Raw genomic sequence first — 203966 nt, 5'->3', positions numbered from 1 at the left:
CTCTTTTCCCTAGTAAATAATTGTGCAAACGCCCAAGCTTCACCCCCCCACCCCCTACAACTCCACCAATTATCAGCACACACAAATGGCCTTAAAATGTACATGGCAACCAATATTTCATTTAATGTTGAAATACCTCCTTCGGATCTACTGCAGTTCATGGTAAAATATTGCTGGTAACGAATGCTTCCTGGTTCCTGGCAACATTACAAGATTCCTGGATCCAGCAGCACGCAAATTCCTCTAAATCCTAGGTTCCTGTTAGCTGGCAATCTGCAAATTTTCCAAGTTACCAGCAATGACAGAAGATTACTGGCTTACAGGAGTTTTTACCCCATACCCTTTTTCACAATTTCTTAGGGGGTAAACAGCAACAATTAATAAGGGACAGTAATCGATGTGCATTCCTAATAGAAGTGGGGTAAGGATTTAAGAGAGTGGGATCTTTACCTTTAAATTTAACTGTTTCTATCTTAATATCCACTTTCGCGCCAAAATTTGGGCGGTCCTATTTATTTTTATAATATATTAAAAAGGGGGGAGGGGAGAAACATTCGTAATTTTAATCATATTAATTAATAAATTAATTTTTTCTAAGTGAGGCTCTGAAATCAAACAGTAAAACCAACAATTTGAACGCCTATAGAATGCAAAACTTAATACTAGCCCCTGTAACCTAAAATAACCTAATTATAAAAAAGTGCCGCGGCCAGGTTTGATGGTTTAGTTAGGGGGGGGGGACCAATATTTCAAAATTGAAAAAAAAAATTTAAGAGAATAACACCAACAATTCTAGTAGCGTAACTGACATACAGACCATGATAAGAAAAGCTTTACTCTTATGGTAGATATTGATTTGAGTGAAACCATGAAGGTAATTAGATTATGGCGGGAGATTTTTATTTCAAATAATTCTATTCCGTCCCCTTTTTAGACTTCCAAATCAAACTAAAATAGTTCAAAACCTTCCCAGGACCTATTACCCTTAAAGTTTTTCCTGACTACTTTTATATTGTTACTTTTTACGCCTACGTAAACGTTGTATTATTAACTGTAGATAAAAATCAGAAATACGGAATATTTATCATATTTGTCTTGTCTCACCCCCCCCCCCTCTCTCTTATTCATTATTTACATTTGATCAGTTTAAGGTTTTTAATTTACTATGAATTGTTGTAGAACGGAGCAAAATTTATACCTTATCCTAACTCCCCCAATTAGTACCGAGAAACACCACTACCCTCCCACCCCCCACCACATCAGACAAACATGCCAAAAAAGCCACCTCTAATTGTGGGGTAAGTATAATAAAAGGGAAATGGGAATTAAAAAGGGAAATATTGCTTTTTAACAGGAATATTTCAAACATGCCAGTGGCCAGGAATATGCATAGATTGCCAGCAACCAGAAAAGTTAAACATTGGTAGCTCCAGAATTATTTCTTGTTATGCTAGATCCAGGAAGCTTCCAATATTGCCAGGAAACAGGAAGCATTCGTTACCAGCAACATTTTACCATGAACTGCAGTAGATCCCCTCCTTCAAATATTACTTCTTTATCATACCCTGCTAATAATTCCAAATTCCTATTTTGAAAGTGAGGCTTTTCCCAGGGCTTTTCCATAATTAGGATTGGTGCTTACGTCTAACTCTACAGTATATCAAATTGCTAATATCAAACTTCCCTAGATATTAGTTGAAAATTAGTTTAATAAATTATACTTCTTTGCACTTAGCATCTTTTTAAAGCGAAGCTTTTCTATAATTATTAAAAGCGAAGCTTTTCTATAATTATGGTCGGTCCGTCCGTACGTCAGAGATGGATAGCTTTTTTCATTACTTTAGGCATGTTAGAATTGTCCTATCGATTTCAAATTTTGCATGGTAATTCCTGTAGTAGTTAGGTACGATTTAGGAAGCGTAGCAACTCTATGATCATTACCAGAATGTCCGTATGTCCATTTTAAACATGTTGATTTTTTACATTTTTAACAACTAATTTTTATGTGATCTATCCGTTTGTTCTGATTTTTGGTATACTGATTCCTAGGACAACAAAGTACAATATTATAACTTTATAAGCAAATCAACTCTATAATCAAGTCCTAAAAATGTAAGTATGTCCATAAACATTATCTTGTATCAAGAAGTTTTATAACAAATTTACTCAAAATTTTGCTTCATCTATATTCAGATTTTTCAGTTTTAACACTAATTTAATTATAAAAATTTTAAGGTACATACAAAAACAGTATTACTTTATATAATACTTATTTAAAAGTAACATGATGTCTGTTTGTCCATCTGTCTAAAAAAGTTTTAAAAAGATGTCAAATTAACAAGGATGACAACATCCATAAAAGCGAAACTCTGAAACGGTAGAATAAACAGACATAATAATCAGAATATAAATGTATAAGAATCGAAGCAAAATTTTAAGTAAATTTGTTGAAAAACTGCTCGATACAGGATAATATTTATGGACATACTACCATTTTAAGGACTTGAATATATGATTGCTTTGCTTATAATATTGTACTTTGTTGTCCCAGGAATCAGTATATCAAAAGTCAGACCTATAGAGTTGCTGCGCTTTCTAAATCCTACCTAACTACTACAGGAATTACCATGCAAAGTTTAAAATCGATAGGACAATTCTGATATGCCTAAATTAACGGATGGACATTCCGACCCTAATTATAGAAAAGCTTCGCTTTTAATAAAAAGGTGTGTAGCTGGGTACAAATCGCACACACACACAAATTACACAGTTTACACACACACAAACTACACAGTTCATATACACACACACTCAGCGCACACACACACATTCACACCCACTATACTCACTAAGGCTACACACACATACTAAGCGCACATACAAATACACACAGACTTACAGACCCATGATTAATAAATCAAGTCTATCTGGGACCAAAAAAGAAAGTTGGTTAGCTCAGTTCTTTTTGTGCTGTGACTTTGTTAACTTCTTTAAATATTTTCAGTAGGGGATAGGACAATAGTAATTGAATATTCCAATTTCATTCAAACACTATGACATATTGTTAGATTTCTTTATTTCAGATAATAACTACCAGTATTGTTTAAATTGTTTTCTCTGAATTGAGATATACACCTGAAGGTAAAAATAAATAATTAGATTTTTGACAGTGAAATTAGATTCTCAAACATTTCAAAACAAAATAGCTATAATCACTACCAGATAGTCTGTATGTCCATTTTCAACACAATGATTTTGGCTATTTTAAAACAGTATTTTGTATTACACTAGCGGATTTGCCCCTAGCCTCTAGGGAAGAAGCCCCAAGGAGTATTGGGAAGTCCCACTCCTATATAAAATTGTTTGTTCATAATTTGTAAAAAAAAAAAAACGAAAAATTATAGGAGGTGGGTATTTTTTCAAGGAAGCTTCACCCCAAAGTTTGGTGGGAATTGACCCAGCCTGTATATTTGTTTTTGTTTACAAAAATAAAAATATCTTTGGGGGGAATTTTTTCTTTTTTAGGGGTTTGGGGGTGTCCCAGCCCTCAAGAAAATAAAATAGCTTGAAACCATCAAAGGATCTGTAGGTATATTTCCTGAAGAGGTATAATCAGAGGTTATGGAGATTTTAAGCTTCAGACAGACATACATTGTTCTACTTTGTATTGTCGATATCAAATTCATTGTTATTTTGAATTTTTATTGTGCATGTCTCTTTCCTTTGGGTAGCTTTGCTTTTAAAATGTTGTTTAAAAACAAGTAAATAGATGGACATATAAAGTTTTTTTTATGTTAGATCATGTATTTGGCCACAACTCTGTCCAAAATTATTTCAAAACAGACCCTTTGCGACCTAAGATACTGAAACAGTTCCTTTCTAAGCCCAAGTAATCAGTTTTGTAATATCTTTCTATTTCATGGATGACTAATTAAAATACTAAAGATATGCTAATTTGGATGTAAGTTTTCATACATATGGAAACCTTAAAATAAATAGAAAAATCTTTTTTTTAGACTTTTCTCTCATTTTTAAAGTTTGATTCTGTTTAATTAATTTTTTAAAAGGGATTTGTGCATTGATTATAACATAACATAAACTTAGGTAGATATTAATGTTTTTTCAAAAAAAGAAAATTTATAAAATATGAAATTTAACCTCACAGATAATAGTTAGGTCCCATAAAAAGTAATACAAAAAGTATTTTATACGGTAAAGAAATTATTATTTAAATCTTAAATTTGGGGACAATGATCTTAAAGATGCTCCTAATGGTGATGTTGATGACCAAGTTGATATCAAAGTAAACAAGCATTATGACAACTTATATATTGAACTATTGTCCATTTTTTGTATTTGTAGCATCCTCAAATAAAAAGATATAACAATATTTAAAAACTACAGTATTTACCTTTTGAATTGGGGAATTTAAAATCATGCTTGTGTAGTTAGGGATTTGTCTTTACTGGAGGATGCTACAAATGCAAATAATTGATAATAGTTCAATAGATGATTTGTCATAATGTTCATGTGCTTTCATTTCAACTTGGTAATTGTAACCACCAGTATGAGCATCTTTAAGATCATCATCTCCAAAATTAATATTTAGATTGTTATTATTTTTTTACCATATTAAAAACTTTTTGTTTTACTTTTTGGGCTAATTATTATCTCTGACAAGTATTTAACTTCTCTACTGATAACTAGAGGTTGGCAGCTGTCCTCTGAGGTGATAGAGGTCTTATTTCTTATTTTCAAAATTTTCTTTATTTGAAAAAGAATTAATATCTACCTAAAATTATGTTATGTTAAAATCAATGCACCAATCCCTTTTAAAGAGTTAATTGATTAGAATCAAACTTTAAAAAATAGAGGAAAGTATAAAATCAATATTTTTCTATTGATTTTATGGTTTGTTTTGAAAGCATTTTTTTTACAGAGTTATGGCCTAATACATGATCAAACATATAAGAACTTACAGACTTTAGTAGATTGTGAATAAACAAATTTGAATGATATTGATTTTATTGTTAGTCTTATTAAAGGAATTGGATTAATTAAGATAAAAACAATAGGAGGAGTTTTGTTACCCCTCTCCCCCTACTCTAACAAGGTCTTGCTAAGGTGCTTGATCTTCAGTGATTAAATATTAAATTTTTTTCCTCTTATTCTAGGATTCAGATAAGAAACTATGAAATAGTGTAGAGACAAGGATTCTGACAAACAATTAAGATTGAAGGATTTTATTGTAGCCACCTCCTTTAACTCTACCCTTTTACTAAAAACTGCTCAGTTACACAATCATGGATTGTATTTAATAAAGGTAATGACTTGTATTGTAAACAAGGTTGACAACATTATATTTAGCATAGCACAAAAAGTCATGAATAAGAATATGGACAACAAGATTTAAAGATCAATTGTTAAAGTCAAGAATGGATTTATATATGAAAAAAAATTATGAAACCTTTCTTAAGAATATTTATATTTTTATGATGACTGACAGACTGATGGTCAAAGTAAATTAAAGTTCTATGATTATTTTATAAAATTACTACTTTTTCTTGAATGTCCTATTAATTAAATGTATTATTTATTGGTTGTAAAATATAAAATAAACACAATTAAAAAACACAAATGGCCATGAAGTTAAACTGATGAAACTATTTAAGATTGAACTTCTAACAATTTAATGCATAATTTACTATAAAACTATCTGTGAAATTTGTTCATACTAGGTAAGGGACCTATCCAATATCATTTTTTAAACAAAAAACATTCTAATAAGTTTCACATTTTAGGGTTCAAGTTTAAAAATTGTATGAAGTACCTTATTTCCTAGAAATGTGTTTTCCAGAAAGGTAAATACTAAATAGATAGTTTGGCGTTATCCTCTTAGAAATGTTTTTTTTTCAATTTTGAAAATTTGTATACACCCCCTGACGGAACTATGACTATGGCAGAGAACAACAATTTTTTTTACAATTAGGTTAGGTTAGGTTATAGGCTAGGGGGCTGAGTGCTGTGGTTAGGCAGGATAGCAGGTCAAGCCCTGGGCCTAGGTAGGCTAGGGGGTTGAGCGCTGTGGCTAGGCAGGCAAAGGTGCCGGCGCAGCAACCAGAGTTCAAAATTGAAAAAAAAATCCTAAGAGGATAATATGGCAATCCTTATATAAAGTAGCAGGTTCTTTGTTTGTCTGTACTAAAGGATCTATTTAACTGCTGAACTGATATCTTTCTCAGGATAGCTTCTCATATGTCATTGGAAGGTTTATAAATGTTTTTGGGATGGGTACTCCCACCCTCCCAAGGAAATTGCATCTAGAAATTAATCACTAGCCCCCCTAAAAAATTTGATTTTTCTTTTTAAAACTAAAATTAAAAATAGTATTGAATATAGAATATACAACAGATCTATAGTATAGATGTATATACAGACAACTACCTCCCTTCCTTTTTCAAAGACCTCTTTTTTCTGATTCTAAATTATATTCTGCTACTTGGCTGTGTAATATAAGTGATACCATTGGTTGATTTTCAATGACCCAATAGAAATGTTGCACAAGACAGTTGCGTTGGGGAGATACAGTTATTTAACACTTTCTCCCTCTAGTGCTTTACTCTAATGAATATACCATGAGGAATGATTAATAATTGTTTAGGTATCAATGCATGAAGTGAGTGAGTGGAAACAAAGTGGTCTAATCTAAATTAAACAAAGATTATTAAATATGTCTTTCATGGTGAGAGAAAAAAGGAGGACTATACTACTGTAGATTTTGCCTTCACACTTAGAATCTGTAAAAAAAACCTTGGTGTATTTGCAGGTATATGTTTATCAAAATCTATAAATTGAAACATATTTCCTAAGAAAGGGACATTGAGTGTAAAAAGAAATTATTTTTTTTTTAACTCTTATGATATATTTAGGTAGACAGAATAGAGAATAAGGGGGGAGGGGTTAATTGCTTAATATCTATTAGCAATAATTCCTAATTCTCTAAAATATAATTAAGGTTTGCAATTGTTAAGCAAGGTGCCTAAATGTTCAGAGGGGATTTTAAAGATACATTTTATAATGCAATATCTATTTCTTCTCTGGTGATTTAGAATCAGTGAATTAGAAAGCCAAGTTAGGTATTTTGTATTTGCATAAAACCTGTTTAATTATATGCTTTATATTTTTGCATTTACAAGTGTCTTATCATTTTGAGCGAAATTTCAAAGGTAGTTATAATGATTTAAATATCTACCCATTATGGAAATATTGTTTTTAGATTGTGGATTGTGAAATGGAAAGAGCTGGCCCAGTAACAACTTGTCCCAGCACTTGTTGCCTTCAATTTGGTGTATATCCACTATATTCACAGGATTCCCAAACATTGAATTTGACTAAAGAATTGAATAACCTAAGTATAAACTTTCATGGGCCTGCAGGAGAAAATCAAAGAATTTTGGCAAAAGAAAAGATTAAAGAGATAAAACAGAAAGTAGCTGATTATTATTATGATCCAGAAAGTAAGGTTATTGCAATTCCTAATCATTTTGTAACACCCAAGAACCCAACTGTGTTAGGAAAAGAGGGCAGGGAGAAGCAAGATGATCAGTTTAGGGATAAATATCTTGAAGAACAATTACACCATGAATTTGTCAATGCAGCAAGAAACTTAAAGATTGAATCATTCATTATAAACAATTTTCAAGCAGGGGACTGTATTCAACAACTAGTTAAGAAGGGAAAAGAAACCAGAGGAAAGGATCAAACTGCAGATTTTAATGAGCATGAAATGAGAATAAAGAAGTTGTTGAACATTGAAGATATTCCCAAAGAAAAACTAGATTTATGCATACAGGAACATTTAAAATGGAAAGAAAACAAGCTTGAATATAAAGATTCAAAGAGCTGGCTGTTTAGAAAGGAATGTTTTATAGAGAATGCAAGTTCATTTGTGGGTGGGGATTAATAGCATATACTTTTTTATCATTATAGATATGAAATTAAGGGGGGGTTGGGGGGTTTAATGCAACCATCTCGTAATCAGTGAGCAAATGGCACTTAGAATTCGAATTACGATCTGAAATTTTGCATGAGTAATCCTTGATAGGTCTATTTTCCCTTAATCGAACAAAAAGTTGGAAAAGTAATGGCTGGCAGCTCAGCCGTTTAGCCATTTTTTGCCTATTTTAAGGTCAAATTCATCACTTTTAAAATCATATATTTGATTTAATTCATGTTAAATGATAACAATAATCATTTTTTAAAATTTTTAGTACCAGCTGCTAAACAGCTAGAACCGGCTGAAAACGGCTGGGAGCCGCCAAGAGTATAAAGGGTAGATAGGGCTTGTGACATGTCTAGGGGTAGGTTTCTATGGGTGCTGAGCTCAAAAATGCTACTAAAAATAGTGACGGCCAATCCATATGGCAGCTGGGTAACAGCTGCAGCTCAGCTGCGAGCGGCCAAGAGTAGAATGAGTAGATAGGGCTTGTGACGTGTCTAGGGGTAGGTTTTTATGGGTGCTGAGCTCAAAAATGCTACCAAAAATAGTGGAGGCCCATCCACATGGCAGCTGGGTAATGGACGCAGCTCAGCTGGGTAATGGCCGCAGCTCAGACGAGATAGACCAAGAGTAGAATGAGTACATGAGGAATGTGACGTGTCCAGGATTAGGTTCTTTTGGGTGCTGAACTCAAAAATGCTTCTAAAAATAGTGGCGACCCATCCATATGGCAGCTGAGTAACAGCTGCAGCTCAGCTGTGAGTGGCCAAGAGTAGAATGAGTAGATAAGGCTTGTGATGTGTTTAGGGGTAGGTTTTCATGGTTGCTGAGCTCAAAAATAGTACCAAAAATAGTGGCATCCCATCCATATTGCAGCTGGGTAACAGCTGCAGCTTAGCTGCGCGCCACCAAGAGTATAATTAGTAGATAGAGCTTGTGACGTGTCTCAGGGTAGATTTTTATGGGTGTTGAGCTCAAATATTCTACTAAAAATAGTGGCGACCAATCCATATATGGCAGCTGAGTAACAGCTACAGCTCAGCTAGGAGCGGCCAAGAGTAGAATGAGTAGATAGGGCTTGTGACGTGTCTTAGGGTAGGTTTTTATGAGTGCTGAGCTCAAAATGCTACCAAAAATAGTGGTGACCTACCCATGTGGCAGCTGGGTAACGGCGACAGCTCAGCTGGGAGCGGCCGAAAGTAGAATGAGTACATAGGGCTTGTGACGTGTCCAGGGGTAGGTATTTATGAGTGCTGAGCTCAAAAATACTATCAATAATAGTGGTGGCTCATCCATATGGCAGCTGGGTAACAGCTACAGCCCACAAGCCCTATCTACTCATTCTACTCTTAGCCTCTCCCAGCTGAGCTGCAGCCGTTACCCAGCTGCCATATGGATGGGTCGCCACTATTTTTGGGAGCATTTTTGAGCTCAGTACCCATAAAAACTTACCCCAAGACACGTCACAAGCCCTATGTACTCATTTTACTCTTGGCTGCTCCCATCTGAGCTGCAGCTGTTGCTCAGATGCCATATAGATTGGCCGACATTTTTGAGCTCAGCACCCATAAAAACCTACCCCTAGACACGTCATAAGCCCCATCTACTCATTCTACTCTTGACCGCTTGCAGCTGAGCAGCAGCTGTTACCCAGCTGCCATATGTATTGGCCGCCACTATTTTTGGTACCATTTTTGAGCTCAGCACCCATAAAAACCTACTTCTAGACACGTCACAAGCCCTATCTACTCTTTCTACACTTGGCCGCTCGCAGCTGAGCAGCAGCTATTACTCAACTGCCACATGGATTGGCCATCACTATTTTTGGCAGTATTTTTGAGATCAGCACCGTTAAAAACCTAACCCTGGACATGTCACATGCCCTATGTACTCATTCTACTCTTGGCCTCTCCCAGCTGAGCTGCCGCCGTTACCCAGCTGCCACATGGATGGGCTGCCACTATTTTTGGTAGCATTTTTGAGCTCAGCACCCATAAAAACCTACCCCTAGACACGTCACAAGCCCTATCTTCTCATTCTACTCTTGGCCGCTCGCAGCTAAGCTGCAGCTGTTACCCAGCTGCCATATGGATTGGCCATCACTATTTTTAGTAGTATTTTTGAGCTCAGCACCCATAAAAACCTACCCCTAGACATGTCACAAGCCCTATCTACTCTTCATACTCTTGGCCGCTCCCAGCCGTTTTCAGCTGGTTCTAGCCGTTTAGCAGCTGGTACTAGAAATTTAAAAAATGGTTATTGCTATCATTTAATATGAATTAAACCAAAACTATGTTTTAAAAAGTTGATTCCTACGTAATTAATGATGAATTTGCCCTAAAAATAGGCCAAAAACGGCTAAACGGCTGAGCTGCAGCTGCCAGCCGTTACTTTTCCAACTTTTTGTTCGATTTAGGGAAAATAGACCTACCAAGGATTACCCATGCAAAATTTCAGCTTGAAATTCGAATTTGCCATTTGCTCACTGATTACGAGATGGTTGCATTAAAAAACCCCCCCCTTTAAAGGGACTGTGAACGTAAATTTTTCTCATCTTAATATCAAATCTTAACATTATCTCATTCATAATATCTCACAGATAGAGCAAAACGCGCTTTTGTTTGCTTAAAAAACGGCTTTTTCCGACGATTTTTATATGGTACGGGGAAAGGAAGAAAATTTCCGTATTATATAAAATGTGCATTAAATTGCTTTTTTCTCCCATTATAGCTAAAATTAAACTTTTTCTCATAGTTCTAGATTTTTCCTAACAGTTAAGCTGACTTTTAACATAATCCTTGCTTTAATCCAATGTATAGTTACTTAGAAATTGATAAAATAAGCAATATTTTTTTATTGAAAACCAAATACAATAACAAAGCCAGAAACAGGTTTTTTATTAGTATCCAATTAACTTTAAATGGCCCATCTCTCGCCCAACTTTAATTACAAATTTGTAAATAATAAAGACGCAATATTTCTTTATAAACAGTCTGATAAAAGTGTAAACTAATTCTCCAAAGTGGGTTATTTATTGTTCAACACAATAAAAAAGGATATTATTATTTTATATAACCTATGAGATTCAACCCTTTGTAGACAGTGAGGTATTTTTTTTTGTCAATAATGCGAATTTAAAATATGTCTTTATTACCTAATTACTATGTTATAAAAAAACGAATTGGCAATTTTATAGCATAAAATAAATCCTTAACAGTAAGTAAATTGTTTCAACTATATATGACAAGTTAAATATCCCTACAAACATTATAAGAAACAAAAACGTTCAGATTTTCCCTGTTTTTTCCATTTTTTCTCTCAAAATACCATAAAATCAAGGCATTATTTCTGGATATTTTTGTGAATAGGAAATTTTTGGTTGATCAGTGTAGTGAAATGTGCTTAGTAAATGTTAAGATTTGATAATCAGATGAGAAATTTTTACGTTCACCCAAGGCATATAAAACATTAAATATCATAGGTGCTTAAAGAGCATGGATGCAATAAGAAAAACAAAATTGGAAACACATTCTTGTATAAGTTCCCTACCAACAATTTAGAGAAATTTTATTCCTTTCAATACTTTAACTGCAGTCTACAAGAATCAAAAACAGAATGGGATTCTCTAATCATTATTCCAGAACACAGAGCTATAATAAATATAGAGGTAAAACTTGGACCACAAGATAGTGGTGACAAACTTAAATTATTGAAAAATGCTTCAGATCAAACAAAACAGCACTTTTCTTTCATGCAGAAATTATTTGGAGTTATGCTTTCCAACAGTTGGGTGTTTGTCAGGGCTGCATGTGTTCCTTATTTAGAGATTGTTGAAGGTGCAGAAATACCTTGTGTCAACTGTCAGCAATTCATTCTACAGGATGTTAATGATGTATCCCCTTGGTTAAAGCAGATAATGGATTGCAAGCTAGTTCCATCTGATAGTTATGATCAGACAGTATATGAAGATCTAGTTGCGGAAATGGTTTATCACTTATCCATTAAAGAGTCAAGTAGATTTAATCACTTGATATCTGATCCATTTACCATTGGCAAAGAAGTTGAGAAGGCATTGACAGGAAAGTCTGATGGAATATCAATGGATAGTAATGTTCCTGTTTACATGCTCAACAATGAACAACTGCAAGCAGTAAACTCAACAGCCAAATTCCTTATCATAGATGGTGACTATGGTACAGGGAAAACATATGTTTTAAAAGAAAGAGCAAAAAAGTGTGCAACTGACAATCATGAAGATATAATTTTTTATATTGATTTAACAGCAATAACAAATATAGATGGAATATACAGCCATGCATCTCCATCATCACTTATGGATAAAATGACTAAGTTGGAGTTTGAATCTTATCCTAATGTAAGAGTCATTACAATGAAAAGTCTCTTTGATATTGATCAAGTTGTAAAAATAGAAAATGAAGATATAACAAATTCTTTAAATGGTTTCCTAAGAGACAATCTTTGTGATCACTTAATCATTGATGAAATGATAATTGGAAGTTGTGAATTTCCTGGCTTTGTGAAAACAATTTGCATGACTATGAAAGTAGATGATGGCTTCATGGTAGGGAAATCAGAGTGGATAGAAACTATGATAAAGAATCACAATGCTTTATGTTTTAATCTTTCTAAAAACATGCGTAACAGCCACCTATTATGTAAGTTTTCTGAAGCTTTTAATTTACAATTGCAGTTTGAATCTTATCCTAATGTAAGAGTTATTACAATAAAAAGTCTCTTTGATGTTGATCAAGTTGTAAAAATAGAAAAGAAAGATATAATTAAGTCTTTACATTGCTTCCCTAGAGACAATTTTTGGGATCACTTATTCATTGATGAAATGATAATTGGAAGTTGTGAATTTCTTGACTCTGTGCAAAAGATTTTCACAACGTGGATAGAAACTATGATTAAGAATCACAATTCTCTACATTTTAATCTAACAAAGAACTTGCAAAACAGCCAAGAAATTTATAAGTTTTCTAAAGCTTTCAATTTACAAACTTCTCTAAAACTTCCTGACAATAATGTCATTGGTAGCCATATTTATTACTATCATAATATTCATAATATAACACCTGGCTTATTAGCCATTGCTGCAACAGAAAAATATTTCTCACTTCAACCACAAGAAGGTGTAGTTGTATTAACAAGTTTATATTACAACTCAATATTTGATTTGTTAAACAAACACTTTTCCTCAACTAGACCAGTTGTGTCAGACTTCAAAGCTTTTATGAACAAACCTAAAGGAATATTAGTAACAAATTTCTGGGAATTCCAGGGTGCTCAAGCTAGGAATATTATCATAATTGATGAGTATACAGAAGAAGGATATACTAATGTCTTGATAAGAAATATGATACTTAGAGCAATGTCCTTTGCAATTGTTATTTCAAGAGAGAAATTTCCTACAGGAAACAAATTTGGAGCAATTAAAGATGAAAATTTACATGAATATGTTTTTGCTGAAAGAGAAGCTATAGATTGCCAGCACTATCACAACAAAGATAAACATGATATTAGTGCCATCACTATGGCAATATTAGATAAGTACAAACTATTAGACCAGGATGAGGGCATTGTGATTGTAACTTACCAAAGAATTTCTACAAATATTATGAAAGATGCAAATACAGACGATTATCTCAGTTTAAGTATAATAGAAAGAAAAAAACAAGTTCTGGAGAAAATTGAATTAGAAAACAAAGAACTTTATATAGAATTGAAGAAAAATATTTCTAGAAAATATGCTGAAATTTCTTGGAGCTACAATAATAATTTTGAAATTAAAGATATAGTTAATAAGCCAAGACATATTAATATTATCAATATTAATTATTTATCAGAATTTTATTTCAATGAAGCAAGGAATATCATTGTATTTGCTGATAAAAATATAGATCATAAACATGAATTTGCAGCTTGGGGAAAGGAGGGAACTCTAGAGAGTTTAGACTATGAGACCAGAATAGATTTAGATTGGAGTAAGAGTGAGAGAAATAGATGTGAAGGACGTAGCAGAGATTTAATCTGGGAAGCACAACCAAAATTTGCAATAATTGTTCATGATGGGAAAATAGATGCACTTAGTCAACCTAAAGAAGCTCTAAATCTAATTGAGGATGATAATCTACATGAATACATAACTAAAGAGGTGGAACAATCTTCTAAATCAACAAGAAATCGCAAAAAGTGTAGTATTCTTTAAGATCTAATATATATTCCAGAGAAATTTGTATATAATGTAATTTTTTAATGATAATATATTATATTATATGTACTATGAAAAACAGAGAAAAATATGAGATATAAGAAAATGTTTTTGTTATATTTATATTTATTATTTCCACTACTCAATAATTAATTTTGTTTGCAAGTGGTTGTGATCAATAAAGATTTTAGGGATTATAGTTCTACTAATTGTTTTCATCTAATGCCTTTTTGTAAACAGAATGGCTTTTAATTCTACTTTATAACATTAAATTTGGTGGGTTAAAAGTTGCGTGATTTTAATAAAAGGTTGCGCGTTTTTTTTTTACATGCATATTTTTATACTTAAAATTACCACTGACAAATTATCCATAGTTAGCTTCTTTATATAAATCTTTAACTTCAGAATTAAATCTTCCTACTTTATATTAAAGGATAGCGGTTTCGCCCCTATCATCTAGGGGCTCTGTTTTCAAAGGGGAGAAAAAGCAGACAAATAGCTTGACACAACCCCAAGATGTTAATTTAAAAACTTAAACATCCAAAAAAACAATCCACTCTTTGATTGCACAACCTTCTGGAAGACCTAAATGTGCATGGTAATGAGTGTTTTTTTTTAAACCCTGGGTTGTTTGTATAAATAATTTAGTTATTTGGCTGAAAATTTATATAGATTTTTAACCTTATTGACAATTTTACAATAGTTGTTTATCACATTGCGTTATAGATATATATTAATACCAAAGTTGATGTTGATTTCCATTGAGACATGTAAATGATTTAGATTATTTAAAAAAGAGCATTAAGAAGTGTACAGTAATCCTATAATAACAAGGATGACAACATCCATAAACGCGAAGCTCTGAAACGGTAGGACAAACGAACATTAACACTTGGTGAGTGTCAGAATCAGAATATAAATGCATCAAATTCGAAAAAAAATGGTAGGTAAATTTTTGTAAAAACTGCTAACATGCAGGATAATGTTTTAGGACATACTTATATTTTTAGGACTTTATTATAGAGATAATTCGCTTATAACATTGTTGTCCTAGGAATCTATATTCCATAAATCAAATCAATCAGATAATTATAATGCATAAAAATTAGTTTTAAAAAATTAAAAAGTAATATTGCGTACCTAACTACTACAGGAATCACTATGCATTGTAATTGATAGGACAATTCTAAAAAGCCTAAATTAACGAAAAGAGGTAACCTAATTATAAAAAAGATTCGCCTTTAAAAAGTAGTAAGGTTTTTTGTATTCAGATTAATATTCGATGACTAATGAACCGATTGGAACCCAGTATTAGTGTCGGACTGATTATGACGTAACAAAAAAAATTAGCCAATGAGAGGACATTATTGACCAATGGTAAAATTCATAGTAGCCTCTCATTGGCTAATTTTTTTTGTTACGTCATAATCAGTCCGACACTAATACTGGGTTCACCGATTGAGTTCTTCAATTTAGGGAAGCTTCTGGTAGGTACTAGACTAGTTTTGGCAATTACATTTTAATATTTAGGTCTTGAGAGTTTTTTTCATCTTCGAATATGAGCCCCTAGATGCTAGTAGTGCAGAGACTAGTTCAAATATTAAAACAGCACACTTCCATTAAAAAAATATTGATTCTTAAAGCAGAGGTGGGATTTAAAATAACGTCTATAAGAGAAGTAGTGTTGCGATAATAAGTTTCACAGCATTTTCTCATTTGAAGTGGTCAAGTAAGAATAAAAATAAATAAATTTTAAAGAAAAATCTGCTTATTTGCATTTATTTTTATTCTAACTTGGCCACTTCAAATGCAAAATGTTGTGATACTGTTTATTGACGCGGCATTACTTCTCTTTTAGACGTAAAGAAACCAGTGGCGTGTGAACCGAAGGGGGCCTTTGGGGCAATCGCCCCCCCCCCTAGCGACCAAAACGCCCCCCTAGCCACCGCCCCCCCCCCCTTAATGTTGAAAAATGCCCCATTTTGCCCCCCCCCTGGTCAACAAAAATGCCCCTTTTTGCCCCCTACCCTACAAAAAGCAAAACCATACCAGTTTCCAAAAAATAAGATCAAGAAATACTAAAAAAAAATTTTTTGGCGCTTCGCGCCAAACAGACAGTTACTATTCATTTAACCTTACCAAATTTTTTAATTAGTGTAGAAATTAGCTTATATATTTTTTCACTGAACATAACAAACCAGGTAATAGGAAGTATTTTATTTTGAATAATATAAACTTTTTACCAAAGAAATTTTGTACATCCCCAATGATGATACACAAAATTACCCCTTATATAGATTACAATTAGTGGATGAAATGTATGGAAACTCGACTTAATTAACCAACCAATCAAAATTCCATTAAAGTCCCCAAAGTTGTTGAGCCAACGAATAAGAAAATTTTATATGAAATATTGGGGACTAGTGTAATAAATAGCCCAAAAACCCCTTCCTCCCTGCATATTTGAAGAAAAAAATTTGCGCTTCGCGCCCTTCAAAATGATTTCTGCCTTTTATCATATTGTATATTTTGTTTTTATTTCTATAAAAACATGTGTAAACAACAAGTATTTAATCAAAAAGTTATTTTATATAAAAAAGAAACAGCGTTGATATTTATCTAAGCCTTTTTCTCAACACTGTATGTCTGTCTAAATGATTAACTATATATGATGTCATATTATTTTCAGGATAAGTTTATCATTTTTTTTGTGTACATACCCTTACAAAAAGACATGTTTTTTTTTATGGCAATTTTCATTAAAAACCCTTAAAACTAACTACACTCTTTATTCCTAACTTGATAAAATACGCCACTCTTGTTGTCTTTAATTGATTTTAGTTCAAAGGGGGAGTAAATATTTTTAGGTGCGCTTCACGCAATGCCCTTATAAATCATTCGAAACACCACTCAATAAAAAATTAAGAGTTTTAAAGTGCCATTTAAAGAGGGTAGGATATGTTGATATAACTTTTTAGCTTCTCTATAATTCACAATGGCTGTCAGTACGTAATGCATGCTAAGAGGGAAATGTGATTTTTTCAACTGCAATTAAAGATAGAAGGCTAAAACTTAATGTTAACATTCCCATCATTATGGAGTATAATTAACTATTAAAAATTCATGGAGGTCGGACTGCTTTTCAGGACGTTTTTGGCTATTTTTGTATCTTTTAAATTTCGGGTATAGTCCCTTTTGTGACATTGCCTCTTAGGGTGCATTTCGTCGTATTTTCACAGTAGCTTTTCCCCTATTTATAGCTCCTGCGGGGCCAATTGCCTAACCCTGCGGGGAAATCACCTGACCTAACTTAACCTAGAATAACCTATTAAAAGCTACTATGAAAATACGACGAAATGCCCCTTAAGAGGCGTTGCCACAAAAGAGACTATTCCCCAAAGTTTTCCATATTTCTAAGAGATTTTTATATCTGTAGATGAAAGGACAAGTATTTTTTTGTATTTTTTACATAGTTCTTTATATCTTTGGTTTTTATGGCACGATAATTTTTTTTGTGTAATTTACTTTGACTGTCATCACACAACATACAGGATAAAGGATTTGTGACTTTTTCTATCTAAAATATATAATTATTTCAACAGATGCTCTTTAAATCTACTTGTCTATTCTTATTAATGATTTTTGTGCTTTGCTACTTTAAGATGTTGTCATACAATAAAGAAATATTTAAAATCAGTTTTACATATTAGGTTAATTTTTGGTAAATTATTTTCAAAATGAGTGTTTTTATCTCCCCCCCCCCCCCAAATTTTTTTAATGGGGTTATTCATCCTTCCTGCTGAGATTTTATAACATCCCCTTCCACCCATAAAAAAATGTTTTGTGGTGGGGGGAGGTTAAATTATCTTCTGTACTTTTTTTTCGAAGATGCTTTCTAGCTCCCTTCCCTTTGGTCATTGCAGGGTGGGGAGAAGGGATGGGGGAGAAGAGATGGGGGAAAAGAGATGGAGGAGGGGGAAGAGATGGGGGATATAAATGGGAAGTAGGGATGGGGGAAGGGATGGGGAAGAAGGGATAAGGACTAGAAGGCCCATAATCAAATAATCCCACCCCTTAAAACGCCCTTATTTAAAATTAGTATATATAATCAAAACGCCCCCCCCCCCCCCCCCCCTAGACAAAGTGCTTCACACGCCACTGAAAGAAACTATTTTAAAACCCACCTAAGGGCGTTTGAAATAAAAAAAATGTAAAAACACACTCAAATTTTTAAATGTCATTGTTTTGGGGGTCCCTAGGGTAATACAAATGACGAGATAGTATTTATAAAAAAAATATGTTGGTGGAAAAATTAAAAGCAAAATCTATATCGTTTTCAGTCCGAAATTAACTTTCAGAAGTTTTAAAACTAACAGATCTGAAGTATAAATGTATATACAGATATCTACCTGCCCTCCTTTTCCAAGGACCTTTTTCAGGGGCCTGCCATTTGCATAGCCAGCAAATTTACAGTAGATGTAAATTCGCCAGAGCAATGGATGTATTTATGACAAACTGAATTTTAACTGTATAAAGATTGGCAAAAATACATCTGGTCAATTTAAAAAAATAAGTCAAAGATACATCCAGCATGTTGTTTTCTGCTACTTGGCTATGTTGATATTCCCGGCAATATTGGTTGATTTTTAAAGACCCAATTGAAAGTCGTCACAAGGTCCTTGGGCTGTTGACATACAGTTATTTAACCCCTTCCCCTTCTAGTGTTTTAATCTGATGTTTCTCTAGGGAAATAATAATTATTTCTCGCATCGTTTTTTAAAAAGCTTTCCGCGGATATAGACTGTAAAATTATGAGATTAAAACCAGTTTTTTAGCCCAGAGGTGCCGAAGGCATGGGCTAAAAAACTGGTTTTAATCTCATAATTATACATTTTTATATTCGTAGAAAGCTGGATATAATACGATGCTAGACATAGTTTTTTCGTATGGATGAGAACCTGTTCCTATCCACCGGATTCGAATGAATACGAGAAAAATAAATATATGTAACTCTTTAACTAAACATGAGTAAATTGATTTATTGTTTCTAGACAAATATATAAACAAAGATCACAAAATAAGAAAAAATAAGAATTTATACAAAATATAATTTTATCAAGATACAACAACAAAAAACATTTACTAAATTAGCGCATTTTTTAATAATTATTTTTGAATATGACTAGGATTTGTATCACGCAAGATAGAAAAGTAATGTATACCCAAAAAACTATTACTATATAATATTTAAAAAAAACTTTAATTTAAAATTAACTAAGGGGTATACAATCCGATTTTTGATTTTAACAAGTAAAATATTTTTTTTTATATTTTATTAGTCTTTTTAGCACTCTCATATTCACGTTAATTCACAAAATTTTGATTTTCATAGAAGTTCATTTTCCAATGTTTTTTTTTTATATGTATGTATATGTATTTGAAGATACATTTAAAAGATTTCTGTTTATTTTTTAAACATAACTTTCTTGGTCAGACTCAGCTTCGTTTCCCGACTCGCTATTGCTCCCGCCGCCCATAAAAAGCGTCTTAGACACCGCCGACGACGTCTTATCGCCGCCGTAATGCCGCTGCTGTTGAATGCTTGGATAATACCGGGGCAAACCACTGCCGCCGCTCATATTTCCACCGTTAAACATCAGTCTATTGCCGCCGCTGTTGTGTTTGTGATCGGCGGTTGTGTTGCTGCTCCGCCGATTTGGGCTGTCGCCGCCGCTTATCTCCGCCGGATAGGCGGCGTATGTGTGGTGCGGCGGGTACGGGCTGGAACGGTGGTTGTTGTTGTTGGCGAGGTTGGTGGCTAAATTGTTGTGGTGACTGCTGTGGGAGTTGGATGTTGGGGAGTTGTGGCTGCTGAGGATGTTGTGCTGGGTGCTGTGGCCGTGCTGTTGGGAGTAAGGTGTTGGGGAAGCGGTGTTATACTCACTGAAAAGAAATCATAATATTAATAAAATTAAAATTCAGGGTGGGAAAGAACATTGACAATAAAATATGTTAAATTAAATTTCGTATTTCAAATTTTCATTACCTAGCTACTAAAATAATAAAATACCATCAACTGTGTTTAAAATTATTGGTTGAAAATATTAAACATTGCTAACCTGTTCTTAGCCAAAAACAGAGAAAGAATTTAAAAAACTTTGGGTACCAGTATAATTTACATTCCAATGTCGTCCCTCCATTTCTCATGAAATCTCCAGATGATATAAAAAAAAAAATAACCATACCTGCTCAAATGAGAATGATTTATCTGATTATGCTGCTGCGCCGCCGCAGCCGCCTTACCCAGTCCTTGGTTGAATAAGCTCCGCAGCTGCGAGACGGACCAGTTGATCTCGCCAGCTATGAGTGGGTCAACCGAGCTAGACCCACCGGTACCCGTGCTGCCACCTATGGGAGAAAAATAAAGGTAAATAAAGATTAATTTCAGCTATAAAAAATAATGATAGAAAAATTGCTAAGATATGCCAAATTTCAAATTAGGACAAACAATGCTAGATTAATTTGTAAAAATCTTATGGGTTTAAATTGAAAAAAGCTATGAATCTGTTCCTTGAAGTAAAGTTAAGATTGTATTCTGAGTTTGAACAATAATATTTAATGAAGTAATCTAAATATTCAAATAATACAGACTCACACACAGCCTTGTACTTCGTGTAAAGTTATACAAAAACCAAAATAATTATAGAGTTGCTATGCTTTCTAAATCGTACCTTACTACTACAGGAATCACCATGCAAAGTTTGAAATCAATAGGACAATTCTAACATGCCTAATTCAACGGAAAAAGCTATCCGTCTCGGACGTACGGACGGACCGACCCTAATTATAGAAAAGCTTAGCAAGAAAAAAAGTGTATCCTTACCTGAACCACTAGAAGAATGACTTGAAACAGTTGTTTCCGTAACCGATGTCGCCCTGCTTCCGCCGGCTGCTGAGGAAACCGCCGGTGAATGCATCATATCGCCGCTGCCAACCAACAGCCGGTGATTTGAGCCGACCGAAATTGTGGAATCCAGGCTTATTCTGTTGGATCTGCCGGCTGCAGGGGTACGCTGCGATATGGCGGAGGACAAATGTTCTGAGGCTGAGGGTTCGAGTTTGCGCCTCGCGGCCTCTCTAAGCTCATGATGATCGCGTCCACTTACCACACTCGCCGAACTAACGGGTCTGAAAGATGTTGATGTTAGTAATTCAGAACAACTTTTAAAAGCTATGAAAAAATCTTTAAATCCAAGTAATGTAAATGAATCACTGTATGCCATTTACAGTTTACACATTAAAATTTAATAATATGCCAATCAAAATTAACGGTAAAAACAATAGGTTAATTATCTACTAACATATTTGCTGAGCAGAAAAAAATTTATCTTTAGTCTTTTTTTGACCCCATCTTTGAATTAATGATTAAATTGTTCCCTTTCAAATTGTATTTTAGTGATACTGAATAATATAAAGAAAGAAATAATACAATACTTGAAAAAAAATAAAATTTAATATTATAGGAAAAGTTAAATTGATATAAATTAGTTTTTTCAAATGTGAAAGGAATGTTTATCTATACCTGGAATTGTAAAGGTCTCTGTGTTGGGTAGCTCCGCTGAAATGCGGCGAATACAATTGGTGATGGTAGCCAACACCATATCCGCCCCCCATTGTCGTATTCGGCGGCGATAAGGACCTATTTCCGCTGCCGCCATAGTCAAAACTACTGTGTCTAACACCCGCCGGTGGTAAGGGCACGCCGCCGATTAAATCTGGCGACAACGACCGGTTTGATTCTTCGGGACTGTACTCGGAATCATCGTTGTAACCGTCGGCGGGATTGTATAGGTTACCGCCGCTCCCCGTCACATCTTCCAGCATAATTTCCTCGCCGTCCTCCGGATAGACGATCATAAATTCATTGTCGTCCGTTTGAGTTTCCACACTGCGCATCACTTTGGCAGTTGAACCGATTTTAGTCGAAGTGACTTGGCGCAACTTTTTGGCGCTTGCATTGGGTTGGGGCGAGGCTGACGTCTCTTTTGGCGGTAATAACGGCGGCGTTTTCTGGCCGTCTTGGATCATAACGGGAACACTGACCCTTGTACTGTCTTGACTAATTATATTTGCTCCGCTGCTGTAGTACGACCCGTACACAAACTGCGAATCTTCTAAGGAATTTTGTTGTTGGCTGTGTTGGCGATTATTACTGCTGCTGCTGCTACTTCCGCCGATAACGGAAGATATAGGCGTCGTATTGGTTGAGATCAGTACGGGTGAGTTGATGCTAATTCTAGACCTGTTACCGGCCGCCGAAACAGCCGATGATCGGCCGCTATGGTGGTTATGCACAGGAGACCGGACAATATCGGCGCTGTTTACATAGGTTTGGTCATCAGATGAATCTGGCTCCGCCGAACGGCGGCTACGTTGCTTCGGTGGTAAAGGTGGTCTGTCTGTTTTTGGTGGTAACGGTGGTGGATCCAAGCCATCCAAAACATCAACCAGGCTCTCGCCGCCATTGTATAGGATTCTGCTGCCAACCGTTGAGCTGCTGTTGACTTCAGTGTTATACTGGCGCAGGCTAGCCTCAAAAACAGCTTTCGCCTTTGCGCTCAGCTGTTCTTGTTCCTCTAAAATTGATCTGTCAGGCAGCTGCAGCTTACTGTTGCTGCTGCCAGTAGACTGGCCGCTAGGATAGCCGCTCTGGCCCTGCAGTTTGAGCAGCCGCTGGCGGTAGATTGATTCTTCATATCCCGGTGGGGTTTCACAGTTCAGTCCTTCAAGATCCTAAAATAAAACATCAATTAATGAAGTTTCAAAATAATGTAATGTAAAAAGGACATCTTTGAAACATGTTACTTTTGAAAAACCAAATCTTTTAAATCACAAACATAAAATAACCCTTTCTGGCATCTTTTGGTGTAAAAAGTATCTTTTTTAAAAAATGCCAAGAAAATTATGTTTGCTATTTAACATTCAACATTTTTGTTTCAATTTTGTTTAATGTATAAAAACAAAGTTATAGTGATTTTAGGCTATTTCCCCAATCTCCACCCTCTCTCTCAAACACATCCCTATAAGCCCAAAGCGAAACAACTAGTAATACCTTAATTTGTTTGTCTCTGGAGATATTATTTGACAGAGCTGCCTCCAGGTTTGTCTCAAGATTAAGGGTTCTATCATCATGAAGATAAATATCATATGTCGTGTCTTCATCCACTCCCAGGCCTACAATATAGATAAGATTAGTTTTTAAATAATCCTACGCCTTTTCAATTAAATGGAACGAGCAGAATTGATTTTTAAAATAGATAAAAAAACAATAAAATTTTTGACAGTAAAACAATCACCTTTTCAAAGTACTAAACAAAAACGAAAAACTTTTGGAGACCACTGTTTAGAAGTTCCCAAGGGCTATACAAATGATAACAAAGCAAACTTTTGAAAACCACTGTTTAGTAGTTTGAAAGAGCTATAAAAATAATAAAAAAATTATAATTGGTGAAAGGGGAAAAAACAGGGTACTGCCACTTTTACCACTAGCAAAATTACAGCCACTGCACTGTGTTATTGACAAAAAGTGAATGTGTTTTTGTCAGTTTCATTTTTTGCTGTATTTTTGACAATATTTTTTTATCCCCTGTCAAAATTACACCTTTACTGCTGTCATAAACACATTTTAAAACTAAGAGCTTTTTTTTAAAATTCATAAAGGGGTGCTAAACACATTAGACAATTTAACAATTCCCTAATCAGTAAATTTGATTAAAAAGAACAGAGTTGGATCTTTAAATCATTTTAGTGGTGAGCCAGATCGGGGTGAGCCAACTTTCCACAAATGAGAGCACAGCATTTTATGAAATGCCGCGCTGTGATTGGCTGAAATTCGGCTCACCCCGATTTGGCTTACCACTAAAATGATTTAAAGATCCAGCTCAGAATGTAGGAAAAATCCGGCCTTATTATTGTTTAGAACGTGCACACATTTTGATACAAAATGGCAGTTATTTCCTCATGTAATCTCCATAAAACAAGTCAACCATGAGTCATTGAATATAGGATAAAGTTATTTTTCTTGGGGCATAAAAAAGTTCGTATTCTAGAAATTTCTTTTTAAGTTAGATGGATTATTAAGTCCCACAATTTATCTGGGGTATTAAATCTATTGTCCCTACATACCTCCACCGCCATACATAATATGATGGAGACCACCATTCCCCTCCTCATAACCCCGCATGTGTACAGGCTGATGGGGATAGTTGTTATGATGATGGTGGTGGTGGTGGTGGCCCCCAGAGTAGCTCAGATCCCCCTGGCCCCCTCCCCCACCTGGCTCCTCTGCACGTCCATACGAGTTTGATCTGAAATAAAGAAGAAAGTATAAAACCAATACACAAAATCAATCAAAACATATTCTAATACTCATTCTTATAAAGGGAGAGGTAGTTTGTGCTAAAATTCCGTAAATGTGTGAGTTTTAAGGCTTAAAACAGTAGTAGAACGATAATATATTAAATATGGGTATTCCTTATTGAAAAGAACAATAGAACATTTTTTAGGTTAAAATAAATTTTTATCGTTTTACTACTGTTTTTAACTTAAAACTCACAACCTTTACGGAATTTCAGCACAACCTACCTCCCCTTTATAATAGATTGAATACTCTAAGACTTAAAATGAGGCTTTAGAAGATATATAAAAGTATTTATCAAACCCTTTGCGGAAGTCAAAAGCGCTAAAATTTAAATCCTATTACATAAAGAAGTGTGTTTTATTTTTTCTAAAACTTGAGCTTTCGGAAAATACTGATCTACATTGATTAGATTAAAACACTAGAGGGAGAAAGGGTTACATAACTGTATCTCCCCATCGCAACCACCTTGTGCAACCTTTCTATTGGGTCATTAAAAATCAACCAATGGTGTCGCTTATATTTACACAGTTAAGTAGCAGAAAAAAATTTTGAAGCAGACGAAAAAGGTCTTTGAAAAAGGAAGGGAGGTAGTTGTCTGTATATACATCTATACTATAGATCTGATCTAAATTGGTTGGACTTGTTGTATTTTTCAGAGAAGCTTTATCCTTATTTTGGGTTGGTTTTATACTATTGTCTTAACCTCCCCTGCTCTACACTATGGAGGCTAATCTCGAACCATTTTATTTTATTTATTGGCTCAAAAACTTTGGGTACTTTAATTAATTTTAATTGGTTGGTAAAAACTCGAAGTGTCTTAACTGTACAACTAATAATCTATAATACAAAGTAGCTTGATGTCTGTCCGTCCGTCCGTCTGTCCCTCTGTCTGTCTATCCGTCCGTCCCTTAAGATCTCTGTAACCACTGAACCAATTGGATTCTACTCTTCAGGGAATATACCTAATGGTACTGTGGTGGTTTTTGGCTATTTTCTTAAGGGGGGGGGGGTGGGATACTCCCAACCCTCCAAAAAATACCCCCCAATTTTTTTGCATATATTTTGCGAATTCTCCATTTATTCGCAAAAATTGGCGACTCATTCGCAATTTTTTCAGTTGCTATTGGCGATTCATTCGCAATTTTTTAGGCTGGGAAGGTAATAGAAGATGTAATGATATGATTCCCATACTCACATCTAGAGGCTAGGAGCGAAGCCGCTAGTTTTAATTTACAGAATAGGCAATTTTATAAATTAAAGCTGTAAAAAAAATTTAAACCTCAAGAACATTGGGTGATAATATGTTGACAATTACCTGGAGACATGGGGGGTTGAGTCCTCATCCGAGAGGGTGGAGCAACTATTGACCCCCTCCTCTTCATCAGAATGAAGCAGGGTTGTACTCTTACTTCTGTACCAGTCTTTACGGGTCTCCCAGTCTCGAACCTGCAACCACAAATATATTAATAGATGCTGAACTACTATAAAATTGAAAAGATCTGTTTGTACGTCCGTTTTTAAGAAACAATATTATCTCAAGTGATAAGTTCATGTGATGTATAGTAGTTTGTTTAACTTTCTTGTGAATTAGTTATCTACTGCAAGCAAAAAGGCAATTCGAGTATCGAGATTTTCATTGCTACTGTTAAAGCTAGGATGTTCAAAATTTCTTGATGTGAGAAAAAGGACTTGATTTCAATGAGGCAAGATATTATCGAATAAGCGACAGTACCTGGTTGACGGAATTGCTACGTATCACAGAATTACCGCCGCCCTTCGGCGGATTTGGCGCTCTTGCCTTTCGTGGGCCACCGCTACGCGGCCGAGGCGTTGACTTTTTACCGCCGGTTGAGATCTGATAATAACAACAAAATAACATAAATTTTTCTAAAACATAATTGACAAATATAAGTCCATGAGTAAGGAAATTGTAACAATAAATCTATAAATAAAAGGGATACTAGACTAAAGTTTCATTACCAAGTTACCTTATTATTTATCTTAAAAAGTTTGGATACTTTTATTGAGTTTTGATTGGTTGGTTCCAAATTAGCAGTATTTTAATCTTTTAAGTTTCAATTAATGATTTTAATCTGAAAAAGTCACTTTTTCAACAATGATGTGCTTCGCTACTTTTAAAGACTATCATCCTTGTTTATGATGTAAATTATATATTTATTTTATTTTCCTGGATTATGTCAATATTGTTGTTGTTGTTGTGTCCAGAGGAGGTGGGCTTCTGGTGCAACAGCTGTTGGATACTTTCCTCACTAGCTGTTCGTCTAGATAGATAGATATTAATATTGTTGTTGTTGTGCCCAGAGGTGGTGGGCTTCTGGTGCAACAGCTGTTGGATACTTTCTTCACTAGCTGTCCGTCTAGATAGATAGATATTGATATTGATCTGAAGACATTTGACACTAACCTAAGGCCAATCTTTTATAGTAGGTTCTAAGGGACTAACAACCCAAATATGAAAAACAACCAACCCTTATTGTGATTATTAATGAGTTGCGCCTGGTTTACCCCAAAGACAATCCCCAGAATCTTACTATTGATAACATTTAACCTATTTAGTCTGATGCATTTTTGGCAAAGATTCGAACCCATTAACTCCCCAATGATGAGTGCAAAGATAGATAGATACAGACATAGATGGATGGATAAACAGATAAAGATAAAATAATAAGTAATCCTTATAATAAAGTAACAGTATGTCTTTCTGTTTGTCTGTGTGTTTGTATGTTTCTACCGAAGGATCTCGCTTACCGCTGAACCGATCGGGTTCTCCTTGACATGGTAGCTTCTCATAGGTCCAGGAAGGTTTATAAATATTTTGAGGGAAGGTACCACCACCCTCCCAAGAGAAATCACAAAAATCGAAATTTTAGTTTTGATATAGCAACATAAAAACGTAACGTATTATTTAAAAATAAAAAATAAACATTTAAAGTGCCACTATAGGCCTTAAGGGGCGTAGCCGCTAGTTGAAAGATAAAGAAACAAAGCAGGGATAGGAAATTTGACTGAAAACCATGTTAACTTCTTTGTTGGCTGAAAAACTTTTATTGGTTGGTTACAAACTTGAATTGTCTAAACAGTACAACTAATATTTTTAATATACAGACGGAGTAATTTTGTATGTCATAATTAGGGATGTATACCAATTTATCGTCCAATGTCTTATCCCTTAAAATCCCTGTATAATGATAAATATAAAATACAAACCTTAGAGGTGGAAGGTATAAGGAGTCACTGCGCATGGGTGAGTAATTATTAAAAGACTGAGACACGTGTGTTGAGTCATCAGCTAGCTCTACTCCTGAGCTATAGTCTGCACTACGATGGATTCTTCGGTGCATTCGGTCCCTAAAAATATATGTAGTAAGATTTTAACTACTATTGGACCTTTTAAGTTGTTCTTTTTAGGAAAGCTTCACATAGTTTTCGTGATGATTTTGTGCTATTTTTTCACAAGTCCTTGGATGATTTTTAAGCTATTTTTTCAGCTAGTTCCCACTTTTCCCTTTAAACAAGAGGAGCAGCCGCAAGTATGATTCATAACAACATAGGGACATTCATTTACCAGGCCTTTTTCTGGAAGTCCTAACTGTACATGGTAATAAGTTGGTAAGAGTCGGGAGAATGATTACTTCATCGTCTATTGTCCTATCCCTAGAGAAACTACAAACCTATTCTTTTGATGGCGCCGATTCTGTTTCCGGCCGCCGCTTTGCTGTTGCTGTGGCGGACTCGAACTCGCGCCGCTGTGGCCCTCGTCCGGCTGGCGGCTGGTTGTCTTGTGGTTGTTGTGAGGGGCCAGATAGTTGTTCTGGTATCTGGACAGGTACTTCTTGTTGATTATTGCATGCACAGTGTTCTATAAGGTTTAGGGTCGTCTTTTTTATTCTGGTTTAAATTATACAAAATGCTTTGACGAGAATTTGGATAATTTTCCAATCCACTGTTATTAATGCAATCTCAGTGGTTTTAAACAAGAATTGAATCTTTTCCCAAAAGTAAATTTACAAAAAATTAATCTCATGACGACCCCATCCCTGATTTGAGCTGATCCTCTCAATAGTAAAATCTTCAGAACTGTATTCCTCATCTTCCCAGGCATTATACAGCTGACTGTCAGATGTTGTCAGACCAGAGTCCTAATATTAAATATATTAATATTATATAGCTGACTATTAGATGTTGTCAGACCAAAGTCCTAATATTAAATATACTAATATTATACAGCTGACTGTCAGATGTTGTCAGACCAGAGTCCTAATATTCATTAAATATTAATGTTGAAATAAGACATGATAAAATCGCGCAACCTTTCTACTTTAACTTCAAACTTTTTATAATCAAAAAAAATTGCAATCATGATTTTCAATTATTAAATAGCAAACTGATAATAGTTATTTCGGTACACCGACAAACGTCCTAATACGACAAACGTCCTACGCGACAAACGTCCTAAGCGACAAACGTCCTACCGCGACAAACGTCCTACTGCGACATCTCTTTAGTAAAACGTCCTAAAAATTTTCAAAAATTATGAAATAAAAAAAATCTTCCAAATTTAAGGACAAAATCCTCTAATTGTAAGAATACTTATCAATATAAAATTCAAAATGGCGATAATTAACACAGGAAAATAATCTTTAACTGAAATTTATTTTTTGAATAACTTTAACCATAGGCTAAATTTTAAAAATCTGTCCGACAGTTTTCCCAAAGTCTGTGTTGGCTATCAACTGGTATGGTTTCGAACCCGATACATCCTTGCATTACAAAATTCGACCTTTAAATTTTTAGGACGTTTTACTTAAGAGATGTCGCAGTAGGACGTTTGTCGCTTAGGACGTTTGTCGCGTAGGACGTTTGTCGTAGTAGGACGTTTGTCGCGGTAGGACGTTTGTCGGTGTACCGTTATTTCTCGTATCGTATTATAAACGGCTTTCCGCGGATATAGAATGTACAATTATAAGATTAAAACTAGTTTTTTTAGCCCCGTGGTTCCTATCCACCGGATTCAAATGAATACGAGAAAAACTATTACACCTTTCAGTAAAATGGTCGGTGAACTTGTAAGTCTGTAAACTTGCAGATATAAAAACTCGGAACCGGTTCTAAACCAAAGAAGACAAACTGGAAATAGTTTTACCTGGCTAAGATTAGTTAATGAGACCCCTTCTAGGCCATTCTGTCTGTTTAGGTCCTCTTCAGGCCCCGCGGGGTCCAGAAGACTGTCCAAGCTCGAGTGATCATAACCACCTAAAATAAAACAGGAATGACACAGGGAGGCAGAGGATATTGAGCTGTTTATTACACAAGTCCCCAAAAGTCTTACAATAACGTTTTCTTATTCGCTGGCTCAATAATTTTGGGGACTTCAGTGAAATTTGATTGGCTGGTTCATTTGGTTAAGTTTCCAAATGTTTCAACAACTAATTGTAATCTACAGAAAGAGTAATTTTGTGTATCATTATTGGGGATTTACATCAATTTATCAGTCATTGTCTTATCCCTTTAGAGCCCTGGGAATGACAACATCCATAAAAGCGAAGCTATAAAAATCAACAGCAATATTGTTTCGAACTATTAAGGTTACTTTTTCTTTAGTTAAGAGATAAAACAAAATAATACCCCTCAAAATGAAAAGCTAACCAGTAACCTATACCCCCAATCTAACTTATTTTCATTTTTTTCTTAAATTGTCTTCCGAGCAACAGATCTATAGTATAGATGTATATACTATATACAGACAACTACCTCCCTTCATTTTTCAAAGACCTCTTTCGTCTGATTCTAAATTATTTTCTGCTACTTGGCTGTGTTAATATAAGCGACACCATTGGTTGATTTTCAATGACCCAATAAAAAGGTTGCGATGGGGGATGTAAAATTATTTTTGTCCAAACAGAAATTATTTATGGTTAACAACAAGTAGTAAATAAAATTTAGGATTAGAAAAATATAATATAATGTTTAATTCCAAATTATTATTTTAACTCTGACCACATATATAATTAGAAGACACTTTGTATTTGATAGCAGTATAAGTATTTGCAGAGTAATAATAGTTATTTATCGCATCGTATTCCCAGTTTCCCGCGGAAAGTAAAATACATTTTAGGGTTCATAAAAAATATTTTTACTTAATAATATGATAAATTGTTTATTGGATAATAAGAAACAAATAAAGCAAAGTAGCGGAATGTCTTTCCTGGTAGTTAAACACTGTTTACCACATCTTTCATTTATTATCATACAAAAACAACAATACAAAACAATTACTATTCAATTTTTTGTGAAGATTCCCTATACCAATAAGCATCCTATAAATAATTTACATGGTCCGCAGGTCTTTATGGATTTAAATATTAAATCTTATTAACATTAGACAATTGTTTCACATAAATATATTCTTGAAGATGTGCTCTTTAAATCCCTTTGTTCGTACATACATGATTTTTTTGTGCTTCGCTACTTATAGATGTTGTCATCCTTGTGTAAATAACATCCTTATTAGTATTGCAGAAAACCACAAATTTTCACACAAAATTTTGCTTCAATGTTTTTGCCAATTTAATTTTGCAGAGTTTTTACAATCTAACTTAAAATTAGATACATGGATATAAAAACTGACAAAAAATCTTATCTAACTACATTAATTTCTAATGATGGGAGGGAGGGGACATTGGACTGTAAATTAAATATATAAACAAAATTTTAAACCACGTAGTCTCTAAAAAGTTCGGGTACTTTTATTGAGTGTTGATGGGTAAACCAAGAAGTGAAATAAATCTAAAATAATATTTGGGGGGCAGATGTAGAGATTCAGAGATAAACTAAAATAAGCATTAGACTAACCCGAAGCTAACCCCTAACCTAATCTTTTGGTCAAATGTCATTAGCACCTCTCCTCCCCCCCCCCCCATTGAGATTCCTGAAAAGAATCTGGCATAATGTCAAAAAAAGGGTTTCTACGCATGAACAATTGAACATAGATATTTTATTCAAATAATGAGCTTTTGTCTGATATATTGAGCTATACTTTGTTTGTTTTTTTCAGTCTAAACGTAAAAACACCGCTATACTAATTGACCTTGTAGAACATGAAACATTTGAAAATAATTTGGTCAAAGTTGTACTTTTTATATAAAAAAAAATAAATTATAAAGAGTGCTATGTATTGTTAAATTAATATATCACCCTATAAACTTCCCAAATTTAAAACCGCTTCTTTTATTTTTGATAAAAAAATGAAAATAAAGAAGAAATTAAGAAATCCAACTAATGTAAAAACTAAAATACCAAACTTTACATTTCCATAGTTTATCTTTTAAAACATTAGAGTTTTATAATAATTCTTTTTTTAACATTTTGACTAAATAACCAAAAAGGACACATTAGCCCATTGAAAAACTTCAATTTAGAAATTTTCTTAATTACCCTTTCCCTTCGAGGCCGCCGATCACCCAATATAACCTAACCGAAACTGACCTAAAGCTATAAACGAACAAACAAATATATCTACAACCCCCCCCCCCTCCCGTTATTTTCAATTTATTTCAATATTATTTGGGGGAGGGGGAGTGGATTCTGAGACACTTTGAGGGAATATGCTTGCTTAATAAAGATTATAATTGTAAGTGAAATTTTCACATTTTACTTTACTGTAACGGACGAACATCCTTAATTATAGAGTAGCTGCGCAGCGATAAATTGTTATTACAATAAATAAATCCACGAAGGACAAATTAAAATTGATAGCTGTAGTAATATTTTATACAAGGATGGCAACATCCATAAAAGCGAAGCACTGAAACGGTAGGACAAACGAACATTAACACTTGTATAGTGTCAGAACTGAACAATCAGAATATTAATGTACTAGAGTTGGCTCGATATAATTATCTCCCTATTGGCTAGTTTTCTCTATGCATATCTATTTCTCAATAAATCTATTTTCCTCACCCGGCATTACTATTTAAAAGAAAGTAAATAATTAATAATTTAAATGATTTTTAAAAGATTTTTTTAAATTATATTTTTTTCTTTACATTACCATCACCAAAGGGTTAATGATGATGATTACAATTTTAGTATATTTGAACACACAAAATGTCGCCACAATCGAATTCTTTTAAAACATAGTTTTCTTAAATTTATCATATTATAAATTTAAATTTTCTTTTTTATGATTAGAAATTAAATACATCAATATAAGGGAAATAGCAACATGAAATGAAAAAAATGAATTTATTTTTAATAAAGTAAAATAATGGGTCTTATCGTTCTGGGCAATGAGAGTTTATTATGGATTATTGGAGCACTATGAGTTTTAATCATATATTCCTTGGAAAACTTGAGCTCGTTTATAGACATTTATTTCCTATATAGATCTGACATGGATCTTGAAGCAATTAAGCAGGCCGTTTTGTACATGTTAAAAATTGGAAGATTTCATTAAATAAAAGTAATCGCAAATATACTTAGTAAATAAGAGTCGAAGCAAAATTGTACGTAAATTTGTTGAAAAACTGCTTGATTCAGGATAAAGTTTATGGACATACTTACATTTTTAGGACTTGATTTTAGAGTTGCTTCGCTTATAACATTATACTTTGCTGTCCTAGGAATCAATATACCAAAAATCAGATCAATCGGATAATTAAATCACATTTAAATTTGTTGTTAAAAGTAAAAAATAAACATGTTTAAAATGGACGTATGGACATTCTGGTAATGATTATAGAGTTGCTACGCTTTCTAAATCGTACCTAACTACTAAAGGAATCACCATGCAAAGTTTGAAATCGATAGGACAATTCTAACATGCCTATATTAACGGAAAAAAACTATCCGTCAAGGACGGACGGACCGACCCTAATTATTGACAAGCTTCGCTTTTAATAAATTAAAGATATTTATTATGGGAGAATAAGGGGGAGATGTAACCCCTAATTATATCAAACATTGCAATTATTTCATATTTACTAAAACTGCTGTTTTTATAAGTGTAGCTACTCTATAGATTGATTAAATCCAAAATTAGAATGTTTTTCAACCAGAGATGAATTCTTAATAAAATTACAATATTGCAAGACATGAAGATATATTTTTAGCATTTAGAAAAATATTTTCTCGTATTCATTCGAATCCGGTGGATAGGAACCGGTTCTCATCCATATGAAAAAAACTATGTCTAGCATCGTGTTATATCCAGCTTTCTACGAATATAAAAATGTACAATTATAAGATTAAAATCAGTTTTTTTTAGTCCGTGCCTTATATTAGAGACACAGTAAAATTTGTTGGTTACTAGTGGAAACTAGAATCAAAGCGATTAAAAAAACGTCGCTACTATTAAATGTTTAACATCCCTGTAGGGCGTAGCTGATAACAAACTTACCTCTGTGGTTTGGTTTAGACGTATTGAAGAGTGACGGCGTACCATCATACAGGGAAGAATAATTGTCTATCAAGGTTTCCAGTAAACTTGATACCTCCTAAACATTAACAGCATTAGTTTTCTTAAAAACTTATGCCTTTCAAAATTAATTTATTTTCAGTAGTAAGGATTTTTGTAATTCGGTTTATCCATTTTAGGGAATCTTCACTTAGTTTCCAGGATTATAAAACTATTGATATTTCAGTTAAAACCTTTGGATAATTTTATTCTCTTTTAAACTACCAATATTTATATAAAGGGTGACAGATACTTTTTTGGAGACTACTGATTTAGGAGGCCTTCTATGAACAGAACAAAGGAAATATCTATTGGTTTCAAAAGTAAAACCAAAAAAAGTTTATACAATATACATATTATAACAGGCTAAATCTGTAATAGAGCCAAGGCAAGTCCGTCCTTTTTTGATATAATCAGCATCAAGTGAATATTGTGCCCCTCCTACCTTAGTATAAGCAGGATCAAGTGAATAATGTGCCCCTCCTACCTTAGTATAAGCAGGATCAAGTGAATATTGTGCCCCTCCTACCTTAGTATAAGCAGGATCAAGTGAGTATTGTGGATCTTGAGTCCATAGTATTGATGGTCCAACACAAATGCTCAGGTTAGAACTTGTCATCATATTCTCCTATAATAATATTATATTATTAATAACTTTTTTAGATTATGTTCATGAAATTTGCTTGACATGCAGCAGAAATAGTAACACTAGTGAATTCTCTGAGTCTCACACCTTGGGTATTGAGTAAAGTAACACCCATCAGCGCCAATGCCGCGTGATATTATACAACTTCCCGAGCGACATCAGCAACATATTATTTACCTGACTGTTTTGACTGGTTTTGTGTAGGACATAGAGAAGATGGTGTAGCAAGTACTGGTTCACTGTTGGAAGACTCTTTATACAACTAAAATACAAAGAAATGTTATAAATCAAGATTATTTTTTAACAATTCCTTTAATAAAAAATATAAAATTCCATAAGAAGTAAATTACTATATTGGTTATGTTGTGCTTTTCAGGGAACGCATATCATATAGTATGCCTTGGAGTAGTTTTAGGCCCCCAAGAGGATAGGGGCTTAACAGCTAGTAAATTCCATAAAACAACTGAAAATTCTAATTAAACACTCATTTAGGTCATGAACTATTTAAAGATTCGTTGAAATACAAAAAAACAATCTTGGCTTTAAAACATAAATATTTATTATTAAAGAAATATCACGAAACCTTTGTTGAAAAATAAATGCGGGAACAATAAAAATAATAAATCTTGATCAATAATCATTAAATTGTACACCAATAACAATAAATGTAGGATAAATCCAGCTATATTTTTGGTTAGAACGTGTATATATAGTGGTACAATTTTTTTTCATTTCATCAATATATTTTAAGTCAACTACTAGACAGATTCCTGAGTATAATCATTAATATACTCTGCGAGAAAATAGAAATCTCTTTTTGATAATGTACCTGTTTAATGCCTTGATATCCTCGGCAGTATTGGCCTGCATCCAGGAGTTGTAGTTGTCGGACTGGAGCAGACAGTCGGGCAGGGAGCGCAGGAAGTCCTTCAGCAGGGCCGCGGTCACGAATACTGAGATTTTACTCCAGTCAACCTAAAGTTTAAATATTTGTTAATATTTAAATAGGTAAATAAATTGTTTGAGAATTTTTAGGAATCTTGAGACATAGAACAAGGGACGATAAATGGATGCATATTCACGATGATAATAAACTAAATTAGCACATCTGCAATTTATTTCAAAAAGTTTGGACACTTCCAGTTTATAGCCTACCAATCATAATTTTCTGAAAGTCCTATCTGTGCTTTGTAAATGTCAGAAGTTTGTCTGTCTGTTTGATAACTTCCTGATTTAGGCTTCCATATGATCTTTGTCATTCGCCGGACATAGCAGCAATGAGTATTATGGAAGTGTCACGATACCAACTTTAGCGTATTTTTTTTAGTATTGCTTGATATTGGCCGAGATTTGCACTCATGGCCTCCTTGACAATGAACATGCACAGGTTTACCTGTTTACAGCTGTTGCCAATGTCGACTCCGCTCTCACCGTCGACGGGCGCCGCCGACGGGTCAAACTCGTCCAGCTGTTCGCGGACCTCGCGCATAGCGCGCACGTTCGGGCCGCGCCGAAATATTCCCAGCGTGCTCGGACCCTTTTCTTCAAGCTCGTGTAGCATATCCTGAAAAAACATAAGGTAATTAAATCTCTATCTACTTTGTTCTATTTCTATCTTTTTATAGGAATAGAATAAAATTAACAGCAAAACAAAAATACTTTTTTTATGGGGGAGGGGGGGGGGGGTCAATACTAAGAAAAATTCCCCAAGAGAGCTGAAATTACAAAAATATTTTTCTCAAGTTTATTTCCTCTTTGCCGAAGGCAACAGCTAAAAAAAACTAATTTTAATCTTATAATTGTACATTCTATATCCGCGGAAAGCTGTTTATAATACGATGCGAGAAATAACTATTAAAGAATTTTAAGCATAAGATTTGGGAAATAAATTTCTTTTTCATTTTCATATCACTGAATAACTTGAAATTTCTATTTATCTTTGTGAGAATTATGTCCGCAAAAAAAAACTTAAAACAAGGATAATCGTTTTAACGAAAGGCCAGTTTAAAAGCAATTTACCATTTATTGTATAGATAAAACCAACCGGAGACATTTTCTAGTTTCGTAATACAAAGTTAAACAATGCCTGTCCGTCAATCAAATTAGTTTTAACAGATTTTTGCTTTTCAGAGAATTTGCCTTCTGGTTACAAGAAGGTCTTAGGCTATTTTCTTGACGAATGGGACATCTTCCACCCCCCCAAAAAAGGGGCAAAACCAATAGTTGTATAATAAAGCGCGAATAAATGGCTTATTTCTGAAGTTTGGGGAATATTCTTTAAATCCTTGCCATATCCTTAGAACCTTCTGTTACGGAAAAAGCAATCAATAGAATAGCTGCGACACTGAATAAAAAGTTACGGTGTGAAAATATTTTTTACAACTCCATTTTCTTTTCATGTTTTAATTCAAAAAAGTCAGGGATCTACAGGGATGGGACAATGGAATATAAATTAATTTATCACAAATTATGAAGATGAAAGAAGAAGAGAGCCGTTATTTTCAAAGCGGCTTCGGCTTCGGGGATAGCTAAAAAATATCCGGGGAAAAAAAGATTTTTTATATTTTGATTAAACTTCATGTCTAAATTTTATAATTTGGGAACCATTTTAAGTTTTTCAAGTCAAGATCTTACTATTTTTGTTCATAATGGCCATTTTCTTTTTTTTTTTGTTGCATTTTAGTACCTTAAAATCGACTTAATTTTTTTTTTAAAACTTAAATTACTTAAAAAATAAGAGGTCTACAAAAAAACCGATTGCATATTTGAATTCTATGAAAAATTTTACATCTACTACTTACTAAAAGAGCCGGCTAGCTATAAAAAGTTGATACACCTTCTTTGGAAGATTTTTTTTATTTAATAATTTTTGAAAATTTTTAGGACGTTTTACTAAAGAGATGTCGCAATAGGACGTTTGTCCCTTTAGGAGGTTTGTCGTTTAGGAGGTTTGTCGCATTAGGACGTTTGTCGCGGTAGGATGTTTGTCGGTGTACCGAAATATTTGGTTGAGTTTTTCTTGATTTTAGGTCAGAGCCGGAGCCACAGCCGCACCAAAAATCAAACGGCTCCACATCCCTGGAAAGGAGTACACCTTATGTGGATTAAAATTAAAATTTGTACATTGCTACTTTTACAACCCAATCAAGATTCAACATATCCAAGTTTTAAGTCGAACTAGTTTATATAAACAAGCAATATCAATTATAGACCATTGCCCCCTCCCTAACTGGAAATTATATAGAATTTTTTACAAAGAAATATATCTGTATAATCCCATTTATATATGCTCCTTGTTAATTATCAGAGTTTTTATCTATTATTTTTATTTCTCGTATTCATTCGAATCCGGTGGATAGGAACCGGTTCTCATCCATACGAAAAAACTATGTCTAGCATCGTATTATATCCAGCTTTCTACAAATATAAAAATGTACAATCATAAGATTAAAACCAGTTTTTATAGCCCATGCCTTCGGCACCTCGGGGCTAAAAAAACTGGATTTAATCTTATAATTGTACATTCTATATCCGCGGAAAGCTGTTTATAATACGATGAAAGAAATAACTATTATTATACTTGTTTTATTTTACAAATAATAAATCCAATTAATATAGAAAGTTAAGAAACACAATCCAATAATTGGACCAATAAGAAAACAATAAAGGAACAAATATTGGTTAGCAAAATCAGAAATTTCCAGGGATCTAAAGGGATAAGACAATGGCCGATAAATTGATGTACTCCTCAATGATAATTCATAAAATTACACCTTCTTTAGATTAAAATTATTGCTTGAAACGCTCAAACACTCAACTTAATTAACCAATCAAAATTTAATGAAGTCCCCAAGGTTGTTAAGCCAACTAATAAGAAAATGTTATAATAAAACTTATGACTTAACAAAATGCTTCGTCTGCTAAAAAAATAATTTTTTAGTTTGACAGATTTTCATGTCTGACTGACTATCTAGGACGATACTTCTATTATAAATGCATTTTCAAGGAGATTTTCTTTTAATTTTCATCGAGAAAACAATATTAACCCTTTCATTATTTTAATATTTCATTGAATTATTTTCGATGACAAGTTATAAATCAAAAAAATGTCGTGCAATTAAAGGGTTGGTTTGTCTACAAGAAATATTACACTTAAGAATGTTTAATTATATCAACAGACCAATCCCCCCCCCCCCCTCCCACCTTTAGTAATTGTTAGAGCTTAGAAATGGTTAAATATAAAATCAGTGGCCCATAACAAAATAAATTCAAGAAAATTTATAGTCGCATATATACTTTACTTCTTTGATAATCCCATGGTTTTTAGTTTGTAGGTTAAGACCTAGCTAACCATTGAACCGTTCTGGTTCTTAATCTTAGGGAAGTTTAACAAGGGTTCCCAGATGGTTTAAGGCTATTTTACTACCCTATTTCTCCTAGATGCTAGAGCTAAAATAAACTTAAAAGTAGTAAGTTATGTGTGTGTATGTCCCCTACGATCTCGTAGACCGCTGAACCGATCATGCCAAAATTTTCAAGGTAAAGGGCAAGTTTTAGGCTACATGACGGTGGGTGCATCAATTTATCTTAAAGATATGTCCAAAACACCCACCCCACCCACCAATCAGAAAAATTCCAGGTAAATTGACAGTATGAGAACCTAATTGAATGTCTATAACCAGACGAAATATCTTCCTAACAAGACATTTTGTGCGGCCAGCTGACAACGAGGGACAGAGATATGTCATCTCAAGATAAAATATTTTGCCTCCAACTTTCCCTTTGAAAGATAACATTGTGTAACCATAATGTTGTTATTCAATGATGATAAATATAACAATACATTTTGTCTTTATAATGATAATATTCTTGAAGGAAAACGCAGTCTATAGAAATTGTGCCTTATAGGGCTAGGACTCCCGTCCCTACAGGGTATTTAAATTAATTAACATCCATATTTTTAGGAAAATAGTGGAAAAAATTTTCAAAACTGAAAACCTTTTTTTTCTTCAGTTGGTATATCCCAGTCCATGAGGTACGAGGAAAAACTTTAATAATCTGAGAAAATAAATAATTTCATTTGATTTGATAAATTATAAACAAAGGATTTTGTGGCATTCTGGTTTTGGTCGCCGCTTTAAGTACAGTGGCGCAGCGACAATAAAGTTAGAATGTTAAACAGTAAATATAGTTTAATGATTCAATTAAAAGCACAGTGGGGGGGGGGGGATGAAATGAGTGAAACGTACGGACAAGCCATAGTTATATTACAGCTCAACTAACAAAAAATTTCCTTACCTTTATAGGCTGTGGCATTTTATTAGGATCCTGCGTGGGCCCGCATAAATCCTCCAACTTTTTTCCAAACAATTTTCCCGCCTTTTTGTCAACCGTCAGGGGCGAAGAAGATTGCGCGGCATCCACGCTGTCGCTTGACTTGCCGGTGGCCTGGCTCACCCGACGGAATACGTTCTGCAGCTTTATGCTACTTTTCACCTGGAATAAAAATAGTATTAAATCTTTCTTAAATAAAAAAAGCAGTGGTCTTAATGGATAATAAATCTATGTACGTACATGGTACATTGCTGATGATGATAAACAAAATTACCCCTTTTGTAAATTAAAATTATTAGTTAAAACTAGTTTGAACAACAAACCAATCAATGAGAGTATTGACTGTTATAAATTGACAGTTAAGTCAATGTTAGGCAAAGCTATTAGATTATGAGACTTCAACAATATTACCCACTAAAGTAAAAAAAAAGATATTTTTTGTTACCTTTTTTAGCTTCTTCTTTTGTGAACCATCTTGATTAAAGTTATTCATCTGCCCAATTCTCCTATAATTATAATAAAAATGATATTTTGTAAAAATATATGAAAACATTATTATTCTATGAGATGACTCGGCTACGCCCCTATAGACCTCTGGGAGTACAGGGAATGGAAATTTTAAAAATGAAAAACTAAAAGGGGGGGAGTATATTTTCTAGGGACGATTTCTCTAGAGATGGTGGTGAAACCATTCCCCCAAATAGTTACAAAACTTCCCTGGACCCATAAGAAGCTTCGCTGTAAAGTAGAACCATATAGGTTTAGCATTTAGAGATCCTTTGGTACAGACAAAAAAGCTTAATGCTTTACATAATAGGATTTATGATAGTTTGTTTAATTGTCTATTATCCTTACCTAAGAATAAAGGTACATCTTCTATATTCATCATAGCTGTTTCCCTTCTTGCTATTGAATGCCTGTCTCATGAAGTTCAACTTGATCACTAGCGGTATCTCGTGCCCTAAAATGGTATCAAATTATGATAAATGCTAATTTGTTCATTTAACACATAAATAAAAATGTATTTAATTTTTCAAGATCAAAACATCAATGATAATTTTTATATAATAATTTCAGAAGAATTCAGTAAATAAAACTTACCAATAAGTGGATACGGTGATTCATCAAACTTAGTCTTCACCCAGAGCTGATAATCAGCTGATTTTGCCGCTTGACCGCCATTTTGATCCTCCCCACTTCCCTCCGGGCCTCCGCCCCCTTCATCCTCCCCCTTCTTGTAGGCACTGATCACCTTGGAGGGAGTATTAGCAGCACTAATATTGTTGCTAGCATGAGTATTATTATCACAGGACTTGCTACCATCACTAGAATTACTGCTAGTCACTGAATTTTTAGTATTATCACTGTTTGTATTCACTGTACTGCCGAGGTCACCATTTTCCAGGATGGGCAGCGAGTTTAGCGCCTTTTTTATGCAGTCTTTGGCGCTGTCGCTCCGTGACACATAAACGTTCTTGACGTGCTCGAAATTTGTGGTCGTGTCGAAGTAGGTAATGCATATGCTGGCTCCTGAGGAAAAAAAATATGTATGTAATAATTTGTGAGAAAAAAATAAGTACTAATGCATAGTTTGAAATAATTAACAAGTTGATTATAAAGGTTTAAACAACTGTACAAAAGTTAATGCTGAATTATAGTGATTATAGCAAAGCAATTTTCAAAGCTGCAAATAATTAAAAATTTATAATGTTTGCTTATTTTGATCAAAAATATCAAAATCCTCAAAAGGCTCTATTATAACATGTTCATTAATTTACAGTAATCTACCTACTTTATAGTTATGTTTGGTTGACTGTTCCTTACCTGTAGCGGTATGTTCCCTTTCTGTAGCCACCAGGTGCTGCAGCCGGCTCCACCATTGGTCCTTCTCATCACGAGTCCTGCGAAATTATAAAATATAATATTTGCCAGGTGTTGAACCTTTAACCCCGAAGTATTTAGTTTAGCTTGCAGTAGCTTGTTTAGCTATTGAAACTGTTGATAAAATAAGTAAAAAAAATCAAGTTGAAAAACGTGTCAAAACGGATGCTTTCACTAAAAGTTTCTTTGCACTGATACCCCAACCTATTTTTGAAATAAATATAATTGAAAATAGGAACAAAGGGCATTTTATCTTCCTGCGGTGGCCTAACCCTTTAGGGCTACCCATTACCCAATATAACCTAACCTGACCTAAAGGAACAAACAAACAAACTACAAACTACCCCTCTCCCTTATCTTCAATTTATTCAATTAAGTAAGAGGGGGGTGGGGTGGGGTATCCTTACTCAACCAGGTAATTTGTGTGAAAGCACTGAAAACGAAATAATACAATGCTATATTATTAGAGGAAAGTCTAGAACTCTTCATGAATAAGAATCATACCTGAAGGTTAGAACAGCATTTGTGATTGGCCAGCCAATGACAAATGAACAGGTGGGATCCAGAGTAACTTCAGAAACCTCGGAGATACAGTCAGACAGCCAGACATCAGACAGGGGCACCTGTAATTAACATCATGCATCATTTACATAAATTAAGATTAGTTTTCATCAAAACATACGTCCTGGAAAGTTAGAAAATCAAAGGGGACTATCCACGAACGAGAGCACATGATTCTAAGTACCTTCCAGCATTGATCCTTTCTTTTTTCTTTCAGAATATAATAGGTTACCATATATCATTAATGTATTGACGAGAAAATTTATGTTTCACCATGTTTTTTTTAGGTATTTCAAGGGGGGGGGGGAAGTTTTGACACATTTGCGTAAACAGGGAGTATAGGCTTTATCTTTGGACTGAGAGTATAGGTTATTAGGGATAAAATAATTCTTAAATGATGAATTTTCCCAAGTTTTAAGATTTTTTGGATAGGCCTCCAGGTCCTCTCTGTACAGGTAAAAATGAAAAAAAAAAAATTTTTTTGAAGAGTTAGAAGTCAACTTATGAAACAAAATATGCGTTTTTTTCTTCAAATATGTGAAAAACATTCAAAAATATGCATATTTTGTTTCATAGGTTGACTTCTAACTCTTCAAAAAAAAAATTATTTTTTTTTAATTTTTACCTGTACAGAGAGGACCTGGAGGCCTGGAGCTCCGGAACCTGGAGGCCTATCCAAAAAATCTTAAAACTTGGGAAAATTCATCATAAAAAAATGATTTTATCCCTAATAACCTATCCTCTCAGTCCAAAGATAAAGCCTATACTCCCTGTTTACGCAAATGTGTCAAAACTTCCCCCCCCCCCCTTGATTTTGAAAACTTTTATGAAGCTAATTCTTTTAATAAAATTGATATTTGATGGTACATATGCGAATACTCGTTATATAGATTGTAAATTAATCCATACTAGCATTAATTTAAACATACATATGAGATATAGTAAATGTGCTTTTAACTTTTTTAAAATTTTTATCATTTGACAACATGGACCATTAAAGACACCCCGAAATCAACAAAACGATTGATAAAATTTTGACTAAAAAAACCTGAACATATTTTTAATCTTTAAGTGGTGAAACATAAATTTCTCGTTAATATATGAATTATTAATAGTGACCTATTATATTTTGAAAGAAAATACTAAGGGTCAATGCTGGAAGGTAATTAGAATTACGTGCTCTTGTTCGTGGATAGTCCTCTTTTAGACAGACCAATTATGTTCTGATATTTTTAAAACAGAATATGATGAAAACAAGCTGAAATAAACTAAATTGTTACAAACAAGGCTTTGTGGAAACCACAGCTTTAAAGGTTCTTAGGACGAAACAAAGCATTTTTAAAATATTTTCTCGTATTCATTCGAATCCGGTGGATAAGAACCGGTTCTCATTCATACGAAAAAACTATGTCTTTCATCGTGTTATATCCAGCTTACTACGAATATAAAAATGTACAATCATAAGATTAAAACCAGTTTTTTAAGCCCTTGCCTTCGGCTCCTCGGGGCTAAAAAAAACTGGTTTCAATCTTATAATTGTACATTCTATATCCGTGGAAGCTGTTTATAATACGATGCGAGAAATAGCTATTATTTATTATTTCATTACCTGATCTTTTAGCTTAAAATGCGAGGAAGATCTTTCTTTAGCTATGAGCAGAAGGTCGTTGAATAAAAACAGGTTTCTTTCTTGCATCTGGACACCCTGCAAATAGATTAATAGATAATTCTAAAAAATAAGTAAAAAAAGCGGAATAGTACTATCTGTCAGTACCAAAAAATCAACCACTCCAATTAAATGACCATTGCTTAAATATTACTTCATAAATCTTTTATTAAAATGTTTGTACTTTTAAGGAGGAAAACAAGGGCAACCGATTTCATTAACAGCGAAAGTTTTAAACATTTGAGGAAAAAGTGAAGTAGCGAGTTTCGTCGTATTTGCACAGTAGCTTTTGATAGGTTATTTTAGGTTTGGTAATTGTTAATGATTTTCCCACAGGGTTAGAAATTGGTCCCGCAGGGTTAGAGCCCCCTGCAGTGGCTAGAAATAGGAAAAATGCTACTGTGAAATTGCAAAGAAACCCGCTACTTCGTTTCCTTCCCGTGATCCACATTTTCAATACTAATTAAAACCTACCACAGTATACTTGACTTGAGTATCAATGATGAAGACCCTGTGCTTCCCATGCAGGGAAGTGGGGGACTTCCCCTGGAACAGATCGTCCACAGCCCCTCCCATTCCACCCGCAGGGCTCCCAGTGCTGTGGCTCCTAAATTAGAACAACATTAGTAGTGGTTTTTTGTCAGTCAAAATAACAGATAGAAACCGACCATCAAATTATTACCAATATTTGTTTTGTGCCATGAAACAAAATACAAAGTCTCCCATCCCCTCAAAAATATTAACTTTTCCCAGAACCTACAAGAAGCTACACTGTAAAGGAGAAACATATTAGTTAGTGGTTTGCGAGATCCTTCTATACACACAGACAGTATTCAAGTTACTTTTATGTAAGAATTATAAGCAAGCTCATTGCCTATGTTCTAAAAGAAGCATAAAAGTAAACATTTTGGGTGAAGTCCCCCTCATGGCAACGCCCCTTAAGGGGCGATTCGTCGTATTTTGAAAATGGCTTTTGATAAGTTATCTTAGGTTATATTGGGTTATGTGATTGCCCCGCAGGGTTAGGTAATTGGCCTCGCAGGGTTAGAGCCCCCCGCAGGGGCTAGAAATAGGAGAAAAGCCACTGTGAAAATACGAAGAAACGCTCTTTAAGGGGCGTTGCCACGAAAGGGACTATATCCAACATTTTTTGTCTTCTAAAAAAATTTTTTCCTTTAGTTGCCATACTCCCTCCCCCAAATTTATAATCAGCTACCTGACACTTAATCAATAGATATTTATGCTCAAACAATATTTATAGTATCAAATCATATCAAATAAATAAAAAAATTAATGACTTTAAAAATGCTGAATCAGGAAGTAAACAAAGTTTTGTTTTGAAAATACTCAATTTCCACCAAATTCCATGTTTACATGTTTGTTTATATTTGCTTTACATATGTCCTTGGCATAATTCTTATTTTCAATCAAAATTTGTTGTTTTAGCACTTTCGCACAAAGTGCCCTTTTGAACACTGATACTAACCCCCCTCCCCCTATTTTTGAAATAAATTTAAAACAAGAAGAAGTAGACTTAGGTCACTGAAGTTATAAGTCCCGCATGGTTAGAATCCCCAGAAGTGGTTACGCATAAAGGGGGAGGTCGGTTGTGTTAAAATTCCGTAAAGTTGTGAGTTTTGAGACTTAAAAAAGTAGTAGAACGATAATATTCACTAAATATTTGTATTCCTTATTGAATAGAACCATAGGCAAAAAATTGTATATTTATATTTAGTGAATATTATCGTTCTACTACTGTTTTTAAGCCTTAAAACTTACACCTTTACGAAATTTTAGCACAACCTACCTCCTCCTTTAAAAGTTATCTTCAATTTATTAAAAAACTAAAAAAAAGGGGGAAGGTATAAGTGATCAACTGGCATTTTGTGTTTAAGCACCACTGTTGTTGGTACTAAAGCAACTATATATACATATATAACCAAATATGTTCGTCTGTCTGTCTGTCTTTACATTTTTTCAAAGGCCTCAGGATGTTTCAGGCTTTAAAAAAAATTAAATTTAAGTATTAGGATGGTCTAAAGCTATTTTACTCCAATCTTCCTCAGCTGCTAGGGACTTTTTTACATAGATTTTGATAATGTTTGATTACTGTTCTTCTTATATCTATGCTTCGCTACAAATGGACGTTATCATCCTTGTTTCTAAAATCAAAACAAACCTATTTCCATTGCTTTTCTGTGGCGAAAAATTTCTTGATATAAGCGCCTTGCCCATCGCCATAGGTCCACTAGCTGCGGCGGCGGTTTCGCCGCCCGTGTTCACGCTTCCGCCGCCGTTCTTGTTCTTCATCACGCCTTTCAACTTCTGAAAAGAAAGAAAAAACGTTTAGTTACAAAAAAAACCCATAAATATGGATCACTTTTGGAGTAGCCTCGCCACATCAAATCAGAGGTGGATTCTTTAAAAAAAATTGCTCCACTAATCGCTTAGTTGGGCAAAATTGTTTTCGTGAAAAATCCACCAAAATCACATTTTTTTTTAAAAATCCACCTCTGTTGAAAAAATGTGTGTTACTTCAATTATTTAATGTATTTCCGACAGAACCGTCAATGTAGAATATTATAATTAAAACATCAAACTTAAACCTCGTTCTTCAGTGTTTTTAAAATGTAGTTGAATATTTTCTAACATCGAAATTAAAAATATGACGACTATCTTAAAGTAACCAAAAATTTTGATCCAACGAATAATATTACTTTGTAATAAAACTTTGGGCACCAGAGTAATTTCAAGTCCAATGACCCCTCCCCCCCCTGTAAGGACAAGAAGGTACATACTAAACATAATGACTCCAATAAAAATTTAATGGGATCGAACTTTGTATCGAATGTTTTGGATGGAGCTTTTTAACTAAGCTGACATATTGGTTAAGGTCCTTTGAATAAACTTGTACGGGAATAGTACCTTTCATGGCAACGCACCTGAAGGGGCGATTCGTCGTATTTTAAAATGGCTTTTGATAGGTTATTTTAGGTTAGGTTACATTGGGTTAGGTGATTGCCCCACAGGGTTAGGCAATTGGCCCACAGGGTTATAGCCACCCGCAGGGGCTATAAATAGAAGAAAAGCTATTGTGATAAATACGAAGAATCGCCCCTTAAGGTGCGTTGCCACAAAAGGGACTATACCCACTTGTACTTAACATAATCCATAAAAAGTCATAAATTACTGAGACCGACAGACATTCAGAGTTAAGGAAACTAAGCTTTAAAAAGCACGCTTTACATGTAAACAGTAAAAAGGCGGTTTCCTTAAAAGTGCCTAGCAAAAATTTGTAGCATTGTTGCTGTATCTATCTATTTTTTTGCAAACTGATTTTAGCATAATATCAAATATCTGATATTTGAGCATGGATTATTCAATACAGAGTGGGGCACCCGTGTCAGGGAGGCAGGGGACAATTGACTGTAAATTACACTGGTACCCAAAGTTTTATTAACATGTTATCTTGTTCGATAGTTAAAAAAATTTGGGTCATTATAATAAATTTTGATTGGTTCTTTCCAAACTTGGAAGTGTTTAAAATTTCAACCAATAATTAAAATCTACAAAAGGGGTAATTTTGTTTTTCTACATTAAGGATCAATGTGTCTTTTCGTAACAATAGTTTTGATGGTTAAAAATCATGAAAGAATTGTCCTATTGGTTTCAAACTTAGTATGATGATTCATGTAGCGATTAGGTATAGTTCAGAAAGCCTAGCAACTCCTTATAATTACAAATCTAATTACAAAAAGGCTCTTGCAAAAACACCAAAAATTCGAAATGATATTTTAAAATATTAGAAATATTTGAGGCATAACAGTTTTCTTCAAATACCATATCCCTTAAATTTAGATTATATTGCAAATTAAATAAGAGCTTTTTGTTACATAGGCTTATTATAAAATTATCAGATTACAATATCATTAACCTAAAAAGTTGGATCATAAGAAAAGAAGTATATATTGAAATAGGAAAAAAATATTCTTTTTAAGATATTTTTAATTTTTTATCAATTTTGTTAGAAGAAGTAGAACCCTCCACTCATTTTTAAAATAAACATTGGAAATTAAGGTGCTTTTTTAGACATAATCCCTGCGGAGGGCACCACCCCAGCGGAGCTATCCTTTACCCAACCATACCTAAATTAACCTGATATAGATACAATACAAACACACAAAATACGAACACCCCCCTTTATTTTAAAATAAGGGAGGGGGGGGGGCTATAAGATCGACTATGCATTTTAAGGAATATGAACTGTTATTCAGTTTAAGGTATGATTATGACTATTTAAAGTTAATTTACGTTACGTCTTTATCGGACGACATACTACTATAATCATAGAGTTGCTATGCTATACAAACCTAAAACTGATAGAATTTACGACATAACATAACATTTACATTGTCCAATACTTGTTAACTTTTAATGGATTTAAAAATCATGGATAAATGGTTTGTGAGATATTAAGCTACAAACAGGCAGACACATCTTTTAAAATTAGATAAGAAAAATCAGAAGGCTACTTTTTATTCATAAAATATGTATAAAAGTGCTAATTTCGAGAACTACATCGTAAAAAGCAATCATTCTTTTAATTACTGTCTAAATACTTATTTTTGATTTTTTACTAAGTTTATATCATTCTTTAAGGAACTATCAATTCAAATATACTATATCCATAGATGTAACAATTCCATTATTTTTAAAATGTTCCTAAATGGTCAAAACAAATAGAATCTTATTTGTTTTATCTTTTCTTTCAATCAATATGTAGGTAGGTATACCTTTTATCAGAGATACAGGGATATGTTAATGAAAGATAATAAGAATCTTCCCCCTTACTGGTAGGCTACAAAAGACATATCAATTTTTATGACCACTAACCATCTGCTGGACTGGGCTTCTTCATAATCTTCTTTTTTATAAAAGTAGTAATTCTTTTCTTGTTTGTTCGAAAATATCTCGAAAAACACTTGAGTTCTCTATTTTGGAGAAGCTTTATATAAATCTCAGCAAGGATTAAGGCAGAGCCACTATTATTTTCAAATATTGCACTCCTCATAATTTTAGAAATTCGGTTTTTCTAACTTGCCCTTAAATCATAAATTACAAATTACACACTACATATGCAATATTTAGGTTTGTATTTACTTATTTCAACGAATAGGTACTTAAAGTTACAAAATGGAATATGTTTTCTAAATAATAGAACAGGACATACAGATAATAAAGAAATTTTAATATAAAATAATCATTTACTACAATTTTTAAAAGAAAATGGATGTTTATTAATATTTTAAACAGCTTGATGAAAGGATCTTACAAAAACTTTGGCTCTGAGCAGGTTTTAGGCTATTTTCCTGAGGAAAAGTCGCGAGAGAGATTTTTCCAGAACAACCGTCCATGTTATTATGCATATTCTTGAAAACGGCTACTTGAAAGTAAGGATGAAATTACAAATCAAACAATATTGTGAAAAGCAATGCTTTTCTACAATTTTGGTATTTACGTCACTACTTCTATATAAAAATAAGAACTGTATTACATGTATTATGTAATTTGACGATAAAAAATAGTTTTGTATATAGTATTTCAAAATGTTTTATTTTGTTTAATGGCAAAAAATTACACAAAGTTTCAGCAGCAAAATATCTCGGAAAGTGCCGAAACCTATAGGCGAATTATATGTCTTGGGTTGGTTTTAGACTATTGGTCCTCTTAGAAACAAACTCCATAAAAGCTACGGAAAAAATCACCAGTAATTCTAAAGTGTCTGTATCTGAAAGCTACTAGTGCCTCCGCCGAATAGCCTAAAACCATCCCTGCAGTTGTAGTGCAGTGGAATGCTCTGCTCATGCTGTAAGCTTAAATTATATTTGCACTTTTACATGGAAATGCAGTCCATGGAATGTGCGCGCAAAGCAGTAAGGTTTTAGGACACCAATGCAATAAGCTGTGTTTGATTCTTGCTTTTACATTAATCACCTAGTTTATTTTTTAATAGCGGCTACGCCCCTAGAGGCCTCTAATGGCACTTTAAATGTTTTTTGTTCAAGTCTCTACGAAACCTATCTATTTGGCGATTAAGTCTCTACGATACCTCTTTATGTTGCGTAAAAGTGGTGATTTCTCTTTAGAGGGTGGTGGTACCTTTCCCCAAATAGTTATAAACCTGCCCGGGACCTATGAGAAGCTACCCTGTTAAGGAGAACACGATCGGTTCAGCAGTTAGCAAGATCCTTTGGTACAGACAGAAAAACAGACACATTCTGTTACTTTATTATAAGGTTAATGTAGAGTTTTTTTTCTGAAGATTTTAGAGATTATTTTGATCACAGTAAAACTTGGAAAAACAATTTTGCCTTGATTATTTCCGTTAGTTGGAAACAAAATTGCATTGTTCTTCATTTTATTTGATGATGATATCATAAATATTGATTACTTTGAAGTGACAGTAGAGAGGGAGGCCAAATATTATTCTTCAGATGCCAAACCCCCAACCCTAGAGCATATTTCTCAAAGCAAATCAATATTTGACCTAACCTTACAATTATGGAACTTTGCTGATAATAATACTGTGGACTGTATTGTATAAACATAAATCTTTGGGCCTTGTAGTGAAGTACTTTAAATCTCAGATAAGGGATAGGACAATGGAAGAAAAATCATTGTTTCCCCTAAATCTCTTGTAGGAAATATAAATAAAGAATAATGACGAATAAGTTGATGTAGATTAATTCAACATACACTGTCCTATCCCTGTCCTGTCCTGATTGCAGTCCTTTGAGTCACCCCCCCTGCCCCACTTTCAATTATGCCTTCCCTTAAATTTTCGTTTTTGGGAGACAAGTATTCGGACAAATAATATTTATTGCACGAAATTTGTCTTGAGGTCTCTGTTGTATTTGATAATGTGAAGCTTTTTGGGGGCAAATGCATTCCCCTTTAATTGCATAGGAATAAGTTATAACCAACAAGTGAAATAAATCTAAAATAATATTTGGGGGTCAAATGGAGAAGTCGTCAATTTTACAATGTGTTGCCCACCAACGACAGCTGAAAAACACTTATAGGTTTCGTGATTAATTTCATTGTTGGAATAAGCTTTAATTGCACGAACTTGTCCTGAAGTATTTTATTTTCATGGTAATATGTTCTACTTTTCGTTTAGCCCAAAGGCATTACTTTAATTACTAAAAGGGTTCGAACCTACCACCTTTTTAAAAATTAATGAACGTGATAATTTTATTCCGAATACTTCTATCTACCCGTGATTTCTTTTAAATCCCGCTTTCTTTAAAAGTATTTCCTTTTTGGGCATTATTTTGTTGGCCTATTCCTGTAAAAGAATTAGTACAAAACAACCAAATTCGCTAACCATTTGATCAAACATCCTCTGCCTTTTTGGGTTATCCTTAATGGACATCCATGGTTTTAAGCTATTAATTTGGAAGAATCCTATAGACTATTGGTGGCGCGGCGTAACTATTTGAAAATAACAATAACATATACAAAAGCCTACAGAAGAAAAAGTTCATTACAATTTTAAAAAAGATGCAACATTAATAATTGCATCTTTAGCTGCTGCAATTCAAATGCATGTCTAACAAGAAGGAATGACTTGGCCTATGCAATAAGTAGTTAATCTAGACCAGTAAAGATTAATTAATGAGTTAGTTGTCTATAATAAATTAAATGGCTATTAATTAAGGTTATCAACAATCCAGTAAAAAGTTAAGTAAAAACTTTGGACAGTTTTTAAGGAACACTTTTTCCAGGTTTTCGTTAGTTAGGGTATGATCCTAAAATTTATGGGCGCCGTTTCAATCATTTCTAGTAGTCATATTAGTCATTGCACTTTTCAGGGACGAATGGATGGGAGGTTTGAAATATCAGTTTTAAAAAAAATAGGTTAAATCCTTCCACGATATAAAAATAAAGCGGATCATGGAAAGAAGACGAAGTAGCGGGTTTCGTCGTATTTTCACAGAAGCTTTTGATTGCTTATTTTAGTTTAGCTTAGGTAAATGTTCATGTTTGCCCATAGGGTTAGGAAATTGACCCCGCAGGGTTAGAGCCCCCCCCCCCCCAAAGGGGCTACAAATAGGAGAAAGGCTACTGTGAAAATACGACGAAACCCTATACTTGGTTTTCTTTCCATGATCCTATAAAGCTTCCCTGAAAGACAACTTTAATAGAGAGGCGAAAATCTTAGTTGCAGGATTTTATTATACTTGCAACTCCCATTGACTTATCCCCTTTTCCCTGCTTTTCACAATTTCACTTTTTTCCTTAGTCACCTCTAAATAATTCATTGTAGGAAAATAAAAATATACTTGGGTCATTTCATTTCTAAGTCTTACTCATATTTTTATAGTAGCGAAGAAACTATAAAGCTAGATAAGGTATTTCTGTATGTACATCCGTTTGTCCAGTCGGTCTCCCGCTTACAAAAAAAAATGAAAAGGTCCTTTTTCATGTGTTACCAGATTAGGTTGGGTTATATTGGAGAGTAGCCAGCAGAATTAGGAAACCGTTGGTATAGGCCCTACAGGATTAGGCATAAAAAGTAACCCCTTCTACCCTCTGAATTGCGAAATTAAGAGGAGGAGTGGATTTTTACATTTTGAAGGAAAAAAGAAGCAGCTTACAGTGCCTAATAAAAAATGACGTCCTACAATATTAATGACCAATCATGGGCACTATAAGCTGCTTCTAGAAAGAAGTACCCATACTATTCCTTGTGATACTAAACATTCCTATTAATCTACAACTCTTTCTTTCCCCAATATTCTGAAACCCCCAGAACAAAATTAAATTATCATCTATTATCCCTTTCCCTGTGTCCTTGTTATGCTCCCCACTCATTAAGAATATTCATTTCCTTAAAACCATTGAGCAAGGGACAAAGTAAGACATTAGGATTTTTTTAGGGGGGAGGGGGGAAGAGGTTGGAGGCGGGATATGTTAAAAACGCCAAACTTTTAAAAGTTTCTATACAACAAAATTACAATCACATAAGCAGGAAGTGAAAAAGACTGTAAATTTACTTTAAAATACTTTCAGCTATGAAATTCATAGAAGACTAATTTTTCTTAACTTATTCTATCCCTGTATGTTTTATTCCCATCCATACAAATTAGAGGTTGGGTCTAGACGCTTAGTGTTGGGCTTTTGGCTAAACTATAACATTTTTAAAGAGTTTTGAAAGAGATTCATTATAAAAATAGCTTCTAGAAATCATAAAAATTGTATTTTGTTTTATTTATTACCTATACTTTTAAAATAAAATTTGTATACAACTTTTTATTAACCTTATTACCTTGGAAATCCCCATATAAAGCAATTTAGAACAAATCTAAATTAAAAACTCATATTTAATCTCACTGTGAAGATAGATAGTAGGATTATTTGAACTCTGGTAGTCTGAGGTCAGATTTATATACATGCACCTTTGGATACCAGAGATAGGACAATACAGGATACTCTGGTAGTCTGAGGTAAGATTTATATACATGCAACTTTGGATACCAGAGATAGGACAATACAGGATACTCTGGTAGTCTGAGGTCAGATTTATATACATGCAACTTTGGATACCAGAGATAGGACAATACAGGATACTCTGGTAGTCTGAGGTCAGATTTATATACATGCAACTTTGGATACCAGAGATAGGACAATACAGGATACTCTGGTAGTCTGAGGTCAGATTTATATACATGCAACTTTGGATACCAGAGATAGGACAATACAGGATACTCTGGTAGTCTGAGGTCAGATTTATATACATACAAGTTTGGATACCAGAGATAGGACAATACAGGATACTCTGGTAGTCTGAGGTCAGATTTATATACATACAAGTTTGGATACCAGAGATAGGACAATACAGGATACTAGGGTAGTCTGAGGTAAGATTTATATACATGCACCTTTGGATACCAGAGATAGGACAATACAGGATACTCTGGTAGTCTGAGGTAAGATTTATATACATGCACTTTTGGATACCAGAGATAGAACAATACAGGATACTCTGGTAGTCTGAGGTAAGATTTATATACATGCAACTTTGGATACCAGAGATAGGACAATACAGGATACTCTGGTAGTCTGAGGTCAGATTTATATACATGCAACTTTGGATACCATTGATCGGACAATACAGGATACTCTGGTAGTCTGAGGTCAGATTTATATATATACAACTTTGGATACCAGAGATAGGAGAATACAGGATACTCTGGTAGCCTGAGGTCAGATTTATATACATACAACTTTGGATACCAGAGATAGAACAATACAGGATACTCTGGTAGTCTGAGGTCAGATTTATATACATACAACTTTGGATACCAGAGATAGAACAATACAGGATACTCTGGTAGTCTGAGGTCAGATTTATATACATACAACTTTGGATACCAGAGATAGAACAATACAGGATACTCTGGTTGTCTGAGGTCAGATTTATAAACATACAACTTTGGATACCAGAGATAGAACAATACAGGATACTCTGGTAGTCTGAGGTCAGATTTATATACATACAACTTTGGATACCAGAGATAGGGCAATACAGGATACTCTGGTAGTGTGGTTTATGATTTACATACATACAACTTTGGATACCAGAGATAGGACAATACAGGATACCCTGGTAGTCTGAGGTCAGATTTATAAACATGCAACTTTGGATACCAGAGATAGGACAATACAGGATACCCTGGTAGTCTGAGGTCAGATTTATATACATACAACTTTGGATATCAGAGATAGGACAATACAGGATACCAAGGTAGTCAGAGGTCAGATTTATATACATGCAACTTTGGATACCAGAGCTAGGACAATACAAGATACTCTGGTAGTGTGGTTTCTGATTTACATACATACAACTTTGGATACCAGAGATAGGACAATACAGGATACCCTGGTAGTCTGAGGTCAGATTTATATACATACAACTTTGGATACCATGAATAGGAAAATACAGGATACTCTGATAGTCTGAGGTCAGATTTATATACATACAACTTTGGATACCAGAGATAGGACAATACAGGATACTCTGGTAGTCTGAGGTCAGATTTATATACATACAACTTTGGATACCAGAGATAGGACAATACAGGATACTCTGGTAGTCTGAGGTCAGATTTATATGCATACACCTTTGGATACCAGAGATAGAACAATACAGGATACTCTGGTAGTCTGAGGTCAGATTTATATACATACAAGTTTGGATACCAGAGATAGGACAATACAGGATACTCTGGTTGTCTGAGGTCAGATTTATAAACATACAACTTTGGATACCAGAGATAGAACAATACAGGATACTCTGATAGTCTGAGGTCAGATTTATATACATACAAGTTTGGATACCAGAGATAGGACAATACAGGATACTCTGGTAGTCTGAGGTCAGATTTATATACATACAAGTTTGGATACCAGAGATAGGACAATACAGGATACTCTGGTAGTCTGAGGTCAGATTTATAAACATACAACTTTGGATACCAGAGATAGGACAATACTGGATACTCTGGTAGTCTGAGGTCAGATTTATATACAATTACATACAAATTGACCGCTTTCAAGAATATTCACAAATTGTCTATCCAGCCATTAATGAGAACTTAATCGACAAACATATAAAAAAATATGCAAATTAAATAAACAACTACCAACTTCTGTGTATAAAATCAATGACAGCGCTATTTTTGATAGTATCTTTACTTTATTAATGTTTTTATTGTCATTTTTTTATGTTATGTAACATAGAAGATATAAAAGGAAAAATTTAAGGTGTGTCGCCATATAAAAAAAAATAATAACAATTCTTTATTTTACAATAGAAAACCCAATTATAACCTTTCCCTTATCGCTTCGAAAACCGATTTAAATCCGGTGGATTAGAAATGGTTCTTAGCCATACTGAAAAATTATGTCTAGCATCGTATTATATCCAGTTTTCTACAAATATAAAAATGTACAATAATAAGATTAAAGATCTTATGATTGTACATTTTATATCCGCGGAAAACTGTTTATAATACGATGCGAGAAATAACTATTTCCTATTCTACGTTTGATTGTCGTTAAAACTCCGCAGGTTTAGACATTTAAGCTATGAAGGGGGGCTTGTTTGGTGTACTTGTAAAAAAAGGGATATACTTTTTTACCCATGATAAAAATATACTTTAATAAAAAACGGAAGGTAAGAGTAGGAAATAAAAAGCTTTCTTTATTATACTACTGAAGTGTTTTGACTTTTAACTTTTACTATGTTAGATGGTATTCTACTTCTTTCTAAGTCAATTAATCTATTGGACTACAAAATATAAATACACATTTCCTCGTTCGTTTTCTTAAAAAATCAAAATCAAGCAGTGTTCAAACTTATCCACCTATATGTATAATCTACAGAAGAGGTAATTTTGTCTATCATTATTGGGTGAAAGTATCCAATTTTCGTCTATTGTCTTATCCCTAAGGATCTCTGGTAATGTAAGAGAAGTCTAAATAGTTTTAGTCATTAATTGAGACAAACTAATAGTAAGTGACTTTGTCAGACAGACAAACAGACAGATGGACGTACAATAAATCCATAAAGATCAGCTACGCAACTAAAAAAGAGATGTTTAGCCTTGAAATTGATATTTCCAGTAGCGCAGCTACTCTATGATTGGAACGTTATGGACAATAATTTTATAAGTACAGGGGGGAAGAGACATTGGCCTAAAAATTACACTGGTACCCAAGTTGTAGTAATTTTATTTGTTGGCTCAAAACTTTGGGTACTTCAATTGCTTTTTGATTTCAAACTCATACATTCGGGATAATTTTATTTATCATTATTTGAGATGTATATCATTTGAACGTCCCTTATTCTTTCCCTTAAGATTCTTGTTTTAACATAATTTTTTTTAAATGTCATATTCAGTGTTTTATGGTGCTACTATTGCTATTCCTGTGCTACTTACAGTTATTAATGCGCTACTAATAGTTATTGCCGCGCTACTATTGGTTATTGCTGCGCTTGTGCTTAAAGAGTGTGTGAGTCAATGAAGCCTAAAGCAATGATTTGGTTTACTGAAGCTGATCAATTTGGGTTGTTCTAATTTTCAGAAAATATTTCCTCCAATTTTCTTTAAAGGAGTAAGACAATGAAGATAATTTGATCAATGATGTATATTCTAAATGATCATAAACATATTATTCTGCATGTTAAATTGTTGATGAAAAAAAGTTTGGAACCAGCCAATCAAGATTCAATAGAATGACCTTAAGTTTTTAAGCCAACGAATAAGATAGCGTAGATGTAAAACTATGGGTACAAGTGTAATCTATAAGTAAATGTCCCTCCCTAACTAATTTCTTAAGCTAAAAGCAAAGCAGTATGTTAAAAGTAAGCTGTGCCTCAATCCCTTCAAACCGGAACACCCCAAATTGACTAGCTTGATATAACTATCTCGACAATTGTGTTTATCCGCGTATAGTTAGGATACTTAGTTTCATAGTTTTGTGGTTTACACCAGGGCTAGTAGCACTGACCATTATTTACAAAATAATACAGTAGCCTGTCCCGAAATGTCACCTTACAATATTTACAAAATAGTAATGTAGCATGTCCCAAAATGAAAACTCAATTATGACAATCAATTAGCACGTCTCAAACTACTTTGAGTAAAGAATTGGTAGCTTCAACCTAATAGTCTGTCCAAAAATACACATAGAAATTTTTATTTTATTTTCATAATTAGAAAAATGTAACCATATCACGTACCAAAATGCCAAATGTTAGAAAAAGATAAAAGCACGTTTATGAATAACCATTAAGAAATTTTAAGCAGCTTTTTAGTTGAAGTAGCAAATAAAGTTTTTGTAGCCTGACAAAAAATGTAAATATTTTTAAATGTAAAATTAATTATAGGTGAAAGACATTACATAACTATAAAACTTAATATCACATGTGTTTAATGGTTTAGTTTTTGTGTACTTATAGGGACTGGGCAGCCGCTATTGAATAGGGCGACCGGCTGTAACGTCGCAATGAAGTTTTTCATAGATATGGATAAGTTTTTGAACTATTATGGGGGAGGATACCTTAACCCTCAAAGGTAAAAAGCTCGTAGAAAACCCAACCTTTTACCCCCCAATTTTTAAAACTAAAATTGTAAGTGGATGGTATCCGCTAGTTAAGGCTTGACTGTACCTAAGTTTTTTGCGATTATCAGCGGCTGCCAAGTCCTAGTAATGCTTTTATTAGAATTTAATACGGGGGGTAACAACGTAATCATTTTAACTATTTGCCCAACAGCTAAACTTTTTTATGTAATATAATATAAAGAACACAGATTAAGATTCACAATTTTAGATAAGGTTTAATTTCCGCTGTATCAAAACCGGTTCTGGACATTAATTGAAGAAAAGCATATCTAAGGTGGATTCTTAAAAAACTTTTTGGCTTACTGCCTCACAAAAATTAGTTAGGCTCGCTAATTTTTTTTTGAGAAAAATCCTCCAAAATCGCATTAAAAATCTAAAAAAATTAAATAAAATCATAAAATGGCTATTAACAAGATTTTATTTAATTTTTGTAGATTTTTAATGCGATTTCAAAGGATTTTTAAAAAATTTTTTAGCGAGCCTCACTTATTTCAGTTACCCAGAGAGCCAAAAAGTTTTTTAAGAATCCACCTCTGTTATAGTTTTATAAATATAACATTTTCTTCATACACCTCAATAAGTTTTAATACTTAAATAAATCAACAAATAAACAAGGATAACAACATCTATATGTAGCGAAGCACAAATAAATCATGAATTGACAAACGAACAAAGTTTTTTATGTTTTCAGCCGTGTGACGTCATACAAATCCATCTCTTTTTTTAGGAGGTTTCCTTTCCCACTTCTCCTCTCATCCCTCATTTTTATGACGTAACACGGCTGATCTTTCGAGACACTTAGTAAAGCTACTTCACGGAGGACCAAAGAATAATTATAGCGTAGATTCTCTTATATATATGGGAGGTTTAGAGTATTTTGTTTTTTGAAATATCTATCCGTATCCGCTTATTACACGTCTAACATGGTCAGATAAAGACTAATTATGGCGTTTAAACTAACTTTTTGTTGGGTGCCATGTTCATCAGGGACAAAGCTTTGCTTCCTGCTTTTCCGTCAGTCTATTTTTCATCTTTTTAATGTACAGGAAGTATTTTAGAAACACAGTGATAAGACAATGGACTAAAAATTCCAATAACAGGCATCTAAAGGATAAGGCAATTGCCGAAAAAATGATGTACATCTTCAATGATGATACACAAAATTACCCCATCTGTGGATTACACTTAGTGGTTGAAGCGATTCGACACTCAAATTAATGAACCAACCAATTTTAATTCAACAAAAGTCCAAGTTATTATAAACCTTTGGGGACTATTGAATAAACATCCCAATGTCACCTCCCTCCTCCCTGTTCTAATACAATAATCTCTGATTTTAGTGCCCTATAATCATTAAGGGGGGGGGGAAGGATGGGTCTGATAATTAATTTAAACGCCATTGACCTATCCCCACCATCCTGGAAGCAGTTAGTTGATGTTTTTAGTTTAGGTCTATAATTATTATAAATAAGGAACAAATGGGGAGTTTAAAAAGGTTTTGGGGATGAAACAGCAAAAAATTAAAAGCTAATGGGAATAAAAAAGTTTTATAAAAACCTAATAGTTATTTCCCGCATCGTATTATAAACAACTTTCGCGGATATAGAATGTACAATGCCGAAGGCACGGGCTAAAAAAAACTATTTTAAATCTTATGATTGTACATTTTTATATTGGTAGAAAGCTGGATATAATACGATGCTAGACATAGTTTTTTTTGTATGGATGAGAACCGGTTTCTATCCACCGGATTCAAATGAATACGAGAAATTTCCTTAATATAATCAAATCAGGGATCTTAAGGGATTAGAGTAAAAACAATAAATTAAAGTGTACAACCCTTAGTATGATAAACAAAATTTCCCTATATGTCAAATAAAATAATCAATAGAAAAATTTGGACACAACTAATTTGAACCAATCATGATCTAACAAGTGTAATAACAGTTATTTAGCCAACGAATGAGAAAATGTTTTTAAGAACTTTGAAAATGAGTATAATTTTTCGTATAATGTCTCCCTTCCTTCTTGGTTAAAATAAACTATTTTATCTCGGCATGTGCTTAATGCTTATTTTATCACTAAAATCTATTTCTTAATGATTATATTCAATTTGTAACTTTCATATTTCAGAAACTATTAATGGAAGGCGCCTGAAATAGATTTCTTGACGCCCGCTTTCCCCTATAAGTGCCGAACAAGGCACAGAAAATGAAAATAGGAGGGGGATTTTTTTCATTCCCTTGCGGCAAAGAAAAATAGTTCTTAAAATGAATACCTAGTAAAAAAAAATTATTCCTCTTCTGAAGTTTGTCATGGCTGCTTTAAATATTTCACAGGAATTTATCTCTTTTGTTGATACTACCATTGGAAAATTAAACTACTTAAATATTAATCATGTATACTATAGGTCATTAAATAAATATTTCTAGTATCTTTATAAAGATAAATAAATAGTTTAAACTTATGGAAATAAATAATTAAAATTTCAGTTAAGGTAATTTAATAAAAGGGAGGGGGGAGCCAGTACTCGATAGACCCTTTGAGGGAAAGTACCACTTAAACATTAGATGCCCCTAGGGCCAAAGCCGCTATAATGTTTTATTTGTGAGACCCCTTATATTCTAGTATATAAAGCAGTAAGATTTTTTTGTCTATTGCTCAAGTTTTCATTAACTTCTAAACTGAATCGAGTTCTCTGTGATATAGAAGCATCATATAGGTCCTAGGATGGTTTTAGGCTAATTTCTGCCCCAGCCCTTCGAATACAGAGCCCCTAGAAATACAGGAACAGAAACTAGTATTTAAATTAGCTGTAATAATTAAGTTGTGAGATGCCCAATATAACTTGACTCTGTATTTAATTCCTCTCGCCAGAATCACGCAATACTAGCACAGGACTAAATTTAGATAAAACATCTTAGTTATACGTGCTGCGTAGTATCTCTAAAACAGCGTAAATCTTCATATGAATTATGTGAATAGGACGTTTGTATTGTATATTTCTTGTTTTTAATGCGTCTTCTTTCTAATAAGGGAATGTCCGTATGTCTAACTGTCCGTCCATCTCATGTTCCAGGTATCTTAAGAGAAAAGACAATTTACGAAAAATTTATATGAATCACTAATGATAAAAAGTTTTGACATCAAGAGATTGGAATCAACCAATCAAAATCAAAAGTACCCAAAAATTTTGAGTCAACGATGTGGTAATAAAACTTTGGGTACCAGTGTAATTAACGATCCAATATTCCTTCCCTTCCTGAATATACTGACCTAAAAATGATTACTTACAAAAGAGTTTTTACTGCTCCTGTTCATACAAAAAATGTTATTGTCTTGTTTACGTTGCTTTGCCTTTTGATATAGATGCTTTTGATATATTTGCCCTTGTTAAATTATAAGTTTTAGTATAAACTTATGATCTGTAGCCTTCAAAATAAATAAAAGGGGGAAGTAACTTTTGTTTAATTCATGCCCTCAGTTTTCTAGCCTCTAGGGGCATCTTAAGGGGTGTGTAGACACCCAGCAAATATTAGTTCTTGATATCAAAATCCAATTCAATTTGGGGATGTATCATAAAATTAACTTATTTTTTTGGTGCCTAAAAAGGGAATATGGGTTCTAAATTGTTAGAACCTTCAATCCCCCCCCCCCTCCCTGTATATTACTTCAGGGAGGGAGAGGACATTTAGCTGTAAATTACACCAGTACCCAAAGTTATATATCCACGTTTTCTCATTAGCAAGCTACAAAAATTTGAGTACTTTAATTAAATTTTGATCGGATCAATTTGTTTATCATTATTGTGGATGTATATCGATTTATAGTCCATTGTCTTATCCCTTTAGATCCCTGTTTATTAAACAGATCTATAGTACAGATGTATATACCGACAACTACCACTCTTCCTTTTTCAAAGACCTCTTTCGTCTGCTTCTAAATTATTTTCTGCTACTTGGCTGTGTTAATATAAGCGACACCATAAGTTGATTTTCAATGACCCAATAGAAAGGTTGCACAAGGTGGTTGTGATGGGGAGATACAGTTATTCTACCGTTTCTCCCTCTAGTGTTTTACTCTAATGTTTATAACATACTTAGAAAAAGTTACATCGTGAAATAATAAAAATTCCTTTGGAGTAAACATAATAGAATATTAGTCACAGAACATAAATCATACCAGGATAAATATGTTCATACTTAAGTAGCGCAATAATAACAAGCTTTTTATGGGTCATTTTAGGTTATGTTATATTGGGTTAGGTGATTGTCCCACAGAGTTAGGCGATTGGCCCCGCAAGGTTAGAGACCCCCCCCCCCCGCAGGGGCTAAATATAGGAGAAAAGCTACTGTAAAAAATACGAAGATTAAGGTGCGTTGCCACGCAAAGGGACTATACCCGATTGAACAATTACGTTGAAATGAGAGCATTAAATTAGGGTCACTTAGTGAGGCAAAATTATTTTTGTGAAAAATCATCCAAAATCGCATAAAAAATCTACAAACAATAAATAAAATCATAAAAGGGTTATTAACATAAGATTTTGTTTAATTTTTTGTGGATTTTTATGTGATTTTGGAGGATTTTTTACAAAAACAATTTTTTAAAAAGTATCAACCTCAGTATTCACCTAGGGTATAGGCTATGTATGTACGGACGGACATAGCCTACAGCTATAGAGCAGCTGAGCTTTGAAAATATTTTAGATTCATAAATAACATAAAAACGCTGTCATTGTTACTAAGCGAAGCTACGCTGTCTACGTATTTTGTATGTACTATGACTATCTCAGCTCAAACCTACAGATGAAGTGACGAGTATCTTATTCAGAACTGACTTTAAAAACATTACAAGAGCATCTAGATTAATTTTACCCAAAATTCAAAAGTCAATTTTAACCAATAAATGGTGATTTTGTCTTTTAGATTTCATGTTTTCTTAAGCTAGAAAACAATTTGGGGGAGGGGTTATCTAATTTACACTATTAATAAGATAATAAGATTAATATGTACTTTTCACTTATAGCTATGCTATAAATAAACATAGATTGTCCTTGATTTCATAAATATAATTACATTGCTAATGTGAATGTTTTTAAAAATAAGTCATAAATTATAAAGAAAGTTTAATTTGTTTTTTTTACAGAGGTATTACATAATGTTTGTTAAAATAAAGGGGGGGGGGGCGAAAGTGACACTTTTTGAAACCAAAACTAAGAGTCAACAAAGGAACTGAACTAAAAAAAGGGTTACAGGTCTGAGATTTTGCATGGCAGTTGCTTTATAGGGGTACAATATGGAACTGTGAAGAAACGGCGGCGCAACCGCCGAAAACCGCCGTTTCCCGCCGTAATTTTTGTTGCCTTTTCTCGGCGGTTTTCGGCGGTTGCGCCGCCGTTTCTTCACAGTTCCATATTGTACCCCTATAAAGCAACTGCCATGCTAAATGTCAGACCTGTAACACTTTTTTTAGTTGAGTTCCTTTGACTTTTAGTTTTGGTTTCAATAAGTGTCACTTTCGCCCCCCCCCCCTTTCATTTTTATTTAACATAAGGGATATGGAATCATAAAATAACTTTTTGAAGTATCTCTTCGAAACCGATTAATATCCGCTGGATTAGAACCGGTTCTCAGCCATAATAAAAAATTATGTATAGCATTGTATTATATCCAGTTTTCTACGAATATAAAAATGTACAATCATAATATAAAAACCTTTGGCATCTTGGGTCTAACAAAACTGGTTTTAATCTTGTAATTGTACATTTTATATCCGCGAAAAGCTGATTATAATCCGATGCGATAAATAACTATTAAGGCTTTACGTTTTTCCGCCCATCAAAATTAGAAAAACATTGACATTGTGCTTTGTATAAGAAAAAATGTTATTTTTAATTGGCAGAAAAGCTAGCAACATTATCATACTTAATTTCTTTAATTTTTTTCCAAATAAGGCTAAAAACATCCATAAGTAGCGAAACACAAGAAATCATGGGTTGCCATACGTACATTTCCGTATATTTGCATAATAACAGACATAGCCAGTTACAAAGTAGCTTCGCTACAAAAAAAAAAAAAAAAAAAAATGCAAAATTGTTATAAGCTGAAAGTTTGTGAACCAGATAACCACAAAAAGTTGGTTTTCATTCCATTTAACAATTTTTTTTATCATTTTACCAAAGGAAAAAATGCACATTTTACGTTTTAATTTTTGTTTAATGATTTTAACAAGGATGGCAACAACCATAAAAGCGTAGCTTTACAAATTCTATGTGGATATTTATGTAATAAACTATGTAGCTAGGAGCTAATTGTGAACTTTCTTACATTTTAATAAGCATTTTTACTAATCAATTAGAAATAAAAAAATTCTTACCTTAGGAGTTGTTTTCTTAGTTTGCTGTTGTTTGTCCTGTCTGTGATTAGTTCTGGAGCCAACATCCTGCTGGCGCCAGCTCGAGTCCCTGCAAAGAAAATAATAGTTATAATAGTTGTTTCTCGCATTGTATTATAACAGCTTTTCGTAGATATAAAATGTACAATTCTAACATTAAAACCAGTTTTTTTAAACTCGAGATGTACTATATGTAATATATTTATCGATTTGAAAGAATTGGTTGATAATTGAAATAGAAGCAGCTAAAAAAATGACGTCATACAATGCAAATGACGAAGGATATCCAGTATAGATTTTAATTGACCAATGGTAGGCCAGTATGCTGTCATTTTTTATAGGACTATAAGCTGCTTCATTGAAATACATTGTCATTCTGAAGATAGCAAACATGCTCGAAAAGAATTGTTGAAATGTATGAATAAATATGTAAAATTCATATTTCGTTTTTAGAGTTAACATTAAATGTGTAACATAATGGTTAATTTTCGTATCCATGGACAACTGTAAATAAAGGGACAGAGGCAAATATTAATCTCCGGGTGCTATACCCCTGTCTTAACGTTGCAAAACACTTAATAGCCGCAGATTGGAATATTAAACTATTGGGACACCACACAAATTGGTGTTAAAATGAAACTGAGAAAAAAAGCTGTATTTTTATTGGCGAATCTACTTAGTCTATCTGTCCTTCCGTCTGTAAATGCAGATTTTTTTTGTGAATAATCACTTTAAAAAGAGCATCGAGTATACAACTCACTTGACGTCAGTTGAGTTCGTCAGTTGACAGTCGGTTGGTCATGCTACCTATATGGGGAATAGTCCCTTTAGTGGTACTGCACCTTAAGGGGCGATTCGTCGTATTTTTAAAATGGCTTTTTATAGGTTATTTTAGGTTAGGTTTGGTTATATTGGGTTAGGTAATTGTCTCACTGGTTTAGCCAATTTGCCCCGCAGGGGCTAGAAATAGGAGAAAACCTAGAGTGTAAAAAACGAAGAATCGCCCCACAAGGTGCGTTGCCACTAAAGGGACTATACCCAACATATACTATAATATAATATTATCAGTTTTGAATGAACACTTTTATTATATTTCAATGGACATCTGCCATTTATTTTTAGTAGCGAAGCTACTTAATAGTCATTAAAATCAATAGGTCAGTCCGTCAAACTGTTACGTCTACACAGGGATAAGGAATTAATTTATAAATCTCAAGCTTACCCTTTAATCATACAATTAATAAAAAAAAACCTAAAACCATCCTGGGACCTATCTGAAATGGAAAACTCAATTGATTCAAGCCTTATCGAAAACAAAAAAAACTTAGGTACTAAATTACATAATAGAATTAATAAAAATATTTTTGTTAAATCAGGGCTTGCCTTTCGTATTAGAATATCTTTTTCTTTAAATTCAAATGATATACAAGTACGATTTTGTCCTAAGAAGCACAACAGTAGACTTAAATATAGTTTTATTACAAAAAAAATCAATATTCTTATTTTTGTATGTGTTTTTATGTACGCTTAGGTTTTCTTGGGTAAAAGTTAGCCCCTAGGGGGTATAAACCCCGCAAGGGTAAGTCAATAAGAAAAAAATAATAATTTTTAAATTAATTATAATAGCAAAGGAGGTAGGTTTTTAGTGCACGCTAGACAATTTGAAGGAAAGCACCACCAAAGTTAATGATGTATGTAAAAAATAGTTATAGAGTAGTTGCACTCCAAAGAATCTCGCCTGGAATTTATTCAAATTCTTTTAGCCATAAAGTAAAAAAAACTATATGTAAAACTAATCAAGATAGACGGGTAGAACCAATTGAAATGTAAGTATTTTATCTTCGGTTACAAAAATCCATAAAAAATTATGAAGAAAATCGCCCAAAAAATAAAAAGATTCAGTGTTTAAAGCAAATGACAAAAGGAGAGCTTTTAGACCGACGGACGGGCAAAAAAACGAACGGGTGAAGAGATACAACTTGACTACAAGAACGTTTTTTATTTTAATGGCTTTTTCGTAACCCAACCATGTATATTTTTTGTATTAAGGCTTGGTCAAAAAGCTTACAAAAGTTAAAGTAGCTGTATCCACTAAAAAAAAACGTCCACACAAACTGACCATTTTTAAAATCAGCGTTATTGGTAGCTATCGTCTATACCATAGAGACGATCAACATGACGATCAAGGAGATATTCGTTTGTAAATTACACTAGTCCCCAAAGTTTTGTTAACTTGTTTTATCCAATGTTTGGGGACTTATTTTAAAGTATTTTTTTGTTGTTTTGAAAGAAAACCAAATCTAACATCTAGGATCTTAGAATGCCATTTCCTTTGTTCAAAAATATACTTTTTTCAACAACCTAGAAAAGCAGGGAGGGAGAGGACACTGGTTATTAAATCATTCTACCCTCTATTTTTCTGAGCTGGATCTTTAAATGTGTAGCCGTAGCTGTGGCCGTAGTCGTAGCCGTCGCCACTGCAAGTGCTGCCAATAAAACATGGATTTTTAAATGGTAAAAGTTTTTACGTATTATTATTTTTTTTCCTTCATATTTTTACTGAAAACTAAAAAAATTGGTTGTGATTTAAAGATCGCATATAGCCGTGGCCACGAGTAGCCAATTTGATTTAAATATCGCTATTAGGTTAGTGGCTGTAACTCTGGCCACGGCCACGGCCACGGCCACGGCCACGGCTACGGCTACGGCTACACATTTAAAGATCCAGCTCTGATAACATTGGTAATATAATAGCTGTATCAAAGGACAAACCTTGCCGATTAACCGATATGGTTCTTCTTTACAATGGAGCTTCTTAATGGTTTAGAAAAAAATCATAATCAAAACACAGTTACCCCTTCTGTAGATTATAATTATAAGTTAAAAAGTTCGGTCAATAATCAAAGCCAACCAATAAGATATAAATGTTATAAAACTTTGGGTTTCAGTGTAATTTAAAGTCCAATGTCCCCTTCCTACTTGCAGGTATCATGAGCCAATAAAAATCAAAACATTGGGGTAAAGTCCCTTTCGTGCCAACTCCCCTTAAGGGGCGATTCTTCGTTTTTTTACAGTAGCTTTTCTTCTAGTTCTAGCCCCTGCATGGGTCTCTAACCCTGCGGGGCTAATTTACTAACCCTGCAGGGCAATCACCTAACCCAACATAACCTAACCTAACCTAACCTAAAATAACCAATCAAAAGCCATTTTGAAAATACGACGAATCTCCCCTTAAATGGCGTTGCCACGAAAGGGACCAAACCCAAACATTGTCATATCCCTACACAAGCCTATACATATGCAACTTATAGTTTTTAGGTGCGTAGCATTTCTTTATATAATTCTCTATCTGTTTGTATGACTATGTAACTAGCAAAATTCTTGTTGCAGTAAATTTAGGCCAGTAGTTTTCCTATTATATAAGCTTTTTTTCTGTCTGTAGCGAAGGATCTCGCTAACCTATTTATACCTATTTTGGAGGAGGGTATCTCCTACCTCCCTGGAGAAATCACCCCTAGAAAAACAATACCCCCCACATTTTTTTTTACTTTTTCTTTTTAGAACTTAAATAATAGAAAAATTAAACGAGTCACTCCCCCCCTTCCACCTTAAGTGCCCCTAGAGGCTTCTAGAGGGCGGAGCCGCCAGTATATAAAAAAAACGCCAAAGCTTGAAGAGAAAAAGAAATCTCTTACTTTTCAGTTGTTCTACTTTTGTTATCCTTGTAAATATCTTGTTGAAGGATAAAAATTGTTAGAATTTCTTAAGGAGTGTTAGGACAATGGAAACTAATCTATATCCCTAACTTTCGAGTGATATTTTAGAGCTTCCAAAGGCACAATACAACAAATATATGTAGATCAGACAAAAGTAGAGAAATTTACCGACCAATGTCGTATCCCAGCTTTCCGTGCCATTTCTATAAGTTCTCAACAAAGAAATTCCTTAAGCATTTAAAAATGTACATTCTACTATCCCAGGGATAAACAAATCATTCTACTATCCCAGGGATAAACAAATGTACATTCTACTATCCCAGGGATAAACAAATTCTACTATCCCAGGGATAAACAAATTCTACTATCCCAGGGATAAACAAATGTACATTCTACTATCCCAGGGATAAACAAATTCTACTATCCCAGGGATAAACAAATTCTACTATCCCAGGGATAAACAAATGTACATTCTACTATCCCAGGGATAAACAAATGTACATTCTACTATCCCAGGGATAAACAAATTCTACTATCCCAGGGATAAACAAATTCTACTATCCCAGGGATAAACAAATGTACATTCTACTATCCCAGGGATAAACAAATTCTACTATCCCAGGGATAAACAAATGTACATTCTACTATCCCAGGGATAAACAAATTCTACTATCCCAGGGATAAACAAATGTACATTCTACTATCCCAGGGATGAACAAATTCTACTATCCCAGGGATAAACAAATTCTACTATCCCAGGGATAAACAAATTTTACTATCCCAGGGATAAACAAATTTTACTATCCCAGGGATAAACAAATCAAATTGGAGCTTAATCACAAGATAGATTATTATTTTTAGAGAAAAGACTAAAGTAAAAATAATTTGAGGCCAATAACATTAAGATTTTTATTTATGTGATTATGACATTGAACTGTAAATTACACTAGTACCCAAAGTTTTATAATAACGTTATCTTCTTCGTTGTCCCAAAAACTTTTGACACTTTAACTTATACTAGCGACTACGCCCCTAGAGGCCTCTAGTGGCACTTTAAATGTTAATTTTTTTTGTGAATTATCTTGGGAGGGTGGTTGTACCCTCCCCTAAAATAGTTATAAACTTTCCCGGGACCCAATGCGAAGCTACCCTGTCAAGGAGAACCCCATCGGTTCAGCGGTTAGCGAGATACTTCGGTACAGACAAACAGACAGACACACAGACAAACAGACATCCCGTTACTTTATTACAAGGATTAGAAATTTTAAAAGGAAGTATCCAAACATTTCAACCAATAACATCAATGTACAGAGGGGATAATTTTGTTTATCGCCATTGGGGTTGTATGTCAATTATTTCTATCCCTCTAGTCTCTGGAAAGATATTCAACTTGGTTAAAAAATATACACTCTATGAAAATAAATTGTGTTTTCGACTTATATAACTATCCATTTCTCTGTAATTTTGATAAATACTTTGTTTTTACGATGAAAGGATAGGCTTCAGATATTTCTAGCAGAATCCCTTTTTTTTCGAACGGGCATTTTTAAAACTTTGGGTACTTAAACTAAAATCTTCATGTGTTGTTTTCAAACACCCAGTGTACAACCTGAAATTTTGACCAAAAGAAAGGGTAATATCAGCTCATACCAATAACGAAATTAATTCGGAAGAAAAACACGAAACCTATACGTGGTTTTCAGCTGTCGTTGGGGGGCAACACATCAGGGAGTAAGGGAGGGGACAATGGGCAATTAATTCAATTTAAGAGGGTTCGCTGAAAAGCAACGAAAACCAGATTTTTCAAGAAAATTTTACCAAAATTGTAAGGGGATCATGGTAACCTAATTTAGAACAAAATTAGTTCTAAGAAAAAAATCATTTACTTGAAAATTAAATTATCAACACATCACAATGTAGTAAACATTCTGTAATTAATCACTAGAAAAATCTTGTTTAAACCACCCTCAACCCTTCTAATATATTTATAACTGACCCCAAAATTCAAGCGGTTCTTAGATTATTTAATACATAAATATCACAGTAGAGTTTCTATACATGAAAAGACATTTTCTTGGGAAAAAATATTTGTTAAAACCAGCGATAAAAAACAAACTTTTCTGTCTGCATATTCAAAACTAGCTCAGCTAGTTAGCGGGGCATTGATGCGCAAGTCCCCAAAATCAGTAAGAATCTGCTGTATTCGTGCACATTCCCTTTAAGCCAGTCCCCAAAGTCTGAGACTACTTAAAAATTGAATATTCGATCCATTGTCCCCTCCCTTACTCCCTGGCAACACATCGTAAAATTGACGACCTCTCCATTTGCCCCCCAAATATTATTTTAGATTTATTTTGCTTGTTGGTTATACCTTATTCCTGGGGTAATATTGTTTATCATCATTTGAGATGTAAATAAATCGATTTATCACCCATTGCCTTATACCTCATTGCTCATCACAAGCTTCATTGAAGTGTACAAGTGTACGATAAAGGAAATAATTTCCAAAGACAGACTGACATTCAACGTAATGCCTGAGGTAGAGCAGCTGCGCTCCAAAATGACCTTACCTGACAGGGTCTCGATCGTAGGACACGGGGCTAAGAAACCGTTTCATATACTTGGCCGCGTTAGTCGGCTGCACGGAATCAAATCTCGACCTGCCGTTGCCGCCGCCGGCCCAGCCGTTACCGCCACCGCCGGAGGTGAAGGAAAAATCGGCTCCGCCATTCTTTTTCACCTAAAATAAAAGAAATATTAATCTTGACTCTTGAAGGATGTTAGGTTATCTAACTATATTCTTATTTTTTTTACATGAAAGACATATTTTTGTTTTGAAAGACACAAAAATTACCTTTACATGTAGGCATTGACGTGCACCTTGAGGGGGTAAAAAAAGGATAGGGGGCTTACAAAGTTTAAATATTAAGGGGGGTTTTGAACACAATAAATACAGGCAGTGGCGTGCACTTTGTTTTGACAGGGGTGGTCAGCTTATGGGGGTAAAAGGGGGGCCAACAAAGTTCAAATATTAGGGGGATGTAGATACCCCTCTGCATTCCCTTCGCACGCCTATGTAAAAATTTTCCTTATTGGTTTATAACTTTGATATTGATATTTTGTAAGTTTTATAGTTGTTGAATCATAGTTATATTATTTGCAATGATAAAATAGGCATTGGAACTCTTTCATTTAAAACAAAATATCTTATTATCGGTTAATTATAAATTATTTTAGCTCTTCTAAATGTTTTTTTTATCCTTGTTGAAATAAATTTCTATATTTTAAGACAATGAAGCTAGAAATTAACATAAAAACTCTAAATCCAATATAAAAATATTTGGAAATAAGACAATGAAGTAATAGAGTGATCCTATCACTGAAATATTTGCTAAGTGGCTTCGTCCAAAGCCTAAAGAGGAGACTAAAAAAACAAGATCCATAAAATAGCCTAAAACTATCCCAAAACAAAAAGACAGAATGTTTTCTGAGAAAAAACTTTTCCAATTTTTGAACACAAATAAAACAAAAAGTGGACACTAAACATAAAAGAAATAAAAGTGTAAAAGAAATTGATTGGTTAAAGCTTAAAAAGGTAAAACTAAGGAGTGGTCTACACTCTACATCTATTTTAAGTATATTGTCTCTATAAGTGTAAAAGTTCGGTAAAATACGTTTCAGTTTTTTCCCTCAATTTTATAAACGTTTATTTCAAAATGCAAAAGAACCTATTTGATATAAAAAGCAGTAAGGTTTTTTCTCTCTAAAGTTTAAGATTTCAATGACTACTGAACCGATTGAGTTCTCCATTTTAAAGAATCGTAGCACATGACCTGGTATGGTTTTATGCCATTTTATTTTTAGTCTGGATTTAGACTTTTTTTTTTCTGCGCTATAACACCCCTGCAAGTAGAGAACCCCTAACTGCTATAGGCGCAGCTCTAGTGTAATTTTAGGAAAAAAAACTATGAAACATTAGATTCATTCTTATGTATAAATTTCTGGTAAAGCTTAAAACTTTTGGAAAATCTGCTGGTTTAATTGGACACCCAATCTTCACAAGTTTTAATTGCCTAGGGCAATTCTATCTCAAAGAACAGATGAACAATATTTAAGAATTCAGTCAGTCAACCTTTTTATGTAGTGAAGCTGCTATAAAAGTTATAAGTCTGTCTAAGCAGTGGTGCACATAGAGTTGTTTTCAGGGGGATGTAAAATTTAAGGAATTTTAGAATCGTTCTTCGTTTTTTTAAACTTCTATACCTAGACACAGATTCCAACAAATAATATCTATTTCCTAATATAATTTCCTCAAAAACTGCAAAAACAACTCTAAAATAATTCGTGTTTTAAAATTCTTTTATTGATATTGTCATCCTTGTTATTAATTCAGTCAGTGAAGCTTTTTAAAAAAAACAATAATGATAAAGGAACAGATAAGTTTGTTAAAAATATTGTTTTGTGCTGTTTTTATATCAACATAGTAATGTCATTATTAGAAATTAGGAATTATTTTATCGTATTCATTCGAATCCGGTGGATAGGAACCAGTTCTCATCCATACGAAAAAAACTATGTCTAGCATCGTATTATATCCAGCTTTCTACGAATATAAAAATGTACAATCATAAGATTAAAACCAGTTTTTTTATCCGTGCCTTCGGCACCTCGGGGCTAAAAAAACTGGTTTTAATCTTATAACTGTACATTCTATATCCGCGGAAAGCTGTTTATAATACGATGCGAGAAATAATTATTAATAGGTTAGTTGGCGGTTTCTCTTAAAGTTACTAGTCGAACACCGGGGATTAGTTTATCAAGTTGTTTTACAACTGGCTAGGTTAGGTTTTATAAATAAAAGAGTAGCCCTGTAGGGTTAGATCTTACTTATTTTAAAACATTACAGTCCCAAATTATATATTTAGAATTAAAGTTTTTATTTATCTCTTTATTTTAGGTCTTAAAATAATTCATTTTTTTTATAATGAAAGAAAAAGCGTTATGGCTGAATAGTTTTTTGTTTATTTTTAAAGAATTAATTGTGATAAAAATCTTTGATTTCTTAATAAAAGTTCAAATAAGATTGTCCTAGAACCAATACAAAGTTTCCAATTTTCTAGCCCCTGCGGGGGGCTTTAACCCTGCGGGAAAATCACCTAACCTAACCTAAAATAACCTATTGAAAGCCATTTTCAAAATAATAAATAATTTTTAAGGGGCGTTGCCACGAAATGGATTATACCCAAATAAAATACTAAAAGAAAAAAACTATACATCCCCTTATTTTTTCAATTTATTTCACAATTAAGGGGGTTTCTGTGCTCGATAAGGCACTTTGAGGGGAAGATTCATCCACAGACTGACATTCGACAATACCTTGGTTATACAGAAGCTGCGATTTTAGAGTTCAGCAATACCCTGGTTATGAAGAAGCTGCGATTTTAGGGTTCTTTGTTCTAAATTAATTTTTCCACAAGTTAAATAACAAATTGTAAAAGTTTACCAGTAACTTTTATTGGTCCCAGGGATGCAAGGATAGAATTATAGAAGATAAATTAATTCTCAAAAAAATCGAAATTTATACTCTATTTAAAACACTGTAGTTTTTTCTGTTAAATGGAAGGGTTGTAGTTTGCAATGACTGAAATATTTATTAGGAAAAAGGCATACATAAGAATCTGGTAAGAATTAAATTATCATTTATTGTACTACCATTAATTCCCTGAAGACTTACGTCGTGGGGGTGTGAGAAATAATTTAATACTCATGGACAAAAAACAATTTTATCTCCAACTAATTAATAACTGCATATAATTTCTTTGTTATTAACAATTACAGTATTATAGTACACACAATACTCTTGCATCATTAATGTTTCTTTTTGACTGGCAGAAAAGCTAAAGGAAAATTTTTGTATAAAATAACTAAAGTCATAGAAAAAGATATTTTAGTTTCAAGATCCTTTTTTTCAAAATGTGTATCTCTCTTGATATATTTTTTTTCATTTGTCGAATGAAATACGGGTGAGAAATATTGAATGGTAGAAATCCAAAAACCAGAAAAATTGTATTGCTCTCTCAAAAATAAATGGCTTCGCCCCTTTCTTCAGGGGATTATTTGGTGTAAAAAGAACGGAATTCATCAATCGGTTAACAAATAGACAAAAATGGCCATGCTTTGAAAACAAGACTATAAAGAAATGCGTTGACTAAGAACAGGCACAGATAAAATTTCCAGACAAAGGCTATGCAGTCAAAGATTTTATTTCGTTTCAATATTGAAATGCTTGATTAAGGGATTCGAACCTTTTGCCATCTTGATGCTAATTGTTTTAAAAATTTTAAAAATATTTTCTTATATGACTCAACTAAAAATTTATTGATGTTATCTCTCGAATAAAAACATACAAGGTAAAATACTTTAAATTGCTAGTTGGTACTCGGAAACCCCTTCCCCATTTTTAGTAATTCTTATCTAGTTTAGATTTGGTTAGGTTTAATTAGGATCTCAAGGGGTCCGCAGGATGGGTTCAATTTCCCCCCAGGGCTCCCAGCAAAGGCTAAAAACTCGTTTATGATTTTAAAATAACAAAGGAGGGATATATAAATGGACTCCTTTAAGATTAGAAGGATTTTACCAAAGTTTTTAGTATGTCATTCTTCCCTTCATGTAAGATACTAATGGCGTTCATTCAAAACCAAAATTGAACATTTACATTTGTCTATTCAAGTGAGAAAAATCATTTATTAATGGGAATAATCATGACAATTCTAACGGTATGCATAACATTTTTCTACTATGAACACAAGCCGCGCAATTTAAATTTAAAAAATGTGCACATTTTTTGCATAACCTTTAAATCCATAAATTTTCCAAAATAAAGCCTTTGGATGAAAAAACTGTTTCATAGGCATAATTTGTTATAATAATCATTTTTAAATATTTGAAACATAAATGCTCCAGAACAGTTTTTCCAAATATATAAAGCATTTTTTATTTCTATGCATAATTAAGTTTAAAAAAAAACATTTCTCTTGAAACACGTTGTACAAATATTTTATATGCTACAATGTGCAGAATTTGACACACGAATTGAGGGTGAGATTCGGTTTTAAGGCTGAAAAGAAAACTACGCTGTAACAATGTATTAACACACGAGATCTTTATGGGAAAGGACAAAAGGGTAATTTTGAAATTGCAATAATAAACGCTGAATCATGTAATGTGCATGGATGTAGGGATAGGTAAATGAACAGAGAAAAAATCTTCCCCACAAAGTCATATGGGCCATAATAGATGATATACTTTTTGGGAAAGGGGTAGTAAATAATTAAAGCGACCGGTTACCCTACATAAAACTTTATATTAATGCAAAAATAAACATTCACTAATCTAAAAATTCTTCCCCCAACCCCCTTTAAAATGTATTCTAAAAATCGATTATTCAAATCAAAATAAAACGAAACACAGACTAACTTTTGGAGACAATTGTTTTAGAGGTCTTTAGAGTCATACAAATAAAGAGAAAGAATAAAAATTTAAATTTATGGAAAAAGGAACGACTTTATGTTTTTTTAAAGTTATTTATCTATTACTTTTTCCAATTTTGCTTAAATAAAGAAATAAAAGAAACAATCAAAGGAGAAATTGATAACTGTTTTTCTTTCTAATGCGCAGCTACTCTATAACTGGGTTCCAGGACAAACACAGGAGTCCCAAACGTCACACAGTACCTTCGAAGGTGCTTTGACTTTAGTGTCAGAACCTAAATTAGGACATAGTGCATTTCATTACCCTAGGTTAGGTAACTTCATTTCACTTTTCAATAAAATCTAAAATGCAGCGGTTTTTGAGAAAATTAGATTTAAAAATTTCAAGTTCAATTTTCACCCACTAGGAGTTACTGCATAATCATGACAAGAAAAGCAAAGATTATTTATTTAAAATATTGAACAACTTTGCTTTTATAAAGTCAGTCATAAAACCTCTCTATATATGATTTATTTAAGGCTGAATTTCCGTGACCTTAGCAAAGCAATTGATAAAAATGGCCATTAATTAACTCACTTCAGGAGTGGTTTTATGAAGAACTTTATAAAAGCAAAGTTGTTCAAAATTTAAATAAATAATCTTTGCTTTTCTTGTCATGATTATGCGGTAACTCCTAGTGGGTGAAAATTGAACCTGAAATTTTTAAATTTAATTTTCGGAAAAACCGCTGCATTTTAGATTTTAATGAAAAGTGAAATGAAGTTACCTAACCTAGGGTAATGAAATGCACTATGTTTAAGTTTAAGCACCTTCATTTGCACTGTGGTCAGAGTGGACAAACGCAGAAGTGTTAAAATATTAATTTATGTATGTACTATGTATTTCTATACAGGTTAGGTTAGGTTAAGATATGAATATACATATATGCCCCCCGCAGGTTAGGTTAGGTTAAGTGTCCACTCCTGCATTTGTCCACTCCGACGTTTGGGACTCCTGCGTTTGTCGTAGGACCTATAACTGTACAGATTTTAAAGAAACTAACTTTAAACTTTTAAAAGAATGGGTCATGTGGGATGGTTGCTTGCAGGGTTAGGGCCCAGAGTGGATAAGGGTTTCATAAATGTTTAATGTATCAGCTTTAAAGTAAACAAACAAAATAAAATTTAAAATAGAAATCAAATATGATGGCCAAAGGAGGGGTTGTTAAATGTAATTTGAGCGAAATATGGAGCAGTATAGCTCCCAGATTTAACAACTGAATTATAGAGTAGTATTGCTGTGAATTTGTGAATTTTAGTAAGAGGGAGGGGAGATTGATCTGGTAATAAACTTTAGTCCCCGAAGTTTTAAATTAACGTTTTATTCAACTTTGGGGACTTTTATTGATTTTGATTGGTTGGTTCATTCAGTAGTGTCCAACATTTCAGCCGCTCATTGTCATCTACGGAAGGGATAATTTTGTGTATAACCATTGGGGATGTACATTAATTTATCGGCCATTGTCTTATCCCTTTAGACCCCTGGAATTATAGAGTAGTATCACCGCAGTGAATGTGTGAATGCAACTCATCTAATTATGCACAGGCTACACAGTGTTCACACAATGCCACATATTTACTATTTTTTAAATTGAATGGTTGCATGTGTTTAATCTATATGTAAATATTATGAGGAAATTTATCTGTAAAACAATGGGACAGAGAAGGTTATAGAATAGATGATTATATCAACAAAAAAAATCTTTGCGAAATATCTCTGTCTGTCTTAAATAGAAGCTTAGCAAATTAAACAAACAAATTTATTTGTACAAATCAGCTTCCCTAGGTATAATGTTTCTATCAAACAAATAAACAATAGTCATATGAATATTAAGAATTTTGGCGGGAGTGAAAGAACACCCTAATTATGCATGAATAAAGTGTTGGGAGAACAAATGCTGATAAATGACTAAATTTGGTAGGCTGGCTGAGTTCAGGGATACAGGGATAGGATTTGGTAGGCTGGCTGAGTTCAGGGATCCAGGGATAGGATTTGGTAGGCTGGCTGAGTTCAGGGATCCAGGGATAGGATTTGCGAGGCTGGCTGAGTTCAGGGATCCAGGGATAGGATTTGGTAGGCTGGCTGAGTTCAGGGATACAGTGATAGGATTTGGTAGGCTGGCTGAGTTCAGGGATCCAGGGATAGGATTTAGTAGGCTGGCTAAGTTCAGGGATCCAGGGATAGGATTTGGTAGGCTGGCTGTGTTCAGGGATACAGTGATAGGATTTGGTAGGCTGGCTGAGTTCAGGGATACAGTGATAGGATTTGGTAGGCTGGCTGAGTTCAGGGATCCAGGGATAGGATTTGGTAGGCTGGCTGAGTTCAGGGATACAGGGATAGAATTTGGTAGGCTGGCTGAGTTCAGGGATACAGGGATAGGATTTGGTAGGCTGGCTGAGTTCAGGGATACAGGAATAAGATTTGGTAGGCTAGCTGAGTTCAGGGATACAGAGATAGGATTTGGTAGGCTGGCTGAGTTCAGGGATCCAGGGATAGGATTTGGTAGGCTGGCTGAGTTCAGGGATACAGGAATAGGATTTGGTAGGCTGGCTGAGTTCAGGGATACAGAGATAGGATTTGGTAGGCTGGCTGAGTTCAGGGATCCAGGGATAGGATTTGGTAGGCTGGCTGAGTTCAGGGATACAGAGATAGGATTTGGTAGACTGGCTGAGTTCAGGGATCCAGGAATAGGATTTGGTAGGATACATTAATCTCCAATTATATATTGGAGAAATAAAGTGTTCCAGTAATAAGAGAGGGGTAGGTTTCTGGTAGAATCTGTAAAGGTGTGTGTTTTAAGGCTTAAAAATAGTAGTAGAACGATAATATTCACTAAATATGTGTATTTCTTATTGAAAAGAACTAAAGACAACAAAAATTTTAAAAGTTAACATAAATTTTTATCGTTCTACTAATGTTTTTTACTTATAACATATAACCTTTACGGATTTTACCAGAAACCTACCCCTCTCTTTTTATTTCGTATCTGTGGGCTCCTTATGAGAAAGAGGAGGATTTTCGAAACATAATAGCATAAAACCATCATGGAAACTATGTGAACATATCCTAAGATGGAGAAATTGATAGATCAGTGGTGAGAAAGATCTTAAAAAGACAAAAAAAACTTAAATCAACTTACAAATCTAATTTTAGATTTTTATAACAATTTAATTGTGATTTTGCAAAGCTTTTGATGTTATAATAAATTAATAATATCATAACAATCACAAAAAGTGGCATTTTGCAGTCTAAAAGGTAATTTCATTGTACTAATTGAATTAAATATGAATTTTATTTTACGGGAACATGTCATAGGTCCTTTCCCTATTTTCTAAGTTTATTTTTAAAAATTATGTTATGTTTTAATAAAAACATAAAAAAGCCACCTAAAACAATCAAAATTGTATAAAAGCACTACCTCCATTCCTTAAAGTTTTTTTCCTTTCTTTTTCCAGGTAATATATTCAGGTGTATTGATTACATCAGACACTTGTCATAAAGATTAATTGAAGGACTGGTAAACTGCATTTTAAAAAGGATCAACTCATAACTATACAATTTAAAACTTTCAAACAAAGATAGTGCAATCGAATCGTTAGTAGACTACAAAATATCGTTGACCATTTAATTGAACATTCATCATACAAAAGTCCTAAATGTACAAAGTATTTATTGATACTGTTTCTAGGTCAAGCTATATCCCCTACTCTTACATGGCAATATAGTATTGTATTAAAAACGAGGGTGACAACAGTAGCGAAGCTCAAAGATCATTGATAGATATCCAGAAAAAATGAACTATAGAGCAGTTTCATGAAAAAAACATTAAACTAAAAAGTCACCAAACCTTTTAAGATTTATAACGTGAAAACTAGTAATCGATCTAGTACCTCAACAAATAAGCAAATCTAAATGAAACTTAGTGGGGATATGTAAATTGTAAACTTATTTAATATATCAGCCGTCTATCTTGAATAGGAGTAAATAAAATCATGAAAACTTAAATATCTAGGAATCGAACTAGCACCGCAACCAATAGACAAATCTCTTTAAAACTTAATAAAAGTATGCAGAATATTAATATTTAATCCCTGAAAATTTCAGCCGTCTACCTTGAATAGGAGTTGAGATATTCATAAATACTTAAAAATGTAGGAATCGATCTAGCACCCCAATTAATTGACGAATCTTCATGAAACTTTGTGAAAATATGTGGAATGTCAACATATTTAATCCCTGAAAATTTCAGGTTTCTACCTTAAAAAGGGGCCGAGAAAATCACGTTTCCCCCACTCTGTCTCTGACAGACGGACGGGCGGACATTTCGAATTATAGAGTAGCTTCGCTACTAATAATTATGAAATGTGAGAAAGAATGTGATGTTGATCAAAAATTGCTAAAATGCCTACTTGAATATAAAACAGTATATGAGAACTACTGGGTATATCTAAAATGAAATCAGAAAAGGCAAATATTATTATTATATTTCTACCTACGCTAGTTAACTACACAGTGCAGCTACTCTATAAATAATAGGGAGGGAGGGAACATTGGACTGGAAATTACTATGGTAAAAAAAGTTTCATATACACTTGATCTTATTAGTTGGCTCAAAACTTTGGGTTGTTTTAATTGAATAGCTCAAATCTTTTCTTTATACTAGAATATTTCCAATAAAATATCGTTTTTTCTTGTTTCTTTGTGTATTTTAGAGATTGAAAAACACAAATTACTCTTAATCAAAGGGCTTACTACTTAAAAAAAACCTTCTTTAATTTGATTTAACAAAAAAAAATAATTTTATGACATACTGTTTTGTTTCAATTGGTGGAAAAAGTAAGAAAATAAGATTTTTCTCTCCAAAAATAACTCTTATATTTAAGAGAAACAGTTTGTTGAACTAGAGTTTTTCCTCAGATGAAATATCACTCCCTAAAATGCATTACAATAGCATGGAGGTATAGGGCAATAGCGCTAAAACAAGTTCAAAATCCCTTTCATTTCCCTCAATTTTTAAACCTACATAGGGCGTATTTAATACTTTGGGGAAAGATTGATTTATTGTCCATTGTCTAGTCCCTACATTCATGAACAATTGCAATTTGATTTTAAAATTACAAGTACTCATACTCGTGTACCCGAAGGCTTTTTAACATGGGTCTTAAGGGATAAGACAATGGACGATAAATTGATATACATCCACAATTATAAAAAAAAACTAGCGGATGCGCCCCAAGCATCTAGGGGCTCTATATTCAAAGGGATATGGAAGGGCAAAAAATAGCCTTAAACCACCTCAGGACCTTTAAGAAGCTTCACTGTAAAGGAGAACCACATCAGTACAGTAGTTAGCGAGATCCTTTGCTACAGACAGAAAAAAGCTTACAACTTTATATAAAAGGATAAGATTACCCTTTCTATAGATTAAAATCATAGGTCGAAAAGTTTGGACACTACTAGATTGGAACTAAAGTACCCAAAGTTTTTAGCCAATAAGATAACGTGGTTATAAAAATTTAGGTACTAGTGTAATTTACAGGCAATGTCTCCTCCTTTCCTGATTATCAAGAAGAAAAAAAGAGCAAGAACGATTCCGTCCAATATTAGCGAAGCTGTTAGAAAGCAAAAATAAAAAGAAAAAGAGAAAATAAGAGAGAGAGAGAAAGACAGAAACGGGGGGGAGGGGGTTGTGTTAAGTTTAAAATTAGAGAGAGAACCGAATTGAGAGCACCATTACAGGCAGAAGGGGGGCCGGGGGGGGGGGGGGGGGCGTTATGTTTAAAATTAGAGAGAGAACCAGATTGAGAGCACCATTACAGACAGAAGGGAAGCCGGGGGGGGGGGGGAGTGTTAAGTTTAAAATTAGAGAGAGAACCAGATTGAGAGCACCATTACAGACAGAAGGACAGACACACTATCTCAAAGAGAAAAACTTCTCTGTTAAAAAGTCAATATTTTTATTTACTGATGGCTTTTTAATAACTTATTTTAAAGCTAAAGTAATCATTATGATAAAGTAAATAATCCAATGTCTTATCCCTAAAGATCACCTAAAACTATACATTTATAGAGCAGTCTTTTAAATCTCTACTATAAACCTTTACCACCCCTTCATTATCCAACCCCCGCTTTTGCACTTGTATCATACCTCAGGGATAGGTTAATTGCAAAAAAAAATATTTTTTTTTTTTTGGGGGGGGGGAGTGTAGAAATAACAATCTAATTTTGCTGAAACTATAATAACGTATCTTGTTCTCATAAATTAAGTAAAAAAAATGACAAATCGACCGATGGACATGCACATTTGTCGTCCAGTTATCTATCCCTCTACGGGGAGAACAAACGGACGGTTATCGGCAATTTTGATTCAAGCATTTTTTTTTCTGTTGGTAAAACCAATCTTGGTCCATTTTTTTCGACCGTCCCATATGGAATTTACTATATTTTTTGACATTTGAAAAATATTTTTAGCTTTAGGTAAATTAAAGGATGTATTAATAGTTATTTCTCACATCGTATTATAAACAGCTTTCCGCGGGTATAGAATGTACAATTATAAGATTAAAACCAGTTTTTTTAGCCCCGAGGTGCCGACGGCACGGGCTTAAAAAACTGGTTTTACTCTTATGATTGTACATTTTTATATTCGTAGAAAGCTGGATATAATACGATGCTAGACATAGTTTTTTCGTATGGATGAGAACCGGTTCCTATCCACCGGATTCGAATGAATACGAGAATAGTTATTTCTCGCATCGTATTATAAACGGCTTTCCGCGGATATAGAAAGTACAATTATGAGATTAAAACTAGTTTTTTTAAACCCGAGGTGCCGGAGGCACCGGCTAAAAAACTGGTTTTAATCTTATGATCGTTCATTTCTATATTCGTAGAAAGCTGGATGTAATACGATGCTAGACATAGTTTTTTCGTATGGATGAGAACCGGTTCCTATCCACCGGATTCGAATGAATACGAGAAAGTTTTTTACTTCCATTGATCTTAACATATTTAAATATAAAAATATTTATGTGTTATCTCATTAAAACCTTAATTATCCTTTATTTTATCTAGATTAGTTTGTACAAACTAGCAAAGACAAATGACAATCATAATTGGGGGTGAACATCAACTTATCGTCCATTGTCTTATCCCTAAAGATCCCTGTAGGATTAAAGGCCTATGAATAAGTACAAATATTTAAAGTTTTTGTTTGGCCACCAGTTTTTTCTGTTCTTTCTGGAAATAGCCCTTTCAATTACATTTGCCTGCATTTTCTGTGCATGTATGTGTTTGTGTGTGTGTGTGTGTGAGAGTGTGTGTTTTGTGTGTATATAAGTTTCATTGTAAAATGCCTTAAAGCCAAAGATATTTTAGGTGTATCTATAAGTCTTTCGTATTAGAAATAGCCTTAAAATTATAATATAAAGTTTTAAGCCATTAAGAATAGATGATTCTATCATATATTTTTGATATAAGAGAAAATATTTTGGTCATGAATAAAATAATCAAGAAAAAAGGAAAGTTTGAAACCAGTAGAACAATTCTATACATACTCCTATATGTTACTGTTTAGGTTAAAGTTAATGAATGATTTTGGACATTTACAAAAGAAGAAAAAAAGATTGAAACCAGTAAAACAATTCTATAACTGTTAACAAAAACAGCTGCTTTTAACAAAAACCGACAAAGTTTGAAACCAGTAGCACAATTATATTCTACACTGACCTTAGGTTGCTGTTCTGGCGAGTAAGGTGAATATTGGTTGATGGCGGTCAAATGGCCCAGAGATTTTGACTTCTTCTTCAAGGATAACATGGAATGTTTCTGGAACATGATTGCCCTAAACAAGAAATGTATAAGTTATTCGTTTGCTTAACAACTTTGGGAACTTTTATTGAATTTGATTGGTTGATTCATTAAGTTGAATGTCCAAATGTTTCAACCACTAATTGTAATCTATGATGGGGTAATTTTGTATATCAATATTGGGGATATACATCAATTTAACGGCCATTATCTTATCCCTACAGATCCCTTATAAGTACAGATGTATAATCCTGACAACTACCTGCCCCAAGTGCAGAGACCCTTTTCTTCTGCTAGCAAATTGCTTATTGTTCTTTTATATGGTTTTGGCTGTGTTAATATTTTCGGCGCAACGTTATCAGCTGATTTAAAGATATGTCATTTTATATAAAAGAAACGGCTAGCCAGTCATGTAAATGAAACAATTGGATCTGATAACTAGTGTTTTGGGAGAAGAAAGGATTGTAGATTACATCCTTTTCTGCATATATTTATAATCGTTTTTGGCATGACCTAGGAATTACGCAACCTTTACATTTGTATTGACCAATGCATTGCCACCCTACTATACAATGCCAACATCTCTAGCATGTCACGTGATATGAAACAAACTTGCACCTGACCACTGACAGGCGGATTATATTTAGCGCTAATGCCGCGCTAATAATTGTTGAGTATGACCGAGCACAGATTAAAACCCACGATGCTTTGCTAAAAAGTTCAGTATAGTTCCCTTTAAGCGTCTATGGACTAAAAATACCCCATCCCTTATGTTTGAAAAAAAAATGAAAATAAGGGGGGTGGGTATTTTTCGTTTGTAGGTTAGTTTATATTAGGTCCTGATAACTTGTAGGGTCAGGGAACAAAAGATATAAGCTCCAAAGGGTTAGAGCTCCCCCTCAAAAGTAAGCATAAAAATAATAATAATTTTCTTTAAATTCATTTTTAAAATATGTTTTTATCAAACTACTTGTGGGGGGGGGGGTAGATATACCACACTTTTCTGGGATCTTGCTGAGTCAAATATCAACTGTTGGGAATATCAAAGGATGACTCCATGCAAAATTTGAGCCGGATCCGGCCAAAACCGGCCGTGAATTTTATGAAAAACCGGTTTTTTCCGGTTTTTAAGGGGTATCTGTAAATCGATTCAGCTGGAGCAAAACCGGTTGGACGTACAAAAAATTTTAATTCACATGAAATTTATCCAATGCAATTGCCTACAAAAATGTACTTCATCATCAACTTGATTGGACAACTCTTTCCCCTCCTAAGTGTCCATTAAAACCTCGGAAACGGCAAAAATCGCCAAAAATCACGCCTTCGGCGGCGAATAACGGCTAAACGGTCAGCCGGAGGCAAATGAAACATAAATAAAGAAATGTCCGCCTCAAAAAGTTGTTCAACATCAAAGAGATGCTTGAAGTCTCTAAAACGACTCCTTCCCCTCCTTCAAGGGGAAAAACTGAAAAAAACGTGATTTTCAAAAGTATGCCCACTTCGTGGGTGTGGGGGGAACTGAACCCGTCACCCCAGGGTCACCAAATATAAAGTCTAGGCGGCCCACAATGCTAAATTTTCACCAAGTGAAAGTCTTGTGTCAATATCTCTTATGAGAAAAAAGTTATTAATTAATTAAAATTTCAAATTGTGATTTTTTGATGGATTTCTTTGATGAAATGACAGGCTGGTCAATTTTTAGGCCATTTTTTTGCAGTTTTTGGGCTGTCACGTCCAAACGGTTTGATATAATCTCACGGGACCTTTTGCCCAACCTAAGTCTGGTTATTTGTGAGGTCTAGGAAAAAAAATCAGACTTATGCAAAAGATTATAATTATAATCTTTACACAGAAAAATGGCACGAGGTGAGGGTTTGAGGGGGCAAAATGAGCCAACCAGTGATTTTTGACGGCGCACAGCGATAGTATGCTTCATCCAATCCGGGATTTTTTTTTCTTAGACCTCACAAATAACCAGACTTAGGTCGGGCAAAAAGTCCCGTGAGATTATCTCAAACCGTTTGAGCGTGACGGCCCAAAAACCGCAAAAAATGGCCTAAAAATTGACCAGCCTGTCATTTCATCAAAGAAATCCATCAAAAAATCACAATTTGAAATTTTAATTAATTAATAACTTTTTTCTCATAAGATATAATGACACAAGACTTTCACTTGGTGAAAATTCAGCATTGTGGGCCGCCTAGACTTTATATTTGGTGACCCTGGGGTGACGGGTTCAGTTCCCCCCACACCCACGAAGTGGGCATACTTTTGAAAATCACGTTTTTTCAGTTTTTCCCCTTGAAGGAGGGGAAGGAGTCGTTTTAGAGACTTCAAGCATCTCTTTGATGTTGAACAACTTTTTGAGGCGGACATTTCTTTATATATGTTTCATTCGCCTCCGGCTGACCGTTTAGCCGTTATTCCTCGCCGAAGGCGTGATTTTTGGCGATTTTTGCCGTTTCCGAGGTTTTAATGGACATTTAGGAGGGGAAAGAGTTGTCCAATCAAGTTGATGATGAAGTACATTTTTGTAGGCAATTGCATTGGCTAAATTTCATATGAAGTAAAATTTTTTGTACCTCCAACCGGTTTTGCTCCAGCTGAATCGATTTACAGATACCCCTTAAAAACCGGAAAAAACCGGAAAAAACCGGTTTTTCATAAAATTCACGGCCGGTTTTGGCCGGATCCGGCTCAAATTTTGCATGGAGTCATCCTTTGATATTCCCAACAGTTGATACTTGACTCAGCAAGATCCCAGAAAAGTGTGGTATATCTAGGGGGGGGGGGGGGGATAAGTGCCACAGTGACAAATATAAGGTCAATACCAAAAAAGTTCTGGGCGTTTTTTTCGACCAGTCATGTTGCATTTTTGTGTGTAAGTATACATTTGAAAGAAACTAAAAAAATAGATTTCTAAATTAGGGTTAATCTGTCTGTCTTACAGTATCCTGTGTTTAGGCAGTTTTGTAACATATCTACATATAATTTTTTTATAGACTTTTAAATCTATATTCTAGTTATTAAGTTTTGACACTCAAATGTTAATGTCCCTTTGTCTTACCGTTTCAAAACCTTACCTTTATAGATGTTATCATACTTTTCAGCTTAATTTTTTGATAGGGTAATTCATAAGAGGATTAGGCATAAGCATAATACGTTTTTTATTGTAGTAGGATTCAATAATAGGCGTCCTGTATATTTACAATTTAAGCTTTGTTTCTTTAATATCAAAATATTTGTTAATATTAGGTCATTCTTCGCTTTTAAGAATGTTGTCATCCTTGTTTTTAAACATTTTACCTTCATTAAGCTTTCCTAGATTTGCCTAGTTAAGCTTTTCTTTTGATTTCTTGTATTAGTAACTAGTATCGTCTTCGCTACGCTACTCATGGGTCAGCTTGGTGTTGTTTTCGTTCTTGTTGTACTAGTCGCTGCAGTGTTGGTCGTGGGTCAAGCAAAGCCAATCACACCGCGCTGCTTTACGCTTCATTCTGAAAGAAAAAGATACCTATTTATTATTATTTTTTGAAAATTTTCTTTGAGTGACATTCTGTCGGTCATTCCTAAACATTTTGGGAAAATTAGAACCATGTAAAAAAGTACATACAAGTAATATTTTGCATAGAGAGAGAGAGAGGACAATGGACTGTTTATTACACTAGTCCCCAAAGTTTTATATTAATGTTTTCTTATTCGTTGGCTTAACAACTTTGTGGAGTATAGTGACTTTTGATTGGTTGTTTCTTTAACTTGAGTGTTCAAAAGTTTAAACCACTAATTTGGATTTTGGCAATTTTGTGTATCACCATTGAGGATGTATGTCAATTTATCGGCAATTGTCTTATCCCTTTAAATCCCTGAATAGTTTGGCAGGTAATGTCAACAAATCATGAATAAAGATATTTCGGCTCGTTGAAATTTCCTTAAATTAGTAAATGGTGTATTTTTAATTCTAAAATCCCTTCATATATAAGGTAAGTTAGATTATAACATTTTATTAATTAGTTCTTTTTAACTAGATTGTAATATTATAATATTTACAAAAATTTGTTTTTTTTTTCAAACTATACTTTATTTTTAAAAATCATTAATCTTTTTGTAAATCGCTATATGTGCTATTTTAAATATACTTTTATGTGTATTATAAAGTAGTGTTGTTGGTTAGTAAAGAAATCTGGTTTTGTTGCTCTATGATAGGTTGGTAGATTTACCCATCACCCCCCCCCCCCCTTACACACCCACAACACACTCAAAAATTTACCACTATAGTGTATTTGGGTTTGGGTAGGTATTTCAGTGTGTGTGTGTGTGTGTGTGTATGTGTGTGCGTGTTATGTCCAGTATATAGATAGTTATGTCCAACTCTCTCTTTACTACAGCCGTTTCTAAGATTTTTAATTACATAAAATCACATTAGAATATTGACTATCATAGTATCGCAACTCTACTGTAATATCAATGATAGAAATAGTTTAGAAACCTTCTAACCACCTGAATTTTTATCTATCTATCTTCTACCCCTCTCCCCCTTCTCTTTTCAACTTCTTATAATTCTTGTAGAGCTAAAGGGATAGGACAATAGAAGATTTTTCTCTCTCTTTCAACATATTGCTGAGTGTTTTCGTGTTTTCATTAAAGCACCGAATTTTTGAGAGAAAACAACACAATGACTCTTCTAACCTTTACTTAACCTAACCTAAATTAAGCATTGAAATTCATTTATTTAATAAAAAATGTCTTTTGTGGTTCAATATGAGGAAAGTCACATATTGCTGCTTTTTCAGTCACATGTCGCTGATGTTAAGATTTGTCGACATAACTTTGCCCATAAACAGGCCTTACTCAATTTTATCACTATACATGTTGCTTAATTAGAGCTTGCAGACAAAGGTCGTGAAATCAGTTTCTCTTTATCCATGAGAAATATGCACTTTCTCCCTTTCTACTTCTCTACTTTACATGTGTGTGTGTGTGTGTGTGTGTGTGTGTGTGTGTGTGTGTGTGTGTGTGTGTGTGAGTGTGTGTGTGTGTGTGTTTCTCTTAAAGCCGTAATAAATATATATATGTATATGCAATTAGAAAGAAGAATAACTAACTGTTCTGAAAATATCTTTAATATTCATATAATATCTCAATATAAAAAGCAAAAACAAGGAATATTATGTCCATAAGTTGCTCATAAACAAACTAAAATGGTCGTTTTGATTAAATTTTTCTGAAAGATTATTTTATTTAAAGAAAAACTATTTTGAATATTACTTTTCCAATAGTAAAATACATCCTTATTAAAATAATTTTTTTTTATATTATACAATCTATTTTTATGCTAAAGATGTTAAAGATATCAGAAAGAGAAAAGGGACAATGAGCTGTTTATTACAATAGTCCCCAAAGTTTTATAATAACGTTTTCTTATTCGTTGGCTTAATAACATTGGGGACTTAGGTGAATTTTATTGGTTGGTTAATTAAGTTGAGCGTTACAACCACTAATTGTAATCTTCAGAAGGGGTAATTTTGTGTATTATCAATGTACATTGGTAATTTCCTATCTTAGATAAAGTGGGATTAGTAATTATGGACGTACAGACAGACGTTTAGACATGCTCCAGTTGTAGAGCAGGAACCTAAATCTATGTCTTCTCTGCTTTAATATTTTCATTCGATTATTGTATGAAGTTTTTCAAAGGCCAATAAGATTATTTCATTTAATAAAGGATTTTTTTTCAATAATCTTAATTGAAAAATTTATAAACTGAAAAGAATTATTTATAAGCAGGGAGGGAGAGGACATTAGACTGTAATTTTTACTGGTCTCCAAAATTTAAAAACACAATCTTTCATTCGATAGCTTAAATTTTCTGGGGAGTTTCATTGGATCTTAATTGTATTGTACAGACTTTTTTTTACCAATGATTTAATCTATGGAAGATTTTTTCAAATTGTTGCAACTTATCTATAATAAAAAGTAGTTTGATGTCTGACCGTCCCTTAAGATCTCGGTAACCACTGAACCGGTCGGATTCTACTCTTCAGGGTATATACCTATTGGTCCTGTGGTGGTTTTAAGTTATTCTTTTGGGGGTGGGATATCCCCCCCCTCAAAAAAAAAAGTTCTGGGGAAACTACTTCACATAAAATGGCAGCACCAGAACTACTTAAGTTGAAGAAAAAAAATGTTAAACTACCTCTTGGGGCGAAGTCGCTAGTTTATAATAAATTATAATATTGAAATATCCAATATAGTAATTAAAATATTAAGAAACAAAGCAGGTTATGCAAAACTTTACATTTTTAGTAGAGGAGCTACTCTTTAACTAGGAAAATATGTCTTAAATAATCATTAAAGGCCTTTAATTTTGAGATGTTAGAGTAACTAATAATTAGACAAAAATGCCCTAAGATTTCTAGATATATTATTACTGTACAACACTTTATTGTTTATTAATAATAAAAGATTCATTAAGCTTCTTATAGCTAAGCTACTTGTGAATATAATTTTTCTTGTTGAGTTTAAGAAAGGTATAATTTATTATTATTTTTTGGCAACACAAATTATAAATATTATTTTCTGACGTAATATGCAATGCAAAAAAAAAGGACAAGGATATATCACCAAAGATGAAATTATTTGCCTCAAAATGTCTTTATTATACTATACTCAATATTCAGTAGCAATTACAACAGGCTCTATAACTCAATTTGTCCGTCTGTCCGGGTAGGTATGGTTTTATGCTATTTTTCTGCCCTTCCATATTCATTAGATATAGAGCCCCTAGATACTAGGGGCGCAGCTGCTAGTATGATAAAAAGTAACAATGCTAGTATAGTAGAACCAATACAAAGTAAAAAGCATTAAGACAAACAAGCTAATTCTTAAATATCATTGTTGATTAGCAAGGATACAGATATATGTCAATGTAAGATAAATAGAGCTTTCCCCCAGAATATTATTCCCCGTATCATAAAAAAATGTCCTGTTATAGAAGTGCAGAAAAACGTCAACACTTCCCTCCAATAAAAGACAAAGTTCAATTAAATTCATTAACTATCCCTAACTTTTTCCTATCCCTGGCTACAACCCTTTCATCCCTCCAATAATTATGAGTTACCAAAGGTTGAGTTTAACACCTTTGGGTGGAGGGTTGATTGACTGTTCTATCCTTAAATCCTGGCTCTAGTTGTGCGAATTTGAGGATTGCAGTTTGGCTATGCAAGAATCTGTTATCATTGTTGCTAATCATCGTGGCAAAAATATCAACATCCAAACATTTGCAACAAGGGTTTCAGGTTTCAGATTAAACTAGTCAAGCTGCGACTATCAAGGTCCCATAGAATAAACATGTAAAGAGTAGAAGTGACCTCCCTCTAAAAATTTATTACTTTGAGAACTTAGGTAAAGAGTATAACTAATGTTTATTTGAGATTAAACTAGTAAAGCTGCGATTATCAAGGTCCCATAGAATAAATATGTAAAGAGTATAAGTGTCCTACTTTTATAAGTTTATTACTTTGAGAACTTAGGTAAAGAGTATACCTAATATTTGTTTAAAATTAAACTAGTCAAGTTGCGACTATCAAGGTCCCATAGAATAAACATATAAAGAGTAGGAGTTCCTTTTTATGAGCTATATTTCTTTGAGAAATTAGGTAGAGTGCAACAACTGTTTGTTTGAGATTAAACTAGTCAAGATGCTACCTACATTGTCCCATAGAATAAATATGTAAAGAGTAGAAGTGTCCTACTTTTATGAGTTTATTACTTTGAGAACTTAAGTAAAGAGTATACCTAATATTTGATTAAAATTAAACTAGTCAAGTTGCGACTATCATTGTCCAATAGAATAAACATATAAAGAGTAGAGTTCCTTACTTTTAAGAGCTAAAATTCTTTGAGAACTAAGGAAAAGAGTGTAAATTTGGTTTCTTTAATATCAAACTACTCAAGTAGCAACTATCAGGGTTCCAAAGAATAAACATGGAAAGAGTAGGAGTTCATTTCTTTGAGAGCTATATTTCTTTGAAAGCTAAATTAAAGAGTGTAACTTTAGTTTGTTTAAAATTAAACTATTCTAGCTACTAACTTCAATGTCCAAAAGAATAATCATGTAAAGAGTGTACCTAACCTAGTCAATTAGCGACGACCAGGGTCCCAAAGAATAAATAAGTAAAAGTTAGGAGTCTTTCCTTCAATAAGCAATATCTCGTTGAGAAAGGAGGTAAAGAGTTGAACTAATGTTTCCATAAGATTTAAGAATTTTATGCCTCTTTCAACAATGCCTCTGATTTTGCCAAATCCAAGGAAGATTGAAGAACCATTGTGCGTGGCCTATGTTCTAACAAGTACTAAAAAGCAATGATGATGACTTTAAAAATTAAATCCTGTAATGACAATATTAAATTAAAAGTACGCAGTCCTATCTATTCTTTTGGGGATTTTAAGTTAAGAAAAAATGTGCAGGAGATAAGTGGTGGGTAATTTCTCCTCTTATCCTCAATCCTCCATGGAGTGCAACCAATTATGACAAGATTGCAGTGCTCGCATATTCACTTAGTCAGGAATCATAAATGAATGCAGTTTTTGCAATCACGGCTTTTAGAATCTGCATATTAGTGTACAATAATATGCTAATACTAGCGGCTACGCCCCTAGAGGCCTCTAGTGGCACTTTAAATGTTTGTTTTAATTATTTCATGTCTATATTTCGTTAAAGTCTCTACGAAAAAGCAAGAATATTATAAAAAAAAAATATTTTTTTGTGTGATTTCCCTTGGGAGGGTGGTGGTACCATTCCCCGATATAGTTAAAAACCATCCAGGGACCTATGAGAAGCTACCCTGTAAAGGAGAACCTGATCGATTCAACGGTTAGCGCGATTATTCGGTACAAACATACAAACACACAAACAGACAAATAAACATCCTGTTACTATATTATAAGGATGTACAAAAAGCATAATCTTTTTTTCTCCATTCTTTTCGCTTATTTTGGTTTTAATTTCAAACAACTTCACTTCTAATGTAAGTAATCGTCCTTGTTTTTTTCTTCTTCTGTGTATATTACCTAACCTTATATTCCTGATTTGCATCTCAACCTCCCCCCCCCACACACACACACCCCGCTGGGGCAAGCATGGGAACTTTTATGGAGGAGGGTGTTTTTTTTTTCGTTCAAGGGGGGTAAATTTAAAGCGAGTGTGAAACATTCAAGAAAAATAATTATTTTTGGAGAGAAAGGGGGGTGGGGTATTTGTTATTTTCTACCCCCTTCTCACCACTCTGGGGCGTATAACATGCCCTTCGTAATCCAAAAAGGGGAATGCTTATGCAAAGAAAATAATATAAAGCTATACATAAACGCTGTTGGTAGTTATTGGGATGATATGTACACTCCCAATTATAATAAACAAAATTACCCCCTTTGAAGGTTAACATTACTGCTTTGAAACTTTGGACACTGATAGTTTAAATCAACCAATCATGATCTAATTAAAGTAATCAAAAGGGGTAGTTTCACGAAATGCATTTGAAATTAATTTAGTGAACCGCATATTTTTTCCTGGTTAATAGGTTAAACTACATTTATATGGCATATATTTGAAAGAATTTCAATTTTCTACCACGTAGTTTTTAAAATATCAAGACTTGAAAATCATCTTTTTAAATTGCATATATCACAAAAAGACGATTTTCAAGTCTTGATATTTTCAAAACTACGTGGTAGAAAATTGAAATTCTTTCAAATATATGCCATATAAATATAGTTTAACCCATTAACTAGCAAAAAATATGCGGTTCACTAAATTCAGTTAAAATGCATTTCGTGAAACTACCCCTTTAAATCAAAGTATAAGAGAGAGAGTTTATAAAACTTTGGGTACCAGTGTAATTTACAATCCCTCCATCCCTAAGGCTGAAACTGAAACAGCTACCTAAGGCAGATTTTATGACAAACAAAGCTTACAATCTAAGATGGTCCTATCACTGAAACCCTTGAAAATTATCCTTATAATAAAGTAACACAATGTTTGTCTGTCTGTACCGAAGGATCTCGGTAACCGCTGAACCGATCAGGTTCTCCTTAACAGGGTATCTTCTCATAAGTCCCGGGAAGGTTCATAACTATTTTGGGGGAGGGTACCACCACCCTATAAAAAGAGAAATAACAAATAAATCGAGAAAAAAAATTTAATATTTGAGAGACTTGATCGCAACATAAAGAGGTATCGTAGAGACTTGAACAAAAAAAAACATTTAAAGTGCCACTACGGCCTCTAGGGGCGTGGCCGCTAGTTAATTTCATATACTGCCACTTAGCCAAGGATAAAAACATAGGCCTCGAATTTCAGGGAGGGAGGAGACAATGAACTGTAAACTAAACTGGTACCCAAACATTTTTAACCACGTTATTATATTCTTAGCCTCAAAACTTTGGGTACTTTAGTAAAATTTTTATTGGATGGTTCCAAAGCAGTAGAGGCTAAACTTTTCTATCAATAATTTTTAATCTACAGAAGGGGTAATTTTGTGTGTCATAATTGGGGATGTAAATCAATTTATAGCTATTGTCCTATCCCTTTAGATCCCTGATAAAACATACCCATTAATAGCAAGAATATTTTATCTTTCATCGTCCTATCCCCCCTCTCTGTGATATAAGGTTTGTTTATTAAACTATATGTTTTTATGATGAAGGAAGCAATTTAAAGTTTAAGGATTATTAACAGCGAAGCTTTTATACATATAGGTTGTCTTTGTCCGTCTGCCTGTAACGTATAGCTGTGTGAAAATTAGCAATATCATAATCGCACAAAAAAAAGTACAAATCTTATGTAAAGATTACTTCAGCAATAAGGTATAATTTTTGGAAAATTGACAATACTTGATATTTAGCAATTAGAATATTTCTTCCTAGACATGGATCTCAAGGGATAAGACAAATAGATTTTAAATTGATGTACATCCCCAATATTAAAGTAAAACACTAGAGGAAGAAAAGGTTAAATGACTGTATCTCCCCATCGCATCAACCTTGTGCAACCTTTCTATTGGGTCATTGAAAATCAACCAATGGTATCGCTTATATTAACACAGCCAAGTAGCAGAAAATAGTTTAAAAGCAGGCGAAAGAGGTCTTTGAAAAAGGAAGGGAGGTAGTTATCTGTATATACATCTATACTATAGATCTGTTTGCCCAATGATAATAAACAAAATTATTCTTTCTGGAGATTAAAATTATTGGTTGAAAAGTTTGGACGCTCCTAGTTTGCAACCAACCAATCAAAATGAAATAAAAGTTCAAAACTTTGAGCCAACAGAAAAATCAACGTGGTTATAAAAAAAAACTTTGGGAATTTGTGTAATCTAGAGTCTAATGACCCCTCCCTCCTTTAAACTTTTAAGTTTTCCTTGAATTAAATTTTACAGTTTAATTTAGCGATTTATTCTCTTGTATCATATTTCACTCTTTTATTACATTAAACACACTTATCAGAAACTTTTCTATATTAGTCAATTAAGGCATGATAGAACGTTATATCTATTTCAACCCATATATGATGATTTCTACAAAAAGAAAAGGATTAGGTAATTATGAAACCATAGCATCATAGTGATACTTAATTTGAGAAATGGTAATTCTTTAGATGATTGGACACAATGTTGATAGCATGGCATATCAATAAATGAAAGGAAAGTACGTCCTGCGAATTAACCGCCTTGAATTTGAAGGACTTTTAGGACAGAATTTTAGTTTGTTCGTTTTAGCTTTTGTTGAGCTTTGCTTTTATGGTTGTTATTATTCTTGTGTTCTTAAATATGATTTTAGTAAAACGTATAATGTATGTATGTATACTAGTGTGGTATCCGCCGAGGATCAATGGCAGACACCGGAGTTCAATTAGATTACGGCAGTGTGACAGACGTGGACACCTTACTATAGAGAAGCTACGCTTCTCTAGCTTTCACTAGATAATGATCAACATCTACTTTCAGTTGTCACTTTATTGAAGGGTTAAGAGATACTGAAGTTATATACAACAAACAATAATTACATGGATAGGAATAAATAATCATAACATAAAAGCATAAATAATACATATACAATGGTCAGTTTGGGCAATAATGATTCCCCCATCCCTGGAAAGGGTGGGGGAGAATTAAGAATACAGTTAACCATAATAAACATGACAGATTCAAATCATTAATTCTAAGCGTAGGGAGGGGGTCACTAGACCCCTTCCCCAGGACTCGGGGGAGGGCCATTGACCCTCCACCGAACCCCAGATCAGGGGTGCCATAGACATGGCTCACGGTTGCCGAATACCACAACTCTCCCCTCGGAAGGCTGGGAGATGGTTTCCCTACCAGACTTCCGACAGTGGTTGAGGCCTTCGGCCCGCTCCTTAGGGCTAAAATATATACAAACGATAATGATTCAATGGAATCCTAGTGGTGAGTATCTTCTTAGGGTTGATGGGCTCCCAATGTGGGATAGAAGGCAGAGGCTGACTTGGGTTGGATACGTTGGTCAGCGCCGGCAGGTATCAGGTTTGGTGGTGGCACATTTGTGGCTGGAACGGTCAGCAGTGGGACCTGCGGGTTGATGTTGGCAGCGGCTGGGGCACTGGCTGCCAGGTTGATTGTCTGAGCAGCGGCCTGTCCTCCTGAGGGGCCGCGGGGTCTGCCAGAGGGCGGTCCTGGCCTACCTGGGCGGTCATGCCCGCTGTCCGTTGATTTCATAGACACCATTTCCTCGGCTGCTTCCCTGCCGATGGGAATGGCATCCCAGTCCACTGAAAAGTCCCGGGACTTGGCATGGTTGAGCCTGGCTCTAGCCATCGCCTTCTTATACAAGGCTGGGTGGTACAGGAACAGTTGTGATATCGCATTCAGGGCTGCCCGGACTCCTCCTTGTGCTGCTGCCAGAGAAATGATGGTTAGGTCCCCCAGCAGTTTGAGGATCAGCAGCAGCAAGCACAGGATGGCGGCGCCATCTCCCCACTCGTGGATGGCTTGTCTAAATCCTGCCCAGACATCCAGGGCTGCCTCTCCTTCCTCCGCCAGTCGGTCAATGTTGTAGGACACTATCCCATGGTCTCCTGTGGCCGAACAGCTGCCTTGCTGAACGCAGGAGCCATAGGATAGGCCGGTCAGCATGGCACTCTTGTATGCTGGGAACGCCAGCAGTTGTTGCCAGTCGTTCAACTCAGCCTGTGAATACAAACCACCTGAACTGAAGTCATCTAAGGGGTCTGTCAACAACTGCTTAGGCGTATCCAGCGGGGGTGGCCTCTTCTTGGGAGCAGGGGTTAACTCTATCCAGCCTTCCTCCGCGTGCACAGTCAGGGGGTAGGTGGAGGAACAGGGAATCTTGGTGGCATGCTCACTGTATACCCGCGTCACAGCGTCTACAAAACCTGTGGGCTCCACTGGCACTTTGTCCCAACACTCCTTGTGTTCGCGGACAACATACTTGTGCCTTTGGCAGGTCAGCTGCAGCAGGATGTCTCCCCTCAGTACCGAGAACGTGCTCCCCTGGACACGCACCGGGTGGGCCGGATCTAGTTGCTGGAGCTTCCAGCAGTTGGCCGCTACTTCTTCTGCTGCAGTGCTTCTCATGCGTGTTTCCAGGGTAAATCCAATATAACCTGCATGGATCTGTGCTTGAAGGGGAACGTCAACATCCCTGGCCGACACTCGGGGCAGCGCAGCCGCGGCTGGGTCAGCTGCCACAAACAACGCTGGATGGTTGGTGGCATGGGCCTCGAAGTCGCAGTTCACAATTGAGGTGGGGCTGGTCATGTTGATGAAAAACTGGGCCTGATGGTCAACCAGATATGCATCCCTCACCAGGCTGGGCTGGAGGCTGCGGATCAGCCTCAAGGGGCAATCTCTTCCCAGGTGGTCCCACACGTAGGTTGCTTCCCCAGTTATGCAGGACAGCTCAGAATGGGGACAATCGAGGGTCAGGTGGTCAGACTGGGACTCCACCCGTCCATCCTCTACCACATAGGTCTCCTCCTTGACCAGCAGCCGCCGCTCCTGGAGCACTAATTCATTGCGGTAGAGCTGGCCCTCAAAGTGGACGTCCTCCCCCTCGCAACCCACCCCCTCGGGGCTGTTGACGAGTGCCCCCACCATATCAATGGTGAAGAACAGGGGGTGGTTCAGCTGGAACGTCAGTGGCTGGGTCTTGCCTGGCAACGTGTATACTCGGTTCCTGGCCAGGTCTCGGCACGCTTCTGGGTCTATCTTGGTTGGCCTCATGAGGGTGGGGACCGAGGTCACCTTAAGGTGACCCCATACCCCACACCTGAATGTCCACTGGGACACGGTGAGCTGACAGCTGAACCCAGTGGTTTCCCTCACCTTGACTTGCTGCAGGACGTGGATGTCATGGCCCAGGGGCACCTCCTGGTGTAGGGGCTCCGTGTCACACATCTTTTCTTTATTGTAAGACGTGACATGGGTGGGGTTGGCACAGTCCCACCCCACCAGGACGTAGCTGGTTGTAGGCCACACGGCTGCCAGCAGGAGGCCCCACAGGACCATCCACCAATGGGAGAGGCTTCCAGGTAACCATCTTCCTCGTGCACGCGGCTGGGGATCTCCGGCTCTGGTCACGGCTGCTTCTTGGGGCTGGACACGGCTGGGCTGCTCCTGGCTAGACACAAATTTCCATTGAGCGTTATCTGTATGCGGCCGAGGCACCCCGATACCCTCCCCAATGACAGACTGGCAAGCGACTGGCACTTGCCTGGGTGTCGGCTCCCCTAGCCCTAAGTGCTCCCTTCCCTGGTCCAAGGCATGCCCAGTGGCATGGGGCTGAAGTGCATGTGGCACAGGCTCGCCCTTACTCAATGCCCTCCCCTGCCCTAGGAACTCAGGTGCATGTGGCACAGGCAAGTCCTTATTTTCCCAATTTTCAATCTCCCCAGCCTCAAGTGCAGGGGGCACAGGCAAGGCTGGGTGTTTACAAGGTTTTGGATTCAATACATTTAACAAATTCAACTTATCCTGATGGTGAGCCGCTGGGTTCCCTTGGCTGGTAGAGGGCTCTGGATGGCATGTAGCTGGACTCTCCCTGCAGGCTGGTGGCGCTGGCTGGCATGTAGCTGGGCTCTCCCTGCAGGCTGGTGGCGCTGGCTGGCTGGGGGTGACGGGTGTCACCCCTTCCTCTGGGACCGCTGGCTCGTTCCAGGACTCAGGTCTCTCGGTGGCGGCGACGGTTGTCGCCCCAGACATCAGGTTGGAGGCTGGCTCGTTCCAGGATCCAGGTATCTCGGTGGCGGCGACGGTTGTCGCCCCAGGCACACGGTGGGAGGCGCTGGATAGCACCCCCCCATCATCCCAGGTGGCGACGCCGGGTGGCGTCCCATACATCGATGCAGAGGTGCTGGCTAGCACCTCCTGCCTCTCTCGTTCCGCGGCTGCCAGGGCCTCCCCATACACCGCCTCAGGGACGCTGGGCAGCGCCCCTCCACTCTTGCTGGGTAGGCTCAGTCGGGCAGGTTCCATCATGTTGAGGCTGAAAGGCTGGGGCCTCAGCACTTCTGGCTCGGCTATGTTGTTGGGCTGTATCAGCTCTGGCCCCAGATGGTTAAGACTGAAGCCTAGGCCAACCCGGTTGGGCTCAGCCGCGCCGCCCAGTACGTTGATCCTAGCTGGGACAGTCCCGAACTGCGGCATCCCATCGGCTCGGTCCGCAGCTCTGGGGGCGGCTGCTTGCGGTGGTGGTGCTGGGGGCGCGCTCCCTTCCATATGGGCCACTCTGCTGGGCTTCCCTGGAGGGGCACCTTTGTCGGCGGTGCGCCTGCGGCTGGCTACCTGGGCCCAGTCAGCTCTACACTCGGCCGCCGTGTGGCCGTCATAGTGGCAACGCTCACACTTGGCAGAACGGTCACGGCGTGGCTGGGTGCGCCTCTCCTCTAGGCTAACTTCCACAGGCGTTGGACAGTCTCGAGCTCGGTGGCCTCTCCCCTGGCAGCGGTAGCAGCGGCCTGGAACCTTGTCATCTGGAGCGACCTTCCCCATCTGGTGGAGACCCGGAGCCAAGGAGCCAATCTCCATTGGCTCCGACTCGTCATATTGGGGCAACTGGATGCAGGCAGATCCAGTCAGCCCGTCGGTCGAGTCCACTAAGCACACACCTTCCTTCAGCTGCTTAGTAACCATGGTCACGGTGAACATGGCCTTGCGAGTGTACTCAGGTACACTCGCAATTTCATGGTTCATCATGAGGCGTTTTACATTGGCGTTACGAATTCCACGGTTTAATTCGTCCACCAACAATTCAAGATCCTCATGATTGTAGGCGTCCCTATACAAGGCGCACTTTGTTGATATGTACGCCTGTATAGGTTCTGTCGAGTGTTGCTTGTAGTCCCTAAACGCTTGTTTAAGCGTTTGGGACTCAAAAGCAGGGCGAAATAACAATTCACACTCGGTCTTGACCTGTTCGTAGGTCAAGGCTTGGCCTGCCTCGCCAAACAGATGGGACGCCATTTCCGCCGCTTGCCCTACCAATGACAGTAGTAGGGCGTTGCGGCGGTTGAGGGAATCATGAGGTGGCACGCGGTAAGCCGCCCATGACATCTCCAGTCGGCGGATATGTGCCGACCAGGACTGCTTGGGCGGCCCTCTAAACTCCGGCAGATTGCTCAGCATCAGCTTGCGGTACTCGGCTGGGGCCGGCTGAGGGTCATCCTGGAGCCATCCTGGGGCTTGGTCACCTCCTGGGACTTGATGCTGGTCCATTGGGTCAACGGTGAAACGGCGGGCACAAAGTTATACAGGACTACAATGAATGGGTTGTCACTTGAGGCTTCCTAGCCTAACAGCCAACACTGTTTGTATCACTAGGTTGGGAGTTTTAGTTGAAAAGATATAACTTAGCTGTACTTATCAATAGTTGGGTGTTGAGGTAGATAGATGTTGAGGGTCTGAACTGCTGTCAGGAACTGATTGGGTTTTCCCTTATCACACTAGAGCTAGGAGGAAAGAAACTTGCAATTCTTTATTTGCTAAAAATACCCCTGTTAGATGCTATGGAGTAGCTCCGCTCTGGTGTGAAAGTGTGTGTGTGTGTGTGTGTGGGTGTGCGTGGAATCTTCTGTCCTTGTAACGCGCGTTCGCGCCGTCAAATCCGCGCACACGGGGAAAACGCGCTCTCACCCCTCAGCTCGCTCCCTCATTGGTCCGCTTCGTCCGTTGGATTTATGATGTTTTCCGCACTTTGTTGCGCTACCCGTGAATGGCGCTCTGTATATCCGATCGCTAGCTCCACACTACAGACGGACTTAGTCTAGTGTGGGTAGGAAGGGGGAAGCGCGTAAGGGGACGGGGGTAACTCCGTCCGTTCCCACTGTGAGGGAGGGGGTAACTGTGTGCTGGTGTGATGGGGCCTCTGCTTCTTAATCTTAGGCTTATCTTGTTATATAACCCTGATTGTATTTGTCTTCAAATGGAGAGGGGCCCCCTCCCCTTCCCTTGGAATAAGGGGTGTATTGTTATTGTGCTGTGGGCTTGAGATTGTTTTGATTATATTACATCTAGCTTTTATTGCTGTCCTTATCACAATTGCATAACAGATTTGTTGACCAACTCTGTTCTATTTTTAGCTGTTATCACAATACACAGTAATCCAAGCCTGTTCTATTCTTAGATTTATCACAACACAACAATTTGTTTGCCAAGCTTTGCTCATAAATCTATTGTTTGGCCATCACATTAGGGTGGTAATCCCTGCAAATGTGATATAATATCTGTCTTCTAGATGGGTGGCTGCGTTGTAGCTTCTCAGGATACTCGGGGTTGACGTAGTTTTTCTCTGTTCTGGTGCACTACACCCGTATGTTAGCTCGCAGCTTGCAGCTATGTGGCATGTTTCAGCCTATCGGCGGCAGGGAATGTCCCGTCCTGCTAGCGCCACTGGTTCGGATCCTGCTATTTCTTGCAGTAAAGTTGGCCTATTTTCAGCCGTCTACACGTATTTGGCTTGTTTCAGCCGGTCCGCAGGCCTGTTTCAGCCCTTTTGGCGCTCAATTCTCCGTTAGATATCAGCGCTGCTCGCGGTTATTCGTCAGATTTCGCTGTTTTGCTTCCACAACTGCCGGATGCAGAGTTAAACTTTGCTGTCCAGGGTGGGTAATTCAGGTTGCTTGCGTCAGTTTTGCCAGATTCACTGCTGGGAGTACCTTAGCCTCAGATGCGCGTCTGCTCTACACTTGTGGTTCGCCGTAATCTCACACAGCTGTCACCAAAGTTGTGGTATCCGCCGAGGATCAATGGCAGACACCGGAGTTCAATTAGATTACGGCAGTGTGACAGACGTGGACACCTTACTATAGAGAAGCTACGCTTCTCTAGCTTTCACTAGATAATGATCAACATCTACTTTCAGTTGTCACTTTATTGAAGGGTTAAGAGATACTGAAGTTATATACAACAAACAATAATTACATGGATAGGAATAAATAATCATAACATAAAAGCATAAATAATACATATACAATGGTCAGTTTGGGCAATAATGATTCCCCCATCCCTGGAAAGGGTGGGGGAGAATTAAGAATACAGTTAACCATAATAAACATGACAGATTCAAATCATTAATTCTAAGCGTAGGGAGGGGGTCACTAGACCCCTTCCCCAGGACTCGGGGGAGGGCCATTGACCCTCCACCGAACCCCAGATCAGGGGTGCCATAGACATGGCTCACGGTTGCCGAATACCACACTAGCAAGATATTAAAAACAAAGATGTGATTGTCCATAAGAAGCGCAGCAACAACAAGCATAACAATATCTTTATAATAAAGTAACAGGATGTGTGTTTGTCTGTCTGTTTGTACCAAAGGATCTCGCTAACCGCTCAACCGATCGGGTTCTCCTTAACAGGGTAGCTTCTCATAGGTCCCGGAAAAAACTATTTTGTGGGAGGGTACTACCACCCTCCCAAGATAAAACGCCCCTAGAAAAAAAATTCCCCCCCCCGAAATTTTTTTATTTTTTAACTAAAATTTAAAATAAATAAATTTGGCGGGATATTAACCCCTTTTTTAGTAAATTTTCACCAAGTTTTTTTTATGGAGGATGAAAAGAAAAAAAAGCTTACGACGTCTCTGGGCTCAGTTTTATAGTAGTTGCGCTACTTTTAAGCATAATAATACACATATTTAAATATTACCTAAACCAAATACATATTATTAAACAAAAAGACAAACACTCTCCCAAGACAACAACCATATCTACAAATAGCTTTCAAAGTGATACAAAACTTACTAAATTTAGAAAGATATATAAATCAAAATGCTAAATTTCAAATATCGTGCAATGGAACGGGTTGTTATCTGTATAAAGTCAGTCTTAACATCTTTGATATGACGCGTTTTTTTAATGTAAAAGACACGTGATGTCTTTGTATCTGTATCCTCTTAAGATCTCTTAAAGGTCCAGGGAAGGTTTATAACTATTTTAAGGGAAATCCCCACTGGTGAAAAATAATAAACTAAAATTTTTGACTTTTTTCTTTTTAAAGTTTCAATGGTAAGGGAGTGTTGACATAAGCCATCCCACCCTTCTCTAAAGTACACCAATTATAATATAATTTTCAATATTTTGTAAGCCCTAATTTTCAAGTACTGTATATGTAAGTATAATATTATGAGCTGTGGTGTGACTACAAAATTACAGATTTAAAACAGCAACACAAAGGATAAATTTTTTATCAATCACATTATTTTGGAAGTAAAAGAATTCAGTATTGAATTCTAAAATCCGCCATCAAACCAGGGAGAGAGGGGCCAATGGCATGTAAATTAAATTAGTACCCAAAGTTTTATTATTACAAATTCTTCAGGAAAATTCCCCACAACCCCCTTCCCCTTTTCCTCCACTTCTTACCCACCCCTCTTCAGTTACATATGAAAAAAACAAGATATACCCCCAACCTAACCTCCAAAGGCTTCGTGATTTTTTGTAGAATTGATTGTTAGAATAGCCTGCAAATTCTTATTCGCTAGAATATTCTTATTGATTTGTGATTGGTTGGTTTTAAAATTAGTAGTTTCCAATCTTTTCAACCAATCATCTTAATCTACAGAAGGGGTCATTTTGTTTATCATGATTGAGGGTGTATATTAATTTAATGTGCATTGTCTTATCCCTTAAGATCCTTGAGTAATTGTGACTCACGGCAGTATGACAGACAAATGAACAAAATCAAATTATAGAGTTGATATTGCAAAAATTAGCTATATAAAAAAAATGTAGGTAGTTTGTATGAATGTGCCTATTTTAGAGTTGTGTGTGAATATATGGCTTAATTTCCTGCAGCACATACTCTACCCACATGCGTAAAAAGACAACTTCTGCACGCATTTGAATACAGGGTGTCCCAGTAAATAATGCCAATTAATTATGGTATATACATACACTAGTATCTTCGCCCCTAGACTCTAGAGGAAGGGAAGAAAGTGAATGAGAGGGGGAGGGGGCAGGTTATCAGAAAAATAGCTTAAAACCAGCTTAAGACATTTATAGCACTACCCAGAAAAGTACAACCCATTTCGACCAGTAATTTCCGAGATGGTAAGCTTCAGACAAAAACCTTATTATGTTGTAAAGTTTGTAAATATCCAATTACTGAACTCATTTAGATACAGGGTGTCTCAGGGTAAAAAAACATATGATTTAGATATTTTATTAATCTTTTCTGTATACTGTGTGATCTATATATATAGTATCCATATTTGTAGAGCTACAACTTTTGAACACATTTAGGTACAGGGTGTCTTAGTTAAAGAATATATAAAAGTATTTGATATACTATGCTTTTTTAAACAAAATGTTATTTTAAAACCTTACCAATAATTAAGATACAGGGTGTCACAGCTTTTTAATTTTTTACAATTATATAGATATTAAATTTAACTAATTACATGGTACACGTATTTAGATTTTTAAAAGAACATGAGTTGTGATATTTTAATTAGTGTAAACCAATTGGACACCCTGTATTTGTTTGCGTTATTAATATTAGATATGCTTATTACACTTAAAATAAGTACACCAAAACACACACACACACACACACACACACACATACACACACACACAAACACACACACACACAATACACTTTGAGGTTTAACTGTATAAGATACTTATCTTCAAAAATAAATATAAATAAGCTTTATATAAAATTTGCATTAAATTACTTTGTTTGAGCTTTAAATAATCTTTTAATCCAAAAATTTTAAAAAACTTGTTTATTTTTTTTTTTGCGGCAAAGCTAAAATACAATTGTCAATGTCTTTTTGGTTTTAATAATAAGTAGAACGAAGTCTGTCTGTCCGTCTGAGGCTTAAGATCTCGGTAACCGCTGAACCGATTTGGTTCTACTCATCAGGAAATATACCTACTGGTCCTGTGGTGGTTTTTCTTGGGGAAGTGGGACATCCGCACGTCCCTACACCCCCCCCCAACAAAAAAAGGAAGGGGACTTCCAAATACTTCTTGGGACAAAGCCCCTAAAGGCTAGGGCGAATCCGCTAGTATAGTATATAGTATTCGTCTTTTAAAGAATCAAAACATTCTTCAAAAAGAAGCTAAAAAGGTTAAACGGCATTAGGAAAGGCAAATTTAAAAAATCAATAGGTATGGTCTCTTAGGAACGATTCCCAACAATCGTGTAATTGAGCAAAAAGCTTCACTCATATGAAACTGAATAACCTTGTTTATCAACAAAGAGACAAGAATTGCATCTTAATTTAGACTGCTTTCATTTTCTGAGGTGGATTCTTAAAATTTTTTTGGCTCCCTGCCTCACTAAAATTTTTGTCAAAAATACTCCAAATCGCATAAAAAATCTACAAAAATTAAATAAAATCAAAAAAGGGTTATTAACATAAGATTTTGTAGATTTTTAATGCGATTTTAGGGGATTTTTCACAAAAAGTTTTTGGTTGCCTCACTAATTTTAGTGAGGTAGTGAGCAAAAAAGTTTTTTTAAGAATCCACCTCTGTACACGCCACTGCAGCTTTCAACAGATAACAAATATTTTTATGCTTCGTTGCTTTCATTTTTTTCGAAATGCAAATCAATTTATCCTTATAATAAAGTAAAAGGATGTTTGTCTGTCTGTTTGTACCGAAGGTTCTCGATAACCGCTGAACCGATCAGGTTATCCTTATCTGGGTAGCATCTCATAGGTCTCAGGAAGGTTTATAACTATTTTGTGGGAGGGTACCACCACCCTCCCAAGAGAAATCACAAAAAATATCGACTTGAACGCAACATAGAAATCGCACAATGTTTAAAAACTTTTTTTTTAAATTGGCCGTTTGAATTCAACTTCCCTCTTCTCAAGTTCCCCCAGAGGCCTCTAGGGGCGTAGCCGCTAGTATTAAAATAAATCAATTAATCCTAATCCTAAATGTATATTTTCTCTCATGGTTTCTGTAATGCATTTAGTTTAATCAAAACTTGAAGGCAGAGATATTGGACTTAAAAGTTATACAGGTACCCAAAGTTTTATAAACAAATTTCTTATTCCTTGGCTAAAAAACTTTGGGTACTTTTATCGTACCTATATTAGTTTGTTCAAACTAGCAGTGTCAACTGTCCAAACATTTCCACCAATAATCTACAGGTAGGGAAATTTACTGTCATCAATTTATTGCCCATTGCCTTAAGATCCTTTCTTGAAGACCATCCAAAAAGAAATTTTTACATATATTTGAATTTGTTTCTGTGGAATATTTTTAAGACAAAGACTTGCTGCAAACTTTGATAGGCAAAGTAATTTTCCCTGTTTCCCTGGGTGTTAATAATGTAATTAGCTTGTTTTCTTCATGTGTCCTATCCCTCTGTACTCCCTGGGTGTTAATAATGTAATTAGCTTGTTTTCTTCATGTGTCCTATCCCTCTGTACTCCCTGGGTGTTAATAATGTAATTAGCTTGTTTTCTTCATGTGTCCTATCCCTCTGTACTCCCTGGGTGTTAATAATATAATTAGCTTGTTTTCTTCATGTGTCCTATCCCTCTGTACTCCCTGGGTGTTAATAATGTAATTAGCTTGTTTTCTTCATGTGACCTATTCCCCTGTATTCCCTGGGTGTTAATAATGTAATTAGCTTGTTTTCTTCATGTGTCCTATCCCTCTGTGTTCCCTGGGTGTTAATAATGTAATTAGCTTGTTTTCTTCATGTGTCCTATCCCTCTGTATTCCCTGGGTGTTAATAATGTAATTAGCTTGTTTTCTTCATGTGTCCTATCCCTCTGTATTCCCTGGGTGTTAATAATGTAATTAGCTTGTTTTCTTCATATGTCCTATCCCTCTGTATTCCCTGGGTGTTAATAATGTAATTAGCTTGTTTTCTTCATGTGTCCTATCCCTCTGTATTCCCTGGGTGTTAATAATGTAATTAGCTTGTTTTCTTCATGTGTCCTATCCCTCTGTACTCCCTGGGTGTTAATAATGTAATTAGCTTGTTTTCTTCATGTGTCCTATCCCTCTGTACTCCCTGGGTGTTAATAATGTAATTAGCTTGTTTTCTTCATGTGTCCTATCCCTCTGTACTCCCTGGGTGTTAATAATGTAATTAGCTTGTTTTCTTCATGTGTCCTATCCCTCTGTACTCCCTGGGTGTTAATAATGTAATTAGCTTGTTTTCGGGTCTAAATTGGCACCGAATTACGCGGAAGACATAACATGGGGCGGGAGAGGGGAGTGAGGGGTGTTGGAAAGGAAAGATAAAAAGGGGGTGGGATGGGGTGTGCTTACTCAAAACAGGCAATATTTCCATCGCGGTGCACTTTGATTACGAGACCTTTATCTAAAAGTTTAAATTTGCAGTGCAATAAGTTGCGCCATTTCATAGGTTACTCCAGCATCTGCCATTATACTTTTCTTAAAGTCTCTTATATGTCACAGTTTTGGATATTCTACATACCTAAAATATTTTAAAAGATTTAGTACATTTTTTTCTTTAATTAGAGATACTTTTATTTCAGAAAAAATTAACAGGATTTTTATAAAAATTTTAGAAATTAAAAATATACCTATTTCAAAGAGGATTATAACAATTTTTTTTTTATAATTTAGTTATTTAGAAATCTTTGTGTGAAAAAATTAAGTATAAAAAGGATAAATGATTTTATTTGATGTTAAAAAAGCGCTTCTGAATGAATGAAATGATTATAGATTTCATAACTTTCATTCAACATAAAACCTTATTGTCACATGAACCCTCGTACTAAATTTAACACTCTACCATTTCCTATTCCTCCATCTATGAAAATGTTTAGAGAAATGTGTATTTGTGAATAGTGTGTATATATTTCCACAAATATTTGTTGCAAAATTGATAGAAACGCATAAAATTAAAACAGTAGAATGCCAAAACTCTATTAATAAGACTACTCATACTACTACTATGTGTTTTTTTTGCCAGGGATTTAAAGGGATAATACAATAGCCGATAAATTGATATACATCCCCATTATGATACACAAAATTTCCCCTTTTGTAGATTAAAATCATCGGTTTAAACGTTTGGACACTAAACTAAATGAACCAACTAAACAAAATTCAATAAAAAATTTTAAGCCAACGAATAAAATAATTTTAATAGTTCAATAAACAGCTCAATGTCCGCTTCTCCCTACTTTTTTGCAGTAACAAAGGGGATTTTAGACTGTAAAATCTTATTCGTTGACTTAAAAACTTTAAGCTATATTTATTGTGTTTATATTGGTTATAAATTCCAATGTTTTCAACCATTAATCTCAATCTACAGAAGAGGTAATTTTGTTTGTCATCTTTTTGGGTGCATATTAATTTATCGTCCATTGTCTTATCCCTTAAGAACCATGCTTTTTTGGATTTAATGCACACCATTGTGAATATATTTAAGTATAAGTTCAACACCTTTTTCCTATTCCATCTGTAACATAATTATTTAAATATGCACGGGATAATTAATCTTGCCTCAAAAACTTACTTTTAAGCAACAAAAAGGCAGATCTTTTAACATCTTTAAAAAAGGAGTTTTTCGTCTAATGATTTGCACAAATGTAGACAGTCAAACGAATAAAGTAAATTATAAACTGGATGCTACTATGGTCATTTATTTATTTCTAACAGTAAATAAATAATAACAAAACAGTCAGGGATGGAGGGAATATTGGACGTAAAATTACACTGGTACCCAAATTTTGAAAACCACGGCATCTTATTGATTGGCTTAATAACTTTTGGGACTCTTATTGAATTTTGATTGGTCGGTTCATTAAGTTGAGTGTCCATACGTTTCAACCATCAATTGTAATCTACAGATGGGATAATTTTGTGTATAAGCTTTGGGGATGTACATCAATTTATCGGCCATTGTCTTATCCCTTTAGATCCCAGAACCAAAACAGTACAAAAATGTTCAAAGTCATTTGGGCCCTATAAATCATTAACGTTAATTTAAATTACATAAAATAAACTATTAGAGTGTCAGAAGGTCTTTTTTGTGTATCTTCATAAAAATAAGTTGATAAACATTGATAAATGTTCTTTATAAAAAATTTATTTAAAAATTTTAAAACAATCAAATCATGGCATATATAAAGATTTCCTGTAACATATTGGAGCTTCTTTGCTGTTTATTTTAGGTAAAATTATTTCAAAAGTTTTTTTTAAATTAAAATTTTCCTCAAAATGTAAACAATATGTGGATCATGGAAAGAAAACGAAGTAGCGAGTTTCGTAATATTTTCACAGTAGCTTTTGATAGGTAATTGTATGTTAGGTAAATGTTAATGATTGCCCAGCAGGGTTATAGCCCCCCACAGGGGCTAGAAATAGGAGAAAAGCTACTGTGAAAATAAGACGAAACCCACTACTTCGTTTTCTTTCCATGATCTAAATATGCTTTTGTATACTATAGGTACGTTATTTGGGGTTGTTAAAATTTATATAATTTCAATTTATTCTGATTTTACATAATAAATGGAAAAGGAAAAAAATATCTTATAAATCAGCCCAAACTTCTTCCACATGATGTTGGGCTATTAGATTTTCGTGCGATTTTTATCGAGCACTTTTCTTTTCATCATGGGTAATTATTCTTATGAGTGATCAAAAGAAAAAGTAACGTTCCACTCGTTATCAACCAAGATAGAGGATAAATATTCTTAAAATTAGTGGATGAAAAGTTTGGACACTTTGGGTACCATATTAATTTCCAGTCCAATGTCCCTTACCTTTTTGAATTTCCTCATAATTTCAATGACATCAATATCCAAATAACAGATCTATAGTATCGATGTATATACAGACAACTACCTCCCTTCCTTTTCCAAAGACCTCTTTCGTCCGCTTTTAAATCATTTTCTGCTATTGGCTGTGTTAATATAGGCGACACCATTGGTTGATTTTCAATGACCCAATAGAAAGGTTGCAAAAGGCGGTTGCGATAGGGAGATTCAGTTATTAAACCCTTTTTCCCTCTAGTGTTTTACTCTAATCACAGAAATATGCACACAAATGAAAGAGAGATAAATTTGTTATCTAATGTCCTTTCCCTGAATAAATATCTTACTGTAACTTATGAACAAGCAACAATATGTTCATAAAATACAGTCATATTACAAATTAGCAAAACAGTGTCACAAAAGTTTCTAAAAAGCAGGGAGGGAGAGGACATTAGGGCTGTTTATTACATTAGTCCCCAAAGTTTTATGTTAATGTTTACTTATTTTCGGTGGCTTAACTTATGGGACTTTTTAAAATTTTTATATGTTGGTCTATTGAGTTGAGTGTCTAAATGTTTCAACCACTAATTTTTATTTGAAGAAGGGGTAATTTTTAATATTACTATTAGGGATGTACATCAATATAATGGCCATTCACTTACTCCTTTAGACCCCTGTATAAAAAGTCTTATTATAGAAGGCATGGCACAGCGATAACAAGCTGATTTAATTCAAATAAAAAAAAATAAACTGTAGACAGAAAAAAATATGAACATTTCTTGGCATATAAATAAGTAACGGTTGGCTACGCCCCTAGAGGTCTCTAGAGCCACCCGAGATAAGATAAAGAAGTAAGGAAAAGCGACCCACAGAAACATACACTGTTTATAGAGGGGCTTTTTATGTTTTGGGGCGATTTATCACCGGAGGGTGGAGTTGCCTATTACCTGGACCTATCACAAGCTTCACAAAGGTTCAGCGGTTTGCAAAATCCTGGGCTACAAACTCATTACTTATAAAGACAAACGGACATTTCCTAATTTTAAGAAATGTGCGCTAATATGAATAATCACTGAAATGTGCTAACATCCCAGCAAACAAAAAGAGATTGAACTTTGAGCAATTTAATATGATAGTCTATTAATACAGCAACAGAGATAGTGCAACTCAAAATTTAATATGATAGTCTATTAATACAGCAACAGAGATGGTGCAACTCAAAATTTAATATGATAGTCTATTAATACAGCAACAGAGATGGTGCAACTCAAAATTTAATATGATAGTCTATTAATACAGTAACAGAGATGGTGCAACTCAAAATTTAATATGATAGTCTATTAATACAGTAACAGAGATGGTGCAACTCAAAATTTAATATGATAGTCTATTAATACAGCAACAGAGATGGTGCAACTCAAAATTTAATATGATAGTCTATTAATACAGTAACAGAGATGGTGCAACTCAAAATTTAATATGATAGTCTATTAATACAGCAACAGAGATAGTGCAACTCAAAATTTAATATGATAGTCTATTAATACAGCAACAGAGATAGTGCAACTCAAAATTTAATATGATAGTCTATTAATACAGCAACAGAGATGGTGCAACTCAAGCAAAAATAATTGCCTTCTTCAAAATGATCTTTCTAAAGACAAATTTTATGTATCCTTATAATAAAGTAACAGTATGTGTGTTTGTCTGTCTGTGTGTCTGTACCGAAGGATCTCGCTAACCGCCCAACCGATCGGGTACTCCTTTACAGGGTAGCTTCTCATAGGTCCTGGGAAGGTTTATAATTATTTTGGGGGAGGGTATCACCACCCTTCCAAGAGAAATCACGAAAAAAGCGATAAAAATTTAAATATTCGTAGACTTTAACAATGCTAGGTATCGTAGAGACTTGAAAGCAACATAGATAGGTATTGTAGAGACTTTAACAAACAAAAAACCAAACACTTTAAGTGCCACTAGAGGCCTCTATTTTATATATTATAACTTCTATCATTGGTTGACTTAAAATCTTGATTAGTTGGTTCAAACTTTCCAACTAGTAATTATATTCTACAGAAGGGGTAATTTTGTTTATCATAATTAGGGATGTACATCAATCAATCGTCCACTATCTTATCACTTTAGATCCTTGTTTATTACTGTATGTTATGGTGCTATTCAATTAAAAGATTCCATGAAATATTACAATTTTATATGTGAATGTTCAAAAAGTTAAAAATCAAGATAATTTCAATTCCAATTGAATATTACTTTTAAGTAGAAATATAGCAAAAGGAAAATGAATATTAAGCACTATTAATAATAAAAAAATATTGAAGGTAATATAGTTTTTGTTGAGGTGATATATCCCTTCGTAATGACCACACATAATAATAAAGGATTTTCTACTATTGTATACAAATTAACAGGCACAAATTGAAAAGTAAATCAAATATTTTTTCAAAGTTAAGAGTCTTAATAGTCAGTATGCCACTATGAGAGGAATAATTAGATTTTCTGCACTATATGATGTAAAAAGAGTTGTCTGATCCTTATGAAACTCTTCTAATTTTAATGGACAAGACAATGGATGATTTATTCATCTCCAAATTATAAACAATTACTCATTAGATTAAAATTATTGGCTAAAAATTTTGAACACTACTAGTTTAGAACCATCAATCAAAATTCAAAGTTTTTGAATCAACGAATAAAATAACGCAATTTTAGCCAATTTGAATATCTTTTTCCCCTGCACAGTATTATTGTTGAAATATATACGACAATACATTAGTAAGAAATGATTAATCTACATAGCTAAGTGAAATTTATAATATAATGCAATTCTTATTGTTTGTGTGAGTGTATGTGTGAGTGTGTGTGTGTTTGTGTGAGTGTGTGTGTGTATGTGTGTGAGTATTGTATTGGGCCCACGGAAGTTGCTAGGTCGGAATACAGGAACTATATAATAAATATTATACCCTAAAAAAATTGGATATAGTCCCTTTTAATGGCAACGCCCCTTAAGGGGCGTTTCTTCGTATTTACAATGTAGCTTTCCTCCTATTTCTAGCCCCTGCAGGGGGCTCTAACCCTGAGGGGCAATCACCTAAACCAATATAACCTAACCTATCCTAAAATAACCTATCCAAAGCCATTTTGAAAATACGACGACTCGCCTTTTAAGAGGCGTTGCCACGAAAGGGACTATACCCCAAAAATATTACCTAGTAAATAAATAAAAACTCTTTAATTAGGTAAAATTCTTTTAAGAATACAAAGAAAACTTTTGTTTTTCTATAAAAGATCTTTTTATCATTCATTGTTACATCCCTAAATCCCAAATAAGGATGTTAATTGGAGCATTAATACTTTATTTTTGCAATATAAGGTTTGGTTTTAGTAATCCAACATGTTTAAATTCATGAGTCTTCTTAAATGTGTGTGTATGTATGTTGAGTGTGTGTGTGTGTGTGTGTGTGTGTGGTGTGACCTGCTTTTTATAAAACTATAGTAATATTACAGTAAAAAGGGTATAATCAACGGTTTTAGGGATATTACAATGCAAGATGAATTAACCAACCCTCACCCATTGATTTTGTAGTCTTCAAATATTGAGTAAAAGAAAGGGATAAAGATTAATTCAGCATTAAGATTTCATTATAATAAAGTAAATTTAAAGAATTTTTTTTAATCAATTTGCTTTCGGTGATTTAATGATATTTTCAAAGCTTATTATTGCTCCGCAACTAATTCTTTCTTTATAATACTTCACTGTTCTTTTTCTTACAATGCACTGATTCTTAAAAAAGGGTTTTAAGCGACATTGATGGAACATTATGTTAGGACATTTTTAACACAAATTCCCATATCAATCAAAAAAAGTAAAGAATTGTCAATACCTTAAACAAAGAATAGTTGTCGCTATCTCTTGATGGGTTTATTTGATTTTTTTCTCGTCTTTTTATTGCCTTTTCCACAGATTATTTATGATGCGTTTTCGTTATTTGTATGGTTCCAAAGACCTCTAAATCAATGGTCTACATTTTTGTCTGTATTTCACTCTTATTAAAAAAAGAAATTGGTCAACAGCTGTGTACGAAAGAACGGTGATATTTCTTTTTTTTCAAAAAAGTAAATGTTTTCATATAAAACCTTATTTTATCTATTTTTACACTTATTTCAAAGCAATTACAAATAAATTAAAGCTTCAAATTGAGAAACAGAATTAATGTATAATGAAAACCCACCAAAATATGCCGCCAATGCTAAATATCCAAAGTATAGACTAAGTAAGGCAATCTGCGGCAAAAACGAAGACCATTAACCGCAAGATTTTTATTCATAAAGTTGAAAAAAAAGAAATTATGCATGGGACAATAGTAAGATTTTTGTCCGAATTAATAGATCTCGAAAACGGTTATTCATTTCAAAGCAACTTCAGATGAATTAAGACTTTCTATAATACAAAGTAGAACGATGTCTGTCCGTCTGTCTGTCCGTCTGAAGCTGAAGATCTCGGTAACCGCTGAACCGAATGGGCTCTACTCTTCAGGGAATATACCTACTGGTCCTGTGGTGGTTTTAAGATATTTTCTTGGGGGGTGGGACACCCCCAACCCCCCCAAAAACAAAAAAAATCCCCCCCCATTTTTTTTTTTTTTGGCAGGAGATTTCCTTGGTCCTTTTACGAATTTCACCTTAATTTTTTTTGATAACCTCTTGGGGCAAAGCCCCTAGAGGCTAGGGGCGAAGCCGCTAGTTTTCTTAAATAGCAGCCTCTAGAGACTAGAAAAATTATGCAATTAAGAAATGAAACTTCAAATGAATGTTATTTTTGAAGAAAATTTCGAACTTTATTTACACATGTCATATATAAACTATGAATTACAGCTGAACGTAAACACATACACACACATGCTGCACACACACATGCACACACAAACAAATAGAAAACACATATGATAAATATTTTAGACAGATTTAGAAATCTTCCATGATTTATGAAATTTGAAAACAGAAGTCTGAAAATATATTTTTCATATAAATTACTAAAATTGTTGTATTGTAATATTTGAAAGATAAAGGTATATTTGACAAAATTCATCTTACAGCCATACTAAAAAATTATGAATAGCATTAGTATCATTATAGAGGGAGCTGAGAGGGTTACAAATTACATTAATCCCCATTTTTATCTTTACACGATCTTTTAAAAACTTTGGGTTCTTTTATAAAAAACTTTCCAAATAGTGTCGACACTTATCCTTTAAATAGTTTTAATCTATAGAAGGGGTAATTTTGTTTATCAGAATTGAGGTGTACATCAATTTATTGTCCATTGTCTTATCCATTAAGATCCCTTAGTATATACCGTATTTAAATTGACGGGGAAAAAGGTATATCAATTTAAACTTGATTAACCTATCCCCCCACATAAGTATGTTCAGTATATGCCAAATGAATTCAGTTGAGTAGTATATAGAAAACAATGGTGTTCTTACAATAACGCCGGGGTTAGGCATATAGGTAAATAACTTACCCCTTTTAATTCAATTTATTTTAAAATAAAGAAAGTGGAAGGAGGGGGGGGGGTTGAATGGGTTCGCTAAGCACTTTTAGGGAAATAAATTTTTTATATTTTTATTAAAAAGAACGAGTTGCTTAGTGAAATAAATTCTCGACTTTTGTGTTTATTTTAACTGTTCTTTTCTAATGCCTTTTTAAAGGAGTCTATTTGAATGAATTTTTATATGTCTAGGATGTTATTTATGTTGATATTTCGATATCTCTGATACCTCGCCCGTGATCTACTGCATGCTGATGTTTTTGAGGTAAAATAATTTTACTTGGATGAAATATCGTCTGTCAATAAACTTATTTTCCATTATAACATTATTAGAGTAAAACACTAGAGGGAGTAGGGGTTAAATAACTGTATCTCCCCATCGCAACCGTCTTGTGCAACCTTTCTATTGGGTCATTAAAAATCAACCAATGGAATCGCTTATATTACACAGCCAGATAGCAGAAAATAATTTAGAAGCAGACGAAAGAGGTCTTTGCAAAATGAAGGGAGGTAGTTGTCTGTATATACATCTATACTATAGATCTGTTATACCATTTATCAAAAACAACATACCTAGAATAATAAAAACTTATATTAATATCAGACTTTTATGTAAATAATCATATTTCACCCCTTTCAAACAGCCTCAATCCTGCCCCAGATCAAAACTGAACATATGTGCTACTTTTTATTATAATTTATCTAAGACTTTTCCGTAAATAATCATATTTCACCCCTCCAAACAGCCTAAATCCTGCCCCAGACCAAAACTGAACACATGCGCTACTTTTTATTTTAATTAAGCTACATTACAGGAACTTGATTAGAACACAAACATTGAATTTTATCCACAAGTGCCAAACATTAGTCAAACTTAACATTTAGAGATAGGACAATGTATGATAAATAAATCTTCTTCCCTAGGTTTAACAGTGCCAAATATAAGTTAGACATGACATTGAGAGATAGCACAATGAAGGCTAAATCATCTTCCTACCAATCAATGGATAAAGGAATATGGCAATGGATGATAAATTAATCTTCCCACTGAAGTTTTATCCACTTTAGAATATAGGGATAAGACAACGAATTATAATTAAATAAAAACAAGCATGACAACATCCATAAAAGCGAAGCACTGAAACGGTAGTACAAACGGATATTAACACTTGTTTAGTGTCTGAACTGAATAATCAGAATATAAAAGTATAATAGTCGAAGCAAATTTGTAAGTAAATTTGTTGAAAAACTGCTTGATACAGGATAATGTTTATGGACATACTTACATTCTTAGGACTTGATTATAGAGTTGCTTCGCTAATAATATTGTACTTTGTTCAAGAATCAGTATACCAAAAATCAGACCAATCGGATAATAAGGTCACATACAAATTTGTTGTTAAAAATGTAAAAAAATCAACATGTTTAAAATGGACGTACAGACAATCTGGTAATGATTATAGAATTGCTACGCTTTCTAAATCGTACCTAACTACTAGAGGAATCATCATGCAAAGTTTGAAATCGATAGAATAATTCTAACATGCCTAAATTAACGAATAAAAGTTATCTATCTCTGACGGACGTACGGACGGACCGACCCTAATTATAGAAAAGACTCGCTTTTAAAAAAAGACATTAAGAGAAGGTGAATCCAATGTCGACCTGGTACGATATTTCTCTATTCTTTCGTTAAACTTAAGTTAAATAAATCAGAACCATCACATATAGTAACTGTATTAGTGTCTGTGCAATAAGAGATATAAGTTTTCCGGAATTTTAATGTAGGGAGTAGATTTGAAATCTGCATCAAATTTTAAGGATTTTTTATAAAATTCGTTTTTTGTAAAATTCTTTATCTAAAAGCGAAAATACATTTTAAGTTAATTAATTTTGACCAATAGGATAGGTGGATTTTAAACTACCTTTGCTCTAATTGGTTGAATGATGTACGACATCCAATCAGAGCGCAGATTTTTTAAATCCACCAATCACAGATGCCAAAATTAATTAACTTAATTTGTATTTCCGCTTTTAGATAAAGAATTTTACAAAGAACGAATTTTATAAAAAAAATCCTTAAAATTTGATGCAGATTTCAAATCTACTCCCTACATTAAAATTCCGGAAAACTTATATCTCTTACTGTGCAATCCTATATGATCTCTAAAACGGTTGGACCAATAAAAAAGACCTCAATTTAGGCAAAAACAAGATAACATTGTTATAAAACGTTGAGTAATAGTGTAATTTATAGTCCAATGTCCCCTTCCTCCCTAAAAAACTACTATTATAGTAATAAGCATAAATAGAATGTATGAAATAATGGAACCCAGTCTTGTTCTTTCATAAAGAAAGATGCTAAAATGAAAAAAAAAGAGGTGCTTCAAAATATAAAAAAGTGTAATAAATAAAAATAAAATTACTTTTCGTATTCATTCGAAACCGATTAATATCCGGTGGATTAGAACCGGTTCTCATCCATACGAAAAGAAACTATGTCTAGCACCGTATTATATCCAGTTTTCTATGAATATAAAGCTATCCGTTCAGGACGTACGGACTGACCCTAATCATAGAAAAACTTCGCTTTTAAAAGCTAATAAAAATACAGATTTGATTGCTTATATTCATTGTGGGGGGGGGGGGGGTGAGAAAAAAAACTGAAAATGGTTTATTTGAAGTATTGTTTATATAAAATATTATGAAATAATCTTCAATTACATGGAAATGTTATTTATTAACAGGTTGAAAAGTAGTTTGCCAATTACATTTACTTCAGGTACCTTAAACAGCATTATAATTTTATATTAAATCTACTCTACTAGTACGTACGTCCGTTCGACCGACCGAATGAGAACAACAAATACGTTGGCAGTTTTGAGTCCCCCTACTATTGTATGTTAGCAGCGGCGTGACTTTTAAGCCACAAATCTAATTAGTCGGGTCATGCTGAGGTCTGTACAGGGAAATAGGGACGTCCAAAATAACTTCCACTAGCGGCTACGCCCCTAGAGGCCTCTAGGGGCACTTGAGGAGAAGAGAGTGTCGAATTTAATAACCCTATCTTTTTTTCGGGGGGAGGGATTTTTCCTTTTTTTTGGGGGGGGGGGGGGTTGGGGGTGTCCCCCCCCCCAAGAAAATAGTTATAATCTTCCCGGGACCTACCAGAAGCTACCCTGTTAATGAGAACCCAATCAGTTTAGCAGTTAGCGAGATCCTTAGGTACAGACACACAAACACACAGACATCCTATAAAGATAAGACTTTCAACGAATAAATATATAAGAATCCATTTAGAGAAAAAAAAATTCTGGCTTAAATTGAATTTTGGGGCTTAAAATGCTTTAATATTACACAAATACTTATATAAATAAAAATTGCTATTTGGACTGGTTGAGAAGTATTGTAAATGTCTCATATTTGAAACTATGCCTTTGGTAGGTAAATCTGCATGTTTTCATATTTGCAAAAAGACACATTTGAAGGATAAGAAATAAGCAAAAGAAAAGTGTAAGTTTTTGTTAATATAATATTTCTGCTAATTTTAAAATATGATAAATTCGCGGAAATAATTGCACAACCCCAGCATTTTTGCATCCTTCATAACACTAGGTATGATGGATATATTTTAGGATCTTAAAACAAACAGGGAAAGGAAATCTACAACCCTTTCTTTTTCTACATCATATTTATATTCTAATATTAAAACCTAACTGCATCTATAAAAACATGAATATGTAAATGATTTTCGACTTTAACCCTTAAACTCCAGTTTTTTCTATCTCATTTTCTGTGTGTGAAAGATAAAGAGCCCAAACTGCGTGACTTTTTAAGTATGGGTATGACACATAACTGAGAGTTGGAATTTTTTGAATATCTCCATCCTGGCGGGCACAGGATGCCAGCAAACCTGGCAGGGTCATCCAGGTAAAGAGCAAAACTATTTTTTTTGACTAAAACAAAGCATTTTATCATACCAAAATACTAAAATATCCTCTAGTAGTACATCCTTATCTGAAATACTGGTGTTCAAGTCACTTTCAGGTTCCAGGTATGATCCTGCAGGTCCTGATCCTCAATGTCTCCAGAAATCTTTAAAAGGCTCCTGTGACCGCAATTTTTGACTTAGAGACTTCAAATTTTAAACTTAAGCTTTTATTACATGTCTACATAAAGTATTAAAATTTCACAAAGATCCGCCGCCGTTTTCCCGCCGACCGCCGACTGCTTACATTTCTAATGTAAAATTTACATAAAGATAAACATTTTCTGGAAAAAATTGTTCTTCTAGCTTCAAAAATAAGAAAATTACAGCAGTTTGAAATTTTTAAGTAAAAAAAGACCTAAAAACAAAGGTTGTTAAATAAAAGGGTGAAGGAAGCGAAAATTGACTTAGACTTATAAAAGGTCGGAATTTCATTATCAAACAGGGGACTTGCACAAAAAAAATAGCCCTCTAGCTATAATAGGAACTGAGATAATAGGGGGGGGGGGGGCGTTCAACGACCGATTAAGGTGCGGCAAGGGGCCCGACTGTAAAGGGTTAAATCAAGATTTGAGCTTTCTGCTTTATAATCTATTGGTGTTTTCCCTTAAAGTGCCTTGTTAAGCACAGAAACTACCCCCCCCCCTCTTTTAATTTTAATTAAAACCACCTTCCTCCTCTTTTTAAAATAAATTGAAAATAAGTGTGCAGTTTTCGTGTTTTTGTTTATTGCTTTAGTAATGTTAGGTTAGGCTACATTGGGTACTAGGTAGCCCAACAGGGTTAGGACACCGCAGATATAGGCCCTGCAAGGTTAGAGTCTCCCTAATTCTTTACTTTTAATTTAATTTAAAAATAAGGGAGATGGTTTCAATAACAGATATATACTACAGATGTATATACTGATAACTACCTCCCTCCCTTTTTCAACATTTTTCGTCTGCTAGCAAATTGTTTTCTGCTTCTTGGCTGTGTAAATATTCCAGTTACCATTGGTTCATTTTCCAAAGACCCAATTGAGAGTATGCAAATGGACATTGCGATAGGGAAATACAGGTATTTAACCCATTCTCCCTTTAGTGTTTTACTCTAATGTTTCATTGCTCGATTTTTTAAGAAAAGGTAATTTGTTATTATTACTGCACTATAATTGGCAATGCTTAATAAATCTACGAGTTAAATAAAAACCTTCAAATCCAATGTGTCTTAATTTAGTAATTTTAACGGTTTATATATTATTCACACACAATCTGAAATCAACCAAAAACACCCATAACCTATAAAAGTTATCTAATAAAGGGATCTAAAGGGATAATACAATCCTTATAATAAAGTAACAGGATGTTTGTCTGTGTGTTTGTGTGTCTATATGTTTGTACCGAAGGATCTCGCTAACCGCTAAACCGATTGGGTTCTCCTTAACAGGGTAGCTTCTCAAAGGTCCCGAGAAGTCGCACCTAGAAAAAATTATCCCCCACCCATTAAAAAAATATTTACTTTTATTTAAATCTAAAATAATAAATTTGGTTATAAAATTCGACTCTCCCCTCCTCAAATGCCCCTAGAGTTCTCTAGGGGCGTAGCCGCAAGTAGATGATAAATTGAAATACATCCCCAATGATGATAAACAAATAACACCTTCTTTGGATAAAAAAAGTTACTGGGAACCAACCAATTAGTACCGAAAGTTTTTAATCTAACGAATAAGATTACGCAGTTGTCATTTTTTACTTTGGAAGTTTGTATAATTTACAGTCCAATATATAGTTAATAAAAATATAATGTTGAAGAAAATTTGGTTTTTCATGGAAGATTATTTAAGAAATGTAAATGTAATCTAAACTCTAAATCAGAAATTTGGATTTAAAAGAAAAACTATTTTGTCCCATACTTTTTGGCCAGTTATCAGTCCTTTCTAAAAAATAACAATTAGAGTATGCAATTATAGAAACATGTTTGGGTCATGTGAAGGAAACGAAGTTGCGGGTTTCGTCGTATTTTCACAGTAGCTTTTGAAAGGTTATTTTAGGTTAGGTTAGGAGATTGCCCCGCAGGGGCTAGAAATAGGAGAAAAGCTACTGTGAAAATACGACGAAACCTGCAACTTCGTTTCCTTCACATGACTTACGTTTTTTTTATATTATTTTTTACCAAGATAAATTGAAAGCAAGCTTTAATTTAATAAATGATTATAAGCGCTCCAAATAAAAAGGCAATATTTATCAATTTATCCACCATCTTCCAAATATTGTGATAATATTTATAAAAACACACAAAGGCAGCCAATAAAGAATTGAAATGAAAGAAAAGTTAACGGAATATGATAGGTTCATCAATTCGGATAAATCAATCAGCAAACAAACAAAAAAAATCCGTCCAATCCCAAAAAGTCGCAAAACATGGATAAGACAATGGAATGTAATAAAATCTTTCCACATTTTTTGGAGAATAATTATATACCATTGTCATATCTCTCTATAATACCAGTTAGATCATAATATTAATCTAAATAAGAGACACCCAGTAGACCGAAAATGTACTCAAGTTAATAAGGTATTAAAAAATATAATGAGTTTAGATGACCAATTCCTTTAATGTTACTAATAAAATAAAACAGAGTGTCATTTAGTACCAATCCGAAAAGTCAGCTGTAAGCAAATGGATTTCTTAAGATAAAGATTTTCTAGTGAAAATCCTATTAACTAGGTATTACTTTTGTCTTTGGACTATGAGAAAAAAACACATGTGACTAAATATAAACTAAAGTATTCGTCTGTTAGAAGATCCTTCTTTAATTAGAAGATTTTTATGAAGATTAATAGTTACCAAAAACTAAATTTATACATTAGAAATAAAGATGGGGGATACTTGACCTATCGAAGTACCCGTGATATTAGAGGATTTTTCATGCTAGATTGAAGGGTTTAAAAGTGGTGTAACTAAAAAATCTGGGAAATTGTGAAATACGCCGGCGTGCGTATGTGTATGTGTGTGAGCGTTTCAATAGACAGGATTTGCCACATTTTATCTATTGCCATTCGGAGTTTACGTTTTAGGATGACAACATCCATAAAAGCGAAGCACTATAACGGTAGGACAAACGGACATTAACACTAATATAGTGTCAGAACTAAATAATTAGAATATAAATGTATAAGAATCGGAGCAAAATTGTAAGTAAATTTGTTAAAAAAAAACTGCTTGATACAGGATAATGTTTATGGACATACTTACATTTATAGAAGTTGATTATCGAGTTGCTTTGCTTATAACATTATACTTTGTTGTCCCAGGAATTAACATACCAAAAATCAGATCAATCGGATGATTAGATCACATAAAAATTTGTTGTTAAAAAAGTAAAAAAAAATCAACATGTTAAAAATGGACTTACGGACATTTTGGTAATGATTATAGAGTTGCTACGCTTTGTAAATCGTACCTAACTACTAAAGGAATCACAATGCAAAGTTTGAAATCGATAGGACAATTCTAACATGTCTAAATTAACGAAAAAAGCTATCTCTCTGTGACGGACGGACGGACGGACCGACCCTAATTATAGAAAAGCTTCGCTTGTAAAAATATTAATAATTCTAATCAGAAAATTTACCATTGTCTAGATTCTATAATGTAAAAGTAATTTAAAGTAAAATAAGAATCGCCCCTAGAATCTAAGAGAGGGGGCAGTTAATAAGCCTCCCTGAGACCTATAAGAAGCTTCTTTAAAAATAGAGAAATCGAAGGGTGCAGTGGTTAGTTAGATCTTAAAAGACTAACACAAATACCTTGGAACTTTATTTGATTAAGATTTATTTAGATCTAACCACTAAACCTAATAAGTTCTATATTTTAGGGATGCTTCACATAGATCCTTGGAGAGGTCTAGGTTATGATATAATTCTTGTGAAGGTTTTAAGCTAGAATTTTCCAATGATTTATTTATTAATGAAACTCAAAATTCTACCCATATAATAAAGTTGCAGATTTTCACGCAATTCAATTGCTGATTTTTCTCAAAATTACAACATAAAAAGTAAATGTAAATTGTTATTTTTTTTTCTTGGGGTGGGGGGGGGGGGGCAAAATACAGGTCTAAATAACAGTTTTAATGGCAGTGAAATAAAAATATATTGTAAAAAGTTTGTCCTTTGGCTTATTAAGATTTTTAGCAAATAGTAATTATAGGTATATTAACTTATAATTATAATAACAGGTGTAGAGACATTAGATATGTTTACATTTTACCAAATTATGCGTGTAAGAGCACTAATGACTTGGACAAATATAAAGCTTTTTTACTAGGAAAAGGGAGGGGGGGGGGGGGGATATTTAGTGTTGGGTACAACAAATTTTGTTTTGTAAAAATAGGAATTTCTAGGGTTTACAGGGGCATTTTTTATCAAGGGGGAGATGAAACCACTTAAATTATCATCTATAATACAAAGTAGCTTGATGTCTGTCCGTCTGACCGTCTGTCTGTCTGTCTGTCCGTCTGTCTGTCTGTCCCTTAAGATCTCGGTAACCACTGAACCGATCAGATTCTACTCTTCAGGGAATATACCTACTGGTCCTGTGGTGGTTTTAGGCTATTTTCTTGGGGGGTGGGACACCCCCAACCCCCCCAAAAATAAAAAAAATCCAACCCCCAAAATTTTTTTTTTATAATACAAAGTAGCTTGATGTCTGTCCGTCTGACCGTCTGTCTGTCTGTCTGTCTGTCCGTCTGTCTGTCTGTCCCTTAAGATCTCGGTAACCACTGAACCGATCAGATTCTACTCTTCAGGGAATATACCTACTGGTCCTGTGGTGGTTTTAGGCTATTTTCTTGGGGGGTGGGACACCCCCAACCCCCCCAAAAATAAAAAAAATCCAACCCCCAAAATTTTTTTTTTTACATTTTTTGTAAAATCTCAGTAACTGCTGATCAAATTGGGCTCTACCCTTCTGGGAATATACCTACTGGTCCTCTGGTGTTTTTAAGCTATTTTCTTGGGAGGTGGGAAACCCCAACCCCCCCAAATCTAAAAAAATCCCCACTTCCAAAATTTTTTTTTTTTTTTTTTTTAAACAAAAACCAGTAATTGTGGTGGGGGAACCCCACTGCAACATGGGGCGAAGCCCCCCATGAACCCCCCCCCCCAAAAAAAAAAAAATCAAAATATTTTTTTTTAATTTTAATTTTTGTGTATGCGAACAACCTAGGTCTAATTTTTCAAATTGAAATTTTTGTGTATACGGCAAACAACCTGGGTTTAATTTGTACAAATTAAAATTTTTGTGCATAAAGCGCACAACCTGGGTTTAATTTTACCACAGAGTAATTAAACAAAGAATAATTTTTTGAATATATCTATTAAGGAGGGTTGACTTCCCAAAACTATATAGGGCGAAGCCCCTAGAGGCTAGGGGCGAAGCCGCTAGTTCAATATAAATTACGGACATAGCAATGTATAAAGTAGATGCGTATATGTCATACAAGACGGACAGAAAGAGTGAATTATGATGTAGCTTCGCTACTACTACAAGCAATAATGCTATTAGACTACCTGAACAATTTATTCTTGTTCAAAATTACGACTTTTCTACCTACTGAATGATCTCATTCAACTTTTGTGTAAATATTTAAGTAATGACAAAATAAAGATTTTTTTCCATCAGTTATCATTTAATACTACAAAAAAAGTTAGCAAAATAAATTTTTTCAATATCTTAACTGTCAAGAATAAGATTTAGATATTGATTTCCATAAAACTTCCATAAAACATATTTATGACAAGCTAAAAAAAGTTACTAGACGTTTGTCTTTAAGATATCTTCGCATTTATCCTGTCTCTTTCTTATTCTTAAATGGATCTTTCTTTTGTAATTTAGTAGGAACACTATGCTGTTCTTAAAATAAACTTAGAGAGCTGTGTAAATTTTTGCAATAAAGTCAACTATTACTAAAGAGTTAAAATAGTACTTGCTGGGATATAAGGATAAGTAATGATCTGTTTGTCCTTAATGCTATATTTTATTTTTGAAGTAGTAGATACGGGAATAGTCCCTTTCGTGGCAACGCCCCTTAAGGGGCGATTCGTCGTATTTTTAAAATAGCTTTTTATAGGTTATTTTAGGTTATGTTATATTGGGTTAGATGATTGCCCCACAGGGTTACCCTTAAGGTGCGTTGCCACGAAAGGGACTAGATACAAAATAAGAAAATTTCATCCAAAGAAAAACTATTTGTAATCTGTATAACATAAGTAATATTTTAAACAAATATCGAGCGGGGTATGTTATAGACAAGAAAAGAGGTGTTAATTTAGCGCAAGGGGGTGTTTCCACCCCACCTAGGTATTCACCCTCTACATTCTAAAAAGTCAAAAAGCGTCCTTAGACTGCGAAACACCCAATTTCTTTATTCATATACCTCTTAAATTAATTTTTTTGGTGTTTCTAGTTTTCTTTTTATCCATGCAAAAAAACTGCAAAGAAAATGTTGAGAATGTGTAGGTTAAATACGCAAAAAATCTAGGATAGGCCCAGAACTAAAATAACAAGATTGCTAAAAGCAAAATTGTGCAGCTAAGAAATTATAAATCTAACAAAAATTAATTAACCTCCAAATTGTCTGCAATCTCAAAAATAAACAACTGTATGAAAAAAGAATTTAAACATACTTTTATTTGTCTATTTCAGTAGATTATTGACTATCAAAAAAGTTAGAAATCTTAAAAGTTTGGTATTAAGCCCAATTTATTTTAGAAATATTGCAATAACTAAGATTTTTGATAGATGAACCACATAAGGAATTACCTTTAAGGTTATATAATAGAGAATTTTACTGATCAATCATTAGATTTCAGACGGACATACAACTTTTGCAGAGCAGCTATGCTCCTTAAATTATGACTAAGCATGATTGGAATGCCTTTTAAAAAAATCAGGTTTATGATTATTTAATATTTATCCTTGCTTTTTATCTCCCATTTATACCCCTGAAAGCACAATTAGATCAGTTAAATTATGAATAGGTCAATGGATTATAGAGTAATCATCCCCCAAAGTGTTATACAAAGAAAGTGATGTAGATTAATTACATTATTACCTTTTCCTACTTTGATTAATTTTGTAGATATTTTAAGTATAGTCGATCCCTTTCGTGACAACGCCTCCAAAGGGGCTTTGTATTTTCACATTTGCTTTTTATAGGTTATTTTAGATTAGGTTAGGTGATTGCCCCGCAGGGGTAAAGCCCCCCGCAGGGGCTAGCAATAGGGGAAAAGCTACTAAAATAATATTAAAAACGCCCCTTAGGAAGCGTTGCCACAAAAGGGACTATACCAAAATTTTTCAACATACAGTTTTTCTTCAGAATTACCAGTAAAAAATAAAAATAAAACTTTGTATGTCAATTTTTGACTCCAAATTGAAAAGCTTAACAGGACAGGCCTGCCCACTTATACATGATTTTATTAGCAGATAGTAAAAGTAAAATGAAATCACTATTGCAAAAAATAAGCTTTTAAGTTAGGATATTCTTTACAAAATGGCTAAAAATATAAAAATAGCGCAAAAATAAAAATCTAGCACCAAATGTGAATCTTTTCTGTCAATGTCATTAAATCACTGAGAGATATATATTTGTTAAAAAACTCATAAATTAAGCCTAATGTTTAAACTTTTTTTAAAACTCTTTCTATATGTCGGACAGATGAACAGACGACTTTAGTACTAGGTAGATACACAAAATGTAGATCAGCTTCGCTGCGGTAGTAATGTAATTTTTGCTACAATATAATATTCACTGTATTGCAGTAACATACCTACAAAAGAAATATGATTTTGCAGTAAGATTTTATAGTAAAGGACATATAGATAAAACAGGGGCGATAGCGCCCAATAAAAGCTAAGCTATATTCATCATTAATTAGCCTTGAATCTGCCCATTTGAATCTTAAAACAAGAAGTAGGGGGGGGGGGGGGGGGGAGAGGTTTGACACATTTGCGTAAACAGTGAGTATAGGCTTTATCTGAGACTGAGAGGATAGATTATTAGGGATAAAATCATTCTTATATGATAAATTTTCCCAAGTTTTGAGAGTTTTTGGATAACACTGTTTACGCAAATGTGTCAAAACTTCCCCCCTCTTAATTTGTTATTTAAGATACACGAGTAGACGTTCATAAATGATGGATAAATTAACTCTTTGATTGCATGATCTTTGCCTAAAAGATACATTAAAAATTAATGGTGATCAATAAAAAGGTATAGAATTTATCCTATTTCAACTGTCTAACATAGCAGGAGTAGATCAAAGGAGGGAGGCGGTTGTGACACTTTATGAAACCAAAACTGAAAGTCAAATGAACTCAACTAAAAAACAGAGTTACAGCACTGAAATTTGGTATTGCAGTTGCTTTAAATAGTTATAATGTGGAACTGTGAAGAAACGGCGGCAGAACCGGCACTATCGCAGAATTGTTTTAAGGTGGGAAATTTTCTTCACAGTTCCTCATTGTACCTCTTTAACGAACTGTCATTCCAAATTTCAGTGCCGTAACTCTATTTTAAGTTGAATTCCTGTAGTTTGGGTTTCAAAAAGTGTCACAACCGCCCCCTCCCTTTTTAATATTTCTTGCAACAGACTTAAACTCAACACCACAATGAGAACAACAAGCTGTAGAGTTACAGACAACAACAAATGATTTTAAGAAAAGTTTTGCTTCTAGAATACAAGTTTTCTTACTGCGTATCAAACGTTTTACAATTAGAGGGATATCACCATGGAAGATATTCTTTAAGTGTTATTTTTACGTTTATTACCTATGCTTGACAAGGTTAGGTTAGGTTAGGTTAGGTAAAGTTAGGTTAGGTTATGTTTAATACTGGGTGGTAGGCACACAGTTTTAGAGAATAATAGCAGTAAGGAGGAACAAAAAGAAAAGAATCCCCCCCCCTTATTTAAATTTTTTTATAAGTAAGGCGGAGGGGTCCAATTCGCTCGACAGGCAATATGAGGGAAAGCACTAAAATACTATGTAAAAAGTTAAAACACTTTTTACAGACTAAAATAAAACTACACACCTAAACAATACCTATCAAAAAAGTTCCTATAAAAAAATCGTCTAATTCAAGAATGAAAAATCCACCAACAAAAAATATCTAAAATGCTACTAGTATTAAATTTGAAGCTATGTAACATTTTGAAAAGGTTAGATTTTCAGATTATATCAATTAATGTTGGAAAAAATACAACAAAATATCATTCAAATCAGGGAGGAAGAGGCACATGGAGTATAATAGTTATTTTTCGCATCGTATTATAAACAGCTTTCCGCGGATATAAAAAGTACAATTATGAGATTAAAACCAGTTTTTTTGGCCCCGAGATGCCAACTGGTTTTAATGTTATTATGAATGTACATTTTTATATTCGTAGAAAAATGGATATAATACGAGGCTAGACCCTAGTTTTTTCGTATGGATGAGAACCGGTTTTAATCCACCGGATTTTAATCGGTTTCGTATGAATACGAGAAATTATTTTATACACTCATTTTTTACTCCTAAGAATTCTAAGCTACCAAAAACATCATACATAATATTTAGAAAGAAGTTTAAAATCTCGTCCAATGTCTAATCCCTGTAGACAACTCTTCAAGTGAGTAAATTAGGGGGCTATTTTCAAATACCACGAAGTTTTAGTTTTTATCTTTTCAAAGTGTGTTCTTTTTTTTGGCAAATTTAATTTTAAAAGCAGAAATAATTGCGACTTATCAAAGCAAACCAGTTTTTAGTGACGAAATATTTACTCAATCTAAGCTTTTTTGTGACCAATCTAAGATAGATTTTCAAATATTACAAGATATAATGAGTAAAATTACCCTTTACAAGTTAAAGGATATTAATAATTTTAATAAATCTACTTCTTTTTATATTAAAATCCGTAAATAATCATTAAAGTTCTACGCGTATGACGGGCAGTAGCGGCGCATTTAAACAAGGATGACAACATTCATAAAAGCGAAGCTCTGAAACAGTAAGACAAACGAACATTAATGCTTGAATATAAACAGAATATAAATGTATAGAAGAAGAAACAAAATTGTAGGTACATTTGTTTAAAAACTACGTAAATACAGGATATTGTTTAATGACATACTTACATTTTGAGGACTTAATTATAGAGATGCTTCGCTTATAACACTGTACTGTGTTGTCCTAGGAATCAAAATTCCAAAAAAAGATTAATCGGATAATTTTATCACATAATTATTTGTTGTTAAAAAAAGTAAAAAATCAACATGTTTAAAATGGACGTATAGACATTCTGGTAACGGTTATAGAGTTGCTACGCTTTCTAAATCGTACCTAACTACTACAGGAATCACCATGCAAAGTTTGAAATCGAAAGGACAATTCTAACCTATTTAAATTAACGAAAAGAACTATCTGTCTGTGACGTACGGACGGACGGACCAACCCTAATTATAGAAAAGCTTCGCTTTTAAGAATGATTGAAGTATCTTATATCATAATTTACAGACCTCATCAATTTAGATAATTTATAAAAAAGGGCGTCGATACATCTATACGTTAGCGGGTTTCAAAATACATGCCTTTTTTGAGTTTATGTGAACTTTTCAGGTTTTGTGCTATTTTCAAAATCATCTTTGGTATGTTGAGTTTTTGTTATTGCCATATAAAACAAAAACAAACTGCTTGATCATAATTTAGAGGGTAAAATGTATTATTTCATAAATATTGAAACACTCTAATAAAGACACCTACAACAGCTACCGACGCATACAACAATTCACAGATTAAGCTTGATTTTAATTATGTAATATTTGTGTTAAATACAATTTTATGTTTTCCCCAGACAGTCTTTCATATTAAATATTCTAAATGACATTTTAAGAGTAAAAACTCCTGTTAGCGTTTAGAGGTAAGGAATTAGGTCAAATAAATAAACGGAAACAATGCATGATTCAAAAACACAAATTCACGGAAAATATGTCCCCATCCTTTAAAAAAACCAAATGATAATAATAATTAGATGGGAGGGGACAGGGATACAACAATGACAAAAAATAAATCAATATTCCTTTCAAAATCTCATGTGTAAGATTCTGCCTTTGCTACTAATACTTTATTAGCTTAATTTTCGAAGAAGGTGAACTTTATACAGAGATAGTTTAATTAATGAGAGAAGTGTTACTTATCGCATCGTATTATTGACAGTTGCCCACGGATATTAAAATGAAAAATTATAAGATTGATTAAAACCAGTTCAGTTAGCCCCGAGGGGCCGAAGGCCCTTGCTAACAAAACTAGTATTAACTTTATGATTTAAAAAAAATATTCATGAGAAAGAAATAGTCTGTAATTCAATGCTATACATGATTTTTTAGTATGGATAAGAACCGGTTCGAAACCGGCGGATATTAAGCGGTTTCGAAGATATACTGGAAAAAGCTTTTAATTGGTAAATTAAAGTACTTTTTTCAAAAATTAATTGATATTTATTTTTAGAACTGAGTTTTAAAAAATTCAAAAGTTCGATTAGGTTTGGTAAGCTCCTCGAAATCAACCACGGGGCTAGAGCCCTGCGGGGTTATTAAGTCCCTGCCGGGAGGGGGGTGGTATGGTTTGTCCAATCTGATTATATAAAGTAGCAAGGTTTTTTGTCTGTAGCTTAAGATTTCGATAACTACTGAACCGATTGAGTTCTCCATATAATGGAAGCTTCTTATAGGTCCCTGAATGGTTTTAGGCTATTTAATTTTAATGTATAAGTTTGGTTTTAGGTTATTTTCCTAATTTTCCTTACACCTTCGAATACACAGCTCCTAGATGCAAGGAGCGCAGCCACAAGTAGATCAACCAAACACCTACCAATACAAATCAAAGTTTAAAGCCTCTATTAAAAACATATCTACATATTTCAATCTTCAAATACGCCTCTCATTTAAAACAAGATAAAAAGGCCAAATATAGTGTTTTAAAAATAATATGGTATTCATAAAAAATATATAATATATATCTTTTAAAAGCGAAGCTTTTCTATAAATAGGGTCGTCCCATCCGTCCGTTAATTTAGGCATGTTAGAATTGTCCTATCGATTTCAAACTTTGATTTTTGGAATACTGATTCCTAGGACTACAAAGTACAATGTTATAAGCGAAGCATTTTTATAATCAAGTCCTAAAAATGTAAGTATGTCCTAAAACATTATCCTGTATTTAAGCAGTTTTTCAACAAACATACTTACCATTTTGTTTCGACGGTTATACATTTATATTCTGATTATTCAATTCTGACACTCTACAAGTTTTAATGTTCGTTTGTCCTACCGTTTCAGAGCTTCGCTTTTATGGATATTGTCATCCTTTTTTTTAATAAGGAAAAGAAAGACGGCAACTAAAGAAAGTAATGATTTTTCGTAAGAGCTCAAACCCTAGGTATCAAATCTCAAGTCAAATATCCAAAAGAGGCAAATCTAAATGAAAAATGCTAAGTTGATACGTACATTTTTTGGTAATATTGAGAAATAATCCTTAAAATTTAGATATCTTTTAGAAAAGATAAATTTTTATACAAACTTTTAATATCTTGAAATTAAAATTAATCTATTTCCATTTATTAAGAGCTGTACTGGTACCCTTATATCTTATTCGTTGGTTTTATTAGAATACTTTTCATGAATTTTGATTGGCTGTTCAACAAATAATTTTAATCTACAGAAGGGTAGTTTCAAAATAATTTTGAGAAGATGTATCCTCCTTTGTCTTATCCCTTAAGATCCCTGTCTAGAATAAACATTATATAAGACTAACAAAGGCTAAATGCAATTGAGATCTATTGCTGTGGCAAATTGACCCTAGTTATTTAGTAGCTTCACTTCATGTGATTAAGGCCAATGTACTAAGAACAGATGTATAGTATAGATGTATATACAGACAACTACCTCCCTTCCTTTTTCAAAGACCTCTTTCGTCTGCTTCTAAATTATTTTTTGCTACTTGGATGTGTTAATATAAGCGACACCATTGGTTGATTTTCAATGGCCCAATAGAAAGGTTGCACAAGGTGGTTGCGATGGGGTAATACAGTTATTTAATCCTTTCTCCCTCTAGTGTTTTACTCTGATGTACCAAGCAATGTACAGACTGGCAAAAAATGATATGATTAACATAAAATAATTAAAACATGATACGTGAAAATATTAGCAAGACAGGGTGAGAGGTATTGATTTTTTTACAGGGTTAAGGGATAGGCAAACTACTTGGGACTATAGCTATTTCCAGGGAAGAGGTGGATTCAAATCTTGTTCATCAAGATGTTAAGAATTCAATTAAGGAATGCCCAAGCTCATAAACAGGCACAAATTATCAGCAAGTAAAGCTTTTTAAAAGTGTCTATATGAAACTTGGAAATGATCTTGCATGTGTGTGATGTGTGATGCTAAGCCACGTGTCGGCACAAAGTATCCCTGTGGGGTCCCTGTCTGTATGAAGCTGGAGCGTGTAGGTGTAAGGTTTCAATTGATAAATTATTTTCATAGCATCTAGTATTAAATTCAATTGCTTGCAAAAAAAGGGTATTCATACAGTGCAACGCGTCAACTAGGTGTCAGGTTCAAGTCTGTATAAAACTATATCAGAGAGGGCTGTTTATTACAATAGTCCACAAAGTTTTTTATTCGTTAGCTTAACAACTTTGGGAACTTTCATGGAATTTTGATTGGTTGGTGTCCGAACGTTTCAACCACTAATTGTAATCTACAGAAGAGGTATTTTGTGAATCATCATTGGGGATGTTAATCAATTTATCGGCCTTTGTCTTATCCCATTAGATCCCTGAAAAAATATGCATTCTCTTGATATGATAAGCACATGATTTAATATAGGAGATGCATTGGCAGGTGTCTCGGACGAATGTTAATAAGTATTTTGATGTCCAAATGAAAACGATTTTGCCCACTTAATATTGACAGATTGAAGATTTTTCTATACTCATTATTGATTCTGACTTTAAGACACTTTGATTGCACAAACTTTGTTGTAAATTTGCGGGTTTTTGGGAACACCTTTGTAAAAAAAGGTAATTATTATTCAGGCACCATAAATCTTTATATTTGCTCTCAAGGACAGGGATATATGTATGGAAATCTATTTTATTTTATTTATTTTTCTTCATGGTTTCATATGGAGCGATAAACCTACGGTAAACTAGCCATATTAGACTGTCCTAATTCTCTAAGCCTAGAAAACATCATCTACAATATGTTATCTTATTCTAATTTAATTATTCTATCCATCTGATATTTGTAATAATGATTCCTAGAACAACAAGGTACAATAAAATAGGAAAAAAATCTCCAAATGCAAGGCCAGAAATGCAAGTATGACATTAAACAATATCCTGTATTTAAGCAGTTTTGCAACAAGTTTACAATTATGATTACACCTATGAATTTGACACTCTACAAGCATTTATGTTTGCTGGTTCTACCGTTTGATTTTAGAGCTTTCCTTTTATGGATTTCATCCTTGTTTTATCATTGCTACTTGGAGATTTACTTTTGATCATCTATGTCATTGACTAGAAGTTAATTATAACAATTAACTTGTATCAAACACATGTTTCATAATTAATTTCTTTACATTTATAAAGAGTAATAAGATTCCTTTGTTACAAATGATTCAAGAAAAGGGTCAGTTCCATGAAGTATATTCTACCTTTTTAGTTACTTAGCATATAGAAGAGCTAGAGATATCTTTGTAAATTTTTAAAAAGATTTTTTTTTTTCTATGATACAAAGTATCACAATGTCTGTCAGTCCGTCTTGTTTAATATAGAATTATTCCTTTGTTATTTTAATATTTAAATTAAGTTGGTCAATTACAACACCTGCTAAAGCAGACTCTTTTAAACATACCTACCTAAAATAAAGAATAATGATTACTTTTTAGTCTTTCCTATTTATGTCCCCTAAGATCTCATAAACAGGTTCATTAATCGTTCTACATATTATTAGAGAAGTTTTCTATTAGTCCATGGAAGGATTTAGCCTATCTGGGAAGGGTACTAACATATCCCTTTAAAGACATAAAAAAAATACCCGCAAACCTAAAAAAAAAAATTTACTGTCCAAACTTGTCAACCAACAATTAAGTCTATAGGAGGGGTAATTGCATTTATCACCATTGGGGATGTATATCAATTTATCATCCATTGTCTTATCCCTCAACATTCTATTTAAAACCAAAGAATTTACAGTAGAAACTATATCAATTATAATGAATTTGAAAATAATGAAACATCATAAAACCAGATACATGGATATAGCACATATAGAAAATCATCTAAAAAATGTAAATTATGAGAAAAGATATCTTATTTATCTTTTAATATTTTTGCTAGCAGGTTCGCCCCTAGAGAAATAAATGAGGGAAGAGGGTACATTTCTTTCTAGAGCCAATTTCTCTCAGGAGTGTGGTGGTTCCCTCCCTCCAAAATATTTATAGACCTTCCTAGGAACTATGAGAAGATACATTGCAAAGGAGAACCATATCGGTTCAGCGGTCAGCAAGATCCTTCAGTACAAACATACATAAAGACATCCTTTTACTTTTATATAAGAATACACTTGCTCAGGTCCCATTTCCATGCCTGTAATACCAAACATTTTATTGGTTAGTAAATTGATTTTATTCTGAATAATCATGTTTTTATTATATATTTCTTTTTATGTTACGTGGTAAAAGTTAAAGATTAATCACGTAGTGTTTTATTACAGTTTTAAATGAGTGGCTCCTCTATTGCTAACGTCTTTCCGTATGTTCGTAAGATACATTAATTTAACTATAGGTATAATGAGATAAGGTATAAAGAATCTTCCTTTTGGTTTAAAACATTCCTTACATCTAAATAAGGGGGGGGGGGGAAGTTCTGACACATTTGCGTAAACCTGGTGTATAGGCTTTATCTTTGGACTGAGAGGATAGGTTATTAGGGATAAAATCATTCTTATATGATGAATTTCTCCAGATTTAAGATTTTTTGGATAGGCCTCCAGGTTCCGGAGCTCCAGGCCTCCAGGTGGTCTCTCTACAGGTAAAAATGAAAAAAAAATTTTTTTTAAAGAGTTAGATGTCAGCTTATGAGACAAAATATGTATGTTTTTTCTTCAAATATGTGAATAACAATCAAAAAGAAGCATATTTTGTTTTATAAGTTAACCTCTAACTCTTCAAAAAAAAATCTTATTTTTAATTTTACCTGTACAGAGACCACCTGGAGGCCTGGAGCTCCGGAACCTGGAGGCCTATCCAAAAAATCTTCAATCTGGGGGAAATTCATCATATAAGGATGATTTTATCCCTAATAACCTATCCTCTCAGTCCAAAGATAAAGCCTATACACCAGGTTTACGCAAATGTGTCAGAACTTCCCCCCCCCCTTGATTTCAATTTATCAATATATAGTAGGTAGGTAATAATAATAAAATTACCCCTTTGTAGATTAAATTTAATGGTTGAAAAATTTGGACACTGCTATTTTGTACAACTCAATAAAGATTTAATAATACTGCCCAAAGTTTTTACGCTAGCGAATTTATAAAGTTTTGTTTTACTTTAACATTTATTTTCTCCACCCCCATGCAAAAATGGCATAAATTGTGGAGTGAACAAAGTTCTTTTTTAACTGTACAATACATTACTGTTACTGTCTTTTGAGTTGCGCTAATATTTAACATTTTTATCCTTGTGTGAAGTAATAATATTATATTGAATAAAATGTGACAAGGGTGAAAACATATCCTAAATGAAAAAGTAAAAAAAACAGCAAATCAATGCAAAGAGAATGAAAAAAAAATGCTTAGTATATAGACAGACAAACGGACAAAGTAAGCAACGGTTACGATAGTCACATATATCTTCACATACAATTTTAGCTGTCTATCTTTGATAACAACATAGAAAATTGTATTATCGATAGACTGACTGACAATATGATTTAAAAAGCAGACATACGTACACAGGTAAGCAGAGTTTTACCCCAAAAAATCAGCTTTTATCTTCAAAAGCAGATGAGAATAACGCAACTTACACATGGATTTTTAAAACTATAGAGTAGCGTCGCTACTAAAAATTTGCAAAGTGAAACAAGGATATTATATTGCTCTTTCGCGGACCAGTAACTTTGCAATAGTCAAGGACACGGCAAAAAATACTGCAAAAAAAATTAGGAGGGATGGGGAAATAAGACCCCTCAGTAATCATTCTTTTGCTTAAAAACTTGTAGGGAACTAGACTGTATAATTTTGTTTGGGTTTTACTAAGTAACAGTGTCCAAGCGTTTCCACCAATAATTAAAATTATTTATTTTATGAATGGTTGTCCTTAACTCTACTAGCGATAATGAGATGAAATGGTTACATTCAATCTCAATTATCTTGTAACAGACATACAGACACACATACAGATTTGCAGACAGACATACATATATTTATGAAGAAAAAACAGACAGACAAATAAGAATGAAAAATACAAACAGACAAACAAACACAAAACTTTGAAACAGATATTTAGACTGACTGACATAAATTAAGACACACAGTCACACAAATATGGAAAATTCATATAACATATAAACAAACCTATATATAAGGAGATTTGTTATATATTAAAACTAGCGGCTATGCCCCTAGAGGCCTCTAGTGGTTCTTTAAATTTTTGCTTTTTTTATGGTTCAAGTCTCTACGATACCTATCTATTTTGCGATCAAGTCTCTACGATACCTCTTTATTTTGCGTAGAAGTCTCCAGGCGAAAAAAAGTTTCCGATTTTTTGTGATCTCTCTTGGGAGGGTGGTGGTACCCTCCCCCCAAACAGTTATAAACCTTCTCGTGACCTATAAGAAGCTACCCTGTTAAGGAGAACCCGATCGGTTCAGAGGTTAGCGAGATCCTTTGGTACAAACAAACAAACAGACAGACAGATATCGTTCTACTTTGTATTATAGATAAAACTAATTTTATTAAATTAATTGGTACAATTTTGTTAGAACAGTTAGCACATACCACAGGGAGGAGGGAGAGGACATTTGACTGTAAATTACACTGGGATCAAATTTTTATAAACCTTTATGTTATTCATTGATACAAAAATTTTGGGTGATTTCATTGAATTTTGATTGGTTAGATCGAAAATAGAAGGGTTTATTTTGTTTATCATCATTAGAGTCCATTTAATTTTATCGTCCATTGTCTTATCCCTTTAGATCCCGGGCAAAAATGGCAATAAAAAGTCTTAATGCTTGGCCAATTTTTACACCAACCAATAAAAATGAATTTCAAAATTTTAGCCAAAACACTGATTAAAATATTGAAAAGTTAATATACTTTATCAGAGGTATGGATAAATCAACTGAAAAAAATATTTGGCTTTGACTTTTAAAAATAAGTTAATAGTCATTTTTCTTTTTTGCCAAACCCATTGTGGTGACCATAACTCTGCGGGGCCAATAACTAACCTAACCCAAGCTACAAAAAAAATTTTAAAATAAGAAGGGAGAGGATTCTTTGCTTTTTTATGCTTTTTGAGGGGAACCACATTTCGCTTTGATGAGTGTTGTAAACTTGTAATCCTTGTTGATTTTATAAAAGGATTTAAATTATTCAAAAAATATGTTAGGCACATTTAGACAGAAATAAATAATTTAGTAAAGGGATTGTTGTTTTAGAATAAGAGGCGAATAACTCAAAATTTTTGTATCATATGTATAAATAGGGAGGTAGGTTGTGCTAAAATTCTGTAAATGTGTGAGTTTTAAGGAATAAAAACAGTAGTAGAACCATAATATTCACTAAATATGTGTATTCCTTTTTCAATAGAACCATAGAATTTTTTTTATATATTTATATTTAGTGAATATTATCGTTCTACTACTGTTTTTAAACCTTAAAACTCACACTTTTACGGAATTTTAGCACAACCTACCTCCCCCTTGATAAATTATCATCAAAATTAGATAACTGCCCAAAAATCACAAGCTACCATAGACTGAATTCAATAAACAATTGTAGCAGGGGAAGCCAGTCTAACCAACAATTCTACAAAAAATCACGAAACCTTATGGGTTATCTGGTGATATAGTTTGCGTTTGTCATGTAAGTGAAGAGGGGTGGGAAACAAGGGGAGGAAAAGGGGGAAGGGGGTTGTGGGGAATTTTTCCTTTAGAGTTGTTTGTCAGAATAGCATTCCCTTGTCCCTGAATTGTAGCGGAAAAGATTGAATTCTCACCCACTGTTCTATCCCCGCCCCCCTTAGTTATTGCATATGAAATAGGAAAAAATGTTTTGGATGAATGATATTCGTTTGCTCTTCCCTCTCAAGGACGGGGAAAGGTATTCTGAAGAAAATAATATTAAAGTAACTAATACATTAAGGTTTATTAGAAGCAAAGGTACTCTATAATTGAGATTAAAATGCAAAAGGGGTAGTTGCACGAATTGCATTTAAACTTGAATTTAGTGAACTGCATATTTTTTTCTTTTCATTAGTTTAAACTACATCTATAGGACATATATTTCTACCAGGTAGTTTTACAAATATCATGACTTGAAAAACCTATTTTTGGGATATATTCAACATAAATGGCTCTCCTGTTACCACAGAAACAGAATGATGACTATTTTGTTGGAGCCTAGTTGATTGCTATTTATTGTAATACAAAACTATTCATGTTAGATAATATTCTTGTAACTTATGCTAGAAATCAGTTTTCTGAAATGCACTTCATGCAACTATCCCTTTAGGAACTAAAAAATGTGCAACATTCTGAGTATTAACTGATTTAAATTTTTCCCCTCAAAATTGCACAAAGGCATGTTACAAAGTAAAAAAGTGTCCTTTCCTCCCCATACGACTACAGCGCGACTAAAAACTAGGGGCACACGGCTAATGGTAAAAGTAATTTGTCTAACAAATATAGACAACAAAAAAAACCGCTAAAATCCAACTTTAATTTTTTTCATCTTTGTCCGTGTTTCCTTTTTTTTCTCTCTCGCCGCCTGTCTTGTCTGTCATACATAATTAATTAGTACAGCACTTCATACCAATTCTAACTTGAATATGTATTTTAAATGCATTTCAACTTTTTACAAGCGAAGCTTCTCTGCATTAAAGGTCAGTCTGTTCGTCTATCAATTTCAAACTTAACATGATGATTTTTGTACCAATTAGGTACAATTTAGAAAGCGTAGCAACTCTATTATCAATGACATAAAGTCCGTATGTCCAATTTAAATCAATAAGATTTTTAGCTTTATTTCTTTAGGATTTATTTAAAGTAAATTACATGTTATTTGTTTATTGCATACTATACTGAATAATATAAATACACATATATTTAAGTTTAAATTGTTATTCAACATATTATTTGTCTTAAACAAATAAAACAGTACTATCCCTCAAAAAGTGTATCGACCACCGAACCCCCTCCTCCTTTTATTTTTTTAATAATTTCAAAAAATAAGGGAGAGTTAGAGGTTAGTTTTTTATGCTAAACTCTGCGGGGCTATCCAATATAACCTAACCTAACCTGACCTAAAGTAACAAAAAAACAAATGAAAATCTCTCCAACCTCCAAATTTGTTTTAAATTTTTCTAAAATTAATGGAGGGGGGTTCAGTTCTCGACAAGGCACTTTAAGGAATATTGCAAATAAAACAAAGTCCCAAAATCAAATGAACCACAATAGGATATTATAATTACTTAGGCCGCAATAATGCCGTCATATTGATATGACAATATGACTATTGAACGTAATAAAGATATGACTAAGAATAAAACTTAAGTTTACTCAGGTATCTTAAGGTATAAGACAATGAACGATAAATTAATGTACATTCCCAATGATGATAAACAAAATTAAACCTTCGACCGATAAAGTTATTCATGTAAAAGTTTAGAGTCTGGACAATTATAGACTATACAAACCAATCAAAATTTATCAAAAGTACTCAAAATATTTAAGCTAACGAATACTATAGCGTATTTTTATTGTCCATTATCCCATCCCTGCATATTTTGGGTAGAGTTACTTAGACAATAAAACTTAACAATTGTAATTTAGGAAATTAATATGTTAGACATTCAATTCCACATATACATCATATTAAAAATTCAATAAAATAATAGCGGCTACGTCCCTAAAGGGCTGTAGGGTTACTTGAGGGATGAGAGGAGAAGTTGACAATCCTCTTTTTATTTTAGGTTTGTATTTTTTGTTTGGTCAGTGCAGGTTCATTTTTTAAGGGGTTATTTCCCAATATAGTTATAAACCTACCATAATAAGCTTCACTGTAGAGGAGATCCATATCGGTTCGGTGGTTAGACACACATCCTTTTACTTTTATATAAGATGCGATAATAAGTAAAATTGAGGCACAACAATTAAATGAAATAGTAATAACTCTCTTAAAATAAGTAAATAGGCATATATATATATATATGGACCCATAGATAGGACAATGGGGAATTATTTAATCAATGCTCTAAATCTAATATTCTGCCTACTGTAGCTTATGATACTGTATAGGAGAAAGGCTGACAGACGGACGGTTTGAATTATAGAGTAGAATAGCAGTTTTAAAAAAAATATTTCATGTTTAAAATTCTGTTTTTATAACATGACAAGTTTGCTTAAAATAAAACAAGGATGACAATATCATAAAAAGTGAAGCCCAAGACATTATCTAAAAAACAAACAAACATGATGACGCATTACTTTTAAAGAATATCAACTTCTTTAGAATTTTAGCTAAAAAATAAAAACAAATCTTAAGTGTAAATTGCCTAAATGCAAGATGTTTACTTTAAAGCAATTTTTTAAAGCCTTATTTTTTCTTTGCTATGCATATTATAAGATGCCTAATTGTACTTGGAATCAACAGCATTAAGAGTCTTTAATTTCAATTCAACAACCTTCTAGCAATGTTATTAAAGTTGCTACGCATCCGAGATTAAACTTTATAGCTTATTGTTACAGGAATCAGCAAATCAGACAAACAGCAAATGTACAGAAAAACCTTGCTTTAAAATAAGTAACATGTAGGACTAAAATAAGTTTAAACCCCCCTAATTAGACCTAGTAAATAAAATATCATGTCAAGTAAGACGTTCAAACAATGTACATACAGAAAATAGAAAAAAAGCGCAGCTTTTCAATAAATAATGTTTCCGTAGGTCTACGGTTAATTAAGGTCTACTATAATACAAAGAACAATGTCTGTCCGTCTGTTTCAAATAAAAACCAATAATAATTATTTCTCGCATCGTATTATAAACAGCTTTCCGCGGATATAGAATGTAAAATTATAAGATTAAAACCATTTTTTTTTAGCCTTCGGCACCTCGGGGCTAAAAAAACTGGTTTTAATCTTATGATTGTACATTTTTATATTCGTATAAAGATGAATATAATACGATGCTAGACATAGTTTTTTCGTATGGATGAGAACCGGTTCCTATCCACCGGATTCGAATAAAAACGAGAAAAAAGTATCGTAGTTTTATTAGTAGAGCAGCTACTATATAACTATGGTTTTCTTTCAGCCGTAAAACTACTTGTTACTGAATATGCTTTGTTATATATTCTTTTATAGCTTGTGGCTGCGCTTCTTGTGGTCATTTTATTTCCATATAAAACAACTTTTGGCTAAATTGCTAATATTTTAAAATTATTTTTCAACAGTTTTAAGTAAACTTAAGCAGAATAAACACACACTTTATAAGTTCATATGATAAGTTTTTAATAAAAATTTTCCTTTTAAACTTGTCAAAAGCACCAAGGCATCATTATAGCTTCGCCCCTAGAGACATGAAGAAAGGGGGGGGGGGTTGATGGAAGAATGTCTCTCTTAATAAGTTTTTAGTTAGAAGATTTAGGGGGGGGGGGGGGGTATTTTTTATCTTAGGACGATTTCTTATGGGAGGCAGGAGATACCCTCACACAGATAACTTTGAAAAAACTATCCAAGGACATATCAGAAGCTTCACTGTAATATCGGTCTTGAGGTTATATTTTTGTACAAACAGAAAAAAATCATCATGTTACTTTTAAACACGGATAAATAATCATAATAGATGCAAATCTATTGAATATCAAAATTATTGTGTAAAATAGTATTCTGTGATTTTTAAAAATAAAATATTTTTAAGTGTCCAAAAAATATCATTAATCAATTCGAACGCATTTTTTCCTCTGTAATGGTTAAAAATGCTGAATTTTATATATTACTTTTTAAGGGGGATAGAGAAAAACTTACCTTCCATTGTCCTATTCCTTAATATATCCATCAAACATAGGAAATGAGAAAATAACATATATAAGTAAAAACCCAACTCTTATATGATTCATGCTAATCTTTGCTTTTAAACTTTAACTAGGACAACTAAATAATATAGTTCAAAGGGGTACTTCCACTTAAAGGTATTCTCAAAGATTGTCTAATTAATATTAAGTCCACTTAAATGTTAATTTGGGTGATTTATAAAATTCTTGATTATAAAATGGGTTGTCAGGGGTTTCCCTCCAAGTGAAAAATAGAAAATTGTAAGGAGATAATCTGTAGTCTGTTTATAACTTTAGGACCGGTTGAGTTAGGTAGCCCGGCAGAAAATGGATAGAACTCCCATTCTCTTTTATTTTCAACTTACATAAAAAATAATGAAGGGAAGGGGAGTTTTAGTACTCGACAGGAACTTTGAGAGAAAGAACCAATAGGTAAATCTTCAACAATTTTGGCAATATAATAAATCATTTTATATCATAGATTATCTCTACTTTAAGCTTGTTTTGATGTAGATTTTTTTTTTCCACAGAATTCTTATCTAGAGTCTAAAATAGGAAAGATAGTTTAAATTACATTATGAGTTTATTTGTAAGGAAATATGACTAATTTGTATTTATTTACCCTGTATCAGCATTATTTTTAGATAAGGAAATTTAAATACAATATTGATATATGCGATAATTGATAGGAATAAATAAAATACTACCTAATGTATAAAATAATTTATTTATTTTTAAGTTAAACATTTTTTGGAATACCTAGTTTATTTTGTATTTTTTTCATCCTATTACATGGAGTAGTAAAGTTTTTTTTGTATGAAGCTTAAGATAAAAAAAAGTATTGACTTTTCTTGTCTAGGAAGCTTTACAAGGGTCCCAGGACGGTTTTAGGCTATTTAAATGTTACATCTAAGCAAGATATAGTGTAAGCTTATTTCAGCCCCCTTAAAATAGAGACCCTATAGATGCTAAGGGAATCAGCTACTAGTGATAATATAAAGCAGTTATAAAATTTAATATAAAAAAAACATTATATACTGATTTTAAAAAGACATTTATTTTAAGGGGACAATTGAATGTAAATGATAATGAATTACAAAAGTATATGCAAATTGTATACCCGAACTGCCATTTGTTAGCTAAAAACTAATAGAATAGATCTTGATATGGTTGTACAAAATTTTAAAACCAAATTTTATTTACATAAGGATACTAATATATAAAGAAAGCATTTTGTGATGATTATAGGACAATTGGTTATTACTTAATCTTCATTGTAAGATCTCTTTAAAATTTTAGGTGAAGATTTTGGTCAATTGATTTGACTTTTTCAAGATGTTCTTTAATTTTCGAAGCTTTTCTAAACAATATCAATATTATAGATTTTAATTTCATTTCTTGTATATATTTCATTCTGATTTAAGTTTTAATTTTGGCTTTTTAAAAATCATCTTTTCCCTATAAAAGTATAAAATCGCCTTCAGGCATTAATTGTTTGAAATCAAATGGTCAGTTCTTCCTTTTCAAGCCAATTTTAAATTTTAAGCTTATGCAATTTTTTTTGTTTTTTCAAGGTTTTCAGCCATTTCTTGATATTCTTTTATCTTATTTTAAGGCAAATATATAAAATCTATATAATAATGTGTAAAAAATAGCCTCTGGCAATAATTGTTTCATATCAAATCATCATTTCTTGCTTTTTAAGCCAGTTCTCAAATTTTTACCTAAGCTTTTTTTTTAAATTATACCAAAAATTTGGTTTTAGTTAATTTTTGGTGTTATATAATATCATTTTAGGGACAAACATGGTAGAAAAATGACTAAAAATTGTCCAAATACCTGTATTAAACATATAATATATATATGGTATATATATAATTTTCTAAGCTATAGGGCAGTGGTATAAGAACAGGTTTCTTGATTATCAACCATCACTCCACTTCTTGGTTACATAGAGAGAGAGAGAGATATAGTTAGGGGAGTGATACACCCCCCTTTTATTTATCACTGTCTTCACCCTCCCCCCGTCTGTTCCTTGAAGGCACAGGTGATTTAGTAACTAACACACACACACACGCACACACCCAAGCAGTTATTTTACTTCACACTGATCTTGCCTTTTCTAAAATTTTTGTGTTAAGTTGTGTGTGTTTTCTTTATAACTTTTAATATATTGTATTATATTATAACTTTAATTTTTCAAATTTGTTATTATATCACTTTTCTTTTTAGTAAAAGTATCACAAAGTCAATTATTTTCGTCTATAACAGTATATTTTATCAAGACAGGCCTGTGCGCTTATAGCATACGCTCAGGCGCACCTCTCACGTAAGGTCCAATGCAAACTGATGGTTCTCTTTCTCTCTCTCCTTGCCTTCTCTCTCTCTCTCTCACTTGCCGTCGCTCCTACTCTCCAACTCTCTCTCTCTTTCTCAGAGACGTACGAACGGACGGACTCTCAAGTCATACCAGAGAGGGGAAAGGAATGTGGAGGGAAGTGGGAAGGGTAAATTAAAGGTAGGGTATGGGAGAAAAGGAATGCGCCAAGTAAATTTTCATCAAAGTTGCCGAAATTTCATTTCATCGCTATTTAGGAATCAATAATATTAAATGTGTTTCTTAAGACCTCTAAAACGACTGATCCTATTCGATTGCACTTTAGGGAAAAGTCTCTGTTGTTTATATGTGCTATAAGCAACAAAGTCATATCATTATATTCTTATTTTAACCGCGCAAGTGTATTCTGAACAACCTTGTTTCACTAAACATAAAGTAAATTTTGAAAATAAGAGTATGATGGCTGATTGACTAGTCTTTACTCCATAACTTAGGCTTACATGATTTGGGTTGGAAATTATCTACCATAATTTGTCAGTCTCTTTGCATATTGGTAGTTTTTTATAACTTTAGGTCAGGTTAGGTTAGGTTATATTTGGTACACGGTAGCCCAAAAGGGTTACCCTCCCACCTCCCCCCGCATAGTTAGGCATATAGAAAACAAATGACCACTTTATTTTTAATCTATTTCTAAAATAAGAGGCCTAAATGATTGCTAAATTTTTATTTCATTTAATAGATCCTTTTTTAATAAAAAATAATGTTGGCTAGATCTAGGGAAAGGAAAACAGATGAGAAATAATCTCCCCCTTCCCCCTCAAAGTTTATTTTTGTGACCTATCTGATTGTAGACTAAATTGTAATTTTTTATCAAAATTCAGATTTTAGATGATTTCCTCCTTATAGATAACTTTTTTATGAAAATCGGACAAGCTATGCAAACTTGAAAATAATATTTTGTTAAAAACCACTGTTATGATTTCCTTATGTCCATACAAATGACGAAAAAGCATTTAAAAAAATTAATGGTGGACAAAGTAAAAACTTTATGCCTTGTTTTCAAAAGTCAAACAACAGTTTATTTCAGATTAATAATTACCCTAAAGAATCCGATCTATTTGTTTGACTTCTTATATTTATTCATACCTACTCTTTTAAATAATTTTTCATTGAAAGTTGCGGTTTCTTTGGGTGGGATTAAACAGAATTAAAGGGGATTAGCCATCAAAGCGAGGACAATAATAACTATTTGAATTTTGATTTCATTGAAATTTAGTTATTTGATTAGGGGATGGGTTAAGTTTAGGTGATCAATAAGCAAAAGTTTTTGGATAGGTACCAATTTTTTTTATTTGACCATTTTGGCTAAAACAGAATGGCTACAAACAAAATAAGGAAAAAAATACTTGGCTACCCCTTAATAGATGCGCAGTTGTCTAAACATGAGAGCAGAAGGAGGGGGGGGGGGGGGGAATTCAAGAAGTAGATTATAGAAGAAAGTGGGGAAGTGAGTAAAAAAGGGGTAATAATAGGTAAAAAAAATGGTTGAAAAAAAGGGGGGCAAAACCAAAAGAATTTGGTTACCAAATGGTTTATACAATGCCACTTTTCATATTGAAGCTGTACTTTTTTTGAGGATTAAAGCTTTCATAACAATCTTTGTCCGTCTGTCCGTAAGGATATGCGAAAAATTTAATTTACTAGGCTGCTAAATATGATAATGAGATAGACATCTGAAATTTCTTGTATGGTTTCATCAGAACAAAAAGCATATGCTATATTTACCTAATCAGACCAAAACAATGAAATTTTAACCAATATCTTAATGTTTATAAATGTTTCTTTAAAGCTTTTTATTCACGATAGCTTTACTATTATATGTGTCCTAAAGAAACTTTTTAAATGTTATGGTACAAAATATAAAGCTGTATTAGATCAGAAGATATAGACCACTTCTATCCTTATATGAAAGTAACAGGATGCTACCTAACTATGTTGGGGTAGGGTACCACCATGCCACCCTCCCAATAGAATTTGCCCATAAAAAATATCTACTTTCAAAATTATTTTTCCTTCCTGAAACTAAAATTAAAAATTGGGGGGGGGGGGGGGATTGCTGTAGTCATAACTTAACAAGGGATGTACGTAAGTGGAGCAGCAATAAAAGCTATAAAATATAAACCTACAGCTTAGACAAAAAGGACTATAAACTGGTATACAATAATTACAAATATTATGTATTTTAAAGGGAATTTTCAAATTAGTTCAGTACTTAGGAACAAAATAAACTATCTTTACCGTCAAATCTTTGACATTGTGTTCAGGGGATCGAACCCTACACCTGGGCCCTGACAATTCCAGAGAGAGGGGACAACAAGCTGTTTATTACACTAGTACCCAAAATTTTATAAATAAGTTTTTCTTTTTCGTTGGCTTAACAACTTTGGTGACTTGAGTGAATTTTATTTTGATTAGTTGCTTCATGAAGTTGAGAGTTTAAACGTTTCAACCAATAACTGAAATTTTAAAAAAGGGGTAATTTTGTGTATCATCATACACATAGGGATATACATTAATTTATCGGCCATTGTCTTATCCCTTTAGATCCCTGGACAACTGGCTGTTTAACTCTAATACCATATTAGCGCTGACTCACGGACATTCAGAATTGCAGTAAGAAATCTCGAGTGTTATTGAAACAAGACAACAAAAACCTTGCAATATCCCACCATACGTCCAATGGATCACTATCCCCCACCCCCTCTACATTTTTTGTAACAAAGCTAATCTTGAAATTTTCGTGTATGTACTATGTAAATCCTTTATGTGTAACTAGTGGTTACGCCCTTAAGATGTATGGGCTCTGTATTTTCAGTGTCAGATATTGGCTATAAAAACAGCTTAAAACCATCTTAACCAGACTTAAATCAGAAAATGAAATAGTCTAAAACTACTACAGGGCATATTCCATGCTTACCTAAACCAAGGAACACAATAGAGTCATTAATTATTGAGATCTTAAAACATAAAACTGTTATTACTTTATATAATAGGATGATTGGTTGGCCCAATTTTTATTACTAGCCTAAAACTCATGTAAGCCTTACGATTGGCATACATATAATGTGTTAATCGGAATATGTAATATGACGAGCAAAATAATGTAAAGGGATAAAGTATTCCATACTCTGTTAAATTAACAGACTTATATTGTGTTATAGAGTAGCTAAGCTATATACAATTATAAATATAGGGGGTGGGTGAATAGTGGATCATAATTTTATTAGGGAAAATATACCCAAAAACATTTACAGGAAAGAAAAGGCCTTATTCACTAACACCATAAGTGTTTTTATCTGCCAAAAGGCCGAATTCTTTATTTTAGAAACTTTTATCATTAGAAATGTTTCAACCAAAGACACTTTTGTCAGTAGGGTTATTTTTAATATTCACAAAATGTATTGACTTAATTAGGTTTCAAAGGTATTTTATTGGCGATCAAGTATAGCCGTTTTAAGATCTTACAAAAAATAAGAGCAAACACCTTGCTAGTATAGTTTAGGGGCTCTGTGTTCAAAGAGAATAGAAATATAGCCTAAGACCATCAAAAGCAGTGTTTCTGAGCCGGAGCCGTAATTTTCGTTAAAAACGGCTCCGTACTAGATAAATAAAAAGATTTTTTACAAATTATAATTTGGTTACTCTGTTTTGTCATGTGCAAATGCCCTTTTTAAGTTTTTCAAGTCCATTTTTATCAAAAATTGAACTTTTAAAACCCTCAAAAGTCAAAAATAAAAAATATTTTTTTTATGGGGAAAAAATATGTTTTTTTCTTGATTTTAGGTCGGAGCCGGAGCCGCACCAAAATCAAACGGCTCCGAAACGCTGATCGAAAGACTTAAATTTTAAAAGGCTTTCCTTAAAATGGAGAAATTAATCGGTTTAGTGGTCATATATCATAGAATATATGATACAAATGTTTAATGAATCTAACCCTACAAGTAAAAAGGACACATAAGCAAAATTCTCGACAAAAACTGGCTAGAGTGACTTCACTGTTCATGTATAGTACACCCACTTATGTTTAGGAAACAAAATAGGTTTTTTAGCTAGGTTCTTATATGTACAGGGATGTGTTTCAATCATAGATATGCAGCAAATTCCAATAAATCAAATTAATTTTAATGTATAGTACACCCACTTATGTTTAGGAAACAAAATAGGTTTTTTAGCTAGGTTATTATATGTACAGGAATGTGTTTCAATCATAGATATGCAGCAAATTCAAATTAATTTGACTCAGTCAGATTAATCCTAATGTATAATACAGGTCTACATCTGTTTAGGAAATAAAATTGGTTTTTTAGCTAGGTTCTTTTATGTACAGGAATGAGTTACAATCATAGATAAGCAGCAAATTTAAATAAATCTGACTCAGTCAGATTAATCCTAATGAATAGTACACCATCTTATGTTGAGGAAACAAAATAGGTTTTTTAGCCAGTTTTTTTATATATACAGGGGTGAGTTACAATCATAGATATGCAGCAAATTCCAATTAATCTGATTTAGTCAAATTAATCCTTATGTATAGTACACCAACTTATGTTCAGGAAACAAAATAGTTTTTTTTTAAGTTAGTTTCTTATATGTACACGAATGAGTTTCAATCATAGATATGCAGCAAATTTAAATAAATCTGACTCAGTCAGATTAATCCTAATGTATAATACACCAACATATGTTTAGGAAACAAAATAGGTTTTATAGATAGTTTCTTATATGTACAGGAATGAGTTACAATCATAGATATACAGCAAATTTTAATATATCTGACTCAGTCAAATTAATCCTAATGTATAATACACCAACTTATATTTAGGAAACAAAATAGGTTTTTAGCTAGTTTCTTATATGTACAGGTATGAGTTTAAATCATAGATATGCAGCAAATTCCAATTAATCTGACTCAGTCAAATTAATCCTTATGTATAGTACACCAACTTATGTTCAGGAAACAAAATAGTTTTTTTTAAGTTAGTTTCTTATATGTAGAGGAATGAGTTTCAATCATAGATATGCAGCAAATTTAAATAAATCTGACTCAGTCAGATTAATCCTAATGTATAGTACACCCACTTATGATGGGAAATAAAATAGGTTTTTCTAGCTAGTTTCTTATATGTAAATGGATGGGTTTCAATCATAGATGTGCAGCAAAATCCAATATATCTGACTCAGTCAAATTAATCCTAATGTATAATACACCAACTTATATTTAGGAAACAAAATAGGTTTTTAGCTAGTTTCTTATATGTACAGGTATGAGTTTAAATCATAGATATGCAGCAAATTCCAATTAATCTGACTCAGTCAAATTAAACCTAATGTATAGTACACTAACTTATGTTTAGGAAACAAAATAGGTTTATTTTTAGCTAGTTTCTTATATGTACAGGAATGAGTTTCAATCATAGATGTGCAGCAAATTCCCATTAATCCGACCCAGTCAAATTAATCCTTATGTATAATACACCAACTTATGTTTAGGAAACAAAATAGGTTTATTTTTAGCTAGGTTCTTATATGTACACAGGGTGTCGGAGCCGTATGATTTTGATGCGGCTCCGGCTCCGCGGAGCCGTATTTGGAAATACGGCTCCGGCTCCTACCTTAAAATTTATATATAAATTTTTTTTCATTATTGAATTTGATAAAATAAAATAAATAATATAAAATATTTTGCTTTTATTTGATTAAAGCTATATAAAGTAGAAGGATGTGTGTCTATTTGTTAAGTAACAATAGTTTTTCAGTTTATTATATGGAAATAGACCGTTGCCAAATTATAATATTACTTTAAAAAATCATTTTTAGCTAGTCCGGAGCCGGAGCCGTTTTTAACGAAAAATACGGCTCCGGCTCCACCAAAAATGTTGCTGCTCCCGGCTCCGGCTCCGGTACCCTGTGTACAGGGGTGAGTTACAATCATAGATATGCAGCAAATTCAAATAAATCTGACTCAGTCAAATTAATCCTAATGCATAGTACACCAACATCTGTTTAGGAAACAAAATAGGTTAGGATGAGACACAACATAGTAGGTAGTAGTGCATCAAATCCCCATATGAGATACTAACAATAAAATCAAACTCAAAAATAATTTAAGAAACCCTAATCTTAATAACCTCTCTAGAGGACAAGAGATTGTTTTGGGCCAAATCTAACTAGGGTAAGGGGGGGGGGAAATTTCGGTTTTTTTGAAAAAAAATGGGGTAAATATTAATATTTTCAAATGAAACTAAGACCAGTAGAAAGCTTACGGAAAGGACTATCAGGTCCTAAAAGGACATTATCCTAGGACTTTTAGAAGTTGGCCGAAATTGACCGCAAAAAAGTTACCGATATTTCCCCACCACCGGGAGAAATATCGGTAATTTTTTTCAACCTAAAAAAAATCGATGAAAAACGGCCAAACGGCCAGTCAAACATAAATAATCATAATTAGTATAGGTTATAGGGATTATCCACAAAAAGTTTCATAATGATCGGACTATTCCTTCTATGTTAAAAATGAATTTTTTTGAAAGACGCGAATTTCGATTTTTTTTTCTCGAAAATTTTTTTTTTTAAACTTAAAATTAATATAAGAAAAAAACGTATTTTATTATTTTTTAGGCCTGATTCTAAAAAAGCTCACATTGAACTATAGATTTAGCCCAAAAAACATGAAAATTGATTAAAAATTGACCTCAAAAATTGAATTTGAAGCAAAAGTGTCATCTTTGCAAAAAATCTTGACTACATTTTAACCTTAAAAAAATCGATGAAAAAAGGCCAAACGACCAAACAAGCGTAATAAATCATAATTAGTATAGGTGATTGGGATTAACCACAAAAAAATTCATAAAGATCGGACTATTCCTCCTATGTCAAAAATATTTTTTTTTCAAAGGACCAGAAATTTTGATTTTTTCCTCGCAAAATTTTGATTCAAAAAATAAAATTAATTTTTTTTTTTTTTTATCTGTTCTATTCATTTTTAGGCCTAATTCTTAAAAAGTCCATATGGAATAATAGATTTGACAAAAGAAAACATGAAAACATGACCTTAAAAGTTGAATTTTAATTTCTTTTGAAATTACCGATTTTTTCCCCGGCGCCAACTTTGGTCATTTTTGAAAAAAATATTAACCCGATTTTAAAGCTCTCAACGGATTTGGAAAAAGCGGGCAATTTCTAGTTCAAAAAGTTTTTCAGATCAGCTCTAGGTCTTACCAATTTTTGTGTAGGTCGATCTTTACACACCTACTAAAAAAGTTTTGGAAAAAAAAATTTTTCGTCCGACTTTGAGACCCAATAAGTACCCTTAATATTCATCTCACAAAAAATTCATTTTTTACTTTTTTTGTAGGCAATTTAATAAGGAACAAATTTGCTTTTATGTTTTTTTCTGTCCTTTGAAAGGAACATGGAGAAAAAGGTCATTTAATGAAGGTAGGTCGAAATTACCGAGAATAGCCCCTTACCGAAACTTCCCCCCCCCCCTTACCCTATCAATGTCGCACAACTGACATACTAGCAGATAAGATTATTTCAGCGTCTTTAGTTATGACGCATATTAGGTCGAAATTCGAACCTATTCCCTTCCCGCGATAACGAGCGTATATGCTACCTGTTCAAAGCCACAGTCGCGGGTTGATAAACAATCTTACATTTCAAATCACTTTTGACAACCATTTTCTCTATCACCACATTTTAATTAATCTGTAACAAAATAGATCATATGATCTGTAAAGCTTTGAATTCAATGACTCTGAAACGAAGCTTATCCTCTGAGTTATATATTTCTGAACATTTTTTAAATAGATTTTCTTAAACAATAATCATCTTCTCTACTCATTTTGTCAGTTCGTTTGTTATGTTATTCTTTGAAATGAACACTCCTAAGCTTCATCACCAATGGATGTTGTCATCCTTGTTTGTATAACAGATCTTTAGATGTATATACAGACAACTACCTACCTTCCTTTTTCAATTACCTCTTTCGTCTGCTTCTAAATCATTTTCTGCTACTTGGCTGTGTTAATATAAGCGACACAATTGGTTGATTTTCAATGACCAAATAGAGAGGTTGCACAATGTGGTTTCGATGGGTAGAGACAGTTATTTAATCCTTTCTCCCCCTAGTGTTTTACTCTAATGTTTGTATGATTAACTAATAAACTCTACTGTAGAAAGTCTTAACATTTTTAACATTGTATACTAAAGGATTAAAATTATGGATCCCTAATTTATTCAATAATAAACTAAATATCTCTTTATGAATATACTAGCGGCTACGCCACTTGAGGAGGGGAGAGTCGAATTTGATAACCCAGTTTATTATTTTAGATTTAATAAGAAAAAGTAAAAAAAATTTGGGGGGTGTGGGTGAATTTATTTTTATTTGAATGTAATATCGAGGTATGGGGGCCTTACTTCCCCCCATCCCCAAAAAAGCAGCAAGGCATCTAAAAATTATATTTAAAATTTAAACGTAAAACTTCTTAGAAGAACGCCATTTATATAATCACACAAACAGACCGGATTTGTAGAGATACTTAACTGCTTAAGAAAAAACGGAAATCCAGGTAAAAAATAGCTTTTTTGAAACTAATATCAAAAGTAGAGAGTCGACTTAACCTTACTATCCCTCAAGTTGGAAGTAGCCCTCTAGGGGCTACTAGTAAGGATTAATATAGCAGAGACTGATTCTCAAGCTGTTTAGTGTTTACCTTCCACATTATATATTTTTTTGGTAATTTGTCAAGGACCTTTAATTAATGCATAATAAATAAGAACATTAGCATTTTATACAAAACTGCCATTTCTACAACCATATACATTCTAATTATTAGTAAGTTTTTTAACATCTACAAAAAAAATGCTTAACTTAGATAAAAACTATGTATTAGTCATTAGCAGGCTTTAAGCTATATATCAAAATTTATAGCTTTATAAATTGAAAAAAATCAGCTATTTGTAAAAATAGTAATGAAACGAAGATCCTATAGTAAGATAGTTTTACAGCAGAGTATTGAAACATTTTATGCTGAAATTTAACTGTGACAAAATGCTCTCAAATTCCATGGAATCTAACAAGAAGTCTTATGAATTCCTTAAGGGGACAGGGATATGCCGTAACTGAATAAAAATAGTATTTTCCGCAAGTCTAAAAATATTCCTCTCCAATGATTTGGTATGATATTAGAGTAAAACACTAGAGGGAGAAAGGGTTAAATAACTGTATCTCCCCATCGCAACCGCCTTGTGCATCCTTACTATTTGGGTCATTGAAAAACAACCATTGATGTCGCCTATATTAACACAGCCAAGTAGCAGAAATTAATTTAGAAGCAGACGAAAGAGGTCTTTGAGAAAGGAAGGGAGGTAGTTGTCACACATCTATACTATAGATCTATTCGCATGATACTGAATAATAAATATATTTGGTGCTGTCTTGAATACTAGAAGCTAAGCCCCTAAAGCCCTCTGTTATGACCCCTGCTCATTTTCAATTATAGTTTTAAACAAAAAATTTTCTAGAGCCGATTTCTCTTTGGGATGTGAAAAGAGAAGCTACATTGCACATAGGGGCAACAAGGGGCAACAATTCACCACCACCAAATCAAGTTTTAAACATTCTATGAGTATATTCATACCCAATGTACATCAGATTTCAAAGGAATTGTAAAAATACGCTTTTTAAGTAAGCATTCTAATGCATGGAAGTCAAGAAATGCAAAAATTTTCTTACAGAAAAAGGCATACTTTTTGTGTTTCACCAACAATTTTAAAAGTATTAGGTATAAAATCTCTTAGAATTAACGTAATTAGACAAAATAACTTCTGATGAGTCATACATTACATATATTTTGACAGTATAAAAGAAAAAAACACAAATTGAAGAAATTAGTCCTAAATAATTCTAGTTGAAGTCAAGATTTTAGTTTTTATTTGTTTGTTTTTTAATCAACATTTAAGAAGACAGTAAGAGGAAACATATTTTCACCGTTTGCCACCGGCTAAAAAAACGATATTTGATTACCCAAAGACATATTTTAATCGCCAGTACTGGTTTCATTTACCCCCCCGCGCCCCCGTAGGGGTTTTTAACCCGTTTTCTGAATGTGGGTGCACGAAAAGCTTGTAAGAAAAGGCGTTTAAATGCGCTTTTAAAGTCAAAACTTGAGATATAATTCAAATAAATAAAAGACACAAAAACATAGACATATTGGGAAATTTTTATTATGACTTAGAATTAAAGTTAATAATAAATATTTTCAAGTGGAGAGGGGGGGGGGGGCTAAACCTAAATCTAAACCTCTTTATGTTTGATGTTTTAATGTAACTAAATAATCGTTTCTATAGATTATTACAAATATCAGGGATCTAAAGGGATAAGACAAAGGTCAATAAATTGTACATCCCCAATGATAATACACAAAATTACCCCTTGTGTAGATTAAAGTTAGTAGTTAAAACGTTTGAACACACAACTGTAAAACTTTGGGGACTAGTGTTATAAACAGCCCAATGTCCCCTACCTCACTGCGGAAAGGTAAAGTTATTATGCAAATAACGTGAGGTTCTTATAATCATTCTAAATTGGAATTAGCAAGTAGTCTTCTGTCTGTCTATTGGTAATGCTTTGTTTTTAAATTATGTAGTTACAGGGTATTCATGTTTAAAGTCAGCAGTTTTATTTAGAAAGGGAGGGGACTGTTAATTACACTAGCCCCCAAACTTCAAAGTTTTATAATAACGTTTTTATATTCGTTAGCATAAGAACTTCAGGAAATTTAATTGATTGGTTGGTTCATTAAGATGAGTGTCAAAACTTTTAAACTACTAATTGTCATCTACAGACAAATAATTTTGTAATATAATTTATTAAATATGTATTTACTAAATATGTATCAATATTGGGGATGTACATATTAATCGGTTATTGTTTTGTTCCTTAGATCCCTAGGTGTTAATATATAATACAAAGTAGCTTGATGTCTGTTTGTCTGTCCGCCCATCCCTTAAGATCTCGCTAACCACTAAACTGATTGAATTCTACTCTTCAGGGAATATATCTACTGGTCCTGTGGTTGTTTAAAGATCTTTAAAAAAAATAAAAATCCCCCTCAATTTTTTCATATTTCTATAATTAGGGTCGGTCCAGTTAGCTCTTTTACTTAACTTAAACAGGCTAGAATTGTCCTATCAATCTCAAACTTTTCATGCTGATTTCTACAACAGTTAGGTACGACTTAGAAAGCACAGCAACTCTATAATAGTTACCAGAAAGTTCGTACATCCATTTATAACAAGTTGATTTTTACTTTTTTGACAACAAATAATGGTTTTGAATGTTAAAAATATCCTATTCATCTGATTTTTTGAATACTGATTCCTATTTCAATAACGTCTATTGTTATAAGCGAAGCATCTCTGTAATCAAGTCCTAAAAACGTCAGTATGTCCTTAAACAGTAACATGTATTTAACCAGTTTTAATTACAATTTTGTATAGACATGCATTAATATTCAGTTCTGACACTTCACAAGTGTTAAATTTCGTTTGTCCTTCCATTTCAGAGCTTCGCTTCTTTCATGGATGTTGTCATCCTTGTTTAATTACCTCTTGAGGCAAATCCCCTAGAGGCGAAGCCGCTAGTGTACATATAAACAGTAAACAAGAATCATAATATCATTATAAATATAGATATTAGTTAATAAAAATTTATGTTAATCATGCCCACATTTATAATGGATTTATTAAACATAAAAATAAAGTGAAACCCATTTACCCCCATTTACACCATCCCCTCCCCTCCTACTGAAATGAATTCCATGACCCCAAATTTGACACTTTGAACACTAAAATCGGACTACAATTAACCTAGTTACACTTTAAAGGGCCCAAAAAGCTAGTGATAGGGTAGCTGCGCTACTAAAAAATCTCATATTGCTCTGATAACCAAAACCCCTAATTAGACATTTTAAACACGAAATTCAAGATAGTTGATGGATAGATAGATGGATAGGTAGATGAATAGATATATGGATTGATAGATGGATAAGTAAATGGATAGACAGATGGATAGATGGATGGATAGATAGAGGGATATATTGATGGATGGATAAATTGATAGTTGATGGATAAAGAGATGAATAGTTGATGGATAGATAGATGGATCGATATATAGATGGATGGATAGATAGATGGATAGATAGATGGATAGATAGATAGATGGATAGATATATGGATAGATATATGGATAGATAGATGGATAGATAGATGGATAGATAGATGGATAGACAGATGGATAGATATATGGATAGATAGATGGATAGATAGATGGATAGATAGATAGATGGATAGATAGATGGATACATATATGGATAGATAGATGGATAGATTGATGGATAGATAGATGGATAGACAGATGGATAGATATATAGATAGATAGATGGATAGATAGATAGATGGATAGGGTAAGGGGGGACTATTTTCGGGACGGATTAATCTGGTAATTTTCTATCTACCTTCATAAAATGACCTTTATCTCCATGTTCCTTTCAAATGACAGAAAAAAACATAAAAGCAAATTTGTTTGTTGTTAAATTACTTACAAAAAATTTTTGTGAGATGAATTTTAAGGGTACTAAATAATTAAATCCCCTTTTTGGTTGATTTGCCCCAATGTGCATTGTAAAGGAGAATCAAATCGGTCCAGCGGTTAGCGAGATTCTTCGCGACAAACAAAAAAAACCTTACTACTTTATATTAAAGGACTAGCGGCTTCGCCCCTATTTGGGGGGATTTTTTTTTGTTTTTTGGGGGGTTAGGGGTGTCCCACCACCCCAAGAAAATAGCTTAAAACCACCACAGGACCAATAGGTAGGTATATACCCTCAAGAGTAGAATCCGATCGGTTCAGTGGTTACCAAGATCTTAAGGGACGGACGGACGGACAGACAGACAAACGGACAGACGTCGTTCTACTTTGTATTATAGATTATCAGCCAAATAGTTCTGATTCAGATGTAGTATCCTCCTACATACTAATTAATGGGAGGATTAATTTTCCGTCTGTTGCCTTATTCCTTTATTCCTGCACATGTGTTGAAACATCTTACTTTGGAATACCAAAGGATTAAGTCCAGAGAAGAAGGGAGGGAGGGGACATTGGACTGTAAATTACACTAGTACCGTCCGTAAGTTTTACAACCACATTATATTATTCGTTGGCCTAAAAAACTATGTTATTTTATTGCATTTTTATTGGTTTGTCTTTTAACTAGTATCTTTTAAACCAATAATTTTTTTTGTAGAAAAGGAGATGTTTTGTTCATCAACTGAGTATAATAAATAAGCAGTGTACAAACTTTCCAACCAATAATTTTATTCTAGAAAGTATATTAAATAAAGGCATTGCTAATCAAGGTTCCGCGATTTTTAAAAATCTTATATCATGAAAGTCTTCCTAACTTCATAGGTATAGTATGTTGTAAATCAAATTGATATCTGTTTTTATCTGAAAATAAAGCGATAATATATTTAACAAAAACTAAAATAATAGGACTCGCAATTTTATTAGGATACGTAATATTAATAATAATTTACATACAAACATACCGTAAATTTTAAAACATTAATTAATTATAATTTAACGTCATAACAGATTAAAATAGGTTCATAATATTACAATAATTTTAGCAGGTACACTTATTAGCTGTATGTGGCAGGAATAGGGCGAAAATTAATAAATAACAAGGATGACAATATCCATAAGTAGCGAAGCACAGAAAATTATGGATGGACAATGGACAAAGTGAGTTATAAAGCTAGTGTTCAAAAGTCATAAAAAAGAAAAGTTTAGGGGGGGGGGGGATAAAAAATTGATACATAATTGAAAAACATCAATTTATCTTAAATAGGAGCCGAAAAATCACAGCTTTACGGGATGACATACAGATGGGCGGACAAAGTTAATTACATAGTAGCTTCGCTACTAAATTAAAATGATTAACCAATTTTATGTTCAATGAAAAATAACAAAATGTATTTTCTCATACGTAAATATAAAAAATACTAAAATTGATTCAATTACTCTTTTTATCAAAAAAAGGATTAATCCCTAATCCTGCCTTGGTGTTACGATTACAGAACAACAAAAATGTTTCGATGAATTTCTAAAGATGGACTGATGATTTTTTTCGACGATTTTTTTTTATATTTTAGAAGATTTCTAAAAAGATTTTTATTTATAATAAATGACAATGATATGAAATATTACAGTGTTTATAATACATAAAAGGGATAAAGCACTAGCAAAAAACTTTTCTGCCTTTAAATTTCTTATTTTATTCAAATGATAGCAAGAAATTGAGCAAAAAAAGTGATTTTTATGTGCATTTGAAATCCTTTTCAATTTACGATTTTATAATGTTTACATTTTAGAGATATTTTTTAAGTTTCTGTATATTTTTGTTTAGTTGAGTGGTAGGTAGATGAATATTCTTGTGATTTTTTCTTTGCAGATTGTTAATAATTCTTGTCACGAAGTGGGGATCCCAGAGTAACACTGAAATAAAAATAAAATTAATTATGAGGGCGGATGGGGGGTGGGGTATTAAACATTTCATGTTTACAGGTTCGTGGCAGCCCTGCATTATAAGTGTTCCATCACTGCAACCTCCAGCTTATGTTTTATCATGTGTTATTAATTATTATGAATTGATATTAATGTTTATTTAATGATCCTATAAACTGTCATGCACAATAATGCCATGATCATTATTCTTTGTATGTTTCATATCTTTCGTATTGGCATAGTAATTATGCTGAGGTTTTAGTTTGACTAATATAAGTTTTATATTATCATTTCAGTATGTCTCTAATATGTTGATTAAAATGACGGTAGCGATGTGTTTCGTGTTGTAATATACCCACCCTAGATATTATCCAATTAACAGAGATTTCGGGGTATTTAACAGGGGGGGGGGGGGGTATTTCAATTCAAGAGATTTCGTTATCAAGGTATGTAAATATCTTAAGGAATAAGACAATGAAAGACAAATTTATTATATACATCCCCAATGATTTTAAACAACGTTCCCCCTTCTGTATATAAAAACTGTTAGTTAAAAAGTTTTGACACTACAAGTTTGGAAATAACCAATCAAAATTCCATAAAGTACCTCTAGTTTTTGAGCCAACGAATAGGTTAAAGTAGTTGAAAAACTTTGGGTACTAATGTAATTTTATTACAATGTCAAAAAAAATCTTGTAAGACAGCTAAGATTTATTTTGGCTGTTTGTAGCCGTAAGATGATATAAATATTAAATACCTTGAATTAGAACGGCCTCTGAATCCAAGCTTTGGAGGTCCCATAGGGGTGTCTTTGGCCATTTTGCTTGGTGTCATATTCTCCTAAAATAAATACCCAATCAAAAAGTTTCTAGAGGTATATTTACATTTGAAAACCTGATATAAAATTTAAAAAAACCAGAGGGATATATTTTCAATGATTACAACTCCCCCTCCCCCCCCAAAAAATGGAGACAGGTGGGGAGAGGGGGGTGGGGAGAAAAATAGACTTGTTAAAAAAATATACACCTCTGACAAAAAATACAACTATATCAAAATATCGCAGAAAAAATGGCTCGATTTTACCTTATTTTTGCTAGGAGTTGCAAAGGAGAGTCTTGGGTCAAACCTCTTAACACCCATAGCTTCATTCAATTTATCTTCCAATTTGGTGATGTTTTGTTTTTGTCTGATAAAATATAAGATGGTTAATTTGACGGATGTCATCGGATGAAAATCTAGATTGTCCCCTAAATTATAGCAAAACTAGCGGCTTCGCTCTAGGGGCTTTGCCCAAAGAGGTTTGAATTAAAAGAATTTTTTTTTATTTTAGGGTTGAGGGATTTTTTTTGGGGGGGAGGGGGGTAGTCGAACCCACTAGGTATTCTAATTTTAGTTTTAAAAAGAATTTTTTTTTGGGTCCAATCCCCAAGAAAATAGTTATAAACCTTCTCGGGACCTATGAGAAGCTACCCTGTAAAGGAAAATCCGATAGGTTCAGCAGTTACAAGATCCTTCGGTACAAAAAAACAAATAGATACACATCGTTCTACTTTGTATTACAGATATGGATTATTGTATTAAATTTTAAAATAGGGTATTATAAACAAACCCAACCCTTTGAAATAAATAGAAAATGAGGAAGTTGTTTTTTTTCTTTTTATGTCTTAACCCAGCAGGGGAGACACTAACCCTGCAAGGCTAGATAGAACCCAATTTAACTTAATCTTAGCTGACCTATATAGTAATACACAAATGTGAATCCTATCAGCTCAGCGGTTAGCAAGATCCTTGGCCAAAGAGACAAACAGACATTCTGTTACTTTTAAATCAAACCAACTTACTTTGCTACTTGTTTCCTTAGATTTGTTATTTCAGTTTTCAATTCAACGTTTTCCTGGACAATTCAGATTCTTGTTTAAAAAGCTTTTCTATAATTAGGGGTTGTGTATCAAATCATGAATGGTGGTGTTAATTCTTGCAATTTTTTGGCATGATAATTTGTCTGATCATCAATTTGTTAAATAGGTGAAACTCAAATTTTCTCATCAACAAAAAAAACTCGAAGATAAGGGGGGGGGGGGGGTTAATGCAACCATCTCGTGATCAGTGAGCAAATGGCACTTAGAATTCGAATTTCGGTCTGAACTTTTGCATGAGTAATCCTTGGTAGGTTTATTTTCCCTAAATCGAACAAAAAGTTTGAAAAGTAACGGCTGGCGGCTCAGTCGTTAAGCCGTTTTTTTTTGCCTATTTTCAGGGTAAATCCATCATCAATTACGTAGGAATCAACTTATTAAAACATAATTTTGGTTTAATTCATGTTAAATGATAGCAATAACCATTTTAAAAACTTCTAGTACCAACAGCTACCGTCTAGAACCGTTTGAAAGCGTTTTGGAGTGCAAAAGAATATTATGTGGAGATAGGTTTCGTGACTAATTAGCAATATAGATATCCAAAAAATGGCAAAACAGCTGAGCCGCCAGCCGTTACTTTTCCAACTTTTTGTTCGATTTAGACCTACCAAGGATTACTCATGTAAAATTTCAGATGGAAATTCGAATTCTAAGTGCCATTTGCTCACTAATTACGAGATGGATGCATTACCCCCCCCCCCCTTATGTAAATCTTAACTGAGCAGGATTTATTTGGAAAGTAGTGACATGTTTGAAATATTTTAAGCATATAATATAACACAAATATTAAGAATCTATAATGTTCCTGTTTGATTTTAACAACATGTTGAATTTTCTGTTTTTGGTTCTGATGTCCCAAAAGTTGTCCATATTGGGTGGCCAGCTTTTTTACTTCATCGTAGGCTTGCGCATTCTTAAATAGAAAAGTAATCATTATTTATCGTATGGTTTTAATGGCAGCTTTCCGCGGATAAAAATATGAAAAATTATAAGATAGATTCAATCCAGTTCAGTTGGCCAGTACTAAATTTTCCCCGCAACCATAATTTACAATAGATAGACACTAAAGGGCAAAGCACCTAGAAATGGAATTAGAAAATGAATATCACTGCTATAAAAATCCTAACCTCAGAAAGCAGTGAATTTTTCTCCAATTCAAAACTCTCCAACTGATCTTTGAATGGTTCAATCATTTGTTCCAGAGCTCTGTTTCTCTCCTCCTCCTCTTCTAGTTTGCTTTCCATCAACTAAAAAACAATAATGATGTAAATTAAAACATATATGTTTATCCTATTAATTAAGCTTAAGCTACCTATAACTACTGAACCGATTGAGTTCTCAATTAAGAAAAGCTTTAAATATGTCCCGAGGCGGTTTTATACTATTTATTTTTAGATGTATGTTTAGGAATTGTATTAAACTATTTATCTGCTTTCTCTACCCCAAAACAGAACCCAAAGATGCTAGGGGCTAAGTCGGTAGTTTAAAACTAAATTATAATAATATTTGGTAACCGATTTTCTGAATATGCTCCTAATTTCAGTAATACTAATACACTAATGCTTTTTAGCTATATTCATCCTCCAGAAATCAATCTTCCAACTCATAAATATGTTTTTAAAAACAAAACTAAATATTTCAGAGTGAGATATCAACTAAATCTTTAAACGTTAATAAAATCTTCTAAATAGAAGATAAAAAACGTTCCAACCTTCATAACAGAGTCAGCTTCAGTTAGCTTGGCCTTCCATTGTTCAATGGCATTCTCTAAGTCATCTAAAGAAAATAATATTTCATTGATTAAACTATAGTACAATATAGTGTATTTTGTCAATATTTTGTCAGTACTACATAATGATTTTAATTTTATGTTGAGTTAATTTTTTTTATCTTTCATTAACCTAGCCCTGGGTTTACTAGAATAGTAGCTTACCTATTTTATTGTTTGCTTTGTCAAGATCATCCTTGTTACTTTGTGCGCTCTTAATCAACTCCTCAACACCAGTTGAACTCTCCTTTAGGTCAGCAATCTCAGCCTCCTTATTTTCCAAGTCGGATCTAAACAAAACAAGGATGACAACAAACAATAAAGCTAAGCTTAACACATCAGAATGCAAGACAAACGTACATTCACAAAGAGAGTGTGACAGGGCATAAAAAGTTAATTATATTTGAAATGGACTTAATGGACTTTCAGCTATTAATAATAAGTTGCTAGGTACATTTCTTCATGGCAAGTTCAAAATCGATACATCAAATTGCCTAATAATTTAGTACAGAAAACCTTGAGACTTTATAGCCTTTCTTTGAAGCATATATTTGTGAATGAAAGTTCTTTAACAACAAAAAAAAAAAAAAGTGAACGTCTGGGCAAAACTAGCCAAAAAACCTGACCTTAGATTGATCAAAAGATCCATTTCCTTCATTCTCATCACTTCCTTCTCTTTCAGATCTTCCTCCAAGAGTCTAATTCTCTCTTCCCTCTCTTTAAGCATGGTATTCTTTGACTCAATCACGTCAGACTTCACCTATAAGAGAAAATAAAAATTACGTCACAGAAATACGGGAAAACTGATTTCAGCAAGAGTATTTCAAACAAAGCCCTAGCATTTGTGTTTCCTTTGGATGCTTTAATATTATGCTCCAAGAGCCGTATAATAAAAGTATTGTAGTTTAAATTGAGATTGTAGATAAGCTACTGTAGATACTATCGGCTGCGCCATTACTTAAGGGCTCTGAATTTAAATGGGTAAGTAATAACGAGGAAGAATATAAACAAACCGTTTTAAGACTAAATCTAAAAATAAAATAGCCTAAAACCATACCGGGACCTTACTAAAAAGGAGAACTTAAACCATAGGAAGATATATATTTCTTACCTTAATTGAAGTGTTAAGCCTTGATACATCAGAAGCTAGGCTCGCAGCCTCTTCAGTCTTGGCTTCCATTTGGGTCTCAAGAATCTTACACCTTAAAAAACATTAAAAAAATAAAGGGATAAGATAATCAAGAATCTTACACCTTAAAAAACATTTAAAAAATATAGGAATAAGATAATAGAGGATACATAAATCGACTAACATCTCCGATTTCTTAGAATTATTTTGTATATTATGGGAAAAGGGGGGGGGGGGATGAGTTCGGACACTTATGAATAAATAGGGATTAGAGGTTTTGTCTTATGAGTGAAAGGATGTAGTTTTCTTATATTTAAAAAAATAGGATTTGGCCTCCAGGTTCAGGTGCTGCAGGCCTCCAGGTTGTCTCTGGACAAGTAATATTTGTTGTTGTTGAAGAGTTAGTAGAGGTCAAACTTATAAAACAAAATATGCACCTTTTTGAATGTTATTTACATATATGAAGATGAAAGATTGTATTATTAATTCAGTTATTAATAAATATATTAGAAGTTCTCGTTTTTTCCTCAGTGCCTATTCTTAACGAACACAGGGAATTTTAATAAACATAAAGATTAGGGGTGTTTCTTCCTAATTATAACCCCTGTGGACTCTGGAGCCTATACTGGAGGTGCCCTAACCCTGGAGGGCTTAACAGTATCAAATAAAACGTTAAGTAACCTGACCTAAAATAATAAACAAACTAAAAAAATATCCCCTCCCTTATTTACAATCTAATGTCCACCTTTTTATTTGATTTACCTGGCAACAGAAGTCTCTAGCTGTTGTGTGACGTCACTCATCTTCTGGCGAACATTTCTCAGCTCGTCCTGGTGCTGTTCCAAGTTACCTTTCAATCTAAAATTAATTTATGAATTAATTAGCGACCAAAAAAAGATTTGTGGATTTTCTTAAAAGGAATTTCTGGCAGACAAAGATTTTTGTTTCTTAACACATGATTCATTCCAACTTTTTGATAATATAATTTCCCGCCAGGCTTAAGATAACATTAATATATTACGAAATTCATGGATGAAAATGAAAATATCTGTCCTTTTGTACTAAAATGTGTGCATGTTTTAACCAATAACATGGCCTAATTGTCTCTACAATGAATTTCTATTTGTTCTAATTTACTTAAAGGGTTCTAGATTTGTTATTCTTAACAAACTGGCTTTCTACTAAGGCTGTTTTTTCAAATTCCATCCTTATGAAACTGCAATAAAATGAAGAAGGACCTGTGATTGGCCTTGGTAACTTCTTCCTGTTTCGCAACTTCGTTGTTCTTATCAGCAACTGCCTTCTCCAGGTCAATTTTCAGCTTAGACACTTCATGCTTCTGTTCTTCAACCTTGATAGATAATTCAACATTATTGTCTGTGACACAGACACTTTATATTAATACTAGCAGCTGCGCCCCTACTACCATCTAGGCACTCTGTAGTCGAAGAAAGATTAAAGGAGGCAGAAAATAGCGTGAAGCTATTCCAAGACTGAAATTTATTTATAAAATAGTCTAAATTTGTTCAGTGGTCAGGTCAGAGAGCATACAAGTTAGGTTACAATGGGTACTGGGTAGTATCTCAGGGGTTATGCATAGAAAAATAACCAACCGCCCACTAATTTTCAAGTGGAGAGGGGGAGGGAGGTTCAGTGCTCTACAAGAACTTTGAGTTAAATCATATACATATCAGAAATGAATGTTGCTGTGCTTATTATGCACTTAACTTTCCTTGTGTAATGCCAAGAATCCTACCTTATCTCCCTTTTCAATAAGACTTCTCTCAAGGTTATGTCCAACCTGTTCCAGATGATGGACCTATAAAAAAAATAGTAATATGATGTACATCTGTATGTAATTGTTTAGTAATATCTCTAAAGCATTTTCAATAAGGAACTAATCTTTAAACTATTACACTACTTGCTTTAATTGTAAACTTTTGATAACGTGTGTGTTTTTTAAGTGATAATAATATTCACAAAAGCTTCCTCATTGAGTTAACAATACGCAGCTGCAGTCTATCCTCGGCTAATAATAAAGTAAAAGGATCTCTGTATGTCTGTCTGTACTGGTATCGTTCTCCTTTATAGGTAAGCTACTCATAGGTCCTGGGAAGGTTTACAGCTATTTTGGGGGAGGGTACCACCACTCTTCTAAGAGCAATCAGAAAAAAAAATAAAAATAGTTTTAGTAAACAGCTGATTATGCTTTACTAACATTGTAGGCACCCGAAGCCATTACTTAAAAATATATGCCGCTAGAATTTGGCGGCTTATGATCATTATTCTTTACCTTATCCTGCATAAGTTGTAGATCATGTTGAACCATGGACACCTCAGTTTCTCTGTCACAAGTTCTCTGCTTCCATTTGTTTACCTCACTCTCCCAGTTTGTAGCCTATAAGTTTGTAGCAATAATGTTAAAGTTTTACCAAAGCTAAATAGAGGTACTTTCAGTAGCGTAGTTCATACATTACCTCCATAATTATAACCGGTTTAATCGGTTGAAAAGTTCAGACACTACTAGGTTGAAAACAACCAATAAAAAATCACTAAAAGTACTCAGAAGTATTTGAGCAAATCAATAATATAATACCTATAGTAAAAAACTTTGGGTACCAGTGAATTAACAATGTAATATCCTCTGCCTCCCAGGTTTATACCTGTGTTTCAAGTTCCTGGACTCGAACCAGCAGCTCTCTTCCAACAGTCTTACTCTGTTTCAATTCTGAATTTGTTTGTCTTAACTGGTCTTTGCCATCTTCCAACTGTTCTAGGACTACATTCAGGGTTTCCTTCAGCTGGATTCTCTCAACCTACGGAATATACCTAATGCTTATATAGAAATGTTTGTTAAGATAGTGTGTAGGTGTGTCTTCCCGAAAGGTTAGTATTTTCTCCCTATTCCCTTGTTTGTTACGTATGACAGAACAGTAATACCACAATTATTAGTAACCAGCGTTGTGGAGCTGGAGCCGGGAGCCGTTAAATTTTGCTGGAGCCGGAGCCGTAATTTGTGTTTAAAAGGCTCCGGCTCCGGACTAGCTTAATAAAGAGACTTTTCATTAATTATAATTTGGTAACTCTGTTTTGTCATGTGCAAATGCCCCTTTTTTCAAGCCAAAAATAGACGTAGGGGAAAAAAATGTCAAGTTTTTCTTGATTTTAGGTCGGAGCCGGAGCCGCGCCAAAATAATTAAACGGCTCCGCAACGCTACTAACCTTAAGACTTGTGCAATTAACAGGATGTGGGATACTTTCATGATTAAATTATTTTTAATTGTCCTATCCCTGAAACCCTGTGTGTTTTGATACCTCCATGGCTCCAATCTCTGAGAGGCAAGTCTCCAGCTCCGCCTGTAGTCCAGCCACGTCCTGTTCCAGTTGAGATATTAATGTTCTGTTATTATCCAACTCCTCTCCCTCAATCTCAAGCTGGAGCTCATACTCCTGAATTGCAGTATTATATTAACAGACATCATAAGACAATGGACGATAAATATGTGCACAGCCAAAATGATAATATTCAAAACTATCAAAGAAATTATATCAATTTATATATTGATAACTTTATTCTTAATCTAAATATCTACTTATAAATTCTGGTACCTTGGATCTGGACTCCAATGATCTCTCCCTTTCCTGTAGGTTTGCAATAGCATGAAGGCTCTCGGAAACCTTAAAAATAAAGATTTTTAAATGCTTTTAAGCGCCAACCACTCCCCACAAAAAATTGCCAAATCATCAATTAAAATCTTTTACGTTTTTAAGAATAATCCACACAAACATTTTTTTTCTTTCTATTCTCTTTTTTTAACAGCAAGGATTACTTCATGTAGATAATGTGTTTATCTAGGCTGCTATTAAAGATAGACGGCTGAATGTTTTAAAAAGATTCTTTATATCATGCATCCAGTATATGTTCACTTTGTCGGTCGGACTGTAAGTCATGCTACATTAAAAAAATATTAAAACAAACAAAAAACCGTCATCCATCTATGATTTTTTTGTGTTCGTTACTTATGGATGTTATCTTCCTTTTTTAATACTTACTTGATTAGAAAGATCAGTATTGATGTCAATAAGCTTCGTTCTTTCTAACTTGACATCGTCCATGTTAGCATTTACACACTCCATGTCAGCTGTTAACCTAAAATAGGATTATTTTAATTAGGGTTGGCAATCCGTCCAATTTTTGAACCCAGAATCCGAATCCGCAATTTAAATAACTCATTCGGATTGTTAATTTTTATGACTTTGGTAGCAGTTAAATTTTTTTATATAAAATGTGGCAGACAAAAACAGGAAAAGAATTTAATTGTTTCTTAACTACAAGTAAAAGGTTGGGAGGCATCTTAAGTTTTTTTTTGTATATTATTTTTACAGCAGCTTTTCATGCTTAGTTTAGGTTAGGTTAGGTTAAGCAAGGGTTAGAAAATGTCCGCTGTAGGTGCTAGAGTTTTTATTTATAAAAGACCTTTTAAAATATTGCTAGAATTTACAATCCGAAAATCCTCAATCCGGAAAAAGGAGTATACGCAATCCACGGATTAATCCGCTTTTTTGCAGATATTTGTATGAATCGGGAATAAAAAAAAAGAGTCCGACCCAATTAATTCGGCGGATTGGCTACCCTAATTCTAATCCTTTCCCTCATTGTGCCTATCGAGCCAGGAATCTTAAAGAATAAGACAATTAATTTACATCCCTCATGATGATAAATAAGATTACCCCTCCTATAGAGTAAAATTTTGGATGTTATCACATCAAAATTTAATTAGAGCATTGAAACTGTTTGATCCAACGAATAAGATTCATGATGTATATCCACAATACAATTAAGATTTATTAACTGACCTATCAGTTTCCTTTTTATATTCATTGTAGGCATCTTGGAGTTTCTTTTCCATGCACTCAACCAATTCCTAAATTCATTTGATTCAAAATATATTAAACTAAAAGGTTCCGTGACATACTCAAAAATATTTTTTCTCGTATTCATTCGAATCCGGTGGATAGGAACCGGTTTTCATCCATACGAAAAAACTATGTCTAGCATCGTATTATATCCAGCTTTCTACGAATATAAAAACGTACAATCATAATAAGATGCGAGAAATAACTATTATTTCTATCTATTCGAATGAGTATCTTTCTCTTTTTTATGACCACAGAACATCAGCTAAATCAATCACTTTGTCTGTTTGTTAATCTATGATCGATTGGGCTTCGTTACATAAGGATGTTGTTAACCTTGTTTGTTTATCAAAATTATCTAGCTAAACCGTACCTGGGTATCAAGCAGACTTTCTTCAATTTCCTCCCGGCTCAGTTTCAGCTCCGTGATCTTATTGCTAAGATCTGTAACTTCATTTTCCTTGTTGCTTAAGATCTCCTCGATTTTCAATTTGGATTCGGTTTCTTTTGCCATTGTCTGAGGGATAAAAATATTTGTTTTAAACTAAAGACGCTATGTCAGGCGTGTGACAATAATGGTAACGTTGGGAAAAATAAAGACTTTTAATTATCTTTATAATGTTCAAAGGATTTTCTTGAATGATCCTTCCATTTAGGGTCTTAATAATGTCAACTGAAAAGTAAAGTACAGGGGTGTATATTCTGCACAAGATTCATTTTTTCCCCTGCTGCAATTTTTATATTTTTTTCCCTCCTAGTTTTTTCCAGCAAGGGGATAAAATTAAAAAAATATTTTCAGAACTCTTTATCTTATTCATATTAAGCCTCTTCCACATATTTTTCAGTTTTTTTTCCCAAAGAGGAGAGAAAAATAGAAAAAAATGCTTTCAGTCCTCTTAATTTTTACACCCCCCCCCCCCCCCCCAACAACAACATATTGCAGAATATACACCCCTGGTAAAGTATCAAAATTTAAAAACTAAACGGGGCATTTTAAGAAGTAAAGTGTCTTTTTTACCTCTAGGGTAGATTTAATTTGAATTTCCAAAGAGTCAATTTTCTCGTGATTAGCCGACAAATCTTCATTTAGTTCCTTGATGCGTAGATCCTTTTTCTCTAACATAGACTCCTAAAACAATGATCAATTTTCAATGTTTTACATGTGTAAATCCTATTAAGAAAACAAAAACATGGATGACAACATCCATAAAAGCGAAGCACTGAAACGGTAGGACAAATGGACATTAACACTAGTATAGTGTCAGAACTGAATAATCAGAATATAAATATATAAGAGTCGAAGCATGCTTGATACAGGATAATGTTTATGGACATTAGCCCGTCATGGATTTGAAAAATTTTGTTAAAATTTTTGCCCCCTTGCCAAAATATGGTTGATTTATGCAAAAAAATGACCAATGCAAAATATTTCTTCGGTAATGCAAAAATTGCGACGGTACAAGCACTTTGAAATTTTGAGGCCCCCCTTATGGAGGTCAAAAATTCATTTCATCAGAACTATGGCTTCATGGTGCTCCTAGGAAAGGCCTTGAGGAGTAGAATCAGGAAGTTTTGTCCATTTCAAAATATCTCGTTCCTAGCTTTAGAAATGACGAAAAAACCACCATTTTTTAGAGTATTGAGAATTGTCCAATTTGTAGAAGTTTGTTGATGTTTTTTTTGTGATTTTCTCAGGCTAGGAACGAGATATTTTTAAAGTTCCTGATTCTACTCCTCAAGGCCTTTCCTGAGAGCACCATGAACCCATAGTTTTGATGCAATGAATTTTTGACCTCCATAAGAGGGGGGCCTTAAAATTTCAAAGTGCTTGTACCGTCGCAATTTTTGCATTACAGAAAAACTATTTTGAATTGGTCATTGTTTTTGCATAAATCAACCATATTTTGGTGGGGGACCAAAATTTTAACATAATTGTTCAAATCCGGGACAGGCTAATGTAGAGTTGAAACTCGTATGCAATTTTGACAATTTTGACTTTGGAAGATTACTTGCTACACCTTCATATATTATAATCGGGGCTGCCCCCATTTTTTAGGGTTAATTTCAGGTTTATATCGACACACTAGAATTGAAATTTTGTAAAAATCTTTAAAATTGGTATGGTACAAAAGCCTTAAAAAAGCACTAAAAACAGGTTTTTTTTTGCATATTTGAAAAACTTTGCAGTGCTTGTACCGTCGCAATTTTGGCATTACAGAAGAAATATTTTGCATGGATCATTTTTTTGCATTAATCAACCATATTTTGGCTGTGGGCAAAAATTTTAACAAAATTTTTCAAATCCGGGACAGGGTAATGGACATACTTACATTTTTAGGACTTGATAATAGAGAAGCTTCGCTTATAATATTGTACTTTGTTGTCCTAGGAATCAGTATTCAAAAAATCAGATCAATCAGATAATTTTATCTGGTGATACAAATTTTATTGTTAAAAAAGTTGAAAATCAACACGTTTAAAATGGACGTACGGACATTCAAGTAACGATTATAGAGTTGCTACGCTTTCTAAATCGTACCTAACTACAGGAACCACCATGCAAAGTTTAAAATCGATAGGACAATCCTAACCTAGCCTAAATTAACGAAAAAAGCTATCCGTTACAGACGTACGGACGGACCGACCATAATTATAGAAAAGCTTCGCTAACTAAAAGGCTCGTAAGTCCAATGCAAATTGGGGGAGGTAGATGAGACATTTTTAAAACCAAATCAATAACACAAAGGAACTCGACTAAAAAAAGGTTACAGCTCTGAAATGTTGTGAGAAAACTCAAAATAAAATTTCGGCGGGAAACAGCGTTTTTTGGCGGCAGTAGGGGTTCCAGACATGTGATCTTATTTTTGAAGATAACACTTCCCCAACTCCTTAACTAAAGCTGGAAATTTCTTGACACAATATGCCGGACTTACAGACAACGGATCTTAATTCTTAGGATCAGAGCTACTATAGAATACCTGTTCAACCAAGCGTTCCTTGGCATTGATTTCTTGTTGTTGACGGTATGCAAGTAACTGCGCCATTTCTGTCAGATCATTCCTAAAAGGGATAGTTGCATAAAGTGCATTTAACAAGTTTGGTTGCAAGCATAAATTACAAAAACAAAACATAAGTCTTGATAATTTCAAAACTACCTGTTAGAAAATTGAAATTCTTTCATATACCTATATGTACTATAGTTTAAACTTTTAAACTGAAAAAAAATATACGGTTCACTAAATTCAAGTTAAAATGCACTTCTTGCAACTATCCCTTTTGTTATAATTCAATTTCTGTATTTTAGACTTGAGAATCGCATTTGATGATTAATCAAAAACAATTAATCAGGGATGGGAGGGGACAATAAAATGTAAATTACACTGGCACCTTAAGTTTTATAACCACATTACCTACCTAATTCATTGGCTAAAACATAGAATTTTCATTGGTTTGTTCGAAACTATATGTAAACAAAAATCTAAGTCTGCTCTAAAGGGGAAAGTAGGTTGTGCTAAAATTCCGTAAAGGTGTGAGTTTAAAGGCTTAAAACAGTATCAAAAAGATAAAATTTATGTTAACTTTAAAACTAAATTTTTTTGTCTAAAGTTCTTTTCAATAAGAAATAAATATATTTACATTTAGTAAATATTATCGTTCTATACTACTGTTTTTAAGCCTTAAAACTCACACCTTTACGGAATTTTAGCACAACCTACCCTACCCTTTATTTTCCGTTGACCGGATTATTGTGTTTGATTAACGATCTAGGTTTATAAATCTATTCTTAATTGACCATCTATTATTATAAATATAATATAATATCCGGCCGGATACCGGATATTGAAACTATCCGGCCGAATACTGGATATTGAAACTATCCGGCCGGATACCAGATATCCGGAATAAGAAATCATCCGGATATCCGGCCGGATACCTGATATCCGGAATAAGAAATCAGCCGGATATCCGACCGGATTCCGGATATCCGGAATAAGAAATCAGCCGGCCCAACCATAATTAAAACTACCTTAGTTGCGATGCCTTTTGAATCATTCTTGCATTATCCTCACATCCATCTTTCACCAAGCCAGTTAATTCATCAATCTTCAATTTTCATTGATTTTTAACATTTAAAAAAAAGAACTGTGAAGAAACGGCGGCGCAACCGCCGAAAACCGCCGAGAAAAGGCGAAAAAAATTTCGGCGGGAAACGGCGGTTTTCGGCGGTTGCGCCGCGGTTTCTTCACAGTTCTATATTGTACCCCTATAAAGCAATTGCCATGCAAAATCTCAGACCTGTAACTCTTTTTTTAGTTGAGTTCCTTTGTTGACTTTTAGTTTTGGTTTCAAAAAGTGTCACTTTCGCCCCCCCCCCCCCCCCCTTTGAATAAACACTTTTCTTTTCAATAACTTTAAAGGCTGCTATAACCACTCAACGATTAGATGACATATTACTTTTAGTGTTTTAGCCAGTCAAAAATTCATTAATCTCTGCAAAAAACATTTTTTTCTAAAATAAAGTCTACTCTACAACTTTATTTCATTTATGAATTGTTGGTAGTGTAATGTATTTAAAAAATCCAGATTCCTGAGATTGTTTAGTTTCCAGTTTCTGATTAAGATCATTCTCATTCTCCTTCAATACTTTGGTTAATTCTTCAAACTAAAAATAAAATTATTTGCTTTATACCTAACCTAACAAACAGTAACACAATTTGACCTAACAAGTGCATTTGACTGGAGTCTTCCTTACAACTTTACGGATTATTGCGTAAGCTACTATTCCTTTTCTGAAAAACGACCAAAAAATAGGATATAGTTACCTTAGAAATAAGCATAGCGTTGTCTTGCAAAAGCTCTTCAAGTTTATTTTCTCTATCCCTCAATCTTTTTATATTTTCCTCTTTCTCATCTATTTCATCTTCTCTTCCCTACAGATTTAAAAAATGTTAATGGGGAGGTAGGTTGTGCTAAATTTCCTGAAAGATGTGAGTTTTAATGCTTAAAAACAGTAGTAGAACGATAATATTCACTAAATATGTGTATTCCTTATTGAATAGAACCATAGACAAAAGTTTTAGTGAATATTATCGTTCTACTACTGTTTTTAAGCCTTAAAACTCACACCTTTACGGAATTTTAGCACAACCTACATCCCCGTTTAAACCATTTACAAATGTTTTTTTTCCCTGGAGGAGAGTCCAGCTATAAGATGATAAAAACAATATAAGTTAATAAGTAAAAATCAGTTGTTGAAAAGTTTTGACACAATAAGTTTGTTTTGTATTAAACAATTTTAATTCAATGTTAGTACCAAAGTTTTTAAGTCACCGAATAAGATAATATGGTTATATAACTGTAACATTCCAATGTCACTTCTTCCTTGGAAAAAAAACAATTAAGAATTATTTGATTGGTTGGCGCCAAAAACAGAAGTGTTTAAACTTTTCAACCAATAACTGTAGTCAAGAAAATTGTTGATTTTGTTTATTAAATCAATATCATTGGGGGAGATTTTCAATTTATCGCCCATTATCTTATCACTTAAAATCCCTGCTGATAATAAATTTACCTGTAAGCTGGCCTCAGCCTGACCCAGCTCTTCTCTGATACTGGCCAGGGTGCCTTCCAGGCCGAGCTTGGACATTTCCAGCTCATGGATCTCACTCCTATAACAGATTCTATAAAAGGGGTGCTTTCCCTAAAAGTGCTAATAAGCACTAAAAATCCAACTTTTGAAATTAAATGAAGATAAAGGGGGACTAGTTTCTTCCCAAACCTGCGGGACTACCAAGTACAAAATAAAAACCAACCTTAGCTGACCTAAAGTTTTAACAAAAAAACGAAAACAGTCTATGGATAACTTAAATTTACATATTAGAACTTTCTATAAGGGAATGTTGTACATCTTTTTATTCTTAAGTTTTATTAAAGCTTTCTCATACAAGTAGCATTTACTGTTAATATTAGAATATTAAAAGCACACAAACTGTCTGCAGAACAAACCTGACGTCCTCGAGTTCTCTTTCCAGTTCCTGGTTCTTTTGTGTGGTCTCCTCCAGTTTTCCAGAAGCTTCCTCTTTGTTCTGAAACGAGGACATCAGTCAACATTATCATGGTTAAGAACAACAAAATTTTTGGACGATTTAACACCCCAAAGCAAAGCTTTCTCATAAGAAGTTCAACTATTTAAAACTAACTTATCACATGAATTAAATGAAAAATTATCTGCCCTTTCATTTTAGAATGTGTACATTTTAAACCAATAAAATGGTCAGATTTTTCCTATTGGCCCAAATAAATGTCTGGGGATCTATCTTTATTATTCCTACCTTGACAAGGATGCCCAGATCCATGGCAAGACCATTCTTTTCAGTTTCTAGCTCCTTCATGGCCTGCTTCAGCACAGATTTGTCGTTTTCTTGCACCTCCAACTCTTGCTGAGCTTCAGTCAAATTTTCCTAATAACAAAGAAAATAATGTTCAATACAAGAGCAGCAATAGCAAGTTTTTAAAGTAAAAAAAATCTTTATTCAATAACAATAGATGGACAATGGAAGTAAGGGACATCTTCGGCAAAGAAAATCAGCAGTTACATAAAATGGCTGCCGATAAAATCACTATTTCCAATAGCGTTTCGGACTGACACACAAAGTTTATTATAAATCTGCTCTGCAAGAAAAAAATTGCCTTTAACCTTTGTATCAACCAACTTATAAGGCAGATTCTTTAAGTAGTACATTTTTCGTTTTTCATAACAATTACAGCATGCTTTAGTACAATACATTTTGTTTTATTAATGAATGACCTTTACCTTTAATGTTTCATTTTCATCACTTAATACAGCAACTGTTTCTCTTAGCTGAAAAAAAAGTATATTTTTAATGTTTATAAAACAAGCACAAAAGAGGGGGAGGGGGGGGCTTAATAACATCTAAACTTAAACAGTGAGCAAATTGGTCTAAATATTGAGCTAGATTCTTGAAACTTGGTACATAAGCCTAGTGCTATAGGTACTATATCTAAATGAAATTTTTATTTTTTATTTTACACAAATATATTTAAACATCAAAAAACGGAGTTATTTAGAATATGCTTATTAAACAAATAGATTTTCTAACAAAGTATCCGTATACTATACAGTTACACGTTTAAAATGAATGACACTGAGTTTAAATTGATATTTTTCAAACTATAAGATAGAAAATTGAAATTATGCCTTACAATTATAGTTACCTAGTTTAATTAATTAGGGAAATTATGCGGAAAACTAGTTAAAGTGCATTTCGAGGGTATTCTCTTTGGATAAACTCGGCAAAATTAAAGTTTATAACCTGTACAATTTCCATCTGTAATTGTTTGAATTCTTGTTCAGAATCTGCGTTTTCACGGGTGTAATGTTCAGTCACTTCCCGTAACTTCTCCTTTTCGGCCTAGAAATAAAAAAGTATTTTGTTGACTACAGATACAAAAATATACCGTTTTATATGTTGGATACACAAAAACTTTATATTATTAGCATGGCCAACTATCAGACAAACTGACACTTAAATTTTAGAGTATATTTACTTTTATCTATTTGTCTACCTGTGCATTTTGTTTTTCTTGTTGGAGTGCCCTGACCATTTTGTTTAGCCCTCTACTGACGAGATGATTCTCCTGCCGTAAACTGTTCACCACGTGCTGAAGACTTTCAATCTAAAACCAAAGACATTTAGATTAATGAGCTATTTACTGCCTATTTTACTTAACATAAAAAATATTTTTAAAAGGGGGGGGGGGGGGGGGGCGAAAGTGACACTTTTTGAAACCAAAACTAAAAGTCAACAAAGGAACTCAACTAAAAAAAGAGTTAAAGGTCTAAGATTTTGCATGGCAATTGCTTTATAGGGGTAAAATATGGAACTGTGAAGAAACGGCGGCGCAACCGCCGTTTCCCGCCGAAATTTGTTTTGCCTTTTCTCGGCGGTTGCGAAGCCGTTTCTTCACAGTTCCATATTGTACCCCTATAAAGCAACTGCAATGCAAAATGTCAGACCTGTATCTCTTTTTTTTAGTGGAGTTCCTTTGACTTTTAGTTTTGGTTTAAAAAGTGTCACTTTCGCCCCCCCCCCCCCCCCTTTGCATTGAAGAATAAGAAGAAACTTAATTCATTTTTGTCTAAAATTATTTCTAACGCTTTTTTTTCATTTTTGCAACAAAAAAAACACCTTTTCAGGGGTGCATATTCTACATGGGATCCCCTGCTCAGGGGGGGAAAAAAAAAATAAAAAATAAGTGGTTGGAGGGAAACAAAATGTAAAAATTAAGAAAACTGAAAACATTTTTTCCATTTCCTCCCCCTCTTTGGTGAAAAAACTTTTAAAAATGTGTGGTAGGAGGGATTAAATAAATAAAATATAGAGTTCTTTAAATATTTTTTTATTTTCCCCCTACTTGGTGAGAAAAAACTAGGGAGGGAAGAAAAATAAAAAATTTTGTAGCAGGGGAAAAAAAAATAAATCTTGTGCAGAATATACACCCGTGCACCTTTTTAAACCAAAAAACCTTGTTTTTCGGCCATTTTAAAATTGACAATTTGAAACATAGTTGCGCTTCTACTAACCTGTAGGTTTAGTTGTTCTTGTGTGAAATAAAGAAATCCATTTTTAGCATCCTCTTCCTGTTATTCAACCATACATTACTTGATATCAAATAAATGTAAAACTTCTAGAACCCCAATCACTTATTAAGACCAATAGTATCACAGTATAGGAACAATGGGACAACATTATTGGTTAGAAACTGCACATATTTTGATTTATGATAGAAAAATCAGCAGCTATTTGTTCATTTCAATCATCTAAAAATTTGAATACTTAAATTTCTTATGAGAAAGCATTGCTTGATGATATGCCATAAATTTCGATGCTCGTATTAATGGATGTGACTAAAAAACACGTATCTGCGAATTCCTTCTTAATTTTGACGGATTATTGCTTTTTTTGTGTGTACCTGGAGTTCTGGACTTTCCTTAACGAACCCAACAGGCATTTTGCCCAACTATTATATTTTATGTCACACATCTGACATAGCAGCAGTTTTACTTATAACAGAGATTGAATGTATGTTATTCCTGAAACTTTTGTTCCCACTCCTGTTTGACAAGGTTTAATCTGTCCAATTCTGCCTCAGACTAAAAAATAAATAAAGTATTAGGATGTTTGACAATCTATTTGTCTGATAAGATCTCTGAAATAGTTGAAGGTTATATCTGCCTACCTCCGCCTCACGGATGTTATAATGAATAGGAAAAATATCTAGGTATGTTTTAGTTGTATATTACAATATTTAAAGACTATCAATTAAGAATGTGTACTAGTGTAGCTGTTAAAAGCCAGGGGCTGCTATTCCAAAAAATAAAATATTTAGTTGGGGTAAAGTTAGAGAAAACTTGTTTTTGGGTAACTGAAAGGGAAGTGGATAAGAAGGGGGAGAAAAAAGGGAAGGAGATTGAGGGGAAATTTTCACTTAGGATTGTTTGTCAGAATCCCATTCCATTTTCCCTGATTAAAAGCAAAATTTTCAAAAGTATATAGGAACTAAACAGCTTATTTAAAGGTTTAACTTACGAGCGTAGGAAATACTTTATTTTAGGGTTAATAAGTTACTTAGGATGTGTCTGTTGCCAGGGGTGTGTGAACCTTAATGATATGTTAAAAAGGGGAAGGTTGGCCTACTAAAAGTTTTCAATTGAAATAAATAAAATTACCTTCTCTCTCTCGTCTTTTAAAATTTTGACTTCTGTTTCCAAATTAAAATTATCTTCATTCAAAAGCTCAACTTCGCCTTTCAGACTGTCAATCCTAATATATAACGTACATTAAAACAAAATAAAATTATCTAAATAACCTATGATTAATAGCAATAAATAAACTTATATAAAGTAGTAAGGTTATTTTTTTTGTAGCTTATAATTTCCATAATTACTGAACCGATGAAGTACTACCTACTTTCTATGAAAGTATGGTTTTAGGCTTATTAATTTTTATATGCAAATATTAGGTTGGTTTTAGGCTTTATTTCTGCTTTCCCTTTGGAGACAGAGCTTCTAGATGCTAGAAGCGCAGCCACTAGTAATTCAAATAAAATTACTATAGGCGAGGAACGTAACAATTTTATACCTGTCCTCTTTTTCTCTAAGACAGTCGCATCTTTTAATCAGCTGATCCTTTTCATCCAACAGCTGTTCAACTAATTCTCTTTGATACCTGAAAAGATGTATGATAAGATCTCGGTAACAGAGTTTGAATAAGCGCATGTTATTTATGAACTACCTAAAGCTTATTTGTTCATTAAGACATGATTTGCATGATTCATATTTTTTTATATTTTGTTAGCTGAATGTAGGTATTCAGTAAGATCTCGTATACGGTTGTGATCAATTGTTGTTATAAAAAGAAGAAATCTTTCAAAATAGATCTTTAATTTAGAAAATAAACTTACTTTAGTTCAGACTTGCAGCTGGATAATTCCGCATCTAAAGCTTCTAATTCATCCCTTAAAAGAAAGAAAATTCTGTCAGTTTTCACTAGAAGTTAGATTAGAAAAAAAGTTATTATTGTTTTACTGTTTGAATAATGAAAGGACTAAAAATGTTACTTTTTATCAGTATCAGTATTTTCATTCAATTTATCTTCTTCATTGTTTAGTTCTGAAGCTGCTAGCTGGGTGATTCTTTCCTCCAATTCTTTTATCTGTGCTTTGTATTTTTCAATCTCCTAAAATTAAAATACAAAATCAGTTGGGACGTTCAAAGTGAAAGTACACCATTATCAATAATCAGTATCACCATTTGAATTTGATCTTACTGTATTTTTTAGTACCTAGCGATTTACAGCAATTCAACTAACTACGTCTGGCCGTCCGTCTCTTACACTATGGGGGAAATGTGATTTTCTTCGGCTGATATTTAAGCTAGACAGCTGGTTTTGTTAAACCAATAAACATTCAATATTTGATTTACTTGGTCCGTCGGACAATCACCAATAGACATAAATATTCTTAATTTTTATTATAAAGGTTTCGTGATTTTCTATGATTTATATCGCCAATTCTCTGTCTTCCTTTTATTTGGTATGACAACTAAACATCAGCTCTATAGATCACTATCATATCCGTTTGTCAATCCATAACTTTTTTTGTGCTTTGCTACAAACAAATGTTGTCATCCCTAACCATGCTTGAAAGCACTACTTTTCTACTATTGATAATGTCCATTTGTCCCTTTACCTCTTGCTGTTTCGTAGGGCTTAGCAGATCAGAACTGGAAACACTCCTTTGCAATTTTCTAATCAAAAGAAAGCTATTAAAAAACAATTTAATTATAACTGATGGATTTGGATAGCGCAGCAAAAAAGATACAAACATTAAAAAAATAAGATATATTTCTACAGACAATTTTAGATAATGTCAAGCTTTAATATTAAGTACGTAAGTGATAAAGTCACTCACTTGTATTATAACTTTAGTTAGATCATATTACACTTTTCATTGTATTTTGGTCATTCTGATGGACGTAAGGACAGGACAAATACCTGGGTGTTGATGAAGTGGAAGGAGTGATAAAAACATCAGAGCTGCTGGACCCGCGACCCAGATCTGTTCTTGATCCCTAAAAAAAGAAAGGATATCAACATTCATGAAAGTAAAGATTGACAAACCAGATATTGTAACTACAAATATGATGTGTGCTTTTTGTTGTTTAATCATATATATAATGTATTCACAGCATGTATGGTATTAATAGTAATTTTTAGTGGATTGCCTTGAAACTAATCTGAAAGTTTAAGTTATCTGTAGCTAATGAATGATGCATCCTTGAGTTGCGAAGAATAAAAGTTGCTAAGCATAAGGTTCAGTTATTTAGATAATAATTTTCAAAACATTGCCTCTGAAGTAATTAAATAAATATTGCTAGACATTCCTACCTTCTTAAGTCTAAATGAGCTTGTCCTTGCAAGTTTATGGGCAGATCCTGGTACAACTTGTCCAGGTTTGCCGACAGCCAGTCCACTGGGCACAAGATACTCGCCAGGTCCAGGGGTAACATACTTGAAAAAGAATTTCTCAATAAAAAAATCACAAATTAGACATCTCATGTCTATAAGTAACGAGACAACGTAACACATTTAAAATAATTTTTTACGTTGATAATATAACATTATAAAATGTGATAAAAATCAACAAACTAGGTAAGTGTAATTATAAATGTTGTGTTAAGTTATGATAATAACCTCCCCACTGGCAGCTTTACATTCTCACCTAATAGAGTAAACAACTTACAAAGGAATGTTGATCTAGAAAACCAAATAGAGAAAAAATGCGCCAAAATATGTCTCGAAACGTTTAAATTTTGAAAAGTAATTATTTAATTGATAGACCCTACCTTAGGGTCTTGCCACCGTTGAGAAGTAGATTTGATGGTGCCTCCAGCATTTGATGCAAGGTACTTGGCGTCATACGCGTTTGGGGCTGGAACGGCCGGAATCTCCTCGTTGAAACGCTTCACCTATTTAAGTATCTAGTATCTTACATCAGGCGTATATAACAAAGAGCTGAATTATTTCGAAAAAATATTTGGTAGGAAATTTTAGCTGATTTTTTTGTGATTATTGGGGGCAACATTTATTAACACCTTTAGGTAATATCCAATTTTATATATTTTTTTTAAATATTTTTTGTTTAGGTAACAATTTTAAAAATTTTTCTACCCCCCGGACAGAACTTAACTATGAACTCGACTAGCCGCAGCGCGCTCGGCTCCCTAGACTAAAACCTAACCTAACCTAAAATAGTTGTTCTGTTGATGAGGGGGGGGGGGGGTGTATAAAAATTTTCAAAATTGAAATAAATGTTTCTAAGAGGAAAACGCCCACTTTTGTATCTGCCCTCTCCAAACCCCAAACTTATGATTTATTTCGCTTATTGGCTTTAACTCTTGTTCCTAATATAACATCAATGAGCTAAAAAGGCCGAAAAATTAAATATTTGATTAACCAAACCAAAGAAATGCCTCGAACAATTGAACTTACCCCTTTCTTTCTATGTTAAATTTGAAGAGTGATTAACAAACAATATATATATTATTACCTTAGCTTTGCTAAACATCTTGGAATCCCTCCTTCTGTCTTCAAATAGAAACTTGTAATAAAGATGATTATAAATTTTGACGGTCGAATATCAGCAGTGCTTCTCTAAAACATCTTTTTTATATACTTTACCTTATCTGAAAAAAAAAATAAAACTGAAAAGGAGCTTTTTATAACATAAATTACATTAGAATCAATCTATTATTTGCTCAAATATAAAGTATTTATGATATATTTAGTCAAAATAAAATGATTTGATAACATAACAAATTATTAATTAATGAATAGTTTTCTTTTTTCACAAATGTTTTCTGTTTTCATAACTTTAAACATCGCGCTGTTTAAAATAAAAGTCCGTCTTTATTCGCTAAATTTTCTCCATGCTATTTTTTCCTTCTGATAAAATATTCATTACACGTTATGAAGCAGTTTACTTAAAGTTTTTAGATCTTAAAACTATATATCTTTGTTTTTGGTTTATAAAATGTATTAAAAATTCATATTAAAATACTTAAAAAAGCTAAATTTGATATATTGTGTACAAAGTTTTAGGGGAAAAATGTCTAGGTAGAAATGTGTCAGATACCAAATCCGTTATACTTGCGAGAATGCCGCAGATTATTATTTTAAATTATGTTTTTAAGAAAAACTAACTAATTGAAAAAAGTTCAGTATTATTTAAACAAAGAATAAAAAATTTAATTTCTATAGAAATATAATTTTTAAAAATTAATTATTTGATTATGGTATAAAAAGTCTAACATTCTTCTAACTTTTTGTTTTCAAAGCAGAAAAGACGACTTTCATTTTACATTTTTCACTGTCCTCGTTTTTAATAATAAAATCAAAACAATCTTGCAATCAGAGAAATCATAGTTGATAAAATGCAAAAAATGACTGAACAAAGAACTATTATTACAAATTTGTGTTTTCTAAAAATTCGTTGAAAAATAAAAAGATAATGTTTTATGTCTAAAATTTAAAAACTGTTTTCAAAGACATAGTTCCCAAATAATTTTGATAAACATTCAATAAAATTCTAAATATTTCAAGTTTTTAGAATAAAAATCTACCAAAATTTAAAAGAAAAATGTTCAAAATTTTTTTTGTTGCTATCTTTATTCTTTGTTTTGGTAGCGCTGGAGCAGATAGTCTCGCCATGGGAAAATAGTCTCGCTTTCTCTTAAACCTGGCAGTGCTTCAATAGTCTCGCAATAGTCTCCACTCATAGAAAAAAATTAATGTAAGTTTTTATTTCTATGATATTTCATACATTTATAAAAGTTTAAATTCGTCATTTATTTTGTTGTAATTTAAGGCGAGATTATCAATTTAATGTTTTAATTAGTGAAATAATAAAAATTTTCTGAAAAAATCAAAAAGATTATTCATAAAAATAATTTTTTTCTTTTATTATAACATTTTGTCCAAATCTGTTTAAATAAGTTAATTTTTCAAGATTTTATTTCATTATTAGGTTCTGTAAAGATATGCTACCCAGCAAAAATTTAGATAATCTGACTTTAAAAATTTTTAAAAATGTTTCAAATTTTTCGAACGAACGACATTTTACAAAGTCTAAATATTCATTTTTTAAGATTTTTATAATGAAAAACGTCATCTGGTTGGCTTAGCATATTTTTGCTGGGTGGTGAACCTTTTTATGACCTACTATTGGCTGTCTGTCCCATTCTCTCTGATCTCTGATTGGTCCGCTGCGGGCTCAGGGTTTCTGTTTACACTCCTTTGCTGGACGAATTTCTTTATTCATTTCCTTCATAAATATAGCTGACTCTTCACTTCTTAGTCAGCTTTGTTTAAAAAACAAATCAATGTATCAGTAACTTTAAAATGTTTTTAAATATTATAAAACAAATTCTTTTGCATAAAAAATGATTTTTCGGAAAAATCGGAAAAAATTAAATTTACTTTTTATGCAAGTGATAGAATTGTTTAATACGGTCCTTATAGCCCTATACATATATTTCTCTCCCCCTTTTTATAAAATTTTGACCCTCAACCCAGGGAAGCTCCCCCCCCCCCCCCGTATGTATGCTTTGTAAACACATCCTGCAAGCAATGCATTGCTATTTGGCATTTGCTAGTAAGGAATAAGAAAGAATAATCAAATTATATTAAAAACACTTAAAAATTATGTGAATTTGTGATTAATAAGATTCTTCAATTTGTTAAGCTTTGTGAGGTAATTATGATTTTTAAATGTTTGTTATAAGGTTTTAGGCTAGTTTTTACCTAAAGTTAATTTGTTGTCGTGCCATCTTCCAATAAAATTTTAACAAACTATGAACTTAATGTTTTTGCTTAAATAATGATTAAGAAAAATTTAAATACTAAGACTTGTGTAGCTTAAAATCTCATGAGTTTAGAAAATGCAAAGAAAAGCAAGCCTAATAATGTAAAAAAAACAAATTGTCATTTGAATCGTTTTCATTTGAAATATAGAAAAAGTTTATTCAATGAGCATTTTGTTATTAAAGTATATAACAAGGATGACAACATTATATTTATAAATCCATGTAAGTAGCGAAGCACGGAATTAAAGGATGGACAAATTGACAAATTCAGTGATTTATAGAAAAAGATTTTCGGAGGGCTTGTACGAAAAAAAAATATATAGAAAAAAATCATGTAAACAGAATTCATATTTATATTATGAACGTTTTTTTGGAACCAAGGAGATTTGTTCATGGAATCTTTATAAGAAATTAGATATTTAGATATCTGAAAAAGCCTCAGACAGATTTCCAACTATTTAGTAGTTTCGTTACCAATATAAATGGACGAACAAACTTGTTTTTAAAAGTGATCAGTTTTCATGTTATTTGCTTTTAATTATTTCATTTCATTTTTTCAGCTAGCACAAGTTACCCCCCCAGCCAGTCTGCCCATGATGATAACAAACAACCGGCTAGGTACAACTAGCCATGGCTCCACACACCAAACTATCGCCATAACTGTCACCGGCCTGGCAGAGTTAGCACACTCAGAGTACCAGGTAAATCACTTTTCTGTCATTTTGGTGTAAATAAAATCATGTTTAGACATAAATCTTTAAATAAAGTCTGTTACCTATTAATACCTCACCAAAAGGTATATGTCTGTCTCGACCAAAACATATCTATAATCTTTGAAATAATACTTTTTTCCCTATAATATAATCTTCATTCATGCTCTGAAGTTTTTATTTATCTATTTAAGGCTCAAACTTCCCCCAGAGATATCGTTCAAAACTATACAAAATTACATTTTTGATACAAATACTCTTTAAAAAAATCTGATTTAGCACAGAAGAAAAGATTTCATTCAACTTTTGTTATTTTTTAGGCTGGTGATTATGAGAATGCCGAGAAGCACGCCATGCAGTTGTGGCGGCAGGACCCCACCAACACTGGTATCCTCCTCCTACTCTCCTCCATACATTTTCAATGCAGGAAAAGTTCAGATCATTCACTATAATAATATTTGAAACTTAAGAAACCTTCCTATTGATTTTGGACTAAATAAATTTCAACTTTAAAAGTTTTCATATATATATTATGGAGCTGTCAATAAAAACATGAAATTAAATACCTATTTTAGTTATCCAGAGACGTATCCATTTACTAATAATAATTACTTGAGATAAAGGGGGGAGTAGGTTGTGCTTAAAATCCGTAGAGGTTATGAGTTTTGAGGTAAAAACAGTAGTAGAACAATAAAAATTTATGTTAACTTAAACAAAAAAATTTTGTCTATTGTTCTTTTCAAGAAGAAATACACATATTTAGTGAATATTACCGTTCTACTACTAATTTTAGGCCATAAAACTCGCACCTTTACGGATTTTTAGCGTAACCTACTTCCCCCGTTGTCTCTGTGAAGTTAATCTAAAAACATTTATATTATTACACAATAAAAAAAAACTTACCTAGAGATTGATTTTTAATCTGAACTAATAAAACAGGAGGTTTGATAAATCCGCCCATTTCTCCACCCTGGCCATTAAACAAAACCCACTGTTGGCCGAGGCCTACAGCAATCTAGGAAATGTTTTCAAGGAGAAGGGACAGCTACAAGAAGCTCTTGATAATTACAGGTAAACACAAGCATTACCTACTTAACATAACACAGACCAACAATGCAATATTATATAGCTTTTAAAATTGTTTAGGTAATAGTTAGAGGAGTTATTCTCAGTCTCTTGTATGAAATTTTATTGTTTTTTTTTTGTTTTCAACATCATATTACTATCATTGTATAGAGCTAAATACCTCTAAAACGGTGGTCCCAAGAATATTTGAAATTTTGGGATATCTTATCTTTTATATATTTTTATGAAAATTAGCTTTGCTGTTAATGGATGTAATCGACCTAGTTAATTTTTTTATACACTAGAGCAAATCAATAGAAACAAAAAGCTTAATGATCTTATTTATCCTAAAAAGAAATACGTCAATTATAGATAGAGGCCTATTCAGAGTAAAAAAAACGTGCCCACACTCTCACACACACACACATAAGATTAGAAACGTCACATAAACAATAAAAACAAAGAAAATCTATTTCTTTCTCAAGATTCTTTGTTGCACAAGTTATTTTAGAATTGAGTCATCTCTTTTAATTAGAAATATTAGGTTATTATATACAAACAAGAACAAATCTGTTCGTAAATTGCGGCGAAGCTTACAGCTAGGTTTAACAATGTTTATTTTTTCAGACATGCCGTAAGACTGAAGCCTGACTTTATTGACGGCTACATAAACCTGGCCGCTGCTCTGGTAGCCGCTGGTGATATGGAAGGAGCGGTTCAGGCATATGTGTCTTCTCTCCAATACAATCCAGTAAGTTATTTCAAATTCTGCCTCTTTGAAAATAAAATTACATGGGATTTAGCAAATAACATTAAAAATATATTATAATGTAAACCTCATTTTATTGTAGTTTGAAGCAATTGGGTCAAAGCATATTTATATATTTTTAATTATAGGATCTGTACTGCGTTAGATCTGATCTTGGAAATCTACTGAAAGCACTGGGACGTCTGGACGAAGCCAAGGTAGGTTGAGAAGCTACGCTCCCATCACAAAATCAGCTGATTAATAAATCTCATTTTAATCAGCTGGTGGCTATCTAAACCATGCTAATGTCTATCATGTTATGTTATTTTTCTACCAACAGAACTACGATATTTGACATATTTTTAAAAAAAAATTCTGTTTCAAACCTTAAGTTCTACAATCATGTTCATCATCAACTTCCTTTAGTATATTGGATGAACTTTTAATTTACTGTAGGTAATTAATTGAACTACCTATGTGATGAGTAAGACCTTTATACAAAATGCTAATTGCTTGCCATAAATGTGTTGCTTATAAATACGATTTTCTTTTTTTCATCGAAAATATCCACAGAATTAGAAGTAACGAGTTTGAAACCTGGCAAAAATGTTTAGAAAAACAAATATCCTAGTTCTAATCATCATTACCTATCTCTCTCTGTACTAATAGGTGGTTCTTTAAATCATTTAAAACAGTATCATCACAGCAGCTTTGATGCTACCATTCTGTGATGTTATTGTTATAAATTGACTTTAAGACCCACCTCTAGTTAGTCGTGTTGAAGAATAATTAATAAATGATTGTAAACATGTCCTGCCTAATCTCACTATGTATGTTGCAAACCAGGTTGCGCAAGTTATCCCTCGGGTTTCCATGATTTCATTCGGACCCAACTTCAAGCTATGTTACGGGCAGGTGACACGCCTCAGCCGTTCAGAGATAAAGTATAGTTCAATTTTATTCCGCGAGACGGTGCTGCTTTAGAATAAATTATGCTGTGTTTCTCTGAATAGCTAGGCTTCGCTAGGAAGGTAAACAATAACATTAATACCTTGATTTTGTTTAATACGTAAATATTTTATAGGACGTGATTTTGATGTTCAGAGAAAATTTACATTTTCAGAGAAGCTGGATTTATTTTACCTCATTATTTTTAGCAACATACTTATTTTTTTTTTGGATTTTCAATCAATTTTTGCTATAATAGTAACAGTTGCTTTTCAAAATTATTTCATTTAGATTTCAAAGAAATTTAATAAAAAATTCAAATTGTGTACAGTTCAGCTTAACTCTGATTTATTTTAGTCCTATTTTTTTAACCCTTTTTAAAATAACTGCATCAAAAATTCGTCCAGTCCTGGCAAGTTATTTATATCAAGGTATTAATTAGGATATTTTTTGTAGATTTCTCTATAATTTGGGGAAAAGCTTTAAATATTTCGGTAAAGAAAAACTTTAAAAAAAATATTTTTATGAGTAGGGTTGGGGTATAATATTTTGAATGTTTTTGTTGAAAAATATTTAATTAGGGGTTTACCTTCTCGCCCTTCACATTACTAAGCTGAAGTTAAATAATATGAATATGAACTCGAGTTATAATGTATAGTCAAGCCCTCGCTTTATCAACCTTCAAATACTTTTATGTAATTCGTATTCTAGAACTTGTTTTAAAACCTTATTTTTTAAATCTAATATTGCTAACCAGAATTTACTTGTTATAAATTGTCATAAGCTTTTAATCTGATCATGAAAACGTAAAGCTTGATTTTACTGATTCTTGCTTTTTATAATAGAAATTTAATTTTTCCTTATTTTTTAATTTTGATAGAAGATTTTATTACACTAAAAATTGTATCTGGTTTTAAACAGAAATAATTTTCCTGGTCGTGTTTAAAAAATCAATGGCAAAAAGTAATTTTAAAATTTGAGGGTTGATAATTATGAATGTTATCGCGGGGATTTGACTAGCTCGGGTATGGAAAGACAAGGTCTGTGACCGCTGGGCTGGTCATGTGACCGCCTGACCGCTCACTCAGCTTGTCCTTCCGCGCATGCGGCTCAGAAATGATCTTTCAGGCTTTAAAACGTGGCAAACTGTACCTCAAGCATTTTTCAATATGGAATAAATCTTCCATGTAAAATTTTTATACTTTTGATTTAAAATTGCTTTCAGTTCAATGATTATGTGGGATTGAAAATCTAGATTAGTTGGTGGGTAGAAAAATGGAAAAATTTTGTTTTAGAGAGCTTGGTAGCTTTAGGTTTCTTATAGGACGTTCGAACTTAGAGATATTTTCCGAAATTAATGCCTTTTTAAAAATTCTCTTGATTTACCTATTTGATTTAAAAAGGAATAAATTGAATATTTAAGTGTAAACTTTTAAAGAATGGGTAACAGAATTAACTTTATTCTGTGTAATTTTAATTTTAATTTTAAAAGGCATAATATCAAATCATAGTTTTAAGTACCGGAGCCTTTAACATTCCCTACTTGGAGTGTAAGGGTTTTAGTAAACAACAACAGTGCAATCACAGAAATGAAAGCAATAACCAAAAATATTTTTACAACAAGCCTGTAAACATCATGAGCATATGAAGGAAAATTTAAAAAAGAAAGAAACAAGACAAATTCACCATCCAGGAGAGATTTTATTTAGGTGAAAAATACACTGAAAACTGCTACGATACAGAGAACTAATAATCAACGTTTTTTTTTCTTCAATTCAAATCATACCCTTTTATTTTAAATTAAAAAAGGACAACATACTTGAGATGGTTCGAAGGGAAGTAGGCATCATTGAACAAATGTGTCCCAAAATCTATTTGTGTTTAGTTAGAAATAAGAAAAAATAACAATTAGAAAATTTTCTGCTGGCAACAAAAAATGGTTTTTGTTTTACATTGTTTATGATGCTTTTTTATACCCTCAGCAGGTTTTTTTTTATTAATTATGTTCTTTTTTTAATAAGATTGAAATGGTATGAATTGGATTGACTTGAGATATTTGGCAGGTTCATGTATGTACTATTCTTTATCATGTCTAGCTTACTCGACTTCTGTCCGGTTATTGTACTTTTGAACCAAAAACCAAATTTCAAGAATAGGATAAAGATTTATTAAGAAATAAAGCGGCCATTAAAAAATTTACAAAGAATGGCGTAAAATGGGATCTACTGCAGTTCACGGTAAAATATTGCTGGTAAGCAATATTTCCAAAAATCTATGAAATTTAAAGGCTGCTAGCTGCCAAACGGCTAAACGTACAGATCATGCCCGCACACTGTTTTAAGCGGCATAAGAAGGCCTACAAATAATCTGGAATAGCCATAAATCAATAATGCATAATTATCTCGCAGTGCAGAGAAATGCGCGAAAAAGACCTATTTATTTTACGCGTTTTTTCTTCAGTGAAGCTTTCCCTGTGCATAATTGGAACTTGGCTATTTCAGATTATTTGTAGGCCTTCTTATGCCGCTTAAAATGGTGTGCGGGCATGATCTGTACGTTCAGCCGTTTGGCAGCTAGCAGCCTTTAAAATTCATAGATTTTTGGAAATATTGCTTACCAGCAATATTTTACCGTGAACTGCAGTAGATCCGTAAAATGTAATGTTGGGCCACAGGGAAATAACTTTTCTGCATATTTTAAACCTTTTATTCATTAACAAAGTTCATGATATAATGAAAGGACAAAAGTGTACATAAACCAGGAGCTTGCAGCTTATATTTCTATTCAGATTGTTAAATAACAATCTCGTTAATTTTATGCTTTTTAAAATCAAATATTTTTCAGTTACTTTTTATAATAAAAAGTATAAAATTGATGTTATCACATTAAATAAGCTGTACGTCCTTTTATTTGGAGTTTAAAAATTTGCCTTAAATATCGGAAGAAAGTTATTTTTTAATTTTAATTTAAGAACTTGGATGGCAAATCAAATAGGGGTTGTTGTAAAATTTGGGGAGGGCTACATCCCCCCCCCCCCCTGAAAATGATATTTATCTCGGAGGGGGTATAATAGTCTATTTGAATTTCTTAAGGGTGTGTACCCCCTAGTGTAAAACTTCCAAACTATCTATAATACAAAGTAGAACTATGTCTGTCCGTCTGTCTGTCCGTCTGTCCGTCTGTCCGTCTGAAGCTTAAGATCTCGGTAACCACTGAACCGAATGGATTCTACTCTTCAGGGTATATACCTATTGGTCCTGCGGTGGTTTTAAGCTATTTTCTTGGGGGGTGGAACACCCCCAACCCCACCAAAAACAAAAAAATCCCCCCCATTTTTTTTTTTTTTTTTTTTTTTTTTTTTTTTTGGTGAAGAATTCTTTTGTAGAAATATTCTTTTGAAGAAGAATTCTTTTGTAGAAGATTTCTTTTGTAGAAAATTTCTTTTGTAGAAGATTTCTTTAATTCTTCTTATTTTTTTTTTGAATTTTTTGTTGTTGTCATCTCTTGTGACAAAGCCCCTAGAGGCTAGGGGCGAAGCCGCTAGTTATTTAGAAAGTAAAAGTTTGTGGTAGATTTCGAAAATGGCGGGGGGGGGGGGAGTGATAACCCATTCAAACCCTCTTTGAATTAGTAGGTATTTATGTAATTCAAATTATACCCATAATTGAATAGGAAATAATGTAGGAAAATTCTTAAGATTTGCCATTTAGAGCTCTAATAAACATAACCAAGGCAATGTTTGAACTATTCAAATAATTTGAAGAGAGAGAAAGTTAATGTCACATACATTGATACACATTAGTCAAACTATAATTATAGAGTAGCTGTGCTACTACAAAAATAAAAATTATGTATTCTCGATTTCTTTCATTCACAATCCTCAAAAATTAAATGAAATTCTGATTTGAAAAAAAAATAAAAATCAGGAACAAAATTTTGTCTTTTATACATATTTTTTTCCTAAAATGAAAATATTAATCCAAAAATAAAATCATCAGATTTTGTAGGACTTTTATGCGACTAATATATGAATTCAACAAATCATTTTTTTTCTCCTTTTTTTATTACAATTACTAATGATTCTATTGGTTTTTTTTGACGGGTCAGGACCTTACCACCAGCGGACATGTGGACACCAGGATCGAAGCCCTGCCCCCTCTAGGTACTAGGTACCATCTGTTCAATATTGGTTTTTAAGGTAAATGATAAAAGAAACACCCCCCGACAACCAATTCATGTTGCTATATAATATTATAGTAGTGATTTTGATAACTATATTTTAATATTGTGAAGCATTGCTTATTAAAAAATATGTTTTTTTCATTTTTAAACATAAGCAATGCTCTTTAATTTTGCTGTGATTATGTTTCTTAGAATTTCATCATTGCACGATCAAAATGTTTCTGTAGTAAAAAAGTGCGTTTTTTCATACCAAATCCACGCACTAAACCCTAAAAACGCCTGCACAAAAATAACAAAATATTTTTTTTGAAAACAGCAAATTTTTGTTATTGCACTTATAGCAAAACTTTGACTGAAAAATTATCAAAATTTGATTTTTCTTCTTCTAATGCAGTGCAACAAATTATGGGAACTTCTTAAAGTTTTCTCTAAATTCATACCTCATCTATCTATCTTCTCATCAAAACTCATCATAAATCGTAACTTTTTTATTAGTTTTTTTTTTCTCTCGCTCACGTAGAACATGTGTAGTTGGTTTGATTGGCATGCCAGGTCGTTGGTAGCATTTTGAATAATTAAGACCTTTTATTGCAATTCACTATGAATCCTTAAAACACATTTTAATTTAATATAATTTGAATATTATTCCTATAAATAAGAAGCTACCAACTTCCGTGCTGCTTTTTAACAAACCTTTATAATATATTAATTCATCAATTTTGATACAGGACAGGGATTTAGCACTAAAAAAAAATATTTAAAAAAAAATATATCTAGCTGGTTTTTGATCAAAATATTTTTTTGGTGCCACATCTTTGCCTTTGATAATATGAATCTACAAAAAAAAACTTTATTAAACTCGTGACTAATGTGTTTATTTTTTCCTTTTCCTTTCTCTTCCACTTCCTTGCTCCTTCCAACGTTACCCAAATTAGGCATGCTACTTGAAAGCCATTGAGACGAGACCCGACTTTGCGGTGGCCTGGTCCAATCTCGGTTGTGTCTTCAACGCTCAGGCAATTGTTGCATACTTTTCCCATGAATGAAGTTTAATAGAACAAGGATGACAACATCCATAAAAGCGAAGCTCTGAAATGGAAGGACAAACGAACATTAACACTTGTAGATTGTCAGAACTGAATTAGCAGAATATTAATGCATCAGTACAAACAATATTGCAAGTAAATTTGATGAAAAACTGCTCGATACAGGATAATCTTTAAGGACATACTTACATTTTTAGAGACTTTAGAGATTATATAGTTGCCTCGCTTATAATATTGTACTTTGCTGTCCCAGGAATCAGTACCCCAAAAATCAGATCAATCGGATAATTAGATCACCTAAAATTTGTCAAAAAAGTAAAAAATCAACATGTTTAAAATGGAGGTACGGACATTCTGATAATGATTATATAAATGCTACGCTTTCTAAATCACTCCTAATTACTACAGGAATCACCCTGCAAAATTTGAAATCTAACCTATTTAAATTAACGAAAAGAGCTATCTCTCTGTGACGGACGGACGTACGGACGGACCGACCCTAATTATAGAAAAGCTTCGCTTTTAAAAAATTAACGAGTGTGGAGGGGATAATGGACTATAAATTACATTGGCAGTCAACGGTTGACTATTGTGTTTTCTTTTTTTTTTGCTAAAAAGTTTTCAGTTCCTATGTATTTTGATTGGTAGGTTCCAACCTATTAGTGTTCAAGCTTATAATTGAAAATGGAAAAAAAATCCTCCAATAATAAAACTAAAAAATCTGGCAACCAAATTTGTTTACTTTTAAAATGCAACGATACGCCAACGTGCAGGGAGAGATATGGTTGGCTATTCATCACTTTGAGAAGGCTGTTGCTCTGGATCCAAACTTTCTGGATGCATACATTAATCTTGGTAATGTGCTGAAGGAAGCCAGAATTTTTGACAGGTATTGTTTCTTATTTTACTTTCACATAAAATAATATTTTGAGCATTGAAATAAATTGAAAATCAGAGAGGGCGGGGGGGGGGAGTTTTTCGTTTTTTTATTATTATAGGATGAGCTAGGTTATATTGGCTTAATTCTCCTCGTAATGGTTAGTCATAGGGTGAAATATACCCCCACCTTATTTTCAATTAGTTTAGAATAGGGGGCCGGGCGGGCGGGGGTGTGTAACCCCATTATTTTGTTTTTAACAAAAATTAAATAATTAAATTAAATTTCAGAGCCGTAGCAGCCTATCTGCGGGCGTTGAACCTGTCACCCAACCATGCGGTGGTCCACGGAAACCTGGCATGTGTCTACTACGAGCAGGGTCTCATTGACCTGGCGGTTGACACGTACAGACGTGCTATAGAGCTACAGCCTAACTTTCCAGATGCTTATTGTAATTTGGCTAATGCTTTGAAGGTATTATTTGATCATGTTTATAAGCGCAGAAACTATAATATGTATACTTAGTATGTCAGTATGTCTGTTCTATCGCTGCTCAATGGATTTAAAACAAGTATATATTTTATCATTAGTTTCTTGACAATTAAGAAAAAGTTATTAAAATTTCAGCAGCTTTAGTTAGATATTTTGGCATCGGGGAGGTATCGATTAAAACTAAAAAAAAAGTTCTCTTAAACTTTCAAAAAGTTGAGTGGAAAGTCAAGAACTCGGAATGAGTCCCACTCATAAACACCTCCCTCTAACACCCACTTTATAATATATTATTTTATTATAAATATTTTGTAGGAGAAGGGCCTGGTAGCGGAATCAGAAGAATGTTACAACACCGCCCTGCAGCTGTCACCCACCCACGCCGACAGCTTGAACAACCTCGCCAACATCAAGAGGGAGCAGGGGTACATCGAGGAAGCCACCCGCCTCTACCTGAAGGCACTCGAGGTATTCCCCGAGTTTGCTGCCGCCCACAGCAATCTTGCATCCATTCTCCAGCAACAGGGAAAATTGAATGAGGCGTTGCTTCACTATAAAGAGGCCATAAGGTACCTATTTAAATAATAAATTCAAATAACAGTTATCCCTTAAGCTATTAAGTCTTAAAAATAACTAAAACTTCGTAGATGTTTATGATTAAGAATCCGTGTTATTTTAGTTAATAAAACTGCATATTTATTTCTTTTCTACCTACCTATCAAACTATTGATATTAACCTTTTTCTCTCTTTTCTTTAGGATTCAACCCGCTTTTGCTGACGCGTATAGTAACATGGGTAACACCCTGAAGGAAATGCACGACGTACAGGGCGCGTTGCAGTGTTACTCCCGCGCCATTCAGATCAACCCCGCCTTCGCCGACGCGCATTCCAACCTGGCTAGCGTGCACAAGGACAGCGGCAATATACCAGAGGCTATTCAGAGTTACCGTACAGCGCTCAAGCTGAAGCCGGATTTCCCCGATGCCTACTGTAATCTAGCCCATTGTCTGCAAATCGTTTGCGACTGGACGGATTATAACACGCGCATGCGCAAGATTGTGAGCATTGTTGGGGATCAGCTGGAGAAGAATCGTCTGCCGAGTGTTCATCCACATCACAGTATGCTGTACCCGCTATCACATGACTACAGGAAAGGTATCGCCGCCCGCCACGCCCAACTGTGCCTTGAGAAGATCCAAGTGCTGCACAAGCCGCCTTATAAATTCAATAATTCGCTGGCGCCCGACGGCCGTTTGAGAATTGGTTATGTTTCATCAGATTTCGGAAATCATCCCACGTCACATTTGATGCAAAGCGTCCCCGGCAATCACAACAGGTCACGCGTAGAGATTTTCTGCTATTCCCTGAGCCCTGACGACGGTACCACCTTCAGACAACGTGTTGCCAACGACGCGGAACATTTCATCGATCTGTCCAATATTCCGTGCAACGGCAAGGCTGCGGATAGGATTTACGCGGATGGAATTCATATTTTGGTCAACATGAACGGCTACACGAAGGGAGCCCGAAACGAGATTTTTGCCCTTCGTCCCGCACCTATCCAGGTAGAATTTTGTCCTCATAATTGAAATACAACTTAAGGGGATTGTTGCATGAAATATAATACAAACAAACATATATAATTTTGTATTACAGTAAATAACAAACAATTAGACATCATTAAATTAGTCTTCATTCTGTTTTTATGAAAATAGCCATCTGTATAAATTGCAATTATTACAAAAATAATGTTTTCAAGTACTAATATGCCCTATAAATTAAGTTTAAATGCATTTTGTGTAACTACTCCTTTTCTGTAGTTCTTTACGTTGGTATGACATTTAAATTGTTTTGATTAGATAATGGCTAAAGTTTATATGAAAACATTTTGTTTTTATTTAGGCTATGTGGCTTGGTTATCCCGGTACTAGTGGTGCTAACTACATGGATTATATCATCACAGACAAACAGACATCACCTATCCAGCTTGCTGCTCAATATAGGTAAGTTTTGTTAGCTCAGCTGATTTAAGTTTAATACGTGTGTGTAGGCAAAAACGTCTTCAGAATATAATCGTTTTATATTCTCATCATTATATTTCTTTAAATATAACTTACATACAGCCATTAAGAAAATTTATAGGTTGTTGAAATGGCGAAAATATCATCCTTCAATGATGCCGCTCTCATAGACTTATGGCTAAAGACTTTCTGTTTCCTCTCTATTATATTGATATAATGATGAAACACAGCCAAAACTTCAATTACAGTTACAAAGAATTTGTTTTAAACTTTTTAAAAGAATAATCCACCTAAAATAAATGTTTTATTTTTAGTGAGAACTTGGCATACATGCCCCACACATTTTTCATTGGTGACCATCAGCGTATGTTCCCCCATCTACAGGAGAGAATTGTCATGGCCGATGCGGATAAGACAATCAACGGTCATGTTCAGGTACAATATTAAGCAATTTTCATACAGTTATGGACAATATATGATTTCAGGAACGTCCAAGAGGGGGGTGGGGGATTTATTTTCTTTCCCCAATTTATGGAAATATGGTTTATTTTACCACCCCCTTCCACCCCTTGGGGTGGGGGATTGGTTTTCCTCCCCCAGTTTATGGAAATATGGTTGATCTTACCCCCCACCCCCTTCCTCCTTTTTGCTGTGGTTGAGATTGAATCCCAATTAAATCTTTTGAAAATTCTCCATGGTTTAATGCCCTAGGTAATTTTGTACAAATCATGTGATATTGATATTTATCTCCAAAATATTAGTTTTTACTCCTTCCCCCCCCCCCACCCCATCATTAAAGTAGTCAAAACAAACTACCATGAATACCTTAAAATCCACATTAAAGCAGGGGTGTATATTCTGCAAAAGATTCATTTTTTTCCCATGCTGCAAATTTTTTTATTTTTTTCCCCTCCTAGTTTTTTTCCAGCAAGGAAGGATGAAAGAAAAATATTTTCAGAACTCTTTATTTTATTCATATTTATCCCCTCTCCCACGTAATTCTTTAATTTTTTCACCAAGGAGAGGAGAAAAATAGTAAAAATGTTTTCAGTGTTAAGTTTTTACCTTAATTTTTATATTGTCCCTCCCCCCCCCCCCCCCCCAAACTTCTATTTTTTATTTTATTTACCCCCCCCCCCCCCTCCCTCTTAGCAGGGCCAAATTTGCAGAATATACACCCCTGCATTAAAGATTACCTCTTATTTTACTAACCTTAATATTTTTCAGGATAACATTGCTGTTATTAACGCAGTGAACCCAGAACCTATCAAGAATGTTGCCAGCTTGATTAAGGTCACAATGGAAGGTAAAAGCTTTTGTTTTTTTACATTTTAAAATGCTTGTTGTCATTAAGGAATAAAAATTGATCAAATAGGTATGTATTTTAGCTCTCTCTAATGTTTCTGAATGTACCTAACACTTTATAAAGGGTTGTTTTTTAAAATATACTTTGATATATATTTCTTGCTTGGATAGTGGTCAGTCAATTAGAGAGGGAAGCGGGTACTTCAGGGGTGTATATTCTGCACAAGATTAATTTTTTTCCCCTGCTGCATAATTTTAATTTTAATTTTCCGCGCCTAAATATAAATAAAATAGTTTTTTAATTGTTGTTTGAAATTGCTGCACCATAGTGATTAAATAAATTTTATTTTGCAGCTGGCAAACACGAGGACAAGACAGTTAATGCAAGCGTAACAGTTGCAGAGCTCTCCTCCACTACACCTATCAACAGTATGATTCTGAATGGACAGCTACAGACCAATGTTAACGGTATCAGCATCCAGAATGGTCTGGCCACTCAGATTAATGCCAAGGTCAGTTGATACATTTATGACACTAGATAGGCTGTCGGGTACAATAATCCGTCAAACTTAAAAGGGAATTTTTATCTTCTAAACATATTTGTTTATGTTTTTTACGTTGATCGACGAAATTTTTGGGCGATGTAATTTATCGAAAGCTAAATTTATACAAAGATATTCAATTATTATCAGCCGACTTATGTGACCAAAAGGTGACACGTCCTAACCTTTATATGGCCAGATTGTTCTTATTATACTGAGTAGGTTATGAACAGATAATAAAAGAATAATTTAGTTTGTAAAATTCTGAAAAAAAACATGCTCTGTTATTTGTTGGTTCCAAGCTATTGGTATCGAAAATTTCAATGATATGGGATGTATATCATTTTATCTTCCATTGCTTTATACCTAAAGATTCCTGCATTTTTTAAAAAGATAGTTGTAACTAGAATCTAGATATGCTTGCTTGACTTAGTATTACTAAACATAGATTGAAAACAACATGGTAAAACTAACAAAATGTCTAATGTCTAGGCGGCCACCGGTGAAGAAATCCCTGACCAGATCATGGTGACGACAAGACAACAGTATGGTCTCCCTGACGATGCCGTTATCTTCTGCAACTTTAACCAGCTCTACAAGATTGATCCTGGAACCCTGAAGATGTGGGTTAATATTCTTAACAGAGTACCCAACAGTGTTTTATGGCTGCTTAGATTCCCTCAGGTATTACTTATATTATATTGTTGATTGTAAAGACTGGTGAAACTCTTTACAGACAACCAACCCTTTGATTGCACAACCTTTGTCTGGAAGTCCTAACTGTGCATGATAATGAAATGCTCCTGTTTTTGGGAACACAAACTATCTTTATGTCGCGCACATGACATAGCAGCAGTAGGTACAATTTTTAAGTTATGACGCGGTGTCAGAACCTATCACCTTTCCGACGAAGAGCGCCGCAGTCGCGGGTATTAATAATGTGTTAAATAATGAATTCTTTGTTTAGGTTGGTGAGACTAATATCCATGTGGCCGCACAACAGATGGGACTTAAGAATGGCAAGATTATTTTCAGGTAAATACACAGGCGGTTTCCTTGAAAGTGCCCAGTCGAACACAGAGCTCTATTTATTTTAAAATATATTGAAAGTAAGGGGAGTGGTCTTCGTGTCCCCCCATTATTAACAAAGGTACAACCCTACAAATAAGAATATTGGGTTAGTTCTATTTTTTTTATTACATATACATTTATACCCTTACCTATAGAAACTGTGGATGGCAAATTTTTGGGTCGAATATGAATTATTACCAAAAATCCGCAAAAAAAAAGTGGATTAATCCGTGGATTGTGGATTCTTTTTTTTGTGGATTGCTAATCGTAGAAATATTGAGGATTCTGGGTCCAAATATTGTGCAGAATTCGGATTGCCAACCCTAATAGAAACAATTAATAATTTTGAACAAATATTTTAGCAATGTCGCAGCCAAAGAAGAGCATGTCAGAAGAGGACAACTAGCTGATGTTTGTCTGGATACACCTCTCTGTAATGGTCATACAACAGGTATAGATAGATAGATAGACAGACAATGTTACATGCAGTGCAGAGTACAATATTTTTAGCCAGCCGGTGTGTTTGTAATATTATAGATATATGTTTTGTATAGATTTTGTTAGACAGATATAAAGACATAGAATGATTTATAATTAGACAAGAATGTAAAATTACTACTAGAAAACTTTTGTTATCACCCCTCTGAAATCTTTATTGTGTTTCTTAATACTTTATATTGTTTTAAGTATAATTTTTAAGTACGACACCTGCCATTATTAAATATATCTTGACAGGCTTATTATACAAGTCAACACTTAATGATTTGGGTTTCTAATGAAAATAATATCTAGGTATGGATGTATTATGGGCCGGCACACCCATGGTGACCCTACCTGGCGAGACCCTGGCCTCCAGAGTTGCCAGCAGCCAGCTCTGCACCCTGGGCATGCCAGAACTGGTCGCTGAATCCAGAGAGGATTATGAAAATATTGCAGTCAAACTTGGAACTGATAAAGAATAGTAAGTTGCTATGTTTTTGTTTAAGTAACTTAGTTACACTGTTTAAGTAACTTATTTACACTATAAAAAAGGAATGTCATTTTTGATGTTTCTCTTAAAGTGCCTGCAATGGGTGTATATTCTGCACGGGATCCCCTGTTAATTTGGGGGGGGGGGGGTAAAAAATATGTAAATGGGCTGAAACATTTTCCCCCCATCCTTAGGAAAAAACTAGAAAAAATGTGGGAGGGTAAAAATGAATAAAATGAGAGAACTGTAAATTTTTCATTATTTTCCCCTTTTCTGGGGGGAGATTAGAGGGGGGGGGGGAGGGAATGCATTTTTTAGCAGAAAAAAAATAATCTAAGTCCAAACATGAAGAAAGTGCTAGCTTTTACCTATTATTTCAGTGAAATGAAATCTCTACCTGTTTTTATTTCAGTTTACGCCTTGTCCGTGCCCGCGTGTGGTCTGGTCGTCTTACCTCTCCCCTCTTCAGCGTACCAACATACGCCAAAGATCTGGAAGAGTTGTTCTACAAGATGTTTAACAAATTCAAGAAGGGAGAAAAATCTTCACATATTTTTTAAATTGAAAATAAATGAGATTTATTAATTTTAGTGTATTAAAAAAACTACTTCATATAGTGAAAAAAAGACGCTTGGAATAATGAAGTTTGTTTTGAAATAACATAACATAAATTATATATGTAATAAAAAAATATACTTTAAAATATGCATAATAAACTAAAGAATACGACATCAAATCAAAATATTAAAAGTATAGAAGACAAGAATTAAACGATCATGTATAAAATTAGAAAATGTTTGGGGTTTAAATAAATTTAAAAATGTAGCTTAATATTTACATATATTGGTACATATCTGAGCCAAAATATAAAAAAAACATTTTGAGCAAAAATAAAAATACAGAAGAATGTGAATTAACCTTTCAATGACCAAGACGAAATTATGATATTATTTTCTATTGCAATCTTAAAATAAACGGCGGTTTTTAACGTTGTTTTGATAAACTAAATGGTAAACTATTGGATAATATATTAATATTAACGTTAAAAACCACCGTATTATCAATTGTTTGTGTATGAGTAAAAATGATTTGTAAATCTGTGTTAAAAGATAACTGCACATAAACTCGTGTATTAATCTATAGCAAGAAAAATAAATATATTTTGTTTGTTGTTAATTAATGAGTTTTTTATTATTGTTGTAGCGAAGTTTCTTTACGAATTAGTGGCTAGGGATGAAGGGAACAGTTATCCCTATAATAAAGTAACAGGATGTCTGTTTGTCTCTGTACCGAAGGATCTGGCTAACCGCTGAACCGATATGGTTTTCCTTTACAGCGTAGCCTCTCATAGGTCCTGGGATGGTTGATGACTATTTTGGGGGACCATCTATGAAATCGCCCTTAACCCTTACAGATCGGGGGGGGGGGGGTCATATTGACCCCCCCCCCTCTAGTTTTTTCAATGTCATTTTTTTTGTATATAAGATAGAGAGTTGTGACTTCATGACTTTTTAAGTTTAGTAATTATACGTAGGCAAGAGTTGATCTTATAAGGATATCTGGTCTGTGTCGGTCGTGGCGTCCGTTCAAAGTCGGTTAGGTGGCACCAAATTTAGAAAAAATTTCTAAATAAATCTTAATTTCTACATTATGACTTTTGTGTATAAGGTTAAAAACCTAAAATTTTTTTGGTGAATACTTAGATATCAATGACCTTCTGAGAAAAGTGGTGTTATGACCGTTTGACCGCTCCCTGACCGACTTTATGACCGATTTTTGTCCGGCTTTTACTACAGACATATGTCATGAATATCGTGGCTTCTATTACAGCTAGAGACCTATAAATTTTTTTGGTAAATCCTTGAGCAACAATAAACAGATAAATTATTAATTGGCGCCGCCAACCGCCGTTTTACCGCCGAAAATGGCGGTTTCCGTTATTTGCCGTTTTTCGGCGATGATCAGAAAAAGTAATTTTTTGGTTATGAAAAATAAAAGTTCGCCATAAAATTTGGTCATTCTAGCTGCAAAATTGGCCGCTCTACAGCTGTTTTAATATTTAGCGGCTGGCCGCTAAAAAGCGGCTAAGGAGCGGTCTAGCTGCTATGACTAGAAAAAGTAATTTTCTCTAAAAATACACATGAACCACCAGAAAAAAATTTTACGTCTTTATCTGTAACAGGAGCCGAGATAGAGGGGGGGGTCAATATGACCCCCCCCCCCCCCGATCTATTAAGGTGGGAATTGGGGCCCGATCTGTAAGGGTTAAAAATAGTTGTCCCCCCTCAAAAATTTTATTGACATTTTAAAATTACAATTGAAAGTAGGGGGGGGGGGGAGGTCGACTTCTACCCCTCTAAGGGTGTTTCCGCTAGTCCTTCTCATACATATAGAATTAAGTTTTTTTTGTCTGTAGAGAAGTCTCGCTAATAGTTGAACTGATATGGTTATCCTTTGCAGTGAAGCCTCATACAGGTCCAAGGAAGGTTTTCTTCATTTTAAAACTTAATAGTGAATGGCCGACTTCACCAATCCATCATTCCCTCATTTCAATTGTTCCCAGAAGCCTCTGGAGGATTACCCGCTGGTCCTTATAATAAAGTAACAGGATCTCTGTGTGTCTGTTTGTTCTAAGGATCTCGCTGACTGCTGAACTGACATTGTTCTCCCTAACGTAGCTTCTCATAGGGAAGGTTTCTAACTATTTTGCGGGAGGATACCGACACCCTTCTGAGAGAATTCGCCCCGAGAAAAAAATAACCCCCCCCCTAAATCTTTTAATATTTTGCCACTTGGCCATTCTGCATTTCGCAGCTTTTCT

The 203966-nt window shown here is 33.8% G+C and overlaps 3 protein-coding genes across 4 annotated transcripts; 1 reads left to right on the top strand and 2 right to left on the bottom strand.

The window, feature by feature from the left end:
• Positions 1 to 19250: 19250 nt before the first annotated feature.
• Positions 19251 to 153132, bottom strand: LOC145304705 (uncharacterized). Of its 2 annotated transcripts, none has more exons than XM_080146646.1 (32): positions 153039 to 153132; positions 87165 to 87355; positions 83778 to 83892; positions 71090 to 71259; positions 64786 to 64873; positions 46394 to 46539; positions 44689 to 44821; positions 44158 to 44253; positions 42492 to 42610; positions 41931 to 42007; positions 41208 to 41636; positions 40962 to 41067; positions 40552 to 40612; positions 40071 to 40268; positions 36166 to 36336; positions 35602 to 35747; positions 34950 to 35034; positions 34656 to 34754; positions 34070 to 34166; positions 29816 to 29925; positions 28712 to 28811; positions 28344 to 28533; positions 27880 to 28020; positions 26843 to 26933; positions 26384 to 26509; positions 25967 to 26097; positions 24417 to 24598; positions 23344 to 23465; positions 21814 to 23024; positions 21115 to 21419; positions 20477 to 20639; positions 19251 to 20174 (listed from the first exon to the last, which is right to left on the bottom strand). In XM_080146646.1, the coding sequence occupies exons 3-32, from the start codon at positions 83883 to 83885 to the stop codon at positions 19703 to 19705; spliced, it is 5673 nt and encodes a 1890-aa protein (XP_080002772.1). In that variant the 5' UTR covers positions 83886 to 83892; positions 87165 to 87355; positions 153039 to 153132; the 3' UTR covers positions 19251 to 19702. The 2 variants fall into 2 exon arrangements, with proteins under 2 accessions (XP_080002772.1, XP_080002773.1); XM_080146647.1 differs by lacking the exon at positions 153039 to 153132 and adding an exon at positions 144865 to 145357.
• Positions 153133 to 158975: 5843 nt separating this feature from the next.
• Positions 158976 to 182996, bottom strand: LOC145335372 (uncharacterized). Its single transcript, XM_080181114.1, has 43 exons — positions 182857 to 182996; positions 182153 to 182275; positions 181695 to 181817; positions 181302 to 181378; positions 180997 to 181054; positions 180367 to 180485; positions 180211 to 180264; positions 179889 to 179975; positions 179477 to 179570; positions 178844 to 178900; positions 178331 to 178390; positions 177313 to 177423; positions 177060 to 177158; positions 176540 to 176587; positions 176058 to 176186; positions 175732 to 175811; positions 175298 to 175394; positions 174549 to 174656; positions 174316 to 174388; positions 173753 to 173831; positions 172704 to 172785; positions 170744 to 170854; positions 170099 to 170242; positions 169666 to 169733; positions 168862 to 168958; positions 168418 to 168486; positions 168124 to 168258; positions 167472 to 167624; positions 167102 to 167206; positions 166565 to 166627; positions 166047 to 166159; positions 165571 to 165666; positions 164791 to 164881; positions 164306 to 164439; positions 163845 to 163969; positions 163623 to 163687; positions 163039 to 163158; positions 162720 to 162824; positions 161837 to 161892; positions 161079 to 161181; positions 160753 to 160835; positions 159550 to 159986; positions 158976 to 159134 (listed from the first exon to the last, which is right to left on the bottom strand). Exons 1-42 carry the CDS (start codon positions 182872 to 182874, stop codon positions 159947 to 159949), a joined length of 3852 nt encoding a protein of 1283 aa, XP_080037240.1. The 5' UTR covers positions 182875 to 182996; the 3' UTR covers positions 158976 to 159134; positions 159550 to 159946.
• Positions 182997 to 184553: 1557 nt separating this feature from the next.
• On the top strand, positions 184554 to 202321 carry sxc (O-linked N-acetylglucosamine (GlcNAc) transferase sxc). Its single transcript, XM_080181113.1, has 20 exons — positions 184554 to 185058; positions 185731 to 185871; positions 186201 to 186309; positions 186822 to 186951; positions 187573 to 187696; positions 187843 to 187911; positions 193759 to 193839; positions 194643 to 194758; positions 195037 to 195220; positions 195551 to 195804; positions 195994 to 196801; positions 197139 to 197239; positions 197572 to 197692; positions 198485 to 198563; positions 198917 to 199074; positions 199597 to 199788; positions 200072 to 200139; positions 200538 to 200626; positions 200968 to 201136; positions 201558 to 202321. The coding sequence occupies exons 2-20, from the start codon at positions 185764 to 185766 to the stop codon at positions 201703 to 201705; spliced, it is 3108 nt and encodes a 1035-aa protein (XP_080037239.1). The 5' UTR covers positions 184554 to 185058; positions 185731 to 185763; the 3' UTR covers positions 201706 to 202321.
• The last annotated feature ends 1645 nt before the right edge of the window (positions 202322 to 203966 follow it).

Source organism: Acartia tonsa, chromosome 13 (assembly GCF_053477335.1).
Source record: "Acartia tonsa isolate MP-2025a chromosome 13, ASM5347733v1, whole genome shotgun sequence".
NCBI lineage: Eukaryota > Metazoa > Arthropoda > Copepoda > Calanoida > Acartiidae > Acartia > Acartia tonsa.
Note: the sequence above shows the minus strand (reverse complement) of the source record. Positions and strands in the feature narration are given on the sequence as shown.

Bases quoted from the DNA above. Each gene is read 5' to 3' on its own strand.
- LOC145335372 (XM_080181114.1), bottom strand. The intron at 180,486-180,996 runs GTAAAGGGACAA...TTTTAATTTTAG, and splicing joins GCCCTACGAAACAGCAAGAG to GAGATTGAAAAATACAAAGC. The intron at 173,832-174,315 runs AGGAATCTGGAT...AATGAAAATTGA, and splicing joins ACTGGAAACTAAACAATCTC to AGATTGATGAATTAACTGGC.
- sxc (XM_080181113.1), top strand. From the start codon at position 185,764: ATGATGATAACAAACAACCGGCTAGGTACAACTAGCCATGGCTCCACA. The intron at 197,240-197,571 runs GTAAGTTTTGTT...TTTTATTTTTAG, and splicing joins CAGCTTGCTGCTCAATATAG to TGAGAACTTGGCATACATGC. The intron at 200,140-200,537 runs GTAAATACACAG...CAAATATTTTAG, and splicing joins AATGGCAAGATTATTTTCAG to CAATGTCGCAGCCAAAGAAG.
- LOC145304705 (XM_080146646.1), bottom strand. From the start codon at position 83,885: ATGTTCCAGAAACATTCCATGTTATCCTTGAAGAAGAAGTCAAAATCT. The intron at 42,008-42,491 runs GTATGATTCTTA...ATAATTTCGCAG, and splicing joins AATGCTGTTCTAACCTTCAG to GACTCGTGATGAGAAGGACC. The intron at 23,466-24,416 runs GTATGTAGGGAC...TCTATATTGTAG, and splicing joins TATTATGTATGGCGGTGGAG to GCCTGGGAGTGGATGAAGAC.